Source organism: Manis pentadactyla, chromosome 1, assembly GCF_030020395.1.
Source record: "Manis pentadactyla isolate mManPen7 chromosome 1, mManPen7.hap1, whole genome shotgun sequence".
Classification (NCBI taxonomy): domain Eukaryota; kingdom Metazoa; phylum Chordata; class Mammalia; order Pholidota; family Manidae; genus Manis; species Manis pentadactyla.
This window is the reverse complement of record NC_080019.1, coordinates 25,593,274-25,881,631: the sequence shown is the minus strand read 5'-3', so window position 1 is coordinate 25,881,631 and position 288,358 is coordinate 25,593,274. Positions and strand designations below refer to the sequence as shown.

General features: G+C 39.1%; 1 protein-coding gene and 1 pseudogene across 1 annotated transcript; both read left to right on the top strand.

The window, feature by feature from the left end:
* Positions 1 to 38,958: 38,958 nt before the first annotated feature.
* On the top strand, positions 38,959 to 39,650 carry LOC130679475 (NMDA receptor synaptonuclear signaling and neuronal migration factor-like; annotated as a pseudogene).
* A 21,090-nt stretch (positions 39,651 to 60,740) lies between these two features.
* Positions 60,741 to 285,425, top strand: DCHS2 (dachsous cadherin-related 2). Its single transcript, XM_057496860.1, has 20 exons — positions 60,741 to 64,493; positions 170,441 to 170,632; positions 181,642 to 181,873; positions 202,510 to 202,746; positions 203,765 to 204,781; positions 207,444 to 207,631; positions 208,918 to 209,017; positions 212,095 to 212,252; positions 213,324 to 214,167; positions 216,177 to 216,416; positions 222,569 to 222,703; positions 222,914 to 223,123; positions 225,182 to 226,039; positions 252,199 to 252,312; positions 261,395 to 261,606; positions 265,020 to 265,171; positions 275,431 to 275,561; positions 277,387 to 277,673; positions 278,595 to 278,727; positions 280,704 to 285,425. Exons 1-20 carry the CDS (start codon positions 62,478 to 62,480, stop codon positions 283,328 to 283,330), a joined length of 10,083 nt encoding a protein of 3,360 aa, XP_057352843.1. The 5' UTR covers positions 60,741 to 62,477; the 3' UTR covers positions 283,331 to 285,425.
* The last annotated feature ends 2,933 nt before the right edge of the window (positions 285,426 to 288,358 follow it).

Here is a 288,358-nt window from a genome sequence, read left to right as displayed (position 1 = left end):
TTTGCCCGTTTTTGTTACTTGGCAGAAACCAACCGGGGTTAAACCCAAATCTCTTACTCTTCCTATTCTTTATGTATAATTAAGCTGTAAAATGTTACCAGAGGAAAACAGCTGTGGTAACTGGGCTCATTTTTTGTTTATGATGACATCAAGGGGCCATCAACAATGACTGCATACACATTTGTATATAGTTAATGCTTTCTTGTGTTACATGATGAACTACCCACCTACCAACTCCAAGTGTACAGTATCATTAGACAGTGTTCCCTTTTAAGGGTGTACCTCTATTCCCTTTTATAGCCAAACTCCTAAGAGTTTTCACAACCTCATCTCTGATTCCGCACTTCCATTCTCTCAACTGACTCTAATCCAAAAGTAATGAAGATAAATGTGTTAATATTTTTATAAAAATAAAAAGCATGAAGGAGTTGATAAATTAATGAAATAAAATAAATAGAGTTTAGTAAACCTAATTGCTGATATTTTGGTACATAGAACTTGAGAAACCAATTCAGAAACAAAATAGAAGACTCATCCTAACAAAAATGATAAAAGGTAGGGGGAGGGGATGATTCTGTCCAGTTCTATGCCATTGTATTTAAAAGCCAAATAGGTACAAATTTCCAGTTATAAGTCACAGGGATGAAAAGTACAACATAAGGAATATAGTCAATAATATAATAGCTTCATATGATGACAGATGGTAACTATACACAATCATGGACATTTCATAATATATATAATTGTTGAACTACTATGTTGGAACACCACAAGCTGATGTAATGCTGTGTGTCAACTAAACTTCAATAAAAAAAGGGACTCTGAAAGCCAAATAAAATGGTTAATTTTAAAGAAAGATAAATTTTATGACCAATTCTAGAAGATGCAGGAAACCTAAAAAGGTGAATTGCTATAGAAGAAAACTTTGTCAAGGAGTTAGTTAATCCCTACCATCACCACCCACATACATCATCAAGCATATAAAATTGCAGAGTGGAACTCTAATTTCAATGCACTACAAATTTTTCTGGGACTTAAGAAGCTTTAATGTGCTTTAAAGTTTGAGTATACCCAAAGATTCCCAAACCAATAATAATACACATAGAAAATGAAGATTTCATCTTGTTTAAGAATATTGGGGCAAAATCATTAGTAAAGGCAAATAGTACATATCTAGGTGGAGTTTATTCCAAGAGTGCAAAGAAGTTTTATTACTAGGAAATTATATATTTCACCACATTGGTTTACATTAGAAAAATCATGAGCATCTTCACAGAAAGTATAGAGGCAATTCAATATAATTTAGAAACCATGCTTCATTAAATAAACTTATTAACATAAGAACAGACATTTTAAAAACTTGACTAAATACAACTACCCTGCAATCAGTTGATAATTGTGAAAAACTAGAAGCATTCCTATTAACATCAGAAATGACAAGGATGCCCACCATCACTATCTTTTAATTATTTTTTCAAGAACTTTCCAACACATTTAGACAAAAGAAATTAGAGATGATCATTGGAGAACAGAAAATAAAATAATCATTATTGGCAGGTGATTTGATAATACACCTGAAAAATACAGGAATTAAAATGAAAAACTTGCAAACTGGTGAAATCATAAGGGTTGTCTACAAAACTGATATTCAGAAATAAGCAGTAAGATCTAATTTTAGGGGGGAAAAAAAGTATAAAATGACAAAAAATAAAAAGAGTTGGAATAAAATTAAAAAGAAACATGCAAGTCCTATATGAAGAAACTCTTTAAGTCCTCCTTGGGGACAAAGAAGTCTTGATTAAATGAAAAGCATACTGTGGTCCTGGGTTAGAAACTTCATGATGTCATTTCTCTTTAAATTCTACAAACTCAATCCCAATAAAATTACATATAGTTGCTTTTTTAGAACTAGGCAAGCTGATTCTTAGTTCCTGTAGAAAATTTTAAAAGTGGACACAGCTAGGATAATCCTGGAAGAAAAAGAGGAAAGGGTGGGGTGGCTAGTATGGTGTTGATAGATGATAAATCAATGGAATGGAGTCCAGAAATAGACCCAAATACAAATGATAGTTAAGTATATGATTAAGATAGCCTAACAAAAGATGTTCAATCTTACTGAAACCCAAATTTAAAACTGCAATAAAAGCTACAATTTTCACCAATAAGATAGTAGTTTTTTTAAAGTGATAATACATGTATTGGTGGTGTAGGAAATCATCTTTTTTGCTGATCAGAGAATAAATTGGTAGAAATTTTTATTAGCAATACTTTACAAAATTACAGATGCATAAACCTTCTAACCTAGAAATTCCAGTTCTAAGAATTTTTGCAATGTGCATGTGTACATGAGAAATATGGTGTGTGCACTGTTTATAATAGAAAAATATTGAAACATACATAATTACTGGACTTAACCTTAGGCTCTGGAAGAGAAGTGGATCTGATAGGTCATAGTCTTTTGTTAATAATGATACCTTACAAGTTGATATTAATGCATTACATTCTACACAGAACTGTCTTGTATACTACTGCCCATGATCCCTCAAGACATTTGAGAGGTAAATTGGGCTAACATCTCTGTTTTATACTTGCAGAATCAGCTTTAATGGACTCAAGACATGATAACAGGAGGAGCTAGTGTGAGAACCAAATTTTTTTGTTTTATTTGTTATTTTTTTCAAAAAACATATATTTATTATCTTTCCATGGGTCAGGAATCTTGGCACACCCTAGCTGGGTGCTCTGCTGAAGCTACAGTCAGGCTGCTGACCAGGCTGTGTTCCTCCCTGAAGCTCTTTCAAGCTCACACGGTCATGGGCAGAATTCAGTTCCTTGTGGTTGTAGGCCCAAGGGCCCTACCTTTTTTTTTTTTTTAAGTAACATTGATATACAATCTTATGAAGGTTTCACATGAACAACATTGTGGTTTCAACATTCACCCATATTATCGAGCCCCCCCACCCCCACCCCATTGCAGTCACTGTCTATCGATGGAATAAGATGTTATAAAGTCATTACTTGTCTTCTCTGTGCTGTACTGCCTTCCCTGTGACCTACCTATATTGTGATTGAAAATTATAGTGCCCCTTAATCCCCTTCCCCCTCCCTCCCCACCCACCTCCCCAACCTTCCCTTTTGTAACCGCTAGCCCCTTCTTGGAGTCTGGGTGTCTGCGGATGTTTTGGAGAACCAAGTTTTTTAATGTCCTTATTCCATTTTTCCTGGTAGGAAATTACTTATAATTTCTTATAATTTTATATAATTCCTTATAATATCTTAATAATTTTTCATTACTTCCTTAGGGATCAACTTCCCAGTGATTGAAAGGGCACTCGAAGGGGAGAGTAAAGCAAATATTCACTCTTCTTCTGACTGTCAACCTTCCTAACTGGCCAAAAGTAACACTGCTTCTAGCAATGGCCTCAGTGTATATACCTTTCCAGCTCTTCAGGGCTTAAACATATTTTTAAAATCTACCTATCATCTAAATTTACGTTGATGTTAAAGAACTGCATATTCAGAGATTAATATTTGTTACTTGGGTTCTTATAAATTAGCAAGTCTTTAAGGATTTGGAGATTTGGGAGATGTTAGGAAAGAAAATCACTGATTTGAGGATATTTACTGAATATTTTCTTTGACCTCATATGCACTTGATAAATTATAGTATGTGGTGTCTACTTCCCTAGCTAGATTCTAATCAGGATTAAATAACAATCTAGGAGATTGCTATTTCCACCAGAATAAAAAAAAGAAGTGTTAAACAATGTTGTATCTCATGAGTGATCTGGGAGAAGGGAAGACTGTGTGGTCTAGAAACGCAATTTTTGTGAATCAGCTGTCTTGGACTACACCTGGAAGAATGATGAACATTTAGGCAGCTAGTCAGTGGGAAATGAGCAGATGAACCTGGTCTTATGTTGCCACTAGGTAAGCTGGACTTGAATTAAAATGGGACTTCTGGTAACTCAGCGACTTCTTACTCTGGGAGATGAAGAAAGACCTGACCTTTTAATAGGGTTGGCCTGACACCTGGAATGAGGGAATGTAGTCTGTGGTGCACTGGGAAATTCCTTGAGACCACAGTTGCCTCAGAGACCCCAAAACTGTCCATTTGTATCTGGTCACACATCATAGACGCACGCTTGATCAAACTGGTTTCTGTTAAGCTGGACAAAATCATTTTAATAAGACACTATTTATCATGAGAAGGTTTTAAATAACAAATCCCCATCAAAAATATGGACCTGACTGAGTTAAAGAAGCATGAGAGGCACTGGGAGCTTCACAATGCCTCACTGCCAAGCTGGCCTCTTACCTCATGCATAACTGAAGCAGTGGTGGCCATTGTTTATAGCCTGCACGACACACTCCATGTGCACATACCCAGAGTCAAAGCCAGAATACCACAATGTCAGCCAAACCTTGAGCTCAGTATGCAAAGGGAGCAAGAGACATGGAAACTTCAGGGTTATTTGGTTAAAAAAAAAATAGGAAAAATAAGACTCTGACCTAGTAGAATTATTTTCAGTAATGCAACAGTGGTTAAATATTAAATAACATTTTATTGTAAATAATTCAGATAACAAGATCATCATACCAATATATGCAGAGAAATCATCTGACAAAATTCAAGTCAAATATTAGGCCAGAATTCTGAAAGAATGGGGAGCTATGTCAATAATTTTTTCAAGAGTAAATTACAAAGGAACACTAAGTCGTTCTTCACAGTGGAAAATAGACGCAGGCATGAGAATAATTAAAGTCAGAAATAATAAAGGATGCACTCATTTTTAAAAAATTCAATGTGGTACTAGTAGTTTGAACTAATGGATTAAGAAAAATAAGAAACAGGGGAAGTCAAAGTATAATGATTTGTAGGTAAGGCATACAAAGCAAACAACCAGAGAAATTTTAAAATTAATGAAAGTGTCCAATAAGATAATTCCACACAAGATAAATATAATACATGAAAATTTACAGTTTTCCTTGATAACAGCAATGAGCTATGTTATATTGTGTAAAAAATAGCCACCTTTACACCATGAAAAAAACCTATAGACTATTTAAGAATAACTTTAAAAGGAGTTATAGTCACTTTTATAAATGAACAAAAACTGTAAAATTCTACTGATAGTCTTAATAAATGGAAAGACACACTGTACCCCTGGAAGAAAAAACACAAATTTTAAGATGTGCCATTTCTATTAAAATTAATACCTATGATAAAGAAAAGGTGTCAAAATGTTTTCGACATTTTTGAAAGAGCAAAATCATGAGAAGTAGAGGTGTCTGTTCTACCAGGAATAAAAAGCATATGACTATAACAGAGTTATTAATTAATGCAAGTCGAGACAACAGAATAGACAACCTAGAAATGAGTATGGTTATATGTGGAAATTCAAGTATGGATTCTGATATGGAAAAATCCCAGTATTTTATTAAAATAAAAGAACTGTGTTCTAGTCTAAGTGAAACATTTATTTACATTCATTTAAATGTAAAATTTACTAATATAAACACTATGGCATAGATATGTGTCAAAAGACATAAGAAACTACACATTGATGCCTGTCTGAAATTGGAGAGGGTCTTGTATAGACAATGGACCCTTTTAATGTATGTCCTTGGTGTACAAAGCATCTGACCATGAATAGAGGATTGGTTAATAGATGTTTTTCAGTAAGAATAAGTAATATGCTTTCTTTGAAAAGAGTATAGTGGACACTTACATTGATGTGGAAAGATAGCCACATACTAATAGAAAAAATGTATAGACAGAATATTGTGAATGATGTTAATATAAAAACTGTATTAACATAAGTCTGGAAGGATATTAATTAAACCCTTAATAGGAGTATAAAGTAGGTGCTCAGGTCAATGGTTTACTTCCCATATTATTGGAACTAGTAACTACTTGCAGTCAAACTAGAAAATACTGACCTGCTAATCACATCTGTTAGTTATTTCCTCACCCATACGTCACTGCTACACATCCGGACACATTCACAGAAAAAGCACTGTAGCCTTTGTCTCCCACTTCTGATACCCTAACAACAATCTATAATGCGTTCAATACAAATTAGTTTAATAGTGAGTTATGGTGCATGAATGCCATGGCACAGGAGATACTGTGCTGCCATCTTTAACAAGCAGAGTAGATTTGATCATGCTGATGTAGAAATAAAGATAGAAAAAAGTTCCAGAAAATAATTAAATAAATATACAAACTTCTTTAAAAGTTGTTGGTTGAACACACACATCTACTTTTGCTTCTTCACAAAATTTCACTAAAGTAACAGTACAGATGTTTTTGTTAGTTTTAGCCATAAAACCACTAGGATAAGAATTGGCAAAAACAAAAACCAAGAATAACGTTTTGGGAATAAGAAGGCTTCTGAACAAGTGGTAACTAACACCTGGAGAAAACTGAATCCTAAGCTGCCAGTGAAGGAAGCCAAAAGGCCTCCTAATTTATTCGGCAGAATCCTCAAAGGCTCAGAAACGGGCAGCAGCAAGCTAGAAATGGGAGCAAGGGGAGATCGTTAAAACAGAGTGCTGAAACCCTGTAATTAGTGTTGCCAGATAAAATACAGAACATGCAGGTAAATGTGAATTTCAGATAGGCAACAAATAACGTTTTAGTAAAAGTATATTCCAAATATTGTATGGGATATACCTATAGTAAAAAAATCATTCAGTGATTGCCTCTTGCTAATGAGTGGAAAGGTCAGGAAATGGGGGAGAGAAGACAAAGATTAACATGTACAGTGTCTCACTACAAGAATCTGCCGTCAGAATGGTCTCTGACATGGTGGTAATATGAAAATACACTTGCCCAAGCAAATCATATTCAGTGAAGTTTCTGTTTATTTTTAAAAGTACTAGTGGGAAAAGAATATTCATCAACCCTTCCAAAAAGTATTGCCCTGTATTGAGCATCCTTATTTTAAAAGAAAATTCTCAAAAGGAGAACCTATGAATACCTTGCCAAACAGTCAGTGTGGCATTGTCAACATTTAGTAGATTATTTTATGAATGAAAACCAGTGTTTTGAATATGGAGCTTTGCCTAGGTACCATCCCCGCTGGAAGCTATTTGCAATCACATTGCTTCTCGTGCTTTTGGCGGCAGTACACGTGAATGAAGCTGTTGTCTTCCGTAATGAATTAGTCTTAGAATTTTTAATTTCCTTCTTACAGAGTCTGAAGTGGAGATGCATTACAGCCAACCCTGTACATTGGGAATGTTGCAAAAGGAAACTGTGGAGTGTATGAAAGCCCAACAGCTGCAACGTAGTGGGATGGAGTAAAACATCTCAGGTACTAATACATCTTGAAGTCTTTTGCAAGAACAAAGAAATGAGATTCCATGGATGAGTCTGCAGTGCGAGAAAGTACCAGAGTCTACTTCCCCGGGGCCAGAGGCCACCTCCTCCTTGCTCCCCACCAGTGTTTGACTAGTTCTATATTTACCTATTAACAATGGTCAAGAACCTAGTTGGAATAGCTGCAGGCATATACTCCAGAGGTAATAAAAGTAACTCTGGTTTATTTCTGAATCCTGGCTGTTGAAACTTATCTATTATCTTATTTTAATAAGATATTAGATCTTTGCATGTTTCATTCCTTCCTTGAGCAAACATCTATTGACGTCATCCTTCCCTTCTTTCAGCACAGATGCAGATTTTTCTGTTTTTATTTCTTATTATTTCAGTTAGGAAACCTCTGGAACTATATTTAAAATGTGTATTTATGTACATATTTATTTAAAGCTGTTGCTATGTTTTGAAAAAGCATTTGTAAAAAAGTGAAGTTTTGGCTACAGTGTGACATACATTACTATTCTGGGGTTTAGGAATTAGAGTACGGGCAAAACAAGTTATACTTGCTTTTCAAATGTATTTAATTTCAGATTTGGTTTAATTTTAGATTGAATTTTAAATTTTATTATTGTGTAACATTATTAATTTTGCTAGTTCATTTGATCAATTTTTAATTTACCAAATTATACAATGACAGATGGAACTTTCTAGCAATCGGTTTATTCTAGATAGCAATAATTAATTTTACCAAGTATAGTAACAGGAGGGTGAGGTACATGGGTTAGAAGTCTGTATCAGTGGAAAAGCTCTTCAAGAACTTTATCATCATTGCAGATTCATATTGGATTCTAAACCTAAATTTGGTTGGGGACATTGTCATTTAGTTGTGGAATCCACTAACTTGCCTATCTATGAATGATCAGAATGCAGAAGCCTTTTCACATTTAAACTATTTATAAATTGTTCAGTACTAAGCCTTAAATCAATTTTTGAAAATAATATTGCATTACTGATAAATACATATAAAGGAGAGTGGATGCTTCAGTGTTACTGTATAATTTAACCTGAATCAGGGATGAAAAGTGGTGAATACTTTTTGTTTAAAAACATTTTTAAGTGAGACATGGATTTGATAGGGTAATAAAAAATTAATTCTAATTTAACTTCATGGATTCACAGATAGCTGATTTTAAATCTCTGAGGTCTATACTTACTAACAGTAGCATATTAAAGAGAAAGAGTTTCATTCATAAGGTTCCTGGTAAATAAGGAAAAATATAACTATCACCTGCCACTGTTCCCTACCCCATGCCATGCCCAGCCATAGGGTAGAAGGCACTAGTGGGTGAGAACATTTATTTAAAGATAAATATCATCTATGAATTCTCCAGGGTCTTGCATGTGTGGCATGGTTCCCCTATTCTTCCAGTCCTGGAGAGCTTGAGCAGAGGATCTACATGTTTGAGAAGTCTCCCCATGTGACACATATAAAGCCTTCTGCGGAGCCCTGTCTGTGGTCAGGGTTTGCACCAGGAACATGCTCACTCCCCCAGCTCTTGTCCATCACTGCAGAATCCTCATTTCACTGTTCTTCCAGCAAAGACCTGGCAAATGAATGGAGATCTAACTTCCCCTGGCTTAATTTCTTTATCTTAAATAAGAAGACAGATTCAATAAACCACAACATTATGATTTGGTCCTGCTAACCAATAAAAATGTGATCTTTGATATCTCTTGAAATAAAATATTTACCAAACATACTATAAATAAATACTTAACTGAAGGTAGGAAAACATACACAGGTGAAAATATCCAAATCAAAGACTGGCACCAGCTTTGCTTGTTAAAAAACCCCAGTCCAACTCTATATCATCATAAACAGAAATTTCAGAAATATTCTTATCACAGAGAAAAGGGAAAACAGTTATGTTTCTAACACTCTGAGACTTCTTTTCTTCAAAGGTTTGTCTCTCTTCTTGTCCTTTTCTGTAACATTTTCTTTATTCTCGATGTCTCTGATCATCCCAGGACTGGCAGAGAAACCTCCATAAACCCCTTTCTTTCACCTTCCAGTTCAGGTTCTCATCCTCTTCCTCCTCAAGCTGCTCTTTTTCAAGAAGTACCAAGTTTTAAATGTGTTGGTTGGTGTTATTTTTATATGGTAGCTCAAAGTAATATGTACGATGTACATGTGAAAAGTAAGCAAGTTGGGGAAAGACTTGGAAATTGGAGATTGTCACTTCCTGATCTTGGGCTGAACTCAATTTTGACTGGTGATACGTGATGCCATTTTCATCATGCTAGATTTGTTTTAGCTCACATGGATCAGGATCCTCCTGCCAAAGGCGCCTCGCTCAAGATTTTATTCCCCTTTATTTAGTTAGGATGGTGCTTTATTTTTGTTTTCAACAGTTGAGGAGCCTGCCCCTAACATCCAAACATTTTTCATTTCTCTTAATTTCTTTTAATTGTGGTAGAATGCACATAACATAAAATTTACCATCTTAACCATTTTGAGTGTATACATCAGCAGTAGTAAGTACATTCATATTGTTATGCAACCAATTTCCAGAATTCTATCCATCTCATAAAACTCAAATTCTGTATCCACCAAATGACTCCTTGTTCCCCTTTCTCTCCAGCCTCTCGTAGCCACCCTTCTAATTTTCTGTCTTTATGAATCTGACTTCTCTACGTGCCTCATGTAAGTGGAATCATACAGTAATTTTGTCATTTTATTACTGGGTTATTTGACTTAACATAATGCCCTCGAGTTTCATCCATGTTGTAGCATGTGCCAGACCTTCCTTCCTTTTTAAGGCTTAATAATGTTTCATTGCATCATCAGAACTCCAGAAATAGCAAAATTAAAACTACCAGATCAATGAAATAATATTTTGTAAAAGTTTATCATGCATATAAGAACAGTTTTCACACTGGGTGCTCTGAAACCAACAGAGGAATGAGGATCAGAGGTAAATCTTTATAAGACAGCTTACATAGTGAAAATGTAGAGGCTGTTTCTTCTTTATAATGATTGGTTACAGCATTAGGGTTTTCTTAGCGGTAGAGGATTGGTTGAGAGTGATCACCTCACGCCAATTCTGGTAAGTAGCTTTAATTTTGTTTATGATACTGAGAAACATTTACAAGAAGTGGCTGAAGGTAAGTTTTGCTGGTTTCTCAGAATAAGCTAAAAATTAAGTTTCGCTTATGCGGCTTAAGTGGTTTGGTCTGTCCAGGGAATTTTAAAGTTTGATATCCGTCTTGCATTTTACCTAAGCAGTATGCATATACCACATTTTGTTTACTCATTCATCCGTCAACAGACACGTGGACACTCTTGTTGCTTCCACCTCTTTGTTGTAAATAACACTGCTCTGAACATGAGTGTACAAATATATCTTCAAAACCCTGCTCTCAGCTTATCTGGGTGTATGCCTAGATGTTGAATGCTGGATCACATAGTAATTCTATTTTTATTTTCTTTGAGGAACTGCCATACTGTTTTTCAAAGTGGCTGCATCATTTTACACTCCCACTTACAGTGCACAGGAGTTGCAATTTCTCCACATCCTCACCAATATTTATTTTCTGTTTTTTTCTTTACTATAATAGCCATCCTAATGAGTATGAGGTGGTATGTCATTGTAGTTTTAATTACCATTTCCCTAAATATTAGTGACATTGAGCATCTTTTCATTTGCTTGTTGGCCATGTATACCTTCTTTGGAGAAATGTCTATTCAGGTTCTTTGCCCATTTTTAAACTGGATTGTTGACATTTTTTGTTGTTGAGTTGTAGGAGTTCTTTATATGTTCTGGATATTAATCCATTATCAAATACATGATTTGAAAATATTTTCTCCCATTCCATCAGTTGCCTTTTCATTCTATTGATTGCATCCTTCAAAATACATAAATTTTAATTTTGATGTAGTTCAATGGAACTATTTTTGCTTTTGTTAACCTGTGTCTTGGTATATCCACGAAGTCATTTCCAATTTCCAAATCCAGTGTTGAAAATCTTTTACCCTATGTTTTCTTCTAAAAGATTTTTAGTTCTTAAATTTAAGCCTTTAATACATTTTGAATTAATCTTGTGTATGGTGTTAGTATCTTTCCCCCATTTAATTGTCTTGACAACCTTGTTGAAAATCATTTGATCATATATGTGAGGGTTTATTTCTGGTCTCTCTATTCTATTCCTTTGATGTATGTGTTTATGCCAGGACCACGTTGTTTTGATTTCTGTATCTTGGTAGTATGTTTCAAAAGTAGGAAACATAGAATTTCCAACTCTGTTCTTTCTCAAGGTTGTTTGGTTATTTGAGGTCCCTTTAGATTCCATTTGAATCTTGTGATGAATTTCCCTATTCTATAAAAAAAAAATGCCATTGAAATTTTAAATCTCTGGATCATTTGGACAGCATTAACATCAGAGTTTTCATTTTTGGTGATACAAGATTAATTTTGACTTCAGAATTGTTATACACACTTTATATAGGAAGCAAAGAGAACAACCAGGTTTAAGACTTTACAGAGATATGAATACCAAAGAACATCCACTCTGTACCATTGGGTCCCAGAGTCATGTTCCAAGTACCTTTTCTTGAAGTGGTTAATTTGTTTATTCCCAGCCTGCCCTCCTCCTAACAGAACATTCCTATAAATGTGCTTGCAATTTTTTTTTACTGGTCAATTGACAGAAATTCAAAAGGTGAAATGCTTGAAGCATCTGTGCTACTTTCAATTCCAGATAAAAAGGACTTTCATGATGATACCTGGCAAATAATAGGTCCACTATAAATGAAAACTCCCTCCTCTGCTTCTTTCAATAATAGGTCTTTAACTACCCCTGAGGAATTTTGCATTGTTCATTTGGCCTTTGATTTTTATTTTTTCTTTACAGGACTGAGAATCTGAACCTTTTTGACAAGTCTACTTTTTAAATAAATAATACAAGGGAATCTAATTATGCTTAGGACTTGAATAATCATTTACTTTTTCCTTAAGGGCCATTCCTTTACCTGTTTTATTCACTTAGATGAAATCTAATAGAACAAACATCATGATTTTCAGTCATTTTGAAATAAGAGAGACCTTGCCCAGCCCTTTAAAGAAAAGAGCCTTCTTTAACAGATTTTGAGGGGTATCCTAGCAACCACTCCATAGTGAAATTTATCAATTTCTCAAAGAGAATTTGCACTAAACCCATGAAAGAGACACTTCAATTTTAGTTTCTTAAGCATTTTTTTAAATAAATCATTCCAAAAATTGTATCTACTTAGATATCTTCACTCTTGAGACTTCATTTAATGACCACTAAAAACATTTTTTATGTTATCTTGCTCAGCCTAGGTCCTTTACTGGCACTGAATTCTACCAGATGATAGATAGATAGATAAAGGGAATATTTTTAAATTGTTTAAGTAGTCTAAAACTTATTGCAAAAATAGAATATGTGTTTGTGCTTTTTTGTTTTACTTCTGTATATGCAAAAATATGAGGTAAGACTTCCTTGATTCTAAGGAAATACTGACAAAAGCTGAGGTATGCAAAGCCTGTCTCATTAATTTTTTCCTTTAGGGCCATTCATTTACCTATTTTGTTCACTTCAGTGAAATCTAATAGCCCACACATCATGATTTTCAGTCATTTTGAAATAAGAGAGACCCTTCTCCGTTTGGTTATCTAGTCCTGGTTATCCTGAGTAATGTGAGTGGGAGATTTATTTGGTTGTGCTTTCAGGTATTAGTTGTTTCCACATTGATGACTTAAATTCTGTATGCAAATCGAAATTGAAATTCCTCCTGTGTGGAAAAGTTGAGCATGAAATATCAAGAAGTGAGCAGCCACTCTGCAAGTAGGTTTCAGAATTGAACAGGCTGTTAAAAGTTAAATAGTTTACAATGCAGCTCTGGATAGCCAGGGAATAATGCTTGCATAGAAAATTTGCATAGGTGACCACGATTTATTCTTGTCTTTTTGCTATTTTGAAATACAACATGAAATTGTTATGTGCATTGGTCTATGGGGATTTAGAATTCATGCTTTGCTTTAAAGACAGTCATCTAGTGTTTGCCTAAGTAACTGTGTGGATGTGTATATAAAGACATGGACATAAACAAGCAGAGAATGATTTTAATTAGTGCTATGAAAAATAATTGTAGGGGGAGAATTTCCATGATCTATCAGACTTAGTAACAATGCTTTCTTAAGGTATTCTGGTGAATTAAGCATTCAGAAATCAAAATTTATAAGGATCACTTACTTCTGGCAAAATACACATTAACGAAGTTGAAATTACTTTCTTATTAAAATATTTAGGTATCAATTAAAGGCCTGTTGATTTCACCATACCAAAGAATCCTTCAATAAATTTTTATCTTAAGTATAATCTGAATTGTTTAAAATTTTATTTTTTGAGTTATTCTTTGAGCTGTTTTAACATTACTTTTGCTTTTTACATTCTTTTTATTTTTAATTCTTCATCCATTTTAACTTGCTCATCTTAAAGATTATTCTTCCTAAGGGGCATTACTATTAGTACACATAACGTAGCAGGGGGCACGGGGAAGGCAGTACAGCACAGAGAAGACAAGTAGTGCCTGTATAGCATCTTATTATACTGATGGACAGTGACTGCAATGGGGTGTGGAGGGGACTTGATAATATGGGTGAATGTAGTAACCACAATGTTGCCAATGTGAAACCTTCAAAAGATTGTATATCAATGTTGCCTTAATTAAAAAAAAAGATTATTCTTCCTTCAACTTTGATCTCTGCCATATTGAATCCTGCTTTGTTCCGCTTTCCCTTTGGTTTCCCAGAGGGAACTGGGTCATTGTCAGTTTGTGGTGCATCACTGATGATGGCAGCCAGGAAGTCCGGGCACAGTGACAGTGGCAGAAAGTGCACATGCCTTGGAGGTGGGAGACGTGGAAACCCATCCACTTCCCTGCATGGTCCTCCTCCTTTGGCTTCTTTCATCCCCAAGTTCTTCAGTGTTTATTCTCCAAATAATCTTAACCAGGGTGATTTGAGAATCCCACAGGCTAAGACAGCTTTTCAAAGCAAAACCCACACAACAGCACACTTGACTTCCTATCATCTTAGGCAGTCCCCAGTTCACAACTCACTCAACAGCAACGCTTTATTGAATAATGACTGTATACTGATTTTGTGTCTTAGATTTATAGTCAGTTGGCTCTTTGGAACTCAGGAAGCGTGTTCCAAAAAACATTGCCGTTCTCATACCTAGACTGCTAGGTTGCCCAATAAAATCCCAGGAAATCTGGACCAGCTTTATGACTGTTTAATATTTCCTGCTCCTCCCTTCTTTTATTAAAAAAAAAAGTTCTTGTACACTAAATTCTTTTTTGTCCACATTTACAGAAATCTAAAAAAAAATTAGGTTAGCTTTAAACCATTCCTTGTATGAAGTATGAAGTGAGATAACTAAAGGGAGAAATAGGCAGAGATGTAAAAACCCAGGGAGGATGTAAACTTCAGCCACAGAAGCCTGCTTTTGGGGCAAACATGAGCTTGGGAAGCATCCCAGTGGGAGGAACTGAGGAAAGCAAAGACAGAGATGGACACAAACAACTGCTGAGTGAACATTGCAGAAATCTGTTGATCACTTTTGATGGCAGAATAGACAGAGACCAGTGCCTTTTAGTATGCATTTTATTTTAATAAAACTAAACAAACTTATAAGCATCTCCCCAAAACTGTCTAGGCAGGGGATCCCCAAAAGATTCCAGAAAGCAAGGGATGGCAAATGGAAATTAATAATATTATTACAGTCTCAAACCAGTTTTTCCTTAACACCTTAGATTTCTTAGTCTCTGACTCTACTGCCATGTGGTTTATAGGCATCCAGCCACTGAGCTGGAAAACTGAATATTGAAAGCAATGAAAAACAGCATTCTGATGTTGCAATTCTCTTAATTAAGAGAGAAAGGTATTAAACTACATTAAAAACAGCATGTTGTTTTGAAGGCTGGTGCTTAAAGAAAGGCAACTCTAATTAGAGGAGGATGGAGAGGTTCTGAATGGGGCTTGTGGCCACTTCCAAGGGCTCTGAGAGTTGGTGGCACTGATTCTTTTTGAACCTGTTTCTTTTTAACATTTCTAAGTAAGTCTGGGCTGTGGCTCTTGGTGTGCCCCCAACATTTCAGCTTTTGCTCTTTTTTTTTTTTTTAAGGAAAAGAAAGACAGATTCCCGAAATAAACTGGCAAAAAGTGGGAAGAGGAAGAAGAAAAAGGATCAAACAGGGAAGATCTCTTAGAGCAGAACTGAGAGTAAGGGGAGAGAGAAAAAAGGAGAGAGGAGTGTGAGCAAGGGAGAGAAGAGGGCAAGGGAGAAAGAGAAAGAGCAAAGTGAGGAGGAGGTCGGGGGGAGAGAGAAATAGGAAAACAGAGAGAGAGAGAGAGAGAGAGAGAGAGAGAAAGGAAAATGCAAGATTCAGGCAGGAGGATCTGTGGGGCCTCACGGTAGCAATCTCGTTCAATGTGCAGGGGAATGTTTGATCTTGTAGTTCTTTAAGCTAGGGCCAAAATGGTCCATGGAACTGCAAGTGCTTGTTCTATGGCAGAGAAACCTGAAATCAGAATGGCTGACTGCCCTGGTTTTTGAAGCTGGCTGCATGTAAGATTCACCCAGGGAGTTTAAAAATGTGTGGACTTGCCTCACTCCAGAGAAAGGCACTGATTGACCTGGGGAGAGACCTGGGTATTTTAGAAAGCTCACTGGAGGCTGTAATGTCCACCCAGAGTTGAAAACCTCGGAAGAGGTCTGGAGACACTGGCGCAGCATGCAATTGGCTGCTTGTGTTGGGGGGATGCTGTTTGTGAGGTGGTTGTTGCCCTTAGCAGTATGCCTGGATCTAAATACTTGTTTTGTACTAATTTTTTTGGGAAAAAGGAACTTCAGGATACTCTTCAGTGCTGACACTTTCTAAAGAGTTTGGGTTGCTCAAAAGCCATAGATAACCTGGAAGGATATGGCTGTCATATAATTATCAAAGAGCTTCTTTCAACCACATCACTTCTCCACTATAAAATCTTTCTTTGTAAAATAAAAGTCCCTATTTCCTCTTTTGTGAACTCTTCTGCTGCTCAGATATACGAAAAGGGAAGGGAGCCTCTTAGTTTCAGACTCAATGTTGTCAAACTTCTCAAACGATACAGAATTCTGTAGTTGATTAATTTAAAAAGTACTGCAACTAGATGTTTAAAGCAGGAGCCAAGAAATGTGAAGGAAAAGATCCTCATTAGCTAAGTCATCATCATCATCCTTACTGTTTAATAGCTACTCTTTATTGAGCACCTACTATGTGCCAGATACTGTATTAGGTGAATTATATAGGAAATTGCATTTCACTCATGTAACTCTCTTTTTAGGGCTCAAATGTTGTTGGCATTATTAAAAAATCATCCTAAACATTTAATATAGTTTGGTCCCTTTCCTTGAGCAATTACTGTGGTATACTAGAATCTATGTTTACAAGTTAGAGACCTTGGGAGAACTTATTCATTTATCCAAGCTGTGGTTTCTTCATTTATTAAATGATGTGTTTGGACTGATTGACTTTATGACTTTATGAAAATCATGATAAGAAGAACTATTCGGATAAAACTAGGCATCGTTGAGTGCAGTAATAATGCATTTTCGGTGGGTGGTGATTTGCAATTTCCATTTCCATTGTAAATGTTGTTAGTTTTGATTCTCGCTCCCTTGTGTGGTAAGCAGGATGGATATCACCTCCCCATCCCTGGGAGAAAGCCTGGGAATGGTATTCTCTCTTAAGAAATTCTACAGAAAGAGTGGCTTTTGTATTCTCTCTTGTAGTGTGAAGCAGTGGGAAAAGTAAATGAAAGGTTCTGTGATGGCTAAAACAAATACCCAAAGAAATGTAAAAGCTTGACTTTTTCACTAGTGCACTGCAAACATTTCACCAATTTTAATTTTACTAAAGAAAAAAATCATGTGAATTGTTTCTCTCTAAAATACTCTACTTGAAAAGGCAATTCAGTCTCCTAGCAACCAACACTTCTCCAAATGAGACAACTGTCTGTAGGCAGGGAGAAACTACAGTTACACACAGTGAATAGAGGAGAATTCTCATGAGCCTAGAAGAGAATCATAAAGGGTGTCTTAGCCCATTTCCATTTTCCCAGTGTCAGCTCCTGGGATCCTCAGAGGCTCCAAACAGGGTCACCAGCAAGGTCAAATGTAGTGGCCTACCTTTTACCTTTGCCTGCTGCTGGGGCCTCTTGCTTTCCCACCCCCCTGGGAGCTTTGTCCTTTCTGAAGGGACAGCATTTTTATAAACAAGTCTTAGAAATCCTCTGGAGCAGCCCGGTCCAAAACAGTAGCCACTAGCCTCATATGCTTATTTAAGTTTAAATTAACATTTTAGTTAATTTAAGCGAAATGAAATAAGTTCCTCATTCACACATGTCGCATTTCAGGTGCCCAACAGCCACATGTGGCAGTGGCTATCATACTGGAGTGCCCGGACTTGGAACATGTCCATCACTGCAGAGTTCGGTGCTGCCCCAGCGCTCTGCGCTGTGCAGGGCCAGCAGGCGGATTCCCAGGGAGGAACCCGAGGTGGGAAGGAGCCTACGTGGTCTCCCTGTGTTGTACCTTTATCATCAGATTTTCCCCATCCTGGTTCTGCATTAGATACTTGTTTCTCCCTGTAGTTTTCGCCAATGGGAAAAGCAGTGCTCATCACTGGTAAGTTACGACGGTGGCTACTGGTTACGGGGGGAAGTCAGTGAGAGGACAAGCACTTTCTTGCAAGCAAGAAACTGATGTCTTCTACAGACTTAAATCATCTGAACGTTTATAGCAGCAGTAGGAAGAGCCGGTCACAAATAACACAATGGACCTCAAGATAACTCCACACGGAATAGCCCGAGAGCCTTCCGTGGTTATTTTTGGTCTCTGTTTTTGGATGCTGCTCTTCGGCCGGCACGAGAGGTAATGCTGGCACTCAGGCTGGGAATGATGAGCGCAGGTGGTCTGCCCCGGGAAGGTTGATCTGTGATTCAGGCACATTGAAAAATAACCGAGGCGTAGACGGAACAGTGAACACGCGTGTCAGCGGCCGCAGAGCTCCCCGGGCAGCCTTCTCACAGGGCTCCGCAATGCGTGCCGGCGAGCGTATCCTCACCACTGTGTGCAGGACAGCAGGCAAGGTAACGTAATACCGAATCATGCCTTTCTCGGTAGCCTGCGTGAGGGAACGCGACAGACACCGTGTTCTTGTCCATTCCCCACAGTCCACCCTTCAGGGTTCTTCACCTTGCAGTCTACGTGGAGGAATTCTTCTGGGATGATCTATTGCTGAGAAGGGCTGTGCCCTGGACCCACGGGCCATGGCAACAGTACAAACTGCAGCAACACGCCACTGAGAGACAGGCTCCCCCCGCAAGCATGGCAAACAGCAATTGCCGTGTTGTCCCCACTTGTGCCCACCACCCTTCTTGCAGAGGATCACCCGTTAGGCATCGGACTTCATGTATATCCTGCTGTATATGCTGGAGGGCCTGACTAACATTATGGTGAGTATCAGGGATATAAGCACAACATGCAGTCTGAATTAGGCACATACCCCCTCTTGGGCTGCTGCCAATAAATCTAAAGCCATACGATTCTGAAGCACTACCTTTCATATTTGGTAGACTCCATCATTTACGGTGGGTAATGCTTGATGGGCATGATTTAAGGCCCAAGCAGTGTGCAAGGCCAAAGCTGTGCCTTCTGTCTTGGACACAATAGCTGCACCTGCAGGGAAAATTTAGCTAGAGGATAATACCACCAGGGGGGGTGTTTTATGTGATACCTAGCCTGCATGCATCATTTTCCCGTTTTGAGGTTTTCTGCCTAGAGTTTCAGCATGGTGGGGTACCCCAGTACAGACCCTGACCTATTTCTTGGGGGCTAAGGCCAACCATGGACACCACAAACGCATAGTGTGCCTGAGGGTACAGGAATTACCCTACTGCCATTCCCATGGGTTACATTTTCGACTGTGACTTTCTGACACAAGGAGGTAGGAACCCAGCCTATAGGCTCAGTACCTCTGTATTTTTCAAAACACCATAGTGCTGGGATAAGTAATTCCACAGCCATAGCTGAAAGCTTCGTTACACCGTCCCATACAGCATACCCAGTCCAGGGCTTAGTTTTATGCCCTCTTCCCCTTGTTCCAGTGACGACAGACACCTTCGTATCATTCCACCTTGTCAATATGCTGAATTCGTTCTGAAGCCATGTCCTGTCTTGCCGCCGGGGCTGGCTGAATCCACCATGGAAGGCCAGCTGAGGCAGCAGTGGGTAGCTCAGTACACACCCAACAGGAAGGAATGCTGGCCATGGAGGCCTACGTGTGTGTCCAGGTAACCACAGTATTTGCCTAAAGGCAGCTAAGGACAAAAAGACAAAGCAGTTAAAGGGAGATCCCACCCTACAGGCAAAATGCGTGCTGACAGCTCATTGGAGTACATCTAGGGCCATCCTAACTGGTCAGGATGACGGGCTGGAGCCGCGAATAACAGTCCTGGAGCCGTGTCTACTGCTGTCACAGCACACTGACACCCGTCTACCTTGGGAGGGGGCCAATCACATCTACCTGCCACCAGATGAGAGGCACTCATCCTTGGATGATCTGCCCCCCTCCACCAGGTGGGTCTTCTAGGGAATACTTGTGAGCATGCAGGGCACCTTTTACAGACTCCCTGTATCTCTGACTACTTTAGTGACAGTCCCCAGGTCATGTTGTTGACCACATGTTTCTTTTGCCCAGCATGTAAGAAATGCTGGCAGAGCCATTCTGCAAGGCCAGACTCGAGGGCAGACTCAAGCCAATGTATCTTTATTTGCCTCCTCATTTCCTGGATTAGCTAAAGGAACATGTCCTGTGACTGGTTACAATGTCACAGACTTCTGGTGACTGACCTCCCAAAGGTCCTGCCCCATGGCTTACCCCCAGACAGGTCTGTGGTAACCACTGATCACTCTCCAAGATGAAATCCAAAGAGTAAGTCCTGGTATGCTGCCCAGCTGTCTGTACAGATAATTACTGGGGAGGTGGCAATTCATTGCCACCATCCACACTGCTCGTAATTCAGCCTGTTGTCTGCTTTGCCTGGTCCCAGTTTCAAACCAGATGGTGTCAGTGGATGGCCATCCACTGAGCATTGGCCATGCTACTCGCCCTGTCAGGACACCAAGATCCTTTTAGTATAGGGGCTGTCCCTTCCCTAAAAGGGGAAGGTTCCACAGGGTCATTCACCTGGGCGGATTCTAAGACTGTATATACATATGTGACTGGACCTAGAATTTTCTGTAATCCTGTGCTAGGGGACTAGCAGACAACTTCCCTCTTTGTTCCAAGCATGCTCCCCAAGTACTTTACCAACAAGGGTGTCTGAGTGACCCCAGTACAGGGCTTTCGAGCCCAGTGTCAAGCTCTCCCAGCAATGGGATAGGTAGTTCGCACAAATACACCAGCTGTTCCCATAATGGGTTCTGCGGCTAACAAAACCATGGATACAGGTGCTAGTTGCTGGTCAGTGAGGGAGTATCTTGACTTGGCTTCTTTCCATACCTGTGACCAAAACCCAATGGGTTGGTGGGGCACTCAGGCCTCTGCCACTGGCCCCACCCAAACCCCTCAGGGCTTACACGACATCCAATTCAAAGGGCCTGCTAGGGTCCACAACCTGAAGGGCTTGAGCCTCTTGAATGAGGCATTTTGCTCTCAAAAATGACTGCTCCACTGGGTCATACCAGTCCCATTTTGCCCCCTTTTTAACCATATTATATGAGGGCTGGCACACTTGTGCCAAATGCAGTACAAAAGCTCTCCAGTGTGTGAAAAGGCCCAGAAACATTTGTAGCTGCTGTACAGTTGTGGGGCGAGGGAAGGCCTGTCCCTTTTCAATTACAGTTTCTGGTACAACCTTTGCCTTCCTAACCAAACAACCCCCAAACATTTGATTGGTAAGCCAGGTCCTTGTAGGCGTTCACGGCCCAATCACATCCTTGTAGATGGGAGACCAAAGTTGGAACTGCTTCTGAGAACTCTGCAAGAGAATCAGAAGTTAGTAAAACAGCATCCATGTAATGAAACATTTTTACAGCTGTGGGTCAGAGCCATTTTGCCAGATCAGTAGCCATCAGGCCATGGCAAATAGTAGGGCTGTATAGATATCCTTGTGGCAGGACCGTAAAGGCCACTGTCATCCTTCCCACATGAAGGCAAACTGATCCTGGCTCTCAGGGGCCAGTGCTATGGAGAAAACAGCGTTAGCAAGGTCCAGAACAGTGGTATTTCCTAGAGTCAGAGTCAGTTTATCCATAAAGTCAGCAACTGATGCATGGCTGCATGCGGTGACAGCACCATTTTAATTCTCAGTAATCCACTGACCTCCATCCACTGGTAACTCACCAAGTTCTATTCAGCTTCTTGACAGGTCACACCAGGGCACTGAATGGGCTGTGTGGAGGTCACCAATGCCCACCTTTTCAGCTCCCCAATAGCAGCAGCCAGTATTGTTTGACATAGGTTTTGTGCTACAGTGCAGGCAGCTGTTGAGAGGGAATGCTTAGCATAACCTTGTATCACTGCTTTTATCACTCACACACAAAGGCTAACTCAACAGCAGTGAATTCCAGCCACAGTCCTCGTAGGACATCAATGCCCAAAAGGTACTCTTGTATGGGAGAGACAAACATAGTGTATATTTGAGATAGAAGACAACCAAGTCCCAAACTTACTGAGGCCTCTTTCACTTTAATGGATTGCCCACCATACCCATCAATGTATGATGTTGGGCCAGGAAACCATTCAGGGTTCCCATATAAGAGGCTACACTCCACCCCTGTATCCACCAGAGCCAAAACCTGTTGTACATTTGTGGGGGACCAGTAAGTGGTTAATTCTTGATGTGGCCTCCAGCACCCACTGGCCTCTGCCAGGCAGGTCCCTCGGCCTTGCTCTTAGTCACACTTAAACAGGAGACTATCATCCCCAGGGGTCGCGCCTGGTGCAGTCATGTGGTCCTGCAGGCAGAGGTCCCATATAGCAGGCACAGCCTTTGCAGTCAGTGACTTTATGCACTGCTGTTCTGGTTTCAGTTGCTTCCATAATTGCAACAGATAAGCATTTGATTGACAATCAACTTGGGCCCTGTCAACACAGGCAGCTAGCAAGTCCACCCACATCTGGGTCCGGGTTACTTTCGGAGGACCACAGCCCTGCATTTTTCCCTTCGGGGGCTCTCATTGAATCACTCTTTGCACACCCCTCTGCTGCCTCTGGGTTTCAGCTTCTCCCCAACTGGCCACCATGGTTGTTACTTAATTCATTGGGCCTCCCACATAGGGAGCCAGGATTGCCATAGGCGAGCCAAAAGCACTGGAGGGGGCATTCTGCAAGACCAAGTCCCACATTCCAGCAGTGAACCGCTCATCATCTGGGCCAGGAGTGTTCGCACTGAACATAGCCTGGCACGTGCTCAGCTCATGTAAGACCTGCACTAGGTCTACAAAAGAGTGGCATTTACTCACAGTCTCAGAGACATCTCAGCACAAGACCAGACAGTTCACATGGCTGCCATAACCCAATCCAGGAGGGAATGATTCCCTTACCCTTGCTTCTGGCTGTTTTGTAGCCACTGATTGAGGGAGGGTGAGTACTCACAGAGGCCAACTTCTGTATCTCCTGGGCACTACAGGTAATGCCGTCCACCCCTAAATCCCAAAGTTGCAACAGCCAGGCTGCCAGTGGCTTCCCTGGTCACTGGCAAAACCGTTTTCCTAAACCCACCAGCTCAGCTTGTGTATATGGCTGGTATGCACTGACCTCCACTGGGGGCCCCTTGTAGCTGCTCTCCTGGAGCCAGTGGTTGCTCATGTTTCATTTTTTGCTGCACCACTGGCCTGGCCTGCAAGTGCACATTCTTACATTTCTCCTCTGAGTCTACCATCTCCACATCAGTGGGACTGGGCTCAGAGCTAGTTACCTCTGTATCCAGGGCTTGGATCCATTCCTCCAACGCTTCCTCTTTCTCCTGCAACTGGCGCAGATGAGCAGCCTCCTTCTAGGTTGATTCTGTGCTCACCGCAGTGCAGTTAGAAACAGCGGCCTCCTTGGCCAGCTGCTTCCCGTGGGGTCTTCTTACTCAAGTCAGGCGCCATGGCCTGTAATGCAGGCTCCAGAGCTACACGCCTTGAATAAAGGCATGTTCACCATTCCTTTAAAATAACTCTGGGCCAGCCTTCTATGTGCCCCTCCAAAGGAGCACTGGGGTTCATACCAGCCCGTGAGGAATCCTGCCTACAATGCCAGCTGTAAGTGCAGGCAATCCTCACCTACGAGGTTGCACTGCAATTTGGGCAGGCCAAAAAACAACCAAGGCACAGTGGGAACAGTGAACATGCCTTTATTCGGGGTGTGTAAGCAGCAGCAGAGCTTTCTGGGAAGACTTCTTATAGGGCTCGGGAACAAAGCCAGCACAAGGCCAATGAGTATATGTTTTCTGTCATGTGCAGTATAGCAAGCAAAATAACATAATCATTCCTCTCTGGATATCCTGTGTGAAGGAGCCTGACAGACACCATGTTCTTATCCATTTCTCCCACAGGAATGAAACAGGATTGCAAGAAAAATGGGGATTTTTCCTGGATTTTATCATCTTTTTTTCTCTTTCCTTCCTACACATAGCTCTAACCAGCTGTTTGTATGCCCCATCCATTGAAATGACAGTGAGTTGGGAGAGAAGGTGAGGCAGCAGGGGAGTGCAGAGATCCTGAATTCTGGATCCTTCCACACTGACACCCGAGGCTACTGAACACCAGGTCTAGTCAGTGACATATCCAACACAGGCTGCCTCCAGCACAAAGGCCCCAGCTTGAACCTCAGTGTCCACATGGCAGGGGTTGCCCAGCTGAGCCAATATGCCTGCCCAAAGTGGACACTGTCCTTCCTGACAACAGTGCTCATTTGGATGGAGGCGGCTTCCACACATGCTGTAATTTGAGAAAGTGTATGTCAGCCCGAGAGGTGAAGCAATTGAAGCAAAAGCAAGAAGTCTCTGAAACTTTGACCTAGTGTATATAAAGCATAACTTATGAAGAAATGGCCAAATGTAAAGGCTCTGTGAGCTAATGAACCCAGAAGACTCTGGACATGAAGTGACTGAGCAGCAACACCAACAGGTGGGGAGTTCATTGATACACTCAATAAAAGATATAGCACCCATATTTCTGTCCATGGGGAATCAATTTTTACATTAGAATCCAAGCACAAACTGATCCAGAGCATTAGTGGAGGTTTAAAGCACTCCTCTTTCTGCTTGCCTGCAACATGCAAAGAGGAAACCTTGGCAAGAAAAATCATGGTGCATAGACCTAGTTGAGTGACTAACATTTGTAGGTTCATGATCTTGTTTCCTTAAGAACCTCTTTCCTTAAGAGTTTGTAGACAGAAATCCAGAGCAAAGGGAAGGAAAAAAAATTATCTTCCTGGAAATCAGTTTTCACACAGTTATAAAAGTCGAATGGTTAAACAGTCACAAGACTCTATTTGGTAATTGTATTCAAGTCAACTTAGTCCTTGAGTCCACTAATGGAAAAAACTTACCTGGCCAATTCATCAAGACCCAATTGTGTTAGGTTTGAAATATAGCCAGGTCACAGTTTAAATTTATTCAAGAAGAATTTTTCTGGGCCCTCTCCCTTCGAGCACACACAGCTGACACAGCTGAACATACACATGCTGCCTCCCATTGGAGCTCTGGGATATAGCTGTTTATCTCCCTTGTGGTTCATCTTGTCACAGGGTCCTCTCTGTAAAGCTGTTTTCTCCTATGGCTCCAGACAGAAAACGGGGCACAGGCCTCCTGTGCTTTTGGAGTCCTCAGCATGTTTGGGATTTCAATATCACTTCTTTCTGGGATTCAAATGCTGATGACAAGGTATCGGGTGGGGTGGGCCACTCAGTGGCTATGTTATTGCTGTCTAAGCACCTTTGTTCTCTCTCAGCTCCTCCACCCCTCTCCCGCCAGTCCAGGGAGGGTTGCCCTTTCTTCTCTGTGTGAAGGGAAGCTGTAGACACCATGGTGCATTCTTCCGGCGCATGTGATTTACAGCCTGACCTCAGTGAATGCCTTAAGTACTTCCCTCTCTCGGCCTTTGGATACACAAATCCTTGTCTCCCTTGACAAAGCTAGATTCTTGCAAATGAATGCCTGCTTTCTAGTTTGCTAGTTCTGTAGTAAATTTACGAAAATTAATTTAGCACTTTAATGTTATCTTGTCCCAGGTCTTACCCATTCTTCTCCCGGAAACAATGAATGCCATTGTTTCATTGAGTGGAGAGCCCAGAGGCAATCAGCAGCTATGAGGATGCATTAGGAATGAAGAAAACACATCAGTTACCAGGTCAAGAACAAGGTTACGGTGATGACCACAAAGGCATAAAACTAGAAATAAACTGTACAAAGAAAGCAAAAAGGCTCACAAACACATGAAGGCTTAAAAACACGCTCCTAAATAATCAATGGATCTGAGCTTTTGGTATTTGGCAACACTGTTCTAACACCTTTCTTTGCCTGTCTCATGCCATTCTCAGATCTATTCTGTATGTAAGCACTGTTCCCATCCTACTTTACCGATGAGGAAGCTGAGTATTAGGGAGCATCGGAGAAGTGACCAGGTTGCCCACATGGGAACCAGAGGAGAGGACGTGACCCTCTGCAGTCTGGCTCCAGGGCCCAGGTTTAGAACCACTACGCACTTCTTCCCTGAGTGTCCTGACATCCTCCACATGGGAGAACTAAATATTAAAGCATTTTTATCATATGATGTTAACTATGCACTCCTCCAATACTTTGAAAGACAAGGTAACTCCCAAGATCAAATTGTATTGGAGAAGTCAGAAAGCAAGAGGTACCCAGTGGATTCTGATGTTACATTACCTTACTATGAAAAAGAACACAACAGATGAAGAGAGTCTAAATAATTAAACTATTAATGTGTGATAACAGGAAATATATATACTGGTCTCTGCACCCAATCCCTGGTGCAGAATTCCTAAAACCCTTCTAAATTCCTAAGAGATAAGAGTGCTAAGAGCATCTTTTTGGTCTAATAAGGTGACTCTGGTGGGCTCCTGGATGGGGGCTGGCCACCAGAAAGATCAAGCCACTATTAGAAGCTTGTAACTTTCAGCAACCCCAACCCTCATACTCTCTAGAAAGGAGAGAGGGCAGGAAATGGAGTTAATGGCCCGTTATGCCTATATAACGAAGCTTCCTTAAAAATCTCCCCAAAATACAAGGTTCTGAAAGCTTCCAGCTGAGTGCACACACCCACACCCCGGGAGCATGACTCAGCCCACCTCCTTGGGGGCAGAGGTGCCTGGCTCAGGGTCCCCCCAGGCCCAGGTATCTCTCCCTTTTGTTCATCTGCATCCTTTAAAAGAGAAGTAAATGTACGTAACTGTTTTCCTGTGTTCTGTGAGCTGCTCTAGAAAATTAATTGGACCTGAGTAGGGGGTCCTGGGAATATCTGATTTATATCTGATTGGTCAGAGGTACACATGACAATTGGGGTTTTTGATTGGCATTTGAAGGGGGTGCAGGGACAGTCTTATAGGACTGAGCCCTTAACCTATGGGATTTGATGATACCTCCTGGTAGGTAGAATCAGAATTGAGTTAAACTGTAGAAGACTTAGTTGATATCTAAGAGGATTGCTTGTTGGTGGAAGAAAACCCCCACACGTTTGGGGGAGTGTTTTGGGCAAGTAGTAAAGGAGAAACACAGGAGAACTATAGGCTTTCCCAATACAATAACCTTTGATAGTCTAGAGGCCATATTTGATTTGCATATAATGTACTTGCCTGAGCCAGTAAAATTTCTAAAGAGTCTATATTATTAAGAGGGGCATGCATTATCAGTTTCATCTGTTCCCTCTGACATACTTGACTGATTCACACATTTATATTATTTACTGGTTTCTGAAGAGGTTTTGAGTTGCCACTAAAGTCACTCATGATTGTAGACATATAATCATAAATGCAATTTATTAGATCCTTTTCATTTGAAGATATAACCCTTGAAGTATGTCACCTGTTGCTCTTTTTAATTCTGTTAAATATAACTTTTGAATCCTGCTCATGAGGCAATGTCATTTGGGGCTACTAGAGTTAACCTGTCAATCACCAGCACTCACATCTCCACATTGTTCTCTATTTGTGAAAGTAGATTCTTCTACATAGTAAATGTGGAAATTCATAATATCTTGGTATGTGTTAGCAAGTATAAAATAATCACCTACCACAGCCAAGGAAGGCTTAGTCCTAAACCTTTAATCTTATCTTAAAGGGCAGGGCTACTAGGAGTCAATACATTGAAAGCAATGACAACTGGCCCTAAGAGACAAGAAAATATGTTAAAATAAAAAAAGAAAGCCTAGAAAATTCAATCTGGGATGTTTGTTTTTTATTGAGGTTTAATTGATTTATAACATTATATTTATATCAAGTGTATAACAATGATTTCATATTTATGTGCACTGCAAAATGATCACCACAGTAAGACTAGTTACCATCCATCGCCATATAAAGTTACAAAAAATTTTTTCTTGTGATGAGAATTTTTAAGAACTATTCTCTTAGCAACTTTCCAATATGCAATAGAATATTATTGACTACACTCACCATGCTGATCATTTCATCCTTACAACATATTTATTTTATAACTGAAAGTTTGTACCTTTTAACCACCTTTATCCATTTGCCCACCTCCCACCTCTGCCTCCCACAATCAGTAATCTGTTCTCTATATCTATGAGTTTGTTTTCCTTTTTTGTTTGTTTTGTTTTTAGATTCCACAGATAAGTGAAATCATACAGTATTTGTCTTTCTCTGTCTGCTTATTTCACTTTAGCATAATAACTTTAATGTCCATCCATGTTGTTTTAAATGGCAAGATTTCATTTTTTTCTATGGTTAAATCATATTGAATTAATATATATAAACTATATTATCTTTATCCATTCATCTATTCAGAGACACTTAGGTTGTTTTCATATCTTGGCTATAAATAATGCTGGAAGGAAAGGTACATATATCTTTTGAAATTAGTGTTTTCATTTTCTTCAGAAAAATGCCCAGAAATGGAATTGTTGGATCATATGATAGCTCTACTTCCAACTTTTTGTGGAACCTCCATACTGTTTTCCACTATGGCTGTACCAATGTACATTCCCACCAATAGTGTAGGAGGGTTCCCCTTTCTCTGCATCCTCGCCAGCATTTGTTTCTTGTCTTTGGAATAGTAGCTATTCTGACTGGTGTGAGGTGATACCTCCTTGTGGTTTTGTTTGCATTTCCCTGATGATTAGTGATGTTAAGCGTATTCTCATACGCCTGCTGGCCATCTATATGTCTTCTTTGGGAAAATGTTTATTCAGGTCCTTTGTCCATTTTTAAAATCAGATTTTTGTTTGTTTGCTATTGAGTTGTATGAATTCTTTATATTCTTTGGATTTTAACCCCTTCCTTAGACATGATTTGCAAATACTGTCTCCCATTCAGTAGGTTGCCTTTCCATATTGCTGATGGTTTTCTTTGCTGGGCAGAAGCTTTTTAGTTTGTTGTAGTCTCACTGGTTTACTTTTGCTTGTTGCCTCTGCTTTTGGAATCAGATTCAAATAGTCATCACCAAGACCACTGTCAAGGAGCTTACCACCTATGTTTTCTTCCCACCTATGTTTTCTTCTAGGAATTTATGGTTTCAGGTCTTACATTCAAGTCTTTAATCCATTTTGAGTTGATTTTGGTGTGTGGTGTATGATAGTGGTCTAGTTAATCTTTTTGCATGTGGCTGCCCATTTTTCCCAGCACCACTTATTGATGACACTATCCTTTCCCCATTGTATATTCATGCCTCCTTTGTGGTAAATAAATTGACTGTATATGAATGGGTTTATTTCTGGACTCTCTGTACTGTTGCATTGTCTGTGTTTGTGTTTATGCCCATTCCATACTGTTTGATGACTATAGCTTTGTAATATAGATTGAAATCAGGGAGTATTATACCTCTAGCTTTGTACTTCTTTCTCAAGATTCCTTTGGCTATTCATGGTCTTTTGTGGTTCCATATGAAGTTTAAGATTATTTGTTCTATCTCTGAAGAATACCATTGGAATTTTGATACAAATTGCATTGACTCTACAGATTGTTTTGGGTAATATGTACCTTTCAACAAAATTCTCCCACTCCATGAGAATGGAATGTATTTCCATTTATTTTTGTTTTCTTCAGTTCCTTTATCAATGCCTTATAGTTTTCAGTGTACATATCTTTCACCTCCCTGGTTAAATTTGTTCCTAGGTGTTTCATTCTTTTTGATGTAGTTGTAAATGGTATTTTTATAAAATTTCTCTTTTGGATAGTTCATTGTTAGTAAAAGAAATGCAACCAATTTTTGTATATTGATTTTTGTACCCTGCAACTTTTTTGGATTCATTTGTGAGTTCTAACAACAGATTATTTAGAGTTTTCTATATATAAAATCAAGTCATCTGCAAATAGTGACAGTTTTGTTTCTTCTTTTCTAATTTGGATGTCTTTTATTTCTTTGTCTTGTGTAATTGCTCTGGCTATGGTGTTCAACATTATGCTGAATTAAATTGGTGAGAAGGTGCATCTGAACTCCAGGGGGAAAATCCCAGGGCAAATAACTTTGAAACTGATATCAGTCAAAGGGAGAAATAAAGTAAGAGAAATCCACTTATTTCTTACAAGTGGTTGTCCACTTCTGCTCTCCTGTGTCTCTCACAACCCAGCTGCAGAAGAAGGGACCCCACCCAACCTCTCCTGTCCAGATATGCCTTTTCTTGCCCTTGTAATTACCTGTTGATATGGAGATGGACTACTTCTCTCCACCCCTTGGAAACACCTATTGATACAGAGATGTACTAAGGCCAGGTGATAGATTCTGGAAATATTGCAGTTTTACCCACAGCATCCTTGTCTTGTTCCTGATCTTAGGGGAAAAACTTTGAGTATGATGTTAGCTGTGGGTTTGTGGTATACGGCCTTCATTATGTTGAGGAATGTTCCCTCTATACCCACTTTGTTGAAAGTTTTTATCACAAATGGATGTTCTGTTTTGTCATATGCTTTTTCTGCATTTATTTGGATGACCGTATGATGTTTAACCTTCATTTTGTTAACACTCTGGGATGTTTGGGTAGCAAAATCCTGCCTCATATACCTAAACAGGCCCTGAGGGCATTGGGAAATTGAAGAAGCAGTGATGTCCCTATTTGTATCACTGATTCGTTATGGAAAGTTTAGGTTCAGCAGACTTTAAAAGGCAGGATGCTAGTAATATAAAAATATACATTCTAAAAATATATTTAAAAACATAAAGGGTATTTCCAGGTGTAATGGAGCCAACTATAATTATCTGGAAAATTTACCCCATCCTTTGACAATGTTTGGTTGGATAAATCATTAATCTGCATATTATGGTTTTGCAAAAGAATTTCAAAAATAAAGCAGAATGTTTTCCTACCCATATGGTCTTTGCAAACTGCCTGCTTGTGGGAGATTTGTAAATGTGAGAATGAATGTGCAAAAAAAAATCTGATATGTAGGAATGAAGGGCCATTCCTGCAGTTTCAGAGAGAAGACTGTGCCCACACACAGGGGTAACAAATAAAGAACCCTTGTATTATGCTTTATGCATGACTGAAGTGTCTATGCCTGACCAATAAAACTCCCAAAAGACAGGTCCCACATTTTCTGCAGGTGAGTACTCCACTGAAGTGATATGAAACCATGGTTTTCTGTACATTGAGGGCAGGGAAAGCAGCTTTACAGTGCATTATTACAGTCTGCTGAAATTACACAGTTCAAATTGCCAAATCCATTTTACAGACTCCAGACAGTATCTCCTATATACCCATATAAAGAGGTTCTTTCACGGATTACTTACCCTTTAGTAGACAGGAAATGAAAAGCCTGAGATCTGAATAATGTTAATTTGCTACCAACAGCATATCAGGTGGATAACTATCTCCACCATGTCTGGTCTACTGTGTGTGTCTGATCAAGGATGTGGGAGGTGGCTTGTTTTCAACACAAAACAGGGCATGGAAATTAGAGAAGGCCAGGAATGGTCAGTAGGTCCTAAGTCCTATTAAATTTAAAAGGCTGTTTAGAAGTTTTTTCATGTCAATGTTATGTGAGTTTAAATATTTATCCTAGTATTAGGAAGACTATCTTGTATATATATTTTAAAAGTGGTTAGTTACATGGTTAACCACTCAGGGGACTTGAGGTTTTGCCACCTTATCCTGGGGTTGTATGGAAGCTGTGCTAGAAATTTTATCTGCATAACAAATGGCAGAATGTGAAAAATTAGCATTTCAGATGGGCATCTTGTGATCCTAAGACCAGAACTATGAAACAACTAGAAGATATGTAGATAAAATGTTTCTTGATGTTGGTTTGGGCAAAGATTTTTGGATTTGACACCAAAAGCACCAGCAACTAAAGCAGAAATAGATAAGTGGGATGACATTGAGACAGGGACCATGGGCTTAGACAGAGTAGGGTGAGGGCCTCCGGAAAAAGCAAGGCAGGATATTTACAGTCAAAACAATGTAACAATGTAAAGTCCCTATTGAAACTGTGTTGAGCATTATGCAAAGTCAAGATCACATTAATTTTCTAGGATAAAGATACCAGACTAGGAATATAGACATCTTCAATGAGATCAGTTAAAGATCAAAAGGCGAGGAACACCTTGGCCTGGAATGTTTGAGTGTTCTGCAAGGGTATCTCAGCATAACCCGGACTTCACTGTAAACAGCCCTAGCAAACAGACAACAACCCAGCCCACCTTGAGGGCAGGGCAGGTGGTACAAGTCCACATCCTAAGCCCTCAATTCCCAAAAATCCTCAACTGCCTATAAATCCCCTAGACAACGCACCATCCTGGGCTCTCTTGTCCCCTTCTGGCATGAGCCAGGAGCTCTGTCCTCTCACTGTCTCTCTCAATAAAAGCCTCTGCCCTGGCTCTCCTACCTTGACTGTTTGCTAAGATCATTCTTCAATTCCGCAAACAAGAACCCCAGCATCATCTTCAAACAGAAAGCTGTGGTATAGCAAAGGAAGCAATCAACTGAGTGAAAAGGTAGCCTACAGAATAGTAGAAAATATTTGAAAATCATGTAATAACAAGGGGTTAATATCCAAAATAGATAAAGAATTCATACAATTGAATGGCAAAAAATATATATAACCTGACTTAAAAATGGGTAAAGGACCTTCTTTGAAAGAAGACATACAAATGGCCAACAGGCAAAAGAAAAGGCGTTCAACATCACTAACAATCAGGGAAATGCAAATGAAAACCACAGTAAGATATCATTTCATACCTGTTAGAATGATTATTACCAAAAAGGCAAGAAATAACAAGCGTTTATGATAATGTGGAGAAAAGAAAACCCTTGGGCATAGTTGGTGGCACGGTGCATTGGTATGGCCACTATGGAAAACAGTATGGAGGTTTCTCAAAATATAAAAATAGAAACTACTTTATGATCCAGCAATCCCTTGTCTGGGTATATTTTCAAAGGAAATGTGATAAGCATCTCAAAGAGAAATCTACACTCCCATGTTCACTGCAGTTTTATATATAGTAGTCAAGATATGGAAATAATCTAAATGTCCATTGATAGATGAATAAATAAAGAAAATGTGATATGTATATTTAGTCTTAAAAAAAGAAGGAAATTCTGCCACCCAGGACAGCATGGATGAACTTAGAGGCCATTATGCTAAGTGAAATAAGTCAAGTGGAGAAAGACAAACATTGAATGATCTCATTCATATGTAGAATCTAGGAGTCAAAGTCACACAAGCAGAGAGTTAGAATGGTCATTGCCAGGGGCTGGGGGAAGGGTGAAAGGGAGAGAAGTTGTCACAGGTTACAAAGTTTCAGTTGTGCAAGATAAAAGTTCTGGAGAGCTAATGTATGGTATGATGACTATAGTTAGTAAAACTGTATTGTATATTGAAATTTGCTAAGAGGGTAGACCTTAAGTGTTCTCACCACACACACACAAAAGAAGAAAATGTTAACTATGTGAGGTGATGGGATATGTTTATTGTGTATCTTCTGTGTCTCTCACAACCTGGCTGCAGAAGAAGGGACCCCACCCAACCTCTCGGGTCCAGATCTGCCCTTGCTTCCCTTTGTAATCACCTACTGATATGGAGATGAATTAAGGCCAGGCAAGAGATTCTGGAAATACTGCAATTTTACCCACAATCCCCTTGTGAGAAAGAATTCAAGAATGCATGCAAGAAGTGGTTGAGCATTAAAAGTTTATTTGGAGAATAAGAATTTAAAGATGGGGGTTAGTATATGCATGAGAGGGGGGTGTGGGCAGACCCAAAGGGGGTTGCCTAGAGGAAACAACACGGGGGCTCTTTATGTATAGGGAGATGAATATTCACTAAGTGGGAATAGGTTTTAAAGGGAACAGATGGAGTCATCTCAGAGTTTGGGTCTACTTCACCCTCACATTGGTCAGGGGAGTTTTGGCTGTATTTGGTTCTCATTGGAACTGTTGAACTGCTCTGGTATGAGGAGGTGTGATTTTTATTATGTTAATGATGACAGGGCATGATTTTTACTATGTCAATGAGTGTATAATGTATTTTGGGGTGAAGTTTGTGTCAACTTCTCCACGTTGGACCCATCTGGTTTTGGCTGGTCAGTTATTTATATTCTTACTCCCCACATCCTGCGAGAACAGCTTACACGGAATGTGCAGAATGTAGGCGTCCAGCCCGATGTAAACACGAGCTGAAGTGCATGTCTGGCTATCCACCTCCTTCAACAAACTGGACTGAACCTCACGGACCTCCTGGAGTAAGGCCCTCTTCACCTTTTTGGCTTTATAGTCATTTACTTGTATGTTTCCTCTGTAAGTCTATTTTGGCTTTCAACTCTACCAGGCAACAAAATATTTGCTTTTTGGCTAGAGCTCAGCAGTCATCAAAATCTCAGTTTCATCGCACCCAAACTGGGGGTGTTTTATTAAGAATAGACCATCCCAGAATTCCTGGGCCAGCAAGAATTTTGCATTGTGTGGACAAGCAAGTCAGAAGTAGCGCAGACAACTTAGCAAAGTGGAAATGACACATGTGGGGCATGGAGAGAGTAGCAGGGAAAGAAGAACATGGGTATCTACTGGCATTTGCTATTAGCCTGGTCATAATCCTCACTGTGGCCAAAGTAGGTCCCTGGTGTCTTGACAACTTATTTTTTTTTAATGGTGGTCTTTGAAGGAGAGTAAGAAGGAAAATTGAGTTTCAGAGACAATGTCAAAATTGTTTCAAGCACTTAAACTGGTGGAGCTACAGAATCAGTGCCATGATTTCATTCTTTACATACTTTTCTTTTTCACTGATTGCCGAGTGTGGATTCTGTTCTGTATCATAGAACCTGCTTCATCTTCTCAACAACTTAAAAACCAAAAACATTTTCTAGGATCATTGATTTTGTAAAAAGTTTTAAATTCACATTAGCCTTGCCTTACTTTTCTATTTTCATACTTTATCATAATAATGAGGGATGGAGGGGGCCGTTTAAAAAAGAAATGTAAAGAGAACAACAAAACAGAGTAGTAATCCTGGGGTTTGCTGTCTGGTCAGTCAGCCAATCGTTGCCATGATGAATTCACTTGGACTTACTTTCCAATATTGGTTTATTTATAGGGCTCAAGCTGGTAATTAGTTATTGACTCTGAAAAACAAATTATTTATAAAGCATTTGTTCTATGATGTCACATGACACAAATGAGCTTTAGAATGACTGATGACTTTTCAAAACAGTTTAGTTTATTCCTATGTACAAGTCCCCAGTGGCTACCACAGTGCTTATGGGAAATCCAGTTCTAAGTCACTTGAAAACAATCATTTTGAGAACACTTTTAAAAAACTAAGTTAGTATATTTGGTGAAATAATAGCTGAGAAATAGAGTCAAAGAAAAGCAACAGAAGAGTTTGACAAAGCTGTCTTTTGCAAAGCGGTACCAAAAAGAGATTGTGGATTTCTATGATTTCCATTTACTTTATGCCCACTCATGCCATTACGGAAAAACCTGAAAAACCTGGACTGGATCGCTGAAGAAAGAACCAAGCAGCACTTGGAGTGTTGAGGTTTATTTTACACTGGTGGGCTCAGAGGGGAGTAATCTCTCAAGGTCTGAGCCCCGAACAAAGGCAAGGGGAGCAATATATACCATTCTGCTTCCATATCTGCAACATTACTACATGCACAGTAAGCAAGCAAGCCATCAAGCAAGGGGGAGTGAGTTTAGGAAGTGAGTGCCTGGCAGAGCGGGAAGTGAAGGGGAAGGAGAAAATGGGAGTTTCTGCTGTCTTTGTTAAAGAAGAGAAGCAGAAGGGAGCCACCTGGACTAGACTGCTGACTTGTAAATATTTCCCTATCACTCCCCTCTCTGATGCCCCTTTAAACACTTCATTTTAGGGGACATCATCTCCTTGGTTTATGATAGGGTCATAATGGCTCTGCATATACATGAGCTGTGTGGAGGAAATGCGTTCCTTGATAAAGTGAATGAGCCAGTTAAAGATGCAGGGTCCCACTAATAGTCCAAGGAGCAACAGAACCACTGGCCCAGCAAGACCAGTTAAAAGAGCTGTTAGCCATGGGTTCCATCTTGACATCTGCAGCTCGGAAGGCACAAATGTCAGAGGGGGTGTTGTGTGATTGGAGGAGATGGGCACCTATTTCAAGGGCTGATTAAAATTAGAAGGGAGTGGGAGGGGCATGTGCCTCCCACCCCCCACCCTCCACCCTGCACCCCCACTCGGAGTCCTTGATGCACCTCCTTAGCGCAGACCTCCACCAACTTTGTGCAGTGGGAGCTGCGGACACTCAAGGGGCTGAAGTCAGACCCCGTAGAAATACTAAACTGCTTAATCTGTTACAGAAAAAACTGAGAGGTCAATGTTGTGGTAAGTTGGCTCTTTAGTCAGTGCCTTTAGGGCCTGCTTGACTTTTTCATCCCTGTCCCTTCGTGCCTGATCCTGGACATCCCCCCAATCAGACATTCCGATGTGGGTGAGGGAGGTCCAGCAGACAGTGGATCCATTTCTTCCCCTAATTGCACAGTCTGAGTCTCATTTATTTATTGTTCAAGTCCAGTACCTTTTCCCGTCTTTAAGGCAAAGGGTGGCCCTGTTCTTATCATAACATTTAGCAGGCATGTAGGTGTAGGCACTGAACCAGTTCCCGATTTGTCTGGCTTTATGCAACCACGCTGAGATTCCCCGGGAGTGAGGGGGAGGAAGGGAAGGGAAAGAAGGTATAAAAATAACATTACAAAGTAAGGGTGAATGTAATAACCACGTTTTTCTTGTGAAACCTTCAGAAGAGTATATATCAATGATACCTTAATTTAAAAAAAACATTACAGAGCGGTAGTGGGGACATGCCAGCTGAGGCTTGAGTATAGTTAGGAGCAACAGGTAAGCACAGCAAAACAACCTGCAACTACCCAATAGACAATAGAAAGGGCAGCTTTCTGAGGAATAGTCCCGTCTGGCGGCGGACAACAGCAGAGAGTCCAACCACTCCAGCGGGGGCCAGGATCCACGGCACGCAGGTGTTCATTAGTCAGAGGGTAATCATTGGATGCAGAGGCGAAGAGGATTCTGGAGGTCTGGTGGGTCTCCCACTGATGTATTTCTTCAACTAGATTATGGGCTTTTTTCACTCTGGAATGATGGACCCACGGAGTAATGCCTGCAACTTTGAGGGCAGTAGGAGTGGTTAGCACAACAATGTGGGGGCCAGACCATGGAGGTTTGAGAGGGTTCCTTTTCCAGTCTTTGACCTAGACTGAGTCCCCAGACTGGAAGGAATGCACTGGGGTCCCTAAGGAGATTGGGGCTCTTCCTATGGTGTATTGTTGCAGCTTATTTAAGGTGGCTCCCAAGGCTTGGAGCTGTTCTCTTGCTCCTGTATCTCCTATCTGGTGTAGGTTCCCTGGGAGGCTTCCTAGACGTGGGGGAGGGCGTCCATACAGTAATTCAAAAGGGGGAAAGCCTTGAGTCCCAGGGGTGCAGCGAGCACACAGTAGAGCCAGGGGCAGTAGGTCCAGCCGTGGAAGGCCAGTTGCTTGGCAAAACTTAGCTAGGGTCCCCTTGAGGATACAATTCATTTGCTCTACTATCCCTGAACTTTGTGGCCTGTATGCAGTGTGGAGTTTCCAAGTAATGTTGAGAGATTCAGCTAAAATTTGTACTGCATCTGCTACAAATGCAGGTCCATTGTCGCTGTGAATCATAGATGATAGGCCAAACCAGGGCATGATTTCCCTCAGGAGGACTTTGGCTACTTCTTGGCTTCGTTCTGTCCTGGTTGGGAAGGCTGTGGCCCACCCAGAGTATGTACACGCTATCACTAGGAGGTATCTGAGTCCTCTGCCTGGCTGGACATCTGTGAAGTCTATCTCAAGGTCTTCAAAGGGGGCAACTCCTGCTCTTTGGACACCGGGTGGGGGTCATGGTATGGATTGAGCATTATTTCTGGCACAAGTTACACACTGCTCACTTACTGCTTGGCCTAATGCTGGCAACTGGCTGATGTAGTATTGCTTTGAGGACGGCTTCCAGGGCAGTTTTTCCTAGGTGGGTGAGCTGATGGTATTCACTGACTAAATGCCTTCCGGTTGCAGTTGGGACAAAGATGCATCTGTCAGGCAGCATCCGCCACCGTTTTTCAGATAGGGTGGCTCCTTCAGCCATGGCCCAGTCCTTCTCCTTTTCAGTATACTTGGGTGGAGGGGGCACCACTGGGGGCATTACAGCCATGGTGAGGGAAGGAGCTTCACCTCTCTCCTTACTGACTGTTGCTTTAGCTGCTTCATCTGCCAGCCGATTTCCATGTTACAGGGTTGTTACCCTTTTGGCGTCCTTTGCAATGCAGAATTGCTACTTCTTTTGGGAGCCCAACAGCCTCAAGGAGTTTTAGTATTTTTTCCTTGTTCTTAATTGCTTTTCCTGCTGCTGTGAGACCTCTTTCCTGGTAGATTGTCCCATGTATGTGTACAGTGGCAAAGGCATATCGGGAGTTTGTGTAGGTGTTGGCTTGCTTGCTCTCACCGACAGTGAGGGCTTGAATCAAGGCATGCAGTTCAGCTCGTTGTGCTGAGCATCCGGCCGCAGGGCTTTTGCTTCTAAGACCTGAGTGGCAGTAGTTACTGCATAACCTGCTCTCTGGATACCCTCTTGTAGGTAACTGCTGCTATCACTGACCAGTGTGAGCTCTGGATTTTGTGTTGCTTGATCTCACAAATCTGGATGACTTGTGTATACTTCGTCAGTTACTTCAGAGCAGTCATGATCTGGTTTTTCCTTTTCATTGGGGAGGAAAGTTGCTGGATTCAGTGTCCATACTCTTTCAAGAGTGACTCATGGGTTTTCACAGACAACAAAACCCATGTTGCCTGGGAGAGTGCCCGGCAGGGGCGCCTGCTGAGGCCGGGGGATGCACCACTGCTTGACCTTGGGCGCCACCACCTCCCGGAGGAGGGCGCCGAGGAGCAAGGCCATGGCCTCAGTGGCAGCCACAGGGTGAGCAGTCTGAGCGTTCTGTGAGTACCTGCCTCAGAGGCACCCCGAGAACCAGAATGCTGCAAACCACCGGCTGGCTGATGCCTTCTCTGGCCACGACAGGTCACCTGAGATGCAGCCAGCCCCCCAGAACAGACACCGCCTCTCCCTTGTGTCCAGTGGCCACCATGAGGGCAGCCTCTCAGAGGAAGCAGTCGGTGGGAAGCCGGCTGTTGAGGACCCCCAGACCCAAGTGAACATCATCTCTGGGGAGCCAGCCCTGCTGCCCGGCCCAGAGACCGAAGCTGTTGAGCTGGCTGTGGTGAAGGGGAGGTGGCTATGGGAGAGGTACCCCTACCACCACAGCCAGTCCCTGCATGTCAGCCCAGACAGCAGCCATGAGGACATCAGCAGGCCCTGCCAGGCTCCAAGGAATGTCCCGTGTGCACCCAGCTGGGCCCCCGGCCCCTCCCCTCGGGCCAGTGAGCTTGACCAGCCACCGCTGCCTGAGGCCCCTAGCCGCCGCCAGAAGCTGAGAGGATGTACAGTGTGGACCGTGTGTCAGATGGCATCCCCATATGTAAGAATGCCTATTCCCTCTGCGCTGCCCCAGAGCAATTGCTCTGAGCCTGTTTTTGGTATGCCATTGGACAGGTTGCTTCCCCTCTCTGCACGTCCATTATTTTTTCAACCCCACTTTCAAAGTAGCATGTTTCCAGGTACTGCTAGTTCTTGGGTAATCAGAGTTATAGAATATGTCGATATCCCAAGATGGATGTGAAATTTCAAAATAAAATAACTGCTTTAAAAAGTATTTGAGAGGGGCAGAGCCAACATGGCCACATGAGTAGGACAGTGGGAATCTCCTCCCAAAAACATATATATTTTTGAAAATACAACAAATACAACTAATCCTAAAAGAGAGACCAGAACACACAGGACAACAGCCAGAGTACATCCACAAGTGCGCGAGCTCAGTGCCTGGTGAAAGGGGTAAGATACAAGCCCCGGCCCGGCGGGACCCAAGCACACCTCCCCCCAGCTCCTGGCAGGAGGGAGAGGGAGCCCAGGAGTACTAAACACAAAGCCCCAGCCACCCGCAACAGAGTGCAGACATAGTGCATGCGTGGAGGGATGGAAACTAGGGAAATAGAGCAGCAAGACCTCTGAGTGGGTTCCGAAGCTGATGCCCCTGTGACAAAGAAAAGCGAGTGCTTTTTGAAAGTCTTAAAGGGACAGGGACTTAACAGCTAGATGGAAACAACACAGGCCACAGCCCAGTGGCTGGAAATTACAGGGAAAATGGGCACACTAACCCCCTGGGCAACAGCTCTGAGACCCCTCACGGAGGTAAACAACCAAACAGCCCCCCCGTCCGTTACCCCTCCGGGCGCTGCGAAAGCAGAGAAACAGCCTAAGGCAAACCCCGCCCACAGAAAGGGAGATCACTCCATATCGCCGGGCAAGACACAAAGACAAAGCCTACACGCAATTACCCAACACAAGCCACTAGGGTTCGCAGTTGTCCCAGTAAAGAAAGGCCAGTAGCAAGTGAAAAGGTTGGCCCTCCCAGCCAACAGTCAATAGCACCTGTCAACATGAAAAGGCAAAAAAATATGATCCAGACAAGACTAACCCAGACAGCTTTGGCATCTACTACATCTTCCCCTGAGAAGGAACCTGGGGAGATAGATTTAACCAGTCTTCCTGAAAAAGAATTCAAAACAAAAGTCATAACCATGCTGATGGACTTGCAGAGAAATATGCAAGAACTAAGGAGGGAGAATACAGAAATAAAACAAGCTCTGGAAGGACTTCAAAACAGAATGGACGAGATGCAAGAGACCATTAAAGGACTAGAAAACAGAGAACAGGAATGCAAAGAAGCTGATGCAGAGAGAGATAAAAGGATCTCCAGGAATGAAAGAATTTTAAGACAGCTGACTGACCAATTGAAACGGAACAATATTCGCATTATAGGGGTGCCAGAAGAAGAAGAGAGAGAAAAAGGGATAGAAAGTGTCTTTGAAGAAATAATTGCCGAAAACTTCCCCAAACTAGGGGAAGAAATGGCCTCTCAGACCACAGAGGTACACAGAACTCCCATGACAAGGGATCCAAGGAGGGCAACACCAAGACACATAATAATCAAAATGGCAAAGATCAAAGACAAGGACAAAGTATTAAAGGCAGCCAGAGAGAAAAAAAGGGTTACCTACAAAGGAAAACCCATTAGGCTATCATCAGACTTCTCAACAGAAACCCTACAGGCCAGAAGAGAATGGCATGATATACTTAATGCAATGAAACAGAAGGGCCTCGAACCAAGACTACTGTATCCAGCACGAATATCATTTAAATATGAAGGAGGGATTAAACAATTCCCAGACAAGCAAAAGTTGAGGGAATTTGCCTCCCACAAACCACCTCTACAGGGCATCCTACAGGGACTGCTCTAGATGGGAGCACTCCTAAAAAGAGCACAGAACAAAACACCCAACATATGAAGAAGGGAGGAGGAGTAATAAGAAGGGAGAGAAGTAAAGAATCATCAGACAGCATTTATAATAGCTCAACAAGCGAGTTAAGTTAGACAGTAAGATAGTAAAGAAGCTAACCCTGACCCTTTGGTAACCACAAACTTAAAGCCTGCAATGGCAATAAGTTCATACCTTTCAATAATCACCCTAAATGTAAATGGACTGAATGCACCAATCAAAACACACAGAGTAATAGAATGGATAAAAAAGCAAGATCCATCCATATGCTGCTTACAAGAGACTCACCTCAAACCCAAAGACATGCACAGACTTAAAGTCAAGGGATGGAAAAAGATAATTCATGCAAACAACAGAGAGAAGAAAGTAGGTGTTGCAATTCTGGTATCAGACAAAACAGACTTCAAAATAAAGAAAGTACCAAAAGACAAAGAAGGACATTACATAATGATAAAGGGCTCAGTCCAACAAGAGGATATAACCATTATAAATATATATGCACCCAACACAGGAGCACCAACATACCTGAAACAAATACTAACAGAACTAAAGGAGGAAATAGAATGCAATGCATTCATTCTAGGAGACTTCAACACACCACGCACTCCAAAGGACATATCCACCAGACAGAAAATAAGTAACGACACAGAGGCACTGAACAACACTAGAACAGATGGACCTAATAGACATCTACAGAACTCTACATCCAAAAGCAACAGGATACACATTCTTCTCAAGTGCACATGGAACATTCTCCAGAATAGACCACATACTAGGCCACAAAAAGAGCCTCAGTAAATTCCAAAAGATTGAAATCCTACCAACCAACTTTTCAGACCACAAAGGCATAAAACTAGAAATAAACTGTACAAAGAAAGCAAAAAGGCTCACAAACACATGGAGGCTTAACAACACGCTCCTAAATAATCAATGGATCAATGACCAAATCAAAATGGAGATCCAGCAATATATGGAAACAAATGACAACAACAACACTAAGCCCCAACTTCTGTGGGACACAGCAAAAGCAGTCTTAAGAGGAAAGTGTATAGCAATCCAAGCATATTTAAAAAAGGAAGAACAATCCCAAATGAATGGTCTAATGTCACAATTATCGAAATTGGAAAAAGAAGAACAAATGAGGCCTAAGGTCAGCAGAAGGAGACACATAATAAAGAAGAGAAGAAATAAATAAAATTGAGAAGAATAAAACAATAGCAAAAATCAATGAAACCAAGAGCTGGTTCTTCGAGAAAATAAACAAAATAGATAAGCCTCTAGCCAGACTTATTAAGAGGAAAAGACAGTCAAAACAAATCAACAGTATCAGAAATGAGAAAGGAAAAATCACGATGGACCCCACAGAAATACAAAGAATTATTAGAGAATACTATATGCTAACTAGCTGGGAAACCTAGGAGAAATGGACAACTTCCTAGAAAAATACAACCTTCCAAGACTGACCCAGAAAGAAACAGAAAATCTAAACAGACCAATTACCAGCAATGAAAGTGAAGCGGTAATCAAAAAACTACCAAAGAACAAAACCCCCGGGCCAGATGGATTTACCTTGGAATTTTATCAGACATACAGGGAAGAAATAATACCCATTCTCCTTAAAGTTTTCCAAAAAATAGAGGAGGAGGGGATACTCCCAAACTCATTCTATGAAGCTAACATCACCCTAATACCAAAACCAGGCAAAGACCCCACCAAAAAAGAAAACTACAGACCAATATCCCTGATGAACGTAGATGCAAAAATACTCAACAAAATATTAGCAAACCGAATTCAAAAATACATCAAAAGGATCGTACACCATGACCAAGTGGGATTCATCCCAGGAATGCAAGGATGGTACAACATTGGAAAGTCCATCAACATCATCCACCATATCAACAAAAAGAAAGACTAAAACCACATGATCATCTCCATAGATGCTGAAAAAGCATTTGACAAAGTTTAACATCCATTCATGATAAAAACTCTCAACAAAATGGGAATAGAGGGCAAGTACCTCAACATAATAAAGGCCATCTATGATAAACCCACAGCCAACATTATATTGAACAGCGAGAAGCTGAAAGCTTTTCCTCTGAGATCGGGAACAAGACAGGGATGCCCACTCTCCCCACTGTTATTTAACATAGTACTGGAGGTCCTAGCCACGGCAATCAGACAAAACAAAAAAAATACAATGAATCCAGACTGGTAAAGAAGAAGTTAAACTGTCACTATTTGCAGATGACATGATACTGTACATAAAACACCCTAAAGACTCCACCCCAAAACTACTAGAACTGATATCGGAATACAGCAAAGTTGCAGGATACAAAATCAACACACAGAAATCTGTGGCTTTCCTATACACTAACAATGAACCAACAGAAAGAGAAATCAGGAAAACAACTCCTTTCACAACTGCATAAAAAAAAAAAATACCTAGGAATAAACCTAACCAAAGAAGTGAAAGACTTATACTCTGAAAACTACAAGTCACTCTTAAGAAAAATTAAAGAGGACACCAACAGATGGAAACTCATCCCATGCTCGTGGCTAGGAAGAATTAATATCGTCAAAATGGCCATCCTGCCCAAAGCAATATACAGATTTGATGCAATCCCTATGAAACTACCAGGAACATTCTTCAATGAACTGGAACAAATAATTCAAAAATTCATATGGAAACACGAAAAACCCCGAATAGCCAAAGCAATCCTGAGAAAGAAGAATAAAGTAGGGGGGATCTCACTCCCCAACTTCAAGCTCTACTATAAAGCCATAGTAATCAAGACAATTTGGTACTGGCACAAGAACAGAGCCACAGACCAATGGAACAGACTAGAGAATTCAGACATTAACCCAGACATATATGGTCAATTAATATTAGACAAAGGAGCCATGGACATACAATGGGGAAATGACAGTCTCTTCAACAAATGGTACTGGTAAAACTGGACAGCTACATGTAGGAGAATGAAACTGGACCATTGTCTAACCCCATATACAAAAGTAAACTCAAAATGGATCAAAGACCTGAATGTAAGTCATAAAACCATTAAACTCTTGGAAAAAAACATAGGCAAAAACCTCTTAGACATAAACATGAGTGACCTCTTCTTGAACATATCTCCCCGGGCAAGGAAAACAACAGCAAAAATGAACAGGTGGGACTACATTAAGCTGAAAAGCTTCTGTACAGCAAAAGACACCATCAATAGAACAAAAAGGAATCCTACAGTATGGGAGAATATATTTGAAAATGACAGATCCGATAAAGGCTTGATGTACAGAATATATAAAGAGCTCACACGCCTCAACAAACAAAAAACAAATAACCCAATCAAAAAATGGGCAGAGGAACTGAACAGACAGTTCTCCAAAAAAGAAATACAGATGGCCAACAGACACATGAAAAGATGCTCCACATCGCTAATTATCAGAGAAATGCAAATTAAAACTACAATGAGGTATCACCTCACACCAGTAAGGATGGCTGCCATCCAAAAGACAAACAACAACAAATGTTGGCGAGGCTGTGGAGAAAGGGGAACCCTCCTACACTGCTGGTGGGAATGTAAACTAGTTCAACCATTGTGGAAAGCAGTATGGAGGTACATCAAAATGCTCAAAACAGACTTACCATTTGACCTAGGAATTTACCCTAAGAATGCAGCAATCAAGTTTGAGAAAGACCAATGCACCCCTATGTTTATTGTAGCACTATTTACAATAGCCAAGAACTAAATGTCCATCGATAGATGAATGGATAAAGAAGATGTGATACATATACACAATGGAATACTACTCAGCCATAAGAAAAGGGCAAATCCTACCATTTGCAGCAACATGGATGGAGCTAGAGGGTATTATGCTCAGTGAAACAAGCCAAGTGGAGAAAGAGAAATACCAAATGATTTCCCTCATCTGTGGATTATAATAACAAAGGAAAAACTGAAGGAACAAAACAGCAGCAGAATCAGAGAACTCAAGAATGGACTAACAGGTACCAAAGGGAAAGGGACTGGGGAGGATGGGTGGGTAGGGAGGGATAAGGGGGGGGAAGAAGAAGGGGGGTATTAAGATTAGCATGCATGGGGCGGTGGGAGAAAGGGAGGGCTGTACAACACAGAGAAGACTACTAGGGATTCTACAACATTTTGCTATGCTGATGGACAGGGACTGTAAAGGGGTTTATAGGGGGGACTGGGTATAGGGGAGAGCCTAGAAAACATAATGTTCGTCATGTAACTATAGATGAATGATAACAACAACAAAAAAAGCAGTTCCTTTGTGGTGTCCTCCAATGAGTCCTACACAATGGTATAAAGGGCATATAAAAGTGTAGGCAAAGGGTCTGTTTGTGTTTATACAGAGGATCAAAGCCTAATTTGGCTACCCCGAAAATGAACTAAGATACGATATGAAAAAGAACTTCCAACATCAGCACTCTCTGGAAGACCCATGCCAGAAGATGATCATCAAAAACCCCAACAAAGATCCACGCACTGCTACAGGTGTAGATGCACTCATCCCACCAGTTCCTGGAATTGCCATGGGAATGAAGAAGGAGATATCTAAGCTGGCCTGTGCATACAATAAAACAACAAATTTGACTGGATATATACTGTTGGAACTCAACCAAGAATTAGGAGAAGTGCTAATTGTAGCGCTCCAAAATCTTACAACTACAGACTATTTACTGTTAAAAGAACACATAGGATGTGAACAGTCCCCAGGAATGGGTTGTTTTAATTTGTCTGATTTCTCTCAGACTGTTCAAGTTCAGTGGGACAATATCCACCATATCATAGATAAGTTTTCACAAATGCCTAAGGTGCCTAACTGGTTTTCTTGGTTTCACTGGAGATGGCTGGTAATTACAGGTATGCTTTGGTTATGTAACTGTACTCCTATTATGTTAATGTGTGTGCGCAATTTAAGTAGTAGCTTAAAACCTATACATGCTGAAGTTACTCTACAAGAAGATATGTCAAAGAAATAATCAATCTTCCCATGTTTTCTTCCGCCTGCTACTTCTATAGCTTTTCTTCTTCCTTCCTAATTACAACCCTTAAATAGAATTCGTGCCTCATATCGAATTTACTGAGTATCATAATTCTTCCAAGTGGTAAAGATACCTCAAGACAAATGCTGGGCATAGAAGCCACAGGGCATAAATATGCAAAGAAGTAAAAAGCTAACCTTTTCAAACAATAAGGCTTCTCTCTCACTTACCAACTTTACATTTCCCTGTATGGCCCCGGAAGATGACTGGTTAGCCAGAGACGGGTAAGATTCCTCAAGGGAGGAACAACCTAAGACAGGCACAGTCGCAGGGGGGCCATCAGGTGAGAAATTGGGGATCAACAGAGGTGAGGCTTAGAACCTCACCCCCCCCCCCGTTCTGAGAGAAATCTTCTGCATATGTGGATGTTTTATTGCCCTTGTTTAGCTTGGATTAACACACAGTCTACAGGCACACACCTGATCATCTACGTTTGCTCTATTACAACACTAAACTATGTTTTCTACCTTTATCTTGTATCTACCTACCACTTCAGCATTTTATTAAAAACAATAATAACAAAGAGAGAAATGTGGTATCCACATATAAATCAAGTATAAAAATCAAATGAATATTCATATTTGAACTGACTGTTTATAGTTCATAATGCATGAGCAAAACCGAAAGTTTCTGTGATGACTGCCCTTGTACTGTTCACCATGTAACTTATTCACTATGTAAGAATTTGTGCTCCATGTAAGAACTTGTTCGTTATGCTTCAGAAGATGGGAGACTGATGAAAATTAGGCTTGGGGTGGATTAATGATTGTGCATTGAGTTTTGACTCTCCTATACAGAATTTTATTGTTGTTAACAACCATTTGATCAATAAATATGAGAGATGCCCTCACAAAAAAAAAAAGTACACACTTCCAATTGTAAAATAAAGAAGTAACCAGGATGTAATGTATAGCATAAGGAATATAGTCAAAATATTGTAACAACTTGGTATGGTGATAGCTGATAGAATTATCATGTATATAAATGTTGAATCACTGTGTTGTACACCTGAAACTAATGTAATACTGTGTGTCAACTACCCTTCAATAAAAAATTAAAAAAAAAAAGTATTTGGAAAACTTTGCCTCCAGTTTTGAAGTTGTCACCATATCAGCTATTCACTTACTCATTTACTCTCTCAATAGGTAGTTCTTCAGTACTTTTTAGATGCACTGTTTTGCATTTATATTGGCAAACAGAATCAATACATTCTGCACCTCATATTAGCTTCTTAAAAGACTTAAAAGAATTTTCTGGACCAATGAGAGACCTGAATTTGCAAATGGCACTTACATTAATGTGTCCTTCAATATCCTTAAACAATCTGGTTAGGGGAAATAAATGGAAGTATACAAAAAAACAACCCTAAAAGTAGAGACACTGAAAGTAGAATTCTGAAATTTAGAGTTTCTAGTGGCAATTAAGTGTTAGTTTTAAAGCCTAGGAAAGGGGAATAGTGCGAGAATACCTCCAGATCTTAGCACCTCTTGAACAAGCAACTGTTTATAAAGGGATGATGCCTTTGCTTTTCACCTTCTGTGATCACAAGATGGCAGTGTTTCTGAGCTTTGCTACTGTTGTAATTTAACTTAAAATGGAATTGGGTAGAATTGCTGTAGGGAAGTCAGAATAAATGATGAGGAAGAATGTTAGCATGTGAAATAAAATCAACCAGCAAAGAAAATTAAACTGATTGTTTGCATTTCTGGAGGGGTGAGTTTGTGCCTAGATCTTGGATATATTTGACTGTTTACAATTTAGTGACCTTTTCTAGAACTCTCAAAAGACTAGAGCTGGTAAATGTCTTGGAAGGAGTAAAGGAGGGTGATGAGGCTGGGAAATTAGCTGGAGTTAGATAATAAAGAACACTGTGTACTGGATTAAGATTTGACTCTGGTCTTCGGTAGGGAGCCACTGAACAGTTTTTAAACAAGGCATTGGGCAGGAATAATCAGACAATGCTTTGGAAAGATGACTATGACAGCATTTTGCAGGCTGAGAAGTGGAGTGGGGAGGGAGAATGATTACATACATAGCAAGTCAAGAAGCAGATCCAGTGGTTTAAACAAGACTTAATTGTCTGGATTTAAGCAGTGTTGGAGAGAGAGAGAAGAGATTTGAACAGTATTTAAAAGTGGAGTTAGTAGGACTTTAAGAGAGAGAGTCATAAATTAGGTGACTGGGTAGATAGTGACATTAGTATAACTACATGAATTATATCAGAGAAAGAAAGTTAAGGGAAGAAAATGGTATTTTGGGGTTGAGATACCTGTAAAATATCAGTTGAAGGCTAGTCACCAGTCAAGAATGAGGAATTTGTGTTTTGCAGAGAAAGAGGGTATGTGATTGGGGTTTTGTTTTTGTTTTGAAGGAGGTAATGGAGTAGTCAAGCAGATCTTTAGGGCAGAGCGTTCCAAGGCAAGGAGGGTGTCTGGTACGTTCAAGGAACTGTAAGGAGCCGGCTCAAGCGACTGAATTATATCGATTCATCAGAGAGTTATCAAGCACCTGTAATATGCCAGCCACCAAGCCAGGCACCGCAGAGAGAAATCGATCCCCAAGCCTCACGGAGCTGTGGAGGAGACGAGGGATCAGCAACGGAACAGGCTGACTTTGCCGTGGCGCTCTCTCTATCCTAGGACATTTCTAACCCCCTCTCCCTCGGTTCTCCCTTTCCTAACCCCGTATCCCAACCCCTCCTTCCCTGTGGCCATTCCTCTTCTCAGTCAGGATATCACCCCGTTCCCTTTTCTCTTTCTCCCTCTCTTCCCCATCCACCCTTTCACTCTCCAGTTCTCTTGGTCTCTCTCCCTTCTTTCAGCAGTTGATCTTGATATTCTGTTGTTTGAAAATGATACACCTAGTTGTAGTCTTTTTGGTGTTTATTCTGCTGGTGTTCCCCGAGCTTCCTGGATCTGTGGTTTGGGGTCTGAAATTAATTTGAGGGAAATTCTGCACTCTCTCTTTTTCTTCCCCTTTTGGTAATCCCATCCTGTATCTGTCACATCCTTAGTAATCATCCCAAGGTCCTTGGGAGAGTTTTTGATCTTAAAGTCATCCTATGGAGCACCCCAGGGTCTAGGTTAGAAAGCTAATGCCATGGGAGGGGGCAAGTGCAGAGGGTTTCACTAATGGGAGACGGTTTATCCCCAAATAATAGTCATCATAGTAATATTCTTTATATGGCAACTAGTGTTTTCCGAATCTTATATAAATCATTAATACATGCATCTTACAACAATTGTTTTTCTGTAAATTGTGTTTAAGGGCGTCTGGAATAAAATTTCTTATTGGCAGCATTTCGGAAACATGGAATCCAAGTAAAAGAGATATTTTTGCCATAGACAGGCAGTTTCAAGGCAAGCTGTCTAATCCCCCCACTTCCATCCTGACAGTTACTTTCGCTACCTAAGTTTAAAGCCATCTGGACAAGAAAATGAGAAGAGGAGAAAGCCAGGGAAGTGGTTGTCAGCTTTGTGCACCAGGATAACCTGTGGCTCTTTAAATAAAATACACACACTTGGGTCCTGTCCATGGAGATTTTGATTCAGCAGGTCTGGGGAAAGAAAACCAGGAGAGAAACGTTTTATATAATGTACAGGAGACTTTTAAAGGAGAGACTGGTCTACCTTGTCTAATGGAGCACAGAGACCAAATAAGATACATACCAGATAGTGTGTGTGTATGTCTCAAAATATGGCTACTGGGCACTCACTTGAAGCCCTTTTAGGAGCATTATCTCTGGGGCATGGGGAGGGCAAAATCATTTGCTGAAGTGAATGGAGGTGGTCTCATAACTCAAGGAATGGCATTTATTAATCAAAGGTTTGTTGAACAGCTGTGGGGAACCAGTTGAGGTTGGAACCTATCAATTTGAAATGGTGTCAATCTGCTATAATTCATAATTTCATTCAGTACTGTTGTACATGCTGGGTGTAGAGAAATAAATAAAATACACAAGGATCTTAGAGGAAAGGCAGACAATGAACAGGTAACTAAATAAAGATGTTAACTTCAGAAAGTGGTAAGTGTGACAAGGACCCAAACAGCAGAGAAGTGATACACAGTAAGAGGAGGGTTACCTGCAGTGACATTTCTCATTTTAAAAAGACTAAATAAAAGGAAAAAGGTGATTTGATTAATCCAACAGGATGTGGGAAATGGGAGTCAGTGAGAGGGGCTGGAGCCCCAAAAGGATCAAGGACCAAGGATGTTAAGGCTGTTGATATGAGATGGTTGAAGTGATGAATTCTCTTAGCGAGATTGGATCCGAATCAAACTGAAGCTGTCCCATGAGTTCCACAAGGTTTTATTCCACACCTTACTGCAGCCTTGTTCATTGTGTAATGTAATTAACTTTTAGTTATCTGCTTCCCTGACTAGTCAAGTCGTGTGTGTGAATTCTTTTAGTAAGGGATTTTGTCTTACCAGATTCTTCCTTGAGTTCCTAGTACATTGTAATTAATGGGTCTGGCTGGCTTCTTTCTGGAATGCTGCCTGAAAAAATTGGCTCCCACTGCCCCTGGGGGTGTCCAATATGCCCTCAGTAATCTGCTTGTGTAGAGAGAGTAGATGACTAGGTTCCCCAAAAGGCCAGACAACTTGTTTGTCTATGCAATAGAAGAGTAATGTTAGTAAATTCTGAAAAGCAACAAAACAGAATTCAATGATTTAAACTGTTCATCTTTATGCTGAGTTAAAAATTGCTGGAAGAAACCAAAAAGTGGTCAGGAATGGACTAGTATATTTAGAGGCCCTCTGCAAGAAGTGAGGAAAATAATTTTGAAGAAAAAGAGGTTACAACAATTGACATTGCAGTAATTTATTCATCCAATAATATAGAATATAATTATGTCTTTTTCTAGCCTGAGACATTATTCTTACTGTTTTATGTCTCTGCTTACAAGCACGGCCCACAAGAGGAATCTTATAGTCATTTACATGCTTTACCTTGGCAATAGCTTTGTAGTTTGATAGCCAATTTGATGCGATTTAAAAACAAAGTTACAGAGCAGTTTTGCCATACTGTGTAGTCATAAGTCTTCCAAGTTAGTATGCATTAAACATACCAGCTTAATATTGCAAAGCTTTGAATTGTGATCCTGCCTCATTTCTAAACGAATCAGTATGAGCTCTGTCTCTACTTCTGTTTTTTAATCTTTAATTTTTTAAAATCAAAGTACCTGGAGTCACTCATTTACATTATAGTTTATTAATTTGCTGTATTTTGGAGCAACTGCAAAGTCATTTTGATATATGGCAATTTAAAATGATTGCTCTCCCTAAAATAGAAGGGAAATTAGGTGCCTTGGTGATCAGCCTATTTAGGCAATATGTCTCCATATGTCAGCTTGCTGCTCCCCACACCACATGCTTGAGTCCCCATCAGGGACACAGACCGATGAGATCACCTCAGCAAGCTATAGATCTTGGGCAGGTTAACGGGTCCGATTTTGCTTGGTAATGAGAAGAGTGTCTCTGGAAAATGGGAAATTGGAATCTGTCACCACTCAGCAAACTGATGAGTGATTGCTATTGTTTTGCATCTCTGTGGGGTTAGCACAGTTTATTAACTATTCCTCAGCTCTGAGAGCTTTATGTCACTTCTATTTTACAGGCAAGAATCCGAGAACTGTGCTGAGAAGCATAATTGCGGAAAACAAAATGAAAGTTAACAGTTTTCTGTGCTTCTTAGGGTGCTTGCATTACCTGCCTTGAGCAAATTTAGCGATTGGTGGGGGGAGGTGGTTTTCCAAGTGATACTGGCTAGGATCCTAAAGCAAAATGCTCTGGGCGAGTGCCTCTCAGTGCTTCCTCCCTCAGGACTGACTCTGGCTCCCCAGTTCCTGAAATCAAAATTCACAAATACCAATGCCAGTGCGGCAAAAAAATGTGAGAGTACTTTCAAGAATTCCTGATTTTGATTAGAAATTAATAATTGAAGAACAAGAAATACCAGCATTATCTTAAAAAAAAACATTTATTTACTAAACAAACTTGCTGGACAGAAAGTTGCAAGTTGTCAATCTTGCTCCCTTCTATTAAAAAAGAAACTTTGATTAAAATAATGTTCCTCTTAAAGAAAAACTGTGAAATCATACAGTTGGAAAAGACCCTAAAGGTAGTCAGTTCCAAATTATTTTTTCATTTGAAGTTACTAGGTACTAATGAAAAGACTCAGTATTTGTTGGAAAGAAAATACCTATTTTGGTGATAAATAGTACTACTGAAGATGTGTCTTTAAACTGCAGGTTGTGACTACTTAGTGGGTCCTGGCCAGGACTTCAAAAACAAGCAATGAAAAGTAACAATAAAAATGAGGAAATATCAAAGTACATCTCACATTGGAAGGGTAAGTAGGGTGTCATGCACTTTTGTTCCAGTTATATTATGTATATTTGTGTAGTGGCTTATGATATAAAATGTATTTCTTAGAGTGGATCAGAGAAGTTTGAAAACCACTGTGTTTACATTTGAGTCTGAGAAGATGAAAAGAAACAGCAAGGCTGTGCATGCATTAGCAGGTTTCCTACCTCTTGGGCCAGTGACCCCTCACTGAGTAGATTTCATGGCCCATTATATAACACTTAGATTGTTTCCACTGTCAGGATTTATTTCTCCCCACAATATAACCAGAAACCCATTTTCTGGCCATTGGACCAAATGCTTTGCTTTAAAAGTAAGCTTTGTATTCTTAACCCCTTTCCCAAAGACTCTTTTCTCTTCCTCACATAAACTGGGGCAACCTTTCAACTGTACCCCGAGTGCACATCTAGTTAAGGTTTTTAACAATCGTGATTGTGTTTTATTTGCACAGTATTCCTTTAAGCTTTAGACAGCAATGTTTTCTTGTTGCAGATATACTTTATAAACATTTTATACAAAGATGAAACTTCAAAAATGCATGTAAGTCAAAGGAAAATATTCATCATAATATTGTAAGAAACACTCTCTGAAAGGAATCTGCCCAAATTTCCAGCTGGAACTACTCCCTGGAGATACTGCTGGCTGGAAGCAAGAGCAATGCTGTGCTAACTTCCGTTCTCTTCGCAATGAGAACATAGGTGTTCGAAAGTTAACAGGCACTGGAAACAGGTATTCACTGTGGAGAATGCGGGAAAGGGGACCAGCTGACCCTGGCACTGTCGAGGGACATATAGTTTCTTATTGCTGCTGGAACAAATTACCATAAACTTAGTGTCTTAAAAAACATAACTGTATTATTTCACAGTTGTAGGCTGGACATCTGACACAGGTCTTACTGGGCTGAGATCAAGGTGTCAGCAGGGCTAAGCTCCTCTGGGTGCTCTGTGGAGAAGCATGTCCTTGCCTTTTCCAGTGTCTGGAGGCGAACTGAATTCTTGTCCTCATGGCCCTTTTGTTGCCAGCCTCTGTTGCCTTGTCCCATCTCCTTCTCTAACTCTGATCCTCCCTCCTTATCCTTTCACTTAAGGACCCATTAGACAATCTCCCCATCTCAAGATTCATAACTTAATCACATCTGCAAAGTCCTTTTTGCCATGTAGGATGACACATTCACAGGTTCTGGAGCTTGGGAGGTGGACATCTTTGTGGTGGCTGTACTTTGCCTACCACAAGGGACTTTACTGATACATATTTAGGAGAAGGGAAAATGAGGTCCCAGATAATCCTTCAGATTTCCATGATTTGCCAGTGTGGCTTTGCTGCTGTGACATGTTTGCTGAAGAAGGGCTGGGTTGCTGGAACCATTGGGTACCCACAAAGTTCAAGTGTTGGCAGCCATGGCCTCACTGTAGCCTTGTTCAGCTCTGCCTTTCTCTACACACATGCTCAAAAAATGAGCAATTGCCTTTGTTTCTTGGTGGTGGCTTCCCAGTATATCTGTTCTCATGAAGGTCTTTAAAGCATCTCCTTTATACTGCATTTTTTATGACTGTTATTTTTAAATTTTCCCATTCTGCCTGGATTGGAGAGCAGGGCTTAAAGAAGGAAAGAGCAGTGAATGGACCCCACAGGTGAGAAAGGCGGGCTGCGGATAAAAGCGCAGGAGAAGAGAATCTGAAGGCTTCAAAGGAGATCTTGGAGGTTAAGCACACAGCACAAACTCAGAAGCTGGCTTTATAAAGAAAGGGCCAGAAATAAAAGCCCATGCAGGCAAAGGAAAGAAATATACATTTGCAGACACAGGAAGCTGTTTGAAGAGAAGCTTCTGCAAATGCAGTATGTTATGCACTGTAGATGTCCTGGAGTTCGGTTTGATGGCTAAAACACTCAGCGTGCAGTGGTCAGAATGGAAATCATTGACCATGGGACTTACACTTGCTTTCCTGAAAGTCTGTGGTTTATTAATTGAATGCATCTTGCCAGGCCAAGAGCTTCTGGAATTTTATTACTCTGTTTTTGTCTCTTTTTTGTACTGGATACAAATAGTTAGGGGAAATAAGAAATTGGCAGTCAACAGAGGAAATCTGAGGAGAACCTGAGTTTATAAAGCAGCTCCCACCATCGCCTCTCCAGGGATGGCAATCCTGTTTTCTGGGGGAAGCCAGTGGGTAGAAAAGAGTGTTCCAAGACCTCAGGGTTCTCAAGCCCTCAAACTCCAAGTCTGTGATTTTTCAAAGCCCTATTTCTCTCCTCAGGATTAGGTTAAACTGAAATATAATAATATCCTTTAAAGTATCAAGCACTGATACCCTCCATATAATATATATAATAGCTATAGGAAGGAAGTAACTACATTTACCATGGTGATCATTTAGTAGTGTGTGTAATTACTGAGTTACTATGTTGTAGATCTGAAACCAGTATTATATTGTGTATCAACTATATTCCAATAAATTTTAAAAAATAGCTTTAGGAAAGCTCTACATGCCTTAAAATACATGTAGGTAAATAGAATGATTTTTAATTTATGTAACTATTTGCCAAATTTTCAGGTGAGATGCAGGGCCAAAAGTGGTATTTTTATCATAAATTGCTGAAAATTTTATTGAAAAATAGAGTGAAAATGTTGCATTAGACACAAGAGAAGTGTATGTCAAAAAAAACCCCGCAAAAATGGATGGAAATATGTTGAAAATGTACATTGTGATGATCGAAGTAAAGGCTTTTTCCTCAATTCACATGTATTCAGAAAGGCCTGGAACATTCCTACTGTGATTGCACCACTGTGTTGAACACACTACAGGAAAACAAAGTCAATTAATTCAATTCTACATTTTTCTTTACACAAGCACCCCGATAAATCTAAAGAATCAGGGCAAAACATTCAGATTCTGTGTGTGATCCAGGCAAACTTCACCAACAGGCAGTGCGGCCAGATCTGCGTATGTGCCGCGAGAAAAATAACCAAGGCATTGACATGGCCAACAGTCTGTGGCATACGTTTTCTTACCAAATGTCTGCGTTTGAAGGAGTTTCTTGCAGATAATATCTGTGCCCAGGACATCCCCATCTGCATGTGCTAACCGTGAACTGAGCTTGAATCCAGCAGGATCTATTTATTTCCAAAATAACTGTGTCTTGATCAAATAGGATTCATGTGTGCCTGTCGTACTGAGGAGACAAACTGGGCCGGATGCAGCTCTTTTCCCTGACTGCCTTGATTCAATGGGATCCAGGCATTTTCCAACTGAACAGCTGTGGCTTGGGGAGAATCCAGGTGTTTTTCTCACTGAATATTTGTGGGATTGGCAGGGTCCTGGGTATTTCCTTTGCTTTCTCTTGCCTGGAATTGTTATAACGTATATTATGTGTAGGTATTGCAGTGAACTTTGCTTTGTCCCAGGAAACAGATCAGCTTCCTGTACTTCATACAAAGAGCAATTACATGTAGAAAAAATGTGGGCAGGATTAAATGCTATTTATCTTTTTCTTTACAAGCTACATCCTTCATATTGTCTTGTACATATACATGAATATTCTAAAAATCCCTTTGCGTGAAAGCAAGTAAATGACCTTTCCACACTGAATAATTATCTACTTGGAAGGTGTTGCATTATTGGACTGGGGGGTGTCACACCTGTTCTGACATCCACTTGTTAAGAACTTGCTGTGCTTGGCTTTGACTTCTGATTGAAGAAGTCAGTCAGCTTCCCTAGGTTTGGCAATACATAGACTCTGCTAGAAAATGGTGTGTGGTTTTGGTTTCCATGTCTTATATAATATATAGGGAAATTGGAAGGAGTTCAGAGAACAGAAACAAAATGATTAAAGAGTTGGGGAAATAAGAAGTTGGGATTATTTTATCTAAAGAAAGGCTTTCAGAGAAAGCAAGATGAGGTGTGTGTGTAGATGCCAAAGACAGAAGCCAAATCTTAAAGGCTATCTGTCTGAGCAGGTTTGATTGGCCTTTGTAGGCCATCTGGACTCTGGTGGAGAGGGTGGGGAGGGTCTGCCTCACCAATTATTGGGAAGGAGAGTGGGTAGTTCAGGAGAAAGAAGAGGATATGGGGGAAATCGTGCATCATTAATTCAGCTAAGGGTTCTGTCCCAGATTTACTTACATTCCAGATTTACAACTAAGGTACCTACATACTCTGTACATGTAGGTACCTTAGTTGATGTTAACTCTTACACTTCAGTTTATACTAGATTTGAAAAATATGATTTGACATAGTTTATCTAAATCTACTCCATAATAAGCCATGTTATACTTTTCTCCAACCATATGATGAAATGTTGGCATAATGTTTTTCTCCATCTGCTCAAAGAATCAGAAGAAATGACTATACGTTGATATCAAAAACAAAGACTAATACTCTATTAAATTTAATCAATTGTGTTGGGCCGAAAAATAGAATGAGTGTATACAGAAACATTTCTCAAAATTAAAAAAGAGGGAAAAGATGTCATCTCTTTTGGATGGCTTAAATCCTAAGGTAGGGAGGTGCACTTAATTACCTATCATGTAATCACCTTTCTGGACAAGATCTCATCATGTCCAGGATTCTGATTTTAAGACTTTAAGAACACAAAACATAGGTAAACATTAAATACAGACTATGATATTAGACACTAAATCACCTCCTCTTCTTAGAAAGCTCTGTATCAGTCAGGGTTCCTCAGAGAAACAGAACCAATACATATATGGCAATTGGGTCACATGATTGTGGGGACAGGCAAGTTCAAAATTTGTAGGGCAAACCCAGTGGGCTAGACACTCAGGCAAGATTTCTGTGTTACAATTCTGAGGCAGAATTCCTTCTGTGGGATATCTCAGTTTGCTCTTAAGGCCTTCAGATGATGGTGAGAGGCCCACTCATAGTATCATGAGTAATCACCTTCGCTTGAAGCCAACTCACTGTAGGTGTTAATCACCTCTACAAAATAACATCACAACTTTTAGGCTAGTGTTTGACCAAACAACTGGACACTAGAGCCTAGCCACCTTGATACATAAAATTTAACCATCACAGGCCTATAAACACTCTTCAGCTCATCGTTTTAGAAAGAAGACATGTGAGCCAAAGACAGCAAGGATACTTCCTGCTGAAATGGTGTCCTTCTCAACCTCAGAGGGTCTTCCCCTGGGTCAGATGGGAAGACACCCTTCATATGCCACAGCATCCTCCTCCTTTGGCTTTAAGTGTCATTTCTAAATAGATGTATTTTTTCTGTTGCACTGCCAAGTAGTCACCGCCTGTGGCTCTTCTCCTGTGCCATCCCACATTCACACAAGCATGCTGTCCAAAGTCCTGCTTTCTGTAGTTCTTCCAGGTCTTTCCAAAATTCTTACATTTCCCTGTACTGATTTCAAGGAGAATTCAGAAGCAAGATAATCTGCTATAAGCAGAAAATCACAGAGATAATACATGACTAGTGAAGAGCTCAGAAGACCATGTAAATCTGCCTGGGTTCAGATTCCAGTTCCACCACTTGTATCTCTGGGACTTCGGTCAAGCTACTTGCAGTGCCCCCTGAACCTCAGTTTCTTCACCTGTAAGATGGGGATAATGGTTACAATACCTTCCATACAGAGCTGACATGAGATGCCTTGAACACTGCTTTGAGCACTTAGTAACTATTTAGAGTATTTAGGTTAACTATTACAAATTAAGGGTTATCTACAGTCTGGGAGAAAACATTTTTGATGAGGGACTTCCTGTACTAGTTAAACCATGTAACACTGGGTGAAGATCTGTTCTGGGATTTTCTGCCCAGAATAACTTTTGTTCATGATATTGGGAATTTTTTATCTTCCCTCTCCACACACTCAGGGGGGCTAAAAAGTCAGAGTTTGATATGACTAAGAGCCTAAACCATCCCTTCATCCCCTAAAATATTTCATCACACAAATGACAGGGGGCAGGAGAAGTAATATTTGCTAAATACTTTCTATACTTAAATGAGTTCACATACATTGACTCATTTAAGACTCATAACATCTTGCAAGTTATATACTATAATCCCCAGTTTAGAGAGTAGGAATCTGAGGCTTAACAAGATTGAAAGAGCTTGCCCAATTACAGAGCAGAACTAGGTTTGCCCAGCTTCAAAGCCCAAACTCTTGTCAGTTACACCATGATGCCTTCTCTCAACAGGGTCAGACCTTGACCCATTTCTTGCAGACTATTGGCTTCTGTGTTATCAAAATTAGTTTTTGTTGCATATTTTCAAAATGCTTTTTTTTTATTTCACCAAATTGAACTTTTAGTGTAGAACGCAGTTCAGGGCATTCAATGAAGGGTATGGAGAAGTGAGCAGGAGACCTTGAATTGCACATGCCCAATTATAAAGCCTAAAAACTAATGGGAAAACAGATGTTTGAAGTTCCCGATTTTCCATGTGTTTCTAAACTTAGCCACATGTTTATGAAGAATATCAATGAAAGATGCAGGAAAAACCAACTGTTTCTCCTTTATTTTTAGACTCGAGTAAATATTTGATAACAAGACAGCTTGCAAAATAAGTTGAAGTTCAAAATTTAGTTCAAGTAACCACAGAGAATGGTTAAAAAGAGTAAATTGTGAAGGTAGAATTTATCACAATGAAGGCTCTCCTGGCCAATTAATTCTGAGTTACAGCTTCAAACCCCTCCATTAACAGACTTGTCATTCCATTTACCTGTCAGTTCAACTACCCATCCATCCATTCACCCAGCACATATTTAGTGAATAAAGACCCATTATGTGCCAGGTACTCATCTAGGTTCTGGGATAAAGCAGTGCTTTAAATGCATAAAGAGGGTTAAGTTCACAATAACCTAATAAATGAATAACACAAGCTAATTTCAGGTGCCTATAGGTGCTGTGACTGACATATATTATGAGGGTCCAGGGTTTATGGTGGAGAAGTTATTTGAGGTATAGTGGTCAAGAAGCCTCCAAACAGTTGGCATTTGAGTTGAGATCTGAAAGAGAAAGAGCCAAAATGTCACAAAGCTGCAGAAATGACTCCCAGGCACAGGCAGGTTCTAACAGTCTAAACACAGTCTTTAACTAACAAAGCATTATAGTCTGGGCAGTTTACTAACGACAGAAACGGATGCTTCCTGCTTCTAGAGGCTGGAAGTCAGAGATCAGGGTGCCAAGCAAGGTCGAGTTCTGGTGAAGGCCCTCCTCCTGGTTTGGGACTGCTGACTTCTTCGTGTCCTCATGTGGTGGGGAGCAGAGAGCAGTGAATTCTCCTGTAACTCATAAGGAAACTAATCTCATGACATCATCTAATCCTAATAGACCTCACCTCCTAATACCCTCACATTGGGGGAGAGGATTTGAATACATGAATTTGGGGGGATCTGAACATTCAACCCATAACAGGTACCAAGATCAGAAAGAAGGTGGTGGTACATCTAGATCTAGACTGGGGATATAAAACGAGGGCAGGAAGGTGGATAAGGATGTATTAGATAAAAGTCTTGTACTACTGAAAGGAGTCTGAATTATATGGAAATATGTTGGCAGGTTCTAAGCAGGGGGTGACAAGATTTGTGTTAGCTTTAAAACAAAATCACTGGATGCTTGGTTGAGAATTACATAAGGGTAAGAGTGGAGGACTACCTAGGGTGAGATTGCAGAGGTTGAAGGTGACAGAAGAATCTAAAGACTCGTGACAAAATCTCAATGGTAAGGAGACTCCACTGGTGAAAGGAAGCTGAATTTATTTTAATAATGACTCTATTTACAGGCAACTGATTCCATTATAAAATAAATCGTCTTATTATTTTGTCAGAGGTAGAGATGATGGTATGGCTGTCTATTCGCAATTATATATAACTCCATTGTATATTAAAAAGACATCTCACTATTGCTGCAAAGAACCACTGTGCAGGGGCTTTTGGTCCTCCCTAAAGGAGAGCAACAGTATCTAGGAAATTAATTATTCCCTCCAGGATAAATGCAAAACTGCAGAAACCATTTGCTAAACATGACCAGCTTTCTCAAGAAGGCAGAGTCCTTCCTCTGGCATTCTTTATTAGAGACCATTTATCAATTTCTACCTATTATTACGGATAATTGAGGGAAACCTGCGACGATGGCAATTTATTGGCATTTTTCTTGGGCTCAGACGCAGCGTATTTTGAAACTGGTATCAATAGTGGCCCTGCCTGCAAACTTCCTTGGTCAGAGGCGGTGGTGGTGAGCTGAAAGGTGGTGGGGCCTCGGCTACCCGGCTTTCTGCTCATAAATCAGCATCGTAAAACATCCTACAAGTGTTGTGATGGCGCTGAAGGCATTAAAATGTGCTTGCAAGCCGAATCTGTTGTAGTCATTCTTGGTGGCAGAGGGGAGTGACAAGACGCTCCCACGTGGCGGGGTAGTAGCGCGGCATAATAAAGCGCGGTTTGCTCCATGTGTGTCACAGATTTCCCGGGGTTTCTCGAAGGCTTTTCCAAGTTACGCCTTATCCTCTTTGCAGTCATCCTGGCCCCAGCTGTGCATCGGCCTTTGACTCCATCTGTCCTTCCGCTGGGCACGAGTCTCTCGCCAAAAGAACACAAGTTTGGCTCCCCAAAGTGATTACAACCCCCACCCTCTCTGTCAGCCTGAGCCCAGCGTCAGGCCGGCTGCTGAAGGGACCGTCTAGAGGTTGAGGGGGCAGGGCGTGCAGAGGCTGCGCCCCTCACCTCCCCGCACCCACCGTCCCTTTGCTCGGAAAGCCTGGCCGACGCCCCGTCCGCGCTACCCCCACCGCCGCACGGTCCAAATCTCCGGGTCCCTTCCAGAACGGTTGCTCCCCTCTCTTCCGTTTCGGGCCCAGCCGCGAGCGCGCCCTGCAGCAGAGCGGAGACTCGCAGGTCGGAGGTGGCCCTCGTGGGCGCCGCGTCACACGGCGCGCGCGGGGGGGACGGAGGGAGCGGCGGGCCTGGGTGGGAGGCAAGCCGCGCGGCCGTCCGGGCGCGAGACGCGGCGGGGCGCGGCCGCCCCCCAGCAGCCGACTGCGACGCAGCCCGAGCCCCCGCTCGCTCCCTCCCTTCCCCCCCCGTGCGTTCGGGCCCGGAGCCCCTTTCCCGGCCTCCCCCGCCCTTACCCCCACCCGCTTCCCCCGCCCGACCCCCGTCCTCCGCCTGTGTGTGCGCGCTCTAAATAATTTCATCCTTTTTGGCAAAAGAAATAATGCACCTGACTTTACCAGGGGGAAACAACCAGCCGAGCAGAACAAGAACAGATGTAAAAGGAATAAAAGGAGAGAGAAAAAGAGATGAGACTCGTTTAAAGAAATCCAGGGGCTGAAGAGGTGGCTGCCGCGGCCGAGGCAGCGGGAGCTTCCCTGGCGGCGCGAGCGGCGGGCCGCGGACGTTTCCAGCAGGCGCGGATGTCCTCTCGGGAACTCCTGGGCCTGGCTCTGTTTGCCAAACAGTCTCTTCTTCTTTGGCTCACACACTGAAGAGGCTCCTGGATATTTCTGCCATCCCGCCTCAAGCTGGCAGTTACCCGGGAGCCTTCCCAAGGAGCTGGCGGAGAAATGAGTCCTTCTGGGCCGGAGACGGGCCAAGGGCGTCAGCAAGTGGGGGCGCGCGCCGGAAAGCGGCGAGGGTCATCCCTCGGGCTGCTGGGCGGCGGCGGCGCTTCCGGGGCGCAGCGCTGCCTGCTCGGGCTCTACCTGCACGCGTGGCTGTGGGCGGCCTCGGGCTCAGCTGCCCAGGTGTTCAACCTCAGCCTTTCCGTGGACGAAGGGCTGCCTCCGGACACTCTGGTGGGCGACATCCGCGCCGGGCTGCCGGCCGCACAGCAGCAGGAGGAGGGCGGCTTCTTTCTTTCCGAGGATTCGGATGACTCACCGCTGTTGGACGACTTCCACGTGCATCCGGACACCGGCATCATCCGTACAGCGCGGCGCCTGGACCGCGAGCAGCGGGACCACTACAGCTTTGCGGCCGCCACGCTGCTGGGCGCAGTGGTTCAGGTGGAGATCCGCGTCAACGATGTGAATGATCACTCGCCCAGCTTTCCCTGCGATTCCCTGCAACTTGATGTCTCCGAACTCAGTCCTCCAGGTACCGCCTTCCGTCTGCCAGGTGCCCAGGACCCCGACGCCGGGCTGTTCAGCACACAGGGCTACACCCTCTTGCAACCTTCCGACCCTCCGCAGGACCCCGAAGGACCGTTCTTCCAGCTGCGCTACGGCACCCCAGGGTCACCAGCGTCGTCGCCGCCCTCCTTGACCCCGGAGCCCTTAGACCTGGTGCTGTTGCGGCGTTTGGACCGAGAAGCGGCGGCGGCACACGAGTTACTGATCGAGGCGTGGGACGGCGGCCGCCCGCGGCGCACGGACCGCCTGCGTGTGGAGCTGCGCGTGCTGGATGAGAACGACAACCCGCCGGTCTTCGAGCAGGGCGAGTACCGCGCCGCTGTGCGCGAGGACGTTCGGCCGGGAGCCGAGGTCTGTCGCGTGCGCGCCACCGACCGGGACCTGGGGCCCAATGGCCAAGTGAGCTACCGCATCCGCGCCCGGCAGCCGCCCGGGGCGAATGGCGGCGGCGGGCCCCTGGGGGACGCGGCCTTCTTCACTGTGGAGGAGCTGAGCGGTGTGGTGAGGGTGCAGAGGCCGCTGGACCGCGAAGCGCAGGCCTGGCATCAGCTGGTGGTCGAGGCCCGCGATGGCGGAGCCGAGCCCGAGGTCGCCACAGTTCGAGTGTCCGTCGCTGTCCTCGACGTGAATGACAACCGACCGGCCATTCACCTGCTCTTCCTCACCGAGGGAGGCGCCCCGTGCGTTTCCGAGGGCGCCCGACTCGGCGACTATGTGGCTCGCGTCTCGGTGTCAGACGCGGACGGTGATCCAGAGAAGGAAGCAGGGGTTGCCGGTGAACTTGCTGTGGGCCCCGGAGGCGGGAGCATCTCGCTGTCCTTGGAGGGCGGGGAGGGCGCCTTCACGCTGCGGTCTGGGGGTTCTCCAGGGATTTTTTTCCTTTGCGTCGAGGGGCCCCTGGACAGGGAGAATCGCGACCTGTATGATTTGCGACTGGTGGCCACCGATGCCGGATCCCCGCCGCTGAGCACGGAGGAAACGCTGCTGCTCCGGGTCGCCGACCTCAACGACCAGCCGCCTGTCTTCAGCCAGGAGCACTACCAGGCCTCAGTGTCTGAGGCTGCTGCCCCCGGCACCACAGCAGTGTGCGTCAGCGCCTCGGATGCGGACGAGGCTGGCACGGACCACGCGCGGTTGCGCTACTCACTGGTCCACCTCCAGTCTCACTGCAGCCAGGAAGCTCCGTGGCCCACAAGAGAGTGCGGACCGTCCTTCACAATCGATCCTGAGAGCGGCGTGATTAGCACCATCCGGAGTCTGGACCGAGAGGTCCAGGAGGCGGTAGAGCTGAGCGTGGTAGTCCAAGACCTTGGAGAGCCCCCACTCTCTGCCACCTGCCTGGTAAGCATCACCGTGGACGACGTGAATGACAACGAGCCTATCTTTCGGAGGCAGGTGTACAACGCCACTCTTGCGGAACATGCCCCAGTTGGGCATTGCTTTTTGCAGGTGAGTGCATCAGGTCTGTGGATCAACCCAGAGACCTGAGCAAGGATGGCAAGGTTGTCTGTTCAGGGATGGAGAATTGTGATGTGGATGCTTCCTGGCTCCGAAAGCAAGGGGGCATGGCCTCTAGGTCCTCCTTTACAGTAAGTGAATAGGTGTCCTCTGGTCATCTAAACTTTCTGCAGGGGTTTGGACTGAGTGATCTCTGAGATGTTTTATGCTTCATATGCTATTTGTATCTTGATTTTGCTTATAGAATCCCTGTTTCCTTCATGTTGCATATGTGCACCCAAATTAGTTTGGGAGGGAACCACCTATTTAAAACCAAACAGTATGCAAGTGTCAATGGCTCATATTTTTGAGCATCATTATGTGGCACCCGAGGGAAATAAGTGGCGCTCACAAATTAGTTTTCCAAATAAAGTATGTGTCTTAAATACTGAAACCGTTTGGAGTAACCATTTCTAGAGACTTCCTCCTACCTTCTTTCAAAGCTTACAGAGGCTAATTGGGGACATCAGTCATTTTTATGAGTTGTGGGCTGAGTTCCTCCAGTGATGCCTTCACAACTCTGAGGAGTGGTGGTGATCAATCATCCTTTATGAAGTGGGAAGCCTCTACCCTGCTTTTCTGGTATTTTGTTCTTTAGAGTTACATCTGTCCTTCACTCCCAGAGTGTTGTGATTTGCGCCTTCTAACACCACTCCTCATTCCTTCCAATTTCCTATTTCTTATCAGATATGAGATAACATGACAGATCTCTAAGACTGGTTTATCTACTCCAAGATAACATGAATACATTAATAGAGCCCGAGAGGCTAACTAGTGAGTGAGGCTCTAAAGCTCTAGCTCTCACTCAGGCTGGGTTGTTTAAAGACCTGACTACTTATTTCTTGGTTTTAAGGGAATGAGGCTTTAGCTTTTATAAGTTATGTCTCGAATAACAACTTTTAGATAAGTGATGTGTTACTATATTGTAAAAATGATTTTCATGACTGCTTCTATCTTATTAATCCTTTGAATCTGTGGGCAATAATACTTTCCATCCATTCCTCTAGTGGGACTGTTAAACCATAATGAATCTAGTGCTAGCATAGGTTATTAAAGAATTGCTGGAGTATTAAAAGAAGGCTTGAAAATCAATTAATGATTGTTGTTGAGACAACCTCACAAGTGTTAGTGAGGAACACAATGGAAGTTTATCTCTCAAGCAGAGTCTAATGATGTGGGTTAGTTGGTCCTTCTCCATCCAAGTTAGGGTCAATCCTGGGAGTGCCTTAGATCATGTCCACGTGTCCCATTGGCCAGAGCTCAGCTATGTTGCCTCGAGTGTACTGTGAAGGAGGCTGACAAATGTAGAGGTGCCCATGGCAGCAAGTGTGCACTGACAGTTTCTGCCACAGATTTCTGAAAATGAAGTCATAAGAAGAGGTTACAGTAGACGATTTCTGGAAGTCCCTGAAGATCTTGGTATGAAAGAGTATAATTTGGCACCATTTTAAGGAAAATAAACAGAGTGGATTAATTGTTATTTTTTTTATTAGAACCTTTCTTTAGAGTTGTTTCTAAAATTGTGAGAGGATTCTGCTGTGAGGTGTGAGTTTGCCCCATTATTATGACTCAGTATGTGTGGATCTGTTATGATGAGCTGAAACTGGCTTAGGGGTAGGACTGCATCTCCAATTGCAAAACACGTTTTCTGGTTGCCAAGTATTGCTGTAGATAGTATTAAATAGTGCTGCTTAGAATTTCTGGCAATTCTAGTGATCTAGCCCTTCAAAGACTGCTGAAATCCTGTCATCCACTGGGCTGTCGGTGGTCTCCACAGCAGCCCTGTGAACTCTTGGTGTTCTGTAAGCCCTCTAGCTGACTCTGTCCTCTGACTTCCAGAATGTTAAACTCGCATGGATGTCTTCCATCTGCTTTCTGTCTCTTTCCTTTCTCAATATTTCTTTACACCCCTTTGTAAAAATGAACTTCCCCAGCTCACCTTTGGATCCCATGGCCTCTCCTTTTTTCCAGGGCTTTAATTACTTTTTATCAGTTCTTCTAACTGTGCCTTCTGTCTGTTGCTCTCTACCAGTTATCTCCCTTTAGACATCATAATTGCTCAATTCTCCTTTGTCAGAATCAAGCAAACACAAAATGAGGAAACAACAGGGGAAAAAAAAGTTCTTCCCTAGATAACCCTGTAAAGGAATGCCATGTGATCTAATTAAACAATCCCCTGAAATTTCAAGGTATATTGGTGGTTACTCCACATCACTAATTCTAGAGTCCATCTACTCTTATTACTGCTCCTACTGCTACCATCTGCTGGCCATCCTCCTGTCCCCCCAGGCCTGGCTGAACCCTTTTACATTCTCGTACCCAAATTGGAAATATCCAAAGACTGTAGAAATTTGAAAAGTCCAAAGACTTTGTTTTGCAAAACAGAGGGATTTAATACAGAGTGCAAGAACCAGTAGCAGCCTGAGACAGGTGACTTCTGACTCCAAGCGGTTTTCACAACTTTCCAGGCACTCACTGGTTTCTTGATTCCTTGCTCCCCGCTCCCCCCATATAGAGAGCCCTTTCTTAACCACTCACCCATCAGGAGCTCCTTGCAGTATTTCTCAGAGCTTTCATGGTCAAGGCATAGAGGGGTTTCTTTGTAGATGCTTAGGGGTGTTCCCCCCAGTTCTAGTGTACAGCCTGAAAGATTCTCTTTTTCCTCAGATTACTGTCAGAAAGGCTAACTTCAAACTCGAGGCAAGACATCCACTCTCCACTCAGCACTAAGTCCAATGGAGTGAACTGTGGTAATAGCCTTTATCTTGTAACCAGATCTTAGAACACTGACTCCATCATTCATGCCTGAATCACAGACATGCCATAACAAGAAGACTATTCTCTCACACTCCCTCATATGTCCACACTGTATTAATTCACTAATTCATTTATTTAATTAAATGTAAACATTGATTGACACAACAGCATTCAATGAGCAAATATTTATTGAGTACCTATTACCTGCTGTGAACTGGGCTTGGTGCTGGGGATGCCGCAGCGGGCAACATGCGCAAGGTCCCTGTGCTAGCAGGCCATGTGCTCTCCCCTCTCTCTCCCTCCTCTGCTGTCACCCCTCAGGGATGAATGGCCTGTGCCCTGCCTTGGCTTGCAGATCACTCCTTAGCCCTTTGTTCTGACCTTCCCCCATCATCATACTAAATCCGGTCTCTCTTCCTGCTGTTATTTAAATACAGTGGCTTTTCCTAGTCATCACCTCCCTCGTTCTCTCTAAAGCCCTTTGGACTGTGCCCCACTTCCTCTTTCTCGGCTATGTCTTCCTCAAGGCTTTTGTGTCACCACCTTCTCTGTCTGTGTCTTGCCAATTCCTCCTTTCCCCTTGACACTGCTCATGCAGTGGAGGCATTTCCAGCGATTCTGTCTTCCTTTCACTTCTGTCCTTTCTATACTTTCTTCTACATATTCCCAGAACTGCAAACTTTATTTTTGCATCTATAAACTCATTTTTTTCCCCTTGTGTATATCTCCACCTGGATATATTCTTGGCACCTGAAACTTAATATTTCCCAGATCTTGAAGTCATTTCCCTTCTATTTTTTTCTTTCTTTCTTTTCAACTTTTATTAATCAGTTCCCTTTGGAACTTCCCTATTTTTTGTTATTGTCCCTTTTATAGATGTGTTTATGCATTTGGTACTTGTCTGTGTGTATGTATTGCCATTTGCTGGGGTGGTTATGTTTTGCATTTTTTGTCAAGTACAAGTGTAAAGAGTAAGGTCTCATCTCATACAAATGAGGTTGGTAAAGAAAGAACAGGTCTTGAGTTTCCAGCCTGGGGTTGTGGGACTGAGCATCTGGCTGCACCTGACTCTTCTTGTCATGGTCTGATTCTGTGGAGCCTGTCCTGTTGGGTGCCTGGGCAGTGGGCATGAAAGAAGGTACCATCCATCTGCGAAGATGCTGAAAGACAGGGAAGACTGGTTCCTGCTGTGCTTCATGGGCTGGAAAGAGCTAAACTACATCTTGTTTCTAATTCATGATATCGTTTGAGGTTATTTCCTTTTTATTAATCCCCTAGTCTTTAGTAAAGTCTTTCTAAATGTGTTAGCTTTGTCTCAGCTGTACTATGGAGGTAAAAATGGAGAATCCAAAACACCCTCTATGGGAGAGATGATTTAAGTGAAAGGCTATTGATCAGCGTTAGTCAAGTGTCCAGGGCAAGCAGCCCCAAAGTCTGAGTGGAGACAATGGCAGAAATCAGCAGGTTATGTTGAAGTAAGGTGGTTCCTAGGAAGGACATGAGGCCCTTCTGCTCAAGAGGCTCCCATTATGCCAGCTTTGGAAGTAAGAGGATTTTTCAAAGAAGATGTTTCTTAATATCTTAGTGTGACCTTTGGTTCCTCTCCAGATTTGACCAAGGGCTTTGTCACGGCCTTCAGTGTTTCTTACACCTGTCCCTTCCTTTATCTCCATTGTCATCACCCTGCTCTATCACCACTTCTCTTCTGTTGTCTGTGCTCCAAATGAAAGGGATGTAGGCATATCTCAAATGTCACCTTCTCCCATTAAGTGTTCTCTCCTTCTACCCACCTCTTCTCTTAATGTTCTTTGTAAAGCTACAATGGTTCACTTATATTAGTAAAACAATGGATTGTAAGTACCTTATAGGGCTGCAATTTAATGGTATTTTGAGTCTCCTATAATTCTTAGTGTCTTCGATCTATATACTAGAAGATCAATAATTTTGTGGAATTGTATTAGAAGAGCTACATAGTGAAAAAAATCTGTGAGTAAGGATTGCAACTAGTCAACCCATTTTTTGCCTTTTGATTTTTCACATTTTAGTGTGCATTAATTTTATTGTAAAGTTTATTTCTTCATGTATTTTTTCATTGATCCTTTGGAATTTTGTGGTCTGCATTCATGTCTCAGTCCTCCCCTTGCCACTAACATACCCTTACACTGTAACTTACATACATGCTTACATACTTACAAAGTGTGTACCAGCTTTGATGGTCATATCATTGCATTACCCTCATATGATAGTCTTACTCTGTTCTTTTATATGGACCTGACCTATCTGCACACATGCACTGAAAGCATTTGAGATTTCCACAGCAGTAATTGTGCCTGTCTCCAGGATGTATCCAGATTACCTGTCAACTGCCGTCTTCCCTGATTATCTGACTCCTGCCAGACTTATGCCTTAGTTCCTAAGATGGTCCGTGTATACCTCTGGCTTTGCTTTGATGACCAGTGTTAGGGATTTGAGATTAACTGCAGAATTCCCTTTCAGACTTCATTTTGGTATCTCTCCCCTCCCTTTCCCCCACACAACTGCTAACTTAAGACTCATCAGCTGGCTTCACTTCCTTTCCCTTTTCCCTGCTTGGGAAAGGTGATCAGACAATAAGATTGGGTATGTAATAGGGCGAGTGTAGCCTAGAAACTTTGGGATGTATCTGTAGGTACAGTCAATATATAGCTTGCCATTAGTCTATCTGGTTCTTGGTTCTATAACTAAAGATCACTGAATCACATGGGAGAGTGTTTGTGGCTTTGAAGATTAAAATTAGGCTGTGTGCAGGGATGATAAACAGACAGACGATGGGGCTGGAGTGCCTGGCTTTGAAGTGCCTACCAGCTCTGTGACCTTGTCACTTGCCTCAGTCTCCTCCTCTGGAAAGTATGGATAACAACAGTGTCAGCTTGATGATGTGCGGATGATGAATCAGTACCTGTATGCTTAGAATAATGCTTGACTCATAGTAAGTGCTCAACACGTTATGTATTATTAAATGTTAGTAAGTAGGACTTCCACAAAGGATGAGGAAAACCATTTTGCCTGATTAATAAAGACTGAAGACTAATCAAAAATGACATTTCAAATAAAGATTCTCTTGCACTAAAAGATGGAGAAGGATTAGAAATAAATTTAAATCATGTATTCGGTTTTTAGTTAGATTTATATGTTTCTGACAATTACAACAGAAATCTGTTTTACTTGCTTTGGATGCTTATGACATCTCACTGTGGTCCTATAGAGTCCCACCCACCTTAAGGAAGGTTTAGATGGCCTCTCAGTAGCAGTCCTTCCTCCCCACCTTCACACATACAAAAGCACTGTGGAGGTCACAGAGAGACTAGGCAATGTGCTCCACATTGTGAAGGCCTTGGCGAGGTGGGTCCTGGGTCCTTAGGGGGTGCTAACTACCACGCTTGGCCTCTGTGCCAGCACTGACCCCTCTCACGTGTGCAGGGCAGGATTCTCATCTGTAGAACATCTTTGTGTCTTTTATTCTGTTTATCAGTTATTACTCATTGCTATCTGTTATTGAGAAAGCATGGGGTGAGATGACACTGGACTTGTTAAAACCGTGGTTTTAATTCTGCCTTCACCATTTGCTGTCTCTGTTAACTTTTCTAGCCACAGCCCCTCACCCATAAAATGTGTTTTGTATATATGGACATATATAATTTATTATGAGAAATTGACTCATGCAATTATGGAGGCTGAGAAATCTCACAGTCTGCCATCTTCAAGCTGAAGACTCAGGAAAACTGGTGGTATAATTCAGTCTGAGTCCAAAGGCCTGAGAAGGAGGAGAACAAATGATATAAGTCCTGATCAGAGGGCAGAAGATGACTGATGTTTCAGCTCATACAGTCGGGCGGAGGGAGTGAATTCATCCGTCCTCCTTTCTGTTCTGGTCAGACCTTCAAGGGATCAGATGATGCCCACAGACATTCTGCTTTACTCAGTCCACCAACTATTAATCAAATATTAATCTCTCCCAGCAGCCCCTCATGGACACACCCAGAAATAATGTTTAGCCAGATATGTGGGCATCCCATGGCCCAGTCAAGTTGACATAAAATTAACTACCACACATAATTCATATCAACAACATATTCTTATAAAGACTTAAGATAATCTGTATTATGTGTAGAGAGCGGTTGATGTAGTAAGAGTTCAGGGCCCTTGGAGGTGGGAAAGGTTCACTAGTGGATCAGGATGGAGGTTTCCCTAGATATGGGCCTCCTAGGGAGTCCTCTGCTGTGTTTGTTTTTATTTTACAGCCTGTCATGGATGCATTCTACTGTAGCTGCATATTTTTTTTTTGCATAAACATGTGTGATGCATTCCTAGGCATACTCTTCTCTCAAAGAGAATCACTCAGGATGGACTTCTGAAAGTTGTGACTGGTAAGGTTTCCTTTCCCTGAGGAGTGAAATCTGACAATAAATTAATTTTGTTAACACCATCAGACATATACTAATGAGCCCCTTGTCTTCTAAATTATGAATTAGAAGTGAGCAACTGTAGAAGAACTCTATACTTTCCTATCTCATTAAAGAAATTATGCTAGATATTTTTGCAAATGCCAGGTTATTTCTTAAAATTCTGACTAGTCAAAATCTTCCCTTAAAAGGAGTCTGTGTTTTGCGGTGCAGGTAGATCTGGTGAATAGCCTAACAAATATGAATTTAAAACTCAACGTCGGATTCCACAGCCCATGTGAGGATAGAATGAATTGGAATAAGCACGGGCGGGGAGGGGAGGTTTGGTTCCTATGGAGAAGTAATGGGCGGGGTTTTGGAGGCCCGAGAGGAGAGCCTGTGGACGACTTGCAGTGCCTGAAGCGATCAGCCTTTGTTATAAAATCAACTGAGAGATGTGGGAGGTTTTTGAATAATGATTGACACATGTAAAGTAAGGTTTTAGGAAAATTTGCCTTAAATTGTTAGAAAGAAGAAAGCAGGGAAACAGGAGGGTTTTGAGCGTCTTGTGATAATACATAGTCCGCTATGAGAGTCTGAGCTAGGGGAATGGTGGTGAAGTATGATACAAAGAGTGGCTGTAGAGGTAATAAAGGAAGTAATTGGTACATCTTGAAGGGAGAAGTGGTGGAAAGTAAAAAATGAGGTCATATTTTCAGTCTGGTTAAGGGGAGAAATAGGAAAGACTGGAGGCGAGTATTTTGGAGGAAAGGTGTTGGCTTAGTTGAGTGTTTGATATGCTGAGTATGAATTAATGACCACTGGTTCAGGAAAAGATATCTTGACAGCTATTTAGTTATTCAGAACGACAGTTCAGGAAAAAGCCTGAAGTTGGAGTTATGAACATGGAAGTCATTTGTGCAGAGGTGATAATTCAAGGTTTGGAAGTGAAAGAGGATTATGAGAGTCAGTGCTAAGGATGCTGGTGGGACAAGGGTCCTGCTGCTCATATGGTGTGGGAGGGAGGGCAGGTGTCTGTAACGATAGTGCCATTTGCTTATTTTCTTTAGCCCCATGTACTAGAACCTAGGGATACGGTTGACATCGTACTCTCTTCTCTGAGCTCTTCCACACTGCTGAGATAGCACCCCCTCCACACTTCCAAGTGTTAAGGCACATGTCATTATCTTGCTCCACTATTCTCTCTTCCTATCATCCTCCTTCCCTACAGACCTCCTAGGAAGTGCCCACCATGCATATTGAGGACATTGACAGCCTTTTAGCCATTTTGGTCTGTGTTAGAACTCTTGCCACTTAGGCAACCAGGTCTTATATATTTTCCCAGTTGGCCCACCTTTGCTGTCTTTTATTCTTACTTCTGCTCCAGAAGTCCTATCCTATAGCCATACTCTATAAACCTGGGATCATCTAGAACTGTTCCACTTATAAATCTCACCTGTGTACCCTAGTCTCTGATCATAGTCTCCTAGCCTTTCAGCTTTCACAGTCTTTGATTTCATTTGCATTCAATTTTTGAATCTAAATTTCTTTAGGCTTCTTTCTCTTCCTTTTTCTCCTTATATATCAGTCCTCTCCATGCCTTAGTTCCTTCTCTGTCCAGCTAAGACTCCCGGATGCACCAAATTAATCCTTGCTCTTCCATGCCTGTACACATATTACCAGTGGATCAATCTAGCTATGTGCCTCCCCCAACAAACATTTGGACTGTGAAGCCCACTAGAGTAATTCCAAGTGGTGACTGGTATCAGCTGGACCTTAGCATATAGTGCTGGGCAAATTTGTTGTATTCACCTTCTGTCTCCCACACTCTTTAAGCTTCCTATCTTGTTCCCTTTGCTCTTTACAGGTAATCATGCCTCCTACTTGTAGAGGCCAGAAGGTGAAGACTTGTTTGTGTTTTTGCCTCCCACTATCAGCCTTTTCTGTATCTGCACTATCCAGTTTCCAGTGCCTAAGTGATTCTTCTCTGTTCACATCAAACCCACCCATCCATACTCCACATTTCCCTTCTCCCATCTCTGACATTTCTTCTCCATTACCCCCTTTCTCCTCTTTCATCTCTACATTTATGCTTTTACTATACATCCACTATGTATATACATACATGGTGTGGTATATATACTAAGTATATACATACATATATATATACATACACACACACACACACACACACACAAACTGTGCCTCTCCCATGGTTTGCAGTATTTACAGATCAAGTCTGTGGGCATCTTGCCCCTGTTTGCTCAACTTCCTTCCTCAATGCCTATAATGATTGAATCTGCTACCTGTTGGCCCATCTCTACCCAGATCTGGCCATATGTTAAGAGTCCCTTCTCTCTTGAAAAAGGGTTCTGGAAATCTGTGCTTCTGTCCTGTGCAGTCTCTGGTGTCCCTTGATGGCGGCTGCAGTGCCTCTGAGCTGAGGTGGTCCTTCTTCAACATCTATTCATGTTAAGAAGTGGTGAAGAAATGTAGTTGCTAAAGTATAAGAAATGACATGTAGGATTTATTATTGCTCATTTGTTATTATTATATCCAGTAATTGATGGAGACCATTGACTAATGTCTTTCATGTGAGAAGAAAGGGTTGAATCAGTTAAGATATTCTACTGAACAGACAAAAATGCCTTAGTCTTGATTAGTGTTTGAATCAATTAGTTGATTAGCAAGTAATCTTTCTGCTTTTACCTGATTGCTTGATGGCTTTGGGGCATAATAACACGTTGTATATGCAGTAGGACATTTGTCTTTCTTTCGTAATAATTCTCTTTTCTTTTAAAAAGCCTACCCTGTTGACTTCAAGTTTTACCATTTTCTCATAAAAATGCAGATCACAAATTGCCAACTGATGAAGCGTGTGGAAGCTCTTTAGTGGAGAGGATGGGGAGGTTTATTACCATTCATTATTCCCAGGTGTCCTGATGGGACAGAGACGAGTGATCTAGTAGGTAAAAGCTTGCACTGTGGAGCCAGGGGGAATTGAGTTTAAATTTCAGCTCTGCCTTTCAATAGCTTGACCTTGAGCAAGTTTCAAGGCTTGGTGAGTCTCACTTTCTCATCCATAAAACAAGGATGATAGTAGAATCTACCTCAGAGAACTGTTGTGAGGATTAAATGAGATGATTACTGTATAGTGCAGAGAACAGTACCTGGCTGTGAAAAAATGAGAGTTCCTGTGGCCAGGATTCTCACCTGGCCCTGGTTGACTAGTTCACTGCACACCTGTGGGCAATACATGGCTGTTGACTCCATATAAAGAGCTCCGCCCAGTGCTCTGGGCACAACATGGTGGTAGGGCTGCAAGGCTTCAGGAGAGCAGAGACTGGAGTGGTGGCAGTGCCAAGGACAGAGGCCGAGAGGATGGCAATGTGGGACAACTGTGCAGTCCCAGAGGATGGCTGTGCAGGACGACTGTGCAGAGAGGCCCAGAGGATGTCTGTGTAGGATGGCTGTGCAGGCAGAGGGGCCCAGAGGCAGAGACCGACTTGCTGCATGCAGACCCGCTCTGAGTGAATGGGATTCTAGTGACTGACCTGCCACCTGGGAATAATGTTAGGTATAACCCTTTTGCTCCAAAAACGTTTTGCTGTTGATTTCTTTGGTCACATTGAATCCATTGTGAACTTGCCCGGGGCTGAAACCCATTGGCAAGACACTGGCATGTGGTAAACTTCCAGGAAAGTTTATTGTTAATGTAGCTTCATTTGAATTTTGATTAAACTGAGGAGCCAAATGAGACCGAAAGAAAAAACAATGTCATTCTCTTGTTTTAAAAATCTCAGTGCCAAGTCATGTTATATAGCTAGAAATAAGATCCCAAATGTCAAATGACAGTCTAAGAAAGCACAGTATCTTATTTGCTATGTGGAGTTTCAGTCCCAAATTCCATCTGGTCATTAACCACAGAGAGCCTCAGGAGCTATGGGAGCCTTCAGGATACTTTGACGCTCTTGGTTTAAAGTGCCCGAGTAGCCTGTCCTCGGACCCTCCTTCCCCCAATTTAGTCTGCCCACACTTGCTAGTCCCATGGCTTCTCTGGCCTTCCAAGGTCAAGGACCGCCAGGCTCTGTCTGCTGAGCTTGTCTCCTGAGGTGTGAGTTATCCCAGTGAAGGAGAAAAACATTGACTTTGTAGGACAGGGTTGACATGTATCTTCATTTTTTACATTGATTACCCTAGAACTTCTCATTCAGAAGTAGAAGGAGAGCAAAGGGAAGAAAGAGATGCTTGGAGTTTTCCTTTAATTAAGGAGGAACAAATCATTTGTAGTATGCATCAACAAATACTTTGGATGTAACTACTTGTAAAACAAAGTCATTGAGTGATTCTGAATAATTTTATTTATTGTAAGAAATTTACTAATAGAGAAAAAGGACATCAGTTAAAACTTATTTGGGTATCTCCTTTAAGAAAGTGGAACAACACAAATAATTTCTCAAAAGTTCTTTTGTACAATGAAATAGGAGTCTTGTTAAAATATTATTATAATTAGAATATTAATATAAAACTTTCCTTTTTATTTTAATGTGTGTTCATTTGCTAAATTGAGATCCTTTAATCAGGTAGATTATTTGTTTATGCTCACACTTAATAGAAATTTGAACCTATGTTTTCTGTTTTAAATGATGGTGGTAGTTTTTAATTGTTGAACCTTTTTATGATATTATTGATTTATGTTATGTTAAATCCTTAGATAAGAACATACCATCCACTTGATGCATTTGGGGGATGTTTTATGGCTAAAACCACAGAAGACCTGTAGAGTAACCTTGTGTTCACAAGTATAGCAAAAAAAAAAGAACAAAATAGAACTTGAGGCAATTTCTGATCAGTTTAGTTATTGACAAATTAATCCAAAAATTCTACTCAAGATACTGTCTTCTACCTTTAAGAGCTCTTTTGTTCAGAATATTTTTTATATAAACAGAATGAGAATTTTTATGTAATTTTTTATATAAATTAATGAAAGTTGTTTTGTTCTTCATTTAAATTAACTGTATAGAAATAGCTATTGTTATAGTTACATTTTTGAGGTTAAATATTATTGCTGCCTTACCATAAACAGACTTAAATACTATATGATTTTTTAATAGTTGTCTAGTTAGAAACTTATGTGGTATACTCCTCTTGATTTCTGCATTTGGAAACACAAAGGAAGTTATTGTTTACATAGAGATTGACTTGTCTACTTCTTAAGAATGTCTGTTACAAAAGAACCAAGTCATGAGGTAAAGAGCAATCCAAGCTTATACACTGTTTACTTTCCTTTGAAGTATAGATTATTTTAAGTACTGAACTGTTAAAAAAATACAAAGGCTGTTCTGTTACATTATGCATAAACAAGAACGCAATATTTCTGTGCTGGCAGATGCTTCGTTTCCTGGATTCATTTTACAAGAATTTTTATATGACATTTTTTCTTGTGTACAGTCTAAATGTCAATCTTCTATCTATTCCACCTCCATTGCCTCTACCAGCCTCCAGCATTAAGGAGAGAGGTGATGGGAAGGGCAGTTTGTTTGACAGTACTCTAGGTATTTGCTTACTTACATTAAAAACATAGATATTAACAGCATCCTTCTAATACCACAACATGAATACATTAAGTTTATCTTGAGTCCTCAATCTTATTATGAAGAAAGATCATTTTTTTTGAACATGGTAATATTCAGTTTTGATATACATAGATGAGTATAATTATGCTCTTATATAAATTCCTAATATCTTGAAGATATTTTTCTACTATTTTTCTAAATGTATTTTAACATATGAAGGACAGTTACCACTTCTGTCTGTAATTGGTGAAGGTAATTTTTCTGTTTTATTAAATGAGAATGCTCAGCTTATTCCATGTACAGAGGGATCATTCTGGAGGCTGCTTATCCTTCCTTTTTAAATACTTCTTTCTCCCTCATTCTTTCTTTTCCCTGTTCCTGAGATTCTAAGTACATAAATATTACACCTTTTGATCTGAAGCCTTGAGGCTCTGTTCATTTTTCTTTCCAATAATTTTCTTTCTGTTCTTCAGATCAGATTGGTTTCTATTGCTTTTTTTCAGTTTTACATATCCACTGTGCCGTTAAGCACATTCAACACTTTTTTTACTTCAGATATTGTTTTTTCACTTGTAAAATTTCCATTTTGTTCTATTTCATAATTTTTTTTTTTTGCTCATATTCCCTTTGTTTTCTTTCATTATAGGAGTGTCTTCCATTACCTCATATAACTATAATAGCTGCTCTAAAACTATTGTCTGGGAATTCCAACATCGGGGTCGTCCCGGATTTGATATCTCTGTTTTTCTTTCTCTTGAAAATGGATCACACTTTTCCAGTTATTCATATGTTGAATAATTTTGTACTGTATTCTGGGTAGTGTGTGTGTTATGCTGTGGAGATTCTGGATTCTGTTATGTTCTTTTGAATAGTGTTGATTTTTGTTGTTGTTGTTTTGGTTTGTTTTGTTCTAGCAGGCAATTAACTTTGCTGGACTCAACCTGCAAAGTCTGATTCACAGGCACCCATGCAAACCTCAATTTAATTATGCTCTTTTTTAAATGGGCTGTTTGCAATCTCACCCATACATGTGTAGTTCAGAGATTTGGGCAGAGTTTGTAGTTTATATACAGAGGGCTTTCTCCTCTCTGGAATTTCCCTCTCATGTTTTACTGGATGTAGTTACCCTGAACTCTGTCTTAAGTTCCTTCAATTCAGAAAAATCATGTTTCTACTAATCCTGTAGCCAACCTGAATGATGCCTTGATTGACACTTGTCCTTAGGTAACAGGCTAAAAGTAAATGAATAAATTAAACTTTAAAAATGGAAAGCCCACTCCATCTCACTCCATTCTTTGAATTTTTTGAAGCCTTGTGAAACTCTGACTCCTTTCATTCAGCATATTTAGGTACCTTTTTCTCTTTTATTTAAAGTCTATTGTATTTACATGCAGGAGAGTAGGTTTTTGTGCGAGTGTACTTAGCCACATCAGAAGCAAAACTCTTGCTTTTTCCTTAAATTCAAATTTCACTAATTTCAATGAGATACAGATGATTAAGGCTTAGTGGTAAAAGCCATTTGAAAATAAAGGCTGTAGAATTTTATTGGATTATGATTGAATGGTAGCTATTGTGTATATCTACAACATTTACTGATTTAGTGTTTCATGGATTAATTACTGTTATTACTAGTAGTAAATGTTAACAGTTTAAGATGATTTAAGTATATTTTAGTTTCGCCTATGCTCAATAAGTAATTGCATGTGTCTATAATTCTAGAATTTAATAGGACAAATGATGATCCTTCATGAGAAAGTAGAAATAGAAATCGATTCCATGAGTTACCTGATAATCTTTCTCACCATATTTGGGTTTGGTGTAGAAAAAATAATTCACTGTGACCCATTTGAGGAAAATCAGCCCTTAGAAAGCCTTGCCCAAATACAAAGAACCAGCTAGAATCATTAAGATTAAGTTTTTATATTCCAGAGAAACTTGTCTAAATAGAAATTCATTTTGCTATGTGCCTCTTTGTAAATCAAGACTCTGGAGCCAAAATACCTTACAATTGTCTTTTGTTAAGTGCATTCATTGTTCTCTTATCACATGTCAGATAGAATGTGACATCATTTCTTTTGTTAATTACTTTCTTTCAAAATCATCTCCATTTTTCATGAAATCACCGTGCTTTTTTTCACCTCAGGCCTTTGCTCTGCGTTATGGGCTAAATGAGTATATCCTCTAAAATTCATAATTTGAAGTCCTAATCCTAAATGTAATGGTACTTGGAATGGGGCTTTTTGGAGATAACTTGGTTTAGGTGGGGTCAGGAGGGTAGGGCCCCAGTAATGGGATTAGTATCTTTAGGAAGAAGACACAGCAAAGGAAACCATCAATGAAATGAAAAGGCAAAATCTATGAAGTGGAAGAAAATATTTGCAACTCATGTATCTGATTTACATAAAGAATTGTAAAATAAAAATTCATATGACTCAATGGCAAAAAAGCAAATTATCTGCTTAAAAATGGGCAGCAGCTCTGAATAAACATTTTTTCAAAGCTAATATACAGATGGCCAACAAACACACAAAAAGATGCTCAACATCATTGATCATCAGTGAGAAAGAAATCAAAATCACAAGTAGATATCACTTCACACCTATGAGAGTGGCTATTACCCACAAGACAAGAAATAACAAGTGTTGGCAAAGAAATGGAGAAAAGGGAACCCTTGTGGACTATTGGTGGGAATGTGATTTGTTGAAGCCCCTATAGAAAACAATGTGGATGTTCCTGAAAAAATTAAAAATAGAAGTACCATATGATCCAACAATTCTACTTCTGGGTATTTATCTAAAGAAGATGAAAACTAACCAACTCTAAAAGGCATATTATTCCCTTGTTCTTTTCAGCACGATTTATGATAGCCAAGACATGAAAATGACCTAAGTGTCCATTGATAGATGAATGGAAAAAGATGTGTTTCTATATACATATCTATGTCTACATTATATGCATATGTGCATATAATATGTAATTGAATATTATTCAGCTATAAAAATGAATAACATCTTGTTATTTGTGAGAACACAGATGGACATTGAAGGCATAATGCTAAGTGAACTAAGTCAGACAAAGACAAATACCATATGATCTCTTTATATTGCAAAGTCTAAGCAAAGCAAAACACCAAACCAAGCTCATAGATAACAGAGAACAGAGTGATGGCTGCCAGAGGAGAGGCAGGGGGTGCGGCAGGTGGGAGAAATGGGTGAGCTGGGGTTTTGTTGTTTGTTTGTTTAAATAAATTATATAATTTATTGGGGAGGTGGAGAGGGAGGAGACCAGTGCTTAGCTCTCCACCACGTGAGGCAGCAATGAGAGGACAAGTGCCTGAAAGTCAGAAAGAGGGCCACCACTGGGACCAGCCCACGTTGACACTCTGATCTCGGACCTACAGCCTCCAGAACTGTGGGAAATAAATTTCTCTTTTTTAAGCCAGCCGTTCTGTGGTACTTCATATGGGAGCCTGAGCTGCCTAAGACACTGGTTTTTCCTTTACTGAAATGTGCTGCCTTGTCATCTCTACCATCTACCGTCTCTTACCCTGGCTGTTCTTACTTACTCCTTGAAAACATCATGTCCTTAGCAAGCCTTCCTTGACCATCTAAGTTCTCCACTTCACCACTGGGAATTAAGTTCTGTCTTATAAATGCCCATGGTTTATATGTATTCTGGAATAAAAAACCTCTTGTGTAGCACACCTCACAAGGTAACCTGTGTAATATCTGCTTCTCTGCTCATTATGTAATATATATATAATATATAAGCTCCACAAGATGATGGCAGAGTCCTTGTGTGTATTGCTTACTGCCAAGTGCTTACTAAAATGCCCAGCACATGATAACAGTAAGATTTTTCACAGATAAATGGAATGACATGCATGGTGCCCACTTACATCAGTGCTGACTGATTCAAGAATTGGGCATATTCTACTGCAGTCTTAGGACTTACTACAAAAGCAGCACTGTCATTGGAACTTCCACATAAACATTATAATATAGTAAGATGGTTGATATCCTTTTTATGTTGTCATTTAGTATCAGACAATTCTCATTTCATGTAGAAAACATGATCTTTGTCAGTGCCTTTTTATTATCGTCTGAAACCAGGAATTTTACATATTAGTGGAAATATAACGAGTCTTTTTGACTCTTAAATTTGTCAGATTAATGATCTGCTGTTTAGCCCTTTAACATGTCTTTAAAAGGCATATATATCTCTCATTGGTATCCAAGAAATTGGAAACTAATGTGAGAATATAGCAGTATTTTAACTTCTTGGTTTATTCGGTCAATTCTCTAATTTGAAAAACAAGCCAGTTTGAAATTTTAAAAAAGAGAACAATTATAGTTGATATACTTACTCTTTTCTTGGAAGGAATGCCAACATTGTAAAGCACTTTTCCAAATGCTTTTAAGTGAACATGAGCCTGCTTATTAATAGTTACGGGCTCAGGAGGAGACAGAGTGGGAAGAGTTCAGATTTGAGTCTGTCTAGTTCTGCATCTTATAAGCTGTGTTCTTTGAATCTCATTTTATTCATCTAGAAAATGGGATAATAATATATCCTTTAAAGAGTTATTTTGGGAATCAAAGGTAATATATTTCAAATACTAGCATGCAGTAATCAGTTAAAAAATCAAAACTATATCTTATGAGTGTACACATGGCAACTCAACCAGACATTACTCTGAGGACTGGCTCTTAGTGGAAATGGGTGAGATTTCTGCGCAAAGCAAGCAGGAAATATTTACGATGCAACAGCAAATAGAATTTGAGTCCTGTCTGCAGGATTCATTTTCCTTATTTACACTGACTTGCTAGGATTTACTCATCTTGTGCTAATGAATAGTGAGATTGGACTTCTTCATAAATGATACATCCTAATCCTGAGAAAAACTCATTTAAGAAATGACTGTATTAAATGCAGATAGAACTGTGGCTAATTTATTTATTTATGATTTCAGCTATCAATTATATAAATCTCCTCTTAACTTTTTATTACTCTCCAAGGGTTTACACACACACACACACACACACACACACATATACATATGGCTTTGATGGGCAGATTCTTACAGCATCAGGCATTGACATGTAAGATCCAGAGCTACTCTGAAATATCACACTTGAATTGAAATGGCAGTTTTCTGTCTTTGGATTTTGTTGGGTTTGACACATTAAATTTAGAGTAAACATATGAGTTCACAGAAGGAGTTAAGTACATTCATTCATACTGATATTTATGAGGAATACAAAGCCGATTTAACTTTCTTGCTGAAAAATAACCTGGAGATTATGATAATGTTAAATGATTTAAAAAAGTATTCACATATTCATTTTATAATGACTAGACTATCAGAAAGAATGTAAACTATAACGATTCATTTAGCTCCATTTTTCTGATTTATAACTTAGGCAAAGCTGAAAAAATATGATATTCATATAATATCCTATAGAAGAAAAATGCTCATAATAATAGCCTGTGGTAAACACTGATTGAATACTTACTGTGTGCCAGGTACTGTTCTGAGAGATTTGAGTGAATGAACTCTTTTCTTGCTCACAGCACTCTGCATGGAAAGCACCACTGTCATCTCCCTGTTTAGAGGTGAGAAAACCTGGGCATAGGGAGGTTAGGTGTTTTGTCCGAAGTTCCTCAGCTAGCGAGTGGCAGAGTGTCTTAAAGGGTCAAGTGCCTAGAAATAGATGCCAAGAAGGAGACTTGCATGGAGGGCATTTACCGGGAGAGCTCTTGGGAGCACCACCAGGAAGGGAGGGAAGGAAGCAGGACTGGCAGGAGAAGATGCACGGTGGTGCAGATGGGACACTGATTTTGGCCCATCGCCCGGGAGCTCTGGCTGGAGGTGCCCTTCAGATCCGTGCAGAGTTGAGTCTTGGGGCTGCCATAGCCTGCTGCTGCTGGTTTGGGGACTGTAGCTGATACCCGACATCTCCCTCTTCTCCTGCCCATTCTAGAATTCCCGTTTTCTCACACCTCCCTGGTCACTGTGGGCCCTGCGCGGTCTTGAGGCTCTGATCACAACACCTTCCCAGGCTCTGTCTGCTGCTCCTGTCCATTTTACTATCAAAATTGAGTAAGGCAGAACCAAAACATGTTTCCGTGTATGGCAAGAGCAGCAAGTGAGTTCTCCCTTCCCCACTGCGCGCTGCCGGCTCTGCCCCCTCTCCATGAGCAGGGCCATCACCCCTGTCATGGGGTAACTTCTTTCCTCGCTGCTGCTTACTTGGCACAAGGAGACAGGAGTGACCGGACATCAGCCTAAGCTTTACTCTTTCACATTTCAGTTTCTTCCTGAGTTTTTAAAAAAGCTTTTTATGCTGAGGGTCAGTCCTTCCTATTTTGGTGTTTATATGTCTGTTTTTTTAAATGAAATCCTGGTGATAATAATCGCTGATTTCCTTTTTATTTAAAAAAAATTTTTATAGCAATTAACTTAGTATTTTGGAATAATTTTAGACTTAGAGAAAAGTTGTAAAAATGAAATGCAAATGACTCCCATATCCCCCTTACTCGGTTTCCCCTAATGTTCATACTTACATTAATGTGGTGTATTTGACAAAACTATGAAAACAATGGTGGTGCATTATTATTAACTAAGCTCTAGACTCTATTTGGATTTCAGCCTAGGCTTAGTTTAGTGGGATTATTGCTGCATCCTGTGGGGAAGGCTCCTCCATCCTGGGAATCAGGATCTCTAGACACAGAGCCCAGACTTGTGGTGGTGGCGGCCGCGTTTTTATTTTTGTTTTTTAAATAGAGGTGGGCTGGTCAATAGAACCAGCTGTGTTGAAAGGGTGCTTTGAAGTAACTATAGATTTGGAATTTCTGGAGCAGTGACTGAAGAGATGATAGAACCTACCTGGTCTACTTTCCTCATTTTACAGCCTTGGGAGGTGCTGTAGTTTACCCAGGATACCACAGCAAGGCAGAGGTTATGCTGGGACTAGAACACACCTTTCCCGGTCAGGTATCCATGCTGTTTCCTATTAGTTTACATGTTCATTTTACTTAATTGTTACAATAGTTAGTTGATATTTAAAATGTATATGCTGCTGAAAGATTTCACATTTGGTTTCCAACTGAACTGTTATTAATATAATGAAGCATCCCAGTAGTGAGAGATTTCATTTTCTGTCTTTCATTTCATGGCTTATGTGTGAAGGGTGTGTGTTTTGATGAGGATTGGAACATCTCTAAAACATCCATATTTAATATCAGCTTTGAGATCTAAGGCAGTTGTGCAAAGTTTTCATGCCCCCATCAATGGTAGCTGCTTATTAAAAAATAAACATAAAATGCATTAAATTTTAGATATTTTAGCGATCGAGTGAAGTCTTTCTCTTGCATTAAGTCAATGAAAAATTTATTCTAAGCACTGCATATGCCAAAACTTTCAGGCAAAAATAGGGCCTTTATAATGTGTTGCCTTTCTAATGTGTTGATAAAAAAGGTGGCATTATTTAAAAATACACCTATAACACTGGAATATGTATGTATGCTCACCAATTATGCCAGTTTAACTGTAGTGCTAACCTGCTTGGTGGATTGACATGCAGACGGTAGTCTCATTTGCCTTCAAGAACACGACAGAGCTCATTTCTGGGATGCTTTTATTATTGTAAGATTTAGAGAAAAGTGATTGGAACCAAGATTACTTTCATACCATCCTGCAATCACAAATGTTAGACGTGGAAGAGATTTCAGTTCAGAGCGTTACAATCGTTGTCAAGGGGATAAAGAAAAGAAGAGGAAAGAGCCGTTTAAAACTGTGGATTATTTACATATGTGCAACACTGTTGACAGCCAGCCAGAAAGCCGCTTTGTGGTTTCATGGCCTCAAGCTTTGCTGTCATGTTAATTAATAACTCTATGCAATCCAAACCACCTTCTTTGCTCAAAGCTGTACTTTAAATAGCAAGTTGTTTTTGCTAGACTCACAGAACATAAGGCATAGAGAACTTGCAATAGAATCCATAATGGTATCACTGTGAAAATAAGAACATGATTACATTTTTCAGCCTGAAATCTCCAGCAGTGTTCAAATCACCTACCAATATATGCTTCACCTTCAAAATTCAGACTGTGAGCGTTTCTATTCTCTGCTTCTGCTAGTATTTTTTTTCCTCTATACCTTTGGTGAAGATGTGGTGTGGATTTGCATTAGTAAGAATTACTTTTCCAGGGAAAGGTCTTAGACTCTAAAGCATTCTCTAACGTTAGGGGTTGGAAAAGACACAGAACAAATGCTGTGCACGTGAGGCTTCAGTTCCGGTGACCATAGAAGTGTTTGTTCCCTGAGATAGCTGTCCTCTCTGGTTTGTGCAGATGTGTCTCAGAAGAGTCAATAGATCTTCAGTTTGACCCAGGACTTCTTAACTGAAAAATAAAAATCATTTGTAATTGAGGACAGCCAGTAAGGTACCAGAGTAAATAATTTCTAACTCAGTTAGAAACCTAACTATTTTTACTTGCTGACCTTGAAAATAAAGGAAAGCATTATTTGATCAAAAGTGGGAAGGCTTCACACCAGTTACTCTCATGCTATGATATGAAAAGACCATTATCAGGAACACATTTTTTTTTTTACTGTAATTTATTTCAGATGAATACTGGAATAAACAAAGACACATGAACCTTAACAGATGCAAATAATAGGGAGCAATCTTTGTATGAGTAATTTAACACATTGTGTAGATTGTGGAATCATTCTTATACAAAGCTGGGCTGTCAGAGATACTGTGAAGTTGAGACATTTTTAATGTATAAATTTAAGTAAGTCAGTGTGCTCTGAAGCCACATGGCTATGGTTATAAAATCCAGGCAGCACATAAATGAATGAATGAATGAATGAATGAATGAATGAATAAGTAAATAAATACATGCTATTAAATTCTGGGTGAATAAATAAAACCATTCCTAGGCTCCTTCTCTTCCACCCCTGTGAAGTGGCTGAAAGTTAAGTTTTGATATTAGATTCTACAGCACAGCTTCAGGACACCCAGTGGTCCAGGAGATCCTTCTCAAGTTGCTTCATCTGATTTCTAGGAGTGGTTGCCAAATCCGAAGTCTATATGAAACTCCACCTGTACTAGAATGACCTTTAGTTAACTTAGACCAAGTGTTACAACGGAGGCATGTGATAAAATCTTTTAGAATCCATAGTCTTGTTTTATTAATTTTTTGGGGGGGTGTTAAGGCTTTGAAAGGCATAAATGCATTACACATCTAACCTAAATCAAGGTGGTAGTGAAATGTTTAGGACATTTCCAGTGTGAGTTTTCCTGAGATATGTGGCTTATGAGATGAATGACTTTATGTATAGTAGCATCAAAACTTTGGGCCCCAACTAACATTGATTGAAAATTGTGTATAAGCCATTGGTGTCTAAAAATCTTGTGTGAGATAATATCAGTTAGTTGACAGATTTTAGTATTAGCCAAAAAAGTTTGGCTGTTTTTTAATATTAAAAAATTCCTTCCTTTCTGTCTCTTCTTTCATCCTTTCCTCCCTATGTTCCTTCTTTCATCCTCTTTCTGAATCACTCCTTCATTGTCATTCATTCATTCATTCAACTAACACTCATTGGCTACCCACTATGTTCAAGCCCTGTTTCTGGGCACTGGAGATACAAGATACAGTGGTGAAGAAGTTTCAGGGAGTATTTTCTTGTAGGAGAAGAGAGACAGAAAATGAAAATAAATTAAAAAAATAAGTAGCAGACTGTAGTAAGTGTTATAAATAATATAGAACATAGCAATAGGCTACAGAGTGGGGGCACAGGGCAAGGGGGTGCTCCTTTAGCAAGAGTAGAAGGGAAAGTTTCCCTGGGAGGGTGAGATTCCAGCGGAGACACCAATGATATGGAAGCAGCCTTGCTGCTCCTCCTGGGGGGGAATGCAATAGCACTGAAGGCAGAAACGAGCAGCAAGTACAAAGGCACTGAGACAGGAGCTTGTTGTGTCAAAGGATGGAAGAAGACCTGTGTGGCTAGAGCTTCATGATCAGGGGGAAGAGTCAGAGGAGAGACAGGTAGGGGCCAGGTTGTGTAGAAGGCTGCAGACCATGGTAAGAGGTTTGGATTTATTCTGATTAAATGGAAGAGCATTGGAGGGTTTTAATCAGGGGCACGATTTGAAACTTCATGAGTTTGTATTTAAAAGATGTTGCTGAGATTGTCATTTACTAGATCACAGAATGTCCAGTTAATGAGTATACAGTAGAGAAACTCCTGTCAGGCCTCAGTTTTGGGGAAAGTTAAAAAAAGTTTAAACATATCTCTGATTGTCGTAATAATACAGTTTCTCCATTTGATTTGACTTGTAGAAATTTCAGAGCTAATTTGCAGCTTTTCTCTAGCAATGATAAGCAATTGCACCCAATATATATTTTTTCTTTTTAAAATTTTATTTGAATAAGTAATATATTTTTTAGTCACATAAGTAAAAAAACAATATATTGAGAGGATTTGCTCCAACTTCTGTCTCTGCCCAAGTCACCATTCACTCCTGCCCTCCACAGCCTCTTAGTTTCTTATGAATACTTCTGTGTCTTTATGCAGAAAATTCTGCATTAAAGGGGTTTTAGATGACATTATTGCTCTAAGAAAGTTCTGGAAACCTTTTAAAATTCTTAAACTTGTCTATGTGTAATAATGTATGATTATACTTTATGCATCCAATAGTCTTGCTACACATTCTAGTCTTGATTGTTTCATGACTTGTATCTTGGTGAGCTGAAAAATGTTCTAAAACGTTAAAAATGTTGTATTATTGCTCATGTAACATGTATGTGCAATAAAAATCTCTTGTCATTGGGTAACAATGTCCAGCTTGAGTACTACTCACATTTAATAATCCTTTGTATGTGAAACAACTGATCAGAGAAGACTGTGGACACTAAATAGGATAGCAGGGAGATGAAATTTTGCTTTTTAGGGTAATAATGGTCAGACGTTAAAACAAATTCTACTTAGTCAAACTAATTTAAATGTGTACCTGCCAGATATCACACATCACAATGACTAACTGTGCATGTATTTTCAATTTTTTTTTCATGCTTATTCACTAATCTTGGCCTGAACATATGACAGAATGATTTCATCAGACTTCAGGGATTATCATTGAATATCACTGTAAGCATTCATAAAGCATTAAAGATATAACCTTGCTCTGAAGAAGTTTGATTTATAAAAATCCACTTATTTTACAAAAATATTATCTGCTTTGTACATGATTTCTCAAAATTACCTTAAATATCGTTTTCATCATGCATTTGAATTATAATTCAATCTATAGATATCTATTTTCATTAAACTTTTTCCAGAACATTTTAAGTATTATTAACATTTTAAGTACATATTTTAAGTATTATAATTGGAAATAATTATACCTCTTAGTTTATGGTAAATTACAAATATTTAAAACATTTTTGGCATTTCTGCAAACTCCTTACAAATTTTTGAAAAGTTGGCTAATACTTGTTTTGAGTATTATTACTTTCACTATTTTAGCGATTTTAAAAGGCAAGTTCCCATGTTCAAATGACTGCAGTGGCTACAGCATGTGTGTGTGTATATATATATATATGTATTTAAAATTAAAACTGTAAATACAGTTTTAATAAAAATAAAATATTGAGAGATACCTTATTTTGTTAGTAAGTACTATAACTTAGTATCATTTCATGCCTGGCCATATTTCCTTGCTTGTACATACTCTCAAGTTAAATGTGTCACACAGTAGTATAAACTCTATGCAGAGTCTCAGACAACTCAATAACCAGCACATATATGAAACTTACTGTTACTTTTTATTCTATGCTAATATACTCCATGAACATATGAATAAATTTTATATTCATGAGCAAATTCCAAGCTTTTCTTTTGAAAAGACATATGCCAGATTAGTTAGAATGGTCTCTGGACCAATGGAACTTTCTTTTGCTGTGGATTTTCCTCAAATTTTTCTCAACCAGCAATCTGTGTCACCTTTATAGATTTACACTAAATATTTAGAAAACCTTTCTCTCTCTGTCAGACACTGACAAAGTGTTTGTGTATGACATTTAACACCTGTGAACATGGGAAAGAGAGGTAACGAAGCTCAACAAAGTTGAGAACTTTGTTGATCATTGTATGTCAATAAAGGAAGCTGTAGTAAAAAGCAATTATAGTAAAATCTAGTAATATTTTAAATTTCCTTTTGTATACAAGTACATACTATCTGTTTTTCTTGAGCTAAAAAAGTGAAGTCTTCAATCAGTTGCTTAAACTGTAGCATTAGTTCTCTTATTTGATTAATAAGCATTTAGAGTATAAAGAGTCTGGTTTCTTAAATTGGCAAAGAACAGTTCAGTTTTTAGAGCTATAATTCTGACCTAGCTAACATGCTTCACTTTGATGAAATGCACTTAGCTTTAGACCAGGTCAGTTTCCCATAGGTCCTACATGTCTTGCTGGGTATGCCAGAAATATAAGATCCTGACTGCTCTTTACCTACCTTATTTATCGGCTTGTGTTCGCACTGAGGGATGCGGTAAGGCCTCCATTCAGGACAAAAAGCAGGCTTGCTTACTGCTCATTCTAATTCAATAGATTCTTCAAGCTCAGCGTTCCTCTCTGTAAAACAGCCTACTTGCTGTGTGGGCATTGTCCGGCCTTCTACTTCACCCTTCATAACTGGGCTTGGGGAATGATGTGAGTATTCTGACACTATGACTGTTTTTGCTGTGAGTAAGTCTTTCATCTCTGATCCATGAATCTTGTATCTTCTTTTTGCTTCTAGGGGGTCACAATTTTGTACTGTCTGTCATCCGATGTCTGAAAAGAGTTGTTCTTAATATTTTGTCCTGTTTTCTAGTTGTTTATGACAAAATGGGAAGTCCAGTGCTGGTTACACCATCATGCCTGAACATAGAAATCTAGGGCCTCAATTTTTTTGGTTTAGAGATATTTGTTAAAATTCATCATCTTTTCTTTTTGTTCCCAACAAACAATATAAATATACAGCTTTCACAACCATTGTTGGACGGCTCAACTCCCAAATCTCGAATTTTGTGCACCTGTTGTTGCCCATTGTGCATTGCTTTTTTTTTTCTTTTTGTATTTTGTCTTTGTGTTTCTGGTTGTCTGTGATTACTTGTGGACACTGTATTTGCAGAACTGTTTGTAAAAATAAGTTGAGGCCTAGCATCATGAGGTAGCCAGGCTCTCAGATGGTCTCCCATGACCTCATTCTCATGTGGCCTCTTTTGTTGAGTGTAGGTTGGATTTGATAATTTGATTCCAAATAATAAAAAGAGGCAGAAATAATGGTGTGTCACTTGCAAGATTAGGTTATAGCAGACCGTAGCTTCTGTATCAGTCTCCCTCTCTTGCTCTTGGGTCCCTTGCTCTGGGAGAAGGTGCATGGTGAGAAACTGAAGCCTCCTGCCAGTAGGCACATGAGTGAACTTGGAAGTGGCTTCTGCAGTCCCAGTAAAAGCCTAGGCAACTGCATAAACTTTCCATCTGACCCCTTGAATGAAGCCTGTTCGAAATTCTTAGCCAGAAGCCCTAAGCTAAGATCCCTGACCCACACAAACTGTGAGATGATAAATATGTATTGTTTTAAGCCTCTATGTTTGTAATAATTTTTTATGCAGTGATTGATAGTTAATACAGACAGTGCTCTCTTTTAACAATTAGGAGTTCTATTTGTTTCTGCCAGGTACCTGGGGATGCTAGCACTCCAGAACACCTAGCGAGACCAGTAGCCCATGATCACCTCTTTCAGTCTCAGGAATTGAGGTGATTCCAAGCTGAGTTGCAGCCCTTGTGGGTCCTAGCTGTGGTTCGCACTGAGTCCTAAGGGACAGCCCTTTAAGATCCCAGCCCAAAGGGAGTTAGGCAGCCCTTCATCAGCCTTGGCTACCAACCTGTGTGAGCCAAGCACTAGGAAGAGGTTGCAAATCCTGCTTAGTCTCTCAGCCTTCCAGATCTCCCTTCTAGAATTGGTATGGTTTCTAGGGGAAGAAGTTGCTACAATCTTGGGGCATATTAACCTGGACTCCCTTTCCAGTAAATCTTTGTTACATTGTGATGTCGCCGATGCCTTCAATTGGCTATTTATTTAAATATTTTGCCCAATTTTTTTCTCTAATTGCTCAATGAGAGGACTATTGTGAATTAGTCTATCATTATTAGAAATAAGAGTCAAACTCCAAACTCCACTTTTATCTCTCTGTCAGAGAAATTAAAAAGCAATGAAGGAAAAGTTTCTTCTTGCTCATACTTCCTGTGTTATAATGCACATTCAGCATTAGGTCTCAGCATGGAAGTTTAATACATTCCATAGGAATTATGTGTGTACCTTCCATCTAATACTCTGTAGGGTACTTATCTGGTGACCAGTATGATTTGGCCTGCTTGCAAATTTTGTATGGTGGCATTGCTGGTTTTCTAGTCTACATGAATGGGTTAACTATGATGTTAATTCATTTTCTGAGATTTACTTGGGTAAATAAGGGCTGTATTTTGATATTATTTGATGGGGAGCTAAATATTATAATTTCTAGTATATTCTCTCTCTCTGAATATTTGTTATTCTCTGCAAAGATAATCTTGATAGTTTTTATTTTCACATGTGTTTTCTAGTAAAGAAATAAATAAGCCTGTGTGGTACCAACTTGAAATTATATGGAATACATATGTCTCTGAAAAATGCTATGATAGGGGTATTAATAGTTGGAAATCTTAAGACCTCATGTTGGGGGAAAAGCCTATGTAACTTTTGAAAGTAAATCTATATATATTGATTTAGAAAAAAATGCCAAGAAATTGGGAAAGGGATTGAGGATTTATTATGGAAATAACTCTTACTTTTACCTTTGGATTATTTAACTTTTTATCATTTCACATGTCATTTTCCCAATTACCTAACTAATTAATGTAAACACCACCTGGACACGTGCTGGTAGCACAATCTTATATTGGTTGTAAAGAATGATGTGCAGTTATTTCCTTTCATTATCCTTTTTTACTATATCTCCCATGGTCTCTTCTAGATATTAGATTTATACATTTATTTGTTCTAATTTATGGATATTACACATACTAAGTCTTTTATGTTATTTTTTTCTTCATCTAAGTGCTTAATGCTTTTTGGTTGCATACATTAGACTTGCTAAATCTCCCAAAGTTATATTTCATACTCAAACAGTTCTCAGTTTGTATATGCAAAATCCAGACTTAGAAATTCAGGAAATAATTTAAATTCTATCACTCAATAGTTGTAAGACCTTGTGAAGAAATTTAAGCAACTGTTTCCCTCTTGTCTATCCCTCCAATCCATACATGATGATGGAGTCAATATTAACAACTGTTTCCAGGTACTTAGTTTCCTGTCTGAAAACATTGTTTTACCTATACCTTATAGGTCTGCGATGCATGAGAGCTTTGTAAACTGTTCAGCAATATGCAAATATAAGGTATATGCTTATTTGTAGTCCTTTGCTTCATTGTAAAGTATTAAGTAGAGACCACTGAACTGAGATGTCCAATTTCCCATATTTTGAAGTAGGAAAAGATGTTAAAGGAATCAGTGTTTCAGAAGCCCCAAATCTACAGAAAAATGTTAGATGTATCATTTGTAACTGAAGGAAAGAAGCAACAAAAGATGCAGTATGTCAAGGAGATAAATATTCTGAATAATAAAATATGTTAGTTTTAAGAGAATGGAAAGAAAGCCTCTCCTTTTGGAGGGATGCAGTGGGGGTGAGGGGAAGGTGGGGCAGGGTTGTTACTGCCAGGTGGCTTATGTCCCTTTCCTTCCTCTGAATTTTAAAAGCGTGACCTACCTCTTGTGCTTTTGATTAGTTTAACATAAAGTGCCGGGCATTGAATATCCGTTCCTGACCTCAGGGAGAACTTTCTGGGAATCTGTGGAAATTGAACAATTACGGGAAAGTCTTCCTCTGGAAAAATTCTCCTTCTTACCTTTCCTTTGGACAATCCGCCAAATATTTCCAGGTTCTTAGTCTATGTTTCTCTAAATGATAAATACAGTTACTTAAAGATCTAACTGATGCAACAGATGGAAGCAATCTAAAGAGCAGGAGGGCAAAAAAAGGCAACGTTTTTAGCTCTTAATATACATAGATTTAAACCAGAATATTTATAGTATACCTCATTTATAAAAAATACCTTCTATTTAATTACCTACATATAATCTATCCTGAGTTATGATGTGCCCATGTCACATCTTTTCATTTTATATATTTTCTGTTTCTTTTCCTCTCTCAGAAAATATACCTACTAAGATAGAGAAAGAGATGTTAGCCTTTAAAAAGTGGATAAATAAATTTTGTATTGAAATATACTGATAATGATATATCCTGAGATAAGAGTTATCTGTTTTCACGGTTCTAGAACTATATATTTTTTAAATTATATCCATCAGCTTTATTTAACCAAGCCCTGGGCAGCTACACACTGGATATATAACAAAGTGATAATGAAAGAACAGAAAATGGTATTTCATATAAGAAAAGGATAGATAAGTTTTTAACGAAAAACTCTAGATTCTTAGATGATAAGGCCTAAAATTCTATTTGAATTTTGTCCTTTAGTCAGTTTGGACTGCTAGAACAAGTACATAGACTGGGTGGTTCAACCAACAAAAATTTATTTCTCTTAGTTCTGGAGGTCAGAGGCCCACCATCAGGATGCCAGGATGGTTAGGTTTGGGTGAGAGCTCTCTTCCTGGTTTAGAGGCTGCCTCCTTGCTGCGTCCTCACCTGGTGGAGAAAGGAGCAGAGAGAGAGAGAGAAGGAAGGAGAGAGATATCTTGTGTCTTTTTCTCATTTTATAACTGCATTAATCCCATCATGAGGGCCCCACTCTCAGGACGTAATCTAACTTCATTATTTTCCAAAGGCCCCACTTCCAAATACCATCACACTGGGGATGAGGGCTTCAAATACAGATGTTGGGAGGACATGAACATTTAATCCATAGCAAATTTTATAATGCTGTTCCTTAGTATGGGTCTGGGCCTGGGACCAGAAAGTGTCCCTCTTGAGTCCCCTCAGGGCTTACTAGGACTAGTGGAAATGGTTTTCTGAGGATCTGATGTTTGTCCGGAAGAACCTTATGCTTCATACATTATTCTTCTGCCCACTGAATTACTTCTCCTTTCCCCCTTTTAACTAATTTTAGCTCTTCTTGGTCTGGAAGCTCAGTTAGGTAACGCTGCCATACAGTAATTCAACTATACCTTCTAGTTGAAAGCTGAGGCTAAAAATAGTATTTGTGTATGGATATTTTAAGCCGATTGTTTATTATTAATCAAATAACATCTAGATCAGCAACATTTTCTCATTGTATTCCTTTCTTGTAATTGGAATGAAGTTGTAGCTGGCAATAAATACGTAACCTTTATTAAGTTTTTACTATGTGTTAGGCAATGCCGTGCACTTTTTTTGGAATATCTGATTTAATCTTAACAACTACTCCATAAGGTAGGTTATTAAGCCATATTATAGGTGGGGAAACAGAGGCTTATAGCCACGTAACAATGTGCATAAGGTCAAACTAATCATGAATGGTGAGTCAGGATGCCTGTTTTGGGGATATTATGGGGGTTTACAACTCAGGTGATAAATCTTTCCTAGGAGGGAGATCCATTTCACATACATGGGAAGTTTTCATATCAGCACTGAGTAAGTCACTTGACAAGATACATGTCTAAAAAGGGGAAATTGGAGGTCATTTAAATAACGCTTAGTATTTGCATTGAAGTGTTCTCTTTTTCTTGCAATTACCTTTAATTAAACCATTGGACTTTTATAAATTAAATCAGTATAATGCCAGGTAAGATGGGGATACCGAGACTCACTTTTACGGGTGAGACCTTATTAGTGACAGTAGACGTGTACCAGTGGTCCATGTGCATCGCTGGTATTGTTCAGTGTTCATGATGATATTGCTTAACACACAAAGACAAGCCCCAGTCCACTACCAGTTCAACAGGTGTAACATTGGTGGCCTGGCAAGTTTAATGATGGGAAGACTCTACCAAGCACCAAGTTAGTACCTGTTGGGTTAACTGGGTTCTTAGGTCCTGGAGATTCTACTTCTACATCTTGATTGTTTTGTAAGTTGGAAACAATGTGTGTGTGTGTGTGTGTGTGTGTGTGTGTGTGTGTGTATGTGAGAGAGAGAGAGAGAGAGAGAAGCTAAGACTACAGGGAGGATACAGCCAGTGCTACAGGCGCTCTGGGAGGGGGAGAACACCTGGGGTTTTCGCCTTTGGCCCCGGGGTCTCCTGCCGCAGCCCATTATGCACATGACGCCAGGAGGCAGAGAGCCTGAGGAGTGTAGCTCGCAGGGTCACCCTGTTTGACACAGAGCAGAGTGAGGAAGGGGAAGGGACAGAAGGCAGCACAGACTCTTACATGATCAGCTCAGCATTTGTGGGGACAGCAGTGAGCGCTTTTCCATTGTTCTTTTTGTGACGTGGTTTTTGGAAAATTTTTTATGGTCCTTTAAATCTCATTCGTTTCCTTTTTCATGAAATATTAATGGCTCTTAAGAATGGTGATAGCTTCGAAGGCAGGAGTCTTACTACTTGGGCTTCTGCTTCAATTCTAACCTTCCTTTCACGACTTTTAAACCAAGGTTTTCCCAAATGGACTTTATATCCAGGGGTATTCATTTTATCATGAGAAAATGCTTCAGGGGAAGCATAACACCCTGCCACATGCAACTGTGAAACAGTGTGTCACTGATGGGAGCGCTACTCCCGACCTAGCTTCTCCCCACCACGAAGAACAGGAATTCTTCTGGAGGCTTCACCATTCTAGCCTCCAGTGGCGAACTGCAGAGGTGTTTTCTTCTTAGAAATCTCTCATAGAATTGTTTACTTTGCAGTATTGGAAGCAGTTTATCACTCTGGTACTTTCTGTTGTTGTGTGTCTATTTGACATTTTCTTTATTTGGAAAAGATTTAGTAACTCAAACTGTTGTAATAGTGTTTTTTATTGTTTTGTAGAGATCAGATTGCTTTACATACATGCATGGAGTGTTTGTGCGTCTGAGAAACTGTAAGCTTAGAGGATAGTATTTGGGCTGATAGCATGAGTCCAAAGAGCTTTAGAATCAGTAAGCACTGTAATGTAGCAACTCTGTAAAACAGAGGATTTTTTCAGTATATACATATTGTTTTCAGTATATGTATATATTTGTAAGAAAAGATATATATTTCAGTATATATGCACATATATGCACACATATTCATATATTATGTAGATATTTTATTGCAACGTGGAAGGTATTTGACATACCAAAATACAAATTTCTAGATTTTAATATAGTATGTGCAAGAGTTGGCATTTTATTTCATAGTTGAGCTCACCAACTTCTAGAACTTCATAAGGCCTGAACTGAATAGCCAATCATCACCTATTGAACTCAAAAAGCAACAGCAAGGTGAACTGTATAATGGGAAACACTGTAAAGCACTTATAAATAACAAAAACCAGCTCTTCCCTGTAAAATTAAGGCTGTGAGGAGTGGGGAGAAGTACCCAGCAGCTGTTTTCCAGTTTGCCTTTTGGAAGCATGAAGCTTCTACGTACTAAATTTATAAACCAAGTAACTTGATTCTATAATGAAAATTCCATTCCTTTGGAAATATGGGCCTGATTTTCTATTTAAACAGCAAATTTTATTTAAAGTTTTAGCTAATTTCTGTTCCTGTTTGGACAAAAGAAACTTGTTCTAAATTGGAATATGTAATCTATAAATAATTAGTGTTATCCTAATTCTCTACAGTTACCTGTTCCCTTTTATGTTGTGTGTTTTTCCTTCTTTTAACTCATTTTAGCTGGCAAGAGATAAACGAAACCATAGCTTTCATAAAATAATTAGTCCAAACAACTTTTATTTCTATGTCTGACTGAGGATTGATGTGGGGCAAAAATACTTACCAAAAATAGCTAACCATAAAAGCAAGGGCATACTGATGTAATTGCAATAATAGAATTATGCTGATGTATTATATTTTTGCATCTAGTAGCAATAGACTGATTTTCCAGATTAGTAGTTCTCAAGGTGTGGTCCCTGGAACAGCAGCCATCAGCATGGCTGAACTTGTTAGAAATGTGAATTCTTGGATCCCATCCCAGATTTACTGAAACAGAAACCTTCAGGAGGAAGTAAGGGGAGAGCCATCAGTAGTTTAACAAATCCTTCGGATGATTCTGTGGATAGATACTATAATTGGTCTCACTTTTCAATTCAATCAATCGCTCTACCATAAGCCAGGTGTAACAGGTGGCATAGATAGTCCAGAAACAAAATCTTTAATACTAATGACATTGTTTGTTTAATTTGGAAAAGTCCTTTACTATGGAGAAAAATTTGCATGACTGTTTTTGTTTTAAGGCAGTGGTAGTCCTAAAGGTAGGAACCATTAGTTCCATATTTTTTTTTACAGAAATAATGATTTTTACTTTGTTTTGTTTTTTACTGATGTATAGCTGATAGTCAATATTATATGGGTTTCAGGTGTGCAACATAGTGATTCAACTATTATATACATTAATAAATGCTCATCACAATAAGTATAGTTATGATCTGTCAATACACAAAGATATTAGAATATTATTGACTATATTCCCTATGCTGTACTTTCATCCCTGTGACTAATTTATTTTATAATTGTGTGTTTGTACCTCTTTATCCCGTTCATCTATTTTGGCCATTCTCCCACCCCACTCTCCTGTGGCAACCACCAGTCTGTTCTCTGTGTTTATAAGTCTGTTTGTTTTGTTTGTTCATTTGTTTTATTTTTTTAGATTCCATATATAAGCAAAATCATATGGTATTTATCTTTCTCTGTCTGACTGATTTCACTTAGCATAATACACAAAAACAAACTGGAAATGGATTAAAGACCTAAATAAAGACCTGAAACTATAAAACTCCTAGAAGAAAACATAGGCAGTAAATTCTTGAACATCAGCATTAGTAATTTTTCTCTGGATATGTCTCCCCAGGCAAGAAAATCAAAAGTAAAAATAAACATGTGGGACTACATGCAATGAAAATGCTTCTGCACAACAAAGGACACCATCAGCAAAACAAAAGGCCACCTGTGGAATGGCAGAAGATATATACAAATGATAAATCTGATGGGCTAATATCCAAAATATATATAACAAGCTCACACAATTCAGCACCAAAAAAGCAAATAATCCGCTGAAAAAATGGACCGAGGACTTGGATAGACATTTTTCCAGAGAAGACATCCACACCATTCTTAAATTTTGCCACTTTAGCTTTAAGGCCAAGTGAGGGGAGCGTGAGGAACTTGATTTAAAGTGCTTCTTGATTTCATTTGTGCTGTGTTAGTAGGATATGAAAATGATGTGCATGTTGTAAAGCACTCTATGAGTGCAACCTGTGCATTAGTTCAGTCAACAAACATTTAAGTGCTCATTTACACCCCCACTGAGTACCTCTAACCAGGAAGTAAACAGGCTTCTGCAACCCCAAATGTATGTCAACAGGTTCATTTATTAACCCTCATGCTTTTTACCTCTCTATCTCTGACTTAGAAATTTATTTTACAGAATGTCTTATTTGACTTATAGTTTTTAAATTCTCTACTTTGTCTAAATCCACCAAGTCTTTTCATCACTTCATGCCTTTTCTTACGCTGTTTTCTTTTGTACCTGTAATACCTTTACTTACCATTTTTTGCTTAACAAAACTGTATATATTCTTAGCTCAAAACCCACTCCCAGGACCTATTCATTCCCAGTCTCTCAAGGCTGAGCTAGTTTCTCTGTCTCCTGGGCACCCAAGGGTAGCTTGTCTGATCTGCATTAGAGTCTGGGACCCCCTTGTTGAATCCCTCCTTCTCCACACTCATCTTCTCCTTTAGACTGAGTTCCTAGAGGACAGTGGCCACATCCCACATAATTTGTGTCATCAGCACCTGCCAGACTGTTGCTTGTAAAACCAAGGGCTCCATAACTGTTTGCTGTGTTAATGAATTTAACATGATAGTCTGGTGTCTAATCACACAGTCCTTTGGAATTAGCAAATTAAAAGGGAGTTTCCTGGAGGAGACATGTAACAGCAGTGAGAAGGGACTCCTGACAATTTTACAATGAAGGACAAAACAAGATCTGTTTTTTTAAAAAAGATCACAGACATGCAGCAATCTGGAAAACAAAGACTAATAACCTAATAACATAGAGAATTAATGTCAAATTTAAAGGAATGACTGAAACGTAAGCATTTGAGGTGAACAGAAATGATTGTCTAAAGATATAGACCATCAAGTCTTCAGGACACTTGGCTCTCTGGAGTTCCCAGATAACCAGCACTTTGGGGTTCTTTTCCCATTTGAACATTATGTTGACTCCCTACAGATTTCAAATATGACTTTAAGTAATGACATATATTATATTGGCATATCTGGTATTATCATTTTCATTAGTTTTCGTTTGATAGCATTCTCTTCCAGAAGAAAATATCATACCTTTTAGTTCAGCCAGAGAAAATGTACTTAGGTTTGAGAGAGACAAAGGAATATTTTCTCTCATTTGCGTTACTTTTAACCTTTTTAATCTTGTAATGTGGTCATCTGTTGTGACCAAGAAATGCTTTTTTGAACAGCCGATAATGCCTCTTTGACATGCTGTGATGGAGGAAGAAAGGACGGTGCGGCATAATGCGAAGCTGTGCGGTGGAGTTCTTATTCATGTCTGCCATGTGGCAGATGTGGGTCTCATCTACATCACTACAATTCTTCCAACAGCCATTTCCTTATCTGCAAAGTGAAGCAAATGCAAACCTACAGGGCAGGACTGTTTTGACAATTAAATGAAATAGTGTGTGTGAAAAGCATTTAAAAAACAAGGATCATTTACAGAAATGGTGGGAACTTATATCACAAAATATCTTACATGTTAAAAGACAGGATCCAAGTAATTGCTCAAAGTGTTTAAGTTTTCCATTCCCATCTCTTCCTTCCTACCGTATTTCCTGTGACAGTTTAAGAAGTCAGATGATTCTTTGTTTATATAAAATGGCCCAGATCCAGTTGTTCTCATGAGCTGGCCTGGACCTTTCTTGAATAGATTTGTTACTGAGCTTAAAGGGTTGGTAAATTAATTTATAAACTTTAGGAAGGAAATCAGATGTTATCAAACGAGCATCAATAGCAGAAAGTAGGTCTAAACCTGATAAGTTTAACAGTGGCTGGGATTTTTAGGACAAATCTAAGAGTGTTTAGTGCATTCGGCTTCTAATATGCCCGTAGACAAATTGAATATTTATCTGTGCATCTCTCTTAATTGAAATTTTTGTCTTCACACAATTCTTTAGCAGCTGCCTTATGTTAACATCTTTGTAGGCAAAGCCTGCAGTAACACATTTGACAAGGAATGTTTAGAAAGCTGTGGTTCAGCATAAAAATGGAAGTCAGCTATAGTTCGCCTATCAAATCAATGAGGCTTTGCTTCTAATCCCTTTGAGATCCAGGTCACAGGGTTAGCTTGGCAGGACAATTTTTAATGCAGCTCAAATTACCTTCTTCCTGAAAAGCAATTGTGTTATGAGCTGGTATCAGTCGTGAACACCTTAGAGGACACAAATTATCCTCACATTTATCAAAAAAAATCAGAAGAGAATGGAACATCTGGATTTGGGAACAAGTTGAGGGAAAAACCCTGAAGCCTGAAAGTGCTTTGTAGCAGGGCAAAGGGGACATAGATGTGACTGGCTGGGCAGAGGGCCTTGTTACAGCCCCAAACGGGCAGTGAGATGGTGCGAGGCCTCTAGGAAGAATTTTTGAGAGATTAGCAGTGAGTGGGAATGTGTCATAGATAATTTCACCCATTTGCAGTTTTGTCTAGTTGTAGGGTCCAGGATGCTACAGAAACAAAATAAATGCTTGCTTGATGATAATTAACAGGATACAAATTACAAAGGTAATAATTACCCAAATCATATGTAGGATATTGTTTTTAAGCCTTTATTTGTGGTTAGTAGATTGCTGACTTATACCTCTGATTAATATCATTTCCTTTGGAAGACCTGAGTGTATTATGCTGAGTGCCTCAGTAGCCTGGAAAGTGTGTGTGTGTGTGTGTGTGTGTGTGTGTGTGTGTGTGTGTGTGTGTGTGTATCAATATCATTTGAGCTATGAGAATGTATAAAATTATTGCAGTCTATGAAAATAATCATAGTTTCTACTTAAATTTTATCCTTATCAGTTATACCTGTCAAATCATTTAACTAGCAGTTTTAGTGTATGAAAGCTAAGATCTATATTAGTATTTATCCCATGAATACTTTTAAAAATAAGCAATTGATTGGCATTCACGAAATTTAATGTACTGTATATCTACAATAACAGCATTCTCTTATAACACCATGTGAAAACCAGTAAGACAGCATTGTTGATTATCGTGTCAGTTCAGGTGCCCTGAGAAGCAGGCTGCATGACAGAACTATACATGAAAGAGATTCCTGGGGAGACAAACCTGTAAAGGATACAAGGGGAAGGAGCAGGAGGAGCTGGGAAAAACTGTCAGACTGTGATTGCAGGCTGACCTCTGTGAAAGGAAAGCAGGAAGGAGGGAGGATTGGTTAGAAAAGTCTCAAACTCAGTGTAGCACTGAAAAAGTCTTGGCTAGACCAGTAGAGTGCCCCAGAACAAAGACTGCCCATTAGGAGAGTCCCCCTTGGGCAGGATCAGTGAGCCTTAGTACCCCACCATGCTCAGGCATTGGCTGGGGGCAGCTGGGGAGTGTGGCCTTGGCCAGGGTGCTGTGGCAGATCCTCGTGGCCTGGTGGCTGCAGGATGTGGGCTACCTATACTCCCCCTTTCTCCTGAAAGGGGATCGGAGCAGTACAATGCCATGGCTACCACAGTCATGCAATGTTATAAACTATTTTAACTTATCCTGAGGCTTTAAAATGGACATTCCAAATATGCACACCTGTAAAATGTATTTCTGGTATAATTGGAAACACAAGGGAGTCATGCCTGTCAGTCTTGCAGCCATCTAACACATGTCTGGGGCCCACAAAGACCTGTTTCAAAAATGCTGCAGCCAAAAAGTATGGCTTGGGATCATCTCAAGTGTAGCTAAAGGGAGAGAAACCTCTCCTTTGTCATCATAGATCACCTCGAAGATGGCATCTGTGCTGATGGTGTGGGTTGAGGTTGCACACAGCGCCCAGGAGACACGATGGTGCCTGGAGGCAGGTAGAAGGGGTGCTCAACAGATGCCCAGAAGGTCACTGCAAGTGTGAGCTGGAGGCCCGCAGGCAGCTGGTGATGCCTGGGAGAGTCAGAACCCCTACATGAGAAGTGGGGCTGGAGCCATTGAAGTCGGGCCGTGGCTAAGCCGGAGGGATCTACCCATGAAGAAATATACTGAGTGTGTGTGTGAGAGAGAGAGGAAAAGAATAAGAGAGGATTGATTGTATAATTAATGGAGATCGTGTATCATTTTTTATTGTCTGTTTTTTGGTTAACATTACAGTGAATTGGTGTTTGTCAAAATTACTACACTTTCCTTGAAAACACGATTTTAAAATGCATGCAGGATGTTTCAGGATAGATGTATGCTACCAGGTATTTAATTCTCTTATTGATGCATGCTTAGGCTTTTGTTTTTAAAAATGCTTAGCGTATGATTGCTGCATTTGCACTTACATCTTTCATCATACCTTTGATGATTTCCTTAAGATAAGTCCCTACAGTGGGATTGTTGAGTCAGAGAATAGTCTCATTTTAAGGTTTTTAACACATATCACCTACTTGCTTTCAAGAGATTTGTTGAAGCTTACCCCCCCACCATTAGCAGAGTATGAGATATCTGCTTCCCTAATCCACTTCATCATTGTATCTATTTAAAAAAAATCTTTCCAATTTGATATGTTAAAATATTTGATTGTTTAAATTGTTACCAGTTAGGTCTTTTTTTTCTGTGTTTTTCTATTCTTCTGTGAGCTTCTGTGAGCTTCTGTTCTTGTCCTTCAGCTATTTTCTTGTAGTTTATCAGCATTGCTCATATGGAGTGGAAAGAATACATTTATAGTATGAATATCAATCTTTAGTAGTTCTTTTTTTTTCTCTTCAATATGTCCTTTGCCTTTTCATTTTTATTTGCAATTTTTTAAAATGTATAGTAGTTGAAAGCTTTTCTTATAGTCAGATTCCTCTCTCTTTTTCTTTGTGACTTTCATATCCTCATCACTAGATGAAAAAACCAGTTACATACTTGGAATAAAATCAAGTTGGAGCCTCAAATTAAACCACATGCCAAAATTAATTCCAGCTGGAATAAGGAGTTAGAAAAGGAGCCATAACATTCTGTTTGCCATAAACAGGGATTTGTTGGTCCTCCTCCAAGGCTGGTTTGTTGCTCTTAAAGTAATCCTCACCGCTGACAACGGGAGGGGGCGCAGGTCCTTCTGTGACCAGCTTTGAACGCCTGACCTGCGGGCTCTGCCAGCCAGGAGGGCATCTCCACTTCCTACTGCATGGTCCTGCGTTAGTGCTGAAGGAAACTTTGAAGCAGTCTCTTACCCTTCTCTTGCTAGAAAAGATGAACAAATCTTGGTGATTTCCAAAATATTACCTGCTTGAGCACATCTTTGACCCTTGTTTTTTTCACATTTAGGATGCAACCTGGCCCTGTGCCTGTTGTATTATGAGGCAGTTCCGTAAAGCCTCTAGCTTCAGTACCATGAGGCCCTATTAAATATTCCTTCAGGAGTTCTGGCGTGATGTGGACTTCTCAGGTCTGGCTCGCCACTTTTCCTGCAAGGGACAGTGTCAGCTTTGGCTGCCTCCACCCCACACTCTCCTCTCTCCTTGCTCTTTCTGCCTCCTAGCACTACTCCTGGACTTCAGATTACAGCCCATTGCTGTGCGACCAGCAACCCATTATGCTTGTGGTCAGCCCCGTTTCTGTTTGAACTATTGGCTGAGGGATTTTTTAGAATGCCTAGTCTCCCATACTACTTAACGTAGAAGTGCTTATCCATGTCCTTTCAGATGTTTGTAAAGCTCTTACCCTGAGCACGATGCTTTTATGATCAGCAAATAATCCAGCAAATGATCAGTAATTAGTAAAAAAAAATATTGCTGCTTTTTCTCATAACAGTTTTTGCTGGCAGACTCCTGCAGATCCTGTTTAGTTTCAGCAAAGATTCAGGTTATTTGGGTGAATTTAGATTTTTCACTTTTGAGGTATAGAAAATGGAACCCAACTTTAAGCTTCTTTGGTAGAGCTCTTTTAAATACTTGACAAGCTAACATTTGTTAGAAAGTTGGTTCTGCCTTCCGTTAAATATGTTAATGCAAACATTTGTATTCTTTCTCATCGTCGTGATTACGCTGAACTGTAGTATCAGGCTATGTAATAAGCATTGGGTATCAACATGAGCTCAAACCCTTGGTGACAGTGTGTCACAAGCATGACATTACTGCATTAGTACTGTGGCTACTTGTTTCATGAGCCTTTTTGGGCAATGATGGGAATGGCCAGGGAAAGAAGCTGATTAGTATCTATATAAACAAGTCATCCTCTCCACTTGATCATTAAAATCCCCCTTTGCTGAGATAACCCATTGCTGAGCCTTCACATGAACACAGATATCATTAAGTGTTTTTGTCCATGCAGGAAGGTCTGTGCTCATACCTATCCCTGAGGCCTCCTCCTTACCAATTTTCTAATCATATTCCTTCCAAGTTCCTGACCATCCAGCCAAACCACAGCCCAAAGCCCATGAAGCAGTATAGGCTGCTGTCTCTGGTCATTTCTTCTTCCAAGCAAAACGAACAGCCAGAAGCACTCCTTGAACTTTTGCCCATTGGGAGAATTTCCCTCCCCCACTGTCCTTCATAGATGCTCCAGAAAGAGACTGTAGTGCTGAAGCTGTCCTCTTTTGAGTGGTACCTGCATGTCATGCACAACTATCATAAAAAAAGGCTTGAGTTTTCTCTTCCTCAGTCAGATGATTGAATGAAACTACCCATCATGGACATTGGGGGAACTTCCTCATGTAACTTACCTGCACCTGCAACCTTTTTGATCCTGAATATAAAATTTTCATGTGATAATGAAGTGCTGCAATGCATGACCAACTCTGGGGCTTGCCGAGTTGGACAGCACCCAGCTCATGATGGCCAGTTTGGGTAGCAGGGTAGCTTGGTGGCCTGTGGCCAAGTATTTTGTTCAGTAGCAAGTCAAATGCTTTTTCTCAAAAGGAGAGTAGTGGAAAGTAGTTATCTGCAGATGATGGCAGGACCTTGCTCCAAAATCCTAGGGTCTGTGCTGTGATTCACCTAACCGGGGCCTGCCGAAGGCTCCACAGTATCTCTCTTAACTACTGATAATACAAACACCATTGCTACTGGTGCGTCATGTGGCCCAAGTGTCAGAGCAGCTCACCCAGCAGCCTCTGGCTCAGAGGCGAAACAGGGAAAGGAGGAAAGGCCTGTGTGGCTGGAGTGGAGAGAGCTGGGGCCATGTGAAGGGTTTCTGACCTTATTGTAAAAAGCCACCAAACTGTTTTAAGCAAGGGGGTCACAAGAACCCCACTTGGAGGTGGCGCAAGAGTAACGGCAGGGAGGTGTGTTAGCAGGAGTTTCCCAAAACTTCATCCTATGAAGAGCCAACTAGTTTGACATTCAGCATGGAAAATCCAAATCTGCTTGGAAACAGTTTTTCAAAACAGCATAAACCCCTAAGGGTATGAAGTTTGAATAATTTGCAACTAAAACTTTTATTCAGATCATTGTAGATGTACATGTAGTTCTAAAGAATAATACAGAGAAATCTCATGTTCCATTTACTCAATTCCCCCAGTGATAACATTTTGCAAAACTGTAATATCACAGCCAGGATACTGACATTGGTATAATCCATTTATTTAGACTTCCCTAATTTTACTTGGACTCGTGTGTGTGTGTGTGTGTGTGTGTGTGTGTGTGTGTGTTCAGTGTGATTTTATGACTTGTGTAAGCTTGCGTTTCCTCCTTCACAGTGAAAAATGTTTTGTTGAGGGAAAAAGTTAACTCTTGTATTTGGAATGATTGAGAATAAATTGTATGTGAAGTAGTCAAAGAAGAAATTTAACCAATCTATTTGCCGTCTTTTCATTAGTCAGTAATTTCTTTTACTTTTGAAATTTGGTCATTTCAAAATGTCTTTGAGAGACAGCATTGCGGGTCCCCTTATGTAACCAGTGTGACTGAGGGTTACGCAGGGAGTCTGGAGCTAGACTGCTGGGCTCAGCTTGCAGCTCTGAACCTTACCCTGTATGGTCTCGGGCAGCGTACTTAGCCTTTCTCTGACTCAGTTTACTCATCTGTAAAATGGATATGATAACAGAGCCTACCTCCCAAAGTTGTTCTGAGGATTAAATAGTGCATTGAGAATCATCCTTTTTATTTATTAGAGTTAATTCCTTCAAGCCTAACATCTATCTGTCAGTGAAATTTCTAGAAACAGATTCTGGGATGTATCTTCCTCACTCTTGAGTAGAGCAAGGCATTCTCTTGACCGAAGATCTGTGGTAACTAGTTACCTTTCGGTGTGAATCTAAGCACGTGGCTGTACCTTTGTCTCCTGGGGATGTACTGACTCTGATAAAATGTTTCAGGTTTGGAGCCATGACGAAAGCGTGGAAGATGACCTTTAACTTTCAGGTTTTTAATGTAAGCTATTATGGATTAGACTTTTCAATTTTTTCTATTTCCTAAGAAATAGTATCAATTTATTAAGATGTCTGACACCACATGTCTGACCTAGGAGAGTCAGGCTGATTACTGAAGTGTTCTATCTGACAGGAACATTGAGATGACATTATAAATCAATTCTTTACGAAATATTCTCACCCTTTATAAATTTGGTAATTAATCTCTTTTCCTGATTGTACCCTGAGAGATTTTGGAGTCATTATTCAGGTATAGATGAATACCTTCGTACATTTAAAATTCTGCAATCACTTTTTGTTTCACTCAAGGATCATGGGCAGGTTCAGAGAGGAGGGTAGGTGGCCTGTGCTTTCATTGCAGGGGGAGGTGCATGTGCAACACCAGTGATTGAGGCTGACACAGGACATCCTGGGAGGAACATGAAGACTGTATCTAAAACACAAGCTGTTATTCTTAGTTACTTGCAGAAGTGACGTGGGAATTTGACTGCTTCCTGTCCCTGATACCTGGGAATTCCTGTTCACCTGGGGTAGGTTTTCTCAGAGCATAAAGACAAGACAGATTCATGCATTCATTCATTCAGCAAATGCTTATTTACTGAAGCATCACTTGGTTTCAGACTCTGTCCTAGGCCCTGGAGATAACAGTGGGCCAAAGTCCTCTCTTTCAGGGAGCCATTCTAGAGGGAGAGAAAGATAATAAAGTAACAAATAATGCTGACATATAGTGACAAATGTGAATAGAGATAAAGGAGGATGAGAAGACAGAGTGATAGGCGTTCCTCTTTCAGACAAGGTGGTCAGGAAAGGCTTCTCTGAAGACGCAACACTGATCAGAGACCTGAGTGAATTGAGGAGCCAGCTGCCATGCCCATCTCTGTGGGACCAGCAGTCCAGGCATTAGAATCAGCCAGTGCAAACACCTGGAGGTAGGAGCCTGCTTGCCGCGTCTGTGGACCTACAAGGAGGCCAGTGTGGCTGGAGCTGAATGAGGAATGGACAGCCAGCAGAGGGGAGATGAGCTTGGACAGATGGCCAAGGGCCAGCTGATGTAAGGGTTCGTGGACCACGGCAAGGCCTTTGCGCTTTATTCTGAGTGTGAATGGGAGCAAGTGGAGACTTTGAAACCAGCAGAATAACATGATCTGGCATATCTCTTAAAAGGATCTCCTGGCGCTGTGTAGGGGATGGTGTGAGGGCAGGACCCCAGGCCAGGAGGCCCTTGAGGAGGTGGCTGCAGTGATGCCGGTGAGAGATGGCGCTGGCTTAGCTGGCTTAGCAGAGACAGTGGCAGGAGAAGTAAGCAAGGACACTGAGAAGGAGCAGCCAGAGGGGGAGGAGAAAAACCAGGAGAGTGTTGTATTCTGGAAGCAAAGAATGAAGTAGTTCAAGGAGAAAGTGATCGATTTTGTCAAATGAGAGCTGAATACAGATAAGGGCTAAGTATTGGTCCCCAGCAGTGTGCAGCTCATTGGTGATCTTGACAATCAGTTTTAATGAAGTAGAATATAAAGAAAAGAGACTCCTAACTATACACAACTCATCCAAGGAGTTCTGCTGTGTAACAGAACAGGGGAGTGGTGGGGTAGCCAGAGGGGAGTGTGGTTTCACTGCAGATTTTTAAAAAAAATTAGCATCATGTTTGCACGCTAAAGAATGATCCTGAGAAAAGGGGTAGTTGATGTTGCCTAAGACATGTGAGCAGAGTTCTGGAGCAGCTGAGAGAGGATAGGAACCACAGTTCTTTGAGAAACAACAGGAAAGGCATAGAATGCATAAGTTAGCACACAGAGGCATTGGTAGTTTGGGAAAGGAAGATGGGAGCGCTCTTGTGATTACGTTTTGTTTTCTCAGAGAAATAAGGGACAAAAGAATAAAGGTCATCAGCAGAGTGTAGGTGGTGGAGGGGATGAGTCCACTTAAAGAGAGAAGAAGCTCTGAGGTGGGTCTCGGAATGGGACCGTCCTCTCCGCAGAGAAGTGCTGGGCTAGCAGGCAGCTCCAATGGCCACTTAAGGTTGTGGTCGTGCATTTTAAGGGAGATGGGCCAGTGTAGCTGTGCTCTTGTTTAGCCATATGGTTTTACAGAAACATCTGCCATAGGTGGCCAGTCGGGTTTAATAAATTTAAAGCAATGGGATTAAGGGTTTGTGCAAGGAGGTGTCTTTAATAGGGAGCTGTGGAATCTAAATAATGTAAATAATGTGGAATCTAAATAATGCCCAAGGAGGAGACGATGGTTGTAGGAGATTGTTGGAGCGGGGATACTGGAGAGGGTGGGATGCGGGGACGGGAGAGGTGGTGGTCAGAGGGCGGGACAGATGAAGCTGAGATGTTTGTAGGTGGTGCTGGTGTCGGTCACAATGCCAGGACATGAGCAGAGGGAGGCCTGACTGCAGACACCCAGAAGACAGGATCTGTGGGCATGAGGAGGGCACGGGCCTGGCACCAGGGTTTGGATATGTCATCTATGCATGTGAAATCCCTAAGCTCCATCAGACCAGAAGCCATGGGAAAGGTGGAGCCATTGCAAAAAGGTTGTAAAAGAAGGGAGGGCAGTAATCGTGAATATAGTGGATAGCTTGTGTATCTATCTGACGACACGTGCCTCAAAAGGACTGCGGGTTTTAAGAGAGGGGAAGGAAAAAAATCACCTGGGAACAACGAAGAGGATATATACCTCACTCCCAGCCGCTGCGCTAGGAGTGCGGGAGAAAAATAGCTGTCGCTCAAGAGGGTGCTGAGGTGAGCAGGGACCCCGTGTGTGGGGTATACAGTTTTCAGTTACTCCAAGAACATGCAAGGAATCTCACAGAAAGGGGTGAGAGCACAGGATTTTCCTGATGACAGACCTGGATTGTCCAAGGTAAGGTGGAAGGTTTTGGGGGATCCTGGCAGGGTGTATTTGAATCAGGGGGTGTGCAGAGCCATGGGGGTGGAAAAGAGAGGGCAGGGATTGAGGCTCTCTACCTTTTTATGTAGACTGAGGTTAGCAGTGCAGAGGCATGATGATGAGATCCATTCTGAAGTTTGCTTAGGGGAGGCGGATGGTCTCCCCTGAGACAATCTAACCTCCTCCTTAGGACCTGTGTCATTTAGGCTGTGTTACAGGGCACCGTGAGGTGGGAAAAATGGATGGTGGTCTCCACAGGTTCTGGAGTCTGCATAACTGTCCTGCCAATTCTGTCACCGGTGGTAAAAAGGCTGAGAAATAACCCAGATGAAGAGGACACCAAAATGCTTGAAGTAACAAATGAGTGTGGTGTATCTGATCAGGATGTAAAAGACTTCACTTGCCTGCATTAGTGGTAAATAAAATGTACCCCTTCATTTGCCCAGTGGTTATTGGATGCCAGGTGTGGAGGAGGCAATGAAAAGCAAGACTGAGTCCCTCCTAATAAAATAACTCATCAGAATGTCCTCGAGACCCAACCTATTGTGGCCCTTATCTATGTCCTGTCCTCTCCCCAACCCTAAAAGCACAAGAGCTTGTTGTCCCTACACGAGTATTTATGTTTATTAATAAATAAATCATTGTGTTTTATAAAGTAAAGGATGTTTTATAAACAAACACAAAGACTTCAAATAAAACAATACATGACATAATTCTTTCAATAAAACAAATTAAAAACTTTAAAACAATTTCGGCTTATGTAGATAAGTGTTACGGACTAACTCTGATAAGTGTTATGTTACAGTCTTTCTTAATTTGGGCAAAGGAGCTTAAAAATAAAAATAGAACTTTTCTGAAAATTTTTTACTCACCTCATACTATTTGCCTGTGGTCATCACAGCAAATACAGAGAGCCTCACTATTTTTCAGTTTACTTTTATTTTATGACATTTATTTTGCACTTTGCATGGTTTAAAAATGGGCTTTACATATATAGAGTAAGCCGGGAAAAAATACAGTCATTCATAGTATTTAATTAGTTCATGAACTATTTTAATCTCTTTGCTTCTAAAACTGCAGATCCAGAGTTATCTTTTTGGCTTTGAGAGTGTCAACAGGTGGCTACAGTTGATAGGGAAATCTTTTGAACATACAGAATTATCATACTGAAGAAATTTAAGCTAAAGTTTAAAATATGATCAAACCAATTCCCTTCTAGCTTTTAAGTCAATGAAGTTTTCCATTCTATTTTAGGACGATTGTAAAAAAGACGTAGTGTCCTTCCTTTTAAAGCACCCAAATATCAAAAGACTGTCAGCACTCTGATGCCTCTTTATTTTTGCCCTTGCCAACAAAAGTTTGAGTCATTTTTCTAAAATTCTGGCAAAGTTCAAAGAGACTTCATACTCACTCACAACTTACTGGTGATGTATATGTGTGTAAACCTCCAGGCATCCCAGGCTTCTTTAATAATGACATTTGGGGTAATAAACATGTGAAAGACATTATTTGGTGGAACAGAGAAAGTCTGAATTATGTGGAAAGAATGGGGCTCAACTGTGATTTCTTTAAATGCTTCTATTACTTCTTATACTGTGTTCTTTGGTTTTATGACTTCTTAGCCTGTAGGGTAAAGAAGGGTAAGATCTAATCGTTTTGGGCAATGAATAGAATGATTTATGATTTTTATGGCTCAGAATACAAAAATGTTCAATCATTCATAGAATTTCATTTAGTCTTTGAAGCCTTAATGGAGTAGTAATTGGTTTTACCCAAAAAGGCAAAATTTTTATTTGGTTTTACAACAGTGTTTTTTCTTTTTCTTTTTTGGCCCTCCAAAGGGTCACCAAATAGTAGTTACATAGTGTATCTGTAAATGTCATGGGGTCAAGGATTAGAAAAAAGTACCTAAACATTGTCATTAGAGGGAAATCATTTTTAAAAAAAGGGTTGAGAAACACTGATCTACTCTTTGAAGACAGAAGCTAGCACCAGAATAAAATGAGGATCACCAGCAGGGTAACATAGATTTTGAAAATGAATTCCATTTGCAATTGCCAGTCTCCAAGTACAATTTCATTTATTTACTAGCCATCACTTTTACACTAAGTTACACTTTTACACTATAAATAGCCATCAGCCTATTTATAACTCACGCTACCTCAGTATTTGGCAGGGTTCTGAAACAGGGCATCGCCTGGCTCAGCTTAGCGTCACCCTGGGCCTTTCTTCCAGGAGCTGACTGTGTTTTGAGGAAAATGAGATAAGGAAATCGGAGGACTTGGCGGGGAACACTCTGCCAGTGCAAGTGTAGACAGCTGTGGGATCACAGAGGAAGAAATCGTTAACTTTGCTGGAAGGTGGTTAGGAAAAGATTCAATAAGGAGGTGACTTTAGACCAAGGAGTTTGAAAACTTGGATGAGAAAACAATTCTGTCTTTATTTTCAATTAACTCCATCTGAAGTTCACTGTTTCCTTCAATTACGATGTGGCAAACCACAGAATTAGCAGTATCTGGACTTTGTCACCAATAGAAATCATAGATATCTCCATAGCGCATTAGAGTTGTGGCAAAAAAATCTTGAAATATTGTTTATGGTCATCAGTACTTTGACAGTAACAGCAGTTACTAGGCCTGCTCCAATCCTGTTATTTAATGTGTTAATAAAGCACATATTTTCTAAATCTCATATTTAACCATACAAAAATTTGAAACTTCTGTTTGACAGGGTCCACTACAATGTTAACAGGAAGATGACAGCATGGGATGTGTGCATAACAGAAAAAGAGATACATACTCATAGATACATACTCATAGTAAAAACAGAGCTCCTACTGCAAATTCATGGGATTAAGGAGATAATTCATAGCTTATCAAAGAAGGGCTGTAAGACAGGTTATAGAAGAAGATATTGATATGGCCAGGGCAAACACAAGAATACCTCTCAGATCCTCAGGAAATAGGAATTTAAAAACACATAATAACATTTTGACAATTACCAAAAACTAAGAGTGAAAATGTAAAATACAAAGGGTATTGGAAACCGGATCCTTTCATAATGTTGGTATGAAGTGGTAAATCCTTTTTTTTCAGGGCTCTTTGATAGTAGCTTTCAGTTTTTTTAAGTGCTCATAACCACCTGGAATCCCATCTTCAGAAATCTCTTCTGTAAAAATATGCATATGGATGTATGTATAAGAATGTGTGGCAAATGAGTGTTTTCAATGTGAAAAACCAGAAGTTTGAAATGTCCATTTAGTGGGCAATTTATTGAATACATTGTCAATTTCTTATAATTGTGTGCTATGCAGCGATAGGTACAATTATATCTGCTGACAGGGAAACTCTTCTGAGACTTACTGCTGTATGAAAAAGCCATAGGGAAAATATGAGTATGATCTTGTTTATGCAAAACATAACAAAGGCAAAAACTCAACAAAATCCAGAGAGCATGGAGAATTGTCTTGATGGATACAAGCCCAGCTTTTCATAGATGTTTCTGCTGGTGGAAGGAGTCAGGGCTGGCAGGATGAGTGATGAGTTGTTTTTACTCTTCTGTAATGTTTGAATTTTTTTTATTCATGTATGACTACATAGTCATGTAAAAGGAAAATAATTCTACAAAATTACATTTACAATGAAAACAAAAGTACGAACTACTTAGGAATAAATGCACCAGGAAATGTGCAGGACTTGAGGAAAAAGAATTATTGAATTGTATTGAGGTATATAAAAGAAAGCCCAAATAAATGGAGAGATGTGCCATATTCTTAAATTGGATGATTCAATATATGTTTATAGATTTTACTGCAAATCTAGCCAAAACCCATGGGAAATTAAACTTGACAAAGTGATTCTAAAGTTCTGCAAGAATAAAAAACAGAGACAAGAATAGCTAAGAAAACCTTAAAAAAAGAATAATGAAGATGTGTCTGTGCAGCCAGATGTTAAAAGATATTCTAAAATTAAAATAACGGAAATAGTGAGCACTTGGGCCATGGTTAGATAAGAAGATAAATTTATCAGAATGGAAAGCCCGAAATTATTTACTTATTCACTACAACCTTCTGGGCATCGATTGGCATTTGTCTACTGGCGACACATAGCTGCACTCAAAATGGGCCGCAATCAACCTTGACTCCCTTGCACTTCCCAGCACACCTTATACCAATTCAGTGTCTGCTGCTCTATTAGTCAGGAACCGCAGGCAAAGGATGATGGTTTGCAGAGGGCTTTACCTGGCAAGGTGATTTTAGGAGCACATGTCTTGTTATGTAGACCCCTTGGAAAGGATGATGTGGGTGTCTGCCTGGCAGAGAGGAGACATGGGGAGGGTGTGTGTACAGTAATTCAATAAAATTCCTGAAGAGGGTTATTTTTGAAATATAATTTGAATCTCTAAGAAAAAAGGATTTTTAGAATAGGATGTTTCTATGTAGGAGACTGAGAAATACTTTTTAAAGGTTTTCTCATATATGGTGATAAAAAATATATTAGGAGAGAGTTGAAAGAGGTTCTTGCTATAAGTTGTCAAAGACAAAATAAGCCAGGTTCAAAGAAGGCACTAAGGAATCAGTTTATTCACAGGAAAGGTAATAAAGTTGCAGGCTATAGCACTGGTTATGTAGATTCTGAAATTGTACTCCTTAAAGGAAATCTATCAATGTTAGGGAAAAAAAACTAGTGCTATTTGCAAAGCACGATTACCAATAAAAGACCGTGTCTTAGTTCAGGCTTCTATAACGAAGTACTGTAGACTGGGTGGCTTATAAACAGCAGGAGTTTATTTCTCACAGTTCTGGAGGCTGGAAGCTTGATATCAGAATGCCTACCTGGTCAAGTTTTGGTGAGAATCTTCTTTTGGATGGCAGACTGCCAACTTTTCCTTGTATCTTCCCACTGTGGAAAGAGCAGAGAGAGCTCTCTAGTTTCTTTTGTGAGGACACTAATACCCTCATGACCTAATCATGCCCTAAAGGTTTCACCTTCAAGTACCATCACGTTGGGGGATTAGGATTTCAACATATAAATGTTGGGAAGAAGACAAATATTCAGTTCATAACAGTCTAATAGGCAAATGTCTTTTATTGAATTAATTGATTGGTTCTGTACCATTGCTCTAGGGAGTTCCCAAGATTCAGCTTGGGTGGGAATTTGCCTCTTTCTCCACCCAGAGAAAGCTTGGATTAGGCTTGTTTTGTTTTAGGTTTTCAATAGATTGCTGACCTTCCTCCTCTCCTCCGACCCTCCTTTTCTCTGAATTTATCTTCCCTAGCCCGTTTTCATCATGAGACTGATTAGTGGTAAGATCTAGATGATCAGGGTTTAGATGTTTATCTAAAGAAGTGGTTCTCACTTTATTTTAGGTATAGGAGTTCCCTAGGGAGTCTCAGTAAAATGCAGATTATGATTTAGTAATTCAGGGGTGGGCCTGAGATTCTGCATTTTAAATAAGCACCTAGATGAACTCGATGAGGCTGGTCCAGGGACCACACATTGCGTAGCAAGGGACCTAAACTGCAATAAGCCAAGAAACACTAATTTGAACCTAAAATCAGCCTAGCACTCTCCAATAGGTAGTAGTGTGAGCTACAAATGTAATTATACTTTCTCTAGTAGCCACATCAAAAGAAGGAAAAGGAACAGGTGAAATTTAATAATTCATTCGAACCGATGTATCCAAAGTCTTATCATTGCAACATATAATCAATGCAAAAAATTGAGATATTTTACATGTCTTTTTTTTTGGATTAAGTTTTTGAAATCTCCTATATATTTTACACTGGTAGCACATCTTGATTTATGCTGCTATGCAGCTATATTTCAAGTCCTCAATAGCCACATGTGGCTACTGCCTACCATATTGGGCCATAGCAGGACGAAAGGAGCATTTCTGGTATATACATATTTCAGTCTAGATGAAGATTTGGATATATTAGTTTCTACTTTATGCATAAGAAACAAATGTGTTTAAACTGTATGTTTAAAGATCTGCGTATATTACCTCACATATTCTGAAATACCTAATGATTAAAGATTTTAAATGAAACCGTACAATAGTGTGAATAAAATATAGATGATTGATTTTCTGATCTTGGGAGTCCCAAAAGGCTTTTATTTTATGAAACTATATAAGGGAAGAAAAGTCATGAAATCAAAATAGCTATATTTGACTACATGAAGAGCCAAAATCCAATTAATCGGAAGCACCCCATCCTGAATTAGAAATCAAGCAACAAGATTTGAAAAAAATATTTATAGCATATGTTGTAGTATAGATAAAATCCTTAACCTATTAAAAGCTTCTTCTTATTTGTAAGAAAACTAGCAAGTGTATGTGGTACACACACAAAGGACCAATACATTTTGAAAAAGTCAACTTCACTATTAATAAAAAAAGTTAAAACTAGCAGTGACAATTCAGATTTTTCCCATCAATTGGGCATTTGTGGGGGAAAAATAACGTGGTAGAGTGAAGATTGGTTCGTCATCGGGAGCTATCTGGCAGAATGTCACTGCCAAGTACCATAAATATGGTTACTCCTTGATCCTTCATTGTTTTCAATTCTGGGAATTTAGCTGAAGGAATTGGAGAGTTTTACAACATTTGTGATTAGGATGTTTATCACAATAATATATATAAAATTGGAAATTACCTACATGTACAGTAATATGGAATTAATAAAATTAAAGGTTTTAGGAATTAATGATTCATTAAATAGACTGATATTTATTGGTGTGGAAGGATGTTATCTATCAGGTATAAAACCAGCTTATAAAACTAAGTTTGAAAACCAGCTTATAAAACCATAAAAGTTTTATGAGATAATTTTTTTGCATATATACAAAATATTAAAGATTCATTGAAATGTTAATAGTCTATGAGGATTGATGGAATTTTTGATGATTTATTTTTCCTCTTTGCTTAACTATATTTCCTAACTTTTCTACAATGAACATGTATTATGTAATGAAATAAATCTTAGAAAATATGGAAAGCTACAGGGAAATGATAATCATATATTATGAATAATCATACATTAAATGAAAAATAATAGATTACAAATGCAGGGGCATGATTGTAATTTGTATTTTTAAAAAGTATGTAGTAACAAGACTCTAAGAGAAATCAGTATATCAAAAGCGAATGTATTGTTGGGTTTTTTGTATCTTTCTGTTAACACTAACTGTTCTATAATGAAAATGATTATATCTATAAGCAGGAAAAATGCTGTTTTGTTAATTTTAGGAGAAACAACCTTCAGACAACATCTTCTTGTGATTCTGATGAAATAGTTCTTTTTTTTTTCAGTAAGAATTTCAGTTCTTATTAGCAATTGCTTTATGCTTTTCAAACTAATATTCTACTTTTTGTATGTATACTTACAAAAGTCATGAAATTTAGGTTGATAAGATTTAGCCAATCCTATTTGAAGATAGTTTTGCTAGATATAGAATTCTTGGTTGAGAGGTTTTCTCCTTCTGCATTTTAATTATATCATCTTACAGCCTCTGGCTTCCTTGCTTTCTGATGAGAAGGCAGTTGTTAATCTCACTGAAGATCCCTTATAAGTGGTAAGTTGCTTCTCTCTTGCTGCTGTTAAGATTCTCTCTTTGTTGTTGGCTTTTGACAGTTTGATTATAACATGTCTTGGTGTTCATCACTTTGAGTTCATCCTACTTGGACTTTGTTGAGCTTCTTGCATGTGTAGGTTTATGTATTACATTAAACTTGAGGAGTTTTCAGTCATTATAGCTTCAAATATTCTTTATCTCTTTGCCTTTAGGGACTTACATAATGTATATATTGGCCTATTTGATGGTGTCCCATAAGTCCCTTAGGATCTGTTCACTTTTCTTCATTATTTTTTTCCTTCACCTTAAATTAGATAATTTCAATTTGTCATGTCTTCATGAAATGTAAATAAGATTTCAGATTCTTTCTTCTGCCTTCTCAAGTCTGCTGTTAAAGCCTGTAGTGAATTTTTAGTTTCTGTTACTGTACATTTTAGCTCCAAAATTCCTATTTTGCTTCTTTTTATAATTTTTCTTTCTTTGTTCGTATTTTCAGGTTTTTTAAAATACATCATTTTCCTGGCTTCCTTTAACTCTTTATTCATGGTTTCCTTTAGCACTTTGAATATATTTGAGTCATTGTTAAGTCTAATGTCCAGGCTTCCTCAGGGTCTGTTTCTGTCAATTTTTTTCCTTTGTATGGACCATACCTTCCTGATTCTTTGTATGCCTATTATCTTTTTTAAAAAGCTTGGCATTTTCAATATTAAATATGGTGACTAGAAATCAGATCATCAACTTACCTCTAGAGTTTGCTATTGTTGGCTTTTGAGACCTTCAGCTGTCCATATGTTTCAAACTCTTCAAAAGACTTTTTCCCTTTACAAAAACTGTATTTCTTCTTACATATGACCCTTGAAGTCTCTGTTATTGTAGCTTGTATTCAGCTGGTGTTTTGACCGGAATTCCCTTAATTCCAGGAGCCTAAAAAAGGTGGTAGGTGGGGAAAGATCAGTTAGAGATAGAGATGAGGTAAAGATAGAGAGAAAGAGAGAGAGAGCACTTTTCCCAGTCTTTGAAGACTGGCCTATTTCAGGTTTCCAGTCATGTCTAAAATCAAATGTTAATGTCACTAACAATAAGAAAATTTTTGCAGCTCACATTGAAAATTTATGTAATAAGCCCATTACAAAATATTCTAGATCCTAATCTCAATTACCAATTATAATTTTTAATAGTTAGCAGGTATGATTTGTATTATTCTGGTAGGAGGATAATAGGGAGCTTATCAAGTCTTTACCACTTGTTTTTTATTGGTTACAGATCTTCATTACTTCTAAAGTAGCATTGATCTTAAAATTTCTATAATTTTTAAATGTTATTTGGCATGGTAACTGTGATGTCCAAGAATTTGCTGCTTAATCAAGTTTTGTTTTTGCCTTTAACTTTTTGATCATTTTTAAATTTTAGAGTAGTTTTAAATTCACAGCAAAATTGCAAGGATAGTATAGACTTCCCTCACCCAATTTTCCCAGCTGTTAATATCTTATATTGCTATAGTACACTTGTCAATACCAAGAAACCAACACTGTTGCATTACTATTAAGTAAACTCTAGACTTAATTTGGATTTCACTATTTTCTCCCAAATGTTCTTTTTTCATCCCTAGATCTCCTTCAAGAGATACCACATTACCCTTAGTAATGGCTCCTTAGGCTTCTTTGGTGTGTGACAGTTTTCCAGACTTTCCTTGTTTTTGATGACTTTGATGATATTTTTAACAAATTATGATTGGGTATTTTGTAGACTGTCCCTTAATTTTGGTTTATGTTTTTCTCATGATTAGGCTATATTGATGAGCTTTTGGGGAGGAAAGCCATGGAGATAAAATAACATTTTCCTTATATTATATCAGCAGTTCATGATATCAACATGACTTATTGAGATAGGCACCCCTGGGTTTAGACAGAGTAGGGTGAGGACCTCTGGAAAAAGCAAAGCAGGATAATTATGGTCAGAACAATGTAACAAGGTACAAAGAAACTCCTGCTGAAACCCTGTGTTGAACATTAAGCAAAGTCAGAGTCACACTAATTCTTTAGGGCAAAAAATACCAAACTAGGAATATAGGTAATTTTCAGTGGGATTGCTTAAAACAAAAAGGCAGCATTCAGGCTGGGACCCAAAATAACTAAACACTTCAGTTAATCCAAAAGATATAAACCCCTAGACAAGGCCCAACCACGGACTTTCTTGTCCCCTCCTGGTGTGAGCCAGGAGCTCTGTCCTCTCACTGTATCTCTAAATAAAAACCTCTCCCTTGCTTTCCTACCTTGAGTGTTTGTGAAGTTCACTCTTTGACTCCATGAACTAGAACCCCAGCATCATTTTTACTGATGACATTAATTAACTTTCTAATATTACAGTTTTTATTGTACAATACATCATTTTTACCAGAATGTATAAAATATATATGTATAGTTAAATGAATTTATAATAAGAACATTTATGTAACATTTGGCTTAGCTTAAGAGACTAACAATTTAGGAATTTTCCTTTTGCGCTATCTCATAACTATAATCCTGAATTTTGTATTAATCATTCCCTGAATTTTACCAGTTAATTATGCATTTCTAAACAATATATTGTATTACTTTTACAATTTTTCGAAATTTTTATGAATACATAATTTTATATGTATTCTGTGACATAATTTCTTTCACTCAACTTTGTTTTATAATCATCTGATGACTGATATTTGGATTTACTTTCTTATCTACCATTTTGTTATGTACTTACTCTTTATCAACCTTTTTCTGTTTCTTTTCTTCCATCCTTTCTTGCATTCTGTATCAGTCAAGGCCCTGATGTGAAACTGGAAACTGGTGAACTCTGAAGATGGGTATCTGAAGAGAGTTGTTAAAGCAACTATTTTCTAAGATAGAATAGGTTTACAGAATATAGGAAAACCACAAGACATCACTGAAGTGCCCTGGAGCTAGTTAGAGCAGCTAGGTCACTTTTGGAGCCTAGAGTTGCAAGGGGAATATATTCAATTTCTAGGGCTACTATAACAAATGACCACAAGTGGATGGCTTTAAAACAGCAGATATTTATTCTCTCACAGTTCTGGAGGCAAGAAGGCCAAAATCAAGATATTGGAGAGCCACGCTCCCTCTGAAAAATCTAGGGTGGAATCCTTCCCTGCTTCTTCCTAGCTTCTGGTGGCTCTTAAAACATCTTGGGTGCTCTGTGGCTTGGAGTTCCATCATCCCAATGCTGCCACCTTTGTCATGTGGCCTTCTTCCTTCTCTCTCCTCTGTGTCTGCACCTAAAACTCCTCTTTTATAAAGACATCAGTCGTTGTATTTAGGGCCCATCTAATTCAGTCTCACCGTATTATAACTTGGTTCAATCTGCAAAGATCCTATTTCCAAATAAGGTCTTATTCACAGGTGCCAGGGGTTACGACTTGAGCACATCTTTCGGAGGAACACAATTCAAAGCACTCTAGGGAAAGAGCAGTTACAGGAACTGAGAGAGAGAGGGAGGAGTAGAGAAAGAGAAGGAATGTGAATCTACAGAAGTCCCCCTTCAGAAGTGGGTAGCCCTGTGAGGACGGAGCCAGGGAATAGATGCCCTGCTTTCACTGTCCTCTCTTCCTCGTATCTCCCACTACCTCCGATTGACTGAGTTCACTGGGTGTCCAGAGGGCAAGAAGCCTCAGGGTATGGTCCATACAAGGCCAGCTGTGAAGGGCACAGAACATGGTGCAAAAAGGTAGACACCAGATCAGGGACACAGCTGTGGGATTAGTTGAGGTTTTTCTTTCTCTCTTTCTCTTCTTTTTCTCATTTCATCATTTCCTCTGGTATCCTTAAAACTTCATTCTCTATATCTATTCTTTTATTTGTCACACTATTTTAATATGCACATTAAAGTCTAATACAAATCAGTCCCTTTAACCTCCTACTGAACAATGCAAGAACTTTAACTCCCATCATTCTCTCCCAACTCATATGCCACTATGGTTTATTTGAAATAGTTGTTATTAAAACATAATTTTTCTGATGAGGAAATGAGGCCCTGGAGGTTGTGTGGCCTGCCGCTGTAAGTCAATCTCTGCCAGCTGAGGTCTGTTTCCTTTTTTTCTTTTTTGATATTGTAACGATGTCAATGCTTCTTCCCTAAATTGACCTGTAGATTTAATGCAATCCCAATAAAAATCCCAGCAGTTTTTTTTTTTCTATGGAATTTGATGAGTTGATTCTAAAGCCTATACAAACATGGAGACGGCCAAGAATCACTGGAGCATTTGGCAAGAGAAGGATGAGGTTGAGGGACTTGAGCTACCAGGAGAGAAGACTTATCATTACAGCGCAGTAATTAAGATAGTGTATCCCTGGCTTGGGAAGGACCAACCAATCAGTGGAAAAGAAGCCCAGAAGCAGACTTGCACATAGGGGCTTTTGATTTGCTTTGGAAGTGGCACTGCAGAGCCACTGGGCAAGACAGTCTTTTTTTGCTAAATGGTGCTGGGGCAATCGGAAGTTCATAGGGAAAATGAAATTGAATCCTCAAAAGCAGTTGTGTTAGCTAATGCTGAAGTTGAATCCCTAAAAGCAGTTGTTTTAGATATTGTGGGGATCTAGAAATTTTTTAAGACAGTTGAGAGTTGTTACAGCACACAACTTATGCTTCGATTTAAAAAGATATATTATTCAGACTTCAACTCTGACAACAGGTCCAGGAATTCCACAGCACACTCTGCTTCACAGAAGTGACTTTGTTTAGATTATAGTTAACTCCTCATCCTGGAGGATTAGTTCCCACATTCCCTCAGGAGAAGCCCTTTGAGGTCATAGCTTAGTTTCATTCCGCCTGGGACCGCATGTTTCTGACTGGAACCCGAGGGGGCACCAAAACAGAGAAAAGCGTGCCTGGGGAGTATTGCTGACACTGCCCAGGATTGAAGCAAATGTCATTTGCTCATTTTCTCTTTTAATTGTAGCCCGTCCTGAGTTCTTGAACCTTGAAACCTTTTCATGACCTGAGGGCACAGTCTAATATTTCAGAGGCATAAGTGTGGCTAATTTACAAAAAAGAACGTTTCATAAATTGATGTGATAATGAGGTTTAGACTCACATTTGTGTCCTATACATGCATGCTATGTCATCCTTTCTTACCTATGTAGTATTTAATATATATGCATCTTGCCTCTTAAGATCTCAAAATACTAAAGATAGTCATCATGGCTTATTTGAGGGGCTCTTACACTGTTATTGTCATTGCAGTATCATGACCACGGCTGATATGTATGCCTACCTGGGTGCCTAACCCTCTGACAGGCACCTTACATTATCAAATTTATTCCTAAAACACCACCATGAGGTGGGTTACTGTTAGAATCCCTATTTTGTAGATGTAGAAATTGAGGCACAGGCTGTGAATGGATTTGCTTAAGGTCACACAGCCAGTAAAGAGCAGAGCTAGGGGACCACCCCAGGGAAGTCCTGTCCTAAAGTCCTGGCTACTCACTACTGTATAATGTTTTTTATTATATTCATAAGAGATTGATTACAGAAGAGAAGTTTTGAAGTTCTATGGCATCAGAAACCAACTGTGACTAACTGAAGTAGGAAAAAAATCTTGGAAGGATATTGGATAGTTTAAAAAATTGATTCAAAGTCTAAGAAACTAGGATAGGAATATAGTCAGAAACCCAGGGAGCTGGTCATGCTGCATAAATGGCTGATAAATGTGCTGTGCTGGCTGCACTGCTAGGGCTGAGTTCTTCTCTGTGTCGTTGTTCTGGTTTTTCTTGCTCAAAACTTTTAAGTTTTCTTGTAGAAAGTTCCATTTGGCCAAGGACACCTGTGTATGCTCCATCTGCTAAGGATGAGGAGAGGGAGTCTGTGGCCTCCCTTGGCGTCCCATCAAAACCTGCACCCTGAAGGCTTTCGCACAGGAAGATGGGGGGTTAGCTGTTGAGCAGCCAAAAACTGACAGTCACAGCAGCTCTCCTGTTTGGTCTCGTGTCCATCCCACAGCATCAGCTCCGCTCACGGAGAGCAGCCCGCTAGGCTCTCACATTTACATTATCAAATTGTACACCTGGCTCCATGCCAGCGAATAGGAGTGCTGTCTGCAGAAACCAGACTTAGGCTATTAAATCAGAGCCCTTTGCTGTCACACAGGAAATAAATGATCCATTTTGTATACCACTGCCAGACTGTGCTCTCATTTTTGAAGATTTTCCTAAATGTCTAGAACTATTATAATCAAATGTCCTGCTAGAACCTTGAACTTAATTACATTTGCCTTTTACTTCTCAAACTTATTCCTTTTCTGGACTTTCTGAATCTATTAATAACACTGTTTTTTACTCAATTCTGTCTTTTCCATTCTCTTTAACTCCAGCATGTACATATTTACCAAACCTTAGCCATTATGTATTTTTTTAATACCTAGACTTGTCCCTTTCTATTTTTAGCTCCCCCTCCCTTTTGCATGATTTACTTTATACTTAATTGGATTTCATACTCCAGTCTTCCCTCTTCTACTCTGCCTTTCCTCATTGCTACCAAATTAAGTGACTCCGAAGCACAGCTCTGTCCACATTACTTTGTTGCTGCATATGACTCGATGGTTGTAGCCTCCTGAGTTTGAGGTCAGAGCACACGTGTTATGGCCCCAGACTACATCCCCAGCCTAGCTCCCCCAACTGCCTTCACATATGCTTCCCTGCATCCAAGCTGTGAATTGAATATTCTATATGCCGATTGCTTACAGTGTGCAGGGCAATTGAAAAACTATATGTTTTATCACAAAGATCCTATGTGAAAAGGTTTTATTCTTTCCACTTTACAGATGGAGAGAGAGTTGACATTATGGGGAGTCAGCATTTCACAAGGTCACTTTGATAGTAAGTGGTAGAGCTGAGCTTCAAACCCAGTCTTTGTAGCTCAGAGGTTTCTGTTCTTTCTGGAGCACTTTACCACCTCTTTGCATTTGTTTTTTAGTTCTCTTTGTCTGGAGCCCTCTTTCCCTTTATTTCTACGTGACTAACCTTTCCCCATCTTTCAAGACATTTCGGATGCCACCTTTTCAGTGAAACATTCTTGAATCATTGTAGCTGTGAGTAATTTTTACCCCCTTTGATTTCCCATAGCATTTTATCTTTCATAGATCAACGCTTTGTAGTATGGTTCATTTACAGGTCTTGTCAGGAGCCAGATGTGACTTCCTGCATAGTCCTTTATGTTGTCAAGTTATTGATGAATAGAATGCCTCCTCATCTAAAGAATGCAAAATGAGAATAGAGTGATTTTAAAGGGTCTGTGTTATCACTGTCACCATGTAAGGGCAATCTTTTTCTCTGTTAGCCATTCACTACTACCTTTCATTGCCACTAAGAAGTGACATCGAGGTGAGATACATCAGTGTATATGTAGGTGTGATAAGATGAAGTAGATTTTTCTTTCACTTGTTTGTCATGCAGAGATGCAGGTGTCAAAGGTTCAGCCAAGTGAGGACTGGAGCTGGGGAAGAGGGCTAAGGCCCCAGGAAGGGCCTGGCCTGTAGTTCTGATCCAGGCAGCTTCCACATTACCCTGAGGGGAAACAGAGGCCAAGAGGTCAGCCAAGAAAGGAAATCGAAAAACGGTGGGGTCAGAGGATGAAAGAGCCAGGAACCCGTGCAGCTGGGTCCTAGGATGGCTGATCCCAGGAAGCAGGCAGGGTGATAACTACGGAGTGTGCTAGCAACAGGATGGAGTGTGATACTGAACCTTCCTTATTTCTTGCCCACGGCCAGAATGGCTCCCAGAGTACGGGTGGGCCCAGCAGAGAAGCAATTAGACACACTTGGCTGGGGTGAGGGGTCTGTGCTGTGTGGACTGAGAAGCTGAGGCAGTATTACTTTTAAAAAGCCCTGTTTAAAAATTGGTCATGGTTCATTTAAGCACTGCGGCTTTGGGAGTTACCCCACAGCCAGATGTTTGGCCTTAGCTAAGTGGGGCCCAATGAACCAGAAATGCACTTTCTGATAATATAACGCAGAGATCTGGTGGAATGGAAATTCAGTTCCTGTTAAGTGTTAAAATGCTAAATTCCCTAAATTAATTAACCACCATGTCAGTTTCAGAGCTCCAAATTTAATAATTAAAGAGATCCACTAATTGGTTATTTAGCTGCTAAACAGAATGGTGATTTTGTATTCCTACTAGATGTTTTTTTCAGCAGCATTTGGAAATAAAAGTGATCTCGGTCGATTAAATTATTCTATCTGGAAGAAATGCAGCTTTTACTTAGCTTAGGAATTTTGAACAGAGAAGACTCCTCCCGAAGCTCCTCGGGGGTCTGGGCATAGCTAGGACTGCTATTTCTAAGCATTTGCATGAAGCAGATGGACCACAAAGTGACTTTTTTCCTCTGTTGATGCGAGAGCTTTTGAAAAGTAGCTTGCACTTTCATTCAGCTGTGACTTCGGGGTGACTTTGACAGTACATGTCTTTACAGAAGGGATAGAGCCCAGCAAGCCTGTTGCACAGCCTCAGTGAATAAGTGCTGTCACCTGTTATCCCGCTGGGATCCCTCAACCCAGAGATCCTGTTTATCTGCCCCTGTCAAGGTGTGCTTATCAGGAATCTGCTCTCTGCAGTGCGGTCTTCTCTCTTGCTTGGAAAAGATGTTAAGTAAAAAATAAATAGAGCTGTCAAAAGTGAATTATTGAGTTCTGTGGTTATCCTTGGACCCTGTACTTATTGTCAATGTCATTATCATGGGGCAGGGGGGGATCCTAAAGCTGGAGGCCCCGGGTACCATTTATTACCTGGCAGAGGAGTAGGCAGTATTTACAGGGAACACAGTCCTGAATCTTACATAAGACAGGCTTGAATGGAGCTTACCTTCCAGTTTTCTGTCAGACATCTGATTTGAGGCAAAGGCTTAGTTAGGCACACAGACCTAACATATTTACTGAGAACCTCTGAGGTTTCTGACAAGTTAAAGTTTTTAAAACTTCTGGTGTCAGTGTTCATACATTTCTTCACAGTGTGCATTTGTACTGTTTATCCTGAAATCCAAAAAAACTGTAGTTTGATTTAGTGGTTTAGTTTAATGTCTGCATAATTCATTTTCTCCGTAAAAAATGCATTTTAGTTATTTAGGTCTATAGCTTGTTTTCATTTTCATTTTCATGTTCTTACATGTTTTTTTTTTCCTAACCACTATAAGTTTTCATTTTCCACAGACTATAGTTTCTCATTTCTCATTTCTTAAGTTCTTTATAATCATTGGATAAAGACAAGTGAAGCTTTTTGTTTTCTTTTTCAGATAACATGCACATTTGCTGGGTATGTTTCACATGTTCTTTTCTGGGTTCATTTGTATTATCATTTACGTTCCGCTCAGTGATTTCCTTCTACCCTAAACTGTAGTTGTTTAGGATCCAATTTACTTCTCTTCTTTTTCTTTCTCCTTTGATTTTCAGAGCTTCTGGTTTTTACCTGCTGTTTCCACCCTACCTACTGTTGTCTAGAAGGGAGTCTCTTTTATACTTTGATGCTGTTAATACATTTACTAAGTGATATGCAATTCAAGCAATTTTTTCAAGTTCCTACTATGTGCATCTCAAGTACAATAATAAAAAATGATTTGAACATATTTTATTTATTGAAGTATCATTGATATACAATCTTATGAAGATTTCATGTGAACAACATTGTGGTTTCAACATTCATCTATATTACCAAGTCCTCACCCCCACGTGGCAGTCACTGTCAGTGTAGTAAGATGCTATAGAGTCATTACTTGTCTTCTCCGGGCTGTACTGCCTTCCCCATGACCCACTTAGATTGTGACTGTGAATTATTGCCCCTTATTCCTCTTCTCCCTCCCCTTCACCTTCCCCAAATCCTCTCCTTTGGCAACCACTGGTCCCTTCTTGGAGTCTGTGAGTCTGCTGCTATTTTGCTCCTTCAGTTTTGCTTTGTTCTTATACTGCACAAATGAATGAAGTCATTTGGTACTTGTCTTTCTCTGCCTGGCTTATTTCACTGAACACAGTACCCTCTAGCTCCACCCATGTTGTTGCAAATGGTAGGATTTGTTTTCTTTTTATGGCTGAATAATATTCCATTGTGTATATGTACCACATCTTCTTTATCCATTCATCTACTGATGGACACTTAGGTTGCTTCCATTTCTTGGCTATTGCAAATAGTGCTGCGATAAACATAGGGGTGCATTTGTCTTGTTTTCTTTGGGTAAATTCCTAGGAGTGGAATTCCTGGTTCAAATGGTATTTCTATTTTGAGTTTTTTGAGGAACCTCCATATGCTTTCCACAGTGGTTGAACCAATTTACATTCCGAACAACAGTGTAGGGGGGGTTCCCCTGTCTCTGCATCCTTGCCAGCATTTGTTGTTTCTTGTCTTTTGATGGTGGCCATCCTAACTGGTGTGAGGTGATATCTCATTGTGGTTTTAATTTGAACATGTTTTTTAAATGCCAACAAGCTTGAAGAAGATAAAGTCTGATGCTTGAAGACCCTGCTGCTGAAAGTGTGGACACTGGAGTGGCAACACTGGCATCTGCCGGGAGCTTCTTAGAAACGCAGACTGTCAGGCCCTACCCAAGACTTACGAACCAGAATCTGCATTTAATCAAGATCCTCGGGTGATCTGTGTACATTTTAAAATTTAAGAAAACCGCAGAGGTGTTTAAAACTGTTAAGGATGCATTAGCAGATTTTAATTACTTGCAAATACTGCTAAAATATACACATCTAGATTGGAGAATGAGTTATATTATTTCAGTGATGAAAAGAAGCTCAGTTGGATTGTAAGCCTCCAAAACTGGAGTGCCATAGTGCAGGGACTTTGAGCCAAGCTCACTTTTTTTGATCTGTTGATAGTTCACTAAATCATTTTGGACACCTCTCTGTGTGATATGGGAAGGTATGAAACACAGTTATTAGTTTATTAGTTTCATGAAACATACATTGTAGCAGACAACAACTAATTATCAAATGATTTTGAGAGCATAAAAAGGAATGAGGTAATGATACACGTTACAACATGGATGAACCTTGAAAACATTATGGTCTGTGAAAGAGGACCATATATTAAGTGGTTCCATTCAGATAGGACCAGAAGAGGAAAGTCTAAAGAGACAGAAAGGAGTTTAGTGTTAGCTTAAGGCTAGGGCAGAGATGCTGGAAGAGTGGGGCAGTGACTGCTAAAGGGTACAAGTTTCTTCTGGAGGTGATGAAAATGTTCTAAAATTGGCTGTCAGTTGGTTATCCATATCTATGAATGTACTAAAAGCCACTGGACTGTACACTTTAAATGGTGAATTTTATGGTATGTGAATTGTATCTCAATAAAGCTGTTAAAAATTATTTTGGACAGGACCAGGGAGAAGGACTTTTGGATGCTGTGAGCATGTATAATGGGGGCTTCTGACCTGGACAGAAAAGGCTGCTAAGCTCAGATGAGCTTTGAAGAATGAGTGGGAATTTCCTTAGCAAGGACAGGAGGGACGCAGAGCACCCCAGGCAAAGGGAGTGATACTGTCTGGGGCCTTTGGCAGGAAGGCACGTGAACCAAATGAGGACTTGAAGGGCTAGTGTGATAGAGCACAGGGTCTGTGAGGGGAGGAGTGTGTCATGAGCAAGGCTGGTGAGATGGTGGGGCTCGGGTCCTGAGGGGCCTATAGGATGTAAAGGTCTTTGATCTTTATGTTAAAGCAACAGATAGTGACTCAAGAGCTTTAATAATGAGCAGATTTTTAGATCGCTCTTGTTTTTGGGTGGAGAAGGGTTTGGATGGGGACCAAGAATGGAGTGTGGGAGACTTACAGGGATTATGAATGTAGTCCAGGGTTTGGGTAGATATGGTCACAGTGGAGGAGGAGAATAATGAATATTCAGGATGTATTTTGAATACAGAGTCCGCAGAACTTACTGATGGAGTGGGAGATTGGGTAAAGAAAAGGGCGAATCAAAGGTGGCCCTTAGGTTTCTCACCTGTACGGCTTGGTGAGTTCAGGGTTGGACATACTGAGCATGAGGAACCTGTGGTCGTTCCGTGGGATGCTGAAGAGTTGCAGTTAAAGGACTGGGGCTCAGGCGGATGTTCCGGGCAGATGATAAAATTACCTCAGGTAATTGAGGTCATGGGCAGAGATGAAAGAGCTTAAGCAGAAAGTGTAGTTTACCCCAGCCCTGAGGACCCCGTGTTTAAACGGTGGATAGAAGAGGATGAGTCGGTTGAGAAGACTGGGAAGAGTCATTGGGAGAAGCAGGAGGGGACTCGGGAGAGTGGGGTTCAGTGACATCGGCGGAGACTGTGTCTTGAGCTGAGGAGTGGTGAACTTCGCTCGGTGATGCTCAGAGGTCAACACAATGATTGCCGTGTTTACTGGATCTAGCAGTGTGGAGTCTATCTGTGATGTTAGCAAGAGCAACTGCAGTGGAGTGACAGGGTGGTAAACCAGCCTAGAGCAGACTAAGGAGGGAGGGAGAAGGGAGGAAATAGAGATGAAATGGTGTGGAAACTCCTTTAAACTGCTTAGCTTCAATAGCGCGGAGAGAAAAAAGGCTGTGGCTGGAAGGGAAAATGGGTTCAAGGTAGTGTTTTAAAAGACTTAAGCATGTTTAAATCCAGATAACAAGGGTCTATTAGAGAGGGGACATTTTTAGAAGGGATATAAGTGATTTTTAGAAAGTTTTTAATGCTTAATTCGATGTTTCATATCTATAAATATTTACTGAGTTATCACTTTGTGCCAGACATTGTACTAGAATTAGGGTTAAAGCAGTGAAATCCCGTTTTTTCCCCCTAGATTATTTCCATGGCATTCCCTAGGTGGCTGGAGTTCCTTAAGACCAGATTCTGAATATTCTTTATTTTGCTTCTCTAGTCTCTAGATGATGCCCTTCATGTCAGTGATGTCAACAGAAGTTGATAAATTATATCATTAAACCCACTGTCAGTAAGTGTGATTTGGAGGTAATTTTTTAATAACAGTGACGTACCTATTATACCTGATAGTAGTCACCAAGTTACTGGTAGGCACTAGTAACAATTCGGTTTAGTAGGTGCCCACCATCTGCTAATATCAAAAGAATTACCTTTCCTCCCTGGCTAACAATCGCCTAGAATGTCCCATAAGGGTCTCCATTCTGTCTCTCACCTCCCCTCTCTTACAGGTCTCTTCATTCCATTGAATCTACTTCTAAAAATATGTCAAGTTCCATCCTGTTCACTCAGGCCCCATGGTCATTATTTTAAGCTTTACCTATTTTTCATTTATGTTAATCTAACCATCTGCTAGCTCATCTGATGTATCCTTTTCCAAGTCGTCATTCTGTACCGCTGCCAAAAGAGTGTTCTTCAGTGCAAAGTGGATGTCACCCCTAGCTTAAAAGACTTGAGGACATACATTAATTCTCATTGTGTCCTCCCCGCCTGTACACACCCAGCCTCACCTCCCGCCTTCCCCTACACTCCACATTCACTCACACCCTTATCTCTGGCTTCATTTGTTTGTTTAGTTTGTTGTGGTTCTAAGACCTGGTTCAAGCGTTATTCCTCTTGCTCTGCTGGCAACTTTCCTTCAACAGCTCCAGACTGAGTCGGAGCACTTCCTTTCGTCTCTGCTCCCATAGCACCTTGTACATACTTCCTAATGTGTCCTGTACTCTCATTTAATTGTCATTTTTGAGTTTCCCACACAGCATAGAATTTGCTTGAGTTCCTCATAAATCTTGACTGAACAATTCAACATTCAAGTAGATGAAAAACCTAGTCATAATTATCTAAGTCTAGAACCTTGCTTTTTTCCATGTAAGCACCAAATAATTTGCACTGATTTAATATGCTCTGAATCACCCAGAAATACAAATATATCAATGGATTTTAGACTCTGTTGTCTTTGTAACTTTACCATTTTGCAAAGTACCTCACTTTGCCAGATGGCAGCATTGCCTGTTAAGTTGTGTCACCAATTCAGAAGACCTGATTCAGTCTGCATTCGTAGCTGCTGTGTGCACACTGACATTGTGTGAGTGTGCGTGCATGTGGATATACACTTATTTAACCTTTATTTTAAAATGTCAAATACAAAGCATTTGTGTGTGGCACTCATGCTGATTCTCTGTGTGTATACCTTTATTTAGCCCTTAATGCAAATCATAAAATATGTACAAAGGCATAGTGAATGGTGTTTTATTTCTCATTAAGTCCAAACTTGCTCATTAGAAATGTTCAAGCATTTCTCTCATTATTTTTCCTTGTATAGTCATGCCTGATTCATTATGTATCGAAATGTGTGCTATTTTATTATAAATCACTTTCCTTTTATTTTTCCTTTGTATGGCAGCCAGGAGGTGATATTGAGATTATAAAGGATAGAAAAGATATTGCAAAATGTTTGACATAAAAAGAGGGAATGGATCTGAAAAGGGGACAGCAACTGGCATTTAGTGTCAACTTTGTGTAGCAAACACACAGGCTTTTGTTGTTACACTGGCTTTTCCAAAATGAGTATTTTTTAATGCATACTTTTTAAACCCAGTTGATAACATTCTTTTTTTTTTTTTGCTGCAGGGATATAACCATCACCCATTTGCAAATGGTGAGAAAGGCAAAGGAAGTCTCAGTGAATGGATTAAAAGCAATTGCCAGCTTGGGGACACATGATAGGGGGTTTCAGCCAGTGAAAAAGTAGTGTCCTGTCCTTTGTCAGGTGCTGGCTGGTCTGGGTGCTAAGACACCTGGTTTAGTCATCAATACAACTGGGCCATCTGCCTGACTTTGGGTACATTCTCTGAGTTTCTTGAGCCTCATTTTTTTACACATGTAAATAAAAAGGACAGAGTTAATTATTTTGATGATTTTCACACTTGTCCCTGACAGGACACCATGAGATACAGATGCATTTACACCTATGCTTAAACTAGGAAGAATGTTACTCCCAGGAAATTTGACCATATAGTACAAGTGTAACAAAAATAAGAACAAGGGCCAGGTGCTTTTCCCTATTAACACTTGTTCACTTTTTGTGCCACTGACTGCTGTTTGCTGGCAGATAAGCAAGGCTGAAATAGGGAGAATAATTGCAAAAGACTACAATTGAGAAAATTCCTTCTGGTAGCTTGGTTTTATGAAATTAGGGAAAACAGCATGCAATTCTGTTTTGGAGGAGAAATATAGAAAGAGAATTGAAAGTCTAGTTGATTATTAAAGTAGTTTTTACTATTAAGAGATTTTTTTGGCCAGTCCCTCCAAGTCCAAGACTTTTTTTTTCCCCAAGCCACATAGTTTTTAGGTTTAGCAAATAAAAATACAGGACACCCAGTTAAATCTGAATTTCAAACAAACAACAGATTTTGTTGTTTTTAAGTAAAGGGTGTTCCAAATATTGCATGGAACAATCTGATTTCTCAGATAGTTAATATTATCAGTCCACTAAAGTTGGAGGGTTTTTCTTGTGTGAGATCCAAAAATATCACAAGGGTCCTGCCTTGCACAGTTTATCAAGACCACAGTTCCTCTGAGGGACTTAATTCAAGCAACTATTGAGTAGAACAAAGAGCTTTGACTTGACTGTAAATAGTTCTCGAATTTGGTCAAGGAGGTCTGGAAAGGACTACTAATCCTGGACATTAAGCTGTCAAAAATCTGCTTGCAGCTCCACCTGCGAGTCCCCGGTGTAAAACAAGAAGGTGACTCTGAGTCCCACCTCCCTCCCAGGAGCCGCACACTCAGAGCTGCCCCGAGGTGGTGAGAGGCGGTCTTCGCGTGGTTTTGGGCTGTGAACAGCACTCGTATGGCTTCTAACAGAGGACAACCCCACCTGGATGGGGCTGGTGTGAATTCCCAGCAAAGTGCTGCTGCTCCGGGGCTGCTGCCCTGGTGTGGGGAGAAGCGATGGGACAGAAGGAGTAGCACTTGCCAGGGAGGAGTGATTTGTGTCGGTTTTGGCCCTGGAGTGTGAAACTATCTGGGAAATAAAATGAGTGAAGCCGACTAGAAATGTGAGCATTTGCCAAGATGGGGTAAGAAGGTGCCGTGAGGAGCTGGGCCAGATGCTACCTCCCTGTCCTTGGCCTCTGGCTTGGAGATTAAAGGAAACAACAGAATCACTTTTCACATGGGGCAAATGGCCATCTTTTCAAAGACGCGTTCAGGCTGATTGTTCTGCTGCCCTTCTGTGGGGCTGGGCTGGTGTGCAGGCTGGTGGGTGGCACCACCATGAGAGGAGGGCCTGGGCAGCACGCTCAGTCCTTTCTGTGGAGCAAGGAAGGCTTTGAAGCTCAGATGGCAGAAATGGGGGAACAACAGTAAGAGGGCTCCGAGAGTGTGAATGATGCCAGGGTTCTTGTTCGCGGAGCAGAAGAATGATCTTCACAAACACTCAAGGTAGGAGAGCAAGTGAGAGGCTTTTATTTAGAGATAAAGCGAGAAGACAGAGCTCCTGGAGGGGACAAAAGAGTCCAGGGGTGGTGCGTTGTCTAGGGATTTTATAGGCAGTTGAGAGACAAAGGGCTAGGGAAGCACACCTGCTAAGTGGTCCCAAAATGTTTATCTTTGAAGAGACATTAAGTTTCTTATTAGTCTTCTGGGTTATTTACAAGAAATTTACTGCTCTGATTTCCTCCCAGGATAGCAGCTTCCTGGTCTGGGAGCGTATCAAAGACTGCTTGCTTTGCTCTCAAGCTGGGCTGAGTTATTGTCTGTTTGTAAAAGAGTATGTTAAGAAACTTACTTTTTAACTAATTGGGTTTTAAAATGCAATCTTATCTTCAAGATGGAATCCTTCCTGTTTTTACTATGTGATTTTGGGCTTGCTTGCTAAATTGCCCAGGTTGCAAATCACTTGATTAGGGCTGGAGGAGGAAAAGCAGTGCCTGTGTAAAATAAAAAAATAAACTCGGCCCTCTAGCAGGCCAAAGCAAATCCCACAATGGATTATCTTGCTTTGTTTCTCTGGAAGCCCTCACCCTACTCTGTCTAAGCCCATGTTCCCTGTCTCATGAAGACTGAAAACACTCCTCACTGGGTGGGGAGTAGCGCCAGGGCCTGAAGGAAAAGGAAAGGTGTTGGGGTACACATGGCCTCCCTGGCCCGGTCAGCAGCAAATGACCAGGTGCCAGGGGCACTGTGAGGTCCACCCTGTCTCTCTGGTTTTTAGTGGATCTTTTACACAGCAGGAAATAGGGATGGGCAGTTTCCTAGTGGTCACATTCCTCCCACGTTGCTGCGTGTTTCCTTCCAGGCTGTTCTCTGGTCCATGCTGCCCCTTCCCTGAATCTCCTTCTCCTGCGCCCTATGGGCGCCACCCCACCCCCAAGCCCAGCAGAGTTGATCCTGACCACTTTATTTAACACCTGCTTTTTGCTCGTTCTTCTGTGACCATGTCACCTTTACAGCATCAGCCTTCAAACTTTGATTGAATATACTGATTAATACAATTTTTTGAGGGATCATTTCCTACATGTTTATTTCCTTATAAACCAATCTAAGAATTATGCAAACATGTATCTAAGTATAAATATAGAAAATGTATGAAATATAATACATGTATAACAAGAAAATGTATCTATCTATCTATCTATCTATCTATCTATATATATATATATGTTAAAATATTAAAATTTAGAAATGAAAAGTGAAAGAGATAAAAAAATTATTAAATTTGTTTCCTTCTCAAGATTTCATTTATTCCCTTGGCCAAACCTTGGAGCGCACCACTGCCTTTGGAGACCCCTGCTGGACAGGAGCTGCACCTGCCTTCACCAGCCTCCCTCACCTCCTCACTGGGTCCCCCTTACTGACAGGTGGGGCCTGGGGACCACAGCTCCAGCTGCCCAGTTCCCAGGGACAGACCTTCCCTCAGTGCCAGGCATCAGTGATAAATACCTGAATAATCGCATACCACCCCTGGTTGCTTCTCTGAGCAAGGAGGACTTCTGTTAAATGCCAACTCATTCAAGAGCAGATATGGAAATATGTATGCCTTTAAGCAATACTTTGGTAACGTTCCCAAAGGTACTAATTCCCTGGAAACTGGAAGAGGATGGGGCTCTGAGAAATCTGAGGGTATTGAAAGTTAGAAGTTCCATTGCAAATGAGTCATGGGCTCCAATCAGATGTATATGAAGTTAAATCTGTATGGAGGTCAAAATAAATTATATATGTTTTATCAACATTTGAGAGAGATTAGAAATGAGTCCTACTAACTGATGGAAAATACCATTCAAATTACTACCAAATTCCTGAAAATGCTCTTTATGCTTAGTTTCCTTATCTACTGATTGGCAGATAATAACAGCTTCATTAGGTGCCTCATGGTTGTCACTAGGATAATTCAGGGATAACGTATTTAGACAAAGAAAATGGACATTTGTTAGGCAGTTGAACAGCTGTGAAAGCTTGTTGGAGGACGTGTTATAGGGGACAAGCCTTTTGCTACACCCAAATGAGCTCATCTTGGAACTGTCGACCCAGCTTCACTCTGCTAGCAGCTGTTGGGAAAGAGAAGCACTTCCACTGTTGAACTGCTGAATTCCCCAGTGGTGTGACTGTCACGACTGATTCAGATCGTTCTGAACTGTTCCCTTTTTTTTGTTCACATACTCTTCGTTTTCTCTGTAATGCAACAGCATCTTCTTTAGCAAAGAGGTACACAGATTCTCACTTCTAGTCTTTCCTTCATTTCTGTATCTTGAATACTATGTTAATTTTTAGGTATTCATGTAAGAAAAGGTCTATCCCTTATCTTGCTAGGTATTAATGTACTTAGCATAGTTTTAGGCTATGGAGAGACTGTAGTTGGATGGCAGTCCAATGACAGTGGGTGATAAATTCTTGTTTTGAGTAGGGAGACAAGTGCACAGTGATGTCAGAGATGCTCTTGAATTACAGATGACTTTTTTTTTTGGCAGTTATGGTATTTCTCCGGGCAAAAAACAGATTGGAGATATCTTTCTGTCTTCATTGTATATTATACTCTCTGGGATTTTTCTGTTTTACTTTCCCTCATGGTAGAAGCTCAACTTCAGGAAAATAATGTACAGAGTTAAACATTTTGTGTTTTCATTGGACTTAAAGAAATGCTACATTCAGGCTCTGAATTAGCACTTTGTTCTGGATCTTAAAAAAGTGACAATAACTGACTTAGTGGTTTGGAATTGTTTTTTAAACAGAGAGACATTATTCTGAATTGGACTATTTATATATATTTATTCAACAAATACACACTGACCACCCCTTCTCTATCTGGCACTGTTCTAGAAGTTGAGAGCAATAGTGGTGAATAACACAAAATGCCTGCCATATGGAGGTTACTGTTATTTTGGGGCCTGAGGGAAAGGGAAAAGTACAGAACAGTAAATAAACAAATAAAAAGATTTTTTCAGATAGTAAATACAAAAAGAAAGTAAGTATGAAGATTACTGCAGATAGTAAGCATACAAAAGAAAGATAAAGCAGGTATAATCAGTGCGGTCCCAGCAAGGAACGAGAGTGTACTTAAATTAGGATAATTATGAGAAGAGTTTAATAAAATTTCTATTTACAAAGATTTGGGCAAGGTAAGGAAACCTCCTAAATTAATGCAGTACTTTGAGGCTGGGAACAGAGGTGAGCCTGGAAGTGGAGGGCCCCAGTCACCCCCGGGATGGAGGGGGCCCCGGAGCAAGGGCGGCTGTGTAGGTGCTCCGACCTTCAGTGGGGCTCCTGTAGGGAGAGCGCTGGGGAAGTAGGTTGTTAGCCTCAGGGCCTAACCCAGGTAATGAAATCTGCACAGGTCAGTCTTCTGGGGCACACAGCAGGTGGGAGAAAAGTGGACAGCTTGGATGTAGAGGGGCAAGGAGGATATCTAGCCCCAGGGGGAAATGGAACATTGTAAGGAATGTACAAAGGGTGGTAATATAAACTGTCATTGAGTTTCTGCCACAAAGATGCTTATGGTTTATTTGAGGTGATCAAAAATAAGTTTATGAATAGACAACTAGCAATCTAAAACTGGTTCTAAGTGATAACAATGTTATACGTGATAACTCTTGTATTTGAGAACTTGTGGAGATTGCTTGTTCTTTGGGAGTGAGTGTAATTAGAATTGAGCTTAAGGGATGAAGGCACTAGTAACAGTTGAGAAAAAAGAAGGAAGCATCCCAGGACTATAAAATGTCATGGGCCAAAGTGCGCAGATGGGACACATTCTAGGAAGCAATTTGGCAAAAGTGGTTGGATGATTCTACGATCCTTTTATAATCATAATCTTGTAATTAAAATAAACCTATTCTCTTCTAAACTCCCACTCATTGTAGAAATCCCATCTGTAGTTCCTAGCTAGTTTCCCCTCTTTCTCCCTCATTTCCTTCCCCTCTTCTCCCTCCCTCCTCACCTCTGAGCTTTTCAACAAGCATTTATTGGGCATTCACAATTTGCAGTTGCAAAAAATAAGCAGTAAGACACTGCGCTGAACGAGACCGTGTTCCTACTCAACTAAGGAGTTTAGTTTCAATCCCATCATTCCAGAGGCTCTCCCAGTAACTCAACAACACTGCAATAGTAATGGTTAACCCTTCTTGAACATTTTGTCATATACCAGCCTGTTCTTACTCAAGAGTGTGGCTTGTCTTATGGAGAATGCATTAAAGACTGAGAGAAGGGATTGCTGAAACCATCTTCCATGTTTTGGTCCTACAAAGGTGCGTTTGATTGTTTCAAAAGAAGCGCTCATTTGCTGGAATTTCAAGTTGACTGCTGCATTTCAAGTGGGCATAAGATCTTAATTTTGCATAAATTATGGAAGAGGAAGATTTTCTTAGTGAGAGTCCTATAGAGATTGAGTTGGGGTCCAAAGTGATTTCCTTCCACTCTCTGGGAGCATTTGCTTCTCTTCCTCCTTTCTGGCATTCCAGACATCGATTCAGTAAGCCAGGCAGGTTAAGTCTTCCTACAGAGGTGGCAGGGAATTGAGAGAGGCTGCCAAACCGAGGGGAGGAGCAACCTATTTAAAAAATGGCAGCTTCATGATTCCCAGTTAGCTATTGTATGTGTGTGTGTGTATGTGTGTGCATGTGCATGCGTGTGTGTGTGTGTGTGTGTGTGTGTGTGTCTGAATCGGACTATTTATATATATTTATTCAACAAATACACACTTTAGGAACTGAACTTGCCTTATAACTCTTCATAGTCTTTTCATTTTCACTTTATTTAGGAACTGAATTTGCCTTATAACTCTTCATAGTCTTTTCATTTTCACTTTATTTAGGCTAGCTAAAAAAATAAGCTAAGTACAAAAATAGTGTTGGTCTCTTTTAGGAAAGGCCAATATATTTTATTTGCCCTGCTTACCATACGTAAATTATAGATTGATCTCCTGTGATAGGTCCTGCAGAACTATTAACCTTTTTGGATAGAGTTTCAGGGCTAGCCTTATGAAATGTGTTCATTAAATGTAGCTCAGGCACCATCATAATATTTAAATTGGAGTAATCACTGGGTCGCAAATGAGATATTATTAATGAGATTTTAAAGTGCTCCAGCTGAATGTATTTCACACATGAAAGAAGTGTTATAAATTTGCATTTTTATCACTGAATCATGGAATCTAGGTATTTGAGAAGTTCATTTTAAGGTTAATGTAGTGTTAACTTTTTCATTTTTTGACTTGCTTTCCAAAATTAATTCCACATCCAATATGTATGAAGATGAAAGATACTACCGAGCAGAGTCCCAGAGGCACTGCCGGTGACTCGAGTGGTCCAAGGTTGAGCGGTGGGTGGGAGGGGCAGCAGGCAGGGTCCAGTTTCAGAAACTCTAGCTTTTGGAAGGAAATGGGGGAGGTAAGGAGGTCAGGAAAGGGGAGAAAATGCAGGATGTAGAATAAAGAATGCGTGCAGGCAGGCTTTTGCCCTGTCTCACCAACCAAAAGTGGTTTCTCTGGATGGCTCCTGTGGAGATTACTTTGCAAACAGTGGCACAGCTAGTCGCCTTCCAGAGCCCAGGGAAAGGAACCTTTGTACAAAAGACCGGGGGAACGGGACTCGAGTTTCTGTGGAGGATCTCACTGACGTAGCTGAGGATTGTCAAGTGTGTTCCCTTAGCCTTGGACAGAAAGCTCCCAGGACCTCTCTGCCGGGAGGGACTGTGGGACATACCCAGAAGCGTGTGAAAGAACAGGGCATTCCCGGGACTTTAAGTCCCTAACTGCTTGTCAACAAGAAGGTCAGAAAGATTCTGTGTGCCTCCCATCTGTAATGTGTGCAAGGACAAGGGCTGTGCTAGAGTCCTTGTAGTTCAGCCCCGCCACACACCTGCAGAGCTTCTGAGTTTTTGCTCTTGGTGAAAAATCATAGTAGCCTTCTTGCAGAAAACTAACAGAGACCAGATATGGAACACTTGAACCAGAAATTAAGGTGGCTGAATGTGACTCTGCCTCCTGAAGTCAGATCTGTACTAAGTGAGAGCACTTCCATGATGGGGAATGAGTTAAGAGCCTTGAATGCCAAGTAAAAGACCCTTCAGGTCCTGGGAATGGGCATTTTAGTGTCTGTTCCTGTCCTCCCCAACATCGTCGTAAAGGGGATTTCTGTGACTACTTGTTCCCTGGCTCACTGCAGACCCCAGTACATGTGAGGCAGTCTCAAGACTGTGTAGGACTTTGAGAGTGTGGGCACCTCCATATTTCTGGCAGTGTTTGGAGTCCAGCTGCATTCACAAGGGAAAGGATTTGGGGCTAGCATCTCTTCTCTGGTGACTCCAGAGGAGGGGAAGATTGGAAACTGATGCTGACTACTTCCTTTCCAACCCAGACACTTAAATCCTAGCTCCAAACTTTGTTAGGAGACACTGTGGTGTATGCAGTCACCATGGTCAAGAACTTGGTGCTGTTGCCCAGCCCAAGGGCAGCAAAAGAAAGGAAGGTGGAATCTACGCTGCAGGTCGAAAGAAACTCACTTGCCACTAGTAAATGTAAGATGTGCTTCCATCTGAGAGAAAACGATGTAGTAGATTTGTCAGGATTCCAAAAAGTCTTCTGGGAGTAAAATGCAATGAGATGAAGGAATTTAGTCACTAACATCCCTGTGTGGGACTGGTTCTCACAAGAAAAACATTAAAAGCTATCATTTGCACTTCCGGACATAACAGAGCAATCCACCCGCCATAAATAACTATAAAACTAGACAGAATATATGAGACAACTGTTTTCAGGTGGTAGAAAATAGAGTAGGACTGAGGTTCTTGGGAGAAGAGACACGTGAGGTGAGCCCCTTGTTTGCCCCAACTCTCGGGTGCAGGACACCTTCCTGACCGTGGAGAAGTGAGGAGGACCCGAGAGAAGCGGTGATCTTGTTGAACTGAGAGTCAGTGATTGGGGCTCAGGGTTGCTCAGCTTTGTGGGTAGAGTGCTGGAGAACAAGTTGTCCAGAGAGCAACTAAAGGTCTATGTGGCTGTTTACCGTAGGTCTGTGGTCGAGGCCTGGGCTGTGCATATGCAGGCCAAGATCCTCAGGTGTGGTGGATGGCAGTCAGAGCAGTTGCTGCAAGGATGAGAACCAACACAGAGAACCTCAAGCCCACCCAGTGCTAAGAGAGACTAGAGTTCCATCACAGAGGTGGGAGGCCTCGTTGGACAGCTTGGGCATTCTTTCAGATCACAGAAAAACCACACCCCAGGAATAAGATCCATGCCTTCAAGTCAGGGTCCTACCCTAAGAACAGAACGCCTGCCTTTGTAAACGAAGATAACAAGATTCTAGCTCTTTACAGTGTGTCATATACAGTACCCAGTGCACAATCAAAATACTTACCAAACATGTGAGGAGGCAGGAAAATGTGACCCAGAGGAACAGACCTCAAAATGACCCAGAGGTTAGATTTAGCAGGCAAAGACTTAAAAACAGCTATTCTAAATATGCTTGAGCACTTAAAAGAAAGGATACTCCTAATGAGGGAACATATGGGGAGGTCAGCAAAAAAAATAGAAACTGTGAACATGATCTGAATGGAAGCTCTAGAAATGGAAGGGACAATATCTGGAATAAAAGCCCAATCTGCAGAATGGAAGGAAAGAGATTTTAAAAAAATGAACAGAGCCTTTGTGACCTCTGTGACAATATAATTTATTGCACACACAATTGGAATCTCTGAGGGAGAAAAGAGGGAATGGGGCAACAAAAAATATATGCATTTGAAGAAATAAGGGCAAATTTCCCAGATTTGGAGAAAAACATCAGTGTACATATCCAAGAACCTCAGTAAATCCCAAGTAGGGTAAATAACAAGAAATACACTTAGACAGATCATCACCAAACTGCCAAAAAATAAAAATAAGGAGACAATCATAAAAGTGGCCAGGGTCGGGGTTGGGGACACAAATTATGCAACAGGAAACAGCGAAACTATAAACTGTACAGATAATAAACATGAGAAGTTAGTGTGAATTTGTCTCTTAGGAGAAGTAGACAAAAACTACAGACCAAGGGGGATATTTCTTAATGGTAGAAGGGCAATTAATCGTGAAGACATACTCCTCCTAAATGTGCATGCATCCAATAACAGAGTTCCAAAATACCTGAGGCAAAATCTGACAAACCTAAAGGGAGAAATATAAAATCCACAGTTGGAGATTTTAATGTCCCTTCTCAGTAATTGATGGATCAAGTAGACAGAAAAAAAGAAAAGAAAATTGATTTAAACAACTCTGTCTTCCATTTGACATAGCTGGCATTTATAGAACCCTGTATCTAGCAATTGCAGAACATACTGTTTCCAAATACACATGGAATGCTCATTTGGGCTATAAAAAATTCTCAATACACTTAAAAGATTAAAATCGGATAAATCAAAGATAAATCGTGTTGTCTGACCACAGTAGATTTAAATTAGAAATCAATAACAATAGGATTTCTGAGGAAAAAGAAAACCCAAATATTTGAAAATTAAGCAATATTGTCCTAAATTGTCCATGGGTCAGTGAAGAAACAAAAAGAAATTAGAAAATATTTTGAACTAAGTGATAAACAATACAACAATAAAATTTGTGAGATGCAGTTAAAGCAGTTATTGGAAATGTATTGTTTTATGTACTTACAAAAGAAGAAAGGTATAAAATAGAATGAAGTAATAAAGAGAAGGAAGGAATTATGTAGAGAAAAGGAGATTTCCATAAACTACAATATAATTACTAAAGAAAATTACCATTTGAACGTTTCTTTGAAAAGATGAATAAAATTGATTAGCCCCTAACAAGAATAATCAAGAAAAAAAGAAAAAATGAAATATTATCAATAGTAGGAATGAAAGTAAGGATATTATTATAGATCCCATGTATGTTAGAAAGTTATAATGCAAAATTAAGGTCAATTAATTTGATGATTTATATGAAATGAACAAATAACCAATTTTATAGAATTTTACCAACTTTACAAAAAGGAAATGAAAAATCTCAGTAGCTCCATATCTACTTAAGAACAAGAATTTATAATAACTATCCACCCTTCTTCGTCAAAATAAAAAATCTCTAGGCTCAAATGGTATGTGGGTGAACTATGTTGGACATTCAGAAGAATTAATACCAACCTCACATTAACTCAGAAAATAGAGGGTGAGCAAATGTTTTCCAACACATGTGATGAGCCCAGTATAATCCTGACATCAAAACCAAGACATTGGATGAAAATCAAGACATTATAAATAAACAATTTACAACCAGTATCTTTCATGAATACAAAAATCCTCAACAAAATATTAGAAAATCAAATCTAGTAATACCTAAAAAGGATAATAAAATCAAGTGTGATTTATCCTAGGAATGCATGGTTGTTCAAAATTTGAAAATCAATGTAAATTAGTCACATTAACAGAAAAAAAGGAAAATTTATATGGTCATCTCAATATATGCAGAAAACATATTTGACAAAATTCAGCACTTATTCAAGCTTTAAAAAATCCTTCTGTCAAAAATTGGAAATAAGACTGAATAAAGACCCATCTACAAAAAAGTTATAGCTAACTTCATAATGGTGAAAGATTGAATGAATGCTTTCTTCCTAAGATCAGTATGAAGGCAAGCATGCTTAATTTCACCCCTTCTAGTCAATAGTGTACTATGAAGGTTCTTAAAAGAATGTAAGTCAAAGAAAAGAAATAAAAGACAAAATACCAGAAAGGACTATATAAAACAATTTTTATCCATTAATGACATGATTATTTATGTAGTAAACCCTGAGAAATCTATAATAATTTACTAATAAGTGAAGTTAGCAAGATCCCTGGATGCAAGTCAATATACAAAAAGCAATTGTTTTTCTATATATTTGCAGTAAAAATAGTAAATGAAATTTTAAAAATTCACCTTTCAGTAGTATCAAAAATAAGATACAAAATAAATTTTAAAAAATGTGTAGTAACTGTACAATGAAAACCACAAAGCTGTGCTGAGAGAAAAATAAAGAAGATCTGAATAGACATGTAATGATCACAGGCTACTGTACATAATGCTTTTAAGATGTCACTTCTTCCCAAATTGATCTATAGTTTTATCACAGTCTCAATCAACATTCCAACAGGCTTGTTTGATAAAAGTTATAAGTTGATTTTAAAATCTGCATGGTAATACAAAGGATCTGTAATAGCCAAATGTTTTTGGAGAGTCAAAAAGAGATTGAAAGACTTGTCATAACTAACTCAAGACTTTATATAAAGCTATGGTAATCAAGAGAGCGGTGTATTGGCATAAAGACACACAAATAAATTGGTGGAACAGAAATAGAGTTTGAAAATGATCCTCACAGTTGATTTTGACTAAGGTACCAGGGTGATTCAATGGTTAAAAGAAAGTCTTTTCAATAAATTATTGTGGAATAATCTCTAAGGGGGGAAAATTTTGACCACAATCTCACACCACACACAAAAATTAATTTGAAATTTCTCATGAACCTAAATGCAAAACCTAAAACTTTCAAACTTCCAGAAGAAAAGATAAGAGAATATCTTTGTACTCTTGAGGTAGGAAAAGATTTCTCAGAGAACAAATCAAAGTGCCAAGCCATCAAAGAAAAAAAAAAAAACTGACAAAATTGAACTTCATAAAAATTTAAAAGTTCTGCTCATCAGAAGACATCATTATGAAAATTGAAAGGCAAGTACATATTGGGAAAATACATTTGCTTTATTGCTATAATCAGTAATTAAAAAATCAAACAAGTTATAAAAATGGGCAAAATTCTTGGATAGATGCTTCACAAAAAAGATATATAGGAATGTCCAATAAATTCATGAAAAATTGTTCAACATCATTATTCATCAAGGAAATGACAATTAAAATCATAATGGTATACTACTTTACATCCACTAGAAAGGCTAAAATTTAAAGATGTGATAATCAATGTCGAGGATGTGGGGCAGCTGCAAGTCCCACATGGTTGCTGGTAAAATACTTGGGGTAAGTGTTTGGTAATTTCTTACAAAGTTAAACATGCTCCTATCTCATGACCCTGCAATTCCATGCCTAGATTTTTACACAAGAGAAATAACAACATCTGTCTACCAGAAGACCATACAAGAATGTTCATAGCAGTTTCCTTCATAATAGCCCCAAACTGGAAACAACACAAATTTTCATGGTGCATGGACAGATAAATTGTGTTATATAGATTTAATATAATAATACCCAGCAGTATAAAAGAATGATCTATTGAAACATGAAACACTGTAGATGAATCTCAAAAACCTGATGTTGAGTGAAAGAAACCAGACACAAAGAAGCACGTTTAAGATTTCATTTATGTGAAGTTAACGAAATAGCAAACATAATGTAAGGCAACAGAAACTGAAATGGTGGTTGCTTGTTGGGGTGGAGAGTGACCAATCGGCTGGAGGAATGGAGAAGTTTTCTGGGTGGTTGAAATATTCTGTATTTCAATTTGTGTGTTGGTTACATATGTGTGTGTGTGTGTGTGTGTGTGTGTGTGTGTGTGTGTGTGTGTGCGTGTGCATGCACACAAATTAGTCACAACTCATCTAACTATACCTGAAGATCAATGCATATCACTGAATATAAATTCTGTTGTGATAAAAAAATGAAGGAAAAAAGCTTCAGGTAAGAGAATGGATTTGTTCATCTCATTGTCGGAGCTGCACGTAGTTGGTGGCTTACAAGCTGGGAGCAGGTGGGGGTCAGGCAGAAGATGAGGTGGTGGGTACTGGTAAAGCAAGAGGTGAATGTGAGTGTAGCATTGCATTGGAGAGAGGGAGGTACCATAGCTATTATGATTATGAACCTTGAGGAAAGGGAAAGACATCTAAGGATGCTTCGGGAGCTCTGTTTGCTTGAAGCAGTGTGAAGATGATGTCATCCTTCAAGAAAACCTTAAGAGTTTCCTTATTCTCTTTGGCTTTCAGAGTAGATTCCTGTTGCTTTTGAAAGTGTCACCATACTGAGACCAGGAAGGAGAGGCCTCAGATTCCCAAGGGTTTCAGGCAGCATGCTCCAGCCTTTTCACCTCTCTGGTTTAACCACCACAGTGTTCTGGTTTAACAACACAATATTCTGACAGCATGGCAGGTGGGCGCTGAGACGTGCAGTGTGAATTTCTGGTTTCCTGGATGAGAATTCTATTGAAGAAAATTCTTCAGGGGTCCTGATACCATCAAAAATAAGGACTTGTCCTGAGAGCCTAGTTACTTTGAAAGGAAATCTTACTCATGTTTTATAAATGAAAAATTCTGGTGATTTCTTCATGAGTAGCTTGTGCAGAGCGAAATGCCCCGTGGATTTTTGTTCTCTAGCCATTCGTTCATGGCAGTTTGGAGTTCCTGCCTTGTTCCTTTATTCCCCGGGGGACTGACCCCTAGGTTTCCCTGACTGTTGTGAAACAGCTTGGAGCTATGAAACCTCAGCAGAACATTCTGGGCACAGCTGGAATTTACTTTGTTTACTGCTTGGCGACCAAAGACCTACATTAGTTACAGCTTCAGCTTTGGTGTGTGAATCCCCTTGCCACCAGCTCCCTCTGCTGGCCTTGAATTATTTGCATATTACTGTTCAACCCTTTACCCCTTCTACTATGAATATAAAGATAGCAACTCCAAACAAAAACACAATCTTTATTTATGAGTAAGCTCAATACAATTTGTTATTATTGTTCCCAGTTCTCATTTCTCTGCCCACCTTCCTGTCTTTACCCATCACAACTCCAGTCCTTCTAGGGTCCCCATGTGTGACTCAGTTGTTCCCAACCCCACATCCTTGTACATCAGCAATGAGGCATGCCACAAATAATGTGTTTTTTTTCCCCCTCAAATGCAGAATACTTAAGAAACATATTTCCATAGAATATTTTTAACTATTAACAGATTTGTGCTTACTAGTTCTTCATATTTCTTGGCAGATTTTTAATGTTAAAATCTTGCATGCCATCTGATTTGAGGGAAGGATTAAAAGCAAAGGGAGAAGGGTGGGGTAGGTAAAAGTTGAATTATTCTTAACAGTTCTGGGAATGATACCACATTTTAAGATCAATCTAGAATGGAAAATGGAAGTTGCTTTCAGGCATGACAGTCTAGCATTCACAGTTTAGTTTCTGTTTCCAGTTCTCCCAGAACACAGATACAATGAAATCTTTCATGAAACTCCAAATCCCTTCTTAAAGCGATGTTTTTGGAGGCATGGCAAAAACCCCACAAATGCTGATAAAGGGAAAAATAAGTCTGTTTCTTATTCCTGTTGGACCTAGTGAGAAGAGGTGGGAGTAGGGGGTTGAGTCCTAAGCATTTGATCAAGTTAAAGGAAAAGCTGTTCTTCTAAATCCTCTGTCAGTGTTATGCTTTGAAATGTGTAGACCTGTAATGAACTGCCCAAAGTACAGATCTTACTTTACTTATGATGTGGATACATCCTGATAAACCCATTGTAAGTTGTAAATGCATGTAATACACGTAACCTACCAAACATTGCAGCTTAGACCAGCCTACCTTAAACATGCTCAGAACAGTTATTTTAACTTGCAGTTAGGCAAAATCATCTAACACAAAGCCTGTTTTATAATAAAGTGTTGATCATCTCATGTAATTTATTGAGTACTGAAAGTGAAGATCTGAATGGTCATATGGGTTACCTGTTGGAAGTTGTAAGTATACGGTTTTAAGTGTATCTGTTATTTACCCTCATGATTGTGGGGCTAGCTGGGAGCTGTAGCTCATGCCGCTGCCCAGTGTCATGAGAGAGGATCATACCACACACCTTTAGCCTGGAAAAAAAATCAAAATTTAAAATTCAAACTATGTTTTCTACTGAATGTGTATCACTTTGGCACCATTGTAAAGCCAGAAAAATAATAAGTTGAACCATCATAAGGTTGGGACTATCTGTAGAATACCCTAGTGAGTTTTTGAGTATGTCTGTCTAGACTCAGGCCTTAGTTTTGCGTAGGAATGGAGAATTAAACTTCTTCATTAGTGAATTTACATGACTTTAGTGATTGGAGTTGGCAGTCAGTTTGCAGGGAAGTGTCCTGCTTGGGAATCACTAGAATGAGAAAAACTAGGGGTGATGTTATCATAGGAATAGAGTTTTAAGGATTGGCATCAAGTAATACTTATTATCCAAAAATCATTCAAGAACTTTGGAAGTTATTCTATACCATAAACACATTACTTGAGACATGTCTCATTGCTGAGCCACCCCATGAGCCAACATTGGGGCATGGGGTTGAGAAGACTGAGTCGCACAGTTGACCATCGAAGGACTGGAATTGTGATGGGTAAAGACAGGAAGGTGGGCAGAGAAATGAAGACTGGAAATAATAATAATTCTGTTTTATTGAGTGCTTATTACATGTCAGGCATTAGGCACTTTCTGTTCATTATTGCATTGAACAGTCACCCTGAGAAATGGCCATTATTCCTATTTGGCACAATTAGTAAATGGTAGACCCAGGATTCAAACTCCTGTTTAGTGCCCCTATTCTTATAGGGCATGGAGAAAATTTACCATATGTAATTATTTGGATGAAATGCAAGTCAAATCAACAAATACCCATTGATCATTGTATACGGCATTGTAGGGACATAGATTTTTAGATTATTCAGCCTTAAAACAGAAGGAGATCCTGCCATTTGTGACACCATAAACAAACCGGAAGACATTATGCTAAGTAAAATAAGCCAGTGAGAAAAAGAGAATACTGCATGATCTCACATGTAGAAGCTAAAAAATGTCAAATACATAGAAGCTGAGAGTAGAATGGTTGGTTATCTGGGGCAGGGAGGTGGGAGAAATGGGGAGATGTAGGTCAAAGGGTACAAAGTTGCAGCCATCTGAGATGAAGAAGTAGTTCTAGAGATCTAATGTACAGCACGGTGACAATAGTTCACAATACTGTGTTATATCCTGGAAATAATTTGCTAAGAATATAGATAGTAGGTGCCCTCATCACACACACACACACACACACACACACACACACACAGAGATAACTATATGAGGAGATGGGTGTGTTAATTACTTGACTGTAATAATCACTTCACTATCTGTATACCAAAACATCATATTGCACACCTTTAATATATACAATTTAATTTTAAAATGAAAATGAAAAAACCATGGGTTAAAAAAAAGAGGTAAACATGCATAAGATGAACCTTCTCCCCCTCCCCAAAGCAGAAACAAAAACCAAAGCATACCTACTTCTACACCCCTCCTCCAGTCTCAGTCCCTAGTCCACACTTTAACACTTTCTCTTCTGTCTTCTATCTTCCTTCTACCTGGTTTTACTCTGTCCAGCAGAGATGAGCAAATATTCTGAGAGGACGTGCCAAGTTTTCATTATTCTTTTAAATTTTGAGAGTGAGGGAGAAGGAAAATTACTTCTCAGCCCCTCCCTAGCCTCCTTATTTTGAGAAGCTGTTGCTGTGAAAGCAACATACAGATTTCATTGGCAAAGTGAAATTTGGGCTCAGGAAATGCCATTTTTAAAAGGAAACCTCTCTAAAAAGTAAATGTTTTGTCTATCCTTGAGAGGTTTAATTGAGGAACGGGTAAAACTCAAACTGTTAGGCATAGTCAGACTTAAATAGAATAGGAGAAAGTGCCCATGTGGGAAGGATGGTTGGCTAGGAAAACCAAGGACACACAGTATCATGTGAGTAAAAGGTTATCACAGTTTTGTTAAACAGCAAGTTGTAGTTGGAAGAACCCTAGAAAGTATAAGTGAACTGTTTTGATTTTATATGATGCAACATTTTATTTAAATGGAGCCCATATCCTAAACTGGGCCATGTCTTTCTTTTTGAATGTAGAGTAGGTTTCCTACACCTGCACATACCTAATTTCAAACTTCTGGCTTGACTTTTAAAAGAAGTTGTGAACAGAAATGGAGAAAACCAGTCATTTAGTCCCAGCCCAATTTATGTATGTGGTGAAATAGGATTTGATAAATATGTTGGTTACATCTTTTGCATAATAAATGTTCATGCAGGTAAATATTAACGTCTTTTCCCTATTCCAACTTTTATGGACTTGCCAATGTCATCAGAGTAAAGTTAGCATTTGACTTCATGTTGTGCTTCATAGAGCAATGTCCTTGTCTGCTTTTAGCATACTCTGCCTGCCTCTGTACCACCGCCATTCCACACTGGCGTGGCTGCAACAGTCATGGCTCTTATTTTTTTCTCAGGCTGTTAATATCACCAAAGATGTCTTCCTCTCAGAGAAGTTATTCAATTCCTACCAATTCTTTGAGATCCTGTTTAAAGGAATGATGGCAGGAAGGTTTAAGACATACAAATAAATCTAATAGGAATGATCAGTGTTGTAAGAATGAAACAGTGGTTATGGGAATTCAGTGGAAGGGAAGATTACTTCTGCTGAGTACATCAGTGTAGTCTTTTGGAAGAGGTAGCAATTTCACTGGGCCTTCATGCTCAAATAAATGAATTCTAAGTAGGATTGATCACATCGAAGTGGATGGGGAAGGTATTCCATGCAGAGAGAACACAATGAAGCAGGGAGTGTATGAAATAGCGGATCGTGTAGTTTGACAGGAGTATAGGCAGTAAGTGAATTAAAATAAAATAGGTTCTAAAGGTGGGTTAGGGACACCATGGAAACTGAATGCAAAGTCTTCCTTGGTATTGGGGGCTCAAATAAACTCTTTTCCCTTCCTAAGTTCAGAGCCAATTAAGAGATTTTGGGAGTCAACAAATTGGAATTATAATGTCATCATGATTACTGTGGAAGCCGATTAGAGAATGTCCTTTTAGACTGGTGCCAAGTGAGCTTTTGCCAACACCTCACTCCTCAATGAGACAGAATTATCAGTCATGGGAAAGGCCGGGCAACCAGCGGCCCCTAGCGGCCCCTCTAGCAAGGACACGCCCCTCACCCTGTGGCACACGGCAGGGATTATGCGATTCCTCCTTCGTCCCTCTCTTCCTCCCTTCCCTTCATTCAGAATTACTATCTATTACATGCCAGGTACTCTTCTACTTGCTGAGGATCAAGTATTGAACAAGGTAGACAGAACTTATATTTGAGAAAGAATTCAACTACTCTTAAGGTAGACTAAATCTGAAAAGAAGACCCCAGAAAGGTCTCAGATGATTATGCTTAATTTCTTCTCCCACACTCAGGATGCTGTATAACCACAAAAAGGGCAAGTGTTTACCTCACCCAACTGTCTAAACTACTAAATAATAATAATAATAGTTCTCCCCTTGAGTAACTCCTCAAATCTTTAAGTTAAATGAAAACACATTGAAAATGTTAGCATGCTGTTCACACATAAAGAAACGTTCACATAATAACCCTTAGTGTTCCTGGTTATGAGCTCTTTCCTCTCCTATCTTAGCAACTCTTACTGTCTCAATTCCCCTTTGTCTTGTAATTCATTGTTTTTCCACTTTCTTTCTTAACTTGCCTGCTTTTCTCCACTAAGGATATTTGAGTGTTTTCCAAGAAAACCCACCCCTGACTTGCATTCTCTAATAATCCTATGCTGGCTACTCTGGCATTGCAAAATAAAATTGCTTGTGCTTTGGGAATGCTTTAACTTGTCAGTAAATTGGATAAACCTCTGAATATACAAATAGAGCCTGGTCAATGAGAAGAACATGTTTCTCTTAGAGCGTGTTCTTTATAGAGTGCCCATGCTGGACGAGATACAATGCTAGGAAGTGGGAAATAACAGTGAACAACATAGGAATGGTCTCTCTCATTGCAGAGCTTTTGATCTTTGGGAAAATACAGACCACAGATGTGATGGAACATAATGGGCTATGAGGATAGACAGGAAGATCTATTTGAGGATGTGATGTTTAAGGATTTCCACCTGGATCCCTTAGATGGCATTCAGAGGGCCAAGAACCTTCAGCTGAAATAGTATACAAAAGTATGTAGATTTCTCTCAGACTGTTCAAGTACAGTCGGACAATATCCATCATATCATAGATAAATTTTCACAAATGCCTAGGGTGCCTAACTGGTTTTCTTGGCTTCACTGGAGATGGCTGGTAATTATAGATCTGCTTTGGTTATGTAACTGTATTCCTATTATGTTAATGTGTGTGTGCAATTTAATTAGTAGTTTAAAACCTATACATGCTTAAGTTACTCTACAAGAAGGTATGTCAAAGAAATAATCAATCTTCCCATGTTTTCTTCTGTCTGCTACTTCTATAGCTTTTCTTCTTCCTTCCTAATTACAACCCTTAAATAGAATTCGAGCCTCATATCGAATTTACCGAGTATCATAATTCCTCCAAGTGGTAAAGATACCTGAAGACAAATGCTGGGCATAGAAGCTACAGGGCATAAATATGCAAAGAAGTAAAAAGCTAACCTTTTCAAACGATATAGCTTCTCTCTCACTTACCAACTTTACATTTCCCTGTATGGCCCCAGAAGATGACTGGTTAGCCAGAGACGGGTAAGATTCTTCAAGGGAGGAACAACCTAAGACAGGCACAGTCTCAGGGGGGCCATCAGGTGAGAAATCGGGGATCAACAGAGGTGAGGCTTAGAACCTCACCCCCCCCTGTTTTGAGAGAAATCTTCTTTGTCCGTGGATGTTTTATTGCCCTTGTCTAGCTTGGATTAACACATAGTCTACAGGCACACACCTGATCATCTACACTTGCCCTCTTACAGCACTAAACTATGTTTTCTACCTTTATCTTGCATCTACCTACCACTTCAGCATTTTATTAAAAATAAAAATAATAATAATAATAAAGGGAGAGATGTTGGATCCACATATAAATCAAGTATAAAAATTGAATTAGTATTCATATTTGAACTGACTGTTTATAGTTCATAATGCATGAGCAAAACTGAGAGTTTCTGTGATGACTGCCCTTGTACTGTTCACCATGTAACTTATTCACTATGTAAGAATTTGTTCTCCATGTAAGAACTTGTTCATTATGCTTCAGAAGATTGGAGACTGTTGAGAATTAGGCTTGGGGTGGATTAATGATTGTGCATTGAGCATTGACTCCCCTATACAGAATTTTATTGTTGTTAACAACCATTTATCAATAAATATGCAAGATGCCCTCTCAAAAAAAAAGAAAAAAAAAGTACACACCTCCAATTGTAAAATAAATAAGTAACCAGGATGTAATGTATAGTATAAGGAATATAGTCAAAATATTGTAACAACTTTGGATGGTGATAGCTGGTAGCTAGAATTATCATGTATATAAATGTTGAATCACTGTGTTGTACCCCTGAAACTAATGTAATACCGTGTGTCAACTACCCTTCAATAAAAAATAATTATCTACAAAAAAAAATTAAACAAATATTCATATTTGACCTGATTGTTTATAGTTCATAATGCATGATCAAAACCGAAAGTTTCTGTGATGACTGCCCTTGTACTGTTCACCATGTAAGAACTTATTCACTATTTAAGAATTTGTTCTCCATGTAAGAACTTGTTCGTTATGCTTCAGAAGATTGGAGACTGACGAGAATTAGGCTTGGGGTGGATTAATGATTGTGCATTGAGCATTGACTCCCCTATACAGAATTTTATTGTTGTTAACAACCATTTGATCAATAAATATGAGAGATGCCCTCTCAAAAAAAAAAAAAAAAGTATGTAGGCATATACAGCACAAGTGCACCCAGCTGCGTGTACATGCTTCGTAGCCAGGAATCATCAGGTTTTCTAAGCGGGCTGTGACAAAGAAGTGTTAGTACCTTTGTACTTAAATAAATGGATTATGAACACAGTGTGGAAAGAGCATGTGGTACTCATACTTAGTGATATCATTAATAATGCTCTTAGTGATACAAACAGCTAACATTTGTGTACTGCTGACTATGCTAGTGGCTAAGCATTGTGCTAGGAGCTTTCTACACATTATCTCATTTAAAACTCACAATAGCCCCAAGAAGTAGAAGGCAAAGTCCAGGTGCGCCTGTCCAACAGTCTTATTACCCTCTTTGAATGTACTTCTGTTCTTGCCCTTCTCCATATGTGTTTACCCTTGTTGGTCCTGCCCCAGCCCTTCCTCTGGAAGTGAATCATAACTGGTCTAAACAAACAGTGACAGCTGGCTGGCCAAATAACTGGTTTAGTTTGTGCTGGCTATGCAGTTCTGAGACTTGGGGGAAAAGCTGGTGGGAAATTCTGAGAGGAGGTTTCTTACTCTAACATATGGATGTAAGACAAATATGTTCTCCTTCCTACTCTAGGTATTATCACTGGCAAGTGATGCATGGCTTCAGACAGCAAACAGGGCCCAAAGTGAGGACCACGCCCAAGTAAACTGGCAGATGCCCCAGGCACGGTGGCAGGGAGAGGAGGGGACAAGGGGAGGGACCCAGGGCTTTGATGGGATTGCTGAGTTATTGAATTACCAGTCCTGGGATCTGCTCACCCTCAGACGTCTTGGCAAGGGGAATAATAAATGCCCTTGTTGTTTAAGATGTTTGAGTTGCCTAGAGATAGATGGGTTATTCCTTTTTTTACGTAATTAAGGCGCAGAGAATTTAAGTCACCACTAAGATCACTTAGGTGCTAAGAGGGAAGAAAAGGTTTCATAGCCAGTCTGGCTCCTGCGTGGAGACTTGCCCTTAACCCACCAGCTGTAATACCGCTGCAGCAACTTGGGACATCCGTTTCTGCCTAAGGGGAATAGTGCCGACTTAGTACATTCTGTTTCAAGAATGAAACTTCTTATACTGTGTTAGTCTTGTCTGGAGTAAGATGTTGGTGGCCCTGAGGCCTTGCTGGATGCTGGTCCCTCCATGAATAACAGTTGTAGAGCAGCAGGAGATAAATATGAGTGGATCCTTCCTATTCTTCACCAGCTCTTTACCTGTGACTACCGATTGGAGAGAGAATTAATGGGTGGATATATCATGGATATAAAAACTAGATTTTAACTACATTAATCTTGTTAGATTGATTCTTAAACCTTTAGGTATGGATGTATCTGAGACCAGGGAATTGTCCCTATGTGTATCACAACTATTGATGCATGTGTGTAATGAGTTGTACCAGCCTGGGAATGCAAACATGGCTGGCCTAAGAGTCTCTGCTTTTCCTTGTGGAAACACCATCAAACTATTATGTAATTAATTCTGGGAGTGGTGTATGTCATGATGGAAACCTCTGCAGTGTACCTGGGCAGGAAAATACTGCTTTTTTTGCTTGAAAGTATTTTTTTTTTATAAACATAGCCAGCATTTAGACAGCACTCCTGGCACTGGGATTGGAAAACCTCATGAGTATGCCAACATGAGATGAAAGAGCTGATTGAACCATTATATGAAGAGACACTGTTTTTTAAGTAATTGTTTATTATTCTTATATTGTCTTTATCTCACCTGCACATGTATTAACATATGAGGTCAGTTTTTTTCCCCAAAACCAAAAGGTTTCAAGCCCAAATATTGACTTGGAACACAGTGGGATGAGTCAAACAGCCATGTGAGGGGGACTTCAGTCAACTGGAAGAGATTCTAACACACAAGGAATAAGCTTTGGATTTAATTCATTTCAGCTGCACATATAGAGTGATCTTTTCAACCTCTTCTGGCCTAAAAATATTACTTAAGTTGGCATCCCATAGCCAGTTACTAATAATATAGCTATTATGCTTATAACACCCATTTCTGTAGAACAGGATTTATTTAGTTAATGTATTTTATACTCCACCTACCTAAAAAAATAACGTGAAGCTGCCAATAAAACTACACAAAATTCAGAAAGACGAAAAGAAAATAGAAGAAATCAGGGCAAAAGGAAAGTGAAGTGGCATAGGAAGACAAAGCCAGGAAGAATTTAGTGCAGGGGAGCAGAGGCCTCGAGATCACGCACAGACACCACAGCTGGTATGATTCCCTGTAGTGACAAGACGCATGTGGTTCCTGACTTAGGAACATTCCTGCTGCTCAGGAGAAGAAGCATTGACTTTCCTGGAACTGAAATCAGGGGAAATTTTTTTTTTTTCCTGGAAGTCTTTGTAAAGGGAGCACTGAAATGCAGTAGGAGACCCCCTAACAGAATGCTTATGATCGTACACAGCTCCATGAACGTGGCTGTACGGGGACAGGGAGGCCGGGCAGTGCAGTCCGTGCTTCCCTTAGCTCTCCGTGTCCTGCCTTCCCTTCACCTCCAGGAGATCACAGCTGCCCATTGGAATCTAGGTTTCCAAACCTTAACATTTGCCCACTGTGGCTGCCATGCTTTTGTGGGTATGAAGCAGCAATTAACTACATTTCAGTAGGTCAGAGTCCATACTGGAACCCACAGCCTGTTTGTATTGTGGACTTCCTCACTCTGCCTTCCTCTATTTGTCTTTTCATTAGAATCTCTCAAACCCGCGGGTCCTCCTTGAGCTCAGAGTGCATCGTTTGTGTTTATAGCTGACAGTGCATCCTTCCACTGGGAAGATCTCCGTGCATAAACTAGGGTGCCTCTTTGTTTTACAAAACATATACAGGAGAGGTGCATCTCAAAGATAAAATTATAGGATTCTAATTTACAATATTCATTCCCAAAAGAGAATGAAATGCTTAAACATGAATACTTAAAAAAAAAATTCAACAACAAGCTCCTCTTTCTAGATGTGTCAGGCCTTTCAGAGTGTCCTTTGTGGGTAGAGTGGGGAGGGAAGGCCCTTAAAAATCATACAACATAGAAGCTTTATGTATATATATAAAGCAAAGCAGGCTCAATAGAAAACATTGTTTACAAAAACGTTATCATTTAAAAAGTGAATGCTTGCCACAGTTGTGTCCCAAGAGAGAACACCTGTTAGGAGTTTGAGGTATGTTCTTTAGATTTTCATTTCTCTGGAAATAATAACATTTACATACCTCTGCACAGTGGTATTCTATCTTGAGTTAGGAAATGGGTCAAAAGGAAGTGAGATCTACCTTTCAGCAGATCAGACAGTACTAGGTGGCCCATTGCTTTCTTCTTTTGTTCAGCATTGAAGTGGTATAGGTGATAGCAGGGAATACCACATCTGATTTTCTTCCTCTACTGGGGAACATAGACAGAACCCCAAAACATGCAAAGTCCTCTTTGTATTTTCAGTGCTTGCAAATCAGTCCAACTCACAGGGTGTCAAGAGGGTACTGAGCAGTCATGGGTGGTGCTCTGAGCCTAGCTGCCCATTTGTCCTGTCCTCTGGCCTGGGCCTTCGTTGCCATGTGCATGTGGGGACTCTGCTAGAGAAGCATCATTCTGTGTCAGTCTGTCAGTCTTTTTAAGTCTTACTCTTTTTCTTGGGCACTTTAACTCCTCTTGCAAGCCCAGTGCTTCTCCATTCTCTGATCTGTTGCTGTTTGCTTCTCGAGTGGAGGAGGGATGATTCTATTCCTGAGCTGGAGGTGAGGAAGAAAGTCCTCATCTGACCTGGAATATCCATGGGATGACCAGCCCTCTCTCATGGCGGGGGGTGTAGTCCCTCCAGCCCTAACCACCACAGTGTGCTAAAAGAGCCTGTGTCTCTCCAGGGTCATTGTGAGAGTCCTCCTCTTCCCTTAGCCTGTGCGGCCCTAGACTTAGAAGCAGTAGGACCATTGTACCACATATACTATTTTTCAAAATTGAAAAGTGGGATCTTACTATACCCCCAAATTTTTACAACTATTATCCTTAACAGTATATCCCGGTTATTTTTCTGTGTGTGCTCACATGGATCTGCTGTATTCTTTTTAACAGATGCATACTATTCCACTGTACAGCTCTAAAATTAATGAACTCCATTTTGGTTCTTCTTTAATGAAAAACATTAAAACAGTGTCATTGGTGGAGAAGAGGTCTGGACTGTGAGAGTGGGTGACCGTGTTCCTCTGACTGCAAGTTACTTTGAGTCCTTTTAACATAGGTACAGCAGAGGGCTTTGGCTTTTAGTTTTTATTTGAGTGTCCTTGAGTTTGTGTGTGTTTAAAGTTAAAAGGATCTTTGCAGAAGAGTGATCGGGTCATGCAGTAGATACTGTCTCTAGTTTTAGGTTTCCCAATGACAAAAGTAATTAAAATAAACTTTTGTAAAATATGGAGGTATTATATAAAAATTTAACGTAATGGAGCCAGTTTGGTTGGACCCTGAAGTAAAATGGTTTAGGTACTTCTTTCTTTTAAAAAAAAAAAAAGTTTAGTTTTATTGATAAGAATAGAACATAGAGGCAATGATGACTAGAGAATAAACTTGCCTAGAAAACCAGCTAAAATACAGGATCTCAAATGAGCCTCTGTTACACACAGGGGTGAGGTTACTTCAGAGTTATATGCTTGGGCTCGAAGTGCTGATTCTGTTTTCCTAACTGACAATTTCTCCCTATGCTTTAGACTAGAGGTTGATAACTACAGCACATGGCCTAGATTGAGCCTTTTGTCTGTTTTTATAGTATCTGTGAGCTAAGAATATTTTTAATAGACTGGGGTGGGGAGAGGGAGAATTAATATTTCATGACAAATGAAAATATGTGAAATTCAAATTTTTGTATATAAATAAAATGTGTATTAGAACAAAGCCTTTTATTTGCATGTTGTGTACAGCTTTTTTGTTACAGTGGTAGAGTTCAGTAGTTGTAACAGGGGCCTTATGGCCTGCAAAGCCTTAAATATTTATTATCTGGCATTTTATAGAAAACATTTTCAGGCTCCTTCAGGAATCAATAATGCCTTAGGCTTTGTGACTCCTATACATCTGTGATTAGTGGGTCTTCAGAGTAGGTTCTCATAAATAGATGAATAAATGGATGGCAACTGGCTATGAAATACAATTCCTTTTAGTTTAGTATTTTTGATACTCAGCTTCCTTTCCACAATATTGTTTCCGTGAAACTATAGTTCTGAAAATTTGGGCAAAAAAAATTGAATGGAAGAGAAATAAAAATCACGTGTTCCTTATGTTACATTACTTAATTTGGCTTATTTCCATTTATTTATTTACTATTTGATTTGAGTTGTGTTGAGGCACAGCTGACATATAAAATTTTAAGGTACTTAAAGTGTACATTGTGGTGGTTTGATATACATAATACATTGTGAAAGGACTCCCCCATCTAGTTATCACATCTGTCATCTCATATATTAACTTTTCTTTTTTTGGTGAGAACATTCAGTTCTAGTCTCTCAGCAAATTTCAATTATACAATACAGTGTTATGAGCTACTGTCCTGGGTTTTACATTAGAACCTCAGACCTTATTCATCTCATAGCTCAAAGTTCGTATCCTTCCACCAACCTCTCCTTGCTTCTCCCACACACCTGCTCCTGGAAAATACTTCACTCTGTTTCTATGAGTTTGACTCATTTCTTTTAAGATTCAACATATAAGTGATGCCATGCAGTATTTCTCTTTGTCTGACCTGTCTCACATAATGCCCTCAAGGTCCATCCATGTGGTAGTATATGGCAGGATTTCCTTCTTTCTCATTACTGAACAATATTCCATTGCATATATACATATATATATACCACATCTTTTTCAGTTCATCTACTGATGGACACTTAAGTTGTTTCCATATTTTCGCTATTGCAAATAATGCCGCAATGAATATGGGAACACAGATATCTCTTCAACATACTGATTACATGTCCTTTGGCTATATACTCAGAGTGAGATTTTTGAATCATATTGTAGTTCTATTTTTACTTTTCTGAGAAATTTCCGTACTGTTTTCCATATTGGCTACATTGATTTACATTCCCAACAGTATTCAAGGGTTCTCTTTTTTTCACATCCTCACCACTGAGGCAGGTGTTAATGAGACACAGGCAGACAGAGTTCAAGGTCCCTGTTAAGTTTCAGGGCACCTGGGTAAGTTGCAGTGAGGAGGGACCTAGTGTCAAGGCTTCGCAATAAACAAGAAGCCACAACCTGGACATCTGGAAAATTCAGCCTGAAAAACAAGGGATTTTTTTCTTTCGAACTCAGCTCAACCCTAGCGACAAGCCCCCAGTCCTGTAAATGTGCTTACAACCACCCTAGACCCTGAAGCCCTGACGGCATCCTCCCTTGGAGCCCCCCTCCTGATTAGCACGAGTCTTTTTCTTTTCACTCGTTGAAATACTTCTGGTTGCTCCATACTCTTGGCTGCTGGCTTCACTCTTCATTGCCTCTGAGACTTGATCCTGAGAAAAACAGCACCTCAACTGGAAACACCACCACTTATTTCTTGTCTTTTTTAGGATAGTTATGTCTCACTGTGGATTTGAGCTGCATTTCCCTAATGATTAGGGATGCTGAGCACCTTCACACATACTTGTTGGCCATCTGCAGTGTCTTCTTTGGAAATAGATCTATTCAGATCCTCTGCCTATCATTAATTGGATTTTTTTTCTATTGAATTATATGAGTTCTTTATGTATTTTGGGTGTTAACTCTTTTTCAAATATATAATTTGCAAATATTTTCTCCCATTCTCTTGGTTGCCTTTTCATTTTGTTGATGGTTTCCCTTACTGTGCAGAGGCTCTTTAGTTTGATGTGCCCCTCTCTTCATTTCTGCTTTTGGTGTCAAATCTGAAAAATCATTGTAAGACTGATGTAAAGGAGTTTACCCACTATGTTTTTTCCAGTACTTTTATGGTTTCAGGTTTTACATTCAATATTTAGTCCATTTTGAGTTGATTTTTAGGTATGATGTAAGATAGTGGTCCTGTTTCATTCTTTTGCATGTAGCTATTCAGTTTTCCCAGTACCATTTTTTGAAGTGACAGACTATGCTTTCCCCCATTGCATATTTTTGGATCCTTTGTTGTAAATTAATTGGCTATATGTGTGGGTTCACTATTCTGTTTCATCGATCTATGTTTTTTTTTTACAATACTTTACAGTTTTTACTATAGCTTTGTAATATTGTTTGAAATCAGGGACGGTGGTGCCTCCAGCTTTGTTCTTCTCTCTTAAGATTGCTTTGGTTATTCATGTTTTTTTGTGATTCCATGCAAATTTTAGGATTGTTTATTCTATTTTTGTGAAAAATGCATTTGGAAGTTTAATGTGGTTTGGATTGAATCTCTAGATGGCTTTGGGTAGTATGGACATTTTAACAATAATTCTTCCAATCCATGAATATGGAATATCTTTCCATTTATTTTTGTCTTCTTCAGTTTCTTTCACCAATATTGTGTAGTTTACATAGGTCTTTTATATCCTTGGTTAAATATATTCCTAGGTGTTTTATTCTTTTTGATGCAGTTGTAAATGGAATTGTTTTCTTAATTTCTCTTTCTGGTAGTTCAACATGCATATATAGAAATGCACAATATTATGTTGATTTTTGTATCATGGAACTTTACTGAATTTGTCTATTAGTTCTAACAGTTTTTTGGTGGAGTTTTTAGAAGTTCTCTATATATCATGTTATCTGCAAACAGACAGTTTTACTTCTTTCTTTCTGTTTTCTATGCCTTTTATTTCTTTTTCTTGCCTACCTGTTCTGACCAGGACTTCCAGGCTATCTTAAATAAAAGAGGTGAGAGTGGGCACACTTACCCTGCTTCTGATCTTAGAAGAAAAGCTTTCACTTCTTCACCTTGAGTATGATGTTAGCTGTGGGCTTGTCATACATATGGCTGTATTATGTTGAGGCAAATTCCCTTTACACCCACTTTGTTTGAGAATTTTTATCATGAATGAATGTTGAATTTTGTCAAATGATGTTTGTGCATCTATTGAGATGATCATATGACGTCTATACTTCATTCCGTTGATGTGGTGTAACACATTGATTCATTTGCAGATGTTGAACCATCCTTGGATCCCTGAAACAAATCCTACTTGATCATGGTGTATGATCCTTTTATTGTATTATTGAATCCTGTTTACTAATATTTTGTTGTGGATTTCTGCACTTATGTTCATCCAGGGATACTGGCCTGTAATTTTCTTTTTTTTGTATGTATTTGTCTGGTATTGATATCAGGGTAATGCTGGCCTCATAAAATGAATTTGGAATATTTCCTTCCTCTGGTTTATTTCTTTAGTTTTTCTACATGTTGGATAACTTTTTTATAAATAGGATATTTTATATGTAATTGTTAGTTGCCTTTTTTTTCTTTTTTACTGAACATGTTTTTACACATTTTTCATGGCTACATTGAATTTTGTCTGGTGGATGAATTATAAATTTACCAACCCTTTTATTTTTGGACATTTGAGTTCAAGAATAAATAATGCTACATTATATGTCTTTCATACATAAATATAAGTATCTGTCTACATATATTCCTAAAAAATACTAACTGGGTCAAAAGAGATGAATTTTTTTTAGGTATTGGAGAATGTTTACCATATGCATACGTTAAGAACAAAGTTTCTTTTCAGATAGGCTTTAAATATAAAAGCATGTTTATTTCATCCTTGCCACCACTTAATATATTTTTGTTGGTTGACAATTTGCTATTAATTTAGTGATTGTCTATTATTTTGATGGTTGCTAATTGTAATAGTTGCTGATACCAGAATTATTATTTTATTTTTCTTTTATTGTTTGGTAAACTTGAATGTCTTAAATATATTTATTCTTCTGTGAATTGTTGTTCATGTCCTTTGCCTATTTTTTTGTAATGGGAAAGAGTATTATTTTTATTTTTAAAGTGCTATTTGCATATTAAGGATATATATATTTGTGGCAGATATCATTCCTAATTTGTCTTTAAGTGTTTTTTGTACGGTATTTTGACATAATGAAGTTTTAAATGATCATGTAGTCAATTCATTGACCTTTTCCTTTGTGATTTTTCTCCATCTGTTTTAGTTTTGTAATTTCTTTTTGCTTTGAAATTTCTTTCCAATATAAGAATCAGCCAAATACTCCCCTACTTATTCTTTGTGCTTTAAGTGATTTAATTATTTACATTTAACATGTCTGTGCAGAATTTAGCTTGGTGTGAAGTTTATATCAAAATTGATTTTTTTTCCCGTGTTCTATGCCAATTTTTTTAGCATTCCTCGGTGGTTTATGATTTTTTTTGTTAATACACAAAAGATTTAGGTTTACTAGGATCTGTTGTAGGTCTTGCTTTTGTATTCTACTCATCTGACCACCAATTCCCTTTTTAGATCAGTTGTTTGAATTGTTTACTTTGTAACACCTCACAGGACCAGCTACCCCTCACTCAATCCCATGTCCTCCTTTCACAACATTTTCTTTGTCATGCTTTTTTGGTGAAATGGGGATCAAGTAGTAGAGTTAATGGTTTCTTAAATCCATTCTTCAATTAAGACAAGAAAAACATGATATGAGAACAGTAACTTGAAAATATATATTCAATTTATTCATCTAACAGCTCTATCAACTTCTCTGAAAATACTTCTTTTTTTTAAAAGGTGAAAATACAACACAGTTTGGTTTCCAAGCACTGAACAGTTCCACATACCTTAAGATAATTTTCTTTTTCTTTTCCTTTTTCCAGTTTTAACATTTTGGATTTTATTCCATGGTGACATAACTTGGTTAATAGATTGTGTTTCAAACATTTAAATTATTTTTCAATGAGTGTTGGATGGGTGTTAGGAAATGTCTTACTCTTTTCTTTGTTGTTCAGTTTTTATTTCATGATCATGAACTTACCTCTGTGGTCCAGTAAGACTTGGAGAGGGATAAGGAAAATATGGCACCTGAAGAACTGTGGCAAGAATACAAAGATTATGGGAGATTGCAAGCAGATGAAGATGAGGTGTGCTCTCCTGAGCTACAGAAGGAATGGTCTGGTGGTTAAGATAAAATGCAAGTCAAGTGTATTAGAGTGGTCCATAGTGATCTTCTGGTCTTGCCATTCCCAGAACCTAAGTGTTCTATGGCTTCCACAATATTGATGCCCCCTTTCACCTTGCCAAAGATCGCAGGCTTGCCATGCAACCACACAGTCTTGGTAATATAAGTATGTTATATATAACATAAATATAAGTATCTGTCTACATATATTCCTAAAAAATACTAACTGGGTCAAAAGAGATGAATTTTTTTTAGGTATTGGAGAATGTTTACCATATGCATACGTTAAGAACAAAGTTTCTTTTCAGATAGGCTTTAAATATAAAAGCATGTTTATTTCATCCTTGCCACCACTTAATATATTTTTGTTGGTTGACAATTTGCTATTAATTTAGTGATTGTCTATTATTTTGATGGAAAACTGGGAACCATTTGTGTTGGGTCCATCATTTGCCATGGACTGGATGCCAGGACCCATAGGTTTCAGGATAAAATTCTCATCACCAAATTTTTCCCTTAGATGGGCTTCCTGTCAGAGCCATTCCAGCATGTGAAGTTGTGACCCTGGCTCATAAGCGCTGGAATAATTCTTTGAAAGTTGGAACCCTCATTACCAAATTCTTCTCTCCAGTGCTCAGAGCATGAAAGTTTTACATAATCTCCAAAGAGGTTTTCTGGAAACATTTTGAAGGAGACATTGGTTTGGAAATAGTTTGAATTTGTCTGGAAACATTTCCAGAAATATGTCTGGTGATGGGAATGTCAAAGAACATGGTGGGGTTGTCCATGACTAGGTGGCATGGTGCACTCCAGGAGGTTGTTGGTGGTCTCAGCAAAGCTATCTGGTTCTTAAATAATTTTTCTAAAGGTCAAAACAGGGAGAATAAACATGAAAGCTATTTCTAAAACATGCTTGCATTTTATGCATAGAGTTAATGGTTTCTTAAATCCATTCTTCAGTTAAGACAAGAAAATTTTATTCATTCATGCCTGCAACAAATATTTATAGTGTCTTCACTATGAGCCAGGCACTAGTGTTCTGGGTGCTGAAGATACAGCAGGAAACAAGATAAGTGTAATACTTCATCTGGAGATTAAATTCCAGTGGTGAAAACAGATATAAATGCTGCATAAAATATATAACGCTACATAAAATAGAGATACATTCTCTGAAGATAAGCAAAACAGGGTAAAAGGAAAGACGATGACAGAGATGAGCGAACCCTTGGGTAGAGTGATCAGGAAAGGCCTCTGTGATTAGGTGGTACTTGCAGAGACTTGGAAGAAACGAGGGGGCAAGTTACACAAGCTTGTGGATTCTGGGACTGTCAGGAAAACCAACATATCCGGAGGGGAATGAGTGAGTGAGTCAGAGAGAAGTGGGAGATAAGGTCAGAGAAGTAACCAGGTGAAATTAGAGTAGAATTTTATTGAGCATAATGAGAAGCCATTGGAAAATTCTGAGCAGGAGGGTGATAAGATTTTATGTAATTTTGGTAGTATCTCTCTGGCTGCTAGTACAAAAACATGAATGGAGGTACCATTCACTAAAAACACTGGGAAAATATCAGATTTTGGAGTGGTAGATATCAAGAATTCTGTTTGAACATACTGTTACATTGAAATGCCTGTTAGTTGATGTGAGAGGAGATGTCTGATGGGTAGTAGGATGACAAGACAAAGATTAAATATTGGAAGAATGTATGTTGGTTTAGCAGGGCCTGGGTCAGCTCACTCATGGAGTGTATTCATTTCTTAGGACTTCTGTAACAAATAACCATGACTTTGGTGGCTAGAAATCCAAAATCCTACAGGGCCTTGAGGGTGCTTTAAGGGAGAATTGTTTCTTATCTCTTCCAACTCCTAATGCTCGTTGGTGTTCCTTGATTTGTGGCCCATCCCTCTAATCTCTGCTTTCATAGTCACATCATTTACTCCTCTTCTGCTGCCAGATCTCTCTTACAAGGGCATTTGTTATGGGATTAAGGGCTCATATGGATAATTCAGGACAAACTCCTCTCAAAATACTTAGGTTAATCACATCTTTTGCAATATAACATAATATCCATTCTTTTATCATGTAAGGCAATATCTACAGGTTCCAGGGTTTAGGACATGGACATGTGGATGTGGACACCATCATTCACCCTTTACAGGCAGGGAGTATGGACTGAGAAGAGAAGCAGTCCCAAGATTGAGCTGTAGGACTCTACAGTCTCCAGAGGCCAGGAAGAGAACTCAGAGCTAGTGAAGGACACTGAAAGAAGGCAGTGAGGTGTGGAAGGAGCAGGACAGCCAGCCTGTGGTGTCTGGTGAGGAACTGTTCCAGTAAAGAGGAGATGATTAGCTGTGTGGAAAGCTGCTGAGTGGTGCAGAAAACAAGGACCAAGCCTTGATTATTAGACTTTGAAGGACACAAGTTATTGGTGAACTTGCCAAAACTATGAACAGAGAGTGGCATAATTGCATTCATTGTTCTCAGTGATGAATCCAACTTCCATCAGAATATTATAATGCTGTTCTAACTGTAGGATCAGTGGTTGGCCAAGCACATCAAATGTAAAAAGTTATTTTGTAATTTCTTTTTCTTCTTTTCTCCTGTTGGAAGTTCTACATGGGAGTATGTTGTGTAAACAACATTGCTTCTTCAAACAAACTGTTATATGCTCATGGTAGAAATTTTTCAAATTATAATAAAAAATTAAAGTGGGTCATTTAATTTTAAATTTCATCTGAAGTGCAGCCATTTTCTTCAGAACATCTTTGTTTCATTGCTCACTTTTTTTCATTGGCTCTGAGATTGTTCTGTAAATGTCCTTCACTGAATTAAATATGATCCCCCAGGAGTAAGTAAAGGACAATGTTGCCAACAATATGTCACCTATGACTTCAGGTTGACTTTTGGATTTTTGTGCTTATGAAAGTGTCTGGGCAGGTGACCTCCACCAAAGCTGCCCAGTTATTGAGAAGCATACCTCCCCAAATAAAAGGGCGGCCATGCTAGTGATTGGAATACAGTCAGATCCATTCCCCTTGTAGAAAATCCAAAAAACACGCCTTCAAAAACCAGTGTTCTCAACTTGTCTCCTGTTCCATGACATGTTTTTCTGGAAGAATCCTCACTCCAACAAGGGAAGATATGAGGGAAGTGGTAAAAATTCTTTAAATTTTAGAAAACTAATAATGGAATTAGGGAAATCTTAATATCATATTCGTATTTTGCATTTTTATATGTCTGCCTTAACTTTATGAGAGATCAGACTAAGAGAGTGCAATTCTAAATTGGAACAAGTTTGGAGGGAAAATCATCAGCTGCACCTCAGTCTCAAGCAGATAAATTGAAATCAAGCTCAGGAACACGGGGATAGCATTGAGTGTGCCATCTCATGTGACTGACTCTTTGAGTAGATTCAGGGATAAAATCCTCCCAAGATCTTCTCCAGATCCCTAAATTAGCACCATACGACTGACCAGATGTTTCTCTCTTTGATTTTAAGCAGCTATCTCTGAAGGAAAGACCCGCTGAATTTATTCACTACCAGTATTTCCTCTTGAAGATTTGGCGAAGCCACTTCTATTTCCTAGCATTTAGATTGCTGAAATATTACGTGCAAGTCAATATTAGAAAGTATAGACCTCATAAATAAGCCAAATTAATTATAGGCATTTAAGACCAAGTATTCGTAGGGAGATTATGTTGTTCTAGAATATTTTTAGCGAGTTGAGTAAAAGCAGACAGTCTTATCTTATGATTCTGAAACTCAAAATCCAAACTACTGACATAAACTGAGATCAGTACTCTTATCACACTTTGTTATTTTGCTTTGCCAAAAGTGCAGATGAGAAAAAGGTCTTGAAAGTGGAAATAAAGGGAAGTTATTTTATATAAGCCAAGTCACTTGTTAGTATGTGCTATTAAAGGCTGAGAATGAGTTTTAGAATTTAAAGTTCATATTTGTCTTCCAATCAAACCAAGGTTATTGTGAATACCATATGGTTTTAGAAGACGTATTTGGTATCTTTGGGAACTTGAGGCTACTAAATCATTAACAGCTGCCAGAATGGAATAAACCAAATGTACTCAGTATTTAGTTCTTTGTAGTGGGGAAGTCTGTGGATTTCCTGGTTCAGCCCATCTGATGAGAAGAATAACTCACAAACATGTTAGCTGGTTGCACAGGATGAATAGTTTTGCCAGAGACTATAAAATAGATGAGAAAATGAAGATAAATTTAAAAGACTGTGTGTCATCAGTTGAAAAAAAATTAAAGGCAATTAAAAAGGGAAATAATACTGCCAATAGTTAAGAGTTTCGTGAGATGCATTGGTTCTCAACCTCAGTGCTGTTGACATTTTGGGCCAGAGAATTCTTTGTTGTGGGGCCTGCTCTGTGCATGGTTGGTTATTTAGCAGCATCTGTGGCTTCAACCCCCTGGATGCCAGTAACACCCTCTTCCTTGTTATGACAATCACAAATGTCTCCTGACACCACCAAATACCCTCATGGGAGCACACTTGCCCCTGATTGAGGACCAGGGGTAGGCTACACAGGTAGCTCCCAAAGTCCCATTCCAGTTACATGCTCAAAATAGAACGGGATGAAGGGGCAGACTTATTGAGAACTTTGATTGCTGAATGTGTTATTAGTATGGGGTTTTGTTGGGAACCATAATAATTAAGGTATAGCTTCTGCATGTATATTGCACTGATGAAAAGTAGATCAAATTTTTTTCCAATCTAGAGTTAATTGAGTACAGTAGGAATACCAATAGTACAGGTGATTGATTGTCTTCTATTTTTCCTTCTTCCGAAAAGCCTTGCAGAAGTATGTAGGACTAAACTAAATCTGTAGCAGAATCAAAATGGGAAGAAGCCTTCTCTGTGTATGACTTTAAAATCCCACTACATAGTAGAGGCTACTTGGAGACCTACATGATTTCATAAGCTTGTCTTCATATAAAGACTGAGTGCCACTTGTGGCAAAAGCTGTTTGCATTTACCAAACATCTTTGTGATCCTCTACATGTCTTGGTCTCCCTTTGAGATTGGCTGAGGCCATGTAACTAGTTCTGCCCAGTGAAATGTGAGCTGAATGTAACTTCTGGGCTGAGGAAGTTAAAAACCAATGCTTTCTTCCCCTATCACAGGCCTCACCGGTATGTGTTCGACGAGCCTGAGATCTTACTGATCTTTTCATTCTCTCCATTCTCTTTTTCTGAGATGTCTGTTGGTTGGCTGTTGGACACTCTGAATTAATCTGCTTAATTCTCTTTTATTTCATGGTCAGCCCTTGATCTATTTTTCTGCTTTCTGGAACCCAGTTGGAATAGAAGGTTCAGCTAAGATTCAAGTGCACAGGTATTACTGTCAGTCGCCTTTCTTTGTGTTAATGATATTCTGGTGAGAAAGTCACATGCAAATGAAGTAAGCAGGTACTTGGGATGGTGTTACACATGATCTAGCAGGTTCTGCATGGGGAGAAGGTGAGGAGATTTTTTTTTCCTCCCAGTAAATTAAATGGCATGGGCTAAGACTTGGGAGGTGGATAGCATAATGTTTAAGAGCATGTCCTCTGCTGTCCAACTGCCTGGGTTTGAGTCCCAGTTTTGGTGTTTATTAGCTATATGATCTTTGGCAAGTTAATTAAACTATCTGAGCCTGATCTGTAAAATGGAGTTCATTATAGGTTATAAGTGTGCAATATATGATAAGTAATTAAAAGAGTACCTGTTCCATAGACATGATTCTTTTTCTTATTTTCCCTACCCTCCAGTTTTTTTTAAGTCGATCTTCCCTTAAAGGGATTATTTTATTATCCGTGCTGTGTAGATGTTTGCTCTTACTATTAATTCAGTTACAAATCAGAAGAACATAGTGTGCCTGTGAACTCAAAAAAAATTTTTTTTGAGTTCTATATAGCCTGTTGTATTTCTTAGTGTATATTCTTACAGTTAGTATAAATAACTTCAGTATTTTCATCATTCCAGTGGCATCATCTTTTCTACCAGACAGAGGACTGCTGCTAACATAAATGGTATTTATGGCCAGAGAGGAAGGTGTCTTTACGTCCGGGCAGTTACAGCTCCACGTAAGCTCGCCTATTTTGGCAAGCAGAGCACGTGCTGGATTTCATCCCCAGGCACCCACTGGACAAGGTGCCTCCATGTGGTATTCAGTCTGTATGACTGTACAGGGTTTCAATGGGCATTATTCCTGGAGGGAAACGTGACCTGGGAATCCCAAATCTCATACTCCAGAGTGAATTCTGTCAGTTGGATTGTTTACTGGTAATTTTGCCACTTTCTGCCTTGATTTCTCTGCCCTTCCCTTGCTGCTCCGAAATTTTGGGGGTGAGGTGTTGAACCCATCAATTGAAGGACTTAAGTATAAGAAGGAATCCACATATATGCTGCCAAGTTGTTAGCATATGGGTGTTTTTAAACCCTCGAGATGAGATCTTGAAGAGATAGTGAGAAGATAAGGCAGAGAATTGAGGGCTCAGCTCCAAGGAACTCAAACTTTCAGAGATCAGATAAAAGTATAGAAATGGACAAAGGAGACTGAAAAGGAGAGTTCACAAAAGGAGGAAGGAAATGAGGGTGAACTGACACATAGGTCAAGAGCAGAGAGAGATAAATCCAAAGCCTACACTTTGTGAATAGCCCTGGGGGTTGTACAAATCATGACAGTGATTCATGAATGACTGGAATAATGCCAGCATTTCTGTTTCCTCACGAATCAACCTCTTGTCTCGTAGGTAAGAGCCTCTGATGCAGACTCAGGACTCTATGGCTTTATTGAATATTCTCTTTATGATGGATTCCAAAGCTATGAAGCACCTCAAGCATTCCAGATCCACCCACACGATGGGCAAATCTGTGTTTCTCAAGATATTGACAGAGAGAGGGATGCAGCCACCTACGATCTCTTGGTGAAAGCTAAGGATGGGGTAAGTCTTTATATATGAGAAATATCAAACATACTCAAAAGTGAACCACTGGGTACACATCAGAAAGTACCAATGGTTGCCAACAATTGGCTGATCTCGTTTCATAAATCACTACCTCTTTCCTTTGCTGGATTTTGAAGCAAATACCAAACATACCATTTCATCCATCAGTTTGGCAATATCTCTAACAGACAATGGCTTTTAAAAAACAGGACTACAATAAGTTAACAATAATTTTTAAATAATGTATAATACCCATCCCATTAAAAAATTTCTGGATTATCTAAAAATGTCTTTTAATAGTTGGTTTGGTTGAATCAAGATTTAAATAAGTCCAAAAATTAATTTGACTGCTATATCCCTTAAGTTTCAATCTGTAACAGATTCCCCCACTACTGCCCCACGTATATTTTCTCTTATGGTATTTATTTTTGGAAGAAATCGGGTCTTTGTAATTTTACACGTCCTGAATGTGGCTGATTACATCCTTGGGATTCATTTAATATGTTCTTTTATTATATTTCCTATAAGCTGGCATTTAGAACCAGAGCTCTGTTAGTTTTGAGGATCTCATCCTAAACCCAGCCCTGGTGTGCTGGGGGGCTGCTCTGAACCCTGCCTGGCTCAGTGCAGGTTCTGTGAGTGTGTAGGTATGGGCCAGGCGACGACTGCTGCTGGAGACACAGTTTGTCAGGCTGCCTGATTCCGGGAGCAGGGGCGCAGCACACCAGGCGGGAAGCGGGGAGGTGGCGTGTGTGCGGCGCGAAGCACGGGGGCAGAGGTGGGAAGGAGGGAAGGAGAACCGTGGGCAATTCCAAGGGAAGGAGTGGGAGAGGCGGGGTGGGTGGGTTTGAGACTGCCGAGTTGGAATGGTTCCAGGGAGCTCGGGGGCCTAGAGGCTCCCTGGCTCTCTGGTGTTTGTCCCCTGGAGGTGACGCGTGCAGGTTTCAGATGAGTGGTGGCTGAGGTTGAGAACACCCAGTAAAAGAGGTGGTTGGAGTAATAAACCTCTTTGGAATGGTTGGTTTACATTTGAAACGCCCGTTTACCTGATCCTGGGAAATCCCTCCAGGATCCGCAAGGCCCCAGATGTCAAAGCACCAGAAAACAGGAAATAGAAGACATGGCGAATACACTGCCCTGGGGCCGAGGGCCCTCACAGAGAAGGGCCACGGGGCTCACCGGAACTCCCGGGATACTTAAGGCTTTACTAAGAAAACTTCTGCAGCTGTTTCATTTCACTTTGGCTTATTGGAAGTACCACCCAGTGGCACTGAGGGAACTCATTACTCAGATTAACTTAGTCCCAGCCTAGCATCTTAAATCATCAAAGGAAGTGTTAGTCGTGGCATGGGCTACTGGCAGCACTTTCTTCTCTGTGTCAGGCCCCATGTGTTCCTGTGCCAGCTTCACTCAGTGCTGCCTGCTCCCAGGCAGAGAGCCCACGTACTCTTCATTACATGCCACCCACGAGGGCTCGTCCCTTCATCTTCCTCCCGGCTTTCTTCTCTGGGGTTGTCATCTCCTCCTTCCGTGTCCTCTGCTTCATCTCTGTCCTCTTCTGGGTTTATCGCCCCTAGATGCTCTTGGGTGTTTGCATCCATCTCCACTAATGTCTTCCATTCCTCCGCCTTGTGGGGATCGAGGCAGTACAAGTCACTGAGGGTGTACTGGCATTCACCTCCGCCGTACACGTAGAGCAGCTTAACGGCCAGCATGGCAGTGGAGTAGACACCACATTCTCTTGGAGGGTCACTGGCTTTGTCAGACCGTCTTCCTCCTTCCTGATGCCTGGGGCAGGGAGCACTAGTTAGTGGCCCTCACAGTCCCATCCTCTGTGACCACCATGGTGGCCCCCTTTGGGGCTCCCGGGAGCTGGCTTCCCCACACTCCTGCTTGTTTTCATTCTCAGGCTCTGCTTTTCTTTACCTCACCTATTCTCTGACCTAGGTGCCTGCAGCTGTCCACAAACCAGTGGTTCTTTGCAGTACTACAGAATAACAGGTTATTAAAGAAATCACCTGCTATATTCCCCAAGGGTTAATCTGAGTCCACACCCATTTGACTGTTTTTCCTCCTCAGACTTGAACTGGAGTACATCTAAATGCAGGTTGTGTTTGTCCATCTTTGTTGACTATTTCCAGTAGATGATTATGATCCCTGGGAGGTGACGGACACTTGGGAGCCCAATCTGGGTGTGGGCCCAGTCCTTCACAGGGGCTGCTTTCTCCATATGAATGTATCCAGGTTAAAGGCATGCATGTTATTGTAATAGATGTAATTCCGTGCACTCTCCAGGAAGCCACTAAAGAAAATTAATTGTGTCTTCCAAGCTACCATCTGATAACCCACTTTGACCAAAGGACCCCTGTTGAATTCACTTCTCTCAGGTCTTGGTTGCCAAATGCGAGACCAGAGATCTGTGTAGTGCATAGGATGAATTCACCTTTCTTAGGAAGAGCCGGGAAGGACACATTCAGTGTTGGGGAAAGTGAAGACTCCCATGTCTCTACAATCTGAGTCTGCAAATGAGCTATCAGAACTTCAAGGTCTCCTCCATCTGCAGTGCATGGACACCTTCTCCATTTCTGCAGCCATCTTCTTCTTGCCCATCCCCTGGGTCCTGGAGAGCCCAGGGATACCCATGGAGGGAGCTTTATGTGCAGCCCTCCTGGAAGGAGGTCCTCTCAGGAGTGGGTTTAGTGATGCACTTTTAAAAGCAAACTGTAGACTTTTAACAGCTTCCTAACCTTCTTATTTGGACCTAAAACTGCCTCCAACATCCCTGTGTTTGCCTCAGATCGTACGACGGCAGGCAACATAAACGTTTGTGTGAGGTGTGTGTATGCACGCACCTGTGTGTGTGTGTGTGTATGTTCTCCAGTGCACAGTGTTTATTCTGCTGCCTGTGTAACTTTCTTCTGTTATGAAGTGTGCATTTTACTGAGGGAAGTCTGCATCTGTCTTAATTATTCTGTGCAATATCTACTGCAGCCAACGTCCCTAATCAAAAAGGTTGGGAAAGATGAAGATAGCAGTGTTCCTAATGATTCTGTAGATTGTTTCCTAAAAACAGCCTTGCTTGGATCTGAAGAATAAATGAACTCAAACAAGAAATTTGAGGTCCAAGATGTAGGATTCTAGGCCATAGTGAGTGTATTTAAAACAATGAACTCCACCTTGACAGAGACCTTTCACTTTACATAATTGCCTTGACAGTGTATGGTTTTTCTCAATCTTTTCTCTTTCTAAATATATGTTCTGAAAGCTCTTTGGAAGAAATTGCCGAGAACCCATATAATTGTGGTCAGAAAGAGATTTTTATCTGTCAGTAGAAGAATTTTTCTTATAACATACTTAGATGTTCTAGCTTATTTGCTGCTGTTCTAGTTCAATTTATCTTTGTGATGACTGTCAATATTTTAAAGACTCATCACTTCTCCTGTTCTACTGGCAGTACTTCTGAAATCATCTGTTTTTGCTTCTACTGCTTCTATTTATCTCATGCAAAGCAGTCATGAGGATGCTATAAAATTACATAATGGAAACAAACAACTGGATTAAATTGGAAAGCAAGTGGTTTTTCACAATAAAGCTTTACAGTTTAATTATTCCATGTTTAGACATAATTCCTTGTTTCCTTTTCCCATTTGTTTTAACCAACTGTAACTCTTTTTAGTATATGTTTGTTAACATTCTATTTCTATTTTTTTCATGACATCCTGAGGTCTGTAGCTGAAATATCTGTCTGAGATAAAGCTATTTCAACTGTCTCATGCCTCCAGGCTTAGGGAAGGGTTATGTCAGATAGCAACATAGAAAGCAGATGACTTAGCCCTTCACTGTCATAGATACATATATTCATGATGAAAGTTGGCTATGGAAGTTGTGCCACATAGTTCAGGTGTAATGCCTATAGCTCTCTAAAAGCAAATTTGCTGAGTAAAAAGGCACACTCATTTTTTCCCCTTTTTCTGCCAGCTTTTTTGAGATATGATTGATAAATAAAATATATATTTCTAAGGCATACAATGTGAATATGAAATAATTACTACAATCAAGCTGGTCAATATATCCATCATCTCACATTGTAAGTGGTGAGAACACCAGATGTATTCAGCACATTTCAAGACTACAGTACAGTCACATGAACTATGATCACCATGCTGTACATTATATCTCCAGACTGTGTTCATCGGCATAACTGATATTCAGAGCACACTCATTTTAATTTGAATAGATTATGTTACCTCACTTTCCAGTATCCAAGTGCTTTTTCCTATCTTTCATTCATTTCACTGATCACCACACCCATACCCCAGTTCCAGGAATAAGCCATTGCCCAGTTGCCCATGTTTTCTAGCTAAATTGTCTGAACCATATTTCAAACTGATTACCTGCCACTCTTTAATATATTACCAGGATTAGTCCCTAAGTGTCTTGAATACCACTTTACCTCATTATTATCTCTAGAAATGTAAGCCTCCCCAGCCATCCACTATTACCCCTATTCTCATCCCTATCCTGTTATGTTCATCCTTTCATTTGAATCAATCCCACCCCTCCTCTTTGTCCTTCCAGACTTTTCTGCTGTGCCCTCTGGAACAAATGGTCTTTCATTTAGCATCATGCACCATTTATATATTATGACATGATTATACAATCAAGCTAGTGAATATATCCACCACCCACATTGTGAGTGGTGAGAACATTTAAGATCTACTCTCAGCAAATTTCAAGGATGTAGTACACCAATATTAACTATAATCAGCATTCTGTACAACAGATCTCTTACTCATGCTGCACACTCCCTCATAAACTCAATCTGGTCTCTGACCTCTCCTTTACCTTCTTATCCTGACTGGCATGGGCCACCCCTGAGGACGCCATCTCCTCTCTGGCCTGCTCCCAGGGAGCCATGTTCTGCTCATCACAAAGTGAAGGGACATGTTGAGGTGGGTGGCCTCCCTGTTGCTCATTGCAGCATCCAAATAATTTCTACTCCTTTCTCCATCAAAAATCAATTTGCCATTGCGGTTCATAATGTCATTATACTGTGAACACTCTTTCTTGTTGCTGTCGTGTTCTAAACCTCCTTGTCACTGGGGAGCTTTACATTTTACTTGGTCTTCCTCTCCACCACAGTTCCCTCTCGGACACTCCAATATCCGTTTATTGATCCACCCAAAACCCTGAGCCTCTCAGTAACTTGACTTTCTCATTTCCAAGGATCATCTCCACTACCTGCATAACCTCTGAAATCTTGATTTCAGCTGTATCCATATAGGTACCCTTATCTTTCTGTCTCACTGTTGTACCTCCATCCCAAGCAATAATTCTTCTCCCCTGTTAACATCTCTAATTTATTGACCCATCACTAAAGTCGCTGAGTTGCAAATTCCCTCACTTCATAGAACTCTCCAGGCAAAACCCCAGCCTTAGCTAAACCCCACTGTGCCCTGTCTGCACTTGCCTAAGCAAATGTACCTGGAGGAAAACAACACGCCTGCTTGAAAGCAAAGTCCTTACTTCCTGCCTATGGTCAACTAACTTCATCTTCTTTCCTGTTATATTAGAGAGATGCTTGCATCAAAAATCGATCTCTCTGCTGTTCAGGGTCCCATCCATTCCAGCCTTCTTAAGGATAGCACTTCTATAAGTATTTTCTATTCTTCCTGTATCACTGATTTCTATTGAATGTCTTCCAAAAGCATACAAGGCATACTAATAATTTCTTTCTTAAAAAAAACAAAACCTCTTTTTTACTTCATGTATCTTTTTAGAAAACCATTTTATTCCTTTTCTTTCACAGCAAGTCTTCTTAAAATAGCTCTCTCTGTTTCCGCACTCTTCAATCTTTCTTTAATCCATTCTCCCCATTCTGCCTGTCTAATAAAACTGCTTTTGTGAATTTCTGTTGTGCTACATCCTGGCACTGATTAGTTAAATTTTGTTCACCTTCGCAGTGAACTTAAAACCATTCTTTGAATGGAGCTTCCCTTCGCTTTGGTGACACCACAGCTTACTGTTTTGTGTTTTCTTAGTAAACTAGACCCTTAGATCCCTTCACCTTTGCACATTGAATCATGAAATACAGTCTAGAATGCATTGGCAAAGGAAATCATAGTCCACAAGAGCAAATGGAGGCAAAGGATAAATATTAATATTCTGCTGTTCAGTTCCAGAAGGCAAGAGCAGAGAGAATGGATAGTAGACAATGGCCAAAGTAGAAATAACAGCAGAAATGTTTCCATATCCGTTGACTCCCCTAGACAACTCTCATGCTTTCAAGCTTGCTGCTTTCCGAAACTACTCCCAACTCTCACAGCATGTATCTTGAGAGGATTGGGATTCAGGTAGGTTGGTTAAGAGTCTCTAACCATCATTTTAAAAGTTAAATGATTAAAATTATGTAAAAATGAACCACGATGTGCTGGTGGAAAGAGAAAGGGTAAGACAAAGTTAAATATTCATGGATGGAATTTATGTGGCATACTAATTATCTCTTGTGTTAATGCAGTATTCTGACATTTAGCAGCTTTAAAGTACCAAATGTTAATTATCTCACACAATATCTCAGGGCCAGGAATCTGGAAGCAACTTAGCTGGGCAGTTCTGGCTCAGAGTATCTCAGAGAGGTTGCATTACCAAGGCAGTCTTGACGAGCTGGACAGAAGTTTAGTTACAGAGGATTGGGAGGTGGGCACTCCGAGGAATGGAGAAAATGAGTTCACGTTAGCTTTCTCCACACTGTGTTATCTGGGATACTTGTCTCCCAAGATGCTCCTTCCAAAAGGGTTCTGTGGTCAAATGAGAGTGAGGAACACCTCAAAACTCCCCCCCTTTAGAAATGTGCATAAGGAAAGCTCTGGGTGAAGTCCTGAGGCAAAATACCCATTTGTCCTGGATAATTCAACCTTTCCCTAACTTTTTGACTAAGGAACCTCTTTATTTATTATTAAGAAACACTTCTTAACTGCTATCTCGCGTATCTCTTTCCAATACCTAGATATGATCATGTCCCTTCATTAATGACAGCAGTATTATCCCACAAGGGGATTAAAGAAGAACACGAAACTTTGAATTTACTGATGAAACCCACTGGTGTACAGAATAAAGTATTCTCCCTAGACTGTAAACCAAGTCCCACGACTCTGACTATCAAGGCTTTTCTCTAGATCTTACCCACCCTCCCCCTTGACATGCCCATTTTCATCTAGCTACACTTATGTGCTTACACTTTCTACACCATGGCAGAGAATTTTTTTTAAATGTCATTACATTTTCTAGAATATTATTTTCACCTAAAGCATCTGTCAAATTACCTTTTTTAAATTTGAGAGTCATTTGAGCAAAAATAAATTTGAATCTGCCAATGTTAAACTGGAAGTAGTTAGGAGGGCTCCACCGACAGGGGTCAGGGGAAAGACTTTTATAGTGAAGATGTGGAAGCAAAGCAAGGACATTTTTGATTGGCTGTTGCTTCAGCAGTCAGATTCTAGTGCTGTTCATTGTCTTTGAGGTTTTGTTATCTACCTGAAAATTGTACTGGATCCTGAATTCTTCTAATTACCTCAAATAGCTGTGACTCTCCAATTTTCTGCCGCTCTTCTGATTGGAAGTGCCAAGAACAAAGACTGCCCTTGCAACCTCGTTGGAAGGGACTGTACCAAGCCTTAGTCACTACCAGATGGCAGGCACACTCCAGGGCCTTGACCCTTGGGTTTGTATCTCCCAATTAAAATGGGCTCCTCCAGATTCTTGCAACAGCGCACCAGCCGAGGATTTAAAACCATGTTTATTTTGAGGGCCAACCACAAGGACCCCTTGAGCATAGCACGTGTTGGCACCTGAACACTGCACTTCTGCTTCCTTTGTCTGTAGTTCTGAAACCCCAAAGCTTCTCAAGACAGAAAGTTTTGAAATCTCATTTGGTGAGAAACCTGACTTGAACCGACTTGAGACCATGCATGTATTTTTTTTCATTCACTGTATTATCATTAATCTACAATTACATGAAGAACATTATGGTTACTAGGCTCCCTCCTTCACCAAGTCCCCCCCCTACAAACCCCATTACAGTCACTGTCCATCAGCGTAGTAGGAGGCTATAGACTCACTACTTGTCTTCTCTATGTTGCACATCCCTCCCTATGCCCCCCCCACATTATACACATGCATGTATTTCTAATCCCTCTAAATGTGTCTATGCATACATTTGCTGCAGAATATTAACTGCTTGATTATTCATTGCCACCCCAGAACTGACAGGGTATATATATTATGATGCATTTTTTAAACTTGAAAAATTCCAAGACGAATCTATGTGGCCCCAAGTACTTAGGAAATGGATCCTGAAAAATCTTGTAATCGGTGATGATTAACCATCATAAATGCTTTCATACACATTACATCACTCCTTCCAACACCAGGCCTGCAAGGTGAGCAGGCAGCTCCGCTTTATAGAACAAGTGGTTCTAACTAATGACCTATCTGACGTTCTCGAGGCTACAGTCCCAGAGGCAGGCAGGGCCAGATGTACGACCCAGATCTTTTGGCTTCAGATGCTCCACTGTGCCATACACCTAGTTATATAGATTCTGTTTCATAGGTTGTAAGTCCAACGTAAACCAGGACCCCTCTTCCTTTTTCCCTCTGAGACTAAGTCTGTGGTCGGCATGGCCTCGAGCATTGTCTTTAAACAAGTCTTTCATGGAAGATAGAATATATACCACAGAAATACTTTAAAAAGTTTAATTTAAAAGAAGTCACCAGGGACTTTAGGGACAGATGAATCTCTGTTCCGGTTTCAGAGCTGCAATTTATAGTCTCATTGACCCTGGGTGAGTCACGAAGCATCTTTATCCTTTGGTTTCTTATCTGTCAAAATAGGAGAAACCGTAAAAATCCAAAAAGGGGAGATTATAACAATCGAGGGAGAAAATCCACGTGAAGCACACTTACCATGCATTCTCAAATGGTTATTATATGAAAAAAGTGCCCCTTTTTGATAAATCCAGCAGTTAAAAATTGAATTCAAAAAAGGGAAGGATGAGATCTATAACACTTTCCCTGTAGAAAGAGTCATTGTTCTGTGACAATTTTTTCACTGTTTCCATCTCACATTTTACTTGTGTTTAGTAGCATTACCTGATTTAGGATCTTCAGCCTAGAAATTCACTTCTTTGGTTTAATGATCTTAAGGTGGAGCAATATTCATTTCTTCACATCATGTCCATTTTCTCATAGCTTCTTTTGTTTTCTCAGCCCCTCCTCAGATTTAAGTGACTTCTTAAACTTGAGGAGGAATGTGAAGGGAAGGGGAGAGCAAAGGTCAAGGGGAAACCCAGTGAAAAGGAAGGCGGTTTGGAGAGACAGGGGTACCTCTGCCAGGTGGCACACAGCATTCTCCCTCTGTTTACAACCAGTCTGAGTCTTGACCCATCTTACTTCGCTCCACCTGGGGACCTTAGGTTTGCTGGAGATACAGCGCCAGCCTGCGTTGTGACGCATGCAGGCTAGTGTGGGCGTCCTGGGATTTTCTTGCAGTTTTAACTGGCCCCCATTTCTCCTGCTCCAATTGGAAGCTGGCATGGCCCTGGCATTTCAGTCAACTTAGAACATGGAAAGCCACACTATTTTTAAAGGTGTATGTCCCAATTCTTGTTTAGTCCCCAGTGTCTGGGATACAGGGGACCTCAAAGCATGAGAGCCATTGCCCAGGCCATCCCCTTCATCCCAGACAGCACTCTCCCTTCTTGCTCCGCTCACCCTCCACCTGCACCTCCTCCCCGCAGGGCAGTCACCCTCCTTTGTCTGCTGCCAAACCTTCCCCTTTGGCCTCACTTTTTCCTCTTTGCTCAGTGCCTCCCTGCCTTAGTAGGAAAAACAGAGCAAGAGAAAGGGTGGAGTATAAGTGAGGGAGAAAGCCCAGGCTGTTATGACTTTCCAAGGATTTTTGTCAAAGATGAAAGTATCAAAATGTGCCAGATAGAAATGGAAAATGATGCTTTAGAGTGGGAACACATGTTTCACTTTAGAAAAGTAAAAATTGCAGAGGATTGTTCTCTTCTATTGTGTTCTCTCTCCTCCTTGTTTCCAGATGGAGGCCTAAACAGTATGGGATCCCCTTCTCACTACTTTATACTCAGTATCACTATACTCAATATCAACCCTTCTAAAACTTGAAAAATTCAGAATTCCCAAACAAATCTGGCTTCACTAGGATCTAGGATAAGTACCTTCACTACCACTATGCACTCCCGACCTGGTGACCCTAACAGCCTCCTGACTGGGCTCCCTCCTTCCACCTTGCTGCTTTCAGTTTGCTATGAACACTGAAGCCAGAGTGACAATTAAAAATCTAAGTCAATTCAAGCTGCTCTTCTGTGCGAAGCCTTCCAATGAGTCATATCCATTTCCTTTCAGAGACCCACAGAGCCCTCCATGACCTGCCCCTGCCCCCTGATATTATTCCTTGCTGGTCCCTGAACAGGCTTGGGATGCACCTGCACTTCTGCTTCAGGGCCTTTACACTTGCTCTTTCTTCCATCTGTTATGCTTTCTCATGTAGGTCAGTCTTTATTCAAGTGGTACCTCCTTAGTGAGGCTTTCACTGATGACCTTTCCTGAAACTGCATCCCCTACAACGCTCCCTTACCCCTTCTTGGAGGTTTAAACTAAAAGGGATATTTTTTCCTCTTTGGACATCAGGAAAACTTTCCTTGAATATTTGTGGCTTCTACTTTAAAATTATTGCCTCATAAGGAGCTTTAAGTGGTGATCTCAGTCTTATGTAAGCATCACCACTGAGGTATAGGTACCATGTTGTTACATGTGAACTCATATCTCAAGGTTAAAAGTAAAATGTGTGTGTGTGTGTGTGTGTGTGTGTGTGTACATGAATGTATAGTTGTTTCAAAAGTCTGTTCTAGGATCTTTGTCAGTTATTCTGGATCCTAGAGTTCAGGAGAGATCATTTGTAATCACTTCTCATTCATTACCAACAGGGTGGACTAAGTGCCCAAGCTTTTGTTCGTGTGGAACTGGAGGACATGAACGATAATGAACCTGTGTTTAACCCATCAACCTACGTGATGAGCATTAGTGGCCAGACCCAGCCAGGCACCGAGATCGTCAATGTTCTGGCCACTGACAGGGATTCAGGGACATATGGAGCAGTGGCTTATGAGCTGGTTCCCGGAGACCTGTCATCCCTTTTTACCATCGACTCCACCACAGGTATGTGATCTTGGAACAGTTTTCCTCTGAAAACAACAGTTTCTGTGTAACAGCCAGAAAATTAGCAAAGGTGATTTCTCTTTAGCAGGACTGTTGCAGGACTCCGCCTCACCTTCCCAAATGCTGAGTCAATTGAAAAGAGCAGAGGCTTTGTGGTCGGGTTAGACTGGATCTGAGTCCCAGCTTTGCTTGCTACTGGTGTTAGGTCTTTATTGGCCTAGGTCTCCCTACCTTAAAAGTAGTGCTAGTAATCCCTGTGTTGCAAAGTTGTGTGAGAATTAAAGGCAGTAAATTAAGAGAAACCTCTGGCCAATAACATTTGGTTTGCAAATGTTCACTTCTCTTCACTGGTATGATCCTACCATCAATAGATTACTTGCACCATTCAATGTGTTAATAGACAATATTAGTGCAGAGAGCATTGTATGGATATCCAAAGTAGACCCCTTTCTTGGACTGGATGTGGTATTGCTTAGTCTCTTTGGGTCTTGGTTCCTTGTTTTGAAAATAAAATGATATCTATAGCTCTTCTCATTCTCTCATATAGTGATTGTGCATCTGCCAAAGAATTCCAGTGGGCCACTGAGTCTTTTAGAAATAATCAGTCTTGAAGAGGATACCTTCCCCTTTCTATTGGTTTGTTGTTAACAAAATATTGTTTGAAATATCTGATTACACAAAGACATAAAATTTTAAGTGTATAATATTACATTATAATGCTTTTGAGATATTAAAGATGTTCTGGTTCAAAAATGAGGCTGCAAAAGAAAAAAATTTTTATGTATGTTTCTTTACAATCTTTTTAAAATTTAAGTTTAATTTGCTGTAGTAGGAACACTTAACATGAAATCTGTCTTCTTAGCAAGTTTTTACCTGTAGAATACATTATTGTTGTTGACTATAGCCACAGTGTTGTACAGAAGATCTCTAGAGCTTATTCATCTTGCTTAACTGAAACTTCATGCCCACTGATTAGCAACTTTCCATATCTCCCTCCTTGCTGGCCTCTGGCAACCACCTTTCTATTCTTTAGTTTTATGAGTTTGACTATTCTAGGCACCTCACATAAGTGGAATAATATAGTATTCGTCCTTTTGTTACTGGCTTATTTCACATAATATAATGTCCTTCAGGATCATCCATATTGTTGCATGTTGCAGAATTTCCTTCTTTTTAAAGGTTGGATAATATTCTGTTGTATGTATATTACTACATTACCACATTTTCTATATTCATTCATCTGTTGAGAGACATTTAGGTTGTTTCCATAACTTTTATTGTGGTTAGTGCTTTAGTGAACATGGGAGTGCAGATACCTCTGAGTTTATATTTCTTCTTAAAGCATGTCATATGAGCATGGGTAGAATGTGTGTCATTTATGATGGTGAGGGTAATGACTGGAGCCACACTAGGCATTTTCTGCACATTGTCTTATAGGATCTTTACGTTCTCTGCAACAACAACTGTTTTCATTAGCACCAACAGTAATTTGCACAGGCAATCCAATCTACCCAGTTAGCTCACTTTCTCATCCAACCCATTAGGCGGGGAGTCACTGCTGTTGTCTTGGAGGTGTCCTTCCATCTGGCCTGTGTGAGAACCCCAGGGGTTAGTTGTTTACAACGGCAGTCTTTATAAAGCAGAACTTCCCTTGCTCAAAATAATCCACCGATATGGCCCCTTTAACATTTCAAAGATCAGAAGAAAATACTTTTTTTAGGAAAGTAGCCTGCTTATCTTGGCATTTTCAAAATGCCTCTGAACCGCTTTTCAAATTGTCAGGCCCTCTAGGACACTAGCATTGCCAAAAATATATAGGTCAGACAATAATCAGGGCACAGGATCTCAAAGCATTTAGCAGATTGTTTTTAAAAGGCATCCACACACTCATCATCTAGCTTCCTCTGCAAGATCTGGGAGAATGAGCTGTACTTTGTTCTGTTTTTAGAAGCGCCTGGTACTGTGCTGGTTTCAGTCAGCCACAGGCTTCCACTCCTGGCACCAGACATAAGACACATGCCATTGTCAATCATGGAGAACGCTTTACGTGGGTCATTATCTAGGGAAGTATCATGGCCTTTTTTTTAAAAAGCAAAGACCAAATTCGTAATGGAAGTAGCCTTGGGTTATTATTGTTGGCAATTTCGATCCCGGTTCATTTAGGTTGAAGACATTTCTCAGTCTAACAGCGCTTAGACTTTTGGTTGCACTTAATCACCACTCATGAGAAATTCATGAGGCCTGGGAATGCTTTACTTTAACCTTTAGAAGAGAATTAAACAACACCATGATTAGCTATGGGAAAAAGTTGCCTAGTGAACAGGCAAGTCTCCTGTTTTCAACAGTTGAGTCCAAGTTCATCTGTTGGTTGACTGCAAACCCTGAACATATTTTCTATATTATACATAATAGTCGGGCTTTCAGGCTGTGCAGCGAAGGCTTGTTTAACTGTTAATGTTCCCAAAGAAAGAACAAGGAGCTGGGCTGGAATATGGTTTCCCTTCTGGATCTGCTTTTCTTCTGTAACCTCTGTAAAGCCGGATTTTCTTGCTTCCACCATAAATCTCAAGAAATTGCCTTTGTCAGTATATATCTGTGGAATAGATGAATAAATGAAGATAATAGAATAGTAATTTAAATCCTTGTTATATCCTTTTAAGAAATTGCAAGGCAGTGTTACTGATAATAGAGCAAAATGTCACTGGAAATCTTCCTTCCCCATCTCAGCTTGGTAGGTGATGCCATGGCCCCCTGCTCCCCAGCTTCTCCCCAAAACTCTCCCAAATTCTCTCCTTCTCTCCAGCTTATCTGTGCTGGCTGGCATTCTTCTAGATATGTATGTATATATACTGAAACACTAACTATATTTATATTTGTACTTTATGTGGTTATATATATAGCTATATAGAGAGAGTATATGTTTATGTAATTATATAGCTGTATAGTTGTAAAATTTTATAGTCACATACAGTTATATAGTATGAGGACAATATTAAGAATGGATGGGCTAATTTATGCACTGTCACTTCCTGAATTACTCTGAAATTCTCTCTTGGAGACACTCATTCATATACTTATTGGTTCATTTGTCCATGCATTTTAATGCTTCCCATATCAGACATGCTATTTTATAAGCTTACAAACTTGCGTGATAGGCTCATGTTTTTCTGAAGACAAGAGATTTTCCGTTGATCTGTTTGTGCCACAATGAAGACTCATGCATTAAAAATAGAGCTCTTTGACTTTCTGTGTTCATCTGGTAAGAAAAATATTTTGGAGAAACTGCAAGCGGGTGTGGTGATGTCATGGTGCTTTCTCTTGTGGGTTTATCTTCCCATTCTGTTTTTGGTTGTCTCAGTTTGTTGTTGGTTCAAAGAACATTTTTGTAAAATGTGTTTAGGCACCAGGAGAGAGATACTGAATTGAGCCTTCATTTCTCTTATTCTCAGTTAGTTGGGCTCCTTTGATGTGGGCACAAGGCAGACCGCTTTGAGCTTTAAAAGGAGGAAACACATGAGGCATATTTATTAATAGCTCCTTTTACATGTATTTTTAATCCCAGTTTATGAATTATATGTAGACTTTTTTCCTACATTATTTGAAGTATTCTCTTTAATAACATGAGAAGAATTGCTCTTTAACTTTTGTGTTTATCCTAATTATTTGGTAATTTTACACTGAAGCAAACATTACTCCTAATTCAGTTGATATGAAGGTGACACAGGTTTCAAGCACTTGTGTTGGCCATTTGTTGTTGACCAGCTGCCCCTGTTGCTAAGGCCACCTTTAGTTCAGTTCTTGTGGTTTATGTCTTTGCATAAAAACAAGTTAATGACATAAAGAAAAGTCAATACAAGTTCTGAAAAGAGTGTAGCTTACCTATTCAAGGCAGAAAGCAAGTTCATCTTTTTGATACATATTTATTCAACACCTAATAGGTATTAGGCACTGTTCTAGAAATTTGGGACACATCAGTGAATAAGGCAGATAAAAATTCCTACTTTTGTAGAGCTTACAACAAAAGCTTACATTGCCTTGCCAATGTGGATTCTATGTTTAGTTGTGCTGCAGACACAATCCAAGTTTAGCACTACAGAAGAACAGGGTAACTGTAAGTTAAACTGTCAGACAAGGACAGCTATGCCTCTGTATTTATTTCAAATCTTTTGTTTGTGTGCGGTATGTGGATTTTAACATGGACTATAAGTAATGTAACACAGACTCTGTTTTTCTTTATTTCAAGGGCAGATTCTTTTCTGTTAGTTTTATGCTCAGATAACATAACATGTAATGGTTCTCATAATTCTTCATGATTGCCACCTCCCTACTTCTAAAAAATCTGATATGTAGCTAATAAATTAATACCACACCTCATTTCATAAAGGATGTGAGCCTGCTCACACTAAGAAAAAGAAAATGATGACTTTCTTTTATATGCAAGACAGAGACTAAAATTTATCACTAGGACCTAATCAGTGTATTTCACTTTCAGAGTTTCCTATCAAAAGCATGTTAGAGAGCTTCCTCTTTAATTTTTCCAGTGTAAGATCACAGAGACTTCTGGAGATGTAAGAAACCTTACAATTCAGCTCCCTCATTTAGTGGAGGGAGAAATTGAGGTTGAAGGGGACTCGGTGATGCCTAAAGGTGTACGATTGGTAAATGGTAGAATTGGGCTTGAACACTGTCCTAGACTATGATCTGTTCCTGTGCAGCTCTGTCTCAGATAATAACCCTTGTCCACATCTTTTTCGTGCATTGCCTACTTGAGCCCTACATCAACTTATGGGATGAGCAGGGCAGAAGTTTTAATGCCCACCTGCAAATTCAGACACTCAAGAGCCTACGAGTCTTTCTAAGGGACTTGGTCAAAGATGTAGTTATAAACCTGACACTTGGAATTATTTCTTGGGCTCCTACTTCAAGGCTCTTCTCATTATTATAACTTTTATTTTTTAAGCTAAAGACAAAGCTAAGATAAATATAGATTCACTGGTTCAACTAAATAAGATTAAAAAAAGACTTCTTATTATGACTTCCTATACAAACCTATTTGAAGTACCCAAATTATCTGTTGATTTATTTTACTCTTTTTAATTGAGTAAATACAATTCCATGGGCTCTTCCAAAACAGGTACATTTTTCTTAATAATTGCTTTAGTTGTCAATATGAAATAGAATTTGGTATCCATTTTATTCCTTTCAGCAACTACAACTTAACTACCCATGTTTGTGTGCACAGTAAATAATATGTCATCTATTTGGTGAATAGGTTTCTATATTTTCACAAAACTGAATATAGGAGAGACATCATAAATATCAGTAGCTAGTAAGAAATTGGTATTGATATCCCATATTTTTTATCTGTCTCTGAATTTTGAGAAAACCACACCTATAGACTTGTGTTTGGTGAAGGTTATGCCTGCACTTTTTTGTTCTTAACTCCCCCATAGCTTACAATTGTAGTAATGACCCACAGATTATTTTCTAACTATGAATTACCACTTTGGTTAATATTATGGTGACTATACTTCAATAAAACTTTTTAAAATAAAAAAGAGTATCCCATCTTTTCCAGGAGATAAGATGCTGAAAGTCAGTATTGCTTCACTGGTAGAAAACATGATTTTATACATATATTAAATTTCAATTAAGGGAGGACCTTTGTCTTTAAGTTCTTATATTAGTCCATCAGTTAAGAAAAATTACATTCCAGCAGTTTCTTCTGTTTAAATAATAAGTGACAAGGTAAAGAACACAGACCGACATTATTAAACTTTACGATTGGTATGCATAAATCTAAGAACTCAGTAATTAAAATATAAAACACCAGTGCTCTATAAATGAATCAATACCTAACTTTTAAAGTTGAAGTTGGTCCCCTGCACTGGTGGTAATGATAATTTGCAAGTGTCATGAAGAAGAGAGAGCCAAATAATCACCGTACTTTATTAAAATATGATGTCATAAATTTTAAGCTGATAACTATATCGGCAATGAGAGGTGTTCATTTTATTGACTACTGTGTTGTTTATTGCATATGTAAATATGCATATTTAGATGTAATATATATTACAGAGCTACATTACCTGACCCCTCAACTTTTAATAGACAACTTAGTTTTTTTAAAAAATGTTGAACCCAAATAAGTGAGTTTTCAAGCACCTCTGTATATTCAAATGTTTTTTTAAAAAGTGAACATTTTGAAACATTTAGCATTTAGAAAGACAAACTTAACTTCAATACTCCCCCTCGTATAAGCGGTCAGTGTTCGTTCAAAGGAACTTTACTAGCTTCTTCCTGGTCTGCTGAGGAGATCGTTTCACTACACAGAGTTTTGGCTTTGAAAGTAAAAAAAAATAGCCATTGGCTCAGAAGAGGCCAAGTGAATTAATATATACAGGCATAAAATGGACTTTGTTCAAATATAAAAACACAGATTTGGTCATTTCACTCCCCTGCCTAAAATCTTTGAGTGACTTTTTATGGCTCTTTGGCTGAAGACCAGGTCCTTGTTAAGGTCTGCCAGGCCCCTCCTGATCTGTCCTGCTTTCCTCTGTGGCCTCAGCTCCAACTGCTTTTCCCTTCAAACTCTGTGCTTATTCCATGTACCAACTACTACTTCTCCTTCTCCTTTCCCTCCCCCTCTGCCCCCTGACCCTGCCACGCCTCCCTCCCCAAGCTCTGGGCGGACTGTTCCTTCTGCCCAGATCATTTGGTTGCTGCTTCTGCTCTCTCCTTCCCAGGCCAGCCTCTTCACCTACTTAATGACCTTGCTCGTCCTTCAGAGCTCAGATGATGGATCACCTTTCCTGACAACGCCCTCCCCAACCACATTACAACAGGTGCCCAGATTTATATTCGATCACAGCTTCTCTTTATATATAATTACAAATTTTGTGATTGTTTTATTAATGTCTGTCCCCCACAGGCAGTATCTGTTCTGCTCCCTAGTGCCTTCCTAGTTACTAGTACAGCTCCTGGCAGAAATTAGGTACGCAACAAGTGGTTGCTGAATGAATAAGGAAAGAAGGAGATGCATTTGTTACCACAAGAAAGCTTATGATCTAGCTGAATCAACAATGATAATACACACGTAGAAAACAGACTGTGGTGGTTGTCAGAACCATGGGGCTTGTGGGACGGGAATGAAATGGGAAGGACCACAAGGTACAACCTTATAGTAACAACATAGGTGAGCCCTGGGCTGTAATGTACAGCATGGTGACTATGTTAACAACATCACATTGTATATTTGAAAGCTGCAGAGGCAGTAAGTCTCGAAGTTCTTATCACAAGGGAAAAAAGTCTGCAACTATGGATGGCGATCGATGTTAATTAAACTTATCGTGATAATCATTCCACACTGTATAAATATATCACGTTATTACTTTGTACACCTAAAACTAATATAATGGTATGTATCAATCATAGCTCGATAAAAATATATTTTAAGAACATTATGAATGTATAATAATTTTTTGAAGTTTAGTACTGGAAAAGAAATAGATGCTCAACCCAGATCAAAGTACAGAAATCTATGGAAACATGCATGGGAAAAACTACATACAGAACAAGGCAAGAAGCTGAGTCATTATGCTCTCAAAGTTACATGTTGAAAGTATGGCCACACAGAGCAGAATAGAGTTATTTGACCAGAAAAAGTGAGCTATCTGGCTCCTAAGAAGTCTCATGAGGTGATCCAGGCACCCCTTGTTTTATTGTGCTTCAATTCCAGAGCTTCGCAGGTATTGCTTTTTTTATAAACTGAAAGTCTGACAACCCTATGTCAAGCAAGGCTATTGATGCCATTTTCCCAACAGCATTTGCTCACTTCATGTCTGTGTCACATTTTGGTAATTCTCACAGTCTTCCAAACCTTATTATTACGATCATATTTGTTATGGTGCTCAGAGCTCAGTGATCTTTGATGTCACCATTTTAATTATTTTGGGGCACCACAAATTGCGCTCATGTAAGACAGTAAACTTAATCAACAAATGTATGTGTTCTGACTCCACCGACTAGCCATTCCCTCATCTCTCTCCCTCTCCCCAGGCCTCCCTGTTCACTGAGACACAATAATGCTGAAATTAGGCCACTTAATAACCTTGAAGTGGCCTCTAAGTGTTCAAGTGAAGGGAAGATTCCCATGTCTCTCACTTTAAGTCAAAAGTAGAAATGATTAACCTTAGGGAGGAAGGCATGTCAAGACCTGAGGTCAGCCGAAAGCTAGGCCTGTTGTGCTGAATAGTTGCCAAGTTATGAATGCAAAGGAAAAGTTATCCAAGGAAATAAGAAGCTACTTCTGTGCACATGAGTGATAAGCAAAACAGCCTCCTTGCTGATATGGAGAAACTTTGAGTGATCTGGATAGAAGATCAAACAGCCACAGCATCCCCTTAAACCAAAGCCTAATCCGGAGCAAAGCCCTAACTCTCTTCAATTCTGTGAAGGCTGAGGGATGTGAAGAAACTTCAGAAGAAAAGTGTGAAGTTAGTGGAAGTTGGTTCATGAGATTCAAAGAAAGAAATCATCTCCGTAACATCAAAGTGCAAGGTGAGGCAGCAAGTGCTGATGTGGAAGCTGTGGCAAATTATCCAAATGATCGAGCTAAGATGATAAAGGAAGGTGACTACACTAAACACAGGTTTTCAAAGTGGATGCGCAGCCTTCTGTTAGGAGAAGATGCCATCTAGGACTTTTATTCCCAGAAGAGATGTCAGTCCCTGGCTTCAAAGCTTCAAAGCTTCAAAAGACAGGCTGACTCTCTTGTGAGGGGCTAATGCAACTGTAACTTTAACTTGAAGCCATTTACCATTTGTTCATTTCCCATTCTGAACGTCGTAGGGGCCCATAAAAGTTATCCGAAATCTACTCTGCCTGTGCTCTGTAAATGGAGCTACAAAAGCACATCTCTTTACTGAATATTTAAGCCCACTGTTGAGGCCTACTGCTCATTAAAAAAGATTCCTTTCAAAACATGACCACTCATTGACAACGTACTGGTCACACAAGAGCTCTGATGGACATGTACGATGAGACTAATGTTTTCATGCCTCCTAACACAACATCTATTCTGCACCCCTTGGGTTAAAGAGTAATTTCAACTTTCAGGTCTTATAAGTTAAGAATTACATGTCATACAGCAATAGCTACCATAGATAGTGATTCCTCTGATGGATCTGGGCCAAGTAAACTGAAAACCTTCTGGAAACAATTTCCCATTCTAGATGCCATTAAGAACATTTATAACTTTTGGAAAGAGGCCAAAATGCCAACATGAACTGGAATCTGAAGAAGTTGGTTCCAACCCTCATGGGTGACTTTGAGGGATTCAAGACTTAAGTTGAGGAAGTCACTGCAAATATGGAGGAAATAGCAAGAGAACTAGAATTGAGTGAAGATGTGACTGAATTGCAGCAATCTCAGGATAAAGTTTGAATGAATGAGGGGTTGCTTTTCATGGTGAGCAAACAAAGTTGTTTCTTGAGATGGAATCTACTGCTGGTAAAGATGTGAAGATTGTTGACATGACAACAAAGGATTTAGACTACGACATTAACTTAGTTGATAAAGCAGCAGGGTTTGAGAGGACTCCAGTTCTGAAGGACGTTCTACTGTGGATAAAACAGTATCATCAAATAGCAGTGCCTACTATAGAGAAATCCTTCAGGAAAGGGAAGGTCTATCGATGTGGCAAACTCCACTCTTGCCTTATTTTAAGAAATTTGCCACAGCTACTCCAGCCTTCTGCAACCACCACCCTGATTGGTCAGCAGCCATCAACATGCAGGCAAAACCCTCCACCAGCAAAAAGATTACAGCTCACTGAAAGCACAGATGATGGTTAGCATTTTTTAGCAATAAGCATTTTTCTGGTGGTCTGGAACAGAACAGTATCTCCAAGGTATGCTTGCATTCTATATTTAAATTACTTTGTGATCAGACTTAACATTAAGCAAGGTCATTCTATTTATGTATCAAAGTGAATGCCAGTCATCAGGTTATAATGCAGAACCATAATTATCACAGGAACTGAATATTTGAGGCTTCATTTCCAGCCTACTTTCTCCATCTAGACACACATGGAGAAAGCCAAATCATATCTGGAAAAGTTTGTGAACAAGCATTGATTTTTAAAGAAGGGAATGAGGTCGTTTTAATGTTTAGTGGAACCAGGTTTAAATGGTCTGATGCACCATCCCTATAATAAAAATATTCTTACCAATAGAATGAAAATACAAAAACTTGTTGACTTAACATTGTTCTGCATTTTATTGGGCATGAAATAATTGAAGTGTGTTTACTAACAATCTCTATTCTCCTCTATGGACTGGATCTGAATGTGAGTATCTAACATTTGCCTCTCTTTTTTGTACTTTTCTTAGACTCATCAGCTACCCTTTGGGTTGCACGTTTTTAAAAGACATTCTCACATTTCAGGTGCAGAGATTCACACCGTCACATTCAAGTGACTTTGTATTTGCCTTCCAGGGAATCAAAATGTTAAGAGTGAATGCCACGTAGTGCTGCCAGGAATGGTACGGCTAGTGCAGACCTGCAGAAAAGAGCCCTGGAAAATCTGGAGTAGTCAGGGAAGGGATTATGGACCATAGAACTTGAAATGAACCTCACAAGATACCTCAGATTTGGATAAGCAAGAAAGGGAAAAATGGATGGTGATTTAAGAGAAGCAAACAATGTAAATGAAGACATGGAGATTGAAATTAGTAAGCATTTGTAGGAATTAAATATGTGAGTTTGTGCTAAGATATATAGGAAATTCCATCAGGATACTAAACTTTATGCAGCTTTTACGAAGGAGGTGCCCCCAAACCAGTTATATTATTATTTTGAGCTGTGTTCACTTTGTCAAAGATTGATAGCTTGGAGATAAAAGGGTTGATCATTTGGAGAGAGTGGCTGCTGACTGTGGGTTCCCCCCAGGGCGGGGTGCCTCCACCCTACTGACTGCTGAGAGAACTCACTGTGTTCCCTGCAGTTTGGAGCTAACAGACTCAAGTCTGATTCTCACCTTGGAAATCTAAGGAGGGAGTGATGTCATTGGAATAAAGGAGAGGTTTCTGGAGGAGAGACAAACTGCACTCCGGGAGTTTGGAAGGGCAATGAGTACTTATGGTTTCTCCTGGATGTGGGTCATTTGTGAGGGAAAGAGCTGGTAATGGTGTTATTTCAGATCTTGCCTGGAAAAGGTCAGGGGGAGAGTTCTGAGCATTGCCAGCTTTTCAGAAGACGTGGAGGGAATAAGTGAACAGTTGAAGAGAGATGTGTTCACCCGCATTAAGGCAGCCTCAGATTTGAGGTTTGAAGCTTTCTCTGAAAAAGCCACAAAGCATCCATAAGAGAAAGGAATTTTTAAACAACTGCCCAGGCCAAAGAGCTCCGATGCTGTCTCACAACAGTGGCCATCAAGTAACTGTTCCTGCTCCTCCCTCCGTCCCCTCTTTCCTGGTGCTTCAAGCCTCCATGGCCCAGACGCTCATCCTGTGTGAGCAAGGTGAGGGGGAAGAGAGCCAGGTGAGGAGAGAGAGAAGGAGCTGCTCACCGCAGCGTGTCCCCCACCTGAGCTTCAAGTCTGGGGTTTTGATAATTAATGGACCTTTGCATTCTAATTATTAATTGAGACTGTTCTGTGATTTCAAGTAACAGAAGAAAGTGTAGTTGGTTGGTAGTGATTGCAGAAGTTGTAGGAGCTTCCTGAATTTTCACTTAGGGGCAGCAGCAGAACAGCTATGTGTACAAAATAAACTTAAATAGGAGAGAAACTAAGTTGCTTTATGATTGCATCCGTGAGCTGTGCTTCGTCATTGTACTTGTTGCATGTATGAATGACAGCCGGAGATTGTCCTGTCTGCAGTGGAGAGATGGGCTATAGGCTGGTAGAGAGCTACACTGAGTGGGGTGACTTATGAAGGAATTCAGAAGCATGGCAGAGAAGTTTAGATTTGATTATTATAGGAAATAAAGAATGACATAAGGGTTTTGAGTGCTAACATGTCATGGTGATATTTAAGGAAAATTACCCTGGGAGTAGAGTACCAGGTGGACTATAAGACTAGAAAATTTGAACAGGGAATATAAATTAATTAATAGGGTATAAATTATAATAATCCAGAGGTAATGAGATTTGTACAAAAGAGATAGTAATAAAAACAGAGAGGAAGGAGCTATGTTGAGGATATTTTAAGAGGAAAAGAACATAGGCATGGTGACTAATTTGATTTATTAATGAAAGACAATGAACCATACATAATTTCTTAATTTTCGGTGATTGATGGTCCAACTGAGGTCTAATTGACAAATGCCCCAGGGGAAGTGCTACCTAAAAGAGGTACAGAATTTAACTGAGGTCAGAGGGCATGGTGAGAAAGCAGGATAAAGTCACCATTGGTGCCACAAAAAAACACACAAATATTTTGATGGAAATAATATATAGCAGTGGTTTCCTTTAGAGTATACAGGACTACCTGGTGGAGATTGTTGAAAATGCAATTCCCAAATCCTTCCCCACATCCAGAAATCAGAATATCTACATAAGAGCCTGAATATTTTTTTGTTTTTACAAGTAGTGAAGATTTTGATGCAGGGGACCAGGGGATACCTTGTAAGACCCTCCAGAGAATAGGAATAAAGAGCCTAGTACTTAAGTAGAGAAATGCTTGGAAGTTTGACAAGAAGAAAGGACCATTGTCAAAATCGAAGGAATTGTTAGTTAGGAAAGGCAAAATGAAAACTATAATTTAACCAAAGGAACCAGTCCAAGCATAAGAGAGGAGATATTGTGTATCAGAAGATTGTACGAGTTAAGGACCACGAGGAAGGAGATGACATCCAGTTGTCCATCTCTCACTTGCATCCTGTCCATATCCTTTTTCTTTCTTTCAGTTGTGTTTCTTATAAACAACATGTGATTTGATTTATTTTGAAATCCATTCTGGCAATTTTTGTCTTTTAACTACAGCATGTTGTCCATTTATATTTTCTGAAGTCTTTCCCAGTCTAAATCTGCTGTTGGTACTCAGTCTCACTCATGTTAACAAATTTCCTCATGTGTTTTGTGATTTTTTTTTTTTTACTGTGGGATCAGATCTTTTCCTGAGAAAATTCGTTGAGTCTTGTAAATGAACATGGGTTCCTCTGGGAAATGTCTGTGCTTGTCTTGCCCATGTGCCCTAGGAAAGGACCAGTCCATACCATTTTAATCTAAAGTCTTGGCTTGAAACTTCCACATCATCTTACATTGTGCATTCAGCCTACAAACTAATGTGAAGGTTGTTCAAAGGAAATTTTTACCCTGTCTATTTAGTGTCAAGTTTTAAATCAGGCAATTTTCTTTCAAGCCAACTGGGAAGGCAGGGGTTTACTTCTACTTCACCATTACACTGAAAATTAAGAAAACTTTGTGGACATAATTTTATCAGAGGAAGATTCTGTAAGACTTCCCATACTTTCCATCTCCAGCCTGCACCCATTTCCAAAGGCTCCGGTCTTTTCTTCTGCTCCCTGAGCATCACAAAGTCTTTAAAAGAAATGGTCAAGGACACTAGGGTTTGGCACATACTCGGAAGACCAAAACTGAATTCAGTGTGCTGCTTACTCTCTGGGTTCCTGACACTATTTAATTTTTTGCCACCTTTATTATCAATGTATTGATGCCTTTAAGGGAATATATTTTTATTTTTTATTTTGCAGCACTTGCTTTCAGGAGGAGAATTAGTGTGTCTAGTGCTAGAAAACAGAAGTTCTCTTTAGTAGTTCTTCCAGTGATGGTCTGTAAGAGGTAGCTTTTCTGTCTGTGTTGATCTTATTTTATTCTTGTGATAGTTAATTTTATGTGTCAACTTGACTAAGCTACGGTACCTAGTTTTTGGTCAAACACCCATCTGATGTTGCTGTGAAGGCTTTCTTTGTTTTTTCTTTTTTTTGATGTGGTTAACATTTAAATCAGTGGTCTTTGAGTAAAATAGGTAATGCTCTATAATGTGGGAGGGCCTCATCCAATCAGTTGAAATCCTTAAGAGAAAAGACTGAGGTCCCCTAGGAAGAAGGCGTCTACCTCTAGACTGCTTTCAAACTCAAGACTGTAACAGTGACACCTGCAGGAATTTCTAGCCTGCTGATACAATACTTAACTGAGTGGACCATTCTTGAAAGGCAGATTTTTTTTCCTAGAACCTCTACAATATTACTTTATTAACTTCTAATGTCTGTTGCCATTGAGAAGTCTGCTATCAGTCTAAAAATGATTCCTTTCTAGGTTCACAGGCGTTCTTCTCTTCTCGCTATAAGATTTTATCTGTGTCCCTGTTAAAAAATTTCACTTACAGTTTCAATTGTCAAGTCACGTTTCCTGTGTGTGAGAACACGTTCCTCAGAGGCGCCGCCTCCGGCTCCACCAGCCATGCAGTGCTCCTCGGGCGGCGAGCATCATCACTCTTACTGTGGCCTCTCAAGGGTGGCAGCAGCTTCCCCCCGTGGTCTGAGCACCTGCCGGCCTTGCCCAGGGAAGGTTTGAGCACCACTTGTGACTCATTCCTTCAAACACGTATTCACAAGCCGCAAGGAGATGGGGAGCTTTGGGCTGTCTGCCATGGCCCACTGCAGCCCGTCTTCCTCTTCCTTTTGATTCTTGCATCCCTAGGGAAGATCCTCCCCTTTTACTCTTTTAGCTTTCCATATTGGTATTGTCAGTCTTTTAATTAAATTTCCTCCCAAATACCCAGCATGGTTTCTGGTTTCCTGATTGGTTCCTGGCTGGAACATTTATGCACCGAATATATTTAAATAAACAAGAGAGGATGTTGAATATGCAAGTATGAATATTTATTAATAAATGACCTGGCGGCTCTGCTCAGGTCTTTCTGAGTCGTAAGCTGTTTTGTATCAGTGCGACAAAGCCTTGCACGTTCAAAGACAAGTCATTTACCAACTGTGCTGCTTTCCTTCAGGTGGGTTATTCCTAGTTGCGTATAATGCTTTCATTTAATAAAAGTTTTTTTAAAAAGTATTAAAGTTCTAAAATTTTGGGCTTTTGGAAATAGTTAAGTCAAGAAATGAGCACTTTCAGTCAGGAACTAATTCTGTCTGGTATTATTGAGAGATTATCATCATCCTAATTTAGAGATGAGGAAGGAAAAACCATTACAAGTTTAAGTCATTAGTCTGTGGGCACATACAGAAGTCAGTGGAGTACAGGATGTAGAAAAATTACTTGGAATTTGGCAATTCTTGTTCATACAGTATTGACTACTGCATCATTACAGAAAAATCTGGGGTAGAATAGCATTTATATAGAGATATAGATTATTTATATAGATATAAATGTTTATATATGATATAGATGATTTATAGACAGATATATAGATGTGTATATATATATATATGTATATGTGTATGTGTGTGTGTGTGTGCATGTAAGTGTATTTAAAAATATTTTAATGAAGACACCCTAGAACAATCGCCTTATTACTTCTAAGCCTTCTGTGAAATGAGACATGGAGGAATAAGATAACAGGCATTTTCTTTTCAAAGCTTAATGAAAAATTGGAAGGAATCACTTTGTATGGCCAGACACTTATACAATCTTATTTGTTTGGCTTGAAATTTTTTGTTTTTCCATAACAAGGCACTTCCCTTTGGGAAGTAGGACTCCTGACCTGCCCCCAACATAATTCATTTCTCTGAATGGTAGCTATATTCTAGGCTAAGTTGATTAATGTCTTTATAACAGCTGACTAATGTTTGTGTCGTGCCTCTCTGTTTACATCTAACTTTAAAGTGTGTCACCTCATGCTCTTCTGTAACTCTCGGTTCTTTCTAATCATTTTTCTTAGCAGTACATGTAGTTATTGATCAGTTTGACCAGTTTCTTAAGGAGAGAAGTTCTTGGCAGTTATGTTTGCATAACTATACCTGGTACAGACTCTCACTTTCTCTCCCCTGTTGCTTTCCTTCAAATTTGTTTAGAATCTGTAATATGGCAAATAAGATGGACATTCATCAGTGAAATGTTGTTAAAATAACAAGAAAATTAATTTTGCTACACGGAATAACATCTTGTGTGCTAACAAGGATAGGATAATGAAAGTAACATATAAGTTACTTATTGCTTATATCAAATCACTGCAACTCCAAACCTTATTGTTAAATCATCTCAATTTAAAATACCAATTTGGGGACTTGGGGGTGAGAATCATGAAATACTAGATGATTCTCACCAGAGATAATATGTTTTTAAATAGCAGAGTGAATATAGTACAGATATTTATTAGGTTTCACAATTTGCCATATGTTATTGTGGCTCATTTTGTTGATAATTTAAGTATTCGTAAAATTTTTGTTTTTATCTGGGCATCACATGCATGTTTTTGTCAGCCTCAGGGATTCATTTAATTGAATACAGCTCTCCAATTATGTTCATCTGATGGTTCTGAAATTTCCATTGAAACACATCCTTGAAACTTTTTACATAATAAGAATCCTATTTTCAGAGAGGAGTTTGTGCAATGATTTTTAAAGACACATGTTTTAATGTCCAGTCTATAGCATTCTCCACTATAGAATTCAGGTTTCCTATATAGTTCTAAAGAGAGGTAGTATATTTTTTGGTAACATCTTCTTTTTCTGAATACCTTAATATTTTGTTTTATATATCTCTATATATAATATATCTATATTATATATATAGATATATATATTCTAGTTACAAAGTTAACATATTCTGTTGGTCAGCTCAGTCTACTCTAGTAAAATATTAGACTGAGTGGGCTTAAACAACAGAACCTTACTTCTCACAGTTCTGGAGGCTGGAAGTTTAAGATCAAGGTGCCGGCCAATTTGATTCCCAGAGAGAACTGTCCCTGGCTGGTTGGGTTTGCCTTCTCTTGGCCTTCTCACATAGTGGAGAAGCCAAGCTCTCTCCTGTCTCCTCTTAGAAGGACACTAATCCTGTAAGAGCAGGGCTCCACCCTTATGACATCATGTAACCTTACTTGCTTCCTTACTTCAAATACAGCCATACTGGGGGCTAGGACTTCAGCATATGAATTTTGGGAGGGATACAATTCAGTCCACAGCATATTTAAAACTACAGGAATGTAAGAAGTATAACCTGAACCCACAGAGATGACTTCATATTTTAGTTGTTCAGCTCTTTCCATGTTTTCCAGCATGAATACTTTTCTGCATATGTGTGGAGGGTACACACAAAGTATGCATGTTAGTGTTTATAATTGTATTTTAAATATTGTTCTGTAATCTCACATTCTCACTTAGTAGCACTTCATGAATTTTTCACAGTAGAGATATACAATCATTTTTTTTTTAGTGTTTACGCAGTGCTAAATTTTTATAACACACTGCGTGGATACCATAGATTCCTTTTTACAACTTGTTTTTCATATAAAATGTAGCATGTAAAATCCGTCTAGATGAAAATGTGCATATTTTCTTCATTCGTTTTGGATGCTACATCAGCATTCTATTTTATTAACATACCACAACTGATTAGACCATTCATTCCTTTCTTGATGGATATTAAAGTCATTTGTAATATTGCAGAGGATGTCCTCTCCATTTATTTCTAAGCACTTACATAACCAGAGGGTAGATTTCTAAGTAATTGAATATGAGCAGTTTGATAAATATTGCAAAAGTGACTTTTGGGCAATGTACATATGTGACACATCATTTATTTGGCTCTTATCACTAAATTTTTAGCAAACGTTACAGATAAAAATGAGAGATGATTGTTTTGATTTTGCATTCTGTTATTTTTTGTGAGTTTGAGTATTATCACATTTACTCATGTAATTCTTTCTTAACTGGGTTATCTGCCCATACTCACTGTTAACCTAGCTTTTAGTTTACTTGTATTTTTCATTTCTTTGCAGAACTCACTTATTATTGGGATACTAAATTATTGTCTTTATCTTTTCAAAATGTTGTCTTTTGATTTTATTTTTAAATGATCGAATAAATTAATGAATTAATAATAAGAGAGATAAAAACTGTAAATTAAAATACAATGTGGTAAGTTTATAATAGAGAAACACACAGGCCACTATGGGATCATAGAAGAATGACATCTAAAGCAAACTGGAGGGTAAGAGAAGGCCACCTGCCCAAGGTCAAACTTGAGCTGTGCTTTAAAATGACTAGAAACCATTACGTCAAAGAAGTTGAAAAGTTGTTCCAGGAAGAGAATGCAGTAATCCAAATGCAAGAGCAAATTCTATTCTGGAAATTATAAATAGTTCACGGTGCCTAGAGCAAAAGGTACTGTACAGAGAGATGGGGCTACAGAGGTGAAAAAGGGCAGATTTCCAAATGGCTGGGTGTATGAAGAGAAGGCATTTGAGCTTTGTCCTGAAAACTTGGGGAGGTCCTGATATTTCTAGTTTTGGATTTTAGGAAGATTATTCTCATACAAGTATGAAAATTGGTTTAGAAGGAATCAGTCTAGAGGCAGAAAGACCAGATTGTGGCCTAGCTAAGGTAGGAACTAATCTTTTCATTGTTGTAATTATCGAGAGTGGAAAATGAAACCTTTAAAGCTTTCTTTGTAATTGAAATTGAGTTAGCTCTGAAAAAATACATGCCGGGGAGTGGGGAATGATCAGAGGTAGAAGGGCTTCCCATTTTCTTCTGTAGACAGATGCTTTGGTATTATTTGAGTTTTCATTTTTTTATCAAGCATAGACTTTAATAATAATCCTTAGAGCTCATCAGTAACAGATGGGAAAGATCTAAGAAATTTATGTGATAAGTATTGAGTACCTTGGTGAACCACCAAATCAGTATGAACCCAAATTTTAATATGGTTGCTGAAAACTGGCATAATAATACTTGGTTACATTAATATTTTCTAAGTTTTCTAATAAAGAGTGTTCATGCTCTCCTTTGTAATAGATTAAATCTGGAACCATGTGTTCACAATATTGGATCATATTCAGGAGACAGGAACCATGAGTGAAATGACTTAAAAACATATTATAATCATAAGGAACTAGTAAAGAAAACAGCATGTTATGCCTGCAGCAGTTCAGACAAGATATTTGACTCTAGTTATTGGTTATGTATTATACCAAAGAGAAATAAGATGTATTTCATTAACTTTCTAGTAGAAATAGGAATGAGGGGTTGGAGTGGTAGGAAGGCAGATTTTGATTTAAAAGAAGGAAATTGAATGGTGTCAACTTTTTTGTACCTCAAAAACTGGTAATTCTGATGTTTTGCCAGCCTCTTATAAACTGGCAGAGACTGCAGCATTCATTCCTTCATTTAGTACTTATGGCCAATTGTATTGTGATAGATTCCATAAAGTTCAGCCATATTTACTTGTATGCAAAGTCATTTAATAAGTTTGCATGATTTTTTAAATTTTCGTTAAAACTGACATGTTCATTTTTTTAGGTTGGTTATGTTAGATCTGTTTCTGTGTTTTCTAACTAGCATACCAAGGGTAGTATTAATAATTGGCTTTTAAAGTATTAAATAGTTCATTTTCTGAGCATTACTGGATCTCTCCCCAGCTTAACCATTAACACCTTCTCCTCTCACACACTGTGTGTAAGCCTGACTTGCCACTCCGGTTCCCCATGGTGTTAACATTCATTGACGTTTTCTCACTTACAGCCATTAATACTACATCTTCTCACTAATAAAAATAGACTGGAATCTGCTAAAAGAGAGAACTGCCCTCCGTGGTCTAGTTCAGTGTAGATAGCAAATATATCAGAAGATGAAATTTTAGTTCCATGCTGTGGATTTCAGATCATGGTGCTGAGGCAGACAGTGATTGCCCCACAATCCTGTGTTAGGTTAACTGGCTTATGAGGTATACTCTGCTATTGCATTGCCCTGGGCTGCTGGTATAGCTGTAAAGCCTACCAAAGGCAACCAATTCATGCTCTTCTGGTGAACTGATTTACTTCCAAGACTTCTAATGTTTAAACTCTAGGAAAATACTGCTTCCTTGACAGAATTTGGAGCTCATTTTGCAAATATGCGCAAGTTCTTTGACTGGAAAGTAGACATATTAGGGTTCTCCAGAGAAATGGAACCAATAGGAAATTTATATAAAAATAAATATCTAGAGATACGAGAGAGATTTATTGTAAGGAATTAGCATATGTGACGATGGAGACAAACAGGTGGCAGGATCTGCAGGTGAGTTGGGAAACTGGAGAATGGATGGTGTAGGTCTAGTCCAATGGCTGACAGTCTCAAGATTCAGATAGGATCAATGTTTCAGTTCAATTCCAAAGGCAGCAAAAAATGCCATGTCCCAGTTTGAAGGCAGTCAGGCAGGAAGACCCCTTACTCAGGGGAGGGTCAGGCCTTCAACAGACTGGATGAGGCCCACCCACATCAGAGTGGGCAAACTGCTTGACTTGGAAGACCCATTGAAATGTTAATCTCATCCAGAAACACCCTCACAGAAACATGTAGCGTAATATCTGACCAAATATTTGGGCCACCCATGAGCCAGTCAAGTTGACACAGAAAATTAATGTCACAGCAGAATTCACAGATCAGGTGTGACTATTGGTCATCAGTGTTCATTGCATGTTATCTGTTTTTGTCTTTCATTCTTTCTTTCTCCTACCCAGGAATTATTTACTTAACATCAACTCTTAGTCATTTGGATTCCACTACCCTTTCATTGACGGTCTGTGCTCGAGATGGTGGCGGGCTCACATCTGTCATTAATGCTGACATCACTATACACATTCTTCAGACATCTCTGGCACCTGCTGAATTTGAAAGGCTGAAGTACACCTTCTCAGTCTACGAAGATGTGCCTGAAGACAGTCCTGTGGGAACAGTGAAAGCAAAAGAGTCCTTGAGTAAGTACTTCCTATGCTCTGTTGAAATCCATTGTTGGAACATTTCCTGTATTTTCTTAGGCTTTACAATCTTGAATACATCTTTCCTTCTCTCCACATAAAAAGAATGCAGACCACACAATCTATGGCTTGCTCTTTGTTCTTTCAACATTATATCTAGCCTATAATTTATTTTTCTAATTACAAAAGTAATAGGTACTTTTAAAAGAAAGTTTAAAATAGTACATAGTAATTATAATGTAGAAAGTACTTATCTCCTATAACCCACTCCTCATAACACACGTACATGCACACATGCACCTTTTAATTTTTTTATGAAAATACATCCTATTACATTTATTTTCTACAACTATCTTTATTCCCCATTTTGTATGGTGTACAGTTTTCCGAGTAATTGGTCCTCATTTAAAACAAGGTTGCAAGTATTTCAACTTAGATATAAAACATTTTATATCCCTGTTGCTATTAATTTGAACATCTACAGTCATTTTTGCTGGGCCAAACTGTACTCAAGCAAATGTCCTTGCAGGACTTGGAAAGGTTTCTCTGCAGAATAAATTCCTAGAAATGAAAGACTGCCTAAAGACCTTGTCCTGCTCCTAGTCCTTCATTTTGTGTCCTTGCTCCTCCCCTTAACTTTCGAGGAAAGCATTTGTCATTCACAGGTAGCTTTCACAGAGAAACATCAACATAAACTGAACTTGGCTCCCTCAAATATAGAAAACAGTTGTCCAAATTATCTTCTGAGTATCTTTCCCTTTTACTTAATGCAAGAAGAATGAATGAAGACAGTGAAATGTGTGGCTTCCTCCCTGCCCATTGGACATTACCTTTGTCCATGAAAACATCGCAAATCAGCAGGCTTTGATTGCTGAGGAACGTGTAAGATGTTGCATAGCATTCTCCATGGACGTAGCACACATTAATGTTCAGTTTTCAGTGTTTCCGGTAGATAGGGACAGTGTTTTGGCATATAGTGACTGCTTTATCTTTTCTTTTTTTTCTCTTTTTTCCCCAGATTCTTCAGAGCCAATTTTTTATAGAATCTCCTCTGGTGATATGGATGGAAAGTTCTCTATTCACCAGTGGCTAGGCACCATTCGAACCCGGAAGCCTCTGGATCACGACACGCAGCCTGTGGTTGTGCTCACGGTGCAGGCGCAGCTCGGCAGCTCCCAGGCCTGCAGCAGCACAGAGGTCAACATAACGGTAATCGATGTCAATGACAACCAGCCCGTGTTCCCCAAGGCCGCTGATGAGATTAAAATACCCCTGGCCACACCGCCGGGCACAGCCCTGTACCGTGCCCGCGCAGAAGACAGAGACAGTGGGCAGAATGGCTTCATCCGATACACCATTGCAAGCCAGAATCCAAGCCGCTTTTCCATGGACTCAGGGCTTGGTGTGGTGTACCTCAACGAGAGTCTGGGAGAGGACGCGCCCGCGAAGTGCACGCTGACGCTCGTGGCCCAGGACCTGGGCGTTCCTCCTAGAGCTTCCCTGCTGGTGCTGACTGTTGTCATCGAAAGACAAGAGCAGAGCCCATCCTTGTTCTTTGAAAATTTGGTCTATCAAGTGGAAGTGAGTGAGTCTCTCTCACTGATGACCCAGGTACTGCAAATACAGGCTTACGGGCTTGGCGCACAGCACGCAGCCTCGCAGCCTCAGTACTCGCTAGAACCCAGCGCGGACTCGGCCATGTTCGGCCTCCACCCGTGCACAGGCTGGATTTATTTGCGGCGACAGCTTGACTATGAATCCGCGCGAACATACAATTTTAGAGTGTTTGCCTGGATCCCGGAGGACAGAGTGTCACAAAATGTGAGCACTTCAGTAATTGTTCATGTCCTGGATGAGAATGACAATTCCCCTACCTTCCCGTATGATGTGTTGTTTTTGAAGGTCGAGGAAAGCCCCTTTCCCCAAGGGGTAATAGGCAAAATTACAGCAATTGACAGAGACTCGGGAAAGAATGGACAGCTGTCGTATTTCCTTTTGTCTGATGGAAAATTCTTCAAGATGAATCCTAATACAGGTAGCATTTTGTAGCTTCCACTTACTCCTTTAAAATTGGAATTGACTCAAATATTTTAGTTCCAAAGTGGAAATTACACTTTTTAATAAATGCCTTATTTGATTATAGTATTGTGATTTTAAAACAATGTAAAGATTGAATATAATTTTACCTACAATGATTCATATTTCTCTTACCTCATACCCACATTTTGCCAATATATGGTTCATATTCTGAATTAGAGGTGCAGTCAGAACCAGACTAAATAAATCCTTGTATGGACTCTAATTTCCTCCTCCAAATTCTTTTTCATATATAGATTTTTGTAAGTGTCAAATAATATTTTATAAGATATAAATGTCATTGATATATAGCTAGAAAATAATCTATTAGTTAAGATTTCAAAATCACTATATGGATGTATATCCCCATTCTCATTTTGTGAGGGAACCATGATAAAAGGGCAAATACTTACACCAATTTTGTTCAAGTCCTAATTGTTAAGTATAAAAATGGTATGTTTTAAAATTTGTATTGTACAGTCTATAAGGACTTTATTTAATATCTGCAAGCACCTACAAACAAAATATGTTTTTACTGCAACCTGATGGCTGGGGAAACTAAGACTTAGAAGCTCAAGTAACATGCCCGAGGTCATGGAGCTAGTGAGAGGAGGTCACCACTTTGTGTAATTCCTGGAAGCACCACTATGTTGTAGCCTTTGTAAATGGTGTGCCTGCCCCATAGTGAGACTGAATTTGGATTCAGTTCTGATTAACTTCAAGCCTTTAGTCTAAAGTGCTTGTAGTGTGAATTAGGCAGTGGTGCCCCTTCCACCAGCAGGTGGAGCTTCATACCAGGGCATGTGACTTACCAGGAAGACTGCAAGCTGGATTTCAGCTCCCATTTACTCCTAAATTGAGTCCCCCTTTGCAGGGCACAAACTGCCCAGCTATATGGGATAGCCCTGCTTGCTTTTTACTGCTATGTACTAGGTGGTTTTGTAGTCTTCTATTCTGCTCAGTAATTTATCATTCTAAAATAAATTAAAATACACAGTTGGTTCCCCCATGATCTTCTGACTCCAACAGTAGGCCAGCTCCCAGATTCAAAGACCAGGTGTCCATTCCTAGAACTGCTGAATGGCTTGAAACAAGGAGCTTAACCTCAGAGCTTAGTTTCCTTACCATGAATACAAGAGATAATTTCTGCTCCATGTCCTGCTTTGAGGGGAAAAGAGTTAAAGTATATGAAGCAGCTTGAAACACTGCATATTCCTGAACTGTTCCCATTCCCCAGGGCTTTGAGGAATTGAGGGCACCCTGGGGAGCATGGCAGGCTTATCCCCCTGGTGCCCTGAGCAGCCTTCCTGACGATCGAGACCCTGGCTCCTGCAGAAGCCTGAGCTGGCAGCCCCGTGTCCAGCCCCAGGATGAGCCGCACACTCCTTTTCACCACTGTCCTCCAAACAGCTGCTCCTTATCAGTCAGATTCGGTCTATCAAATAAAAGTCGGCTGACCATTCAGGATTTAGGGTTTTCGGAGGAGAATTATACTTTGGAACTTTAAAAACATACTTGCTGTGTGTGATTTTTGTTAAAGATCATGCTTGTAAATATCATATAAATATAGTTTATATGCTAAACAGATACAGTAAACAGTGCATTTAAGTTCACCAGTTCAGCAACTTACCCAGATTTTCTATTTTGTTCACTTTGTTTTGTTCTACACACTATTTCATTGGATGAACAGGGCAAAAAATCTTAGACATAGCAATGTTAGGTGGTAGTTGCTTCATGTGTACTTTCTCACAAATAGATAATTTCATAAATAGTGAGGAAAGGAATGCCTGGTGGAACTCCGCAGCAGGAGGTGGGCTACTGGAGTTAGCACTTGGCCTCCAACGGCCCTTGCAAATGGGCAGTTACAGTGTTATGCCTGAGTCTCCGTGGCTGAACCATGAAGGAAATTGCCTACAAGGCCATTCTGAGCAAGAATATGTAAAATAAGGTTTGTGAAGCATTAAGAGTTATTTGGGAAGCCACTACCCATCACTACACATATATGTGGTGAGGTGACAATAAATTACTGTACATAAAACAGACAAACTATTGTCTAAGGAATGCGTATGATTTTCAGGAAGATACTTTGACATTATGTTAGAGTTATACCAACTGCTTCACCTGTAATAATTTACAGCTTACAAAATAGTTTATTTCATTTTTGGGCCTAGAAAGTAGAGTCAGAGAGGTCCTTCCATGACTGAAGTAGAGAAACTGGAACCCCAACCCAGAAGCCATGACACCTAGCTGAGATGCTTGCCGTTGTTCTGTGTGGCAGTAGGAAGAGGGGGAGATATGGTGTTGTGTTAAATCTTCTGACTTATCACTGAATTCCCACAGGGTATTTTATAATTTGCCCTAGTTCACATGGTTGATGGTAGATAATGTGAAATACAAAGAACAACAAATTTAAAGTGTCATTTTCAGAAGAAACTTCAGAAAATTCTTTCGACGATAGAGCCGAACTACTAATACGGGTGGTCTTGGAAGCTGTGCTTTTTACTCAGAGCTTTCAAATCTCATTTTCCTTTCTGTGAATTAGTTTGGATGTGGTTCCTAATGTCAGCATTCTAGTATGCAGTGTCAGCCTCTGCTGTTTCTTTGTGTTTTTGTGTTACCAGGTGAATTTATCAGCTGGGCGGCCCTGGATCACGAGCACCAGGCACATCACCAGGTGACGGTCCTAGTGACAGACCGTGGCTCTCCCCCGCGAAACGCCACCATGGTGGTTTATGTCTCAGTTACTGACATCAATGACAACAGGCCATATTTCCCACAGTGTCCCAGTGGAAAGGAATTACACATCAAGGTTTGTGGGGTTGAAAGAGCCTTCTAATGATTTTGTAATATTCTTAGTCATTTGTGCTGAGCACCATCTTGTGGTAAAAAGTGTGAATTTATCAAATCAGTCTTGATGTGGCAATGCATACATTTCTAGATCGAGAAATTGTGCGTATATCAAAGAAACCCACAAGTTTTTCAAAAAGGAAATGGTATGTGTGCCATTTGGGATCAAATATCCAGTTGTTTCATAATTAGGTAGTTCTGCCTGTTGTGTACAAGCATAATTATACCCATTACCAGTAATACTCAGATATGGATTGTTTTTCCAGTAATTTGCATGCATCTCTTTAAGGCAATTGATACACATCTCTAAGATAGTTAAAGATAGGAGAACAATTGTAGCTCTAAAGTGGAGAGACGTGCATGTGAAGATAATGAAATTCAATATTTTGGGGCACATGCATAAACTTCTAATTACATTACTGTTTACATTTCCATGTTTCTGTATGTCTTATAAATAATTATCACACTAGTTTATGTACATAATAAGTATATCTGGGAGGTACTCATACTTTTTTTAAATGAATGGTTATATGAATAAAAAGTTTGGAAGCTTTTACTCCAAAACAGTTGAACTGGACATTCAAATTGTGCTTGGCTAGGCATACTGAACAACTCAGAAAAGACATTGAGGAAGTTAATAATTTAAGCTCATCTTCCAAAGCCATATTTAAGGAAAATTCTACCAAAGCAAAGTATTAAGATATTATCCTTATGATCTTAATTAGGTCATTAAAATATCCCACAGCTTAATTGGGCAGTAGGAATCTAAACATGGAGTTCAATTCTATAAGTACATTTCAATATAGCAAGAAAGTTCCTGTTAATTAATGAGATATGTTTCCTGAATGAGGTGTGTTTCCTGAAATAAGGTTTATGTTTAACCTTAGCATATTTTGGACCATTTAAAAGGTGTCCTGAGAAGATGGTGAATGGAGAAGGTACTAGAATTCATAAAATACATCCAAATCTAAGATTGTTTACTCAATTTGACTTCCTTGTTTCTGTCAAAATTAGCTCAGATGCCACAGATAATTTGTTCAAATTGAGTAAAAGATTTAAATTTGTAATGGGGATTCTTTTCATGGCTTTACACACATACAACTTGTGTATGGTGTTTGAATTATATGTGTATTTTTAAATAGTTTTAAAAATGCCTACTAGTCTTTTATTTTTTCACTTAAAAGATTCATTGAAATTTCTTTTTAAGATTTCAATGACTAATTTGTAAGCCATTTGTTTTAATGACAGGTTCTGGAAGGTCAACCAGTAAATATGTTGGTTACAACTGTATTTGCAAAGGATCTTGATGAAGGAAATAATGCAGAAGTTACATATTCAGCATCTTCAGGTAAAAGTCACTATCCATAAAGGATTAAGGGTTTTTGAATTTCCTTTTTTGCCTACCAACAATCTATATTCTTCCGGGAAAACAGTTAACATTGAAGATAACATCAAATACGAAACACATTAGTTATTGTCTAGAATCACTTTCATTTCTAAAAAAAGAATTTAAAAGCTTAATGTAAGATCATAATAGTTTTTCCATTATGTTCTTCATAATGGAATCAACCAACCATCCACCTTAAATGAATAATTTTCAATAATCTGGAATGCAAATTAACTTTCACTGCATGTAATAGTAGATACAAATTGGTATTAAATATAAAGAAATATGATTATAAATACCAAATACCTATGCATCTCTGTGAAGACTAAATATGCTTAAGGTTAGAGTAAATCATTACCTAGAAAATGTCACATGTGCACATATGTGTATGTGTAGGTAATAATTTTACTGTGATGGGATTATGTTTACATTTTTCTTTTAGAAGCACAGGCTTCATTCAGAACTGATGGACTTCAGTGATTAAGTTGAGTTGCCATTGTGTTTTATACCATTTTGAAAGATGCTCGTTGCTTTGTCATGTTTGACACAAACATAGGAAAGTAAGAGACAGTACTGTCTTTACCTGCAGATAATCTAATTGTCCACACAGAAAACCCAAGAGATGGCAAACCATTGGCATTAATAACATAGAAAACGTCAGGCAACAATGTCAACATACTAAAAAACACTAACATTTTTAAAACTAATCAGGTTTTCAAAAAATCTCATTTACTGTAACAAAGAAAACCATAGAGTGTAAGCAGATTTACCGTAAAGATAATGAAGTTTAAACTTCAGGGCCCTTCACTTTATGGCTCTTCTGGGATGGTAGTAGGGGTGCAGTGAACAATTTATACTTGTAATATTGTTGTGTTTTTCTTAAAGAGGGCCCCTCATATTATATAAATTTCAAAACTCCCCAAATCAGGATTATCGTGATTAGGTGCATAGGCAGGGACATTTCAATAAAAGATATTCAAGACCCTTATGTAGAAAACTACAAAATATTAATGAAAGATCTAAAAGAGGAACAAAATGAAAAAGCTTGTCATGTTCATGCTTGGGAAGCTTCCACATCCTAAGGATGATATGGTAGATTTTCCAGAGATTATGAGCCTGCTACAGATACACACACACACAGATCAACATACTAAGGTATAATTCTTCTATAGTACCATTATTTAAAGCTCTGTGGCAATCAGTTTGAATTACAAGTATCAATATGAACTTGACATATTTTAGTGTGTATATGTGTATTCTCTGTCCCACTGCAAACAACCTAGAAACAATGACTGACACAGAAGCAATGAGCCACTCTCCTGGTCAGAGGACAGCCTCCCAAAGGCATTCTACCTAAAGGACCAGGAGTCCTTGGAGAAAAAGCTGTCCCAGGTCATGGGTAATTTACAAGATGAGTCTGTACAGGTTTTGCATGCCATAGACAAGGAGGCGACTAGGTACCACTAGGATTGTGCTAGAAAGGCTCAGAACCAGCTTTAAGAGTATCCCAGTGTTCAAAGGACAATTTGAACATCAATAAGGATATAATAGCAATAGACTGAAACCTTCTAATATGCTTAAATCCATGTGTAATGATTCTTGAAAGAGAAACTAAATAAAACTTTATCATAATTGGAGCACTGGAGGATACTAATGAACCAGCCCATTATTTTGAAGACTGTTGAATAAAAGTTTAGCATCAAGCATTTATCCTGACTTTGCACTGGGTCACCAAAAAGTAGATGATGGGAGGTTTCTCTTCATTAACATATTCCAGCTAATAAATGAAGAAAGGATGATAGATTCAGAAATTATATAGTTGACTCTTGAACAACACTGTTTTGAACTGCATGGGTCCACATATATATGGATTTAAAATATATATATATATATTGGAAAAATTTTTTGGAGATTCATAACAGTTTGAAAAAATTCTCTTTTCTCTAGCTTACTTTATTGTAAGAATACAGTGTATAATACATACAGCATACAAAGTGTGTGTTACTTGACTGTTCATGCTATTGGTAAGGCTTCTGGTCAATAGTAGACTTTTAGTAGTTAAGTTTTATGGGAGGCAAAAGTTATAGATGGATTTTCAGCTGAGTGGGGAGTTGGAGTCCCCTAACCCTGACTTTATTCAAGGGTCATCTGTACTTTACAACACTTACAGTATCTAGGTTGTGCATCAGCAGAGATCAACCTCACAAAAAGAGACAGACATGTGCTTCTGAAGGGAAGCAAAGCACAGAAGAGCATGTATGAAGTGGTCTTGCCTAAAAAAATTAAACCTGAATCTGATTAATTCTCTAAATCTATGTCCCCATTTCAGTAAAACACAGAGGACAGAGCAACATATTAAGCTACATGTTAGAGATAAACAAGAGCAAAATCTAGTCCATAGGAAACTTCAGGATCCAGTTTTTTCAGCAAAAAATTTCAAAAACAAACAAAAAAAAACCAGGAATGCAGAATGAAGAGCACCATAAATGAGAACTTTATGTTGAACCTAATTTGACCTAAAATTAATAAGATATTTATGAGACAGTTGAAAACTTAAAGGCTGACTAGATATAAAATTTTAAAGCTGACCAGATATTTGATGATATTAAAGAATCATTAATTTTTAAAAGTATAATAGGGCGATATGATTATGTTGAAAATGATCCTTAACCTTTAGAAATGTATGTTGAAATATATGCAAAAGAAATTATAGGATTTCTGGCATTTGCTGCAAAAGTAGATGGTGAAGAGAAATAGATGAATGAGGAATAAAGATTAGCCATGAGTTGATAATTAAGGAAGCTAGGTGACCAGCACATGAGAGTTCACTATATCACTCTGTGTACTTTTTTATGTTTGAAAATTTCCATAACAAAATGTTTTAAAAATCTGCTACATTTCTTGTCTGTCTATATTTTTAATATTTTTTATGTCCAAATGTCTCTTTCAATTATAAGAGATATACATGGATTAATTAATTCTCTGCTTTCTGAATTGTCAATTAACATTAATTTCTTAATGTTTTTCTGTGTTGGCAGAGGATAGCTCTGACCACTTCAAGATTGATGCCAACAGTGGTGAAATAAGAACAACCACAATACTTTCGCATGATTATAGACCTTCCTACACGGTGACTGTAATTGCCAGTGACCAGGGAGTATCTTCTCTACAAGAACGGGCAGTTATTAATATTCAGGTATGTCCCATCATCACCATAAAATGTGGAAGGAAATTATGAAGGTTTTGTTTGAGTTTTATACAAATGCATAGAGTAAAGGTAAATTAAATACATGAATGCTTTTTTCAGACAGAATTATAGATAATGTGTGCCTTTTTATTATCATTCAAAAAAAATGATTAGACTCAACTTCTTATATTTTAACTCTGTAAAGTTCCTGACAAGATATTTACCTTCACCACTATATATGGGCATTTATGTTGTTTTGTTCATTAAGAACAGAAATTGTCTTTTCTTTTACTTTTTCCCACTTGTAAGACCTAGTGAATTTGCAGGAGAAACTTATATGAAAGAAAATGGCCATTAGTAACTCACATAGTTTTTTGTAACTTGGAAAAGTCACTTAAGATACATATTTTAAGGCTTCACTTTAGTTGTAATGAGCAGACAAGTTGTGGGAATTCTTCACCATAGGAAAGAATTCACAGCAACCGGTCAAAAGCAAGATGACTGTGCATAGCTAGATTTATTCATTCATGCACATGATAACTAGTAATATTTATATAGGTATAACAGTCAAGAATATATATCCCTGAGAATTCTGTTTCCAAATTATATTCTTTACTGATTGAAGATATGTGAGTTAGGAGAAAATTCTATGTTGTAATACCTCAGGTCTCTGGTTTCAGATAAACAAAGACACATGATACAAAAATGTATACAGATGGCAATCTGGATATATTGGTCTCCAGAATTTAAGGTAATTTGGAGAACTAGCTATCCCACATTCTCACTGAAGAATCATAAGACTATAGTTCAGCTTAACTATAGCATGGCCTCACCAAATACCATTTCACACACTAGATGGGGAAATGGAAAATTCTGTACTTTCTTATCTCCTAGATGTTATACAATTTTTCAGTCTTCAGTGACACACTGAAATCCATAACAGAAAAAGACATTCCTGACCAATTAACATATGTATATCACAATGGAAGAATTAACTTCCAAAATAATAATATCACATGTATTTGATAAACCTGTTAAATGATACATCAAATTAACAGCTCCTCTTAATTCTTATTTCAGGTGATCCCACTACCCAAAGGGAGACCTGTCATTTCTCAGAACATTAGACATTTAGTTATACCAGAAAACTTGAAGCCTGCAAAAATAATGAGCTTGATAAAGTCACCTGATCACCTTCCACATCATCCTAATGGAAAGTTACATTTTAGTATTGCTGCAGATGATAGGGACAGTCACTTTGCAATCGACAGCTTGACAGGGGACGTGTTCCTTTCTAAGGAACTTGATTATGAAATGACATCTCACTATCTCGTCAGGGTGGTGATTAAAGACCCTAGCAAAACCCCTCCCCTGAATAGCACAGTCTTCCTTAGTATCGATGTGGAGGATCAGAACGACCATTCCCCGTCCTTCCAAGAGCAGTTCGTTGTGATAAGTGTGGAAGAGAATGTCCCTATAGGGACTCTGGTGCATGTCTTCAATGCCAAAGATGGAGATGGAAGTTTTTTGAACAGTAGAATACAATACTTCATTGAATCCCACCACCCTGGAACCAATCCGTTTATCATCCACCCCTCCTTTGGCGCTTTAGTCACGGCGTCCCCCCTTGATAGAGAAAGAGTTCCCTCCGTCGTCCTGACCGTAACTGCGTCCGACCAGGCTGCGAACGTGACGGACCGGCGACTGAGGTCGCTGACGGCGCAAGTAGTGATTTTGGACGTGAACGACCACAGCCCCACTTTCATGTCTTTTCCCATCGCCCATGTCAGAGAGGATGCCATGGCGGGCTCCTTGGTGCACCACATATCTGCTCAAGATCCCGATGAAGGAAGGAACGGAAGAGTAACATACAGCATCCTCTCGGGAGATGAACACAGGGCCTTTATGCTGGACGAGGCATCAGGTACCGTATGGGTCACTGGCGCCTCAAGCCTCCCGCTATCCTTTCCATTCTCCTCTGTTAAAAAATGATGGTGCTCAAAATGCATAAACTTTAAAGAAATCTGACTTGATTTATTGTTCAACTTATATATATGAGAGGTATAGAAATTGTATTCGGAGAACCAACTGTGATTTTCTTGTTTATTAATATGGGCCATGCTTGGAGCTCACTCACCTTTCACGGGATGGGTGTACAGTTGCAAACTTCTTTGCCTCCATTATGCGTCCTCACAAGGTAGGAGATGATACCAAAAGTGAGTCAAGGTCGAACACAACTAATCGACAGCATTATTAAAAGACTTTAGATTGGAAATGTATCTTTAAGATAATATAAACATATTTGTAAATAGTTGGGCATGCATTTTTAAATGGTTGGACTGCGTTGGGTATTAAGACCTTTACTTCTCCATCAACTGTAACATTTTGGTTTTGCAGAAGCATTTACTCACCATCAAGTACTTTGCAGAAATGTCAATCACTGTCACTTCATTGGTCTTGCCGACACCATGTGGCCAGATAACATCTGTGAAAGTTTTGATGTAGTTTGATGGAAGATTATATGTACAGTGTCATTCTTGAGAAATTGGAAATGAACTTCCCTCAACTTGATTTTCAGGACATATTGATGAGATGGACTGCCATCTCATTCTCTAAAAAATAAAGTCATTTCTACATGGCTTTTAAGGAAAAAAATCTCAGCTGTATATATTTGGCACAGCTGCTAGTAAGAGCATTATTTGGAATGGGACTCTGTGTAGGATTTAGAAGTCATGAGTATAGTTTGGCTATGTACTGTTAGAAATTTTCATCAAAATATTTATTAAATCCTGTACATATGGTTCCATTCTGAGGCATGCATGAACACCACCTAAAACCCCACTGACAGAGAGATAGTCCAGACTCGGTTGCTGATTTCTGTTAGAGCTGGGGTCTCCAGGGACCTGTTTCAGCAATACTTAAAATGTTTTCCAAAATGGTTAAGAAAGGTCTACTTTGGATTGTTAAAGAGGATGAATAAAACTAGAATTGTGTTTCAGTAATATAGGTATCATGACGCTTTAACAATTGGAGTGGCTATTTCAACTGAGATATTTTTCAAAGACATAAAATGATAGTTGCTGAATGCATTCATATGAGACAATGCATTTTGCCTCTCATGAGGCTCCTATCTCTTATTAAGAAGACGTAGTAAGTTTTCAATTAATTTTGGCCCTGAAGTATAAAGTGAGAAGTAATCACTGAAAAACTATTTTATAAATCTGAATCAGTAAGCCTATTTAATTCTTTAAAGAAAAGTTCTTACAGGATGAACATGTGTTAAAGAATCAAACGTCAATCCTAAAAGAAAGAAATGTGCCAACCGAACTCATGTAACAGCTGAATCTTGTGTGCAAGTCTTTATAACACTTTGCTTACATGCATTACATGCTTAAATGGCAGCAGGCATATTTAATTTGTGAAGTTTATTGTCTGTTATAAAGTCTTTACTATTTTTTGTTAATAAAAAAGACATTTAACTGAGAGTGGCATAAAGAGACTATAATCCTTTAACAAATGCTTGATATCTTAAAAAATTTAACCACCCTCATTTTTTTGTAATTTGGTCACTTTTAAACATAAAGTGTCATTTGACATGAAAATGTATATTGCTAGACACTAGTTTTTTAAATGAAAGTAGATGTTGAGTGGATAAGTAATTGTGATGTAATCATCTCAGTAGATAACGGTATGTGATAGATGATTTCTGAATTCTCATTTATCTTTATCATTTAAATTAGGGCCACTCCTGACTAAAAATCTAATCTTTTGATTCTAGATAATATATAAATTGAAAGTTGGCTTATTCAGGTTTACTCTTTAATAAAAAATTTCTGCAGTTTAAGCAAGTTAGGTAAGTCAGGCACAGTAGAGTAAGCATGACTTCTCTGAAGAATATTTATTACACATTGTTTGTGTTCCCTTTCAAATCAGGCTTACTAACGACGACTTGTCCCTTGGATTATGAAGTAAAAGCTCAGCACATTCTGACCCTTCTGGCCCGGGATGATGGCATACCAGCACTTTCTTCTTCCCAGACTTTGACAATTACTGTTCTCGATGTAAATGATGAGTCACCAGTATTTAAGCAGCACCTGTATGAAGCTTTAGTTAAAGAAAACCAAAATCCAGGGGAGTTTGTCACAAGGGTTGAAGCTGTGGACAGAGATTCAGGTAACTTAAAAATATGGAAATTAGTGCTAAAAACAAAACTGGACATAATTTCAACTAGTTATGGCCCAGGAAAATGAAAACAGTTGCTAGTTATCTCAAACTTGTGATGTCGCTTCCATAGCCATACACATAAAAACACACGCACATGCAAAGATAATGTGTGCTTTTATAACACTTAACTTGTATTGACCTTCATTATTACTTAGAGTGATACATGCCTAATTAATACCTAATTAATTATACAGTATATGCAATTTTATATGAATATAAATATCTATAATGTATATAAATATATATGTAAATATACATACAAAATTATACAACTTCCAGTTGTACATTATAATTTGACATCTGTATACACTACAAAGTGATCAGCTATCTCCTACAATTGACCCTCTTCACCTCTTTCTCCCATCCCTTATCCCCCTTACCCTCTAATAGTCACCAACCTGTTCTCTGTATCTATAAGGTGTATTTTGTTTGTTTTTGTTTTTTAGATTCCATATATGAGTAAAATCATACAGTAGTTTGTCTCCCTCCTTCTGCTTATTTCATTTAGCACAACACCTTTGAGGTCTATACATGTTGTTGTAAATGGAAAAATTTCATTCTTTTTTATGGCTAAGTAGCAGTCTATTGTGTATATTTATACATCAAGTCTTCTTTATTCATTCATCCGTAGATGGACATTTAGATTGTTTACAATATCTTGGCTATTGTAAATAATGCTGAAGTGAACATAGGGGTGTATATATCTTTTCAAATTAGTGTTTTCATATTTTTAGATAAACACCCAGTAGTGAAATAGCTGGATCATCTGACAGTTCTATACTTAATTTTTTGAGGAATCTACATACTGTTTTCCCTAATGGCTGCACCAATTTGCATCCTGCCTACAGTATAGGAGGGTTCCTTTTTCTCCACATCTTCTCTAACACTTGTTATTTTTTGTCTTTTTGATAGTAGCCATTCTAACAGGTGTGAGGTGATATCTCACTGTTGTTTTGATTTGCATTTCCCTAATAGTTAATGATGCTGAGCATCTTCCTATGTGCATTTTTTGAAGTTGGCCATTTGTATGTCTTTGGAAAATGATTTTTCAGATCTTCTGCCTATTTTTTTAATCAGGTTTATTGTTGTTGAGTTGTATGAATTTTTTACATATTTTAGATACTAACTCCTACTGAACATATGATTTGCATATATCTTATCCCAGTCAGTACGCTATCCTTTTGTTTTGATGATGGTTTCCTTCACTGTGTAGAAAATTTTAAGTTTGATTTAGTCCCATTGTTTATTTTTGCTGTTGTTTCTCTTGTCTTTGTATTCCAGTCCACAAAAGTGTTGCTAAAACCATTATCAAAGAGCTTCCACCTATGTTTTCTTCTAGAGATTTTATGATTTCAGTCTTTAATCCATTTTGAGTTGGTTTTTGTATATGTTGTAAGATAGTGGTCTGGTTTCATTCTTTTGCATGTGGTTGTCCAGCGCTCCTAATGCCATTTATTGAAGAGACCATCCTTTTCCATTGTATGTTCTTGGCTCCTTTGTTGTAAATTAATTGTCCATATATATGTAGGCTTATTTCTAGGCTTTCAATTCTGTTCCACTAAACTGTGTGTCTGTTTTTATGCCACTACCATACTGTTTGGTTACTATAGCTTTATAGTAGAGTTTGAAATCAGGATACCTCCAGCTTTGTGTTCTTTCTCAAGATTGCTTAGGCTTTTTGGGATCTTTCATGGTTCTCTAAAATTTTAGAATTATTTGTTCTAGTTCCGTGAAATGTGACATTGGAATTTTTAGAGGGATTGCATTGAATTTGTAGATTACTTTGGGTAACATAAATATTTTAATTTAGCAATATTATTCCTTAGAATACATAAATAAGCCCATCTGTTTAAATACACATTTGTATATTGCAACTGTCATTACATAATCAGCATGTTTTGTTCTTTTTGTAAAAGAATTGCTATAGATGTTTCTATGGAAATTATTCATCAATGGAGTAAAATATTTATTTCCTTAAGCTTTTAAACTAAATCACATACCATTTAGTTGCTTTGCCATTTTGGAAAACATCATCTTTTAATGCAATGCATTTTACACGAATTTGTACATAATGATGCTACAAAAACTTTCAAGAACGAACCTAATTTTCTTTTCTTTGACCAGAGTGGGGCAGTGTGATCAAAGAATTTTTCTTACTAGGCTCACAGACACCTGACTGTAGCTTGTTAACAATTGTTGATCTCAACCCGTGCTTAAAGAGTTTTATTTAGTACATTTCTGGTAGTGTGATTCTTAGGGTGAAAGAAAAAACAGAAAATATACATAAACTTTGTGTTTCAGAGTAATTCCAGTTCAGTAAAGTTCTCCTATAGTGCTCTCTGGTATACTTTGAGCAACATAGGGCTCTGGGCAACACAGAAATCATTTCCCAAACCTGTTACTGATGTTGTATGATTTAGCAATCCAGTATGTAAAATGCTTCTTCCCCTTGATCTTATTTTAGCTTATTAGTTAGTTTGTTTTTTTTTGTAGTGGACTGTACTGAAAGGATCTCTTTTGCTTAATGTTGAGAGAGAAAAGAATGTCTCTCAAATTTTGCTTGTATCAACTAAAGATTATTACCATGAATCTGCTTTCTGATTTTTACTGTTAAAAATGCTTAGTGTTAATGCCCTTTTAGAATGAATAGTCTACAACCTGTTACTTAAATTACACTGAAAGTTCGTTATTCTAGAGATTATGGCTTGCCAGACAGAGAATTTAGGTGCCAAATTATTGTTTTTCTGGCTTTGCATTTATGGATGTTTGAAATACACATTAGCATCTTCATGAGTCTTATATACCTTCACATATTTTGGAGACAATTTCAGTTTACTAGAAATCTCAGTGTTTTTAATGAGGCCAGATGTGTTAAGCAAGTGGTTGTGTAAATGCATGTGAATTTGTGGGTATCCACATGTATTTTAACCTATTTCCCTTTCTTCAATCCTTTTTTTTTTGCTTGTTCAGTTAGAGCAATGAAACAGGATTATGTATGAGAAATGACGTAGTCAAGATTTTAACAAAACTGGCATCACATTGGAATTTATGAATGGTTTACCTTATATTATGTAAAAATACTATAGCATTACTTAATACCAGAATGCTTAACATATGTTTTCTAGCATTCTACAATGCAGTTTTTAAAAATGTAAGCCGACAGTGTTGTTTGGCATTCAAAACTTATGGGAATTTGAGCATTGAATGTTTATGATGTATGACTCACACTAGTTCTAACCAGAGTTTTTTCTTGTATTAAATGGGGAAAACAAATACCAGGTTTTAACTAAGATATTAAAACTGCTACAGTCTGCTGCTACCAACAATAACTCCATTGTTAGTAAGAAAAGATTTACAGCAAGGGCTCCCCTCCCCCAGTCCTGGGAGGAATGGGTGCTCCACCAGGGAAGATGACACACCCCCATCTGATACATTTGCTCAATAGTGGTCAATACAAATAATTTAACAGTACAGTGCCGTACAAGAATGCCAGATTGTATAATGAGAGCTTATTCTCTATTCCATAAAAAGATGTGTTCTCTATCAGGGTTTATCTTGAATAAACTTTACACCAGGGCGATTTCTTGGAAAATCTCTTGAGCTGAACATACAACTGCACCCTGCACCCAATGACCTGCATGTGCAGTGAGGCAGGAACACTGCCATGACAGTGTTGCATCTATTTCATTAATCTAAAACACCATTAATTATAAAATGCATCTAACTTCAAAAATGTTCAATTGTGCAGAAAAAAAAATGTGTCTTAGAATTAATGAGATAGTAAGCGAACAAAAAAACCCAGTAAATACCACTTATAACTTCACTCACTGAGAGACAGTCAGTGTTAAAACTTTGATAGAGTCTTATTTCATGTGATACATGATTTTGTAATTGTGTAACTTTTCACTTGTCTGCCTGCCCTTTAGGCAGTGGATTTCTCATGGATTCAGGACATGTTTTATTCACTTTTATCCCAGGCCCCTAAGATAGTGCAAGCTATGACATAGGAGCTCAGAGAATATTTTTGACTCTACAATCTGAGAAACTGGAGCATCTGTGAAATAAGCTGCTTTGAGTTGCCTTTATACTTTAGGATTCATTCATGTATATATTCCTTCTTTCAGTTAACCAGGCATGGTTTTATTTTTGCTTTAGAAATGCCTGAGCTGTGTGGGCATTGTACAGCTGAGGAATTACATAAAAAATGATCTTCCTAAAAAGTAAATCTGAAAATAACATTCCTCTGGTCAGAATGCTTTATTAATTCTGCATGGTGAAGAGGATAAACTTTTATTCTCTTAGCTTAACAACAAGGCATTTTATGAAGTGACGCTAGTTTTACTTTCTATCCTCAGCCCCTATCACTGTCCCATGAGTGGACTGTTACCTAAGGGATAAAAGCTATATAGAATAATTTGAATAATAAAATCTAAAAGTTTCTAAAAAGTCAGGGAAATATTGGGCAAAGCACATTAGAGAATCATGGGAACAGTGGGAGGAAGGGAAAATATAAAGACTTCAGTTTATGTTTATCTGAAGACATTTTCTAGGTTTGACAAGTGTTGGAATTTAAAGTGTGTAATATATAATATTAGGTGTAATGTACAATAAAGTCATGAAATAAATGGGTGTTTTTGTTTCAAGAATAAAAGGTCCAAAAATTAAAAGGTGCTTTTCTCCATGTAAGCTCCTTGACGACAGAGGGCGTACCTGTTGGATTCACCACCATCTCTTTGGCAGACAGCACTATGCTGGACACCTAATTTTGCTCACCAAATATTTGAGGAATGAGGAGAATGGATAGAAGATTGTATTATTCCTGTGTTCACAGTGTCATAAAAAATATTGACTGGAATAACAAACTTTACCAACCTGAAATTTTTAGAAATTCTGCTTTGGCAATAAAAGAGATTGTGATCATTATGAGATCACAATAGTCGCTATGATTACTAAATAAGTATTACCATGCTAATATGCCTAATGGTAAATGATAGAATTTGGAGACCTCTGACCATACTATGCCAAATATATTGTTCCTATCTTATTAGACTTTTTCCTCAAGGTCCTAAAAATGCCTGCAGATTATCTCAAATATCCTTTCTCTTTCAAATGACATAGTAAAAAAAAATGTATACTTATTCTTATATGAAACTAGCATTATATTCCTCTCCTTCCAGCCTATACTATACCCACTAGACCAATAGTGGGATGAAAATTTACTTCTTAACATTGACAAGATCGAAATTTATGATTGAAGTTTTTGTTGTTGTTAAGGCCAAAGAATAGTATGTCATCTTTTATTATATATATATTCCAAGTATTATATGTATTCCTAGATTCTTGTCAGTTAAGAAAAGAAGATAGGAAAATGATCAAAAGGAACTAGTGTAAAGTGCAAATAAGCTGCAATAGCAGGGGATAAACACATTAAAGTTAATGGTATGAATCACATTCATAACCAGTGATGGAAATGATGTGATACTTCACTCAGGGAAGGAATGAAACCACAAAAATATGGGAAGGATTATTTTCAAAATGCGTAATAATATGGCACCACATTTCTCACTTCAGATAGGAGACTGAGGACAAAGTGGAAGGTCAAAGGAACCAGTAGTACCCATACGAGCAACTCTCTGTGCTCGCCTTCTGTGCTGGAGAAGAATCAGAGTACCGTTAACTGGGCACAAACTTTCAAATAGAGGGTCAGTCTACAGGAACTGTCATTTGCCCTGCAAGCTTATAATTATGCCATTAAATCACAATCAGGGGTGTTAGAAAGAGTAATTAGAAATCCTTTGTAGGGTTGCACACTCATAAGAAATTTTTTATGGGAGGGAAAAAATCTTAAACATTCACTGTGGGGAAGTCTCATAAGACTTTTGAAAATCGATCAAGCATTTCAGCTTATGAGGCTTTAGCAAGACAGCCTGAGTTTTGTGGGGTTTTAAACTTTTTTTTTTTTACCTCACCTTTTTGAAGGTTATTTAAGCATCTTGCCTTTTTCATCTACAGCCTAACAGTTCATAGAGGAAAGAATAGAAAATCAGACGAATGGTTTCCTAAGGGGTAATTACTAAGTTTTTCTTTATATTTTCCTTCAGGGATCAATTCCAAGTTTCAGTTTGAAATCATGCCAGGTGCTGCATTTGGGTTGTTCAAGGTAAACCCTGACACTGGAGAGGTGGTGACAGCCGTCAGACTTGACAGAGAAGTTCAGGAAGTCTTCACCCTTCGAGGTAAGGGATCGCTCAATGATGCTAGCCAGGTAAAGATAGGCAGCGGGAGGTTTAGTGGTAAAATCTGACATTTCAGTAGAATGTCTTTAAATAATACATTATTGACTCAGGGCTACCTTGTCAGTTTGGTCTGATGTGGTCCAGGTAGGGCCATGTATTTTAGGTATGAATCAATGGCCATGATGTGTGCTATCTTTTACTCCACGCCAGTATTAGCACGAGATGGGGGAATCCCTTCACTGTCAGGCACCACAACGATTCTTTGTACTGTGGAAGATGAAAATGATCACATACCAGAGATTATTGTCCCCAGTCACCATGTTGAAGTTCTGGAAAACCAAGAGCCACAGATTGTCTATACTGTTTTGGCCTCTGATATGGATGCTGGCAATAATGGAGCTATCAGGTATCGTATAATTGGTAAGTATTTTCTTTATTAAAATTCCTTTCAGGATACTGACTGAGCTGGCACACAAGGTGGTGATTACTCTGCATTCGGGGTCTATTGCAGTGGCTATAAAACACACACCCAGTGAGAGCTGATTGGTACCATACCCTCCAAATTTTTTTTTTTTAATTGCCTATTGACAACTTTTGTGAATGTTTCTTTACTACCACTTGTGGACATAGAGATGGTATAGAGCTTTTTCTTATCCTGGTTTCTTTTAAGGAGCACTTATTTTTGTTATTTTGAGCAATCGAGACTTTTTTCAGGCCTTTCATTTTAAAACGAACTTAGAGAACATGCACAGATGATAAATTCTCAGATCTGAATACCAGTGTAACACGTCAGATCTACAGCCACACCCCAGGGACCAAGGTCTGTAGGAATTTCTGCCCTAGAAGATAATTTTATGATATTGCTCCCTTTGGATCAGAGGCATATGGCTTTCTGGCAGAATAATGTCAGCATTAGCATGAGCAGCTTGAGAGAGCTGAGTGAATGAATCACTTTATCAGCTATAAATGCCATAAAAATGTAGGTTTGATCATCCCTATGCTTTGTACAAATAAACTACCATGTCTTATGAACAAAATACAAATGCAAGTCCCTTCTTCTCAGCCCCCAAAACTACTTATGCCTCTTGTTTTTTCTGAATGTCACTCCACTTCTTCCCCATATGACTTTGTGGACTCCAGTAAATTCCCACAGTGTTGGGAATAATGTGCTTAATTCAATATGCCCTTATTGGGGAGGAAAATTTTCCTCTGCCGTTCAAGTTTCTCCTATCTGGCCTAAGAATCAAATTGACATGAGACAGAGTAACAGGAGAAAGTCAAGTTTAGTTGCACATGTAGAGGAAATCCACCAGACATGAGATTCCAACCAGTCAGGCAAATGAGGTACATATATATATATCATCCTGAACTAAGGAAAAGGGGTAGGGGCTTGGGACTTCCAACTGAAGAAAATCAAATTCATAGAAGTATAGAAGGAGTAAATATTTGGTAAACAAATACTTGCTGGGCCACATAGAAACAATGGGACATAGAGAAGAATTTTATTGAACAATTTGGTGAATTCCTCCCCGTCCGCCATCCCTAGTTCATATCGTACATTGTTATCCATGGTGACAGCTCTCTTCCTGGAGCAGATCTTCCATTTAAATTCTTTTAGAAAGTTAGGAGGAAGGTTTAAGTTTCTTTCTGAGTCTTTTGGGCCTTGATTGTTTCCAGCTCAACATAACCCACATGCACATCCTGGGATGGCCTGCCCTTGGCCCCTACACCCTTATCCAGGCGTATACCCACATCCAAGAAAATGGCCAGCAAGTCATTGAACCATGTTTTTCCTGGCTGATTTTCAGGGTGGCTTTAAAATATGTTTGAAAGCTTCTTGTCCCTGTGTTCCGTTTTAACTTTTATTCCACTTGGGACCATGAACAATAAAAAGGGGAAGATTTTCCTGAAGGTTATAGAAAAGAAAAAAACATTATCTTTGTTTATATTATGGCAACAGACAAGCATTCCACTATCTCTAACAGAAGTGTTCTGAATCATGCACAAAGTGTCTGTAGTGCATAACATCTAGGAACCTACTACTTTCTGTCTGTTAATTTTTTGATTGATATAAAAAATGGACATTATATCCTCTTTCTTATCCCTGCCTACTATTGTCTTACTACAAATAAAACATACATTTTGACCCTCTCAAGAGGTGAATTGAATGAACATAAAAGGTTGTAGATGCACACACAAAAAAATCATACTGCTATAAAGCAGTCAAAGCAAGTGTTCCAATTGTTGATTAAATTAAGATAGATGTTGAATTGTGTCATTTTGTTTATTTCCCACTAATAAAAGCTTCATGAGGGCAGGGACTCTATCATAGTCACAGCTATATATCCTTAGTACTTACAAAATACTAGGATATAACCATCAGGAAATAAATATTTGTTGCATGAAAAAATATATATAGCTGGCAAAGGGCCACTGCTTTTTCAATTCAAATGGGCTTTGAATTTTTTTCTTTAATAGATGGAAATACTGATGAGTACTTTGCAATTAATGAAACATCAGGAGAACTGTCAACCATTCGTCCTTTGGACCGAGAGCAAGTCAAGAATTTTACCCTTGTCATCCTGTGCTCAGATCTGGGGGACCCACCCAGGAGCTCAATAGCACAGCTGCAAGTTAAGGTTTTGGATGACAATGACCACAGCCCTTCCTTTCCCACACTTTATTACCAATCCTCTGTGAGAGAAGATGCTCAGGTGGGAACAGTGGTTCTTGTGCTGTCCGCAGTGGACAAGGATGAAGGCCTGAATGGGCAAACTGAGTATTTCCTGACAGGGGAGTCTTCTGACATGTTCACCATTGACCCTGCGGCAGGCATATTGAGAACCAGCCGTGCCCTCGACCGAGAAGCCAGATCACTGCACACGTTGAGGGCTGTAGCCAGAGACTGTAGCATCTGGGGTTCAAGAAGCACCACAGTAATTATAAAAGTCCACGTCACTGATGTTAATGACAATGATCCAGTTTGGGAACAGAACCCCTCTGAAATTTTTCTTTCCCCCCAGTCACCTATAAACCAGACAGTGACCATTCTGAGAGCCAGTGACCCAGACTTGGGGCCCAATGGAACTGTCATTTTTAGTTTTGCAGAGACCCAGTCAATGTTTTCTATTGATAAATATACAGGAGAAATTCAGCTTCAGCACAACCCATCGTCAGAATATTTTCCATTCTGGCTGCAGTTAAAAGTTATGGACCAAGGGCTTCCGGCTAGGACAGCCACTGGTCTCTTGGTCATTCATATGAAAGGAGAAGATGTAAAGATTTCCTTCAGCCACCATCTGTATGAAGGGTCTGTGATGGAAAATTGTGATTCAGGTGAGTGTCCTCTAAAGTTTTTTGTGTATTGCAGTTGTTTTGGCAAAATGCCTACTAAGGTATGCTTAAAACAACAGTGCTATTGCAAATTGAGTTAAAAATTTTTGAATCCAGCCAATTGTTGGTATGTCAGTTTTCATCCAAATTAGAGTATTGGAAAAACACACTCAGATATAGCAAAACACATGCACAAATCTTTAAAGATAGCAAGGATGGTAAAAATACCGAAAGATGACTCTCTCAGGGCTCTCGAATTCTCTGTTAATTTAAGTTAATGATCTCAAAATAAAATCCCCTTTTATTTAAATCCTGACCGTGCCACTGTGTGTTCTTGAGTAGCTGAATCTCTCTGAGCCTCAATTTCCTCATCTGCAAATTAGGAATAATGTTTGTGCCAACCTCATTAGGTTCTGAGGAATTAATAAACTAGCTCATGGAAAACACTCCAAACTGTGCCTGCCACATAGTAAGTGTCTAATAAGTAGGAACCGCTATTATTAATATTATGACTTCCTTTTGGTTCAGTTAGCAGTGGCTCTCAAACAGTGCAGTAATATCTGATCCTCAAAGAATTCAGCACCAATTACACAGCTCAGAACAGGCAGCTGTGAATGATAACTGTTTTTCTTCATAAGGCTAAATTCTCTTTTCAATTATTTCCCTATTCAAATTCATGTCATAATGGGAAACATTAAAAAATTAACTTATCTTTCTACCCCAAAGGGAAAAGGCTTCTTTGTACATAGTTGTGAATAGGAAGAAATTCAACCTAGGCCAATGTATCTAACTAGAGAGTAGAGAAATGAATCTTTGGATGCTTCAGCCGGCCAGAGGGCACAGCACAGGAACTCGGGGACTTGGAGAGAAGTTAGGTTGCTAAAGGTCCGTGTGCTGTTTCGTTGCTCATGTCATTTTCTTGTCTGCATTATGTCTTTTTATCATGACTTTGTCTACTCCTCTGTAAACCATTATTTAGAACCTGCATTCTTCTGAAATTGATTTACTCATTTCATAGGGAAAATATTTGTTACACGTTATACACTGCCTTTCCTGTGAAAAGAGACTATTCCATTTAATATTGAACATTAATTAGGGTCATTGTCCTGCACTAGAGGGGGTGAGGATTTAATAATATGGGTAACTGTTGAACCACTGTGTTGTATTTTTGGAACCAACATAAGATTGTATATCAATGATATTTCAATTTTTAAAAAGTAGGGTTATTTTCAGTTGTAGATTAGTAACCTGATTTTGTTCCTTTTCTGAATTATGCTTATTCCACGGGTTGCTTACTCAGAAGGCCTCTTCTTGATTCTGCACATAATTAGGAGTAAATTGCAATTGTCTTCATTAAATGAAATAATAGTGACTTTCCTAAATAAGACAGAAATTTCCAACCTCCTCTATTCTTATGTTAATGAGACTTCGAAATAGCATTCCATCTTAAACAATGTGACATACTCCCTAGGACTATATTTGTATTCTTCTTAAAAGGCATACATCCCAACCCAAGAGCAGAACCTGACCAAAAGCAAAGTTAACATGTCCTAAATAATATAGCACAAAATGTAATATATTAATTGTTCTTGAAATCGATACGACAATATCATAGACTCTTTGAGCCAGCCCGCCGTCTGCAGTGCAGATATAAATACTTCACCCTAAATGCTCCTGACATGTGGTCCTTACATCTCTACTTGAATAATTCAGTGATTGAGAGTTAAAGACAATGGTTCCTGAACTTGGGTGGGAACGAGTGATCTATGGGCCACCCTTGAACATTCTTCCTCCTTAGGTCTGGGGTCCAGGAACTGTTTTAAACAAGCTCTGCAGGTGATGTCATTGCCCGGCAAAGTTGGAAAACCCCTTCATTTGAAAAGTCGTTCAATGGGTATGAGTGACTTTTTTGTCAATGGTATGTTGTGCCTCCTTTGTGTCTGTCCACAGGTCCTCCTTCTTCCCCCAGAGCACCCTGCTGCTCTACCCAGGCACTCTGCAGAAATTTTATTTGCTATCTCAATGCATTTTTGGTCTGTGCCAGGTACTTCTCTACTAGGATATATCAGTGAGCAAGAGGTCTAAGATGTTTGCCTTGGGAGGCTTCCATTCTCTCAGGGAGAGAGAGACAACATCAGTGACTAAAGTTTAGCATATGTCAGATGGTGATAAGAGTTATCAAATAAAGAAAAAGCAGAGCAGGGTAAAAGGGAATTGGGAATTCTGGGAGATGGGACAAATTGTGATTTTCAATAGCAGGTAAGGGCAGGCATCAAAGGACGTTTGAGCAAAGACTTAAGGAGAGGTGGTAGTCATTTGTATATTTGGAGGCAGATCATGTCAGAAAAAGAGGAAAAAGCTAGTGGGGCGCCTGCATAGTTTGCTCAAAGGACAGCAAAGAGGACTGCATGCCTGATGGCAGAGTAAGCAGGGAGATGAGAGTCCAGCCGTGGGATGATGCCAAAGGACTAGCAGGTTAGACAGGGCTTTAGACAATCAGGGTACTTTGGCTTTTACTCAAAATAGTTTTCTCTTCTCTAGTCCATTCAGTTATTCGTCACATAATGGCGTTTCTAACCACTGCTAGTGAACATTCACATCCAAAATAAATTCTACAGAGTAATAGGTATGAAATATATTATTTCTCAAAAGAATTGGCATGGAAGTCATCACTGTTGCACATTTTCACATTAGCAAATGAAATTTCTAAAGATTAAATAATATACCTTGGCTTTTCCTGATTGCTAGGATATCCTTTCTCAATTCACCCAGGATCAATTTGCTTAGAGAATTAAGCCAAAATAAAAATCAATATCTAGGGCACCCCAAAGAAAACATTTCAATATGAAATTAAGTTATGGATTAGTAAGTATGATATTTGTGGTTGAATTCAGAAGTGACTTAAAATAACACTAATCAAAACTGCTGTGGAAGGGGAAACTGTGCACCTGTTTTCATTTTCTCCATGTGACATTCATTTACATGTCACAAGTTCCTTCTGTTGATAGGAGGCAGCCATTAGGGGGGGAAACTGCCTTGATTTAACCTGTTTCCCATCACTCAGCAGCATCTCATCCAATCTGCACCCCTTCCAACTATCCCAACCATCACAGTTGGGATTAATAGATAAGGTTAAGAGTAACCTGGCCTGAGATTAAAAACTTAGGGCAGAAGACAGTGAAGACCAAATTACTGTCTTACCTCTTAAGGGGGAGCCTCCTGGTTAAGATTCAGTCCAAAAAGCTAATGAATAAATGAATGGGAAGCTTTTATCTTGCCATCCGCATCCGTGTGTTTTCTTTGACCCCTGATCAGAGCTGTCCTTCTTAGGCCTCTTGTATTTTGAATCACTGAATTACATTTGACTGTAATCTTTTTAATAGAACTTAACACTCAAAATCTATTTATTGAATCTTACACATATGGAAGGCTAGAAATACTTCTGGCAGTAATACAAGCATATGGTATCCATCAATATCCACGTAGGTGTACATGTCAAGACGTCTGAAGCAATGGGTTGGAACCTCGCTTTGCAGAGTAGTTATGCCATGTGCAAAGGTCATAAAGTTCTAAGTTGAGAGGTAAACTGAAAGCTTCAGCATTAACAGGAAGGAGAAAGGGAAAAGGAAAGGATGACAGCTAAGAGGGCTGTTGAATCTAATTAGATGCAACTAACCTACACCTGGGCCATCCGGATTTCCTAGACCACTGTGAGAAACAGTGACAAGCTACATAAAATATTGATTGGCATTTCTGGCTGGCCACAGCTTTGCCTGGAACACAAATTCTGTTCTGATGGCTAGGGCATATCATAGACACCAGAGGTGACTTTTTTTTTTTTCACTTTTGAATTCCAGTGGTTTTAAAAGATTTTAAATCTATTGATGACTGTTGGAATGGTCTTGATATAAATTATGTAATGGCATTTTATAACTTCCAGCATTATTCTCTTCCCAAATATGCTTGCAATTTTAATGTTATTTTTTATATGCCTATTGGAAGTTTAAATTATCTGGTGGTTACTCAAACATACCATCACTAGACACCAGTTGACATCCTGAGTGAATTATTTTTTGTATCATCATACATTTTCATCATCTGAAGCTGATTTTAACATTTAGATATTCTTTTAAGGAAATAAAAAATAAAAACAAAAAAGTCCAGTATATATATACTTGTTTAACATTTCTTTCTTAGAATGCCCACAAGTTCAAGTTTTGGTTGACAGTGCATTCATCTGTCAACAACAGTGAACTTTGATCAATTGATTAAAACAATATATAGTTCAGGATATAGTTCTGATTGTAAAAAGCAACCCTTTGGTAGATAAAAATCTCTTTGAATGTCAGTCATGAAAAACCAATTGCCTATAAGAGAGAGGCTGGCCATACAGCATTGCGACAAGAGAAGTTCAAGTCCAAGTGATGCCCCCCTCTCTTCCTTTTACCACTGTTCCCTTTAAAACCCAGGTGAGAGGGAATCTAACCATTCTTAATCTTTTTGACATGAAAAATAAATTACTTGGTTGTCCAAGGCATTACAACCCATTAAACAATTTGACTGAACTTTCTAGAAACCAGTGTTTATTTCTTCTGTTTCACTCCCAATGCTTTGGTTATCCTGATGAGGATGCATCAACAACCACAGGGCCCACTGTGGACTGCGCATGACTTTGTGCATTTCTGCAAATTACCATGAAGGAAAAAAATGAAATTATGATTGTATTGATACCGTGATTGAAAGTAAATACTAAAACTTCAAAAGACTTCAAATAAAATTAAAGCATAATGATAGATGGGGGGCATTTTAAGTAGTAAATTATATTTAATATTATATAATGAACAAATTTGATCTTGATGTTTTGGAGGAAAACCCCCCCTCTTCTGACTCTTTGGCAGTTGATCCAGTAAATTCTGGCTCTTATTTTGGTGAGGCTGGTCACATGCATGCGGAGCATGGAGACTGTGATAGGAATTAGTGGAGACGAGTGGGCCTCTACCTCCCTGCCACTCTCAGTGGGCAATGCTCTTTCTCCTTCTGTACAGTGAAGATGGGAAGACTTCCTCCCAGGGATACTGTAAGGATTAAATGAAGTCATTTGAGGGTCCTAGTCATTGTTTTTGTTGTTATTCTTATTATCCTCCTGTCTCAAATCCTTAATTGAATTCCACTAAGTTAGCTGGGTGTAACTTCTCACCGTAACAGCTAGTTGTTACTTAGTAATTATGTAGCAACATTAAATACTTGAGGTATTTAAAACCCTATCATTCCATTCCATTTTGTCTCCAAACCAGACATGAATTGTACTTTCCAAGGTGGAAGAGTTCTCCTAATCATGGAAGTGGTATCTGGGTCATCCACAACATCGGAACTGGACCCAACTTCTAAGTTTTTATCATAATGATAAGAGGGACACAAATAGTATCTGTTATTTTTGTTTCATTACTTCATTTAAGACCAATCTCATATTTGGAATGAAATTCACTGGAATGAATACCATTTAACTAGCCATTTACAGAGACTATGGAATTTCATCACCTTACCTGTGACCCTAAAACAGCTCTGCTGGAGATTGAGAAGAAAAGCCTTAGGCAAGGTCAGTTTGTCTCAGAGGAAGATAAACACCTCACAGGGCATTTTTCATCTTTGTGAATTAACCCTCATCCCACATCTGGGCCTCAGCCATACAGGATCAAGACCTCATCCTATTAATCCTATTAACAAACCAGGGAATTCCTTCTCCAGGGGTGAGACTTACTGACCAATACGAAAGAGACTGATACATAAACCAAAATGCCAGTTGTTTCATTTATATTAAAAGCTAGGATTGCCATGTGGATTGCAATAGTTATATCAGGATGACCAGCTCTCTCTTTCTAGGAAAAAGGACACAGAAAGCCAAACTATAATCCGAAAGTTGCCTGTAAATCCTAACCAATTTGAGGATGTGGTTCAAGTACTAGATGTCATCAGCCTGTATTACACTGTCCTCAGTAAGAACTCAGCCAGCACCGCCAGGGATTGTCTGATGCCATCACGACTGTCTGGGCTTTTGTTGTTCATCAGCTTCCTTTTGATTTACACCCTCCTTCATTCAGTGTTCTAACACTTTTTTAAGAGACATTTTAGGTACACCCCAAAATTGAGAAGAAGGTACAGAGGTTTCCCGTGTATTCTGGCCCCCACACAAGCATTTCCTCCCTTATTATCAGCATCCTGCACTAGAGTGATGTGTTTGTTACAATTGATGTGCCTACCTAATAATTATAATCATAATTATAACCACCCACAGTCCATAGCTTATATTAGGGTTCATCCTTGGTGAGCTTGGGCAAATGTACAATGGTGTGAATACACCCATGTGATCTTACACAGAGTAGTTTCACAGCCCTAAAAACCCTCCCTGCTCTGCCTATTCATCCTCTCCCCCCAGCCACCCTTCCCCTAGACTTGAACCCGGGCAGCTCTCATCTTTTTGCTGTCTCTATAGTTCTGACCTCTCCAGAATGCCATATAATTGGAATTATGTGGTGTACAGCCTTTTCAGAGTTGTCACTTAGTGCCTCCAGGTCTTTTCAATGGCTTGATAGCTCACTTATGTTTCCCACTGAATAGTATTCCATTGTCTGAATAAAGCACAGTCTATTTATCCATGTGTCTACTGAAAGACAAGTTTTGGCAGTTATGAATAAAACTGATAATAAAAAGCCATGTACAGGTTTTCATGTAAGCATAAGTTTTCAACTTCTTTGGGTGAATTCCAGGAGTGTGATTCCTGGATCTTATTGTATGAGTATGTTTAACTTTGTAAGAAGCCTCCAAGCTGTCTTCCAAAGTGGCTGTACCATTTGCATTCCCACCAGCAGTGACGGAGAGTTCCTCTTGCTCCACATCCTTACCAGCATTTGGCGTTGTCAGTGTTCCAGACTTTGGTCATTCTAATAGGTATGTAGAGGTATCTTGCTGTTGTTTCAATTCATGTTTCCCTGATAACATGTGATATGGAGCATCTTTTAACATGCTAATTTGCCATCTATATATCTTCTTTGGTGAGAGCTCTTTTAAGGTCTTTGGCCCTTTTTTAATTAGATTTTTGTTACTGTTGAGTTTTGAAATTTCTTTGTTTATTTTGTTTAACAGTCCTTTATCAGATGTGTTTTTTACAAATATTTTTTTCCCTAATCTGTGACTTATCATTCTTTTGACATTCTCTTTTGCAGAGCAGAAGTTTTAAATTTTAATGAAATCCCACACATCAATTATTTCTTTCATGGACTGTGCCTCTGACGTTGTATCTAAAAAGTCATTGCCATACACAAGCTCATCTAGGTTTTCTTCTGTATTATCTTCTAAGAGCATTATAGTTTTGTAATTGCATTTAGGTCTATGGCCCATTTTGAGTTAGTTTTTGTGAAGGGCATAGATCTCCGTTTAGCTTCATTGTTCTGCAGGTGTATGTCCAGCACCATTTGTTGAAAAGACTGCCTTTGCTCCACTGTGTTGCCTTTGCCCCTTTGTCAAAGATCAGTTGACTGTATTCATGTGGGTCTATTTCTGGCTCTCTATTATGTTCCACTGATCTACTTGTCTTTTACATTCATTATTCTGTCTTGGTTACTGTGGCTTTATAGTCCTGAAGCCTAGTATTGTCAGTCCTCAACTTTGTTCTTTTCCTTATGGTTATTATTTTTCATCTGTATTTCTATCCTTTTCTCTATTGCCTACTTGTGGGAAGACCTTCCACATACTCTGCAAGAGGCATCCACTTGTTTTGGACAGCATTAGGATAATTACAGCAGAAATGCAAAGAGAATATTCTGCCTTTAAAACAAATTAGATGGCCCTTACTGTAAACAAAGGTACTTCATTAGGTGGCCTGCAATGTGAAAAGAAACCCGTCCCTTCTGGGGAGTGTAGGAAGGGGCATCAGGGTAGGGCTCACGAGGAATATTAGATCAAACATAAAAAAATAAAGCATTTTTCTTTGCACATTTAATTGTGCTGTGTAACGCTGCTTCACTCATTTTTAACTCTTAAAGGGCTGTCTTAACTCTGTTCTTGAGGCTGCTCCTCAAGATAAAGGTAAATGTTGATTCTACACTCAAAGTTGTACACTGAATTTTTTTTTTTAAGGTATAGGAAACAAGTGGTCAGCCTTGTAAAGAGCCTTAGACTTCTCTTTCATCAATTTCCTTACAAAACAGTTTTGATGACCAAATGAACACCTCATAATCTCTAAAGCATTACTACCATTTTAATCACCAGTTCAAAGTGTAAGACGTGGAGATGAAAGTGCAGCCAGAAATAGCTGGGGGAAGAAGCCCCCCACCGTGGATCGCAGAGCCAGAAAGAAGCTTCTCCTAGGAGATTTGTCTGAAACATTTGTTGAAATCATTTTACCATTTAACAATTACACTTCTAAGCAAACAAGGGCATATGCCCAAATGAGAATAAAAGCAGGCAAAATAAAAAAATAATAAAAAGGGGGGAAAGACACTTAGTTCCAGCCGGGGAAATGCTCATAAAAAGGTGTGGGACTCAAGGGCATGTGATGAGTTTACCATCCAGGGCAGCAGATCGCCTGGAATGGCTGCACAGAGGCTCATGAGCTGGCTAGTGACAGGCTGGAACAGAAGAGACATGGATGGCCTTTAAATCATCAAAAGGGTGACAAAATAATTCTTATGTTATAGAAAGGTTGCTTTGGAAGCCTTGTAAAGGGTGGCCTGGAAGGGAGAGGTGTGTGGGAAGGCACTGTGGTGAGCCACGTGATGAATGGCCAGGCCTGACTAAAGCCACGGCAGCGGAAAGACAAGAGGAATGTGCTCCACAGGTGCTTCCAAGGCAGCCTCGCTGAGACCTGCTGATTGCCAGACCTGGGGTCCTCTACCCTGCTTGCACCTGGGGAGGGGGCCTTGTAAAAATTGCTAATACCTAGACATCTAGTCCTCAACCAATTTGATGAGACTCTTTGAAGGTAGACCAGACATTGTGAACTGGCAGCAGCTCCCGTGTAGTCATGTGGGCAAGCCGAGGGTGAGAGTAAAGCGAAGCCTCAGAAGAAATCTAAAGCAATGTCAGTATTTTAAAGAGCTGGAAAAGTAGTATGTCTACAAAAGAGACTGAGGTGGAGGAGCCAGAGCATTCCTGGCAGTTCCTAGGAGAATGGTGCCAGAGAAACGGGAAGGAGGTCCATTCAAGAAGTGGGGAGCAGTCAGACACACACATCTAATTTGCCTCAGAGATTAGGTAAGATAAGGGCTGAAAAGTGACAGCTGGCTCAGTCAGAGGCCTGTCCCCAAAGCAGAATAGAATGAGGTGGTGGCTGCCACCCAGTGAAGATCAGAGGGGTATTTTGTTTCTTTTTTTTTTTTTTTTGGGTGTAAAATGGCATTTTATTGTCTTTTTATTTTCCCAAGAAATGTTATATATATCACACTTTTTGTTCCTTTTCTAAATAAATTGCCTTTTTATATCTTTTACCCATTTTTTGTTTGTTTGTTTCATTTTTGAAGGCTGGAAGAGATTTGGACATGTGTGACTTGTACGAAAAAGAACTTTCATTTATATTTAAGTCAAAGGCAAAATAAGACATTAAGAAATAACCAAAATTTCCTTTCTTTTCTTTTTGTTTTTAATCAGCATCTATTGTTTGTGGAAGTTGAACCCTAGTTTCAGACTACTTTGAGGCTAGCAATACTGTCTCCCTCAAGAGCTTCTATGACAATCAAATAGAATCATTAAAACAGCTTATTAGAGTACGTATTATGTGGCAGCTAGAAACATCTTAAAAGGTATTTATTTAAAGACAAGTGAAATGTGTTTGTAAGATTTTTCTCTTTGGAGACATCACTTTTTTTCTTGGAATAACTGGAATAATTGCCAGGTATCTCATTACCAAAGTTGAGAACCACTCACAAAAAAATTGTGCTGCCTTTCTTTCCAGCCATGTGGAGGCTTTGAATCCTGGCTGGCTAAGGGATTGCAGAAGCTAGAAAGGAGAATTCTTGAAAATGCATGGAATTTGAAGTCTGATTATCCATCTGGGGATGCAGCCTAGACAGGGAGTGGCCGGAAAAGGAGGGGAGATCCATGGCGTCAGGGCCACAGGCATGATTTGGAGTCTGGTCCAACATTGAGGCAACACTGAACATTCCAAAGTTCATGTTTTCAATAGAATCTTCTGTAAATCACAAAATCAGAGAGGTAGTAGGAATATCTAAGGATAATTTTAGTACTTTCCTTTCTCTAAGTTATTATGAGTGAATTTTTAGATAATTAAATGCAGCCATTTATAGATAATCACTCCTTCTTAAAAATTTGCCCATTAAAATCTATAATCCCATTAAAATATGTTTTGGACTTGATCAGTATTGTTTACTTCTCATTGCTTGTATTAATTCTTTATTGGTTTTCCTTCACATCACTTTTTCTAAAGCTCATAAAAAGTCCATAAGCACATTTTATGGCTTCCCCTATTAGTTTTTAAGGTATTCACAAAAGCAAATGTGCTGAAGATTGCCTCCATTTGCATTTTTAAAACATGGTTTTCATCTGTTCTTGAATTTTGGAAAATTATTCATTTTGATCATTTTCCATGCTTTGTCTCATCCCAAGGGTGGATTTTTTGGAAATCTTTAGTAACATATGTTCAGTCATTTTCATTTTTTTTCTTTTTATTGGCAAATAAAATATACATGTTTAATGTGTACAACTTATATAGAGATATACATATGAATTATATATATACTTACACAAAGATTGTGAAATAATGACCACAGATAAGATAATCAATATATCCTTTAGCACAGCTGGTACTATTTTCCTTTATCCCCTATGATTTTTTTTTTCCTTTCTTTGTCCCCACCCTTGTCCTTCCCTTCCCACCCATCCTCCCCAGTCCCTTTCCCTTTGGTAACTGTTAGTCCATTCTTGGGTTCTGTGATTCTGCTGCTGTTTTGTTCCTTCAGTTTTCCTTTGTTCTTATACTCCACATATGAGTGAAATCATTTGGTACTTGTCTTTCTCCGCCTGGCTTATTTCACTGAGCATAATACCCTCTAGCTCCATCCATGTTGTTGCAAATGGTAGGATCTGTTTTTTTCTTATCGCTGAGTAATATTCCATTGTGTATATGTACCACATCTTCTTTATCCATTCATCTACTGATGGACATTTAGGTTGCTTCCATATCTTGGCTATTGTAAATAGTGCAGCAATAAACACAGGGGTACATCTGTCTTTTTCAACCTGGAGTGCTGCATTCTTAGGGTAAATTCCTAGAAGTGGAATTCCTGGGTCAAATGGTAAGTCTATTTTGAGTATTTTGAGGAACCTCCATACTGCTTTCCACAATGGTTGAACTAATTTACATTCCCACATGCACTGTAGGAGGGTTCCCCTTTCTCCACAACCTCGCCAACATTTGTTGTTGATTGTCTTTTTGATGATGGCGATCTTTACTGGTGTGAAGTGATATCTCATTGTGGTTTTAATTTGCATTTCTCTGTTGACAAGCGATGTGGAGCATCTTTTCATGTGTCTGTTGGCCATCTGAATTTCTTCTTTAGAGAACTGTCTTTTCAGCTTCCCTGCCCATTTTTTAATTGGATTATTTGCTTTTTGTTTGTTGAGGTGTGTGAGCTCTTTATATATTTTGGATGTCAACCCTTTATCGGATCTGTCATTTATGAATATATTTTCCCATACTGTAGGGTACCTTTTTGTTCTATTGATGGTGTCCTTTGCTGTACAGAAGCTTTTCAGCTTGATATAGTCCCATTTGTTCATTTTTGCCTTTGTTTCCCTTGCCCGGGGAGATATATTCATGAAGAAGTCACTCATGTTTATGTCCATGAGATTTTTGCCTATGTTTTTTTCTAAGAGTTTTATGGTTTCATGACTTACATTCAGGCCTTTGATCCATTTTGAATTTACTTTTGTGTATGGGGTTAGACAGTGATCCAGTTTCATTCTCCTACATGTAGCTGTCCAGTTTTGCCAGCACCATCTGTTGAAGAGACTGTCATTTCCCCATTGTATGTCCATGGCTCCTTTATCATATATTAATTGGCCATATATGTTTGGGTTAATGTCTGGGATCTCTATTCTGTTCCACTGGACTGTGGCTCTGTTTTTGTGCCAATACCAAATTGTCTTGATTACTGTGGCTTTGTAGTAGAGCTTGAAGTTGGGGAGCGAGATCCCCCCCACTCTATTCTTCCTTCTCAGGATTGCTTTGGCTATTCGGGGTCTTTGGTGGTTCCATATGAATTTTTGAACTATTTGTTACAGTTCATTGAAGAATGCTGTTGGTAATTTGATAGGGATTGCATTGAATCTGTATATTGCTTTGGGCAGGATGGCCATTTTGACGATATTAATTCTTCCTAGCCAGGAGCATGGAATGAGTTTCCGTTTGTTAGTGACTTCTTTAATTTCTCTTAAGAGTGTCTTATAGTTTTCAGGGTATAGGTCTCTCACTTCCTTGGTTAGGTTTATTCCTAGGTATTTTATTCTTTTTGATGCTATTGTGAATGGAATTGTTTTCCTGATTTCTCTTTCTATTAGCTCATTATTGGTGTATAGGAAAGCCACAGATTTCTGTGTGTTAATTTTGTATCCTGCAACTTTGCTGAATTCCAGTATTAGTTTTAGTACTTTTGCAGTGGAATCTTTAGGGTTTTTTATGTACAATATCATGTCATCTGCAAATAGTGACAGTTTGACTTCTTCTTTACCAATCTGGATTCCTTGTATTTCTTTGTTTTGTCTAATTGCTATGGCTAGGACCTCCAGTACTATGTTGAATAACAGTGGAGAGAGTGGGCATCCCTGTCTTGTTCCTGATCTCAGAGGAAAAGCTTTCAGCCTCTCGCTGTTCAGTATGATGTTAGCTGTGGGTTTATCATATATGGCCTTTATTATGTTGAGGTTCTTGCCCTCTATGCCCATTTAGTTGAGAGTTTTTATCATGAATGGATGTTGAATTTTGTCCAATGCTTTTTCAGCATCTATGGAGATGTTCATGTGGTTTTTGTCCTTCTTTTTGTTGATGTGGAGGATGATGTTGATGGATTTTTGGATGTTGTACCATCCTTGCATCCCTGGGATGAATCCCACTTGGTCATGGTGTATGATCTTTTGATGTATTTTTGAATTTGGTTTGCTAATATTTTGTTGAGTATTTTTGCATCTACGTTCATCAGGGATATTGGTCTGTAGTTTTCTTTTTTGGTGGGGTCTTTGCCTGGTTTTGGTATTAGGGTGATGTTGGCTTCATAGAATGAGTTTGGGAGTATTCCCTCCGCTTCTATTTTTTGGAAAACTTTAAGGGGAATGGGTATTATGTCTTCTCTGTAGGTCTGATAAAATTCTGAAGTAAATCCATCTGGCCCGGGGGTTTTGTTCTTGGGTAGTTTTTTTATTACTGATTCAATTTTGTTGCTGGTAATTGGTCTGTTTAGATTTTCTGTTTCTTTCTGTGTCAGTCTTGGAAGGTTATATTTTTCTAGGAAGTTGTCCATTTCTCCTAGGTTTCCCAGCTTGTTAGCATATAGGTTTTCATAGTACTCTCTAATAATTCTTTGTATTTCTGTGGGGTCCGTCATGATTTTTCCTTTCTCCTTTCTGATTCTGTTGATGTGTGTTGACTCTCTTTTACTCTTGATAAGTCTGGCTAGAGGCTTATCTATTTTGTTTATTTTCTGGAAGAACCAGCTCTTGGTTTCATTGATTTTTTCTATTGTTTTATTCTTCTCTATTTTATTTATTTCTTCTCTGATCTTTATTATGTCCCTCTGTCTGCTGACCTTAGGCCTCATTTGTTCTTCTTTTTCCAATGTTTATAATTGTGACATTAGACTATTCATTTGGGATTGTTCTTCCTTCTTTAAATATGCCTGGATTGCTATATACTTTCCTCTTAAAACTGCTTTTGCTGCATCCCACAGAAGTTGGAGCTTTGTGTTGTTGTTGTCATTTGTTTCCATATATTGCTGGATCTCCATTTTGATTTGGTTATTGATCCATTGATTATTTAGGAGCATGTTGTTATGCCTCCATGTGTTTGTGAGCCTTTTTGCTTTCTTTGTACAGTTTATTTCTAGTTTTATACCTTTGTGGTCTGAAAAGTTGGTTGTTAGGATTTCAATCTTTTGGAATTTACTGAGGCTCTTTTTGTGGCCTAGTATGTGGTCTATTCTGGAGAATGTTCCATGTGCACTTGAGAAGAATGTGTATCCTGTTGCTTTTGGATGTAGAGTTCTGTAGATGTCTATTAGGTCCATCTGTTCTAGTGTGTTGTTCAGTGCCTCTGTGTCCTTACTTATTTTCTGTCTGGTGGATCTGTCCTTTGGAGTGAGTGGTGTGTTAAAGTCTCCCAAAATGAATGCATTGCATTCTATTTCCTCCTTTAATTCTGTTAGTATTTGTTTCACATATATTGGTGCTCCTGTATTGGGTGCATATATGTTTATAATGGTTATATCCTCTTTTTGGACTGAGCCCTTTAACATTATGTAGTGTCCTTCTTTATCTCTTGTTACTTTCTTTGTTTTGAAGTCTATTTTGTCTGATACTAGTATTGCAGCACCTGCTTTTTTCTCCCTATTGTTTGCATGAAATATCTTTTTCCATCCCTTCACTTTTAATCTGTGCATGTCTTTGGGTTTGAGGTGAGTCTCTTGTAAGCAGCATGTAGATGGGTCTTGCTTTTTTATCCATTCTATTACTCTGTGTCTTTTGATTGGTGTATTCAGTCCATTTACATTTAGGGTGATTATTGAAAGATATGTACTTACTGCCATTGCAGGCTTTAGATTCATGGTTACCAAAGGTTCAAGGTTAGCTTCTTTACTACCTTACTGTCTAACTTAACTCACTTATTGAGCTATTATAAACGGAGCCTGATGATTATTTCTCTCCCTTTTTACTCCTCCTCCTCCATTCTTCATATGTTGGGTGTTTTGTTGTGTGCTCTTTTTAGGAGTGCTCCCATCTAGAGCAGTCCGTCTAAAATACCCTGTAGAGGTGATTTGTGGGAGGCAAATTCCCTCAACTTTTGCTTGTCTGGGAATTGTTTAATCCCTCCTTCATATTTAAATGATAATCGTGCTGGATACAGTATCCTTGATTCAAGGCCATTCTGTTTCATTGCGTTAAATATATCATGCCATTGTCTTCTGGCCTGTAAGGTTTCTGTTGAGAAGTCTGATGATAGCCTGATGGGTTTTCCTTTGTAGGTGACCTTTTTTTTGTCTCTGGCTGCCTTTACTACTCTGTCCTTGTCCTTAATCTTTGTCATTTTAATTATTATGTGTCTTGGTGTTTTCCTCTTTGGGTTTCTTTCTGTTGGGAGTTTTGTGTACTTTTATAGTCTGAGCAACTATTTCTTCCCCCAGTTTGGGGAATTTTTCAGCCATTATTTCTTCAAATACACTTTCTATCCCTTTTTCTCTCTCTTCTTCTTCTGGTACCCCTATAATGCGGATATTGTTCCTTTTGGATTGGTCACACAGTTCTCTTAATATTGTTTCATTCCTGGAGATCCTTTTTTCTCTCTCTGTGTCAGCTTCTATGCATTCCTGTTCTCTGGTTTCTATTCCATCAATGGCCTCTTGCATCCTATCCATTCTGCTTATAAATCCTTCCAGAGTTTGTTTCACATCTGTAATCTCCCTCCAGACTTCATCCCTTAGCTCTTGCATATTTGTCTGCAGCTCTGTCAGCATGTTTATGATTTTTATTTTGAATTCTTTTTCAGGGAGACTGGTTAGGTCTCTCTCCTTCTCAGGTGTTGTCTCTGTGATTTTTGTCTCATATTTTGCCTTTTCATGGTGATTGAGATAGTTTGCGGAGCTGGGGCGAGTGATGGCTGGGAGAACGTCCCTTTTTGCTGGTTTGTAGTCTTCCTCTCCTGGGAGAACAGCGACCTCTAGTGGCTTGTGCTGGGCTCCGTCTCCCTCCCGCTCCGACTCCTCTCCTCCCACCGGGAGCTGGGGTGAGGGGCGCTCGGGTCCAACTGGGCCAGGCCTTGTATCTTACCCGCTTTGCGAGGCGCTGGGTTTTCTCAGGTGTGGATGTAGCCTGGCTGTTGTCCTGCATCTTCTGATTTCTCTTTTAGGGAGAGTTGTATTTGTTGTATTTTCAAAAATATATGTGGTTTTGCGAGGAGATTTCTGCTGCTCTACTCACCCCACCATCTTGGCTCCGCCCTTACACAGCATTTTCTTAACACTTCTGATGCCTTTTAAGCTTCTAGCACATGGTTCAGAGACTGTCTCAGCTGCCTGTTCAGTCATTTTTAATGATGGGAAGGTGAGAGGGAAAAATCAATTTTTCTGTAGTTTGTGTGTGTGTGTGTGTGTGTGTGTGTGTGTGTGTGTGTGTGTGTGGCAAGAAACACATAAAAATTACCACCATAACCATTCTTAAGTCCAAACGATATTAGTGTTAACAGTGTGCCCATTATTGTGCAATGGATTTCTAGAACTTTTTTTATCTTTCAAAACTAAAACTCTGTACTCATTGAACAAATCTTTCCCCTCTCTCTAGCCTCTGGCAATCACCAGTCTACTTTCTGCCTCTGAGGGTTTGACTACTTTAGGTACCTCATAGAAGTGGAATCATGTATTATTTGTCTTTTTATGACTGGTTTATTCATATAATATCCTCAAGTTTCCTCAGTTTTATAGCATATGACAATATTTCCTTCTTTTTTTCAGGCTGAATAGTATTTTATATATATATAGATATATATATATATAGCATGTATATACCACATTTCTTTATCCATGCATCCATCCAAACAACAATTTAGGGTGTTTCCACCCCTTGGCTATTGTCAAACACCACACACACACACACACACACACACACACACATACACACACACACTACTGTCAGAACGAATAAATGAATTCAGTAAAGTTGCAGGATACAAAATCAGCACAAAAATCAGTGCATGTAATATGTTTCCATCTCTTGACTATTCTAAAAATGTTGCAATGGACATGGGTGTACAAATATCTCTTTGATATCCTGTTTTCATTTCTTTGGATATATACCCCAAAGGGGGATTGCTGGATCATATAACAGCTCTAATTTTAATTTTTAGAGGGACCTCCATACTGTGTTATGTAGCAGCTACACCATTTCACATTCCCAGCAATTTCTCCATATCCTTGTCAATACTTGTTGTTTTCCGTTTCTTTGTTTTGTTTTGTTTTCATCCCTGTTGTTGTTTTTTAGAAGCCATCCTAGCTGGTATGAGGGGCTGTCTCATGATGGCATTGATTTGCATTCCCCTGCTGATTAGTGATGGTCAGCATCTTTTCATCTCTCTGTCGACCTCAGTTTGTCTCCTTTGAAGAAATTCTGTTCAAGTCTTTTGTTCATTCTTTAATTAGGTTTTTTGATTTTTTGCTATTGAATTGTAGGAGAACCTTACGTATTTTGGAGATGAATCCCTTATCATATATGTGGTTTGCAAATATTTTTTCCCTTTCCATAGGTTGCCTTTTCTCTCTGTTGATCATTTCCTTTGCTATAGAGAAGCTCTTCATTTTGATGTAGTCCCATTTATCTGTTCTTACTTTTGTTGCCTATACTTTAACTGTCGTATCAGTTATTTGCCAAAGCCAGTGTCATGAAGCTTTCCACCTGTTTTCTTTTAGGAGATTTATAGTTTCATGTTTTACGTTTAGGTCTTTCATCCATTTTGCGTTAATTTTTGAATATGGCATATGGTAAAGGTCCAAATGCATTTTTCTGAATATGGACATCCAGTTTTCCCAACATCGTTTGTTAAACAGACTATCCTTTCCCCATTGTATAACACTGGTGCTCTTGTCAAAGATCATTTGAAAATATATCTGAGGGTTTATTTATGGAACCTCTGTTCTGTTCCATTGGTCTGTATATCTATGTTTATGCCAATACTGTATTTTTTTTATTAATGTAGCTTTGTAATATGTCTTAAGTCAGGATATATGAAGCCTCCAGCTTTGTTTTTCTTTTTCAAGATTGTTTTGGCTCTTTGCAGTAGTATATAGATTCCATATAAATTTTAAGATTCCTTTTTCTATTTCTGCAAAAAATGCCACTGGGATTTTGATAGGGATTGCATTGATTCCATAGATTGTTTTGGGTAGTATGGACATTTCAACAATATTAATTTGGCATTGTTTTCCTAATTTTTTTGTCAGATTGTGCATTGTTAGTGCATAGAAATGGAACTGATTTTTGTGTTGATTTTGTATCCTACAACTTTACTGAATTCATTTATTGGTTCTAACAGTATTTTGTGTGTGTATGTTTTATAATAGCCAGGAGGTGGAAACAACCTAAATGGCATTGCATGGATGAATGGATAAAGAATTGTGGTATATACATTATAATATAATAATATACATTACACATAATGTGTAATCTATAGGGTTTTCTACATTTAAGATCCATATAATCTGAAAACAGATCATTTTATTTATTTTCTGATTCGAATGCCTTTAATATCAAAGCCTAATTTCTCAGGATAGGACTTACAGTCCTGTGCTTCATAGAAGTGGTGACAATGGACATCCCTGCCTTGTTCCTGATTTTAATGAATAGCTTCCCATTTTTCACCATTGAGGAGGATGTTAGCTATCGGCTTTTCATATATGGCCTTATTATGTTATGGTAATTTCCTTATATTTCTAGTTCATTGAATGTGTTTATCATGAAAGGATATTAAATTTGCCAAATGCTTTTTCTGCACACATTGAGATGACTGTGTGACTTTTATCCTTTATTCTGTTAATGTGGTGTATCATAGTGACAATGGATTTTTCTATGTTGAACCATCATTGCTTCCCAGGGATAAATCCCACTTAGTTATGGTGTATGATCCTTTTAATGTGCTGTTGAAGTCAGTTTTCTAGTATTTTGTTGAAGATCTTTGCATCTGTACTCGTCAGGAATACTGGTCTGTAGTTTTCTTATAGTGTCTTTGTCAGATTTTGGTTTCAGAGTCATGCTGGCCCCATAAAACAAGTTTGGAAATGTTCTCTCCTCTTCAATGTTTTGAAAAAATTTTAGGAGGATTGGTGTTAATTCTTGTTTAAATGTTTGGTAGAATTTGTCAATGAAGCTGTCTGGTATTTATTTGGAGGTTTTCAATTACTGATACAGTCTTCCTACTAGTTACAGATTTTTTCTTTCCTAATAATTCAGTTTTGGTAGTGTGTTTGTTTCTAGAAAAATTATCCATTTCTCCTGGGTTATCTAATTTACTGATGTATGATTGTTCAAAATTGTCTCTTATGATACTTTTTATTTCTGTGGCATCAGTTGTAATGTCCCCTATTTCATTTCTGATTTTCTTTATTTTAGTCTTCTCACTTTTTTGTCTAGCTATGAATTTATCAATTTATTGATTTTTTTAAAAACTGTTTCATTTAATTTTCCTCTTAGTTTTGTACTCTCTATTTAATTTATTTCTGCCCTAATTTTATTATTTCCTTCATTCTACTAACCTTGTTTTCAGTTTGTTCCACTTTTTCTAGTTCCTTTCTAGTTTAACTTTATCCTTGAGGTATAAAGTTAGGTTGTTGATTTGTGATCTTTATTCTTTTCTTAATACAGATATTTACTGCTACAAAATTCCCTCTTAGTATTGCTTTTGCTGTATCCCATGTTTTGATATGTTGTGATTTGTTTCATTTGTCTCAATATATTTAGAGTTCTACCATGACCTACCAGCTATTCAAGAATTCATTATTTAGTTTCCATGTATTTGTAAATTTTTCAATCTTCTTTTGTTACTGATTTCTAGTCTCATTCCATTGTAGTCAGAAAAGATAGTTTGTTATGATACTGATCTCCTTAAATTTGTTACAGCTATTTCTGTTCCCTAACATGTGATCTGTCTACCCTAGAGACTGTCCCATGTGCACTTGAGGATACACTTGGGAATGTGTAATATACTTGAGAATGCATATTCTGCTGTTCTTGGGTGGAGTGATCTATGTGTCTGTTAGGTCTAACTAGTCTGTAATATGCTTAAGTCCTCTGTTTCCTTATTGATCTTCTGTCTGGTTGATATATTCATTGTTGAATGTGTGGTATTGACATCTCTTATCATTGGGTTACTATTTATTTCTTCCTTCAATTCTGTCAATGTTTGTTTTATATATTTGGGTGCTTTGCTGCTTGGTGAATATATAATTGTTATGTCTTCCTGGTAAATAGACCTTTTTTTTATATACTGTCCCTCTTTGTCTCTTGTGACAATTTTTTACTTAAACTCTACTTTGTATGGTGTAAGTATAGCTACCCCATTGTCTTTGGGATGCCATTTGCATGAAATATCTTTTCCCATCCTTTCACTTTCATCCTACAAGTGTCCTCCTATCTAAAGTGAATCTCTTATAGACAGCACCCTATGGCTTTTGCTGTTGTTGTTATTGTGGAGTTTCATCCATTTACATTTACATACTGATAGTTAAGGACCTAATATTGCCATTTTAAAATTTCTTTCTGTATGTTTTATAGTATTCTTTTGTCATATTTCCTCCTTTTTTTGCTTTTGCATTTCATTGATTTTTTTTGAGGTGACGTGCTTGGTGTCCCTTCTTATTTCCTTTGTGTTTCTTCAATAGGTATTCTCATTCTGGTAATCATGGGGATTGCATAAAACATTTTATAGAAATCACATAAAACATTTTATAGAAGATCTTATAAAAAACAGTTAACAATCTATATTAAACTGATAACGGTATAGCTTCAGTTGTATACAAAAACCTCTGCCCCTTTACTTTTCCCTCCCACTTTATCAATTTCACAAAATAACTTCTTTTTTATTTTATATCCACTAACATAGTTTTATAGTTACTTCCTATGCTTTTAATCTTTCAAATTTTATTCCATAAATAAAAGTGATTTATGCTCCACCATTATAGTGTTACAGGATTTGGTATTTGCCTATATGTCTACCTTTACCAGAGAATTTTGTTTTCATGTGCTTTCATGTTGCTACTAGTGTCCTTTCCTTTCATCTAGAAGGACACCTGTTAGCATTTCTTGTGAGGCAGGTCTAGTGATGAACTCTCAGTTTTTGCTTATCTGGAAAGGTCTTTATTTTTCCATCTTTGAAGGGCTAGTATTCTTAGTGTTAATTTTTTAACAGTATTTTTATAAAAAAAGAAAAAAATGAACATTAAATATATTATACTTTTTTGATACAATGTTAGATTTAAAAGAAAATTCATAAACGCCTAAAAAATATAAAAGATAAATTTTTGTTTATATTTTACTTACCTCACAGGAACTGAAGATACAGTGTTGATTTTCATGTTTTACCATTTCTACCTTGATGTGATATGAGCAGTAATATAAAGTTTTATGTAGATGCCCAGAGACAGACTTTTATTTAAAAAGCCAAGACTTAGAAAGATTTAAGACCCTTAATTTCCTCCTTTGGGGGGAAGTCTCAAATTTAAACTTAGTGGGAGGAAGAATATGCATAAATATTTGCAGCTTTTTTACTTTAACATCTAGTTTGAAGTATTTTCATTGAATTAAATTCTTTGTGTGCTATGATTTCATTTGATATGAACATTTTATTTGCAATAAAAGTGGGATTGTTCCTATTGAGGTCATATGTGATTCTTCCTTAGAATTTTGTACTCATCTTTGTTCTTTTATGTGCAAGCAATCTTCATGTTTTCTTTTGTAATTGGGCATATAATAAGCATCCTAACCTATGAAGAAAAGGCCGTCAGCAAGATTGTACATCTTGCCTGCATAGCTGTTTCTCTTCTTACTGACATTCTTAAGAATATGTGACAAGCCAGTTGAAATAAAATTTCCTGTGTTTAAGAAATAAATTGTATCAGGAAGCACAGAATTGTTACTGAGCACTAAAGATAAAATATACTGCACTACTGTAAAGGCATATGCCTACCAAAAATGTAAGACATTTTTATACTAACAACATGTCTCCTGAAATATAATAAAATACACATCAGATTATAATGCAATTTGAAAGAGCTCTCAACATGTGTAGTAACTTGATTGCACCATGATTAATTAAGATCCTTTTCCCTTGTCACTGAATGACTTCATAACTGGCTTTAACAGAACAACCATGTGGAAACCCTGATAAATGATTTCTAAACTTTGTCACAGTTTATGTTAAAATAATGTTTTTAAAGAGAGTACTATATCCAGTTTCAGTTTTCCTGTTCTTTTTCTATAAAGAATTCTGTTATATATATATATGAAATATATATGTATATAATTCAATATAATATATATGAAATATAATTATATATATATATTTCACTGAATTTTCATTGGATTTTCAGTTTTGCAGACAATATCACATACTTGTTTCCTTTATATCTTTAGTGATCATTGCCTTTTTCTTTGAGTGTTAAGTTTTTAAAAAGCCCCTGAAGAAAATATTGTCTGTTTAGGGACTTTTCTTTCTTCTCTACTTTTTAGTGAAACCCTTTTAAGTATACAGAAAAAAGAGATACATCAATATGGCTTAGTCTAAAGATTGTTTTTAGTATAACCTCTAGCAGGATGGGTTTCAAGCTGGTTCCCTGGAACCTGCACAGTAAGTTTCAATGATGAGGCCCAGCAGAGAACCTATTTTTTAAATGACTGTAAATCTCACTATCAGATGTGGTATTAAAGCATCGAGAGATTTTTTAAAAATAATTAGTGTTGGTTTAGAAGGGTCCTATAAGCAGAAAAGCTTTAGAAATTATATTTTTCCAATCTTTCAGGCTAGAACACTTCAGTGACCACCTTTCCCACTTACTTCCTGTGTCCTGTTTTATCCCTCTTCTTCCCATCCTTATTAAGTATGTAGTTTGTACAAAGGAACAAACTTTTGATGCACAGAACATCATGTTTAATTCTGAAAATAGTATGCTAAGCAAAAGAAGACAGCTACTGGATGATTTCCAAGCATATGCAACTTGAGGCAAAAAGTAATGTATAGTTATAGAACTATATATAATACAAATATATATAGAAAACCTCTGTTCTCATGGAATTTACTCCAACTTAGCAAAGAGATAAGATCAGTCTTCAAGTTGTTCAGTACAAGTCCATGGGTGATAAATAAGTACCACAGCCTGAGTGCTAGAAGGGCTGGTAACAAAAAGGAGAGATTCCTCTTCTCTATCAGAGATGGTAAATGGACAGACTCAGAATTGTAGTCAGCCACAGCTATGTTTTGTTCAACCCATGTGGTGGCTTGTTTTTTTTCCCTAAGTTTAATTATTTTCTGACATTTAGGAATTGGGAGATTTCACATAAAAATAAATATGAATTTTTGAGCTTCTCTTGAAAAGACCAGTGTCTCAAGCATCCTTAAGCTTGCCTTCCCTGCTGGCAGTGATGAGTTGAAACTCAGTGCTTTAGGTGCATCAGGCTATCTCTGGTCACCTCCACCCATCTGGTTCCTTCATCTGTCCATGCTTCTTGCTTTTACCCCAAGGCATCAGAGTTAATGAGCCTTGCACTGTGCTCACCTCTGACATTATGTCAGCCCCTCCACTTTTCCTCTTGTGCCTTGCTAGAACCATCTCATATCAGGGCCCCCATTGTTTCATACTTAGTTGCTAGAGCCTCCTACACAGTCCACTTCTTTCCCACCTCTCCCACTCATTGCAACATGCACACCATTCATTGGCAATAGGTGGTATCCTACAGAGCAGGAAGAAAGTAAGAGGAGAGCCAGGGATCACTGCCTGAGTGGGAGTCTAGAGCAGAAGCCATAAGCTTAAGGCCTAAGACAAGAAGGTTAGGGCCAGTAAAGAACTATGAAAAAGTTTCTCAGAGTGGTGAGTAAATCGAAAACAAGAAACCAAATAACAAAGATGGATTAAAGGGGGCAAGGGGAGTGGCCAAGAAACACATAAAAACATATTTGACAGCATTAGACATCAGGGAAATTAAAATTAAAATCACAGTAAGATACTACTACATACCCACCAGGATGACTGAAATTATAAAGAATGACAATAGCAATGGAAGTAAAGCAACTGGAATTCTCATGTCTTGCCAGCAGGAATGTAAAATGGTATAACTGCTTTAGAAAGTACTTTGGCAGTTTCTTATAAATTTAAATATACACTTACTATGTTTACCCATGTGGAATGAAAACACTTTTACATGGATACGCATAGCAGCTTTATTCATTACAGCCCCAAATTAAAAACAATCCTAATATCCACAATAGGTGAATAGATAAATAAGCTGTGGTATGCCCAGTAAATAGAACACTGCTCTGCAATGAAAACAGAATGAACTCTTGATATGCAGAATAGCATGTTTGATTTTCAAAAAATTATGCTGAGCAAAAGAAGCCAGATACTGTATGATTTGCATATCTATGAAGCTTTTGAGGCAGAACTAATCTAAAGTTATAGAAAGTAGATCAGTGACTGCCTGAGTCCTGAAATAAGAGAAAACTGACTGTAAAAGGGCCTGAGGGAACTTTTTAGGGTGATAAAAATATCCTACATCTTGATTGAGATGCGATGGTGGTTACAGGTGTATACACTTGTCAAAACTCAGAGAACTGAATACTTAAAATATGTGTATATCATTGTATATAAGTTGTACCTTAAAGTTGGTTAAATGAAAAGTACTTTAAAAAATGGGACAAGCAGTCATAAGAGGGAACAAGTGGACAACCAGGACAGAAAAAAAAGCAGAGGTGAGAAGAAAAGGATATAATACATTACAAACAAAGGGGACAAAGTGCTAACTTGGGGCCCGGTGGATTATTGAGAACATTTTCAGTGAAATCCCCATTCTAATCACACCAATCGTTGTATTGTTGCCTCTCTCAGTCCTTGCTTATGCTTCTTTCATGCTGTTGATCAGTCTGTCCCCTATAACCTGAAGTGACTTCCTTCTTTCCTCTCTGTTTCCTACACCTAACTCAATTTCTGTTTTTTTCCTGAAGTTATCTCTTGACTGCTCCTGTCCAACCTACCTTAATTCTTGAATGAATTAGTATCATGCAGTTAGGTCCTGAGTTAATCTCTAGCTGGGTTGTTTTTACCTACAGCTGTTCTGGAAACTGACTGGAAGTGGAAGATTTCTTGCACTTACACTCCTCTTAACCTCCTTTCCCACATCCCATCCAATGTTCAGGACAGTGTGTCAAAATATGTCTTTAATCTGCCTTCTCCTTTCCGTCTCCCCTCCTGCAATTCTAGGTGAATGTCTCCTGCTCGGACCTTGGCAGTATTATCTTCACTGGCCTCACTGCATCATTCTTACCCCTCTTTGTTCTCCACACAGCAGTCAGGTTGATATCTTTTAAAAGTAAAAATTATTATTTTACTCTGTTTCTTAGAATGCTTCCAAGTTTTTCCATTGCACTTCAAATGAAATCTGATCCCTGTCCATCTAGATACTATTTTCCACCTTTTCCCCTACTCACTGTGCTTGACCAAACCAACCCCTTCCCCAGCCCAGGGCCTTTGTGTTTGCTATTCCTTCTCCTAGAACTCTTTTCCCCCAGTTCTTTCTATGGCTTCTCATGCTTTGAGGTTCACCTGGAATGTCATTCCTCTCCAAAGGCTCTCCAAAGGTGTGTCTGCCTTCCCCTACAGAAGAAGTATTTTCTATCACTTAACCTTGTTTCTTTCTTTCCAGGAAACTTGTCCTATCTGAAATTACCTTGATTATGTATTTGTTTAATGGTTTACTGTCTGTTTCCTCCATTCAGTTAATAACCATCATTACAACTAAGATCTTTCTATCTTGTCACTCTATCTCTAGCACCTAGCTTATTGAAGACACTTAATGAAGACACGCCTTTGCTTGTGATGTATTATATTCTTTTCCTCTCACCTCTGCTTTGCTTCCTGTCCTGGTTGTCCACTTGTCTCTCTTCTGCTTGTCCTGTTTTTTAAAGTACTTTTTATTTAACCAACTTTAAGGTACAACTTATATACAATGATATACACACACTTTAAGTATTCAGTTCTATGAGTTTTGACAATTGTATACACCCGTAACCACAATGAACAAATGAAAATACAGAAGGCAAATAATAAATACCCAATGTTTGCTCTTGTTTTTCCTCGAATTTTCTTTTTCCTGAAGTTTTATTATTATTATTATTATTATTTGCCTAATTTTTACAGGTACTTCTATTGTGACTGTAAAAGCTTTTGCTCCTGATTCAATTCAAGACAGCATTAAGTATTCAATTTTTAATGGAAATGAAGATGGAGTTTTTTCCCTGTCCTCCAACTCAGGTAATCCTTCTCTACCCTATGGCAGCTTTACCTCCGGCTCTGTATAATGTGACTCACAAGAATAGTTCTGCAAAAGAAATCTACTATTTGAAAGGCAGGAATTGTTAGAGGTAAGTAATTGCAAAGGTAAACAAGAGTTTTTATGGTCGCTGATGAGAAATTGTGGGAAATCAAAAACTACTTATTTATTTACATGTACTCACTAAGAAGTCTGTTCTTTACATTTCCAAATTACACAGTACCTATCCTAGCATTTGAATTTTTGAAGATAAATTGGTTTCCACTTATAATTTATTGTCTATTTGGGAGAAATGGAGACAGAGTAGGGAGATCATCAGTATTGAATTTGAACAGAAAATAAGCACACATGTCTAGCCTTAGGGAATTTTCATCAAGAGATTTTTCAAATTCGCCACTGGATGTCAACAGTGCAACAACAAAAAAAGACAGTTGGAAAGGTTTCCACGTGGTGGTAAAGAAATTACTTCCAAATACAGCATGTATTAAATTTAGCTTTAATAAGACCATTATTGTGTTTTAAATTAATACCAATTGATTATTTGAAACATACTTTTTTGACTAACAACTACGTAGTAGATATATATCTACTCTTTCATTGTCAAACCTCGAAAAGAATGTTTTTAATAATTTCTATATTACCATACAACTGCCTTATTTAATTTTTCCTACATGTACATGGGAAGAATTGAGAGGCTTAATTTCGTAAGTGAATGCCTTCCCTTCCAGAGCAGTGCTACAGCCTTTTGGTCCACACAGCCTTTGGTCAAGCAGTCCATCTAACCTAGCCTGCTACAAGTCTTCATCTCTTCACCCCATGGTTTGGTTAGAAAAGCCTGTGGGCAACAGGGCCATTTGTGAACAGCACCAAACCGTAAGTTTCTAGCAGTCCAGGGGCTCAAGGGTTCTGGGAAAGGAGCTGAGATTAGAATTTTAGGAAAAAGGAGAGTGGCAGGGTTTGCACATTTTCCAGGCTATTCAGATCCTTCTGCCACCTCACTCCTCAGTGGCCCAGGCTTGCCCTTCTTTTGCCTAGAGTCTTTCATTAAAATGCAGATAAAATATACCTGGAGTTAGTCCAAAGAGGTCACCCGTAGACAAGTTTTTATTTTTTAATTAAGTAGTTGTTTATTTATGTTGAAATTTATTTCAAACTTTTATTGTGAAACAAAAAGATGATATATTAGGACATATCAAACTGTTTGATGGATGATAGTAAAATAAGAACCCATGTACTTGCCACCCATCTCCAGAGATGAGACGACTCCAGACCCTCAGGAAGCCCCCTCGTCCCTGCCCTGTCACGTCTCTCCTCTTCCACTCCAGAAGTAATTGGACAACAATAATCTGAATCTGGTATCGATCACTGCCTTTTTATCGTTATAATTTTCTCACTACATTTGAATCCCTCAACACTGTGTTATTTAGTTTTACCTTGATTAAAACATTGTGATAGAATCATGCTGAGTAATATACTCTTCTATGACTTGACTTCTTTTGCTCAACATTTTTTCTGTGATTTATAGTGCGTAAACCATATGCACACGTTAAAGAGGAAAAGCAAAGGGTGAGATGTCCCTGCCGCAAGGTCATAATATAGAACGTGGCCGTTATCATCCTTGCTTCCTTTGTGCCTGTCTCTGATCACATCCTTCCTCTCCACCGCTCCAGGCTGACTGAGGTCCGGATCTCAGGGATAATTATTCCCTTGAGACTTACAGTAAATGCATTCCTATACCATAAAAGGATTTAATTTTGCTTATTTTTTATTTTTTTATAAATGGATTCATACCCTATGTATTCAATTGAAATCATTGTTTTATTCAAGACGTTAACATGTTTAGCCATTAACATGTATAGCTGGGATTCTTACATTTCATTTCTTTATGGTATTCTGTTATAAGTCTATATTCACAACTTATTTATTGTGTCCATTTAGAGTTGTCCACTCTATGGTGGATGGACAGTGACGTTTTCCAATGTGGGGATATAATGACAAGGGCTGTTAGGAACAATCTCTTATGTGTCTTCAGATGCACGTAGAAGGCATTTGCTAGGCCCTCGAGTCTAGGCTGGGCATACATCAGAGGATGCCTGTGTTTATTAATACCAAGAGCACCAGACTACTTTGTGGAGTGGGTTGTCCCCCTTTACATTCTACCACATTGCATGAGAGCGTCCCTGTTGTTCACGCTGCCCTACTTTCTGTTGCCATTCTGTTGGATGTGATATGTTATCTCACTGTGATTGTAATTTGCATTTCCCCTGTTATGAATGAGCATTTTTTTCATAGTTTTTTGACCAGCCCTGTTTTCTCCTATGGAAAATGCATTTTAGTATCTTTCGCTTGTTTTTCTACTGGACTGTTTGTGTTTTTATTTCTGAAATGTAATGATTTTTAATATTTTTGCCAGTATTTATAATTTGTCTTTTCTGACAAATATTTTTTAGTTTATGACTTGTCTTTTGCTCTCTTAATGGCACAGTTTGATGTTAATGAGTCAGAATCAATCAGTCTTTATGATTTGCATTTTTCATAAGCTAAGAAATTCTTCCCTACCCTGAGATTGTAAAGGTAACTTACATTGTCTTTTAAAACTTATAGTTTTCCTGCATTTCATGTTCATATCTTTAGTACATCTAGAATTGATTTTTATGTTCTAGGAATATGAGCTAGGAATAACTTCCTTTCCCTTTCCGTTTTTTCCCCCAGGAAGGACTGTCTGTTATCTAGTGGCAATAAGCTTCCCTGTGATCTACAGTACCACTACTGCCATATATCATGTTCCCAGAACTCTGTGCAGGACTCTCAACTCATTTCCATTGGCCTCTTTGTCCATGCACCAATATCACACCTCTTAATTATGTTGGTTTTATTATAAGTCTCCATATCAGGGAAGTAGCCCCCCCTCCATATTTATGCCACTCTCATGTTCTTCCTCGTGAGTAGATTGGCTCTCATTGTCGCTTTGCTCTAATATAAATCACTGGATCCACTTGTCAGGTTTTACACACACACACACACACACACACACACACACACACACACACACACACACAAAGTTTATTGGGATTATTTTCCAAAGGAAGGGAGATTTATTCATAAATCTTTGGGTGATGTGCAGCTGTCCACACTTTCATGCGTGTGACCCACATAACCATGGCATGCACTTTTGATTTCAGATGAAACTTCACTCAAATTAACAAGAAAATGTAAAATAATAATAATAATAATACTACAGTCTAGAATCTAAGTAACTTAAGCATCAGACCAAAATGTCCTTCTTTCAGATGTCACAAAGACAGGTATAGGTGTGCATTTTAGATAATAATCATCTACTAAAACTTTCCTTTTTTTGATTTACTTTTCTTTTTTTGATTTTGATAAAAAGCATAATTTAACTTGTGATCTACTATGTAAACACATTTTTACATGCACAAGACAGTGCTGTCAAACTATAGGCACAGTTTTGTAACGCAGATCTCTAGAACTTACGCATCTTGCATGACTGAGCCTCAAACCATTGAACGGCAGCTTCCCATTTACCCCTCCCCCAACCTCTGGCTGCCACCGTTCTACCTGCTTCTATGAGTTTGACATGTTAGATGCCTCAAAGTGGAATCATGCAACATTTATCTTTCTATGACTGGCTTATTTCACCTATGGCAGAATTTTTTTCTTTGTTAAGGCTAAAATGCCATTGTGTATACAGCACATTTTCTTTATCCCTTCATCCATTGATGGACATATAGATTGTTACAATTTTTATTGGAATTTTATTAATTCTAAATATCAGTCACTTTAACTTAAAGACATCTCTACTCACTGTCTAAACCAGCAGGAATCTCGGAGTTTGACAAAGTTGTGTATGTAAGTAATGGATGGTAGTATTCATTTCATTATTTGGTAGATTGACATAAAACAATCTTTACAGTATTGTCTTCTAATTCAGGGATCATATAGAAAAGTACACTAATTTTTTTCTTTAATATATTTTTTTAAGTTTTAATTTTTTTCTAAAGCAGGCTTATATATATCTTGTTAGAGTTAGCCTAAATACCTTATACTTTTTTTTTTTGCTGAAGTATATGAAAAGATTATTTTTTTGACACTGCTGGTATATATATACTTGAAATTGGCTTTCACATTTTGACTTTTTATCTAGCCAATTTATAACCTCTTCTTGACTGTGATATCTTTCTGTACATTCAACATACACAATCATTTTCTTAAAATGACCATTTTACCCTGTGTTTGTTGAAATTTATATAGCTACTTCTCGTCTATCAGTGGTTAGCTTAGCTATTTTAATTAAAATCTAGTATCGATCAACATCTTGCTCTTGAATAATACAAGAGACTTAGAATCCTTATTTCCAAATATTTCTCTTTTCAATTCATAAGCTTTTGTTGACCTGGTTTTCATTCTCTCAAAATTAGGCATTATTAATATTTTTAATTGATCTGTTTCTTTTCTATTTTCTTTGCTAATTGTTCTTCCTTATATCTCAGACTTCTCTTTAGTGTCATTTTCTTTCTGTCTGCAGTAGTCATTAGTGAGGGTCTGTTGTAAACTTCCTCCTCAGATTTTGGTTCTCTAAAAATGTCTTTATTTAATTCTTGTCTTTAAAAGATATTTTTGCTGGGCTTAGAATTCTAGATTCACAGTTATTTTCTTTCATCAGATTTAAGATACTATCCTACTGTCTTACGGTTTTCAATTTTTGTGTTAAGAAGTCAGCAGTTGATCTAAATACGATTTATTTGTGTCTTTTTCTGAAATTCTAGTTAGACAAATATTGGGCCATCTCACTCCATCCTACATCTCTTTTCCTTTTCTTTTCAGTCTAGAGCACTGTATTTTTCATTTCCAGAAGTTCTCTTGGATGTTCTTTCAATTCTTTTTGTATTTTTGAAAAGCAATCTCTTACTTCTTGCTCATGTTTCCAAGCTTCCTTTTTATATACTTAAACAAATATATTACATATACTGTGTCTAGTCATTTCAGCATGTTAAGTCTTTGAAGATTATTCTATCAATGGATTTTCTAGTTCTCATTCATGGTACCATGTTTCTCTGTGACTTTTTGTGCTTCTTAACAATAAGCTGCTCATTGTCTTTGAAGCTTTTTCTCTGAGGATTACTTGAAACCTGGGTTGGATTTGTGCCCTTGAGAGAGGATTGCTTTCCCTTCTGCAAATCACCTAGACACGTCATCAAGCAAAGACTAGCTAAATTTAACTATTGAGATTTTTTTTTTAATACAGCTATGACAGTATGGATATCGTAAATTCAGGCCTAAGCTAATGAATTCTAAGCAAGGACTTTTTCTCCCTTTCAATCAGCACCAAGGTCAAGAAAAGCAAGTTCCTGTGTATCTATTTTTAATATGTTTTTGAATACTGATCATTTATGTGGAGCATATGTAGCCTTTGAGTTTACAACTTTATTCTAGTTTTCCTATTAGACTCTTCACCTTTTGGGGGTTCAGGGTTCTTTTATTTTCTACAGTCTGTACAGCTGTCAGAGACAAATCTCGAGGAAGAAGGTTGTGTTAGAAACCCTTGGAACAAAAACAAACTTTTAGTGCTTGCTTACCTCTCTGGATTACTGTTTTCAATTATTTTTTGTCCTCTGAGGATTCCTCACTATTATAGCGACTCAATAATGCATTTCAGTACACATGTACACATATATTTTAGCGAAGAGTTTAGCTGTTTTTATCATGAGGATTGTTTCAGTATATAGTTTACCACACTGCTGTCAAGAAACCTTTTTAAAAATATTTAATGATGATAGGAAATTCATTGTTTATGTCACCTTTGTCACATAATCATTAAACTTGTGTCTACCAGGTAAAATTGAAAACTGGTACATATGATAAATCAAGAAAGTTACTCTCTAGGGTTGTAGTCACTTTTCCTAAGGGTAAAAATGTAAGAAAACCATTTTATTAGCTATTGGTTTAATAAGTTGTGACTACATGAGTCTCTGATGAGACCTGTTTTCTCTCCATTTGTGCCAGAGCTTGTCCCTCTGTTTCATAGTCACAAACCAAAGGTTTACTTCTATATCCAAACTTCTTGTCACTTTAGCTTAAAGATATCTCTACTCACTGTCTAAACCAGCAGGAATCTTGGAGTTTGACAATGCTGTGTATGTAAATAACAGATGGTAGTGCTCATTTCACTATTTGGTAGATTGATATAAAACAAAAAGTGATCAAACTTTCCATGTTTTAAGTATGTAGTTTCAGCAGTAGAACGTTTAAAAGCTTTGGGGTAACATAAATATTTATCACAGTCTGCCTTGGGTATATACATATGCATGTGTACAGTTTGTAACCGGCTGAAATAACCGAACTATGCTATCAAACAGTTAGTATTTGAAGAATCATGATCACATTTTTACGTGTATTCTACAACTTGGACAAAAGCTCAGTATGTACATATATCAGAAGGAAAATACTACTACAGTTTCACTCTCAAGTTGTTATATAACTGGCACACTAACAAATAAGCCTGAGCATGAAGTTGGTATTTGTAAGGCTCTTATTCTAAGGAAACCATGGACTCTTGTCCACACTATTAGATAAAACCCAGCAGTACTTTCATCTCACTGGTGGTAGTAAATTCTTGGTATCTCTGAGAAAAACATGCATATGTCTTCCAGGCAAAATGTGCATCTAGTAGGTGTGCTGGCCTTGAATCATTGTGCAGACTATTTCTTGTCTTTTCTACTTGCACAGCTTTTACAGCATATGCCAATTATTGTGCCACAAATAAAAACCAAGCAAGGAAAGCATTAGCACTGCAGATCCATTCCAAGTGCACAATTCCCATTACCAAAGCCTAAACACAAGCCTTTCATTAAAAAATCCGCTTTGATCTGCACTCTAATTGGCACACTTTCTACTAAGTGACATTGGCAGTTTAGTGTCGATTTCTATTTTATTTTTCCTTTACTAAGAGTAACAGAACATGATAGCAGGCTGCATACTCTGTTTAATGAAGACAGGAGAGCTTTGGACCCACCTCAGACTGGGGGTCCTCCTCCATTTGGGGGTGCAGGCTCAGCCCTTGTTTCACAGAGGTTTCTAAAGACCAGCTTCTTTCATTTCCAGCTCATCAAAATGCATCTTAATGATTCTCCAGTTGCCAATTGTTGGATCTACTCTGAATTTCCTTTTAGGGGTATTGGCAACATCCAACTGTAGTTTCTAAAAGTCATTTGGTTTTCTGATTTGATTTCTAAATCTAAGGACAATAAATGAAATGAGTTTATGAAATTTTAAATTTGGTAGGACAGCAAGTTCTCCATATAAATGATAAACATTTAATTTTTCTTAATAACAGAATTGAAACTATAAAATCCCCTCAAAACACTCAATGTCAGAGTTAGAAAATTAGAATAGGATATGGTTCCCAGCAGCATCCAGGTAAGTACATGATAGCCTGATGTGTTCTTGGACTAGGTTGTTTATTTAGAGAAACTGGTTCAGATTGAGCAGTAAAAATTGTGGCTTCCAGACCATATTTCTAAAAGCAGTACAAGTTCTTTCACCAGAAGATCAAACTTTTAACAGTCCATGGCTAGTAAATGTTCTCTTAAACCTGTATCTGATGTTGGAATGGATAACAAGCATGGGTAGAACACTGGAATCTGCATGTCACTGCAAAGAAATATTCCAGATACTCACTATATTATTTCTCCCAGCAACCCTATGAAGTCATGATTAACATCCTCATGTAACAGAGGAAAAGAATCAGCTCTATAGAACCTGAATAACTTACTCCAGGTCACAAACTTTAGTAGTGGGGGAGCCAGGTAATTTACCTAAATTAAGTAGCCAGGGCTAGGATTTGGGTTTGATTTCAGGTTTCTCAAACCCCAACAGTGCTCATTAAATGAATCTCTAGTCAAAGTAATTTCTGACAGTAAGAGTTTAATAATAATAATAATCAATTCAGTAAGAAATTTTATTGTAAAGGGAAGAAAAAAAGCAGTAGAAACTAGAGAAGGAAATTATATCAGGGGAGGAATTTTCTTAATTTGAGGGAGAAACTTTTACAAGGCATAGCCCCCAAGAGTTAATTTCCCTTACCTGGATATACTTTCTATTTGAGGGCATGAGAAATATGATTGGATGCCTTCTGCATGCCAGACCCCAAGCTATATACTGGAAAAACAATGGTGTAAGAAATAGATAACTGTCCTCACAAACCAAGAACCTGTAAAACAAGAGGGGATCTAGGCTGCAGTAGGGCTGGAGCGCATGCAGGCGCTGTGTGGGAGTCTGCTGGGGGCTGCCAGCCATGGCGCTGGGGTGAGTGGTCTGGAAAGAATCCTGAGGAAACACAGAAGTAGGGACTTTTCCAGGCAGATGGCCCAGCATGCACGACAACTAGGGAAGGGACATTTGAGGACCAGAACACTCATGAGTGTTTGACCAGAGTAGAGAAAGAAAAGTGGAAAATGACATGGATGAAAATTCTGAGGTGGGAGGGGCCTGAGCAAGTGGTCCTTGGGAGGTTGAAGTGCTGAACTTTATCATGACAGTAGTGGGAGCCATTGAAACGTTTTATAAAGGACACTGACCATGTTTTTTTGTTTGTTTAATTCAGAATGTTAACTGGATCAGTGGGGAGGCCAGTTAAGGGGTCCCTTGGGACCAATCAGATGGGGTAATGCAGGGGACAAGGTGGGGAATGCAGGGGCGACAGCAGTAAAGACGGAGAGAGGTGGATTCAAGAGATATTTGCAAGGTAGACTTTCCAGACATGGTGATGGACAGACTATGGAGAGGCAAGAACAGCTGAAGTGATAGCTCCCAGATTTCAGATAATTTTGTGGTTTCTTTCCCTCCTAAATTTTTGAGCCTTGCAAACATCTGCATGTTGTCATCTTTTTTCGTGGTGACCCCAGTCGGTAGGAAAGGGATGCCAGCCAAGGGGAAGCTTTGAGGGAGAGGTGAACGTGTGAATCAAAGGTGATTTGGGACTTTTTAGGTAACAACTGTAACATTTTCTTTTCTTTTAATTTTTTTCCCTGGGAATTAAAATAGGAGAACTCACAGTGAAAGAACCCCAGTTTCTTGATTCTGAAGTCAGAAATGAAGTACGACTCATTGTTTTGGCTGAAAGTATGGGGTATAGAGCCTACAGCAAAGTAGCTGTCTTGATAGAAGACACGAATGATAATTTACCACGCTTTGAGCAAAGTGTTTACCATGTGTCAGTGTCTGAAGGCCGCTTCCACAATGCTCACATCATACAGGTAACAGAAACGTGGTTTTGTGTTTGTGTGTGTGTGTAAATTATTACTGATCAATGCACGTCAAAATATCTAAAGCCTTTTCTCCAGAACATAAATTAAATGTTAAATGTCTTCAGGACATATACTCTGTTTGATACACTTGGTGAGATGTTAGGATGAAGGAAGTCTGGAGTCTCTGAGTCCACTCTCTTCCATATTCCTTCTGTGCTCCGTTAGTGTAGTGCCCGCCCACTTCCTCTAGGGACTCTGTTGAACACTATCAGGGCACAAAAATCAGCTCACCTTATAATGTGTGCACTTTAATGGGGAAGTCAGAAAACTAAGTGTATAACTTAAGTGCATATTATTATGTCATAACCGAAGTGTACATTTAATGCCCCAAGAGAAGGAGGAGACAGAATGTCTTCCTGTAGGAGAAGTATAAGGCTTCACGGAAGAATGATATTTGCACTTGGTCTTTAAGGGCGAGCAGGCACTCGCCAGGCAGAGCTGCCATGCATGCATGGGCTGGGGCACAGACCAGGGAAGAGCTCCCCAGGCTCCAGATTTGCAGACACTGCATTGTGTGAAAGGCACAGATCCACTGTTTGCAGGCCTAGCCCCATCCTGGTACAAATCCCCAAGCCCTGGAGAAGAGAAGCAGCAGGGCAGTGTTGCTCAGCTCTAAAGCCCACCCAGCCTTGATCATCTCCCTTCCTGCTTCAGGACTAGTACCTGTTTTCACTTGTCCTTTCACCGTTGAGCTGATGCTTTGTATTTAAGAATCTGAACGTTAGGAAATGCACGACCTCTTGGGATCTGCGCAGGAAATCAGTATTAAACCCCCTTTCTGAAAAGGTCTGAAGTGTAGTGGAACATTGCCTTTGGCCTCTGTAACCCCACCACTGTGACCAAGCACCAGTGACTGTCCCACAGCCCTCTCTCTCTGGGCTGGATGGGGTCAGGTATCTAGACGACACGTAAGAACACTTTCTGGACAAGACCTCCAACAGTTCTTTACCGTGCAGCTACCTTCACCTGCACACATTGGCCCTTGAGCACCACAGGGGCTGGGAGTGCCAAACCCACCACCACAGTCGCAAATCCAGGTACAACTTCTGACCCCCAGAAACTTACCTACCTACTCTACTGTTGACCAGAAGCCCTACCGATAGCAAAAACAGTCAAGTTATACTTTGTATGTTATATGTGTTATATACTACATTCTTATAGTAAAGTAAGCTGGAAAAAATAGTTTTCCTCAAATTTTCACAAATCTTCAAAAATTTCTCTAGTAGCTCTGTTGAAAAGAATCCATGCATAAGTGGGCCTGCATAGTTCAAGTGCATCCGCCATGTTCAGGGGTCAGCTGTGGATAGAGGCGCGTTCATTGGACTTCCAGTCCAGTTCCAGATGCACATGCTTCCCTCTGTTGATGCAAACATGACCAGTGGAGTCTCAGCAGTCATAGAATTTTAGCTCTGTGTGTCCCACGCACAGCCCAGGATGCCCAGCGTGGGGTTTCCTATGCTGTCTTTGTAGATTTATTTTGTGATAGCAGCCTAATCGCTTCAGCTGACAGCCTGTTCCAGAAACACTGTGCCTTTACTTTGCTTTCAGTGTGACTGAGGTGTTTAAAAAGAAGGTGAGGGCATTCCCTTTTCCAGTTTTGTCACCTCTGCCCAGTGATGCCTGTTCAGTGCCTCCAGGGCCACTGTGGGACCTACTTTGTCCCAGAGGATCCCCACAGTGGGGCGCCACTGCGTTGCACTTCTTTGCTAACCTGGCTAGAGCTAGGCTGCACAGTGTGGAACGCTTGAAGCCCCGGCACACATCACACAGGAGAAGGCCTGACCCACCAGTGCTTCAGTACGGCAGACACTGCAGAGGCTGAGATGAGCACAGGGACCATGAGCTCAGTTCTTCACAATTTTAGGCCAGCGGGTTTCCAGGAAGCCAGAGCTGCCCTTTTCCTGTGTTCTGTTCAGGTAAACAGGCACGTAGAAGGCTCTGGAGTTAAACCACTTGTAGTTACATCTCGCTTTTTGCCACCACGTTGCCCCTGCTTTTTCCTTTTGGTTATAGTCCCACACACATCCCTTAGGAACTGACCCTCCTGGCCAGATGCAGTCCTGGTGGGAATGTCAATCAAGTAGTGACCTTCCCCTTTTCCTCCAAACAAAGGTGTTTCCAACTGCCTCAGTCTCAGGTAGACTTTATCTCCCCGGACTTTGAATCTTAAGTGGTGGGACACCAGGGTGGAGACCAGTTAGAATGGATTCATCTTGATGGAAACAAAGGAACTGTGTGTCAGGGCTGCCCTGGTGCTCCACCTGCCCCTGGGTGCTCTTTCTGATGCATATCTTCCCCGGGGACCTTAGCCATGGTGGCGATGTGTTGCTGGCACCCTGACCTCCAACTGTATGCCCCCTGGGAGGCCTGCTTTCTGTAGCACTTTTAAGTAATGGCCCCATGATGGGCTTCATTCTGCCCAGATGCAGATGAAGGTTCTCTTCCTGATGATCTGAAGGCAACTGTATAGCTGCCTTTCTGTACCAAATAGCTGGCTCGTGTACCCTCCTGATGAGGTCCTGGGTGTCTACATGTGCCATTCAGGATCCCCTGAGACCCAGCCACTGGGCGAGGGATAGATTGAGAGCATAGGGTGTTAGAAGCAAGGACCCCCTAGGACCTCAGTGTGCCCAGGAGAGATGTGAGCTCAGGAGCTGAGGAGCACAGAGGGTGAAAAATAAGTGAAAAAATATTTTTTAATTAATCTGTCAACTTGTTCTTATATAAAATATTGAATCTGCTAATAAAACTGGCTTTGTGATTAAAATGTAATGCAGACTAAATATGTCTCTGCAGAGAATGATACAGAACTTTTGCTTCTCCCCAACGTGACTGATAACTCATCAGGACCTATATTTGTTAACACTAAATCTAGGCAGTTTCATTAATTAAAAATCCTTTTAAAAATGAGATTTTCAATATAATATTAAAAAATCCACATATGACTTATTTTAGAGGCAATATTATAAGCAAGAAACAAACAAAATACCACCATTCACTGGGGAGATTTCTTTCCTTTTCGGGTGCTAGCTGAATCCATATACAGTAATGGAAATCTTCTATTCAAGCAAATAAGATTTTCTTTCAAATACTATTTCTTCCTATTGCCTTAAATTGCAGCTCAAAACATGTGCTGCTCCTTCTCAAAGTTGCTTGGAAACCCTCCGAAGGAGTATGTGAAAGAGTTTTCTCACTCGTAGTCCACTTCCTTATAAATGTAAGCTTCCGCCATTTGTTGATATTCCTTTGGTCATTGTTTCGGCTGACAATCTGATTCTTTCATAATGCATTTCCCTGAAAAACAGGCTTACCCCATCTTGCACGTTAAATTCTTAGCTAATGGGAGAGTTGCTTCGTCACAGGTCTCTGCCGCAGACCCGGACCGTGGGTCGAGCGGCCTCGTCGAGTACTCCATTCTCTCTGGCAACCAAGGACAAGTGTTCCAGATCGACAGCCTGAGCGGTGCGGTAACAGCAAACGCGATTATGGATCATGAGCTCGCCAGCGCCTACAGGTCTGTCCCAGATTCAGATCTCTTTGATCAGTTTTTCTGCTTTGCTTCTGACTCCACTGTTGCTTTTGGTATGACTTCCTATTATGGCAATTAGTTGTTAAATGTGATTTCCCTTCGAACCACCTATCACCCTTTTTGAGACACTGAAAGTGTCCCTGAAAATATTTGCTGTTCAGAAAAAGTGATTGGCCCAGAAGAACTTTTAAGTCCTTTCTAGCTCTAAGATTTGATGAATCTGTGACATTATTAAGTACTAAATGAGAGAGTGTTAGAAAACACCGGTATTTGTGAAATGCCTACTAAACTATGGCGCACTCTGCAAATGTTTGTGGTTATTGCTTTTAAAAACAGTGAAGACTAAATGACACTTCTATTTTATTCTTTATTTGTGTGTGCGTGTATGACAGCACAATCCTGTCATCAGGTCCTTGTGGCAATACTGTGTTCTACTAGAAATAGCCTTATTAGAAGCACATTCAACATTAAATATATTTTCGTCTAGAGTTCAAGATATGTCAGCCTTATACAGAATTCTGTTAAAGTATAATAGTATCTCAGGTCTTCTAGGTATTTAAAAAGTCAGTGCTACAAAAGTGTAGCCCTACATACAGAGGTATTTATGGCATCATGGTCTATAAAAAGGAAAGAAAAGACTTAAAGTAACTGAAAATGTCTGTGAATGGGGACTACTTCAAGAGCGAGGGCCCAGCCTCCCGTGGATACCAGGAACCTGATCTTACAAGAGAAAGCAGTGCTATCTATACGGCCTTGTGAAGGAAATCACGAGGCATGCTGCGGAGCTCACACTTCAGGCCAGTTTGCGTGAAAACATACCCAGGTACTTGGGCTGCTTTGGGAAGAAAACATAAACTATTAACCTTGTTGGTCTCTGGAGAGGTAGTCACGTGGGAAGCCTGGGGTCAAAGAGTGCCTTGGCTTTTTTACTGTGCATTTTAGTATGCTCTAGGTTTCTGTCCTGTTTCTTTATGTTCTTCTCAAAGGCTTTGCACATAAAGCACTTCCTTTAATCCCTCACAATCACCTCCCGCGGAAGTTCAGTTAGGCATTTTCTTATTCCCTGAGAAGACAGCAGACACACCCAGGGGCTTGCTCAGGGTCACAGAACAATTTAATGACCAAACATGGACTCACACTGAGCTGTTCTGGGTCACACTGTTTCCACTGTACGAGCTAACGGAGCAGACCTTCTGTTTAGGGAAAAAACAGGTACACAAAAGACCTGAGTGTTCATTTTCTTCTCCTTTCATGTTCTGTGAAGAGAGTGCCGTGTATTTGTGTGGTTGAGCAGTGAGAGCTGATTAAAATGGGATCTGTAACTGAGCAGATTGGATTAATTAACCTCTGAAAAACTTCCCAACTCTAAAGGTTTGATTAAGTGGTTAGTTGTTTTTGTTTAATATATTTCAATATATTACTTCAAAAGTATTTAAAAAGTTTAAGACCTTACCCTGTTAACTGGGAGGACTTTTTTCAGTAATAATTTAATCAGTTGTTATGATACTTATTGTGTAAATATATTAAAACCAATTGTATAAATATGTTAAAACCTATTCCTGCTGTGTTGTTTCTCTAGCAATTTTAAGCTTAAAGCTTTCTCTCCATGGTGACTGCAGGTAAATCTCAACCTCGTTGCTACCTGAGTGATTACAAATTCACAGATTATTGAAGATCAGCTATGTTTCAGAAACTAAGCATTTCCTGATTATAATGACTTTCTGCTACAATGTTCTTACTCAATGGAGTCTAATTAGCAATTAAATCTAACCCCTTTCAGCTTTTTCCTATTTGCGTCATAGTCACAGTTTCAAGGTTCCCAGCATCAGAAAGGTCCCAATATTTAAAAATGCCCCTCTCTAGTTCCCCATGAAGAATTTAACTCAAGGCTGGAAGAAGCAGGAACTGAGAAAAGTTAAACTATACCCACAAACTGTGACAGAAAGAAACAGTGAACACACACACACACACCCCTAAACACATGCACATACATGCATACATATGTGCACACACGCACACATGTACGCACACACACGCACACGCACACACAGCGTGTCCTGTTCGTCCCCATTGTGTTTCAGTATTTCAAGGCAAGGCAATATTGTAAACCTCCTTCCTTTCTGTATGCCTTCTGTCAGCTATATAAAAGTGCACCCCATAGCCCTCTCATGTTTTCTCTCCTTTGGTGCCTTCCCTGTTAGTTAAGCTCCTGTGGGGAACATATGGAATGGTTTCCCCCAGCCTGCTACACCTTCAGTGGGCACTTTGGAAACGGTGTCATTAGCTTTTTCACCTCTCTTTACTTTCCAAGTATTGCCATTTTGTCTCAATAAAGAAACCATTCCCAATTCTCGTTCTGCATTTTACAATATAAAATAAGGAGGGAAAAAGGATGTTGTGGGTTATGATTCTATTCAATGTAAAGGCATTAAATAAACATTAAATAATTGTTAGTTTGCATATTAAGCCACGTATAAGAAAACTCAGTGGAAAGATGATTACAGATTATAAAACAGACCTTACATTTTGTCTAACTGGTATTTCTGAATGTCAAAAACTATTTACCAACCATGAGGCTGGGGATGTAAAGACACATGAAGCTGTGCTTGTTTTTAGGGAGCTCAAAAGCTAAGTGCCGGTATAACCCGTGGCAGGAAGCATATTGATAATCACAATAGTTGCCATTTACGGAGCACCTGCTTTGCATGTTGAATTTTCCTAACAGATTTAAGGTGAACAGAATGAGGAGATTGGAGTTCAGAGAGATAAAGCTGTTTGCCAAGAATTCACAGCTCATAAATGGCAGAACTGAGATTCTTGCCTATGTGAGCAGTTGTAATAAGGTTTCCTATTGTATCATGAGAGGGAAATCTAAAAAGCACATACCTATATATTTACAAAACAAAAGAACTTTAGAAACCTAGAATAAGAACAAGTCAGTCCCAGCCTACATTTGTGAAATAACGCATGAGGAGGCCTGCAAAAAGGGTGTTTGAATCACTGCTTTCCACTACCTGACTTAAAACTAATGTGGAGAAACTTACCACTGTTGAAGTTGGTAATTGATATTCATGTAGGCCTTGCAACACTTTAGGGCGGAGAGTTTTAGTCCTCAGAGGGACTTTAAATAACAGTGAGCAACAAAAAAGTCCTGGGCAAATAACAGTTCATCTAAATGTTTAAAAGTTCCCGTTGCTGTAGCATAAATATTCAAGATCAAAGAGCAGTTATGGCCAGGAGCAATGCTAAACTCACCCTCTCCGTCAAATGACTCATTATGACTGAGAGAAATAATAAAAGGCACTTACATATACAAGGTAGGAGATGGGCTGAGATGTTAATTATCTGTCCCCAAAACAGATGACTCATAAGCAGCAGGGCTGGGATTGTGACCCCAGTCTCTGGCTCCCCATGGAGAAGGGAATAAAATGCAACAGGCATGGATATGCAATAAAAGGAAAGGCCTGGATATGCAGAAGCATTTGGTATGTTTGGAAATGACAAGTGGTTCAGTGCACCTGAGAAATACCTGAGTGTGGGACAATGAAGGGGAGGTTGGAGATATGGAGGAGGAAGGGGGTGAAAAGGTACAGACTTCCATTTATAAGAACCTTAAGTCCTGGGTATGTAACGTGCAACATGATGGCCGGAGGTAACACTGGTGTACATGACAGGAGAGTAAATCCTAACTTCTCATCACAGGGAAAAAAAACTTTGTTTTTCTTTTTTTTTTATATCTATGTGAGATGATGGATATTACTAAACTTATTGTAGTGATCATTTCTTAATACATATAAGTCAAATCATTATGCTATACACCTTAAACTTATACACAGCTGATTATATCTCAATAAAAATTATATCTCATGTTCAGATCTTTATTTTTAAAGGACATTTGGCAATGGATGTATTGCAGGGCAGGGAACCAGCGTCAGGCGAACCAGTTAAGCTGGTCAACAGTCGTGAAATTGCTGCTGGGTAGATGAGGCAGTGGGGATGAACGGAAGGAGATATGGAGTCCATAAGATCGTGGTGGTCAGTTGAATTTATTCAACAAGGAAGCAAGTAGAAAATGCTTCTGAAATTTCTACAGAGGAAAGGCAAGAAGAGGAGCAGATTGAGACTGGGATATTTTGCTGGTAATTTTTGAGTTTGAAGGGCCAGTGCAGAATAAAAGTGAAGATAGGCAATTAAAAATCATCATGTGGAGCTCAGGAAAGAGGTTTTTCATTTGAGACTTCAAATTGGAATTCATCCAGGGAAATTGTGTAAAGTGGAATTACTAAAGGAGAATATGTAAAATGAAAATCTGGGTTATTATCACCACTTGAAGGCCAAGCAGAGAAATAGAAGCCAGCAAGGTAGATTCAGGGGATAGAATGATAGGAACAGGACCGGGAAAAGATGGCTTCATTTCCATGAAGGGCAGAGGTTGGGCTGCATAAAAGGAAAAGGTTTCAAAATGTCTTTGGATTAGAATCTACTAAAAGTATTCCTTATTTTAGGGAGTTTGCAAGAAATGCTTATCTCAAATTGTTTTCTAACAAGATAATTTATGCACTGTTCTATCTGGAGGTTAATTAAATCCAAAGCTGTAAAATTAATTTAAACTCAAGTCAACAGATTGATTCTTATTAACAAATATAATACTCTACAGATTAAGTGAGCAAATACAATTTTCTTTAAAAGTATGTATTACAAACATCACAAGTTCCGGGATATAAACAACAAATACTTCATGGTTATGAGTGACTGTCTCAGGAAGCTTCTGTAATCTTCAAAGAGAGGAATTGTAATTAATGATAGTAACAAACATCATATGAACAGAATTAAACTTAAATAAAAATTTTACCTCATTTGGCTGGTGTCCCAATAATGCTTTTTGTTCACTTTTCCTCCTGTGATCACCAGAAAGCAAATATTCTCCCTCCTTGTGTCCTTCTTTTCATGAACAAGGGCCAAAGTACTTGGCATAATACTTTCAGTTTCCAAAATACACATGTCAGAAATATTTCCTCTGTAGACTTCTCAGTGAATATCATTGGGACATGGACTATCTTTTTATTTCAGACAAGGATGAAAAAGCATTTTGAGGTTTGTAGTATACATATATCTACAACTGAAAGATCACTGGTGATTAGGAAGCTCCTGGTATTATTTTCCAAAAGAGGGTCACTAATGTGATGGATAGAAAGTCAATTATATAGTGGGTTTAGGGGTGACTAAAATAGAAAGCAGAGACATTTGTGATGGACTACTTTTCTTTTTTAACAATATTGAGTTAAAAAGAAGGAATGCCCGGTAGTGGTAATTGAGTGGGCAATTCAGGCTTGAGAGTAGGGTATGTTTTTAGGATTGGCTTGTGGAGCATATTTATAGGTGGGAAGGAAGTATTCAACAGACAGTCAAAGAGTAAAGGTTTTGACATAAGTATATTTTCTAATTTATATTTGTATTATTATCAAAGTGATACATTAAAAAAAAATCAAATAGTACCATAGAGTATCAACAGATAAGTCAGCGACCATTGCCTCTCCTGTTCCAGCACTGACACTCCAGAAACAGACCCTCCTTTCAACTGGTTCTCTCCAGTATTATAAACAGCAATATGGCTTAATTTATCATTTTAAACATTATCTGTCAACTTCATGTTATAACAGTTGTGGGTTTAACATTTTTACCTTCTTATATCCAAATGTCTTTATATATTCATATCACTGTTTTTCATTGACTTGATAATTAGTATTTATATTATATGATTATATAAATGTTTACATCAGAGCCAGGTCATTCTGTATGATTATATTTCCTTCCTTACTCTACTCCCTTACCCCAGAGCCAATGATTATTTTTCTTTCTGACTCACCCAGTTTGCTATATCCATGTACTTAATTCCTTGTAAATGCTCTATTAACTCTGGCATGCCCACCTACCCTTTCCCCCAAATGCCTCTCATATCAAATATTCCACCAAGGCTCCTTTGTGCCTTGAAGACCTCCGTCCTGCTGCTTTCCACCCTCCCGTGTAGCACGGCCAGCTTGGCGCGCTCAGCCTGCTGTGGAGCTGGTGTCCCATGACTTTTGTTCAGTGCTCTCTGAAGTTGGGCCCCTGGCTCCTGGCTCCTGTGTCTTTCTTTCTTAGTTTTCTCTTGCAGTAGCTTTGTAGGAAAAGCTGCCAGGGAAGTAACTTCTCTGAGATTTTGTATATCTGAAAATGCTTTTATTCTACCCTCACATGTGATCTACAGAAAGGCTAGTATCGAAGTTGAAATTTTCTTTTGGAACTTTGAAGGCATTGTTGTTTTATTTTAAAACCCAGTTTTGCTGCTGAGAAGTCTTAGGCCATTCTAACTATATGCTTTGTATATGATATGTTTTTTTGTTCTTTGTGGAACTTCTCAAGTTATTTTCTTTATCCATAATGCTTAAAAATGTTGTGAACTTATATTTTGATGTGGGTCTTTCCTTGTGCTGAGTACGTGGTGTGCTCTTTCAATAAAGAGAAATGTTTCTTTTTATTTTCTTGCATTATTTCATTGATAATTGCCTACCTTTTGTTTGTTTTTTGTTTTGTTTTATTTGCTTATTTACTTTGCCCTGTTCTTTTTTCCTGGATCTTGTTCAATCAAGTGTTGGACTGCCTGGATTGATCTTTAGTCAAGTAATATTTTTCTCCCCTATTTTCCATTTCTCATTTTCTGTGTTGGTTCATTTTTATTGTTTTATTTTTCTGGGAGTTTTCCTTAATTTTAACCTTCTAAACATTCTTTTTTGTTTTCTAAAAATGTGTGGATATTATATATTTTTTATTTCCAAAAGCAGTTCCTTGATCATTGATCTATTCCTCAGCATCTTGTTTTTGTTTTATGTATTCATTGTCTTCTGATATCTCTCCAAGGACATTAATTAGAATGTTTTTTCTAATTATGTTTCTGATTAATGTTTTGTTTTTGCATTTTCTTTTGCTCTCTCAAGATCTGTTTCCTTTGGGTTCATTTCTTCTCTTTGTCTACTTCGCATCCTTTTTCACTTGGGAGGTTTCCTGGAAGTAACTGAGGATCCTGGGTTCTGACTGAGGCGATAGCAAAGTCCTCGGGCTCTGAGACGGCTGGTGGAGCTTACTGACCAGCTCACTTCACTTCGAGATGAACCAGAGGGGAAGTTGCTACTTTGCAGGATGACATGCAAATGACAGTATATGGAGAATTCATTTTTCTTTGGGAGGGGCTTTCATTCTCCAGGGATAGTCCCCCAACATTACCTACTCTATGAACATCAGGCATTCTTTTTCCTGGGAGTGAAGAGCAATCAATAGGCAAGACTTGATGGTTCTGCATTGTGAATTTAAAATAACCTTCAAGCCATTTTAGACCAGTACGTCACTCTACTCTTTGCCATGTCTGGAGCCTCTCCTTGATTATGTGGGGGCAAATCTGTTTCTCACTTATCCCTATCTCCCTCCAAATACATTTTAATCTGTGGTTTCCTCTGACCCACTTACCTGTAACCTTTTCTCAATCTGCTCGCATTTTCCAGAAATCTGTTGAAACTTCCCACCCATTCTTTCCACTAACGTCTTCTCCCATTTTCTTTTCAGCCATGTGGACATACACTTTATTTCAAATTATTTTGCTATCATTATAATAGTCTCAGGAGGAAAAGGAGATGAAACTTGTATAACAATAACCAGAAGTTACAGCCTTTCCTTTCATAAGTGTTTGTGATGAAGCTTCCCATGGTCGGCAGAATAGGAGAAAGAGGCTCTGACAGAAGGGCCCTGTTTTGAATCTGGTCATTTTCATTTCTAATCTCTGCCGACGCACTCACCAGGGCAGTAGTTCTGGAACATGGAGGCAGTTAAACCGGCCCTAACCAGTAGTTTTCCAAAGACTGCCAAAGAGCCAGCAAGAAAACCTGAGGGCTCACAGGAGTTATGGGTAGAATCTCAGTGGCTCTGCCAGCATAATATTCCATTTGTTCTTCAAGCCACTGGCAAACCTTTTACTTGTCCTTTTATTTTGAAACTGAATCATATATATCCCTCCATATCAAAGAATCTCATTTTTTTAACTTGGCATAGGCATTACACAAAATCCCTGAAGTTATAATATCATGAAAAGTAAGGATGGTTATGGCTATAGTAGAAGAATCGATAGAGCTGTAACCTTGAGGTCTTGGCTGAGACCTTTAGTATGACATTGGGGAGGGGCCGGCAGCTGGAGAAGAGAACATTATGAATTGAATATTTTAAGTGAAATTTGCCCATATGTACCAGATTTATGTTTAGGTTGACAAAAGAAACTTTCCACATGGAGTTATTTCTAGGTTCCAAAAGTGTGAAATTCACATTGTTGCTCTACTGATGTCTCAACTCCGATAGTGTAGAAGGCACCCTTTAGGTTTCATAAACGGTTGATAAGCTGTGATCTTTTGCTATTAATGGAGTTTAAACCAAAAAAGAGTTGGTTATTTTATGCCATTTTAAAATTCAAGGTTGAAATGATAGAGAACACTTACCAGGTAAGCTAACAATCAAAATGCAAAAAAAAAAACCAACAGTGGAAAAGTTAACTTCTAGGACTCAGTTTCTTAAAAGGTAGTATGAATAACTGGCTAAGACTAATACCACGTCTGAAATAAAGATCATCTTCTGAGTAACAACTCACTTTATTACTCTGCTACCCTCCTGGAGCTCATAATGTTTAGAGGAGACCGAAAACCTGATGACTATATATTAGGGCATGATTTACACACAGTAAGAGAAGAATATAGAGAAGTATCAGAGAGGAGCACAAGCTTTCCAGCCAACCAGGACCAGGGCTTGAATCCTGGCTCTGTCATGTAATACATTTATAATCATGGACAGATCTTGAGAAATCAGAACTCAGTGTGTATTAAAGAAAACCCAATTAGGTAACCCTCAGGAACTTATGGGAGAGGCAGATGAATAAATCATTAAGGACAAAGGGTGATGATTGCTATGGCAGAAGAATAGACAGGGTGCTATGGGACAGAGAAAGGGGCACCCAAATCAGATGAGAGGTCAGCAAAATCGCACCAGGATGTGAGCTTTGGAAGACCAAGAGGGTGCAGGCACAGGGATTTCAGGCAGAAGCCAGGCCTTAGAAAGTCATGTACATGTTCAAGGCTTGGACTACCTCTTATACACAATGCGAGTCTGGTTTTCAAATCAGAATTCTAGATAAAGCATTGAGTTACAGTGTGGGGGATGGATAGGGGCAGATGTCACTTGCAGTGGGGAGATCGGTGAGTAAACAAGTACTCTAGTTGAGAAAGGGAATAATGAATATACAGGGTTCCAGGTAAAGATAAAGAGATGAGGCTACAGAGAACAACTTGTCCCAGTTTGCTGGAGATTGTACTGCTTTTTCTTAAAAACTGAAAGTCCCACATCCCAGGAAACCCTTCAGACCCTAGCAGAGCTGGATGTTTGTTTGGCTTTGGCTTATCTGAGGCGCTTGAAGGTAGGAGTGAATTGTCTGGGAATGCTGATCCTAGTGATAGTCAGGAGGTAAAATCTATAAGACCCATAATTAGTTGATATTAGAAGGGAAGGGACAGAAAGGGTGAAGTTGAAGGCACTAATGAGGATTCTAATTTGGTTGCTGGAGAAGCTAGTTGTACTGTCATTCCAGAGAGATTGAATCACTGCATGTAAATTCTTTCAGATCAAGGACTTCTATCTCTATAGTCTACCAGTAGTCCATTTTTTGTGCGTAAGTATTTATCATGGCAGAGTTCTCTCTAACTTCTTTAATTTTGATTGATTTGCAGTTTGGATCTGAAAAAAAAGTATTAAACAAATCAAGCTTTAGCGGTGCTATCTTTTGTTGGTACAATCAAATGAAAATATCTAGCCAATATCCAGGTGGAGCCAGTTTATTTACCCAAAGAACAGGTATTGATGTTTCTAATTTTTAGGTTTTCCTTAGTAGGAATGACTAAGTTTTATAATCTTTCTCTCAGAAACAGTCCATTTGTTTTAAACATCTCATGACCTCTGGTGACTTGCTGGATTTGATTCTCGAAACATGTCAAAAATAAATTTCAGGCTACCATTCTTATGAAATAAATTTTAAATGATGCCAATTAGAAAAAGCCAGGGGAGAAATAAAAATAGCTAGTCAGCTCAATTTAAAATTTTTGACTGGATATTTGATATTTATGTTATTTTTCTTATTCTCTGGATAATGGATAACATTCCTTGATTCTTTTCCAAACCAGCTTGATTGTTCAAGCCACAGATAAAGGGATGCCCAGGCTTTCTGGAACAAGTGTGATCAAGATACAAGTGACTGATATAAATGACAATGCCCCAGCTTTTCTCCCCTCTGAAGCAGTGGAAATTGCAGAAAGTAAGTGTGGCCTTTTAGAATTCTCTCTTTTATTAACTTGTATAATATCATCTAACATTTTTTCAGCCAGGTGCTATTTTAAAAATGAGTACTAACCCTCAATAACCACGCAACATAGACAGTTTGTATCTTTATTTTAGACTAGAAAACGAATGGTCAAAAGTTAAGTATCAAATGTCAAAGAAGTTAAATGTTAAAGCTGGAATTTGTATTCAGGTCAACGTGAGACCAATTTCCCATGCTCAAGCTAAACTACCATTCCACACAGCTTCTTTTTGTGTACAGACATTTCTGAAAAATGAAGAAGCATATTTTGTTGACTGTGACAATCCCCCCTATAGCTCCTCTGAGAAGAAGCAATGTTCCCAAACTGATATTTTTGTCAGTCTTTGCAGTTTGCTAATGACAAGTCACAAGTGAAGTGAATTGGATATTCATCACACAAAGTCATCACTTTCCTCTAGTGGAAACTAAACTTCAACATTTGCAGAAAGTTTTACCATATTAATGGTAAAATTTTACATGATATGGTAATTCATCTTAATTGTTTGGCTCTCTGGGCTATATGATGATTCCATAGTCCATGACCCCAGAATTTTCTGAGGTCAGTGGCTGTACTGCTAAAACCCAATGCAATTAATTCTTCCTAGTTGAATTTGCAAATAGTGGTAGTCCCTCACTTGCCTTTCCTTTCACTCTTACTACTCAAATTATTCCTAAAATTCCTAACACTCTGTTATGTTCATGTTCCAGACAAATTGTAATCACTACTGCTCACAGGTAACATATTTCAGAAATATATTTGTAGGCAAAATATTCTACATATTCTAAAATATTTTGTAAATAAGAAATTTTCCAGTTCTTCTCACCTATTTGATATATTTGTATTTAATTTTATAAGAGGTACTCTTCTTAAGTGCATGGCTTGGTGTCAAAATGCAGCAATGTACCCAGTATAAATATATCTCAAGACAAATGGCTTAAATCAGAGCAAACTGAATGGGGCAAGATGTGGTCAATATACATCAAGAATATTCAAGCTTTACATAGGAACATTATGAGCTCGTATACAGCAGAACTATTCTGAGTATCTTGGTATCTTCTTTCTATCTGCCCCATACCTGTAAGCTTAAAAACAAAGTCCTTTTCATGGCAGATTAGGCTGGAGAACAGATATGATGTGTTAGACATTTAGCATGTCATCTATCTTATAACTTTTTTGGTGATTAATATTAGAGATTTGCTTTTATCACTAGTATGGTGTATGCTTTGTCTTTCCATAGTTTTATAATTTTGAGAGTCAGAGTTTAAGAGAAGGAAGAGGGGTATGGACCACTCCAAAAGAAAATATTTTACAAAAATAAGTACAGGGAACTATTTCTAACTTGAGGATAAAAATATTTTCATTTAAATTGTGCCTACTATTCAGAGTTTTATGCTTTGCATTAATGTTCTGAGTCATAACCTTTCCATCCTTATCCCCAGTGAATATATGATTTTGAAACAGAAACTATGTAGTACAAATACGTGGCTTAGAATGTTTCTTGGTCCTGGAATTGTGCTGTAAATATATGTTGAAAAACGCAATATAAAAATTAAATACACCCTACCCCCTCAATTCCCTACTCACTGGTAAATTTTTACTTTTACTGGGCTCATAAATACTTCAGAGTTTTGTTCAGCTCATAATGAGCTTTGGATGAGAATTCGTGCCAAGAAACAGCAAATCATGCTGGACTTAAAAATGGTTGGATTGAACTATTAAAGAAAAGTATTTCAAAAGATGAATTTTAATAGAGGCTGACATTGGTCATGACTATTTCAGATTCTTTGCCTGGTGTCATTGTGACTCAGGTATCAGTTCATGATGTGGATGTGAACCCATCTTTCATCTTCAATTTCGTCAAAGAGAGTAATCCTGGCTCCAAGTTTGCTATTGATCCAAACACAGGAGTAGTGGTGCTTGTGAAACCTTTGGATTTTGAAGAAGCTACTGAATATAAGCTGCTCATCCAAATCTCTGATATGGTCCACCACACAGAGGGAACACTCATCATCCACGTGTTAGATGTCAATGATAACCCACCAGTATTTTCTCAAGATTCTTACCAGGTAAAATTCTTAAAGAGATGCTGAAACCTCAGCCAAGCTTGGAAAAACAGGGAAGAGTGTAAGACCCCCATTGTTGACAGACTTATTTAGGCAGACAGTATGCACTGTTTTTAGTGCCCAAGTTGATGCTGAGAGTTTTATATTTAATATCACAGAGGCTATAAGCACATATGGAATTGAGTAATAGCTCATATACTTCAGTTTGTATGTCATCACGTTTTTAGTTTGTAGGGATTGGAGTACAGTTGTTCCTAACAATTAGAACTGGCCTAACATTTGCAAAACCACAGATAAGACAATAAAGTAGTTTGGATTATCTGCAGTTAATTTGGGAAAACTTTTTCTTTCCTAGACATACTTTTGGAATATATTGATTAACTTTTGGCAGAAACAAACCATGAACAAAACTGTAAGGTGGAAATTTTCATTTTGAGAAGATAGCATATGTTTACAGAAGTAAGGGCAATGATAACATTTCAACTAAGTACTTAGAAGTGGGCTCCAGGACCTTTGAATGTAGCAAATGCGAGGCTTAAATGTAAACACAGGATGGGATAGAAACTAAACCAAGCAATGGTCTTCTGTGAAGCTTGCTAAATCATACAATACACATAATGTAATAATGCAGCAATGAATGTGTTAACTGCCCTCTACCACATGGAAATAACTGAGAAGGAAATTGTTTCCTAACAAAAAATCAAAACAACAAAATTTTAAAAATCTTTTTGTTTTTCTAAATTCTGGGACTAGAACACAATCTTCTTAATATGTCAACACTGTAAATTAATATGTCTAATAAAGTCAGCTTCTCTGTGTATTTTCCATAATCAAAATGACCAAACTGGCCTCATGTTCTGGCTCCGTTCATGAAACTATCTGCAGCCTTAAGCACGGTGTTCATTTCTGTCTTTGTCCCTGCAGGCTGCTGTTCCTGAATTGGTACCTGTGGGGAGCTCTGTGCTGACTGTGGCAGCCACGGACCGAGAAAGCAATGACAACATTTCTTACAGAATCCTTTCATCTTCTAAGGAATTTTCAATTGATCCTATGAATGGTGAGTTATATATACTGGGTTTAGTGTTCATAGATTGGAGTTACTGGATGGAAACTTGAAATAAACCTTTCCAAATGCTCCTAACTACCCTCTGACCCTCACCCCCAGTGTTAGAGATACCACCTTCTCATTTCTCTTCAAATCAAATGTTGTGGCAGCAACTCTCAGTAGTATTTCTCTTCTCCGACATCTCAGTGGTTGGAAAGCAAAAGGAATCAATTAACATGATGGCAAATGCAGAGAAGCCCAAAGACCCCAATACAGTAAACACCCAGTTCATCAGGCCAGCCAAGCACAGTTCAGGGAATTATCCCAGACCTCAACAAGAATGAAAATGAAGTCGAAGGGACTGATTTAGTACTGAGAACTTCATGTTACCAGAATGTGGAAGCTTTTTTCCCAAGCCAAGAACAATAAGTTCAGGAATAGAATACATAACACATTCAATGATGACCAAAAAAATTGAAGAAGGAGAATTATTTGAACATCACCACTAAGCAAAAATCATTGTGGTGTTCTGGTTTATTTGATGCCCTCCAAGGCTCTCTGTATCTTTATCAGAGAGCAAGAGATCTGTGATTGTGTAATGCATTCAGGCAAGTGATTCCAGATTAGAACAGTTGAGAATTGCCTAAAGTTTAACAATGAATAGACATTAAAAGTTAAATTTGATAAAGGTGAATAATTAACAAAACACTATCCCTATAAGAGCACATTCTAGAAGAGAACAGGAACTGGGATATATTACACTGTGTCCACGCACCACAGTGTCATTTCATAGGTGAGGGCTGGTTTAAAAATTAACCTTAGAATGATGGATATGAACTAGACCAATTGTGGTGACCGTTTTACAAAAGAGTGAATATATAAATATATTAAATAATTATATCGTACACCTGAAACTAATATGTCAATTACACCTCAACAAAAAAGTTAACCTTAGGATTACCTGGAAGGAAAAATTAATCACAAAATACTGGTAGCCACTGAGTGTTGTAACACAGCCTGTGGATAAATGGGTACTTATGCATACCATATGGCAGGAATTTGGCTTTCTTTTTCTTCTCTCTTTTCTCCCCTTTTTTGCAGGCAGGGGGATAGCCTCATCTGCTGTCAGTCTAGCCTCAGCAAATCACAGGGTGTGAGATGGTCCCTCTGAGCGCTGTCCTAGCAACTTTTGCTTGACATGTGTTACCAACAAACTGCCATGAGATACTGATCAGAATATTTTTAAAACATTAAATGTTATTAGATCAGTTTAGTTCATAATGGGAATCTAACTGAAATGTGGAATTTAAATGACAACATTCTGTATTCTTTTTTAGTGACTATATTTTAAAAACAGTTATCTTAGAAAAAAATGTTACATACACACATTAAAATTATGTATTTCTACACTTAAAACAATAAAGTGTATTAAATATATTTCATTAATAAGGGAAAAATCCACTTACTGAATTAACCAAAAGCTTTAGGAAGGACATCTCTATAATTAAGCAACAGTTGTTATCTCTGCATTGTCACATTGATCAGTTTCATTTGACTAGAGTGAGTCGACCTCTATTACCAGAACCAGTATCTCCATGCTAGGATGTCTGTATGTATGTGTCTATGGGTAGTGGAATGGGCATAAATTTTTCAAATAGGAGTACATTTTCTTAAAAAATATAAAAAGAGAGCAATTTAGTTACTATACAAAAGTAAAATTAAGAGAAACGTGCAGCAAAGTCATCTTCAAGCAGTACATATATGTAATAGAGTGAATGCCCTGAGTATTATTTCTGGATCTTAAATATAAAAATAATAGAACTATAACAATTTTCATATTCTGTTTGGAGTTATTCTTGGTTGTGACTTAAATAACAAATCTGACGAGTAACTAACCACATTAGTAAATATTTGATACATATTTGCCGACTAAATGGATCATGGGAATTTAATTCCACAACATTGAAATGCTATGTGTTGTTTTTCAGGCACAATATTTACTATCAACCCAATATTACTTCTGGATGAAAAATCAACAGTTCGATTTCTTGTTGAAGCCAGCGATGGTGGAATTCCTGACCTGAAGGCTCTTACCTTAGTAGAAATAGAAATACAAGATATGAACAATTATGCCCCTGAATTTGCAGTAGAATCCTATAATCTTAGCTTGAGTGAAGATGCACGAGTTGGAGGCACACTTGTCACATTTTCAACCACTGACCATGACTGGACCCGTGAAAACACACATGCTGAATATTCCATCATCAGTGGTAATGCACAGAACAATTTCCACGTGGAAATTAGTTTCATTCCTTCACAGTATCCTTATAAGCAGATTGGTTATCTGGTGTTGCTTCACAGTCTGGACAGAGAAGCAGCTGCCAGTCACAAGCTTATAATTCTGGCCTCTGACCATGGCTGCCCTCCACTGAGTACCACAGCCATGATATCAATAGAAGTGCTTGATGTCAATGATAATCCGCCTGAATTCGACCATCTGAAATATCACACCCACGTCAAGGAAAGTACCCCCCTCGGGAGTCACATCGCTGTGGTCTCAGCAACCGACCGTGATGTGGGTTCACATGCAGAAATCATCTACCACATAATCTCTGGAAACGAGAAGGGACATTTTCACTTAGAAGAAAACACTGGTGTGATTTATTTGATTAAACCTCTGGATTATGAAGAAACTATACAATTCACTTTAACTGTCCAAGCTTCAGATGAAGAAAGGAAACATTTTTCTTTGGCACTTGTGCTTGTCAATGTCCTAGATGATAATGACCATGCACCTCAGTTTATCTTCTCAAGCTTGAATTGTGTTGTTCCTGAAAATTTGCCAATTTTCTCCACCGTATGTTCTGTAAATGCTTTGGATTTTGATGCAGGTCCTTACAGAGAATTGACCTATTCTATTTTATCACCCTGTTCTGTCACTCCTGGGGTGCTTCAAGATCATGATCTCTTCCTCATTGACCCTTTAACAGGAGACATTCGTGCTAAGCAAGTCCTTGACTATGAAAATGGCAGTAAATACTGCCTCACAGTTCAGGCAAAAGACAAAGGTGACTCAAGTGCCTCCTTAATGGTTTGGGTGGATATTGAGGGGATAGATGAGTTTGAACCCATTTTCACTCAAGATCAATATTTTTTCAACCTCCCAGAAAAGATTAACCTAAGACAGTTGATTGGCAGAGTGGAAGCATCAGACGCAGACTCTGGTATTGATGGAGTTATTCTTTACTCCCTTGATACTCCATCTCCTTTCTTTTTAGTAAATAAGACCAATGGAAATATTTACTTGGCTAGAGCCCTCCCCCTAGTAAAAAGTCAAGTCAGCAAAGAAGACACCATTGAAATGAAAATAATTGCTCACAGCCCCAAACCGGACTCAAAGTTTACATCTTGCACTGTTTTTGTGAATGTGTCGTTTTCCTCAGAAGGAAAGCACTCAGCAGTGTCAGGTAGCAACTTGTCAACCAGCCTCATGGTCTCCTTTTTAGTGTTTCTGTTACTCATTGTTGTTCTAGTTGTACTGATTTTAAGATATAAACAAAAGGATGCAATAAACAACTATGAAGAAAAGAAAACATCTGCATCCTTAGGCATCAGTCTGCAACTGAACAGGGACACCAGCATGCCTGAGCCTTTCCTGAAAACCAGCGAGCGCAGTAATGAGGTGGTGCCCATGGACTCCTTGCCTGAATGGCTGAGTTTGATCAATATCATGGAGAAAGACATTATGAATCTGTACAGGCACTCAAACTCCAGTGGCCACTGTTCTGTGGAAGGAGAAACCGCTGAAGATAAGGAAATCCAGAGGATAAATGAGCATCCTTACAGGAAGGACTCTAGCTCCGCTCTGAGTGATCGGGAATCCAGGGTGCCAGACTCCGGCATCCCAAGGGACTCAGACCAACTGTCCTGCCTGTCTGGAGAAACCGATGTGGTGGTCACTGCCGAAATAGCAGAAGCCAGCCAGACATTTGAGGAAGGGGATCGAGAAGAAGGCTATGGCACAACCTATGTTCAAAATAGTGTGTTACCCCAGGCCCTGAAGAAGAGAGAGATGAAAGAGGGCGTCCTGGCTGAAGTCAGAAAGGAGTCTGTCTTTATTTCAAGTGATCAGGAAGCAAGACGTGTAGCTCCTTCCACCCAGAGAACCTCTGATGAGGACGTGAGTGGCGACTGTCACTGGGATTATGTCCTCAGCTGGGAACCCAGATTCCAGCCTCTTGCCTCAGTATTTAGTGATATTGCAAAACTAAAGGATGAACATTTACACATGCCTAGCATTCCAAAAGAGAAAAAATCTTTTGTTTTTCCACCACCTTTGATAACAGCTGTTGCCCAACCTGGGATTAAAGCAGTGCCTCCAAGAATGCCAGCCACAACCCCAGGCCAGCTGCTTCAGAAACACCCACACTTCCCCCTCCCCTACCGTGTCAGTTCTCTGCCAGAAGCCATGACTCCCAGTTTTTCCCCATCTCTTTCCCTACTGACCACCCAGACCCCTGCTGTGCCTCCACTGTTGGCAGATGGAGAGTTATTAGACACACATCTAAGTGGTACATGCCATGAATTCAAAGCAGAAGATGAAGCTCAGATATAAAACGATCGTGATGTCAAGCCCCTGCTCACCACTGGTCACGAATGACTGAGCAAAACATTCTTGAGCAAGCTCCTGGAAAGTAGCTTCATTTTATCTATGAGTAAGTGATATTATTTAGTCAGGGTTTTTAGAACCTCCTCATTTAAGTTTCTCAAATTTCTTCCAGCCAGCCTGAATGAGAAGTTACCCCCTCTTTTAACCTCTATGTTTTGCTCTCAGGACTCAAGTTTGTATATAGTAAGTAGTGTATATTCTATCATACCTGGTTTTCTGTATGAGTAGATTTCCAAAGGACACAGTGAACTTGGCTGACCACCAAAATGTTTCTATGAAACTAAATGGGAATACAGGGCAGTCTCGTCACACTACTGCTGGTTACGCAGCTGTAGCTAAAACAAACTCGCACAGTCTGACTAAGGAGTGAGCACAGGACAGAAAACAACCGAGAGAAGAATTTGGAAAGATAAACTTAAGTTTTCAACTGAAGTGGTTTTCTATAGATTTGGTATATTTACAGATGCATTTCTCCACTTTTCCTATATGCCACACTTGTGGAAGTTAGCTGTAAGTTTAACTTCATTGTGCCTTTTGGAAATCTAATGCGAAATTAAAAATGAAATTTGTCATAATGCTGTGCAAAATAAGAAAACAGTTCCTGATTAAATGAACCAGAAGTATCTGTTCTTGACAATGGACCAGGATTTGATGAAAGCAATAAGTAAGGTTGGCTTCCACTTCCACCTCAGACGTGTTTCCTTGGCCTTCTTTACAAATAGAATGATTTTTATTTTCAATGCTCTGTCTTGTAACATGGTACGGGTACAGACATTAAACTTTGAAGATTTTAATCTACATTTAAATTTGTAGATATTTCTTCATTTTATTTTCTTTTAGATACAGCAATTTTGGCAAGAAATAATTTATCCACTCAGTGTCAGTTTTAAAAGAGAGTATAGATAAAATTATGTTATTAGCTAATAATAAATTTCATAGAGTACCTTAGCCATATATTTTTAATGAAGATTTTTTATATAAATGTTTCCACTCTAAAAGTTAAGAGTGGATGTCTGAAATCCTTCTTCCATTTGTTCACACATTTAGCTTTAATTGTCATTAGATGGAGCAGTTTGGCAACATGGTTAAAATAATTGTTCAGCACAGCTACTGTTTCAGAAATAATAGTGGTGTCTGGTACTCACATATAATGCTATATCCTTCTCTCTGATGAACCTAAGAATCCATCAAAGATTCTTGTCCCTTCCAGGAAAGCAGAGCACTTTCCTATAATGATGGTCCAGCAGCTGTCCATGGTTGGCAACATGGCCAGGCTTGCAAATAAGAGTTTAAGATTTTAATGGCAATCTAGAGGGCATCTGATACGCTTTTCTTAGTAGTTGATGTGGGCTTCTGCTATAGAAATATTTCCTTTATTTTTCTCAATAGGCCTCATCTGTAAAATTATGTGAGATAGCTAATTTTTCTTTACTGAGGAATATCACAGAATGCCGTGCTTAATGGCTAGTTTTGTAGATAAATAGTTCTAAGACTTCCTTTGCTGATTTCATCATTTATACATATCTTTGCTAACTCTTAAATTGAGAACAAGTGTAAAAAACCACATCAGAAATTGTATGAAACATGAAAGGTTTTGGACAAGCCTGGAATCCTAGGGAAAGTCATTTAGGCATGGAACACTTAAATATTAAAGAATGAATGCATGTCTCTCCTTTTTCTTCATGGCATTGGGGAAGAAAATTTCATGGTTTTTCTAAAAAAAAAATCACCATTTAATCATTTCAGTGTTCCAGTATTTATTCCCTCTTTGACTTCCTTCAAAAGATTACTTTGAGCATATGAAGAAATTCTACACTGATTTTTTTTCTAGTTATATATGGAAGTTTTGTTTTGCAACAGGCTGGTTTCTAGGAACCAAGAACATTTTGGTGTTTTTAATTAAGCAGGTTCTTTATTTCCTTATGCTTAAAAAGAGTTATCCATCTAACTCTTCCCTAAGTTATTTGTTTATGATTTAGTACTCATTCTGGACATGATTCTGCATTTTTTCTAGACATTTAATAAAAAAAGGAGACATGAAGTATTTAGCACTATTCCTTACCAACATCTAGTGTATTTTCAATTGATGACTTTATTTATACAATATCCAGGGCCCCACCATCACCAAACAACTGCTGCAAGTACGGTTGAGATTAAAAATGTGAGCATTCTGGTTGTTTGCAATAAATCATATGTCAGCCCTTTCAACTAGAGTGCTTTTTCCTAAGTAAACAGTGTAATTTGTACAGTTTTCCTTCAAGTTTAATATTAACTTGCCTCATATGTTCTGTGTTATTTTGCTGATCTACACACCAGCTTTAGCACTCTGGAGGGGGTACAGAACTTGTTAGTGGAAAATCATATTAAGCCCCGAATTCATAAGCTATAAAATAAAAGACAGTTGTCTCTTGCGGAATTTTGGCTGCCTGAAATTCTGGACTTTCTTGTTGGCAGCCTTCAAAATACTGGTGTAAATCAGTACCGAATGGATATCAAAATTCCATGTCCTAGTAGTAATCATTGAATTGGCTTCCAAAACAGATTCCTAGGCAAAGAAAGGGGAATATGCTGTATCTTTAGGGATTTGATCATTTAACTGTTCTTTAAAATTACTAAAATACACTATAAATTACTGGTAGCCTACATGTATAGCACGGGTCTATAGTGGACGTCCTGTTGAGACAGGAGTGGTGTTGCTCAGTGTTTAGTCTCAATTTCTGGGCCCTCTTTGCTTTGTTTTCAGAAGTTATAGTGATGAAAATGCATTACTGATTTAAATTTTTTTTCCATCCAAACATGTTTTGTTACTTTTGTTTTGTTTTGTTTTGCCTTGACTTTAAGTAAAATACCTTAACTTTAAGTGAAAAAAAAACAAGACATAACTAAGAGGATCTCAGATGATCCTTTTCAAAGCCATAGAGTATATGGAGTGAACGTGATCAGTGGCTTCACACATGATATTATGAGCAGGTGCCTTGGGTTTATTTGCACAGTGTGTTTTCATTGAGCTCGAAAGTGTGGAGCCATCTGTTGGATGGTAACTGAGGGAAGTTAGTGTGGAAAATCATTCTACCCGAGAGGGTTACTTGGATCAGTGAAGTTGTAGAAATTTTGCTGCTGATCAAAACTGGACATTCCAGTGTGAGTCCCTGAAGGCAGCTTTTCCCTGTCGTAGAGATGGAGGGAGAGAAGAAGGGAAGGAGAGAAAAGATGAAGGACAGAAGAGGAGATAAAGGATTAGATATGAAAAGGAATAATTTAGGGTACACATAGAGAAATACAACAAAGCAAAAGAATAAGGACTTGTAAAAAATAATTTTTCAGTGTAAAGATTTTGCTGGGTCATTTACTCTTCATAGATTCAGCCTGTTGAGGAGTCCTTTTTCTCTTTTTTGAGAAATCCCTTTTCCTCTTCCTTTCTGCTCCTTTCAAGTGTATCCATTCCCAGCTTTTCAAGTTGGAACATTTAGGTTTATCAAGTGGTGAACCCAAAGCTAAGTGACAATAAATGAGAATACATTTGACCATGAAAACTTGAATTTGTGGTATTTTTAGTTTTGCTGATTTATAGAATAAAAAATTTCAAATGGTTACTTTCCCTTATTTTCCACTCTACATAACTTTGGCATTGAGAGTGCCAAAATTTTAAGTAGGTGATTTTACATATATATCAAGTAATGGAGGTTCAGAAGGCTGTTGGGACAGAATATGGAATTTTAGTGCCTAGGTTTTTTATCCCAATGGCTCATCATCCTTTTTGAAAATGAGCACTTGCTTGATACTTGTGATTTTATATTAAAATATCAGATTGTATATAACATAAAACCACAATATAACATGCAGGCATGGTCAATAATTTGTTCTCAAATATTGTCCATTTTATTTGAATTTTGGTGATAAATTATTTTGATTTACTAGATCAAAAACGTTTGTCTATTAGAAACAAAATTATGGCAACCTTAGAAGGACCCAGCCCAAAGTAGCTGGGGTATCAAAATATAGCTTTTTCTTATAAACTTGGCACTTGGCTATTTAACGACAGTTTAGCACTTCCTACTGTTTTTCTGTCTACATGATTTTCCTCATTTCACCCAAAATATTTGCTAAACCAAAACTGTGAAGTGAGTAATAGAGATGGAGAAAGCATACCAAATAAATAGCAGATGCACAAGTGCATCTCCTGAATGAAGAAGCATTATTTTGGTTAGAAAACTAAATACATGGATTTCATTGTTAGATAGTAAACCCTCAGGGCAAATGCCTGGTCTCCACTTGTATTATGAAATACAGATGTTTCTTAGAATGAATGAGTACATATGTAAATGGGCACAGAAGTTGCTGTAATGTAGGAGTGTGATGCATAGGTATTGAACCCATTAGGTGTGAATTTTAGCATAGTTCTGTGTTTTAGCCAATCACAGGGCAGAGAGAAAATAAGTGCAAAGATCCCATCAAAATATTATTGAATATCTTAAAGTCAAGTAACTAGAAATTCCTTCTGCAATCTGGTTTGTTTTCTCTTTCCCTCTTCCTCACTGTGTACATACATTTCTTTTGAGTTTTAGGCATAATAGAAACAAGATATAAATGACTTTTAAAAGCATATTGTTTGAAACAGTGACATTACATGACCAAGCACATTGGTTTAATTTAATTTCAGATCCTGTAATAGCTATAACTGCCCTATGGCTAGCAGGATAAAGTTCTATCAATATGAGAAGAGAATATACTCAGTAGACATGCCTAAAATGTTTACACCAAAACTCATTAAAATTTAAAGTAAAAATATGAGGAATTTTTGAAGGATATTGTATATGTGCATATGCTGAGTATTTGTTAAAGTGATATTTTAAACAAGTACAGATTTTTTAATAAATGCATACTGGGAAATTCAGTGGTGGTGGTAAATATGAGGTTATTTCTTCTCATGCCATAAACAAAAGTGAATTCTAGCTGGGTTAATGAGTAAAAGTT

Bases quoted from the DNA above. Each gene is read 5' to 3' on its own strand.
- DCHS2 (XM_057496860.1), top strand. From the start codon at position 62,478: ATGAGTCCTTCTGGGCCGGAGACGGGCCAAGGGCGTCAGCAAGTGGGG. The intron at 64,494-170,440 runs GTGAGTGCATCA...CTTGTCTCGTAG, and splicing joins TTGGGCATTGCTTTTTGCAG to GTAAGAGCCTCTGATGCAGA. The intron at 202,747-203,764 runs GTAAGTACTTCC...TTTTTTCCCCAG, and splicing joins GAAAGCAAAAGAGTCCTTGA to ATTCTTCAGAGCCAATTTTT.